The 288358-nt window shown below is 37.6% G+C and overlaps 1 protein-coding gene across 2 annotated transcripts; it reads right to left on the bottom strand.

The window, feature by feature from the left end:
- Positions 1-124917: 124917 nt before the first annotated feature.
- Positions 124918-246788, bottom strand: GABRB2 (gamma-aminobutyric acid type A receptor subunit beta2). 2 transcript variants are annotated; one of them, XM_070934274.1, is made up of 10 exons: positions 246712-246788; positions 246471-246562; positions 245489-245556; positions 210236-210456; positions 188436-188518; positions 157211-157348; positions 152587-152739; positions 144073-144317; positions 136902-137012; positions 124918-125265 (listed from the first exon to the last, which is right to left on the bottom strand). In XM_070934274.1, the coding sequence occupies exons 1-10, from the start codon at positions 246786-246788 to the stop codon at positions 124918-124920; spliced, it is 1536 nt and encodes a 511-aa protein (XP_070790375.1). The 2 variants fall into 2 exon arrangements, with proteins under 2 accessions (XP_070790375.1, XP_070790376.1); XM_070934275.1 differs by lacking the exon at positions 136902-137012.
- Positions 246789-288358: the final 41570 nt, after the last annotated feature.

The raw sequence follows: 288358 nt of genomic DNA, 5'->3' as shown, positions 1-288358 counted from the left end.
GAATGTATGACTTCCTCTGAAACTATGCTCCTGTTTATGCAGCCTAGGATTAAATTTGGTCTTTTTGCAGCTACATTAAATAGTTGGCTCGTGTCTAGTCTGTGATCTATTGAGACAATTAAAGAGTCTTTTCAAATGTATTTTTCAAGTTTACAGTAGTCCTTTTCCCCATTGCTCTGCTGCCCTATATTTATGCCTCTGGTTTTTCATATTTAAATGTAGGATTTGTTCCTCTACAAATTTCATTTGGCTAGGTTTTTTTCAGTTATTGTCCAGTTTTTTATAGATCCTCTTGAATCTTGACATTGTCTCTACTGCTAAGTCTTCAATCTTTGTGTTATCTGCAGTTCTGCTTATGTTATTTATCACATTTCTACACTATCTATCTCACCTAAGTGAGCTATAGTATTTCATAAACTCTCAATCAATTTTACATGTATGTTGAACAGCAGAAGGTTTCTCTCATCAGGTGTGAGACCAATGTTTCTCTCATACCGAATGCAGAGCTATATTTGCCCATCTCGTTTAGAATCCCATGGGAGATTTTATCAAATACTTTCCTAGATGTCCATTATGTCTATTGCATTAATGTGGTCAATTAAACTGGATGCTGTCTCAAGAAAAATGAATGCCTGTGGGGAATTTACTTCGATATTTTAGCATTTCATATTAACTGACAGTGGTAACTTATTACCAAAACAAGCAATTTTTTTTAGGCCTTTTCAATTTTCTACTACTAGAGATTCAGGCTAATCCACATATGTTTTCCAGAGCTGAAGTTATTGTGTGCATTGCAAACCTCTGTAAGGATTTGCAAAGAATATATCTACTGATTTAACAAATGACTGATGTGGTTGACATTTTGCTCTGTTCAGATTAAACATGGTAAAAGCTGGAAAGGAGTTTGGATTCTTTTTTTCCTCAAGAAAGCAAGAAACTAAAAATTGCTGTTCAAATTGAGATAAAAAAACCCTGCTGCTGTGAGTATACAGAACACCCTAACACCTCAAACAAAAGCACAGATTATCCAGTTCACCTTCTTATGCAATTCGTTAATGATACAAACACACACATACATACATCATTTAACACATTCACATTCACAGCCGCACATAGCACATTTTTAATATGACCTCTTTTGTACTTACATGACCATAATGTAAATATTTAACAATTACATTTCAGCTAAGAAAATAATGTGCATTGTATATATTTATCAAAGATCGTGCTTGAAAGTGAGTATTTGGGAAATAAGAATGCCAAAGAAATCCAATGTTTTGTGTGTTCTAAAGTATTTATTCCTATCATTTTACTTCTCAGTGGCTAAGCTGTCTAAAGCCTATTTGCCTTCTTCATTGACTCTCTTGGCTGATTTACATGGCTGTCTCTTTAACTAATTAGGACTCCTTGTTTGCTCTGCTATACACTACTGAGACCTTTGAGCAACCTTCTACTTTATTTTGCACATCTCTGAAAAGCTTCATCTTCACTCCCATTTGCTTGCTGCATTCTGCTGAAGTGATAACTCATTAAGATGAGTCAGACTCTTTGATCTAAGGGGGATGATTTAAATTATTAATATTTTTTTTTAAAAAAATAAGAGTTTGAACAACCAGTCTGAAATGGTATAGGGTCCTGCCTGAGCAGGGGGTTGGACTAGAAGACCTCCAAGGTCCCTTCCATATCTGTTATTCCATTCCATTCCATTCCATTCCATTCCATTCCATTCCATTCCATTCTACATAAATATGGTGTGATGAGAACATTATGATCTAAATATGGAAACTGGCTAAATTAAGGAACAATAACAATAATAATGCCCAGAGTCCATGAAAGATTGGGCACTATACAAATTTAAATCATCATCATCATCATCATCATCATCATCATCATCATCATCATCATCTGAAACTGTTTGATTCCAGAGCTAGGCTATAGCTTGAAAATATCCTTGCAATGATAATTGGGAGATGTAACTCACCAAAAATCCACAATTATCACTTATGCAAATTGTACATTTGTGGAACCCCTGAAGGCAACTCAACACTTTTTGTTTGTCAGTTTATTGAATAGTCAGCTGATCATATCAAGACACAACCCAACATCAATTAACAAAAGGATCAAGCAGGTGTAAATATGCAAAGCTAGAGAACAAAGTATATTACAATAAATACATCGTTTTTACACGTGACTTCAAACTGTGCTATGATATCAGTTTTCTGTTGAATAGCCCTGGTAGCGCAGCAGACTAAAGCACTGTTATTAACATCAGCTGCCTGCAATTACTGCAAGTTCAAATCTCACCAGGCTCAAGGTTGACTCAGCCTTCCATCCTTTCTAAGGTAGATAAAATGAGGACCCAGATTGTGGGGGCAATAACCTGACTTTGTATAAAATATACAAAAGTATGAAGGCTATTGCTTAACGCATTGTAAGCCGCCCTGAGTCTTCGGAGAAGGGCGGCATATAAATCAAATTAAAAAAAAAAAATTTTTAACCAAAACTCTTTACAGTCCTGCTGGCTACATATTTGTTAGCACCCTTAAGGTGGGTTTCTCTTCAGATCATATAAAATAGGCTTACTTAGGCGGTTCTAAATACTGGGTCCTTGGTAAAGAATGTAATTGGCATTTAAACAAGAGATTTGCTATGTCTTCTATATTTGGGTGTCCTCATATATATTTTCATTATATGGCATATGTTGGAATGACCCATACTTTATCAAAACTCAAATACTTATTGTGGTAAGTGTTGTTCTTCGATAGGGTACCAACACAATGTCTGATATTCCCCTTGTAGCAATGTATTGTTTCTGGCAAACCATTTTAAAGATTTGGTGCTTGCAAGCAACTCTAGATTTTGGGTGCTAATATCCAAGGTTCTGTGTTTGAAGATTGATGACCAGAAAAGAGTAGATCTTGGACTGATAGTCCATGCTATGACATGATTTTTGTCATCCAAAAACTAGATTATGAAATTAGACAAAGTGATGGAGAAATCAACACTTTCAGCAATAAATATTTGGAAATGTGCTGGTACAAATCTGGAGGTTGAATTCAGATGCATTGCAAATCTCTTGTTTAAATGCATTGGGTGTTGATATCTAATAGCTTGGGGTGTATTTCAAAAGCATTTGAAGTTCACATGAGCACAGCAGCATAGTGCGCCAGCTTTTCTTCCAGGCTTCTGTATGAATCTGAAAAAAGGATACTGCCATTTAAAAGAATCCACACTTTAAAGTTAACCTAGCTCTTCAAACAATGGCACCTTTATTTCCCCAGGCTATCACAGGAATCTAAAAATTGTTTTTAATCAATAACAGAAAGGTGATGTGCTCAAGTAAGCGCCAGAATATTTCTTCTGAATTACTTTCAAAGGCTACGCAACCCTAAAGTCTGGGTTATCCTGAGTCAGAAATGTTGTATGGCCTTGTAACTATTTGGAGCATTATTTGAATATCAGGGGTGTCTATAAAAAGAACAATTCCATTACAATTTAAGGCCCTTTAAAATCTTCAGTGAATCTACTAAGAATATAATAACAGAGAAGCACTGCATCATTCAACAGCGGAAGATATTTTAGAATCTGTTTGAAAGACCTAATTTTTAGCCTAAAGAAAATAACTTGTGGTGTCTATGAATCTTCTGGGTTTGAATGAATGGGCAGGAGAATGATACATCAGTGTTGTCATTTCACCACAAATGTGTAGATCTGAGATTCATGGGAATGCTAGATCTATAAGCCTGACAGACCCACAATTTATACATAGTGTATGAGAAGTAATTATGGATCAATAGGAATCAATTAACATGGTGACTTCTTTGATTTAAAAAAATCTGTTTAGGCCTTCACATTTTTTCATACTATATTTACTCTGTGTTTGCTTTAATGAATATTGTTGCTGCTCATAACTTGCTTCACTGGCTTTTTGTTTACAATGGTGTATCTATGTTTATATTTAAAGAATAAAAAGCAATCCATCAAGTGGTATATGAATGTGCTAGGAGAAAGGATAGTTTGCAATAGTAGAAAAACATGTAGAATTATGGAGAAAGCGTGGTAAAAATATGGAGAAAGCCAGATTGGTGTAGTGGTTAAGGCACTTGGCAGAAACCAGGAAACCATGAGTTCTAGTCTTGCCTTAGGCACAATGTCAGGGGGTTGATCTTGGGCCAGTCACTCTCTCTCAGCCCTAGGAAGGAGGCAATGCCGAATATTCCTGATGAAATTTTGCCAAAAGAACTTCAGGAACATATCCAAGTAATTGCCAGGAGTCAAAACTGACTTGAAGGTACAAACATAATTTTGGAGAATTATAGTGAATGATAGAAACTAGTTGCAGATCTTTTTTTCTTATTGCAAACCTTCCTTTGTCTTACATTTTTGCATTCTAATACTGCTTATGCCAAAAAGGAATATGAGAACTTTGCATTTATGTAGTACCCGTGCCATTGGTGATTCTTAAGAGCAGCACTTATTGGAGATGGAAAAGTCAAATTTAAATATTTAAATAATGAACAAAAGAAAAAACTTGTTAATATGGATATCTGTTAAGGATCAAGGGAAAGCTAATATATATAAAAATTAGCTTGTCATTCATCATTAATAACCTAAAAACCTCCTTTTTGCCTGAAAGAAAACCCAACTGTTTAAAATATAGTTTAAATTCCACCTAAATAATTATATTACTATGTAAATAGGACAGCCTTTTCAGCTTCTGATTAAAACAAAAATTTCTACTTTGTCTATATCTGAAACATACTACATATATCAATGGTTCCTATTATGAATCTTTTCTACCGAAAGTTTCAACTTCAATGTTTTACATTTCCATTTCAATCTCTGGTTGCCAATCACAGTTTTAACCCATCCTTGCCCTTCTTTTGATTAGGAAAGCAATGCCCTGGAAAAATTGATCAAAGAAAAATGCCTTACCTCACATCATCCGGTTATTCTGTGTACAGTACATATTTTTTAGTAGTTGTTTTTTTTTAAAAAACAACTCTTTTCAAGTTCTTAAAGCTGTGCACAGGGGTGAAATCTAAAATTTTTTGCCACTTGGGCGTGGCTTAATTAGTGGGTGGGGCTTGGTGGTAAGGTGACTGGGTGGGCGTGGCCAAGTCAATGTCACTTCTTTGCCCTTTTTTAACCTACAAAACACAACTGGCTCACCCACAATGTAAAAGCAGCTGTGCTAGATCAAAAATGGCCCCTGCAACAAGCAGGAACCTCACACAGCCACAAAAAGCCCAAAAAACCAACTTTCACACTTTACACACACAAAATTCCACATACAGCTTTGTGAGATTTTGTGTGTTTGTGTAGTTAGAGTGAAACACTACAGAAACACACAAAATCTCAGAAAGCTGCACAGATATTATTTTATTTTATTTTTATATAAAAGCAGCTAAATTTAAAACTTCCTAAACTTTAAACGTCTAGGTCTAAAAAATGAACAACTAAAAAAAACCCCAATTAACTATTTTTTTTTAAAGCTGCCAAAGGAAGAAAAAAACTTACCCAATAGAACAGGGGTCTCCAACCTTGGCAACTTTAAGACTTGTGGACTTCAACTCCCAGAATTCCTCAGCCAGCTTTGCTGGGAGTTGAAGTCCACAAGTCTTAAAGTTGCAGATAGAGCTGCTCACCAATGAGCTTGATTGCAGGCAAGGAGATTCAGTTGCTTGCTGATGCAATGGATTCCAGGTATTACAGCAAGTGCATTGTGACCAGCAGCTAAGGTAAGCAAGCTGAGGGGGGGGGGGGGGGAAGAAACTTTTTTCTTTTAAATGGGTCTGACAATCCAAGCTGAGTTACCTGATTAGCAGGCAACTCAACTGGGATCGTCAAAGCTGGGCTGGTCAGAGCTGGGCTGGTCAGAGCCATTTAAAAGGAAAAAAAGGCTCTGATGATTGCGTGGCTCAGTTGGGCATGGGGGGTGGGGGCAGGGATTTTTGCTACCGGTTCTCTGAACTGCCCGCTGCCATCACTACCTACTCGCCCAAGCCGGTCTGAATGGGGAGCATTTCACCCCTGGCTGTGCAAATCCCAAGTGTCTCACTGATTTCAGTCATCATGTTGGCTACTTCGAGAGTAAGGAAAGGAGGGAAGGGTGTCTAAATGTGTATGTAAAATAAGGCTGCTGTCACACGGCAGTCAAAACATAATATGTATGTCTTTCCTCCTGCTGTGCTTATAAGAAGCTGCCTTGACAGCAAATCCACTTGAATTATGTGCTGGAGAACACAAGAATTAGATCTGTTTGCTTCTTTCTTGCTTTTCTGGAGATCAGGTAACTGAAAAAAAATAATTCAGCACATTCATTAGAGTGAAACACTTTTTCTGGCATTCATTGCAGCCCTTTGCAGTTGCTGCCTGTTTTTTTTTTCTCTTCTGGGAGATAAAATTATTCTATAAAATGTCTTGTTTTCCTGAGACTGTTTGACTGAGACTGGACTGCTTCTCTGGATTGGAAAGAAGGGGTGAAGCTTTTTTTCTATTATGTCTGGAAAATGTTCCTGTTTAAATGGGAAGGCATAACCAAAGAATCTCACACAGCAAAGGTATTTTATCATGCATTGGCAGATTTTGTCAGCATGTGTGAAAGATGTAAAAAATGCTACATGGGGAAAATAGGTTTTTTTCCCTACTGCATCACTTTAATTTCTATGTGCTGTTTACCATTATGTGGAACTGCTGAGGAGAGAAGAGACTCAGCTTGGAAAGGACATGCCTAATAATAATAAAAGAAATATTAACAAAAAAACGGAATACATTTATGATTTCAGATATAATGTTTCTGGCACTCACTGGCCATCACAGTATGGGACACTGCTTAAAATCTGTTTGTGCAGTACCTAATAGGCAAACCATTAAATATTCATAGTACCAATTGCATTTCATTTGGGGCAGGAAAAAGGATGGATAGGGAAGTAAGTGATCAAGTTGTCTAGCTCATTTCCTACCCCATAGGAAAAAGCCCCCCACACATGGCTTTAACCACTAATGACCATCCTATGCAGAGAGGGACGCAGTGGCTCAGTGGCTAAGATGCTGAGCTTGTTGATCGAAAAGTCGGCAGTTCAGCGGTTCGAATCCGTAGTGCCACTAACGGGGTGAGCTCCCGTTACTTGTCCCATCTTCTGCCAACCTAGAAGTTCGAAAGCACATAAAAAATGCAAGTAGAAAAATAGGGACCACCTTTGGTGGGAAGGTAACAGTGTTCCATGTGCCTTTGGTGTTTAGTCATGCCAGCCACATGACCACAGAGACGTCTTCAGAAAGCACTGGCTCTTAGGCTTTGAAATGGAGATGAGCACCGTCCCCCTAGAGTTGGGTATGCCTAGCACATATGTGTGAGGGGACCTTTACCTTTAATGCAGAGAGGATCAGCACTGCTTCTTCCTACTACCTTATGGGAAACAATACAGGATCACTGAGCACCCTGATCATTTGTAGGAACAAAAATATTGGGGATCTGTTCAAGTAGAGAATCAATATTCATTCAGCAGCTGCCAGGACTTTACATCAATTGCTTATCAACTCCATTTTAAAAAACTTTTTTAAATATATATTTTTATTTTTTTATTCATAAACATTTTGAATACAGTGTATTGTCAGATTATATCATTTACAAAAGAAAAAGAAAAGGTATTAAAAAGTATTAACACATATATTGGTAACAGTAGCAATAATGTAACAGTAATTTAGCTAAACTTCTCTTTATATTGCCTTATTTATAATTCTGTTAAATATATTGACATAAAGTTATAAACCATCTTTATCTTTAATTCATACGTAACAATAATCTTCCTTCCTCTAATTTCTACCTCTTATCTCTAACCACTCCTAAAATCTATTCCATATCAAGTAATATTCCGTGTCATCCTTGTCTTTTATTTTTAAAGTCAGTCTGTCCATCTTAGCACAGTCTAACATTTTGCGAATTATATCCTCATCTGGTGGAGTATGCTCATTTTTCCAGTATTTTGCAGATATGATCCTTGCTGCTGTCAATACATGCAAAACTAAATATGTGGTTTTAAAAATCTTGATAAGTAGTTGAAATTGAACCAACCTGCAATTTTTGCAGTCTGTTTTTTTTTACAGTTCATTGATGAAATTCAGTGTGCGTCACTATAGCATGTTTTTCCTTTACCAGCTCTCAAATTATATTTGCTTGTTGAAGGCAGGTGAAGGCCTTGTGATTCTTTTTCCACAGGCCTGTGTTTCTAATCATTATGACTTGTCTTCGTGTCCTCAGAAGATTTCTGTAGCATAGCAAAGTCACATATAATTTATAAGCAATCATGGGAAATTGGAAAAGGGCTTTCCTTTATGCAATGATCTTTCTAAAAAGCTGTGCTTAATCATTAGTTGCTTTCAAGTTTTCATACTTGATTTCAACAAGGCTGTCTGTCAGGAACTGCTGCTTTGAGTTCTTGAAAGCTTAAATCTTCAGTGATAGTATCTTGCTGCCCTGTCTTCCATTGGATTTCCTTTAATTTTTTTTAAGCAACAAAGTTTTTTCCAGTACTTATGCCTTTGCATTTATGGATCTGAAATATTTAAGGTTCAGGTTCATTATTAGTGCTTCCAGAGAGTAGTCCATTTCCACGTTAGCTAATACTGAATGTGGACCAAGGTATGCTCCATTTTCTGTAATATATTTCACAGGCATTCATAAATTGGAACTGTGGGTACCATGGCTTTGATAAGAGAGAACCAAGAACTCCATAATCTTTGGTGTTTTTTTAAAAAAAACATTTTAATAGTGTGGTATATATCTGCTTATATACTCTCTTTAACCTCCAGCAAAATATTCTTTAACTTTTCCTCACTTCAGTAACCAAACTGATGCCATTATCACAGCTGAGATTGTTGATGTTTCTCCAACCAATTTTAATTCCTATCCCTATTTCTTTAGTTTAGCAGTTTGTATGATTTATTCTGTGGAAGGGAAATAGATAAGGTGATAATATAGTCCTTTCCATCCATACAGTGGTGGGGTTCATTAATAAGAACAATGAGTCTGCTTACAGAAAGGAAGTACAAGGGCTGACATTGTGGTGTAAAGAAAATAATCTTACACTTAACACCAAAAAAAACTAAAGAACTTATAATTGACTTCAGGAGAGATGTACATTTACCATTGTACATAAATGGTGAGGAGGTGGAGAGGGTTGGTAGTTTTAAATTTCTGGGCATTTATATCTCAAAGGACCTCTCATGGACTATGAATGTTAACATGTTTGTGAAGAAGGCACAGAAGAGGCTGTACTTCCTGAGAATGCTCAGGAAGATAAATCTATCTCAGCATCTACTTCTGTCCTACTATTGCAGCACCATTGAGAGTGTCCTGACATACGGCATTCTTGCGTGGTATGGGAGCAGCTCTACAGAGAATCATTAAAACTGCCCAGAATATCATCGGGCTCCAGAGACTAGCCCTGGATGACATCTTTGAATCTCACTGTTTGAGGAAGTTGCATAACATTCTCAGAGAGTCTTCCCACCCTGCTTACAATCTTTTTGGACTGTTGCCTTCCGGCAGAAGATACAGAACAATTAAAACTTGGATCACACGTTTTCTGAATAGTTTTTATCCCAGAACTATAATTGCACTCAACAATGAACTAAAGGGCCACCATCAGTGAGCTGTTGGACATTATTACTTGAGCTGTTGTGTGATTGTTTGGGTGGTTTAGGGGTGGGGAATTGTGGTGGGTGGGAGTATGTTTGGGGATTGTTATGTGTGTTGGACCTGGTCTTTGGATGTTAAGTGAATTTCATTGTATGGGTATACTATGTATACTTGTGTATACTTGGGTATACTGTATATACTTGTTCATGGTCTCTGTCTCACTTTTTATAAAGTGATGCTGATTTTCTGCATTTCACAATTAGCGCCCGAACAGGGACTACTTGTTGTTGTTGTTGTTGTTGTTGTTGTTGTTGTTGTTATTATTATTATTATTATTATTATTATTATTATTATTATTGAAGAATTTGTATGACGATGAGAAAGCAACAGTTAAAGCAGACTATTGAATGACTAAATGGATTGAAAATATTTGTGAACACTCCAGCTAGCTCTGCAGCACAGTCCCTGACAACTCGTCCCATGATTCCATTTTTAAGGGTTATCCACAATTTGTGGTCTATACAGTCAAAAATCTTTTTATAATATGCTATGGCAAATTAAAAGGTCACTTCTAGGTCATTTCCTCTTTACCACACCAACATGACTGAATCCAAGTTCAGTTGCCCCTCCTTTACATAATCCTATCATTGTAAGAAAATTGTCTTAAAACAAAGCCATCTTTACCTTGTCATACCAAAAGTAAAAGGTTATTATTTCTCAGGATGAAACCAACAAAAGAGAGAGAAATCTCTCAATGTCCCACCATCATTAATAAAGGAACAAAGGTCATTTCTGGTGTTGCCTTTTCATTTGAAAGACACGATATTTCATTTTTTCAAAGTAACTCCACTCACATGAAGTAAAAGCAATCCAATTTTCTTTTATGAAACCCACCAGTGAACCAGATTTCCCAAATCCCAGGTCAAAATTTCTCTAAAAGTTTACTTTTCTTTCTTCTTTTCTTGTTTCCTCTTTTTTCAGTGAAGCAGAACCCACTTCATTGAAAGAACTGGTCCTTTTTCAGCATTTGCACAATCTCCTATTTGCACTATTTTTTCTTCTTCTATTATCTATTTTCCCTTTCTATTTAGTTAATGTAAGCTAACATTAAACATTATAAAACTTTAGTGAAAGGAGAGAGTTTATGGAAAAAGAAAACCCACATGCTTTTCAGTTCTTCACTGTCCATGGTTCTTTGCCAGTTGCTGATTATTGGTGCCTCTTTAATTATCCATACAGAACACAGATTCTGAGTCATAATTTGGATCTGGTATATATGCATTATACACTCTCCATGTATTGTAGCAGATTAGGCTTTTATTTCTTTTCTTTTCTTTTATTTCCAAATCAGTTTGAAGAGTCAGTGGCATTTGTCTGGTCAAGGTTATGCATGGTACTGAGTGTGTTTATGAGTTTTCAAGAGGTTATTAGTATGGAAACATTGTGCCATCATGCAGAGATCAATGGTCCCTCCTCTCTCCCTTTCCCCCCCTTTTATGCTCTAATGCAGTAAGTGATTTGTGCAAAGACAGAAGCCTTTTTGACAGAGAAAAGAGGATGAATAATCAAATTATATGGAAATGAGATGGAAAGGGAGGGAGGAAAGGAAGATGGCTGGTATTTTTTAATCTATTGCTGGGAATGGCAGTTTGCTTATGAATCAGATAAGTGAAATTTAATGTTGATTGCCATCATGTTTAAGCAGGTGTATGGTATCAAGGGATATTTTGTCTTACCTCAGTCACATTATTTTCTTGCTTCATGCTTTAGCAAAGTACAGCAGTAGGACTTGATCCAATTTCTCAAAGCTGATGCATCTTTTTCCATAATTGATGATTGCTCTTTTAGCTACAGTCCAATCCTAGAAAATATATGCTTGATTTGAGGAGTGAGAAACAAGTACAACTTGGTTACATGCCCGTTAGCTCTGAAGTATCTTTTGCTTTTGAATAGCTATAATGATATAAGAGCTGGACAACAAAAAGCCGACAATTGTCAGACACATTTATTCTTGAGGTTTTGTGATGCTATCAATCACTATAACGATTTCTTAAATTTAAATGTGCAATATTGTTATTTGTTGATGCTTCGTAATTGTATTCTGAAAAAAGTGGCAGACTCACACTATAGAGAAATAAACTAGACTGGAAACCTAGTTATTTTATCTGTATTGGACACTGGTTGTCTTGGTTACAGTTGCTATGTAAGGGGACTTTCAAGATCATACTTTAAAATCATCCATAGATTATAAAACACAATTGGGATTGATCAAAATGACCAACAAATCTGGAGTGAGTGAGGGAGAAGCAACTGAGATCTTATTTAGGGAAGATTGCTTTAAGAATAGGAATGTTCACTAGGAAATATAAACCAGCTATTTCATTATTTGAAAAATAATTGACTATTTAAAAATATATATATATAACTTAATTATTTATTTAATTCTTTTGTTGGGAGATAAAAGCCCCTGTGATTCCCTTTTAGCCAGGATGTGTGGCAGCCCTAACCACCTCTGATCTGCCAGGCAAGTGTCAAAATGAAGATACAAAGCAGGCATTCAAACTTTATCTACCCACATTTGACACTTTTTTGAAAATGAATTAATGCACCCCTCTGCCACTGGCAAATATAAAATGGAATCCCTTCAAGATAATTTTTTAATCAGAGTTCTATACCCAACTGAAACCCCTCATAAAAACCCACATCTAGGAGACGATGTACATATCTTCACACCAGGGGTGCTATTCAGCAGGTTCTGACAGGTTCTGGAGAACCGGTAGCGGAAATTTTGAGTAGTTTGGATAACCGTCAAATACCACCTCTGGCTGGCCCCAGAGTGGGGTGGGAATGGAGATTTTGCAATATCCTTCCCACAGGAGTGGGGATGGAATGGGGATTTTGCAGTATCCTTCCCCTGCCACACCCACCAAGCCATGCCCGCAGAACTGGTAGTAAAAAAATTTGAATTCCACCACTGGTTCATACCCCACAAGAGAGCAAGAGAGGGGATTCTTCCTCTCCTGGTCTTCACATGTTCCTGGGACAGGACTGCTTTAATTTACACATCTAAAATGCCTCACATCAAAATCTATTACCTCACAATCAAAGCCCATCATTATTATAAGTACTTCTATTCTTAGCTTCCTAACTTTGTAGTCTCCCTTCCATTGCTATATTAAACTGTCAAATAACAACGACAACAACAACAATATTTATTATTATTAATAATAAATATTAATATTAAATATTACCTTTCACCCCTACTTTTTATACTCTCAATGCTACCACTGACAATCATTTTGAAGAAGATGAACTGTGGATACGAACTTGCAAAGAAAGGACTGAAAATCTCGCACTTGATGTACATGGATGATTTGAAGCTATTTGGTAAAACAAAAGCTGAACTGAATTTATTAATTGAAAACACAAAAGAATTCAGCCAAGACATTGGTATGCAGTTTGGAATTGACAAATGTGCAACAATAGCAACCAAAGCAGGCAAGATCATAGAAGAGGATGGAATAGAACTAGAGAATGAAGAAATGATAAAGGCAGTAAAATCAGAAGAAGGCTACAAATACTTGGGGATTTTAGAGGCCTCTGACTTAATGCATAATAAAGTTAAGGAATTAACTTCAGCCAAGTACATTCAGCGAATTCATAAGATATTAATGTTCAAACTGAGTGGAGGAAACATCATAAAAGCCATAAACACCTGGGCTATACCTGGGATTTGATATTCTGCAGGAATAATTGACTGGACCCAGATGGAGTTAGACAATTTGGACAGAAAAACAAGGAAGCTTATGACAATGAATCATGCCTTGCACCCTAAAAGTGATGTTGACCGATTATATTTACCAAGAGCAGAGGGTGGTCGAGGACTCCTACAAGTAAAGCAGACTGTGGAAGAAGAAAAATGCAGCTTGAATGATTACATCCAGAAAAGTGAAGAACAAATGATTAAGGAAGTAAATAAAGGAGACCTTTTAAAGACAACTAAAACAAAAGCAGAATATAAAAAAGAAGTAATTGAGCAGCGAGCTGAAAATTGGAAAAGCAAAGCTCTGCATGGCCAATACTTGAAAAGTATTGAAGGCAAAGCTGACTAGAAACTAACTTGGAACTGGTTAAGATCAGGAGTACTGAAAAAAGAAACAGAAAGCTTTATTTTGGCAGCTCAAGAACAAGCCCTAGCCACAAACTGCATGAAGGCAAAAATTCAACATGTTACCACCAACAGCAAATGCTGCCTCTGTAATGAGAAAGATGAGACAGTCGACCACCTGATCAGTGGGTGCAGCAAAATTTCATAAACTGACTATCTACAATGCCATGACCGTGTTGCTAAGATCATTCACTGGAAATTGTGCCAGAAGTTTGGATTTGAGTACAGCAAAAACCACTGGGAACATCAGGCTGAGAAAGTTTTAGAGAATGAGAAACTCAAGATCTTGTGGGACTTCAGGATTCAGACTGATAGGCACTTAGTCCACAACACACTGACATAACAATAGTTGGAAAGAAAAAAGTATGGTTCATTGACATTGCAATACCTGGTGATACACGGATTGAAGATAAGCAGCAAGAAAAAAATCACAAAGTACCGGGACTTGCAAACTGAAGTTGAGCGACTGTGGAAAAAGAAATCGTGTGTTGTCCCGATTGTAATTGGAGCCCTTGGAACAATACCCAAAAGGCTATCCCACTATTTAGAAATTTTAAATTTACCAGACTTGAACATTTTAACTCTACAAAAAACCACCTTACTTGGAACAGTTTACATCCTCCGATGATACCTTAACAGTTCCTAGGTCCTTGGTTAGGACTCAAGCTGCTGAGCTATTAACCAGCCTCAAAGGCTGTGAATCTCACCAAAGATTAACCAATAATAAATAAATAAATAAATAAATAAATAAATAAATAAATAAATAAATAAATAAATAAATAAATAAATAAATAAAAACAATGATCTCCCTCTTCAAATGGCTACCCAGTGTCTCTTTTTCACAACCTGGCTCAGATTCAGATTCAGGATTTTCTTCCAACACTGTTATACAAAATAGAATGTCATCAGTGATGTTTCCAATACCTGTCAGTGTTTACCACTGGTATTCTGAACTTCTGCAAGGATCAAATTGTAAAGTTGGATGGCAATGGTTGTACTATTTGAAGTTAAGCTCAATTTGGGAATAGAAAGGGTAGCAGGGACCATCTATTTATAATGACATAATACAAGCTTGCAGATCCACTCTTGGATCTCAACTGGACTGCTTTTTCCCTGGGGAAAAAGACGACATTTCATTTCTCATCTAGGAAACTCCATCAGTTATGGTGGTGGTGGTGGTAGTGGTGTGTGTGTGTGTGGGGGGGGGGGGGGGGGGGATGGAAGATAGGTACTGATAGTTGAGACTGGGTGGTGGGTAGATAAAAGGATAAGTTCTGACTGGATGGTGTGTGTGTGTGGGGGGGGGGAATGGAAGGATTGTATTTCTTTGAGCCATCAGATCCGTTAGCACTCTCTCTGAGAGCTCTTGAGATCTACTCTTGGGATTCTACCATTTTATCATCCTACTTTCTCTACCTATATTCCAGGTTGCCTGCTGTGGGTGTTTCCCCATCACTCCCAGGTAAAAGAGCATTACTAGTTAATCCCTTCCCACTAGAACTATTAGTTCTGGAGGCAAATATTCACAAGATCATAAGATGGCCACTGGGATTTTTTGCAGCCAGACTTGAAAGAACTAGCCACTACTTGGTTTTGATGTTCCCCTCCTTCTATTTTCCCTACTTGTGAAGTAGGTTGAGCTGAGAGGCAGTGACTAGCCAAGTTATCCAGGGAGCTTCTCTGACTACAAATGGAGTAGAAACTGGGTCTCCCAACTTTCAGTGCAACATCTTAATCACTGCCACATTGGCTCTTGCTTGACTTGTTCTTTACAAATAAGCAACTAGGCAGAGACAGCATTTGCTGTCTGCAGAATTTATTGCCACATGCTTCATTTGAATGGAAGGTTTTAATATGAAGCATTTCACTTTTAGATAGCCTCTGCATTGGCCAAAAAAAAAAAATATAAATCACATTTGTATTGCGTAACATTGATTGAGATAGCATAACATCAAAATTAAATGCTACAACCAAATGACACTGCACAAGAAATTTGGGTGACAAAAGAAAATAGTGGAAAATATGTATGAAATATAGCTACTAACTATAGCTACCCCCCCTCTCATCACCTATCCACAATATACAGATGGAAATAGCATGCATTTTGAGTAAAGCTATAAATCATAAAGCAGATGAAATGCAAATTGTATGCCCTCTTCCTTTTCTATGATTTTCCCTGTTAAAATTTATACTGTTTTTGAATCACAGCAATACTTTTTAATGTGGGGATCCTGGAATATATCTCTTTTGTGAAAAGAGTCAGTATGATGGTCATTTCTGAAAATTAGTTTTCTCATCTGATACTTCCTAGGATGATGCCTGTGAGTTAACTGTAATTCCTATAATTTCCAGGCAGCATGGTAGATTGAGATGAGAAGGTTTGTAGTGCAATATATAGAACATTTATAAGGCATCTACAAGGTATCAGCTTGAGCAAGGTCTACTTTAAATGATATTGAGAGACTCATCTGATTATCATCCTTTTCTATACGGAGTTTCCTATTTTTCAGTCTATCAACATGATTTTCCGCAGCTTGAAGCATAGAGAAAAATTAGCATCCCTTGAAAAGTTCTAATTTGTATTTTTATGCTAAAGGTATAATTAAAATAAACAGGTGTTCTCCTGACTAATTCATAAATTAAAGCATTTCCCCAAAGAACCTTTACACTCTTGAAGAAAAAGTTAATGTTATGCATATTCTTTATTGAATTGCAAAATAAATGGAATTTGATTTAGATCAACTAAAGAAGAAAGGATGGTGTATGAAACTAGTTAGGTCATTGCATGTTAATACATAGTCTTTGAAGCCCGACAATATCTAAGTAAAAAAAATCATTCAAATGGGATTACTTTTTTGGGGGGAAAAAACCCTATTCCTTGTGCTGCAAGAATGTTAAAGCACATGTACTTGAGCAGATCAAATACCTTGGTTTAGTCTATGTTGCTTCCCAAGCATATACAAAGAATTTGAGCATATTGTTTTCAGAGATAGAGATTATTTTTTCCTTTTTCCTTAGCATTATTATCAGTAGTTGGCTGCTAGAAAAGTAGGGAACACAGTCTCATTGCATTCCTCCAGGAAGTAGAAAATCTCTGCAAAATCATGCCACTAACATTTGGCAATTTGTTGGTGGATTTTGTCAAGGATAAAACTTATGTATAGTTCTGATAGATCTGTCTTGACTAGTTATGTTTCAAGATTTCCCTATACTCCTTGAAAAAAATGTCTAGGGAGACCATTTTAATATTTCATTTCCACATGACACTGTTCTTAGTAGCATTTGTGTTCCAACCTAGAATTGTTCCAAAACTGCAATCTGATATTTAAGTCTCCTCAATGTGGTCATTTTTCAAGTCTAAATGTGGTGAGTGTGTTTGTCTGTATGTATGTATAAAAGGGAAAAGAAAGGAGGGTATTGTTGCTTTTATTGTTATGGTTCCAGGACCCATTTATTTGTTCCACTGTGTTGGTCTAATCCTTACAGCAAAGCTATTAATGTCAGAAGAGGCTTTATTTATCACCCAGAAAAGCCTGACTCTGATTTGCGCCAAGGGGGAGTGACTGGCCCACTTTCACTGAATATCTTCATTGCCTAAGAGAGTATTTGAACCTGGGATCTTCCCTTTTTATCTAATGCCTTAACCACTCTATCATGCCAGGCTATTTTGACTAAATGAAGGCAAAGGATACATAAATATAAGAAAAAGGATCTGAAATGGCGTACTTATATTGGTTGTACTCTGCCTGTTTTGTATTATGACTATTGTCAACTGGGCCGTGGCCCTGTTAATGGCTAGCAAGTGGGCCCCCGAAATGCTTGTCCTTCAGTTGAAATAGGATCCTATTCCTGTAAGTTCAGATAGGCTACTATGCCCCTTTTAACATTTTTTAATTGGTATATAATTTTTCCTTTGAAGACATTTTAAAATTACATACTTTGAATTATTTGAGCATTGCACACCAGAACAACTAGACACAAGAACAGTTTTTTCCCGAACACCATCACTCTGCTAAACAAATAATTCCCTCAACACTGTCAAACTATTTACTAAGTCTGCATTACTATTAATCTTCCCATCGTTCCTATCACCCATCTCCTTCCATTAATGACTGTATGACTGTAACTTTGTTGCTTGTATCCTTACGATTTATATTTATTTATTTATTTATTTATTTATTAAATTTATATACCGCCCTATTCCTAAGGGACTCAGGGCGGTGAACAGCGAACGATAAAAATACATGTAATACAAACGTTAATAATAAAAACCAATTAAAATATACTAAACATTCTGGTCCTAGATAATTCAAGACATCCCAGTTTAAAATAAAATCAAAAAGCAATATAAAGGGAAAGTTAGGCCAGGCCGGCCTGCTGAAACAGGAATGTTTTGAGGGCACGGCGGAAAGTGCGCAGATCCGGAATCTTCTGTATCTCTGGGGGGAGCTCGTTCCAGATGGTGGGTGCCCTCACAGAAAAGGCTCTCCCCCTGGGGGCCGCCAGTCGACATTGTTTGGCTGACGGCACCCTGAGAAGCCCCTCTCTATGGGAGCGTACTGGGCGGTGAGAGGCTATTGGTGGCAGAAGGCGGTCTCGTAAGTACCCCGGTCCTAAGCCATGGAGCGCTCTAAAGGTGGTAACTAAGACCTTGAAGCGCACCCGGAAGACCACAGGGAGCCAGTGCAGCTCGCGCAGGAGGGGAGCCACATGGGAGCGCCATGCTGCTCCCATAACTACCCGCGCGGCCGCATTCTGGACCAGCTGGAGCCTCCGGGTGCTCCTCAAGGGGAGCCCCATGTAGAGAGCATTACAGTAGTCCAGGCGTGAAGTGACGAGGGCATGAGTGACCGTTTTTAACGAGTCCCGATCCAGAAAGGGACGCAACTGGCGAATCAGGCGAACCTGATAAAAAGACCTCCCGGCCACAGCCGTCAAGTGTTCTTCTAAAGACAGCCGTGAGTCCAAGAGGACGCCTAAGTTGCGAACCCTCTCCGTGGGGGGCAATGACTCATCCCCAATAGTCAGTGATGGCACCAATTGACTATATCGGGACGTCGGAAACCACAGCCACTCGGTCTTGGATGGGTTGAGCCTGAGTCTGTTCCTCCCCATCCAGATCCGTACAGCCTCCAGGCACTGGGACATCACTTTAAGGGCATCATTGGGGTGGTCCGGGGTGGAGATGTATAGCTGAGTATCATCAGCATACTGATGATACTTCACCCCAAAACCATGGATGATCTCACCCAGCGGCTTCACATAAATGTTGAACAGAAGGGGTGAGAGAACCGACCCCTGCGGCACCCCACATACAAGGGGCCTCGGGGTCGACCTCTGCCCCCCTGTCAACACAGACTGCGACCGATCAGAGAGAAAGGAGGAGAACCACCGCAACACGGTGCCCCCCACCCCTAACTCTTCCAACCGGTGCAGCATGATACCATGGTCAATGGTATCAAAAGCTGCTGAGAGGTCTAATAGGACCAGGATAGAGGAGCAACCCCTGTCCCGGGCCCTCCAGAGATCATCTACCAATGCGACCAATGCCGTTTCCGTGCTGTATCCAGGCCTGAAGCCCGACTGGAACGGATCTAGATAAGCCGATTCATCCAAGTACTGAGGAAGCTGTCGCGCTACCACACTCTCAACAACCTTCGCAACGAAGCGAAGGTTGGAGACTGGACGGTAATTAGCCAACACTGCTGGGTCCAGGGAAGGCTTCTTGAGGAGAGGCCTCACCACCGCCTCCTTCAAGGCGGCAGGGAAGACACCCTCTCTCAAGGAAGCATTTATAATCCCCTGGAGCCAACCTCGTGTAACCTCCCGAGAGGCCAGCACCAGCCAGGAGGGACACGGGTCCAATAAACATGTGGCCGCGCTTAGTCTGCCCAGTATCTTGTCCACGTTTTCCGGAGTCACAGAATCAAACTCTTCCCAGGTAATATTCTCAAGACTTGCCTCCATCCTGCCTCCCGAATCTACCCAGTCAGAGTCCAAATTTTCCCGAATCTGAGCGATTTTGTCATACAGATATTGTACAAAGTCCTCGGCTCTACCCTCCAAGGGGTCCTCCCGCGCTTCCTGGTGGAGCAGGGAGCGGGTCACCCTAAACAGGGCGGCCGGGCGATTATCTGATGACGCAATAAGAGCGGAAAAATAGTTACACTTTGCCGCTTTTATTGCCACCAGGTAGGTCTTAATATGAGACCTTACCAGTGTTCGGTCAGATTCAGAATGGCTGGCCCTCCAACTGCTCTCCAGGCGTCTTTTCCGGCGTTTCATCTCCCTCAGCTCCTCGGTGAACCAGGGAGCCAGGTGAGATCGACGCCGGGTCAGAGGCCGCAAAGGCACGACCCGGTCCAAAGCTCCAGCGGCCGCCCTATCCCAGACAGCCACTAGGTCTTCAGTCGAGCCGTGTGCCAGAGCCTCAGGAAATGGCCCAAGCTCCGTCTGGAACCTATCCGGGTCCATCAGGCGCCTGGGGCGGAACCACCTCATCGGTTCTGCCTCCCTGCGGCGGGGTGTGGCGGTTCGAAGGTCAAAGCGAAGGAGGGAGTGATCTGACCATGACAAGGGCTCGATCGCTATATCCCCTATCTCGAGACCACTCAGCCACTGACCAGAGACAAAAACCAGGTCCAGCGTGTTTCCCCCCGTGTGAGTAGGGCCATGAACTAATTGGGTCAGGTCCATGGCCGTCATGGAAGCCATGAACTCCTGAGCCACCTCAGACGCCTCACCGACGGATGGCAGGTTGAAGTCCCCCATGACCATAAGTCTAGGGGTATCAATCGCCACCGCGGCTATAACGTTGAGTAGTTCAGGCAGGGCCGCTGCCACGTGGCAGGGAGCCAGGTACGTAACCAGCAGGCCCATCTGCACCCCATGACCCCACTTCACAAGGAGGGACTCACATCCGGCCGTCTGAGGAACAGTGGCCTCCCTCGGACTAAGACCCTCTTTAATGATAACTGCCACCCCCCCGCCCCTTCCCTGTGACCTTGGCTGATGAAATGCCCGGAAACCGGGTGGGCACATCTCTATGAGAGGGACTCCCCCCTCCTGGCCCAACCAGGTCTCCGTAATACCCACCAGGTCCGCTCCCCCCTCCTGAACAAGATCACAAATGAGGGGGGCTTTATTTACCACGGACCTGGCATTGCATAGCATCAGCCGAAGGCCCAGGGCCTGAGGGTCTGTGCCACCTGGGGAACGAGAAGAGCATTGGGGGCCGGAGCGTGCCACCGCTTGAAGACAGCGAGCGCGCACTCCCGCAACTTGATGTGGCCCCCTACTCCCGCCATATCTGCCCCTCCCACCTACAGTACTGATGTAATGTGTATCAACAGCACAAGCTCTAACCCTCTCCTTGGCCCCAGATTCTGCATCTCCTCCGCCGTGCTCTTCAGATGGACTAGACCCCGTCCCTCGCAGGTTAATCCCTGAACCCATACAACCCACCCCCCTCCCGGGAGGCCCCCCAGCCTCATTATTTACATTGGAAACCACCCTCCTCCCAGATCCCCTTAAAATAGAATTTGAAAAACTATCTAAAAAACCCCAAAGCTTCCGGTTCTTAGCATACCACTAAGTATGATACTAAGCATACCACTAAGTATCATACCATATTGACTGTTCTATTATTATTATGTCCCTTCACTATCATTAAGTGTTGTACCTTATGATTCTTGACAAACGTATCTTCTCTTTTATGTATACTGAGAGCATATGCACCAAGACAAATTCCTTGTGTGTCCAATCACACTTGGCCAATAAAATTCTATTCTATTCTATTTCTACCCATTAAGGTTTTGCATGCCTTTAGGGAATTTTACCAGGGATGAAATGCTCCCAGTTCGGACAGGATTGGGCGATCCATTAGCGATCGTGATGGGCGATCCGCCCACCTTCCCGGGTGTCATTACTTCCTGGTTTTAACCAGGAAGTAATGTGTTTTTTACCTTCTGTGCATGCGCAGAAGGTTTTGCGCATGCACAGAAGGTTTTGCTCATGAGCAGGTCTGCACGTGCATGTGACACATGTGTGAGTGAGCGAAACAAGCGCACGCACACGGCGCATGTACTTCTGAACTGGTAAGGAAGGTAAGTAGATTTCACCCCTGAATTTTACATCAATTTAATGCCTGTCTCCCAAATACATGACAGTGGCGTATAAACCATATCAGAAAGGGAAAAACATATGCATCAGTAACATACATAATGTACAGAGCTTCCCAATATAAGGACAAAATTAAAAAAGAAGCTGAGCAAAAATCTGCAGAACGTGTACTGAAGAAGAAAGTTCTTTCAGTGGGGTGGCAGAAGGACAATTCAAATTAACTAATCTTTTCATGAAAAGGTTAGCAATCTCAGTATGATGTACCCATAAAGTGAGTCTCTCTCTGGATTTAAATATCTCAGAATGAATAAGTGGTTTGAAAAGGGTATTTGATGTCTGAGATGTATAAAAATATTAGTGACTGACCTCAGTAGACATGTTCCTTTAAAAGTAACCCATTTCCTTTTAAAAAATATGTATGCTAAGTTAATTCTTTAAAAAATAGAATTTTTGCCTAAGATACAATTAAAAAGTATCATTTGCATATGAGCATCAAGTATGCTCAATCATGACTACGATTTCAATTATCATTACAACTATTTAGTAAACAATTTGGAGCCTTATGTCAAAACTGCTCCATCATTTTGACACTTTGGTTATATACGTTTCATTTTCTGACAGAAAGAGTTCTGCAGTAAGCATTCAATTTCACAGTGGTAATTTTTACCTTAAATTATATGTTTTTCCTTGTAGTCCATTTTCAGAGCATTTAGGACTCGGAAAAGATATCACAGCAGTGGTATCCTGTTGTTGTGTATCTTTAAACTTAGTTTTTTACACATTTGTGTAGAGATAATATCCTTGTTGGGTGCTGCAAACACATTTTGGTGTGCAGAAGGGTAGGTATCCCATCTCTGTCCCTTTCATCATGTGTCCTGAGAAAGAAGATGACGGCTTGCAGTTCAGAACCTTTAAAATCATGTCCCTAAATTGGAGAGAGTTTTTCCATAGGTAGAGGATGTCTTCTGCTGCACATGTCTGCCCTTTGCACATGGGAACATAAGAGAAAGGGATAGAGCTAGTACACTTTTTCCTACTCTCCTTCCCTAATGTGTAAAACCTCCATAATTTCTCAATACTTGAAGCGACATAGAACCATTATTTAACCTAATAATAAGGTGGAATTAGACTGAATTCTATCTTGCTGGAGTTTGGATTCTATGTTCTATTCTTGTTCAAAATGTAAGGGCAAAACATCAGCAAACGGAGAGCTAAATTTAGTTATCAGCCCAATCCCTCACTCCAAATCAAGTTCCACTGAGTTAGTGAGGCTTTTAGACTAATCTTTTCCAAACTGGCTGATAAGGATGGAAATTTATTCCAACGTGTTTAGAGACTCCCACATTGGAGAAAACTTATGTAACTTTTAGACACTGAGCTATTTGGAATATTCCAAGTGATTAATTTGATGAAAACATCAAAGACAATTCATGATTGTCTTTGATGTAGAGCCAAATCTTCATGTGGTTTCACTGTCTTTCCTACCCCTACTCGTCTTTCCTCTGTTCAGCCTTCATTATGAATCTAACTCCATTTCATAGATTTTGGCAATGTAAAGAGTCAAAGCACACAGGATCAGTGTAGTTCCCTGGACTCTTCAGAGCCCTAAATCAGGGATAGGCAACCAGATGCCCTTCAGATTGGTTTGAATGCCATTTCTTTGTCAGCACAGTGGCCAATGGCAGCAGATTGCATGTGGTTGGGTCTATTGCTCTGAACATCAGCTGCCTGGGGATGGCTATGTGGGAAGTTTTATATGACAATATATTTTATTCTTTATAATGTTTTCACCTTCCCTTAAAATGTTAACGTAATCCACAAGGGACTGGGAATCAACATCTCCACTGGATAATTGACAGTCAAGCTGAAACTAAGTTAATTACGGTATGTAAAAACTGCAAATGAGGGGAAACCTTTTATTCAAACTTCCTGAAATCCTCGAATAAATTACTCAGACCTAATCCACATATCAAAGGTCTGTAAACATAAATAGAGTTAATTAAATTGGTCTCCCAGTGGAACTGTTCACAAGAATAAACATCGTACACCCACGACTGTCAAGTGTCACCCTAGAATCACACATATAGCCTTCCACACCCGGGACAAGCTCCCGTATAAAACAGTGTCTCTGTATTCCATTTCTCTGCAGCTGTCCCCAAGGCAAATCCCTTTGCTTGTGGGAATATATATTTCTCCTTTCTTCACAGCTGCCTGAGTTTTATTTTTATTTGTTCCTGCACAACCCCCAGCTCATGTTGGAACCCCAAATTATTCTTTTGACAGCTACTTGAGAGACAAGTAATAAGGACTCGGGTTCCAAGACCTCCGTGGAAGGATTACCAGCCTTTAACATGGAATGGTAAAATGTGTCATGCACACTTGTGTGACACTGGTACCTTTTTTACTAAATGTCTCATCACCATGGAGTGACTTAAAGGCTCTTTTTAAGACCAGGGTTTAAAATCCATAAATATTGTTCTGGAATAAAATTGAAGGCCTAAGAGATACATCCATAGGCAAACAACCGAACAGCTGTGAATGTGTGAAACAATATATTACAGTAAATAAATGATCCCTCTTCCTAGATGCTGCATATGTAAGAAAACAGAGTCTGTTTGCCTTGGTGCAGCCCAGAGCTTTAGCGCTGAAAGGGATTTATGCAGTCTTGTCCCATAGGAGAGCAACATATTTTTCTTTCTCAAATCTGTACTGAAGTCAGCCTCAGAGCTAAGCACCCTGGGCTCCTCAAAATGTACAGCTGAATTTCAGAGCTGGGAGAGCTGACAAATACTATGGTGGGGTTATGAATGTAAACAAAGCCCCGACAGCAGGCAAAGTTCAATGTAAATTTTAATTATAGTAAACTAAAGAAGAGAGGATTATTTAAAAAAAGAAAGAAAGAATAGGCTTCAATGGCTTTTAAGGCAAATTATTTTTGGAAACAACTAGAAGGCAATCACCCATGCTTTTGAAAAAGGATTGTCAGCAAAAGGCATCTGTTTTTTTGTACAGCACTCAAGAGGTAAAATTTTCAGATCTATAAAAAAAAAAATAAAAGAGCAACCAGATGGTGGTGTGGTATTATTCACATAATTGGTTATAGCTTAAATATTTGTCACATGTAATTATAAGGCTAGATGTGAATAAGTTGACATTTAATACTCATTATTTCTATTATTCCTGCCTTGCTAGTGCCCTGGCACATACTATGCCAACTTGGTTCCAAAAACCAAAGGATCTTTTGATCAAAACCCAAGGACAAATTTTGGATGCATAGCACCTTAACAGTCAGCAAAAATACACACACTCCAAGAATACAGTAAGCTATTGTTGTGTGTTATGCTCAGATTGCTGTCTGCTGGGAAGCCAACTGTATATCCAGTCAGCCCAGACTAATAGGACGGTCTAATGCAGGGGGTCAGCAATCTGCGGCTCTGGAGCCGCATGTGGCTCTTTCACTCCTCTGCTGCGGCTCCCTGTCATTCAAAATATACGTTACAACCGCCAATTTATCAACACCCGCTGGTACACGATTTATTGAGCTTTTCAACCCCTAGTAGGCCAATCATGGATAAATCCAAGAAAAGAAAGTTTCAGAAGAAAACAAAACATTTAATTCAACTACATGTATGCTAGTTGAGGCTGCTCAAGAAATATTCAGGCACGGGAAGGGTTTTGTGGCTCCCGGTGTTTTCTTTTCTGTGGGAAACCGGTCCAAATGGCTCTTTGAGTGTTTAAGGTTGCAGACCCCTGGTCTAGTGTGTAGAAAACATTTGAAAGCGCCAACCTGTGTGACCCGCAGAAACTCTACTGTGTTTTGAAAGTATATAAATAGAAAGCTACAAATCTGACTCTCCATAGATGGAAAACTACAAAATTGAGATTTCACTTAATAGAATATTTGTAGAGAAATCAGGAAGCCAGGTAATATTATAATTCCTTGTCTTTAAACACCCCCCACCCACCCACCCACATAACTTTTAGTTCATAATACTCTAATGAAAATCCCAGGCACTCACTGTTTTGTGTTCTGGTTTTTTGCAATTATTGTCTGGGTATGGAGATTCCATTTTTGTATAATATGCCATCATTCTTCCAGTCTTATCTCTGGAACTCCTGAGTTCTTAAGCATCATACTTCATTGATAGTATCATGATATCTACCACAGATGAAATAAATACGCGTGCACACACACCCCTCTCCCTCAAGGCTGGCAAACCTTTAGAAGTACAACTCTTACTGATTGTAAACAAGTTTAGCTTGAAGAAAATATATATCTTCAGATCAATGAGGCTGTCATAAGAGCTTGCCAAGTTTCACAATAGTTTTTTTCTGCCACTTCTTATTCCCAAAGCTCTTCATTTCTTTTAAATACACTCACCGGGTCACAGTTGTGATCAGATGATGCAGTTTTAGAGGGCTGTAGTATTGGACTAAGCAGGACTTAGCAATCTTTGCCAAAAATTGAGTAGCCCTTTTTATATTTGGGGCATGAGAGGCAGAAATGTCAGATCTGGTCTGCAAAAGTCTACCTGGCCACTGGGTGAAAGCAAAGGTATACAGAAAACTTTTTTCTATCATCTACTGTTCATTCAGATTTTTTCAGGCCAGATGTGGTAGCCCTAGAATAATTTGTTCCAAAAAATTGTTTATTCCAAGTTTATTACTTGTCAAGGATTAACTACCATTAATGGCTTTGTCATTTTAATGTACTTTCCTCCAATGCTTAGGTTGAGAAAAAAGCATATCAGCATAAATTGTGGGCTTCCTTTACAGTCTATTTTTAATGTGCCTTAGCAATGAATTGAGGCAGTATTGTTTCTTCAGGCAGTTTAATGGCACTAATCACTTTCCTAAATATGTGGCAAGGCAGGTTCAGGAATTCAGCTTGCTTTGTATTATTTAGTTATTCATTATTTACTTATTTTTAAATTACTTTGGGAAATTTCTCAAAACTGATAATCCTATGAGTCAGAAATCAGAATTCCATTCTGCAGTAATTGATACAACTCCTAGATAGCATCTTCTATGGAATCATTTTGTGGGACTATTCGTTTGTTGGGAGCTCAAGAGATCTTTTTAAGAAGTGGAAGATCAATACATACACAGAGTATGCATGAGTGATTTGAAATACTTTTAAAGTATGTGGGCATTTGTTTACCAATGGGAAAGTCTATTTCTTGCAAGATCCACTTAGGGTGTTCTATGAGATTGATAACCCCTTGCTGATATCTCTTACAAAGAAGAAATAGACGCAAATGAGATGTTTAGTCTCTACTGCAGACATAGTCAAGTGTTAATGGAAGTGTACTACACATTGACCTAAAATGTTTTGTGTAAGGATAGGAGGGAAAACACATATTTCACACTGGAACATCTAAAGCTAACTTCAGGTTGCCTCAGGACTGGATTAACTAGATGAAAATAATATGAAGATATGCTCTCTGTAAACAGTTAGTGGGGAATCTGTGTCACAGCAAGCTAGACATTGATGAGCCCAAATTTCTATTTGGAATAACATACCAACATTACAGTATATGCCCGCAATGCCTCTTAAAAGGACAGTATTAATATCAGAGGTGATATCCCTATATTAGAATAGAGATGAATGTGCTCTAGTATAACCTCTTATTTTCTTCACAGATTTTAGGATAGTATCATTTTGCAGATGTGAGACCTGAAAATAGAGTAATTCTGCATTCTATAATTATTCCTATGACCTTAGAACATCTCCTATAGCTCATCCACCTGACACTACCTGACTAAGCTCTGTTTATTGCCAGATAATAACAGATGGCTTCACTCAGCCCCTTTTTTCTTTCTGTTACCATATCCATGCATTTGATAGCAAAGATACAGTTTTATCATACAATTGCACTTCAGCTTTCAGAAACATTTTATCATTGGGTGAAGTAATATTAATTATTGTAGTTTGGGTGCTAAGAGCTAATTAAAACTCTTTTTAATTCTGCATGTGTAGATGTATAATATGGGGAATATTATTTTTTTTAAAAAAATGCTACATAGGCAATAAACACATTATTTGTGGTTAATATGTAGGTTTGAGATGATGTGGAACAAACAAACAATTTAATTTATTTATTTGTATCTCACCTTTATTATTTTTTCAAATAACTCAAGGCAGCGAACATATCCAACACACTTTCCTGCTCCTATTTTCCTCACAACAATAACTTTGTGAGGTGTGTTGGGCTGAGAGAGAGTGACTGGCTGTCTTTTGTGGCTAAGGCGGGACTTGAGCTCAAGGTTTCCCAGTTTCTAGCCAGGTGCCTTGATCGCTAGACCAAACTAGCCCATAATGCTCATTAATTGCAAAATTATTCTTCAAGATTTCTTTTCTAACAAAATTAATCTATGACACAGTTTCATCATGGCCAACTTATCTTAGATGAAGATGGGTCTCCATTTCAAGAGACAATTACTGTATTTTTCGGAGTATAAGATGCATCTTTCCCCCCCTAAAAGGGGATGAAAATTTAGGTGCGTCTTATACACCGAATGTAGCTGCGCCCATCCACTGGCCCCCACCCTTTGGCCTCTACCTCGCAGCAGTTACCTCCTTGCAAGCAAACAGCAAGAAAAAACAGCTCTGTTCAGCTTCAGCACAGCCTAATTAGCACAAGTTGATTGGATCGGCCTCCCGACTCTTAGCTGATATGCTCTCAGCTGTTTTGTGCAGGGCTCTGCTGCTTGCTGCAAAGAGGCAAATTCCTGGAGCAGATTTTTTTTCTTTGTACTAATCAAGCTATGCTGAAAACGAAAATGAAAGTAAAGCAGGCTATTTGCTGTTTGCTGCAACGAGGCAAAATTGCTCAGAGGCAGAGAGATATCTTTTTCTTCTTTTCCTCACCAAAAAAGGTAGGTGCGTCTTATACTCCGGTGTGTCTTATACTCCGAAAAATACGGTAATGTGCATAATACCTGTGTGGTTTGTTTTTATGTTCCTATAATGACATCACATTTTATTCAATACCAATAAAGTTATAGAGCAAACCTTCTATAATTCAAAAGACACAATGGAACAGGTGAATTATCATAAATGATACATGAAATAATATTGTAGCAAGAATTATCTCCTGACTGAATAGAGTCCACTATTGATGAAAAGATGTTGATGTAAAATAAACCATATATTGGGATGTCACAATTCAACCCCTGGTTCTTCATAGATATCAGATATAACTCTGTAAAATTTAGGATTTTCATTGTAAATGTATAATTTGTCCAAGTTCTCATTCAGTGGTGAAATCCAACTTTTTTTACTACTGTTTCTGTGGGCGTGGTGTGGCTTGATGGGTGTGGCTTGGTGGGCGTGGCATGAGAAGGATACTGCAAAATCCCCATTCCCTCCCCACCCCTGGAGGAAAGATATTGCAAAATCTCCATTCCCACCCTACTCTGGGGCCAGCCAGAGGTGGTATTTGCCGTTCTCTGAAACTACTCAAAATTTCCGCTACTGGTTCTCCAGAACCTGTCAGAATCTGCTGGATTTCACCCCTGTTCTGATTGCTTACAAGTTTTCTTCTGCTTTGAAAAGGCCCCCCTCTCTTCCATCTTGCCCATTCTACATGTTTTTTAGGAATGTATTGGAATTTGATTCCATAGATTTTTGTTGTTCACATAATTATTGTGAGCATGTTGACACTTTTTCCCCCTTCTACCTACGTGTGTAGTTTCCCTTTCCTGATCCTGAAAAAGAGTTGGTTGGGATTGAATTAAACTTTAGGAAACTAGAGAGGCTGGTTACCATTGGAGGGGTATTTATTCAGCAAATCGTTATTGGTCTTAGCTAGATTAAAGTGTAGTGTGCCCATAAACTTTGCACTGAGATTCTCTCTCTCTCCCTCCCTCCCTCTCTCTCTCTCTCTCTCTCTCTCTCTCTCTCTCTCTCTCTCTCTCTCTCTGTGTGTGTGTGTGTGTGTGTGTGGAGGAGGAACAAAGAAGATATTCCATCCTCCACAATTGCATGAAAATGATTGAAAAAATGTTTCACACATTTTCATCACATCTCACACGGAAAGAGGGTTTGAAAGAAGTGGAGTGGGTGGTTAAAAAAATATGGGACTAGTCCTTAAATAGAAAGAAACATAATAAAAAAATAAGCATGAGAATAAGAGAAGCTGATGGTAAATTCAGTGACTGTTCTTCCTGGAAAACTATGAAGTGAATAGAACAAAGAGGATTTTTTTACCTTTTTCACTTTCAAGGCAGCTAGCACAGAGTTTCTGAACTATCTCTCAAAGAGTTCAACTTACAGCCAGTCTTCATACTTATGAAATGTTACAGCACCCACATGGTCACATGATCAAAATTTGGGCACTTAGCAACTGGCAGGTATTTGCAAAAGTTGCAACATCCTGGGAGAACGTGATCACCATTTGCGACCGTCCTAGGTGGCTTTCAACAAGCAAAGTCAATGGGAGAAGCTGGATTTGTTTAACAACCATGGGATTTGCTTAACAACCACAGCAAAAGATGGTTGCAAAAGTGACTCACTAAACGACAGCATCAATGGCAATGGAAATTCTTGTTCCAACTGTGGTCCTACGTTGAGGTCTACCTGTAAAATTGAGGAAGCTTATCTTTTATACAAAGAAGGGATGTGAGTTGATTTCTAATAAACTTGAGACTCAGCCATCATACCCATTCCCCTTCCAGTCTCCTTTCCTTCAGAAGTCCCCCTCCCTCTTCCCCTTCTCCAGAAGAACTTGTTGATTTTCTCATTTCCCCCACACTTCTGTTTCTGATGAAGAATATCTCTTTTCCCTTTCATGCTACAGAGTTAGGAAAGAGAAAGTAGTTCTGTGCTCACAGAAGATTGATTTAAACTGGGAGAGGATGTAATGGGTAGTAGGCATTATCTTGAAAGTTTTGAAGATAGGCTCTGAGAGCAATCCCTTCCATCAAATTTGGTCAAACCCAGCATTGATGAACTTCTGCCTTAAATGAATTAAATTGGACATTACTTCTATTTTCATCACAAGCCCTTTTAAGATTATGAGCCTAAATGGACTTGGGTATTTCTATTTTTCTTACTAAGATCTAGAAAAAGCTCTCATTGGTCCCAATGTATTCTCTAGTAATTCCAGCCTGGAGCAATGAAAGCCCCTGACCAGCGACAGCAGTTTATATGAGAAAGACAGGATGATTCTTGGGGAACAAGCTAGCTGCCCAGAGGGGACACTGACCTTCAGATGGTTCTATAGTATCTCTGACGTAATATATTCAGTGGGCTCAACTTTTTAAAAATGAAGGGACTCACTGTTCTTGAAACTTTTACACAAAGGCCAGTCCCCCCCACCCCCCATAGGATTGACCTATGCCGATGTTATAATAATATTCTGTACTATTCTTTTAGGTTATGGTATATATACTATATACTATAGTATATAGTATATAGTATACTATATGGCCTTCCGCTTCCATTTTCTAAACAGTTGTTAATTGTTTTGTTCTACAGTGGTCTTTGACCAAAATAAACTTGAACAATTAATTTTCTTTTCTTTCTTTCTGTTTGCAGAATGGTGGTGAGGTAATTTTGGTTACTTGGGGGCCTGTGGCAGCTCAGCCAGGACAATGATTAAGAGCCATTCTTTGCTCCTTGTCCCCAGGGCTTCAAAACTGGCAGATACAAATGGTCTGCAAACTGTTTTTGAAAGCTTGGGGAATAGAAATGGAAAACTAAGCAGTGCCCTTACTTCTATTTTGTTGTTATATATTCGGGCAGTTTGGGAACATTATGCAGTCAGCAACTCATGACTATCCTGAATTTTATTTTTTACTTAACCCAGAGCAATATTTTGGCATTTTGTATTTTTTTCCTGTAATTATTTGTTCTCTTAACCTGGAAATATATAGGTCAGGCAAATTTAAGAAAAGATTCAAGGCTATTTTAGCATTCCTAAAGGGGTCTTTTAGGTTTCTATTTTTTCAGTCTTATCCCTACTGAACATATTTAATATTATGTAAGTTATATTAAGTACAAATATTATTTCCGGCTTTCTTTATTTGATAGCCTGTTTCAAGCCACCATCTGTTTTCAACTCTGTCAACCAAAACAAATAAACCTTTCCTTTTTGGTCTCCTTAAAACATTTCTAACCTTTTTCTTGGCATAAATACATCAAGCATGTGGGGGAAAAAAACCACTGCAAGCTTTTGCTTTGAACCAATGAACTCAAACAAAACGCTATGTTGCATTTTGGGCTTTGTTCACATTTCACTTCTTCCAGCAAAGTATATCCCTTTATTTATAAAAGGTTGCCCCCACTAAACGTAATATGTCAGAGATGATGCAGAATCAGCTTTTGTTGTTTAATATACTAGATTTCTGAATTTCACCAGGCCCAGGAGTAACAAGGGAAATAATGGGGAGAGGCAAAGCCAACAAACAGCAAAGAATTCATGCAAACAAAAGGACGTGTTCTAATTTCAGAACAATCCAACTACTGCCAAAGACTTGGTGGAGGCAATCAAGATAGGATGGAAGAACTGCTCCACTGATAGGTGGAAACTTTAATCTTTAGAAAGCTCAGTGGGCATCAGAATATTGGCAGGTAAGATCAATTCAAAGATAGTGACCTAAATAAAAATGTTCCAGGGGAAGCTGATTATAGATTGGATATGAACCGATGTCTCTGGGCTCAGGGATTTTTCTACTGGATCTCAGAATTAGGCCTCTTGATTTCTTCAGTCCAAAGCAAGCATCATTATTCTCCTTTTGAATGAATGCATTAGGAGGAAAAATAGAGGACAAGGTTGAGAAAAGGACATGAGAAAAAAGAAACGGAATTCTTATATAGACACTGCTATGACATTCCTCAGGTGAGCCATAAATGCTTTCCTAGTTATTACATGGTTGAGAAGATAAAATGGGAAGATGAGACTTGTAGACTGAAGGGTTGACGGAAGTCTGAAAATGAAATGGATGAGGACATTGAATACAGAACAGTATGGAAAGAAATAATAACAGTGAGTACTTAAAGTACTTTGGGCACTTTGGGAAGAAGTTTTAGGGGTTATCACAGACTTATATGGTGCTTCACAGTGCTTTACAGCCCTTTTTAAGCGGTTTACAGACTCAACATATTGCCCCCAACAATCCGGGTCCTCATTTTACTGATGATGGTTATTATGCTGGTTATTGAGAAATTCCAATTCCTCAGTGTCAGGAAGTTTCACACAGGAAGGCTGTTCCCATGGCAGGAAGTATAAGCAAGCCTCATCTTAATTCTGAAAATTAAGATTAAATATTCTGTGTGCAATAAATAACCAATATAGTACATTGAGAAACCTATGTTCAATATGAGATACTTTTTAATAGATTCAATTCAGCTGATTGTGCAAACACTTACAATCTTTAGAGTAACTGGAAAGATGAAATAATGGAATTGCAGGTTGGTTTAGTTCCCAAGAATGAATGGGCTGTTGGATTCCATCAGAGATGAATAAATGACTTGCATATCTGAACATATCTTTTTCCCATTTCATGATAAGATGTATTGATACAAATGGATTGTATGAAATTTGTTTAATTGGTCCAATAAGACGATACGACATAAACGGAGGAGACAGAATAAATATGTTTTACTTATAGAGGAAGGGAAGGACTAAGAAAGTTGTGGTTGGATGGGATTGATATCACCCTCAGAAAAACAGAGATGAAAAGTGCAAAGAATAACAGGCAATGTATGAAAGTGAATGGACAAGTGAAACCAAGTCAGTTTGCAGGACAGAAGGGTATGGACAAGTATAGTGAATGGTATTGATATAGTTTTAGTTTTAGCTATGTTTCTTTGTCCTCTTTTTATTTCATGCCTTTAATGTCTTTGTGTAACTATTGTGTGTGTGTTTTGCATAACATTTCTTTACTTTGAAAGGAAGTAGCTTGGTAGATACAAGTATGACATCTCTAATGTGAGAAGTGTTAAGGAGATTGGGAAGGAATGAAAGAGAACACAGACATAAGCAATAAAAGATAGTGGGTGAGTCTGATGACAGCTTATTTCATAAGCAGGACCTCTTTCCAGCTGGAATGAAATCTGAGAAGAAGCATATCAAATCACTCAATCTTCCTTGATTACCTGCGAGGTTGGGAATTCTTACTAGTTTCCAAGGTCCTGTATTTACCTTTCCGAACATTAAAGATAACTGATTGAAATTTGTGTAGCTCTTGCTTACTTGCTCTTGTCTGGCTGTGTGGGATTTAACATTTAATCAAATCCAGCTTCATACAACTGCCCTGGTCATGACTAAAGAAGGATACGATAGGCTATTAATTTCAATTTATTGTCATCCTGACAACCACAAGTTCTCTTTAGACTTACAGCTTATGAATTCTGTAGAGAGATTTGTGTGAATATATCTAGCAGTATTTCTAAAGTACTTAGTTTTGTGTTTTTCTTGGGTGTGCAATTTTCCAAATAATACTTATATAAATACTATATTTTTTCACACACACATATAAATATCTAATTTTTAAATTGTGCTTCAACATTCTAAAAAGTGCAACTTTTAGAATGCAAGTTAGGTGTCCTAAGCCCTACTATATATTCAGAAAATTTAAATTCAGATCTTAATCTCTACATTTCTGAGCTTCTTGATTCACTTTCAGTGCTGCTTAGACAATGAATGCTTTCATGATGGAAAAAGAACCAATTAAATAAAAGAAGCATTAAGATTATTGCTATCATAACTTTATAATTTGAAAATTAATCTTCACAATAGGTTTCTGGGTTGGTTGAATGAGAGGAAAATGAATAAAATTCTAGAGAAATAGATACATGACCTAGCATGCAGCATATAAATAATAAGTTTATTGTTTCTCTGACAGGAAGAAAATGAAAATAAGTCAATGAAAGGATCTTTTGCCACTGCAATCATTCTAAGGCACCAATCAACACTACTTATAATTGTAGAAATATATAATACTTCCCACAAAGACTTCTGTACTTTGGATGTGATTTGGAGATACTCCATCATAATCATTGAAATACTTACAGTTTTAAACATTTTTCATTCTGTTGAATATATCCTATATTTTTAACTTCAGTTAAAAATTTATCCTAGTAAAGTAGCTCTAATCAAATGTTTTCCAAATTCTGTGCTTTATTAAGCAAGATATGAAACAGAATCCTGTGAAAGTTTCCTTTGAAATAAATTCTCATGATTTAAAAGGGGCTTACTTGAGCTAATGACAGCAGCTTGAAATATTTTCAGGTTTTCCAAAAATCTATATGGACAAAATGGCAAAGGAAATCAAAGCATTCATTAAAAAAATGAAGCACCCTTGATATGATAAAAGCTGCAGTAAAGGATAGCAAATTAAATATATTAATTATATGTAATATATGTCATTAATCTTTCCCTGCTGTGATAAGCCTTCGTGGCAACAACAATAATAACAATACCATCATGAAGCACACCCTGCTACATACAGTATAAGGTTGTGCTAATGATAACAACCAATGCTAAAATAAATAGAACATCTCCTGGAATAATATAGGTCTACAATGAACCAGTGCTAATTGTAACTTTATAAAAAATGTACTCCATTTTAAAAAATTTCCCTTGCCAGAAACGCTCTTATACATAACAATATGGAGTACCTACAGTAGAAACTTGAAGGACTCTACTGTTGATACTGTGTTGTCTAGTATTGTAAGAGGTGGTAGTGTAGGAGGTTTTCTTCTGAAATCCAATACCATTTCTATGGTTTTGAATGTATTTAGTTCAAGATTGTTCTGGTTGCACCACAAGGCTAGTTGTTCAACCTCCTGTCTGTATGCAGATTCATCGTTGTCTTGAATGAGAATCAATCACTGTTGTATCATCTGCAAACTTCAGTATTCAGGGATCTTTTGAGATGCAGTCTAAAAGAATAATCATGATGGCCTGATTAGATATTAAGTCCTATCGAGAAATCTATGCCACTGTTTGCCCTTTTATTATTTTGCCCCTTTTATTTTTTGTTTTGGGAGGATGAGTATAACTTTCTTACCTGCTGTGAGAGGCCTAGGCCCTGGGCTCATGGCAAAATGCAGACCCAAGAAGGAATCAAGGGGAGGATATTCTCTGTTATTTAGAGCTTTAAGACTTAATTCTCATCTGTACATCAAGAGCTTCTTGTAGCGAAAAGCCAACTAGGAACTTTTGAGTTCTGTTTTCATTGTTTGGTTTCTTTTATAATGCAGCTCTTCTATGGAGAATAAATTATATGGAACATCGAAGAAAATATTGTATGCAAAAAAATTTCTCCTCTTTAACCATCAGCCCAAGACCAGATGTGACTATTGGTTTAGGATTTATTTGACACAATAAATTACTATTACTGCGAACAATTTATCCACTTTGCATGCTATAATGCCAAAGAGGTGCTGGTTTGGATTATAAAAATTAAATTGGGTTGAATTTTAATAAATGCACCTGGAAGAAAGTTTGGGGAAAGTGACACACCTGCCCATGTTCATGTGAGTTCTTTCACTGGATTTTGACTGCCTCCTTTAGTCTTTTAGTCCTTATTGCATTCCTGCCTTCTCTGTAGGACTCTGCACAGTGGTGAAATCCAATTTTTTTACTACCGGTTCTGTGGGCATGGTTTGGTGGGCATGGTGTGGCTTGGTGGGTGTGGCTTGGTGGGCATGGCAGGGGAAGGATACTGCAAAATCTCCATTCCCACCCCACTCCAGGGGAAGGATACTGCAAGATCCGCATTCCCTCCCCACTCCTGGGGGAAGGATATTGCCAAATCTCCATTCCCACCCCACTCTGAGGCCAGCCAGAGGTGGTATTTGCCGGTTCTCCGAACTAATCAAAATTTCTGCTACTGGTTCTCTGAACTGTTCAAAATTTCTGCTACCGGTTCTCCAGAACCTGTCAGAACCTGCTGGATTTCATCCCTGACTCTGCAGGACTTTTCTACTGCATCTTTTGGTGAGGGTCAGGACATAGCTGGACTGTAATGAAGTGAAGTGTGTTCCTCTTTCACAAGCTCCTTCCACCCAAGGTGCTCTGACTTCAAGTCAAGAAAAAGAGTTGCTGTCAAATATATAAATGTAATCTCAGTAAATGCTCTTCGTACAGAATGCTATGTCCAATTCAGAAGAATATATGGTATGTGATTTTTAATGATCAGTTAGGCATAACTTTCTGTGTGGGTGGGTGGATAATTAATTTCTAGTATCGCTATATCACTATAGTGACACATTGAATCATAAAAACAATGAAAGATATAAATATCAGGATGGCATATTAAAATTTAAAGAAGTGCACTAAGAAACTAGCTAGAAAAGCCATATTTTAATGGCTTTCAGAAAGATAACTCGAGTGGGGGCAGCTACATTTGGGATGGGGGAACATATTACAGAAGGTGAAGGCAGCAATAGATAAGCCTTCCTGCTGGGTCTCTTCCCCCACTGACTTCTCAAACTAGAGGATTCCATCTGTTTCAGATTCTGTCTCTAGTGTCACCTATTATTAATTTTATAATCCAGACATTAAGATGTAACTATAAACCTAGAAAGTCTCTTTCATAATTGAAAACTTAGTCTGTTGAAAGCATACTGCCTTGGAGCCTTCTGGACAGGGAACAGAACAGAACAGAACAGAACAGAACAGAATAGTTGGAAGGGATCTTGGAGGTCTTCTAGTCCAATGCCCTGCTTAGGCAGGAAACCTTATGCCATTTCAGACAAGTGGCTATCCAATCTCTTCTTAAAAACTTTCAGTATTGGAGCATTCACAACTTCTGGAGGCAAGTTGTTCCACTGATTAATTGTTCTAACAGTCAGGAAATTTCTCCTTAGTTCTAGGTTGCTTTTCTCCTTGATTAGTTTCCATCCATTGCTCCTTATCCTGCCCTCAGGCACTTTGGGGAATAGCCTGACTCCCTCTTCTTTGTGTGTATGGTGGAGGGGTCCATGCACAACAGAGTGGAATAGAAGATCCGCAACTTCACTGAAGGAAATTTAGTAAAACAGGCTATGATTGATACAACTCTCCATTTTTTGATCAAACCATAAATCTATAGGTACTTTAAATATACCCTGAACCAATTTCTTTGTATCCAGGATATAATCTATAATTTTGTACACATGCATAAACAGTACAGATGTTTCATTCCCATCCCTAAATTATGTTATGCTTAGAAAAGTGATGAAATTATCATTTTCCTTTTCTACACACCGTCATTGCATCAGCATTGGAACAAAAATCTATCTGAGAAAAGTGAGGATTGCTCCTTGACTTCCTAAAAATATCTGCAGGATAATGTTGAGTTGAATTCTGATGTTTAGTGCTGGAGATAAGCTATCAACTGCATTATGTTGACCGCAAATGTGAGAACTGCATAGCCACTAAACACTGGTGCAGTGCTTCCCTTCTATCCTCTACTTATAATGGCATGCTAGAACATGTCAAAAGTGTTTTGAATGTCGTAAGGGTTGCTATAATCCTATTATATGTTTATGGTGGGGAAAAAGAAGAAAAATGTACTGTATTCTATTCTCTAGAAACCAAGCTGGCTGGAGAGCTGAAAAGTCTGCCAATTCAGTAATGCCAGAGTAGAGACAATGAAAGTAACAAAAATGAAGACCTTTGCTCTGTGGCTAATGCATGAATGAATAAATGCAAGAATAAAATAAGACAATGGAGCAAAAATTTCTGCTTCTGGGCCTGTGCTTCCAAGACTATTTCTCATCAACTTCTGCACAAATCCAAATGTACCCTGATCTACAACACCCATCATTGCTATTTTCTCTTGCATACCTTGTACATTCTTTTGCATACCTTGTACACTCTCTCTTACATACCTTGTATACAGTCATCAAAGGGCCAATTCATGACAGTGCTCATAATGGCTCAATTGCTTTCAGAGTGGTGATCTGGAATGGGGGGGATTTTAATTGCTTCTCTGATATGGACAGCTCTCTTATCTGGTAGTCCTTGAATTCTCTAGTGCTGAATGGGACAACTTGTCATAGCCAACTTGCTGTGGCCAACTCATCCGGGCCAACTTGCTGCAGGACAACTTGCTGCAGGTCAATTTAACAATTCTATTTAATTATTTAAAATAAATAAAAAAATATTTTAATTTTTGCAATCCACATTTAATTCTGTCCCTCCTTTTTGCATCCTTTCTTTAATGATTCTATTCCATGATTTCTTTGATATTAGTGTAACTCTTGTCCTGCAGCGAGTTGTTCTGCAGTGAGTTGGCTGTGGAGAGTTGTTCCTCAGTCAATTGGCTGCGGCAAGTTGGCTGTGATGAGTTGGCTGTGGCAAATTGTTATAAACCCCCTGTAGTGTTGTCCTTTTTGATTGGTCCATTCCAGGAGATTAATGAATTAATGAGGCTTGTTGGCCTGTTGCACAGTCTGATCGAGGCTTGGCTTGCTGACAAGAACAAGAGAGTGGTGGACCTCCATGCAGCCTCTCTCCTCCTATGGGTCCTGGAATTCTCTTTGGTTTACAGAATAGTTGAGGGAGATAAATGAGTGAAGAGTCATCTAGGGCGTTGGTGAGTGTTGAGGAGTGAATTTGACCAGGCATGAGTAAGAGCTGCTATTAAGGCCTACTTCATGGTGATAATAGTGGCAAAACCTCAGAGTTTCTCTGTTTTATTGTATCTATGGATAGCTGTCCACTATCCTTATTTAAGATGAGGAATTTCCTGGGCCCCCTAGGGAAGGGCTGACTCAGAGTTTACCTGTAAGATTGTTGTGAGGAATATGCTGGGAATTGGTTGGATAAAGTCATTTAGATTTGCTACAAGTTGGATTCTACCCTTGGAGTATGTTCTATGAAGGTAGCTGGGGATTGCCCTGGCTTAGTTATCCAGAAGGAGTTTTATTTTGTTGGTCCTGATGAAATTGACAGGGTTCTCATAAGTGTTAACTTATCCACCTTTATGTTAGATCCATGTCTAGTATACCATGCAATAGCATGGATGGTTATGTGCATTCATTCTTCTGAGCATGTTACATCTCTGCTCTGAAAGCTGCATTTGTATCCTCTGAGTTCAATTCAGGTTGTTACTAGGGACCTATTAAGCACTTCAATGCATGTGTTATTTGAAGATTATCTCCTTGTTATGTCAACTCATGAAATTAGATCTGGCAGTAGAGGTACGCTTTGGTTTACATCTTTTAGGGAGTAACATTAAGAAAGACTTTTCTTTGTGGCACCTGACTTTTGAAATATCATTTCTCTGGACATTAAATTGTCCCCAACCTTGCTGGCTTTTCAGAAGATTTGTCATTGAGGTTGGGGATCCTCAGTTACCTCCAAAGAAACTTCTCTGTGTCAATACAATACCTTTCTGCCTGCCAGTTAAAACACTCTGCTGCCTGAATGTGTTGTTTCTATTGTCCCATGATGATGATCGTCTCTGGAATGTGGCTTGAATTGTTTTCCATTAATTTGAAAGCATCTTCTTTCCAACTGCCTAGGAAATGCAATTGATCAAATTCCCTGCTGATTTCTTGTCAGCAATTTTGGGTTGCATTAAATTATTTTAATCAGGTTATTGCAAATTGCAAGCTTGCATGTTCCATCTTTTCTATAGAATTCCATTTTGAAGTGTTCTAGGAAGCTGTTTAACATTCATCCAATTAAGGGACAGGCATTCCTTGAACTTCTAGGAGACATGGTATCTCTAGCATGCATAAATCAGGAAAGACCTTATTGCAGAGACTCATAGCAAGATGCACTTTAGAAAAGACAGACTATTTCCCCATGTATTGCATTTTTGAAGAGCAGGCTCTATTTCCTCCACAGCCCACTGTTGAGGTAATATACACAGCCCACTGTATCTAATTGTTTGATGTTTAAGTAGTGCTTTCTCTTCTGGCATTCCTCTTCTCAGTTGTCCTGACATATGAACTGTTTCAAGTCCTCAATGAAGAGGTGAGGGATAATACAGGACAGAAATCTGTCCAGCTCCTCCTAACTGTCCACTCTATTCCGGCTGCAAAAATACTTCCTTCTCCACCTAGTCACTGGACACTGTTTTCTATGGTTATTTGTGCCTTGGTTGTGTGAGATATTGGGCACCAGGCTTATATACCCCCTTTTCAGTGCAGGTGTTCCTTTTAAGGTGCATATTAACCTCCTAACCTCTTGGAATTGGATGTTGACATCAGTGAAAACACCTCCCTCCAATAGCAGATTGTTTTGAGTATAACAAGGATTTGGGTAAAGCAATTTACTTCATGCTTCATTCTAAAATATTATGGAAAGAAGCCCAACAGTTTTATTGTCTCTCCTTTTTTAAAATTGTTTTTCTACATTATTTAATGGAATGGTGACAGTTCTAGTGATATAGATTCATGAGGGGCTTTCTGTGAAAAAGAGACCAAAACAACTGTTCTCCATGCCTCACCATTCACCTAATATATGCATGTTAACTTTTTCAATTTTTATTTCAGCATATTACGGGGACCTAGGAAACATATTCCTATTTGCCCCAGGCTGCTGTAGGTGGAGAGTTTTACAGGAATAGCCACTAAAGTAGTAATGAGCCAATTTACCTGAATTTTTCCTAAAACTACTGTAACATTTATTTATTATTATTTTTTTTTTTAAAAAATGCCTTTTCATCCAAGAGGCAGAGCAACATGTTCATTTTATCATCACCATTGGTAAGAAAAATTCCACTCCCATTTTCACACAGGCTATTTTGCTTCTCCTGATTTGATATTGAATCGTTTAGATCAGGATAAATTAATGATCTTCAGATATGAATCGGCCCACCCCAATTTCTCAGGACTCATGTCATGTACATCATCTTAGACATAATGCTTGATAACAAAGGGGAATATGCAAAATCAAATCAAAATGAGCTATGATTGATATAGTGAAGGTACTGGGATAGTGGGTTGGGTTTTTTTTTTTTGGAAAAGAACCCCTTTAAATTTACCTGCATTTGAAAACCGTTATTTCTTCCATCCAGTTCTTTTAGTTCCATCTATGGCATACTTTATTCAAAACAGTGAATCTGAAAGTTGAAGACTCTAAAGAACAATTCTGAATGACAGTTCCAGGGTAAAGTAAAGAAAAAAGTAATAGGTAAAGCACATCTCTGCTTTTTGTCTCAACCTCTGTTCTTATTAACAACTGTGGCAGCAGCGATCAGATCATTAGTTTAGCTCTTGGGCACAATACAAGATTGACGGAGCTCCTTGTACCTCGGACACAATGGCAGCTTCAGGATAATGACTAAAAATGATACTGTTTTGCTGCTTCTGCTGCCTGGAAACATCCAGGTATCGAGGTGCGGCATTTTAACTTATAATCAATGAACTATTGGGAGCCTGTCTCTGCCAATAAGGACTGCCATATTCAGGGTAAATGCTGGTTTCTTTTCCTTTGTTCTATTGAAAATTAAAATATGATAGCAGGAGAGTTGGCCAATTGCTTTGCCTCCATTGCTTTTATTGATTGATTGATAAAACTTACTGTTTCCTGGTTTCTAGATTAGCACCTTAATCACTACACGTTTCCTTATGTGTATATTTATTTGGAGACTTTCAAAATGTAACTTCCGATTCCCATTATGGAAAGATCACCCTAAGGAGAAGACATGACATCTAATAAAAAAATATATGTTCATTGTCAGTTTTGTGCTGGTCAATGGAAGCTGTAAAATAAAGCAATGTAATATAAGCTTAAGCTTCTGGATTTGGATTATAAACCATAACTTAACCACAATATTCACTGGATGATTGAATACTGTCACTCTCTCTCATTCCAACTATTGGTTGTTTTTTTTTTGATGAGGGTAATATTAGAGAAATCTCCCATGGAAGTTGTTATGAACTCTATGAGAAAAGAGAAAATATAAATACAGTAATAATAGCAATAGCTGTAGTACAGTGGACTAAAGCACTGTAATTAACATCTGCTGCTTGCAATTACTGCAAGTTCAAATCTCACCAGGCTCAAGGTTGACTCAGCCTTCCATCCTTTCAAAGGTAGGTAAAATGAGGACCCAGATTGTGGGGGCAAGAGCTGACTTTGTATAAATATACAAAAGTATGAAGGCTATTGCTTAATGCATTGTAAGCCGCCCTGAGTCTCCGGAGAAGGACGACATATAAATTAAAGCAAAAATAAATAAATAAAAAAAAAATAGCAATAGCACTTATATACTGTTTCATAGTGCTTTACAGCGCTCTCTAAGTAGTTTACAGAGTCAGCATATTGCCTTCAACAATCTGGCTCCTCATTTTACAGACCTCAGAAGGATGGAAGGCTAAGTCAGCCTTGAGTTGGTGACAATCGAACTGCTGGAGTGAGTAGTGATTTAGCTTGCAGTACTGCATTCTAACCACTGCACCACCACGGCTCTTCAACTGCATAATAGCATCAACAACTGCAAGCTTCCTTTCAACAGGGTTTGCAGTTCAAATTACTCAACTTTCTTCTTTCTTGATATTAGAATAGCTTTGGATACAAGCAGAGCAACATTACAGTATTTTAAAGCATCTTCCCATGCCACACATAGATTTATTTTATGACTCTATACTTTAAAAGGGAATTCAGATGTTAGGAAGGTATCCAGGTCTGTTTATTCTCATCACATTTTTATACAATTTACAGCAGATTATATATGATTATTATTTATAACTGTCTGAAATTCTTCCCAGCAGTTTAGCAGACCTTATGGACTATTTAGTATTCTGATCATTAGATAGATGATAGATAAATAGCTAGATAGCTAGATAGCTAGATGTGCTCCCAAAGTCACTCTTGATTTCAGAGTTAGATATATTAATGTTTATTACTTGACTTTCCCTGTTCTCATTTAAAAAGTATACTGTAGACTAGGGGTGTCAAACTCGTGGCCCACAGGCCAGATGCGTTATGCGCTGGCCACGCCCACACCGGGTTTAGCAAAGGGGAAAAAAATTGTGATACATCATGTGACGAGCCATAACGATGCGAGTTTAATAACCCTGTTTCGGATAAACATGCAAATCTGCTTCATTTGTTTTCTAGATTTGCAATGAAATTACTTTTTCAAGTTTGGAGGCTGCATGCTGCCCCTTCTTTTTTTGCTGCCAGACACTCCTCTGTATAATCTAGGCAACAAAAAGAATCAACAACATCCTACTGAAGCTGAAATGACTGATAAGTTTGATTTAAGTCTTAGCAGTTGAGCAGCTAATATAACCTAAGAACAATATAGATAGGAGATTTTCTTTCGTGATTCCTTAGCATGCAAACTGTCCTGCAAATTAAGTTTTTGGCACTTTTTTCAGGAATATACTTGCTTTTTATTACTCATTATATACTATGGCAGATTACGGATTTATTTATTTATTTATTTATTTATTTATTTATTTATTTATTTATTTATTTATTTATTTATTTAATTTATATGCTGCCCTTTTCCTGAAGGACTCAGGGCGGCTTAGAAAAGGAACATAAAAAATTATATAAACATTAAAATCAGTTTAAAATAGATTAAAATAAATTCAAATTCAAATTTTTTAAAATCACCCCTACGGATTCAGCCCATTTGGTGAAAAAGCCACGTCTTCAATTCGCGGCGGAAGGAGAGGAGGTCAGGGGCTGTCCTGTGGCCGGTGGGCAGCCCATTCCGGAGGGTCGGCACTCCCACAGAGAATGCTCTCCCCCTGGGGGCCGCCAGCCAACTTTGTCTGGCTGACGGCACCCTGAGGAGGCCCGCTCTGTGTGAGCGCAGCGGACGATGGGAGGATGGGAGGAGACGATCCTGCAGGTACCCTGGGCCTAAGCCATGTAGGGCTTTATAGGTGAGCATCAGCACCTTGAAACAAACCAAAGAACCACCGGTAGCCAGTGCAGCTCGTGCAGGAGAGGTGTCACACGGGAGTACCGAGAAGCCCCCGTAACAACCTGTGCGGCTGCATTCTGGACTAACTGTAGTCTCTGGGTGCATCCCAAGGGCAGCCCCATGTAGAGGGCATTACAGTAGTCCAACCGAGACGTAACAAGGGCATGAGTGACTGTGGCAAGGGCATCCTGATCTAGGAAAGGGCGCAACTGGTGAACCAGGCATACCTGTGCGAAGGCCCTCCTGGTCACAGCCGTCAAATGATCTTCTAAAGATAGCCATGAGTCCAGGAGGACACCCAGATTGTGGACCCTTTCTGAGGGAGTAAGAACCTCCCCTCCCATCACTAGTGACGGGGCCACTAGATCGCGAGATGCCAGTATCCACAGCCACTCAGTCTTGGATGGGTTGAGTCTGAGTCTGTTTCTTCCCATCCAGGCCCGCACCGCTTCCAGGCAATGGGACCTCACAGAAAGGGCATCCCCGAGGTGATCCGGGGTGGAGATGTAAAGCTGAGTATCATCAGCATATTGATGGTACCTCACCCAGAAACCATGAATGATCTTACCCAGCAGCTTCATATAGATGTTAAAGAGCAGGGGGGAGAGAACCGACCCCAGAGGCACCCCACATGTGAGAGGCCTCGGGGTGGATCTCTCTCCCCCCATCCATACAAACTGCGAGCGGCCCGAGAGGTAGGAAGAGAACCACCATAAAATAGTGCCTCCTACCCCCAACCCCTGAGTCGCTGCAGTAGGATACCATAGTCGATAATATCGAAAGCCACTGAGAGGTCAAGAAGAACCAGGATGGAGGAGCAACCCCCAGCCCTGGCCCACCAGAGATCATTCACTAGGGCAACCAATTTATTTATTTATTTATTATTTTATTATTGCGATTTATATGCTGCCATTCTCCCAAGGGACTCAGGGCAGTTTACAAAAACAATATCCAATACAAATCACAATAAAATTAAAATCAACAACCCAATTAAAACAATTTAAAATTATAACAATGCCGTTTCTGTGCTGTAACCGTGCCTGAAACCCGATTGGTACAGGTCTAGGTAGTCAGTTTCCTCCAGGAACTGTGGGAGCTGCTGTGCCACCACGGACTCAACAACCTTCGCTATAAAGCGAAGGTTGGAGACTGGACGATAGTTGTTAAGGGAGTCTGGATCAAGGGTGGGCTTCTTGAGGAGGGGGCGAACCACCACCTCTTTAAGTGTGGTGGGGAAGACCCCTTCCCTCAGAGAAGCATTGACAACCACTTGAATCCAACCTCCAGTCACCTCTCTGGCTGCAGAAACAAGCCAGGAGGGACAAGGGTCCAATAAACACGTGGAGGCACCCAGTCGACCCTGTCCACTTCATCCATCAAAACAGGCTGAAACTCAACCCAGATGTTACCATCAAGACAGGCCCCTGTCGCCTCGCCAGACTCTGCCCAGTCAGAGTCCAACCCAGTCCGAATCTGAGCGATTTTATCTTGCAGAAACTGTACAAAATCCTCAGCTCTGCCCTGCAAGGGGTCCTCCCTCGCTCCATGATTGAGAAGAGAGCGGGTCACTCTAAACCGAGCGGCTGGGCAGTTTTCTGCAGGGCAGGGCATTAAAGGAAGAACTGACTAAATTTGTGCCTTCCCAAATGTATTGGATATTTTCATCATTAGAAGTCATACTGTTAGACTAATGAAAACTATGCTGGATTAAAGCTACAATTCTGTGAACATTTCCTGGCAGCATGTGAAGTTACTTTTTGAGCAGATAGGTAAAGGTTAATGACTTTTCATGACAGGTTGTAGTCATATGACTTGGATGCTGTAAGGGTCTGGATGGGGTGAAACATGTTTAGGCTAAAAAAAACCCTTCATGTCCCAGGATTTACCATATTTGGTTCTCAATATGGTTGCATGTACCAGGTAAAATTGGTACATAACTTGGAAATTCTTCTGGACTTTGGTTGCTGCTCAAGCAACAGGTGGTTGTTGTGCACAAATCTACCTGGTAGAATAATTACTTGCTTTCCTAGATCAGGACAAAAGTAAATCGTGACTTAATCACCTCTCACTTGGACTGCAACATGTTCTACAAGGGTCTACTTGAAAACCATCTAGAAGCTACAATCGATTTAGAATGTTGCTATGCAAGCAATTATGGATATTCCTCAGTTTACACATATAACATCACTGCTCTGTGAACTGCAGTGATTACCAGGGGAATTCTGTGTGCAATTCAATGTGTTGGTTGTTACCAACAAAGCCTACATTACTTAATTACCAGGTTACTTTTGGGATTGTCGTTCTTCTGCCATTGCTCTCTGATCAATAAGATCTAATCTGTTAGATTTGGTATATTTCAGTTTTCAGATGTAAAGCTTTGTCATCTTGTGCATTCTAGGTGACTGCTGGCATGAAATTAAGAATATATCATTAGAAACGTAATTGATGACTTGAAGCACAAACAAGTGGAACATCCAAAACCAATTTCTCTATGGAAGTAGAAGAAAGACATGAAATGCTATTACATGCTTTAAAATGGGGATGCCAAATTATTAGCTGGTTACAGTGAAATAAATCTTCCTATGGAGTTCTCATGGTAGCTCAAATCCTATATCCATTCTAGTAAAGGTTTCTTCCAATCTATTTCTCTTCATATTTGTATCTGCAGGGATGTTACATGCAATGCAATAACTACCCTAAAAGAGAGAGAGATGGAATCAAAAGTTAACAAATTCTGATCTTTGAAACTTTGGTAACATTTTATATCCTTCTTCAAAGAATTTTTTTTCCACCAAGTCTACTGTGTGTGAAGAATTTCCACGTCTCTGAGCCTGAGCAAAAGAAGAAATGGCATTTACAATCTTCATGCTATTCATCGTGGAAGCCTTTAACTAATCATCTACAGTGATAGCACAATGAAATATTACTTCCATGTCGGGAAATGGGGTTGGTAGAAAAATGGCGTTTCAACTCTAGGTGTTGCAATTTTTAAAATGAAAGTCAAGAGGGACTCTTGTTCATCGAAAACAATGGCACAAATTTTCCTGAGAAGAGTTAACCCTTGAGGATAACTCTAAATTTGATGAGCTAAGAACCTAAGTAGGCTTCCACTGTGAGAGACAGAATGTGTGACAAGAAAGACATTTTTCTCATCTACTTGAAAGAAAGCAAATAACCCTACATTGCTGAGATCTGAGGCAAGGACTGATAGGCATATCTGAATTGCAGATAGGAGTTCTCACTCACTTGGGATGTTCTGTAAGAACGCATTGGTCACAAATAAGATTCCACTTATCAGGTAAAAAGACATTAATAGAATACTTTGCAATTCAATTACATCACTTTTCAAATGTATTTGAATTTAATTTGAAAGATATAGAGAACACACCTCCCCGTAGGCTTTTTGTTCTAATGTTTTATTCCCATATCAAATATAATTAATATTATTTTATGGAATATATTGCTAGTAACTGTTCAGCTGATTCAAAATACAGAGGAAATGTTGAGTTGGTTCAGGAAATAGAGAACATGTCCTGCCAAAAATAGTGGTTAAAGAGCTGCAGTAGTTATCAATATGTATCTGAGCATATTATAGCACAGATACTGATTAAAAATATATAGAATTCTAAGACTGCAACTTGGGATGCAGTGACTCAGTGGCTAAGACACTGATCTTGTTGATCAGAAGGTTGGCAGTTCAGCGGTTCGAATCCCTAATGCCGCATAACGGAATGAGCTCCCGTTACTTGTCCCAGCTTCTGCCAACCTAGCAGTTCGAGAGCACATAAAAAATGCAAGTAGAAAAATAGGGACCACCTTTTGTGGGAAAGTAACAGCACACTCTGTGCACCTTCAGCATTTAGTTATGCTGGCCACATGACCATGGAGACGTCTTTGGACAGCGCTAGCTCTTCGGCTTTGAAACGGACATGAGCACCGCCCCTTAGAGCCGGAAATGACTAGCACGCATGTGCGGGGGAACCTTTACTTTAAGACTGCAACCTACATCACTTATCAATGGATAAATCTATTGAAGCCAACATCAGCTGCTTCGGAAATAGGCACTGCATTGCAAATGGACTGAACCTTTAATAGAGTTTTCTCCTTTCTTTATTCCTGAGCATAAAGATGATCCCGATATCCCCAGCTTTTAATACAAAGCAGGGTTCCATCTTTGGAACTCTTAACCCTTTCTTTTCCTTATGGGCCTTTAAGCTGTCTTTTAAATTGTTTTGATTGTAATTATTATTTGAAAATAGCATTAGAGTTTAATATTGTATTGTTTGCTGTCAGCCCTTTGAAGTTGTCCAGATCTGGAAACCAATTCCACAAGAAGTCTAGAGTGATACTTTATTGAGTTAAGCTATAGTAACAGAATCTTGCAAATCTGACTGCATTTTCCCTTCTTTCTTTCTTATATCCCAGCGAGTCAGGAAGGAGCCAGTTTGAGTCTCTCCCTAATAATTCTGTCTGTACCAATAATGGAGAATATTTGTAGCTCAGGGTTGAAATGAAGAGTCCTTGGTGCTCTCTGGGCTTGTTGTTTTCTTGCAAGAAAACAACCAAGCTCAGAGAGTGGTAAGGACTCCTCAATTCTATCAGCTTCATCGTCAATACCTATTTTCTCCCTGGTCATCTCAATGACTCCCTACAACACCCCAACACTCCCATATATACACCTTAAACTGTGGAATAGCCACTTTAATCATTCTTCTTTCACAGAGGAGACCTGCTGGAAATGTCTTCTGGGCATTACAGATTTTGCCCAGAATGTTCTCTAAACATCTATGCTTTCAGCTTTAAGCAGATCTAGAGAGGCTCTTTCGATAAGTGATTTGCATAGGGCCAGTACTTGTTTTAATGTTTAATATTTGCTTGAAAGCTTGATGGATTTTAATATATTTATCATATTAACATTAATTAGAGCTGCTATTTTTAGAAAGTGTCTGATCCTTTTTGATCAAGATTGCAGTTTTAAAATGGCATTGAGCTAGAATCATTACTCAAATGTTACTCATCAAGGTGATGGAATTGAAATAATGAGGAAGCAGTAACTAATCACAAAATATGCTAAATAGCACTTACATGTGTGTTTATTAATGCAATTTGAGAATTTTCCATTTCTATTTTGTTTGTTCCTTTCATTGATCAATTTATTCAGAGAAGTCCAGTTGATGGGTGTTGAATAATAAAAACCCTCAACTTTTTGACAACCTGTAGGACATAAATGCTTTCATCCCTCTCAATTTGATTCACACCCTAAGAATTAATTAAATACTCATCACCACACTTTTTGTTTTTGTTGAGTGACATCTGATGCATTATCCTCTTCCAATTGTCTTTACAGGCTTGAAGCTTAGAAACCAGAAGTAGAGAAAGTGAATAATTCATTGCAATCTGGAAAGTTTGTGAATTCTTCATCCATTGAATGTTATCATGTATACTTTTTAAAATAGGGAAAAGAAGAAAGTAAGAAGTAAGAAAAATGAAACAGAGGGGTTGGGGGGAAGAAAAGTAAAAGAAGACTAAAGATTAAGTTACATTGCTCACCATTGTTATGTAGACTTCACTCTTCATCTGCAATATTGTGCTCATTTCAGAGTTTGATAGATCCCATTACCATCATGCTATCTCATGGTATCTAGGCATTCCACAGAATCAAATTGCCAGAACCCCATTAAATTTTAAGAGAAACTGCAAAATACCATGGTCTGATATCAATTTCCTGGAATTTCATGAGAACTTATATGAGATGACTAAAAGTTTTATGAGATTTTATGTGTTCCCCAAATTTCAGCCATTATTGAAAGGAAAGCTAACTTGAGAGAGTCTTGGGAATGTTTTGACATGTCTGGGCACTAAATTGGTGAGCTCCATATTGCAGAAATAGATATACAAAACTAAAATCTGAAAATGACCTCTGTTTTCTTTGTTTGCGTCTTGTTAACATAAAACATACTAAACAAACAACTCCCTGAAGTCTATTTTGCTTCTGTTGAAAGAAGCACCACAATTAGAATGATTCCTACACTTTGGCATGATAATATATAATTTCCACAATTAGGAATGGTAAAATATAATCAAAATTTGGCTGACAGTTATACTTTCCTTATGAAAATCAATAATCAGTCTGGAAAACGAAATGCCACTGGCAATGCTCAATCTCGAGTACAGCCTCTTTTAAACCACTTCCCTCTCTTAGAATAGATAAGTTTAGCTATCAACCTTTGCACCTCTTTTATATTTAAAAATGGAGTTCAGCAGGGAAATAGAAACATGGTGATAATATTAATGCCAAGCTAAATCTGATGGCTACAGATGGCCATCACACTTCCTCACTCTGAGATTTCATTCACAAGCCCCTTAATGGCAGTTTGACAGTAGCTCAGTAACCATTCTTCAAGGTCATCTCCTTATCATGCCACCTTTGTCTTCTCTTATCCCCACTCTGTAGCTAATGCCACCCAATTTTATATGGGGCTTGCTCATTCTAAATGGATCTAAATTCTAAAATGGGTGTTTTCCCTTTCCCTCATTGTCAATGAGTCTTTGTCAGAGCTTCCCAAGGAAAGAAAGAAATCAACTCATCCATTTTGAGGTCTGTTATGACAGGTGGGGGTTACAAAGGCCATATTACAGTGGAACAGAAAAAGTATTGGTTACCATGGCAAATCAGACATGATTCTGAAATAAGAAAGCTTCATTTAGGCTTGCTAAATGCTAAGTGCTAATATCCTCCAAAAATGCTTTTCATTAGCTAGAGAAAAATACAAGATACGGTATACTTTTCACATTTTCCCCATTTTATTTTTAAGTTAAAACAAGGTGAGATAAAGATCAAAATGTTGAATTAGGAATGGGTAGACGCAGGGTCAAGTACCTCCTAAGCAATGGAAGATCACTGGGTGACCTGAGACCATTTATTATCTCACAGACCATCCTAACACACATAGTTTTGAAGGGAAAAATTGGAGCAGACAGAGCTATGTAGGCTTTCTGGAGCCTACATAGGCTCCTGGAGGGAAAGCAGGCTATTAAAAAAATGTAAAATAAATAAATGTTAAACACATCAACTTTTCCATTGATTTTAAATGAATTTACTTCTAGTTAATAGTCCTCAGAATGGAGTTTTAAGTAAAGATAACTTAGATAGTCCTATAATCTTAACAAACATATATTGCTTATTTACTGTCACAATCTTAGACATATGATTTATCTGCAACTTTGATCAATGAAGCTCATATCACCGATATGTATACTGAATATATCCAATAAATTAACAGTTGTATTAATAAAAACTTCATTTTATTTCTCACTAGCTAGTAATATGCTTATTTATTTATTTCACATATTTATATTCTCCTTGTTTATGGAATCTGGGCAGATTACAATAAACAAATTATATAAATCAAGCAATAAAACCATATGTTGCCCAAAGTGCATGAATCAACAATCCACTTTTCAGAATATTAGATGTGATCTATCTGTATTTTTAAACTCATCTATCAAATTTGGATAAAATCCACATTTGCTTACATGAATTGACTCTTATTTTGAGCTAATGAAATCCCAAACCCCAGCTACTGATTTAGCTTGTAAAGTGCTATACTTTTAGAAATTTGAAGGTTAGGAGGCCAGATTTAATTTGTCCTTCTATTACTTTAAGGATTTGTTTAAAAGAGTTTAATAGCAATAGCACTTAGACTTATATACCAGTTCATAGTGCTTTACTCTAAGTGGTTTACAGAGTCTGCTGGCAGCGAACTGGTTCACTCTGACGATCAGGTTGGCCTGCCCATCTGCTGCTACACTTTACTTACTTTTATCTTTTCAGCTGATTGGTGCGGCACAGTAGATTGCCGCATCTCAGCTGTGTTACTTCCAAGTGGTAACACAAAAGCTTAGTATTTGTAAAACTGTGCACACGCACGCAGCGTGCATTAGGTGCGCGCACGTGAGAAGTGCGTGATCACCGAACCAGTTGTTAAATTGGCAGCATCCCACCACTGCCCTTGGATATAATTTTTTTCTCTCATATTATCAAATAGTGTCCAATACAATAAACACCAAAAATTCATTTGAAATGATCAGGGTTCTTCTTGCCCACAAGGAACTATTCAGGCTTTTTCTGTAAGCAACCGAACAGTGACATCAGAGAAAAAAATAATGTTTTCCTTCAAACCATTCATCCTGAGCATTCATCTAGCTGCATGTGTTCCTGCTGTATAAATACAATAACTTTTATTTTAGCATTCCTTCTGACTGTAACTCACAATAAATGAAGCACGAGAAACAGAATAATATCAGATGTAATAATAAAAAAAAGCTCCATTCAAGTGAAAGTCAAAATACAATTATCATACCAATGCATCTGTTACTGTCATGTTGGTAACACAGCAATATAGACATTACATCTGGTGCACCTGAAAAGAAAGGCTTTTATTGTCAGACCTACACGATGATAAAATCCAGAAAATCTTCTTTAAAGGGCCAGGTTGGAAAACAGCTGGATTTGGATATACTGCTTAATCCCTAATTAGTTTGACAAATAGTTGCAGATAAATGGAGATGAATCATGGTTATAGGGATGTTTGATTTTCCCCAGCCTTGTGCAATTTATAAAAAAAATTAATTGCATTTGGTAGTCTGGCTCCTGGCAATGGCAGGTGATGATATGGAAGCTTTCATGAAGGAGTAATCCATATTGCAGTCCATTCTTTATACTCTGAACAAGCCATCTTCCAAATGCCAATGCTGGCATGCAGTTTAAAATAATCTCTCCCTCTCTATCCATACTTTTCTTTCTCTATTTATGAAAACAGTACCAAGCATACATCTAACATGACAGTTCATGTTACATCATTGATCATGTTCAGATCAATATTTGTGATTACCAAATAGCAAACAACAGCATTCATTAAAAGGAAAATATTCAAGCAATTAAACGTACCGTCATCATTTACCAAGCAAGTGTCTCAAACAATAAAAAAGATTCTAATTTTAATACCTCCCCAAATTTGCTTGCAAAGGAGGTATACCTTGGGGAGGTATATCTATGTGGGGAAGAATAAAAGGAAACAATGTTGCATGCTAGGTATATCCAACCCTGGATATAGCTTTTTTTTTTTGGTGCAATGTCAAAGATTTGAGTTTGCAGTTCGGAGAGATGCCGACTTTATACTTAATCCTCTCCAGATTTCAGAGAGCATATGGAGGCAACAAATTAAGAAGTGTTTTTGAATTAAGATGAGTAAAAGTCTGGAAAACGATTAAAGCACAGCACCAGTGGGTCATCTGAAATAGTGTTATAAACAACTGCAGTAAATCTCTTCAAAAGTAGATGCCAGAAGTCACAACCTGCTTCCAGCTGTGCCGTGATGAAAAGTACTTTTTCTGCCATGTCCTCTTCTCTCTTTGAATCTCTTTGAAGAATTTAATCTTTGATGGTGAGGGGATTGACCTTCTGCACGTGATAATTACATTCTTTTTTGTAATATTGCATCCTATGATAGGTCTTAGCTTCAGCCCCTACAGTATCAAATCATGTAATCCTGCAGTATCAGGTTATATCTAACCTATACCTTCTATTAAGTTGTCCCCAGGAGTAAAACCTCTCTTCAGTCTGGAAGTTTATTGGAGTGCCTTGGAGAACTCTTGATCATTCTGATCAACCCCATTTTGACAAAACAGAAGGAAGTTAGAGAAGGGAGTTGACAAGCATATTGTTAAATTCAGTGAAACATTGTTTCATGCTAATCCATGCTGAACAATTCTGTTTACAAGGGTATTGATTCAGAGAGGGTGAGAAAGAGGCAGATTATGTTCTGCTCACAGAGATAATTCTATTCAGAAAGATTTTTTAAAAGCAAAGCCACAACCAGAAATACAAGCATCCTAAAACTATCCATCTTATCAACTTCCAATCCAGATTTGCTCAGCTAAAGTATTATACATCTTTACAAAATCCTGTGGAATATAGAAGCCAAGATGTGATGCTCTATTGTATATATTTGACTCAAGGCCAGTGGAAGTAGTTACTTGGCTGGACAAAATTAATTGCTTCATTACTTCCAGTCAGGACATAGGAAAGCTTGATAAAATTGGGTAAAGGAAAGGATACAAAGCAAGTCTTGATGTCGGGTCTGATTAACAAGATGATAAGAAGAAGTCAATCATGGGTACAGCAATAGCAATAGCAATTAGACTTTACAGCCTTCTCTAAGCAGTTTACAGAGTCAGCATATTGCCCCCAACAACCTGCATCCTCATTTTACTGACCTGGCAAGGATGGAAGGTTGAGTCCACCTTGAGCTGGTGAGAATCAAACTACCGAACTGCCGGCAGTCAACAGAAGTAGCCTGCAATACTGCATTCTTACCACTGCTCCATTGGTTCTATTCCCCTTTCTTTGGCTCTTGGAACCATAGCTGGAACATGACATTTCAAGGTGGGAAACAGATGAAAACTGAATACAAGCTCTCTCTCTCTCTCTCTTTTTAAAAGGAATGCACCTCATAGTTAATAAACAAATAAAACAGAATGTCCCCATCATACCCTGTGCTGCCTGCATTTGTGATATAGAGAGCCCTGGTAGCACAGCAGACTAAAGCACTGTTATTAACATCTGCTGCTTGCAATTACTGCAAGTTCAAATCTCACCAGGCTCAAGGTTGACTCAGCCTTCCATCCTTTCTAAGGTAGGTAAAATGAGGACCCAGATTGTGGGGGAAATAAGCTGACTTTGTATAAAATATACAAAAGTATGAAGGCTATTGCGTAACACATTGTAAGCCGCCCTGAGTCTTCGGAGAAGGGTGGCATATAAATCAAATTAAAAAAAAAATCACTAGGTCCCTTTATAGTCCTCCGACTGTTATAAAATGCTCAGTGTGGTCCATCTCTGTTGTAAATCATGCCTTATCCAACCTATCCTGAAGCCTACTTTGGACACAAACATTCCTAATATCAGCCATTCAATAAATACAAACAGATTTTGGAGATCTTCTATTATATGAGTCTATAACTCATGCATAAAGCTCCCTGTGAGGGAATGGGTCCATCCCTGTACATGCACATTAGCACCATAGAGCAGCGCAATACAATGTCAAGCACTAATGATGAATAGACTGCTTAATATCACGGGAAGCAGGATGCATGCATCAATTTGACAATCCTCCAATTGCTGAGGCTAAGAAACTATTGTCAGGGCTGGAGAAAGAAAATGCCAGGGAGACGTAGCCGTTTGTCCAAAGCATTCTTCTCCTTGCTAGAAGACCAAGATACACTTATTCCATGGGGGAAGAAGGAATGACTGCTGTCAAGTTTGCTAGTGTCGTTCATAAAACTAAAGTTTGAGGAATGAGACAGTTCAAAGCCCTGAGACAGGCCTGAAGATCTTGAGGCACAATCATGGTCTTCTCCCTTAGGCATACTCTGTGAATATTCTCCCACAGGATTTATCAAACTTTGCCACCAAGACAGAATGGTGAATTGTGCCATGGCCCAATCATAGGTGGCAGAGGGTCAAATTCAGTTATTTGTCAAAGAAAGATCAGCCGAGAAACAAAAGTTCTTATGTATCATGGATGACTCACCAATAAACCTTTCCTTTAGAGATGGAATGCTTAGACAGTCTTTTATTGCTGGCAGATGAGCCCTGGGTGTGCTCTTGAGAAATCTTCTTTCAATTTCATTACAGTTGGAATAATGCCTGCTTGCTATATTTATCAGTCTTCTCTAATCAGCTACGTGTGGCCCTTGTTGGGGTTCTATGCCTAACCCTTAGATTTGTTTAGACATTGCATTTCTGTTGACTAAGTGCAGCTTTGGGCATTATATAGTAGATCAGAGTAGATTAGCTTTAGACCCCTTCATAAAGCATGAAGAAGGCAGACAACCTAGGAGAATGTGGGGAAAGATTATATGTATGTATGTATGTATGTATGTATGTATGTATGTATGTATGTATAGATATACCTGTACCCGTGAAAATCTACAAAAACAAATATATATCCCTCTTTCCCTCTCTCTCTGTTTCTCTCCCTCTCTCCCTCTCTCTCTCCCTCCCTCCCTTCCTCCCTCTCTCTCTTTCTCTCTCTCTCTCTCTCTCTGTATGTGTGTTGGGAGCAATGTCTACTCTTCTACCCTCCCTGTATTACTCTTACTATATCATAATTAAGTAGTAATTTGTAAATATATGGTGGTAGGACTACCACTTAAAAATGTAGGCAATTAGGAGATGACAGCCAAGAGTGAGATTTTTATAACTCTTTATTGTCATCTAATGTTCAGATGCTTTCCACACCCCCCAGCAGGATTCTCTGGCCATTTGAGAATGTCCTCTCCTGTCCTCAGCTTAGCCACTCTGTTCATTTCCCTCCTTTAATGTTCTCAGATCCTAAACTCCACTGAGATTTGCCCTGCAATGCTGGTGATGCCAATTACTCCCCTCCCATTCTTTTGTATTGTGAGCAGGACCTCGTGCTTTGTGCATCCAAATTTAAGAAGTATAGCTGTAGAGAGCCCACCTGGGCAGCTCCTTTAACTAGAATGCAGAGGATGCCTTGAGAGTCATTACATGCTTGGTGAGTATGGAACAATAATTGGGCTGCTAAAGGTCTGTTTTTGAATTCTAAAGTGCTATGAAAAAGTAAGGCAAACTACATCCTTATGCAGCAAGACAACAGTGAAATATTCCCAGAGTTCTTCTTGCGGCAGAAGGCCAAGCTAGGGATAGTTCAGTTGCAGAAAATTCAGCCATCATCCAGAGATGCTCGGTCTCCATTCGGCTTAGGTGGGATAGGATAAAGTGCAGGGGACTTGCAATGTAAAACAAAGTACATACAGTATAGTGATTGGTAGAGAATACAGTTGTGGTCAATAGTGCAGCAGTTATAATCTGTAATGAATGCTGAGGATGGTTTTGAAGGAGGAAGGGAAGTTGTGTTGCCAAGGCAACAATCTAATAAATGTAGTTTGAGCCCAGACCAAGAAAGTGGTTTATGAAAATACATCACACCTCCTACCACCAGTTTACATGAAGATAAAAGAGAGAGGAGGGGAAACACATTCAGATGTTCATGGTTCTGTTATTATAATTTCTCATTTCTAATAAAATGAGTTTCAGTAGCTTCTATATGGTGTCTGATCCTTTGCTTGGTCTACGTTACAGAACTGACACAATCTGATCTGTTCTGATATTTTTTTAAGAATTCAGATTAGTTTTAATATCCCAGCTAATTATGTATTACTTGTCACGTTAGCTATTCCTTTATATCTTAACTTTCCCATTCTTCATTCGTGGTGTAGATACACAAAATTATACAGAATGCAGCAGTGTGTCAGATTGTTGAGACAGATCAGAGACAAAAACCAAAGTTATGAATCTTATGATAGGGTTATAGCAAGAGACTCTTACAGATCTGAATGTGCCTCTTCCCATTCATTCTAAAGAGAACTAGGGAAGTTCAAGTCTGAGACATTTTTTCAAATTACATTCCTGGTTCGGATTCAGATTTTTCTTATCTAACCATTGTCTTGGCTGAAGCTCTTCCTCCTGTTCCTAAAAGGTTACTCTCAAAGCCCATTACATGGTGATGGCTTAATATATCATACACATTTTCCATGTGCAAAACATCTTGACGTCAAAATGTTCAAGCTTTCAGTCAGAAATATCTGGGAGGGCAGTAAGGAAGGGGCAGAATGATGAAAGCAACTTCACGCTGGAGTTGCACACATGCCCTAAAGTATGTGGTGTGATGGCATAATTTTACTTTTCTCATTCTGATGAAAGCAGGAAACTTTGCTTGCAGCTTCCCGTTTCAATCTCAGAATGGGTTGTTTGCAACGTCTAGATTTATCCAGTTTGAAAAATGAATTTTTGAACCTTGGGATGGAGGTTAGAATAACTAATTACAAGGCTGAACTGACTTAGACCAATTCTGGCGCATCGGACTTGATTGATTCTTCTGATGAGGGAAAGGAATGTTTTGCAATTGAAACATTTCAACCACAAAATGTTTTGCACATGTCAGTGCTTTGCACTGGGATATAGAGTCTATCTGTAGCAAACCACCCTGATATTCCAAAAAGCTTGGGTGCTTGAATTGAGTGGAGCCTCCAGAGATGCAGTCCAAAAGGGCAAAATGGTGGACATGGCATTGCTGCCTTTCCCATGTGCCTGTGAATGCCACTGCCTGTGACCTTGCTGTCATATTTAAAGGAGCATTCTATGGCTTTTGACTCTGTCACCCTGACCTAATGGAAAATTGCTTTTCTCAAGGGGACCAGTGTAGCTGGCAGTGTATTTGATGTGCTTTGTACCTATTCAAGGTGCACTTGATCCATTATTTCTTTCCAGAGATAGAGAAAGATGATAGAGAGTTATCAAATGAAAAGGTCAAGAGAAGGGCAGATTGCAAAGGATACTAGACTGAGAGCAGCAACTAAGCAATAGTTTTTTTGTATATAAATATTTATTAAATTTCAAAGACACACATTAAAATACAAGCTAACATGAAGGGAAAAATGGAAGGATATATATACCAGTATATACCAGTGAATTGTACACCATACTGTACCATACATATATCCAATGTTCTTTACTGATGTTTGATGTTATTGCAACATTATGATAGGGCCCATATTTAGAATTAACTTGACTGACAGGTGGCAGAAGCTGAGGAAAAATAGGGAGCTCATCTAGGAAAGTATTGTCCTGCTTTATCCCAAGAACATGCTCCATGGCTATGATCAATCAGCTGACCTTGTTTTGGACATGGAACTTTTATAAGAACACCAGATCCACATTCAGAAATATTCTGGCATATCAGAGTCAGGGAAGAAGAGTTCTGAGGACTATTAGAAGACCCCCTGTTCATCTGGTATTCCCCCTCTGTGTTTATAATCTATCATAGAGCATGGGGTAAAGTGAGAGGAATCAAGTGATAATAAGTGGACTCCATCCTTGACTGAAGTAGGCATGGTTGGCAGCATCCAGAAATAGATCAAGATGGAGACAAAATGGCATAGGAATAGGCAAATTTGTGTCCCTCCTAATTAAAATAGTAAAAGGTTTGGCCATAGAAGCACTAGCACTAGTATTTAGACTTATGTACTGCTTCACAGTGCTCTACAGCCCACTCTAAGCTGTTTACAGAGTCAGCATATTGCCCCCAACAATCTGGCTCCTCATTTTATCAACCTCAGAAGGATGGAAGGCTGAGTCAACCTTGAACCTGATGAGATTCAATCTGCCAAACTGCTGGCAGCTGGTGATCAGCCAAAGTAGCCTGCAGTACTGCATTCTAACCACTGCGCCTCTGCAGCTGAAGAAAATCTCCGCAGCTGAAGAAAAGCAACAGAAAATCTGTTAATGTATTCATTGGTGACAGACCTAGCAGCATACAGTTGGCAGAACCTGGCTTTTTTTCCAGATTAAATTGACCTTCTTTAAATTGATTAAAATGCTAAAAAAATAGCATTTTAAGGGAGTGTTAATTCTGTTTTCCAAACACAGGTCTAATGCTCTTTTAAGATAACATATCTGTGATTAAAAAGAAAAAATAGCATGCCTTAAATCAACATTTTCTTTTTCTTCCATTCAATCATGTCCAATTCTCAGAAACTCCTGGACAAATCCCTGCAGTTTTCTTATCAAGATTTTTCAGAAGTGATTTGTCATTGCCTCCTTCTGAGGACTGAGAAAGAGTAACTGGTCCATAGTCATCCATCTGGCTTTTTGCCTAAGGATGGACTAGAATTCATGATCTCCTGGTTTCTAGCCTGATGCCTTTAGCATTACACCAAACTGGCTCTCTAAATTAGCATTAGACCAGGGATGGTCAACTATGGCCCTTTTATGACTTGTGGACTTCAACTCCCAGAATTCCTGAGCCAGCCATGTTGGCTCAGGAATTCTGGGAATTGAAGTCCACAAGTCATAAAAGGGCCATAGTTGCCCACCTCTGCATTAGACCCATGTTTATAAGGTCCCCATCTAAGTCTTGACAAGTTCCAAAGAAGGGTCTAGTTTCTCCTGCAAGCCAAGCAAAAGTGGTCATGAAGAAACCAGAAAGGAGGAATGTGTTCTTCATTGGTTAAAAGTGGCCAGGTCCCAACCCGAGTATATCACCAACTGCGTTGTCACTGAAGCATCCTAGATTGGGTCCATGGAGATAAATAAAATGTGTTGGGAGAAGTAAACAACTGGATGATATCACAACTGTGGGATGGAAGTTAGATGGAAACAATATCACAAGGATATATCATTTGACTATTACCAAGTATGTTTGTGCCATGGTTGGGAGTATGGGGATGAGTCTTTAGATAGCTAATTACTTGTTCACTGATTGATCACTGCATGAATATTTTCCTCCCACTAAAAGTTTTAAGAACACAATAATGTAACATTTGGAATCAATGAATATTTAGGAGAAGGGGGAAATGTGTTAGTAGTGTGGTTTAATATAATATTCTCTTTAGTTCTCTTTTGAAATCACTTATTTGGATGGATGTACAAATGGCTGATTGATACATTGCTTTGATTGTGCAGAGTTGTATCCTTTTTAGACATGAAGGGAGAAGTTTTGAAAGTCAAAAGGACATCAATATAGTGGCTCAATTGCAGCATTTGTATTTACTATATTTCTACGTTCCATATAAAAGAAAATTATGGAATATTAAACACATTCATTTTCCAAAGTGATTGCCTTGTTGAATTGTTAAGATGCATCACTAGTATGGGGCTGGTGGGTACAAATTTATCTGCTGACAACTTCCTTGGCGTTTATAAGGTTCCATGCTGACTGTGGAATTCTGGGAGATGAAGTCCATACATCTTAAAGTTGTCAAGTCAGAAACAAACATTGAGTTAAATCAGACTCCAGATGCATGGACTTGAATTATCAGAATTGGGCATTTCTGAGAAGCTTGAAAGTCAAAGTCCACACTTCTGGAGGAAACCTATCAACTTCTATTTCCCAAACACCCGTGGATTTCAAATTATCAGCCTCCCTAGGTAGATCAAAAATGAAACAGACCAGATGAGCTCATTCCTCTTTATTGTAAGTCTACACTAACAGAGTCTTAAAGTTCAAATTTCTCACTGACTTTTTTTAGTGCCTGATAAAGGTCAGCAGTTCAGCGGTTCGAGTCCCTAGTGCCGCGTAACCAGTGGTGGGATTCAGCCAGTTTTCACCAACTTTCTGAGCAGTTTGGCAAACTGGTTGTTGGAAGAAATCATTACGGCAGAGAACCGGTTGTTAAATTACTTGAATCCCACCACTGCGCATAACGGGGTGAGCTCCCGTTACTTGTCCCAGCTTCTGCCAACCTAGCAGTTTGAAAGCACGTAAAAATGCAAGTAGAAAAATAGGGACCACCTTTGGTGGGAAAGTAACAGCGTTCTGTGTGCCTTTGGCATTTAGTCATGCTGGCCACATGACCATGGAGATGTCTTTGGACAGCGCTGGCTCTTCGGCTTTGAAACGGAGATGAGCACTGCCCCCTAGAGTCAGGAATGACTAGCACTTATGTGCGAGGGAAACCTTTATGTTAAAATTAGGGATATTCCTTTATGAATCCCTAGTGCCGCGTAACAAGTGGTTCTTTTTCTGCCTGTTATGCAGCTGTGAGCTATCACCCCTCTTATCTGTTTCATAGGCAGCATCTCTTCCTCCTTCTGTCTTTCAAGGTCATTCCCACATTTAGACCGCAGAAGCATTCTTAAATTATTTAAAATGAAGATCTGTAACCTAGCAGTGGTTTGGAGTAAAGTTAAGCTAGGGATGATAAAACATATTTTGATGGGCAAGAGGGAAAGGAAGGGATCAGTTTGCCTGCTGAGAAATAGATGATTTTGAAAAGACTATGCCTTCCATAGCTGCCTCAAAATTTTAAATATGGCCACTGACCAAATTTGAGGACCCCTCATATAAAATATTCTTTTTCTACCTGGAACTCTTCTTGAATGAAGTCACTTATTGGCCAAAGGACAAATATGCTAATTCTAGTCACTCCTTGGAATGTGTTAATTATTTACCATTTCCTTTTTCTGAGTAATCAACAATATTGATAATCCCCACAAAGAAAAATGAACCTGATCTACATGACGACTTGCTGTTTCACTCCAGATAAAACATCTTGATTCTTTACACTTCAGTGAATCCAAACTGTTAGAAAATGAGGCGTGTTAATACCTACTGCATAAAATGCTTCTAGAAGTTGCAAAGCTTCAGTTGCTGGGAAATGACAAGAAACATTTGGGAAAATGTTTAGATGATAAAAATAAGAATTCCTATTTGAGGGGCAGCCTCAGGGGAGTAACAAGAAATTAAGATAGTAATTTTGTCTGTTTAGTTGAAAATCTCACCCCTATTTACATCTGTCATATGTGTGTCAGATATTTTTTAAAAAACAAGTGTTTGATTGTATAGTCACAGCTACCATTCTGGTTTCTTTAAACATCTCCTACCCTGAGACAACACTGTCTGTTTATCCTGTTATGAATGGGCTGATTTTAGCAGTAGCAATAGCACTTAGACTTATATACTACTTCACAGTGCTTTACAGCCCTCGCTAAGCAGTTTACAGAGTCAGCCTATTGCCCCCAACAATCTGGGTCCCTCATTTTACCCACCTCGGAAGGATGGAAGGCTGAGTCAACCTTGAGCCTGGTGAGACTCAATCTGCCAAATTGCAGTCAGCTGGCAATCAGCAGAAGCAGCACCGTGGCTTAGTGATTTAGACGTCACAATGCCCTTTGTGCCTCTTAATTCCTGCTTTAAGATGAGACTACTTCCTTGCATGATACATCTGTTCAATCAGAAGATAGAAGGTAAAACAGCATCCCAATGCACAAATTTAAGGAGAAAAGATACCACCATTCTTAGATTGGTTAATTATTACTGTACAGACAGAGTGAGATGGTTGACATGAACATTTCATTTTCGCAAATAATATTTTCACAAATAATATTTCCAGGATTTGTTGCTCACTTTGTAGGTAAAATGGAAGGAACTTGCTTTTTAAAGACACAGACAAAAGAGGAGAAGAGACTGGCTTATCAGAGATCCTGGTAGGGGAGAAGATGATTTGCTGTCTGCCCTTCTAAAAATTAAGCTTCCTTTGTTCTCTCATCACCTTCAGCTAAAGAATCGGATGGAACTATGACAGCATTAATGAAGGTCTGAACTGTGAGGAAAATTTAAACAGAGCTAATAAGAGCCATCTCACCAATCTGCATAAAGCAAATTGACTTTTTTCCCGTTAGGATGAGAGGAAATTTACTGGGGAAGTCATGAGTTTAATTTTAGAAAGAATGGTTCTGGGTTTGAGAAATGATTTTTTTTTTTTGGAGAAAACTAACTGGAAGAGATTTGGGACATTGAGACTTAAAATTTTATTTCTGTCTCAAACAAGTTACACCTCAGCCTGATACGTCTGTCTTTTATAACATGGCAATTTTATTAAAGCAACAAATGAAGGAATCTAAAGCATCTCCAATTTAATCTTAATATCTTATATTGGACAAATCACTTCTTTCCTTCTAATCTGGCACTCTTGTTATCTGCAGTGACTACACAACTGTCTTTCAAAGTTGATCAGCTGAGCAATGCTGGTTCTTTCTCTGTTACACTAACAGGATAATTTATAATGGGAATTTCGTAGCAAGGTTGGAGATCATAAAATGGGCTCTCACTCAAGGGTTACATTTGGTCTCTGAGTAGCTCTTGTCATCTATGTCTCAGACTTTGCCTAAAAAGTGTAGACAAGTATAAAAGAGTCCAGTATTTTGTGGATGAAATCCATGTTTGCAATATGAAATGTCACAGTTGCTCTTAAATGGGCAATTCGTACTCTTTATTGCTCTTGTACCTGGCTGATGTCATTTAGGTAAAGGATTAGTGCTACAATAGTAACAGGATGCAATGATGCAATTGAAAGCAAAAGCCTCAAGCTTTATTTTTGGGGATTTATAACATGGTTTATCTATTTAATTCTGTAGATGATCAATGTAACAGCTTTTCTACATTAAAAAAAAAAAAAACTTAACCCAGCTAGCAGTACTGGGTGATTGACCAAGCAGAAAATACTTTCCAAGCTATCTGTAAAATCTGATCTGCAATATTAAACACACATAACAGACCAATCTGTTTGTTTCTTTCTAAATGATAAAAACTGCCTATACATAAAAAGCCTAGTTTGCTATAACAATGCAATGGTTTTTATCAATATCAGGGAGATAGAAACTTTTTATATCTATGCCTGATTTTTGTAGAATACATTTACAAAATATTAGAAAAAGAGATAATATATGATGTTCCAAGTTCCCCTGATTAAAGAGAAGGATACTTATAATCCAGGGATAGCAGAGATACCTTTCCTCAACATTTTCCAGGTTCAGTTTCTAATATGCTATTTTTTTATAATTTAGAGCCATGATGGCGAACCTATGGCACGTGTGCCACAGGTGGCATGTGGACCCATATCTGTGAGCATGCGAGCATTGCCCTAGCTCAGCTCCAGCATGCACGCACATGCCAGTTCCGGGCCCACCGGAAGTTGGGAAATGGGTCATTTCCGGCCTCCCGAGGGCCTCCAGGGTAGGTGGGGGAAAAGGGAAGACCGTTTTCGCCCTCCCCAGGCCCCAAGAAAGCCTCTGGAGCCTGGGGAGGGTGAAAAATGGGCCTACCGGGATCACCAGTAACCATTTTGCTGTTGCGTGTCAAAAGCGGGGGGAATGCGGAGGGGTCGCGTGTGCATGTGCGGGGGCACCGGGGGCCATTGAATTATGGGTGTGGGCACACTTGTGTGCAACTCCCCCATGCTCCCCCTGCATTTGGCACGTGATAGCAAAAAGGTTAGCCATAACTGGTTTAAAGAATTCAGCAACTGCTAGATAGAAGAGCTTTCATAGAGAGCTATAAAATCTGAACTGCAAAAATCCAGATGATCAAGAGAAGGCAACAAATGAAGAGTTTTCCATCTTTCATTGTTACCATCTAGTAATTACCTGGATTTTAGCAGCTTAGCTCTGATAGTGAGATTATATCAAAATCTATCTTGCATTCACACAAAACACTAAATCAGGCTTCTTAAACTCATGATTTCTGTGTCTTAATGGTCCTAATTCATAGATCCTGCTAAGATGGCAACCAAGACATTTTTGGTTTAACATTTGGGGTGAATCAGAACATAGTCTGGCCTACTGTATGAGTTTGTGCACTAAGGATTACACCATGTCTAGAAATGTAGACATTCAGATATCTACCAAAATATATATGAAGACCATAGAGTCACCTCTTGGAAACAACATAACGCTATTGCAGAATTAGATGAACTTCAGTTGATTCGAGTATTAGGTGGATACAGCCCAAAGTTCCAGTCTGGAAAGTTTTCCTGATTTCCACGAACTTTTAAGCAGGCCCTGGGTGGACAGAAGCAGCAAGTCCTGACAATCAGTTCTGAAAGTAAGAAAAAGCTTCTAGCATAGCGATCAATTCCTTTCCAGTTCTTCATTGGCAATTATGAAAGATGACATGAGTTGAGCAGACAAAAGGTTCTTAGCTTAGCTGAGAAGGGCTGTGACAATGAAGAGGTTATCAAAGTGAACCCACAATGTCTTGGTTCACTCGGCTGTGAAAGATTAACTATGTCTCCAAGGGAACATTGATATCATAAAGTATGCAGTGCTGGAGAGATGCAGGTGACGTTTAGTAGGATGCTGGGAAAATTGCGTGTCTCATTTGTTGACTGCTGCGGAAAAAAAGAAACAAAGAAGGGTTTTTTTTTAAACCAATTGACTTCAATAAAAAGAGCTGGCATTTCATGGAGAATGAAGGTCTATGTTGTTCATTTATATATGGCTTTTAGATGACATTTCACACAACTCTGTTTATTGTCATTAGCGTGCTACCATTATTCTCATTTTCAGGGCTCTTGTGTGCGTGTGTGTGTGTGTGTGTGTGTGTGTGTGTTTTTGTGTGTGAGTGTAGGTGTATTTGGCCAATTTCACAATACAGGGATCTGTCCTGCCAAAATTAAGCCCTCCTGTATCTTGCTAAAATATTCTCTTGCCTCCAAAGAACCTGATACATCAATCTTCCTATTTTAGATTGGCCACTTTCTGGACTAGCCAGTTTAGTCTAGCTAAAGGCATCATGCGGTTAAGGCATCATGCTAGAAACTAGGAGACTGTGAGTTCTAGTCCCATTTTTGCCATGAAAGCTGCCTGGGTGACCTTGCACTGGGATCCTGGGTGACCAGTCACTCTGTCTCAACCCAACCCACCTCATAGGGTTGTTGTGGAGAAAACAGGAGGAGGAAGAAGGAGTATTAGATATGTTCCTCACCTTGAGTTATTTATTAAAATATAAATGCGGGATATAAATAAATCAATAAAATTTATCCGATCAAGTTCATTACCAGGAACGCATTAAAAGCTGTACCCTTGTGCCATGTTTTGGGTTTATAATCCCAGTCTGTGCTCAGAGATTTCTATAACAAAGAGCTCTCTGCTTCACTGTGTTGCATATGATCAGTAATATCAGTAGCAATATGATTGTTGCTACTGCCAACGCTTTCTAAAAACATAGAAGTGTGATTATGTGCAAGAATATGGGGCTGAATCAGGCAAATTAATGACCCTTCACTGCTTCACTAGCATTCCTGAAGATGTATCTTTTTGTGTTTGCCAGGCTACTTGTCCTACCTGGATAATTTTTTTTAAGTCTTTATATTTCAAAAATTAATACATCAAGGGGTTGCCTGTTGCAAAGAAAAATGCTGGAACCTAGCCTCATTATTTTTTTCTTCCATTCAATTGTGTCCATTTCTTGAAAACCGCCTCCCCTTAAACCTGAAGTTTTCTTGATACCCCCCCCGAATTTTTTTTAATTTTTTTATTTTTTTAATTTGATTTATATGCCGCCCTTCTCCGGAGACTCAGGGCGGCTTACAATGCGTTAAGCAATAGCCTTCATACTTTTGTATATTTTATACAAAGTCAGCTTTGTATCAGAATTGACTGTCTGTCATTGCCTTCTTCTTAGGGCTGAGAGAAAGTGATTGGATCAAGATTGCCTAGCTGATTTGTGCCCAAGGTGGGGCTAGAACTCATGGCCTTCTGGTTTCCAGGCTGATGACTTAACAACGTCACCAAACTGACACTCATAGCCTTTTTATTATGCAACTTCAGATCTGCTAAAACAATGGACATTGTGAAAGAAGCAACAGAAATCTGGTAGATAAGTGCTTTCTCTTCTTACTAAAAGACTACAGCCTGTGGCCCACATTTGTTACAAATACTTGTTCCTCTTTTTCCAGAAGGAAGGGGGAAAGATACGTTTCTCATCTTAACAAAGATGATGCGTTGTACGCAGATATGACACAGATACTGTAATTCCTTGTTAACGTCATCAGAATGAGAAAGGGTGCAGGAATTTGTTGAGGAGCAAATATGACAGGAGGAGAACCCCAGGAGGTAGAAGTCCTTCTAATGGAAATCATAAATGCTTGGAGGTATAGAGCAAGAAAGAGTAGATGAATCAGGATGAAATGCATGCCATTGAAGCTGACCAATTATTTTAAGCTCTGCCTCCCCTCAATCAAAACGAAGTCTACCTCCCTGCTCCTAAATATTGGAACAAATCTCTCTCTGTTTGTATGTGCGGATATACAGTATAAGTTGAACACTTACACTTCACTTTATAAAACTGTCAGATGTCCATAGACAAAATAATGGTTTTGCCATGTTTTGTGTATACTGGGCATTTTGCTGAAAATGTAAGCTGTCAGAAAATATCGAAATCTGCTGTAATTTGCAACCAAGCTGTTCTGTCCGACAAAAACAAAGAGCAAGTGACATCATATTTCCTGCTACAAGAACTCATTAGAGCTCAAGTTCTAAGTGGTTGGTGACTCTGTACTGTCCAGAAATACAGCTCCAACCCAGTTAATGTGATGGTGGACAGAAAGAATCCAACCCCTGATTCAGTTAGTGGCTGGGGTTAAGTGGGTTTTGTAAACAGAAAATTCAAAGGTTGTGCTCTCATGATAAAGCTGACCTGATCTGCTGCACCCCTGGGGCAGAGGCTTCACTGGTGACTCAGAAAAGTTCATCAGGGTTGCCCCAGTCAAATTCTGAGGGGCAGCTTTGAAGAGAACCTAGCCACCATAAAAATGATTGGGATGCTGTCACTTTCTGCTATTTTTTTTTTTAAACCTAATCAACCAGATTGAAGGATTATTGCTCCCCTTCTCTTTCTGCTTCACCCCTTTTTGTCCATTTGAAAAATACAATGAGCAGTTAGGTAGACTTCTTAGGACTGCAGAGCTCTAGAAATTCATGCCAGAAGCAAAAAGACTTAAAGGAATAAAATGAACCTCTGCAAGAAAAGTGATTTGTAGGGATGTGCTTAATGGTGAATCACCAGATAAGCATGTTGTGTGAAAAAGCTCAAACAAGCCTAAGGTAAAAGTTATTTTACACTCTTCTTCTAAATTGTAACAAGGAGAAAAACTCCAATAAGAAGCTACTCCATAACTTGCATCCTACCACAGAATATCAGAATTAATGGTTAACATTAATCATAATCGTGTGGACTTTCAAAGATCTAAGAGAACTGGAGGGATGCTCAGGAGTAGGTGGTCTATGCAGGGTTTAAACTTACATTAAAGTCAGTGCTCCTTCACTGAGATATGATTCTTTTTATGACAACTGATTCCCCCTTCCCAATTTTCTTTTTCCTAAGTGATTTATCATAATGCACCTGCCTTATTAATTTGCATTGTTCATTGGCTTTCTAGCCTATTTATGGCTGAAAAACCAAATAAATGTGAAACCAGGCAAAATATTTTTGGGATTACCACAACCCATCCATCCATCCATCCATCCATCCATCCAGCCATCCATCCATTTTATATGGCCAACAATCTCAGAAGAAGCAACTCTGGGAATTTGTGGGAACATTGGAACATGGTCCTGATTCATTCCACCACCCACCCACCCACCCACCCACCATTCTTACTATTTCAGGAGCTATATTCCAGGGAAGGAGCTGGCAGATGTTCGCTCCACAGTTCCAAATATGTCCTGGCATCCAGAAGTCAGCAGTTCTTTTGTCATTTATCTGGAAGTTATTCAAACAGCTGCTGGATGCTCCAAGTGCTTTTCATTGGTTGAATAATCATAACAAAGTCACATGTGGATTTTCTCAGTTTGCTTTATATAATTAATCTCCATATGTAATGAAGATTTATTTTAAGGCAAAAGGAGCATATAGTGTAAAATTTGGGCAGAAATAGTGGTGCGGTAAGACAAATTGTCCTCAAGTTTCCATGTCCTTCCAAGCATGAATGATTTACACCCATATGCAATAGATATGGATAATACAAAATACTTTCAATTGCCTTAGGCCAAGGATGTGCCAACATTTTCTTGACTTAAAGCCAAATATGGGGCATGTTAGGGGCTTTACTCCAATCAATCAGTCATTGGTAAAGCCAGTAGAATATATGTTGTTTATTTTGTAAACAAAATAAAATACACTTATGTCTCTTCTATAATGCATTTAGTATTTTCTCATTTTAATTATACAAAAAGTTGCCATTTGGGAAGGTCAGGTCTTTTCAGCCTCCCATCTTTAGGCCTGATCATAGTGATCAGCAAAGCCAACTGCGGAGAATGATAGGAGAAGAGTGAGCAGTGGCAAGAGTCCTAATACTCCCAGGTCCTGTCTCCTTTCTGCCTACCTGGCATAGTCCCTGATTATGGCTTACATAGTACTTCTATTACCACCTCCCATCTATCTACCGAAAGGAACTATCTTGACTAAGCACCTCCTTTTAATCCTGTCTATGGTGTCCTTGCAGCATGAGACAAGTGACCTATAATCCAGGCATCATTGTCGAAGACAACTCTATGGTGCTGGTACCTGAGGTATGAGCCTGAGAAAAGCAATACTATCTCCTTTTGAGGAGATAAAAACAGAAGCATAATAAAAAAAACCCCATGTCAAACTCATGTCGTCATGGTGGCATCACATGATGTATCAGGACTTTCCCCCTCTTCGCTAAACTGGGTGTGGGCGTTGCCAGTGCGGGAACATCTGGCCCATAGGCCGGGTTTTGACAGCCCTGCCATAAAGGTATAGCTCTCCTTTAGTTACATAGTACTCTATGTACATAGTACATAGTACTCTACTGTATGTACTCTATATACTTATACATAGAGTTCAACCAAGTGAAATAAACCAATTAGTGCTAATAACAATCACACATATTGTTCAAACATCAGCTTCCCTTAGAATTCCATAGAGAGAATGGGCACAGACCCTGACAGAGGTTCAATAGGTTGGAAGGAATGGAGTTTGCCTAGGTATTGCGAGATCCCAATTATGTTACCAGGACAAGGAATACATTTAATTGATAATTTATTTGTAATGTATCAATTAAAATGTAAATTAAATGATCTTCATTGTCTCAGCAGCATAATCAGGGTCTAGCATACCAAGACACATTCCTAGAAGCCACATTAGGTCAACACATTGGCATGCCAGCCCAGGAGATCTTTACCTCAGGGAAATTCTTTCTTAGGTTACAGTTCACTATCAATGAACATTTATCATTTATCTGAGGTTCAGGAGATTGCTATCAACAATGCAGAAGAGTTCTGTAAAATAAGGAAGATCATTGCATATAGAGACAGAGAAAGGACAAGCTTACATCTAACAGAAGCTTATTGGAAGCAATTTGGTGAGTGTCGATTTCCTTTCTTTTCTTTCAAAATCCTAATGAATAGCTAGGCAGTTCTGTAGTTGACCTAGGAAGAAGTTAATCTTCTGGGTCATAAAACCATTAAGAGTCCATTAGAGAACTTATATAGGCGAGGTATTAAGCCATAAAAAAAAATAAGGAATTTATTGGCCAAATGTGACTGCCAAGAAAATGCCTTGGTATGCTAGATCCCAATTATGCTACTGACAAGGAAGATCATTTAATTTATGATTTATTTGAAACATTTCCATTAAAAAGGATTCTCTTTTAAATTTTTACAAAAGAGAAAGAATCTGGAAAAATGGCTTACATTTACTTTTATAGTTAGCACAAGAAAGAACCCTCAAAGTAAAAATCGATTGGCTTAGGAAAATCATCTGTCCACAGTTAAAGCATCCAATATGTGAGCATAGAGAAGAGCATCGTATTCTGAATAAAAATTAAAAAAAAAACATTTGCAAGGAAACAAGAATGGGTATGGGTGTTGGAAGAAATGTCCTTCTGGGTTCAGTTCCAAGTGGGGAAAAAGACACTGGAAATATGGAGACTTCTTGGAAAGATGGTTTTAATGGTGGACAGGACCAATGGCTTGAGGTCCTGGCAGAAAAGGGCGATCACATGCTTCAAGATGTTGGGTGAAGAGAAAAAGAGAAAAAGGGGCCGAGATACTGAGAGTCCCTTGGTTTTATACCCTCTCTTGGGCCCCACCTTAGTATTTCCTGTTCCTGTATAAGAAATGTTGGGGACAATATGCTGACATTGTACACTATTCATAAAACGCTGTAAAACACTATGGAGAGGTATATACGTCTAAGAGCTATTGCTATTACAAATCATGGTTTATAACTTAAAGTGTATGGTGTGAATTCAGCCTTTGTACCTCCAAGCAAATATTTGTTATGCATTGTAGAAAAGATGCCAGATCTCTTCCACACAGCTACCTCTCTTTCACACACACAGGTTCAGCAGGCCACCTATTGAACCATCAATCATTCAAGCCTGCCCGAGAACTTTCATCTATGCACAGCAAATCAAGCATTTTCCAGGGTCAATAATACTTTTTTTTTTATTAGCAGACTTATATAGCCTTGAATGTGGCCAATCTTGCATGCTTGAGTGATAGCTTTGTCTGCTCATTAACACTAAATTCATTACCTGCCCTGGCCTCTGTTACTCAATCACTTGTCTGACTTATCTCCAAAGAAGATTGCAATTGTAGTCATGTTACTTGGACTGAAGAGGCCTTGACCCCTATGCAAAACTTATAAGAAATTCAGAATTATCCTTGCCGGTCATCAACCATTCTTTTGACCATTCTTGCCTTTTCCCTCCCTGAGCACTAGAGAGATGATTTATACATGTAGACAACTTTTTAAAAATTGTTATTTGTCTGACTTCTTTAACTGAAAGCAAAATCAGAGTTATAGTTCAGCTTAGACATTTCTCATTCTTTTAATGTCCAAATACTGAGCTGTTAGCAAAAATAGTGAGCTCACTAAAAAAAAAAAAAAAAAAACCAACCTGGTAACTCATGTTAAAAAACATGCTTTGCATGCAAAAAGACACACATTCACTTCCTGATATCTTCTGCTATGAAACCATGAAAAACCATTGCCAATCCATGTAGGCAACACTGAGCAAGATAGATGAATGAATGGTCAAATTTTCTGTGATCTTTTTTTGGCATGAAAGTTTGGGTAGATTCAGTGACCATTCATTCTGTCAGGACTTTTTTGGTGGGCAAAACTTGTGACTGCTTTATATCTTTATTCTTTCTTGACTATATAGTTGAGGTAGCAGATGGCTTCCTGGGGTATCCCAACTTCTTTGTATCTGCCATAGGTAGACAACTTGTGATCCCAGCCCCCAGATGTTCCTCATTAATAAACATACTGCCAATGGTGGGTTGCTCCCAGTTCTGTCCAGTTCTTGCGAACCGGTAGTAAAAGTGGTGGGAGACTCTGCCCACCCATCCAGACGTCATAATGGACGATCTGCGCATGCGCAGAAGCGTGCTTGTGCGCTCCCGTTGCCAACCGGTAGTAAAGGTAAGTAGAATCCATCCCTGCATACTGCCTAATGTCGAGGGATATCCAGTGACTTCTAGAAGACCCAGGAGCACACAATAGAACAAGTTAAATGAATGGAGCGCAATGGAATAATGGTAAATCATTGAACTTTCCCGATTAAGGCAGTGCTCTTCTCAGTCCCCTTTTACATTCACTGAATCCCCCTACCCTCAAATATCTGTATCAATTAAATATTCTGTTAATGAATATAATCACTAACATTTTAAAGGCACCTTTCAAAATTCAACCTACATTTTTCAATATTATTTGTCTTAAAAGAGCAATTTTCTCTATCGTCAAGCTGCTGTTTTCTAATAGTATGCAACTCAATATAGCACAATTCTAAAATAGAGGTTCATGCTGATTTTAATATAAGGAATGTAATTCTCTACAAGCATTTTCATTTTGGAAAAAAAACACCATATGATATTTGCATATTTCTCGTCTTTGAGTGCTTTAACATTTGAAATGCTTAATCGGGTTTTGAGAGCATTGTGTTGATTTTTATAATGAAAACATTATTTTTTGTGTTTTTTGCCCCCTAAAGATACTTCTTTGAAATATTTTCTGAAATGAATCAGAAAAAAATAATCAAACTATCACTCTATGAAATGTGAAACATAACACCACTTTAAGCTTTATTTAGTTGGCATGCAAGCAGTTATCCCAGGGAGGAATCGGTTTATGTAATGTTAATTCTGGAAATTGCCCTTTTTAAACAGAGTGCAAATCATGTTTGAATCGTAAATCCTATTTGGGTATATCAGTAGCAATAGCACTTAGACTTATATACCACTTCATGTTGCTTTACAGCTCTCTCTAGGCAGTTTACAGAGTCAGCATATTGTCCCAAACAATCTGGGTCCTCATTTTGCCAACCTTGGAAGGATGGAAGGCTGAGTTAACCTTGAGCCACTTAGAATCAAACTCCTGGAGGGAGCCTGCAGTATTGTATTCTAACGACTGCACCACCACAGCTCAGTATGTTTATTTAAAAATTTAAAAGATCTATGGAATCCTCAGTATCATAACTGATTGACATCTAGCTTTGCCTCTCATGCCCCAATCCTCCATCACAGTGTTTCTCCATGTACAATGGCAGATGTGCAAACTAAGATTTCATTTTCCCCCCTGACCAAAGGATGATGATTGTTGAAGTCACAGGTAGGTTCACTATTTGCATGCTTGATAGCTTACACTCCACCACTAAAGTTAACATGGCAAGTGGAAGGATGATCCCTAGCTTAATCTTCCTCTCAGCCTTCTTTCATTATGAACTTTTGATCAAAAGACAAGGCTCAGCTAGTTTTCAGATTTCATCTGGTTCTATTCATTATGCAGCATATCTTCGGGGACTCAAGCAGTCATAAACAAGAGAAACATGTGGTGTGGGCTCCTCTGGCTGCTCTTTTTTGGATTGCCTGAGCGCATTGTGGTGTATTTTTCCCTAGATTCTAACAATGGCCCTATTAATCAAAAGGAATCAAGCAAACTGCATAATGAAGAAGGTCATGTGGGATTAACATATTATGCACTTGTTTGTCAAGAAGATTCTGCCAATTCAGGGGATAAACAGGGAGATCTGATTGCTGCGTAGAACTGCCATAGCCTTGATTGGAGGTGGTGGGGGGAGGCGGGAGAAATATTCATATACAATGCAAAGGAAGAGAGGAACATTTTTTGCTTCCTAGGCTTGATAAAGTTGTTAAACAACAATACCATGTACTATTACTGTAGCAACCATTGCATTGTTGAACATCCATAAAGCAAATTATAGCAAAATTTGAGAGACAAGGGCAATTGTTACATTAAATATATATATATATATGACTAAACATATTATTAATCTATCCACATTGTCCCATTATTCTGGAAAGGAGAGGCTGAACTAAATGGAACTTGAGTTTTGTTATATTGTTGGAAGTGGAAATATTTAGCTCAAATGCATTAAGTGTGAAATGGTACACATAAGAGTCACTGTGCCCTGGCAAAAAACATAAGGTGAATGTTTGTCATTAGTCTCCCTAAGTTTTTGCATTTAGTTTTTGAATGAAAAATTTCATAGCAACATTTTTAAGTTTGCGTTTTCGATGTGTGGCTTTTGAAAAACTGGGATATTTAATCAGCATTTTTGTATTTGCAAATATCTTTCATTTCTTTGGATTCTGGCAGACTTCAAACTTAAATGCTGGCATGCAGGCAAAGCTTACCAAAGAAAGACTGGCACAGAGAAATGTTTTTTTCCAGAGGTTGTTATGAAAGGTTTGTTTGGTTTCTACTGGTGTTTACTCTCCAATTCTTTATCTGTAATATTCAAGGGGCATCTGCGATGTTCACTGAGAATTTTATTTCTAGCAATATTCATCTATCATATTCCTAGATGTTCCTAGTCAATCCAAGGCATGGTAGCTAATTGAAATAATTCTGGACAAGGTTTGGGTGTAAAGGGTTGAGTTCTGAGAAGAGAAAACAAACAGTGTATTATATGGAGAAAGTAATGGCAAACAATTCTCCAGCAGTCTAATTCTCTATTCGTTTATCTGCAGAAAAGGCCAGTGAACCTAGCATTATGTAATAAACGTATCTAAAATTCCACAGTTAGGCAAAACTATACTCAACTAACGTGTGTAGAGTTCATTATTTATATAGAAAATCCATGCTATGTGATTTTAATTGATTGAAATAGTTTAGAACAAAACAGAATGCCTGATATCTAATTCTGTCACAATACTGCTGCGCCTTGATGAAAAATTAATCTACATTCAAACCTCCTTTATTCATATTTATTGGTTTGTCTGTGTTGAATAATTCTGTTCAGCATATATATAGAATTTTACTAAATACAGTGGATTCTATGAATGCCAATAAGAAAATAATAAACTGCCCCCCCCTTAATTAAGCTCCAAAGAGCAAGTTATTATTGCTAGTCCTCCTGTGGAGAAGGAGATTAGAGGCACAAAATTAACCTGAAAATTCTATTTTTTCCAGCAATGCAATGTTTGTATATCTGCATCAGGACTGTTTGTATATTTATTAAAATGACAAGTATATAATGACAGATAAATTAGTTAGATTTTTTTTTTAATTTGAGAAAAATCTTATTCTGAGGATGAAAGTGGAATTAATTGAATAATCTTAAAGTGACATGAAGATGTTCTTGAGAAGTTTTTACTACAATCTATTTGTCTGTCTGGAGATTTTGCTTAGCCGTTTCCTTTACATTTATTTCTAATAAAACAAATTGAACATTGGTGCAAATGCTTTGGACTTTTTGGGGGCAGGTCACAGACATTCTGTCAATGGGAACCTTCAACTTCCCGCCTTAACGTTGTTAGTTATTCTTCAGAACCCTCAGATTTCCACCTTTTTCTCACAGCTACATTGTTATGTTCCCATGAGGGAATGACTTGGATAGTAACAGCAACCTCTGGCCTCAGTCATTTCTCTCTTTTTGCCTTTGATAACAGATTTTCCACTAGGTCTGCATACCTAATGCCTTTAGACAAAGTTGCATGGTCTTTTTCCCATTGGGCAGGAACTTTCTCCTTGAGACGTATCATCCATCAGTTTTGACATTTTCATTGGACTCTTCCAGTGATGCTCAAGAGATAACGCAGTCCTTTTAAATAAGGCAGGGGAGACAAAGAATCCTCTTTACCCAGCTGACGCTTGTAAGACACATCCTTATGTCTCATCTGGGCAGCAAATCACATAACACCCCACACCCTCCCATCTACCTTTCTAAACACAACTAATGCAAACTGCTACCCCTGCTGGGACGTGACAGCAAATAGGAGACCTGAATTAGTGCTATCTGATGTGCGTGCATCTTCCAATGGATAGAAACTTAGCTTTTCCCACACATACACATTAGTGGAAGAGATGAAAAAGAAACAGGATCAAGATGGAAAAAGTCTCTTTCTGTAGGCAGGCCAAAAATCCAAGCCTTATTTCCAAGAATTTGATGGATCCTAGAGCTTCACACCACACACCAAACCAACAGGGTCCAAGTAGCAAATTCCTGAAAAGGACTCAAGTGGGGCCCCAGTCTGAGTCTTTTAATTTGGGTCTTAAACTCCCTATTGGCAGTGGTAATCGGTACCAGCCTGTAAGGTAGAAATTGCATCAGCCAATATAATGGCTGACACAATTTCCTTTTATTTTTAGAAGACACTGGATATGATGAGGAGTTGGGATGATACTTTGGTTCTGCCCATCTCAAATTGTGTCCTAACTGCTACCCATTAGCTGGATCTTATACTTCTGGACTGCCTTCATGTTTAGAAAGTGACCTGCTATGTTCTTCATCCATAACCTCAAGCAATAACTTCTACATTGCATATCCTCAACGTGTGATGGTTGGGGAGACCAGCTCAGCTAAAGACCAATAAAAAATCAGCTCATCCAGCTATAAAGATAGGATCCTAGTGTCAATGTCTGAGACAGGGTGCCATTCAAAGTGGCCACAATGCGCCATTTCGGAGTTGTCACACAATCATAGGGGGAGGGGGATGCACGGGGCCACAGATGGGTGTTGGGTGATGAGACTCATGCTGGGAGAGGAGCCAGGAAGGCAAGCCATCTGCAGTCAGTTCAGAAGCCAGCCAGGCCTGAAGAGTATTTGCTGGAGCCAGCCAGAGAGCAACTGGGCTCAAAGAGTGCTTGGTAGAGCCGGGGCAAAATAGCACTTGCTGGAGCCGGCCAGGGAGCAACCAGGAACAGGAGAGTGGAGCGTGCTGAGTCCTTATAGCCAGCTGGCTAGCAGAAGCTGCCTAAAAACCCTTTTACTCTATTGTTCACCATGTGCCAAGCTGAGACTCCAGTAAAGAGACCCGTTCTACTCACAGTGTGGCCTCTTCTTTTGCTGGCTTGGTTTGGAACCAAGAGTCCCGGCTCAGTTGCCCGGGGTCTGCAGAGCAGACTAATTTGCCTCTAAAAGTATCAGCCACAGTTGCTCGTGAAACGTTAGGAAATCTTTGACTTGACGGTGGTCACTAAACCTTGAAGCTCAACACTCACAACAGATAACTCGCCATGAAAACCTACAGCAGCACATTCTTTTATTTTACTGAATACTCGATATTGCATCCAACACACATACACACACAATTTATTTTGATTTCTATTTCTCGGTCTCACATTAAAAAAGAAGCTTTCATGGATAAAACAATGTAGGCATGTTTAGCAACAATATAAAAATAATTTGCTATTGCCTTGTTTCCAGAATACTTCTTGAGTTCTAGTCTACAACTGCAGCTCTGGGCTTTCTGGATTTCATCCTGCTTAGTTCTGAGATCAAATGAGCTGTTAGCAGGTTACTACATATATGAGTTATTTAGTGCACGTCCATCTGAAATGATCATAGCTCATTTCCATGTCAAAGTGTTTAGGGCCAAGGTATTCTAAAATCAAATGCTGGCATGGTTATACATTGACATCACAGCACAACCATCTGGCCTGTTTGGGGGCATTTCAGTCCCATGGAGTGTAACTGCACACGGACAAGTTTTCTCTAGCTGGCAGTTTGGAATTTATCCCAGCTCAGGAACAAATGCAGGATATTCACTATTCAAAGTCATCAGAATACAGTGTTAGCCAAGTAACTGCTTCATTGATCATTTGCCATGAAACACAAAGTTAAAAACAATCAGTTTTATTAACGAAGGTCTTCCTAGATCAGCATCCAACTTTTTCTTCACCTTCACCTTCACCTGTTCCCTCTTTTAAGAAAAGCTTGTTGTATTCTTTCTGATACACAGTTCAGACTATGATAGTCTACTTTATATAAGCTTTGCATTTTTTCTAGCCATTGCCTTTTAAAGAATGTTTTTTCCCCAGAAACTCTAAAAAGATTGCCCTTTCCTTGAATTCCTCCTATATTGTGCGAGCACTTAATTATCAATTTTAGCTGGGAAATTTTCAATTGTATAGCATACTGGGCTGTTTCCTCTTTTTATTATTGCTGAAGTGCTTCTTATATTATTTTAAGCTATACTGATTGTATCATTGTCCTGCTGATCTGCCATATTGCTTTACAATTGTGTTCTTAACCAATAACAATGAATGTAGCTATGTTCAATAGCTAGACTGAATTCTGAATCTTCTAATATAGGCTTAATAATTGGAAGGAGCACTGGGGTTGCTGCTTGTATTTTTTGGGAACAGCTGGTTGCACTCATTACCTCTAGCTGAAGAAATTGAGGAAAATCTGCAAATCCTTCACTTATCAAAAATATGACTAGGTAAATACTGGAGATCCAGGGTTTTTTAGTTTTTTATTTGTTTTATTTATATAACATTCAATTTTCATCAAACAGTGTGTGATCTGGGTACAGTTATTTTTGAACAATCGTGATATACACATATTTGTTGTGCTATTCATCACTGTAATTTTTTTAAAAAAACAAATTTCTATTTTTTTTAAAAACACACAAACATATAATCTTTTCAGAACGAGCCATTGATCCAGTCATAAGTAGGTACACTTACTAATTTCTCTTTAACAAAAGCTTTTTCCAACTCCCCACTAATTACCATCCTTTTTTTAAAAGAAAAAAAGAAAAAGAAAAAATCTAATTTATATTAATTTACACAAATCAATTACCTTTCTATTATTTCACCTCAAATCTTAATTTCCAAATAACACAACTTAATATTCTATACCATTAGTGCCATAAATTCTATATAATTCAAAATGTCTTAAAACCCATTACCTAAATCTTAAAATCCTTAACCAAATATCATTTCAATTTCTTTTTCTTTTAACATGGATGGATATATTTTAAAAACATAAATCATCAAAATATTTACATGATATTTTAACTGTTAACATTTATCATCTTCATTTTACTGTTTATCTGAACATAGTCATCTTTATTTTAACTCTTAATCACAACATAATCATTTAATTATTAATATTAATTCCAGTATAATCATCTCCCAGCATATAATCTTCATCTTAATCATATTCTTTTGGCTGTTAATCTCAGTATAAGCTTCTTAAAATTTTACTGTTATACCCAGTATAATCATCTTATTTTACTGTCAATCCCAGCATAATTATGTTTATTTTACTGTTATGCCCAGTATAATCTTCTTATTTTGCTGTCAAACCCAGCATAATTATCTTTATTTTTACTGTTATACCCAGCATAATCACTTTTTTATTTTACCATCCATCTATATGTTACTTATTCATGTTCAATCACATTATCATCTTTATAACATTTTAACATTGAGACTTAGTTCTTGTACCAAACACATCCTTATATAAATTAATAAATTTCTGTTAACATATTCTATTCCTCTTATATTCTAACTCCTCTCTTTATTTCCGTTTTATATATCTATAACAAATTCTTCTCATATTCATATTCATTCTTATTCCTCTATAAAAACCTCCTTTTTATTATTACTATCCATATTTACATTGCTTTTTCATTTTTAATCACATTGTTTTTATCTTCTTTTTTCCAGCTGTGTACATCTTATTCCTCATTTTCTTGTCTGTTACTGTATATTTCATTTCAATTTCAATGTTCTCAATTAAATTCTCCATATATCAATTTAGTTCTTTTTCTTACTTCTATTTCAAGCAAATCACATCAATTTTCTTCTTTTGTTCCTGCATCATTTGACTTCTTTTGTTCCTGCACCAATTAGTCTAATTATAATAGTTGCATTATATTTTCCCTTTCTTTTCACCAAAGTCCAGCCTCTTGCAGTCAAAGAAAAAGCAGCTCCACTGCCAAAAATCCCACGGATGTTATCTGTAATATTCACAATGTTCCCAAACAAAAAAGCAAGTTACAATGTTTCTTTTGGACCAGAAGGTGTCTCTCTACAATCCACAATTTCCATTAGTTATGCAAATTGCCATTTTGTTTCAATTATATAATGTTCCTGCTTGATTCTCTCCTTCTTCTTATTTTAAAAATAATAATTCTTCTTTTCTTTAATAGTCCAATTCAGATTTAAAGCTTGATCAATTTGGAACCAAGTCACAATGTTTATTTTTCTAATTCAGTCTATTCAAACATCAATTTTCAATCGGGCCTTTTTCTTTTTTTTAAAAAAAATTCATTCTAAAATCTTCTATGCCCCATAGTTCCTCAGCCACTGTTTTAAGTCTAGGGGTCTTACAAATAAAGAGCCATTACTCCAAATGTTGTTTCTAGCCTGGGTTGGTTGTCACTCACCTCGCTTCAAAGAGCATAGTTCCTTTCTGCTTTCCTCCTGCACATCACATAGCCCGGTTTGTCCCAGCTTCGTGGCAGTCGCCATGGCTGCCGCCCCCCACCGCCGACTTACAGAGAGTTCCCTCTGACCTCTGAGGAATTTGCCTGTTCCTCTTGGTCATCCGAGGTGCCTCTCTTTCTACCCCGTCCCTGCAGGACGGTTCTGGTCCAGAGACCCATCGGCGGCAGTTCGGCAGTCAGGGTTTTCGCTGGGCTCCTCAGAGCCCGCTATTTTCTCGGCTGTCTCGCCGTGAGGCCAAACCGGAAGTCTGTAATATTGATAATATAATAATATGATAATATAATAATAATATTTAACATCATCTTCTTTAACAACTCTCCACTTTAGCATTTCCTCCTTTTATATCTCCTCCTTTCTAATTTCTGTTTCTATTGTCTAGCCATTGATAAAATATGTCCCATATAAAAAAATATTCAGTTTCTTCTTTATCCTTAATAGTAAGTATTAATCTATCCATTTCTGCACATTCTAATATTTTCTTAATTACATCCCCCCCTCAGACGGAATCTCATCATTTCCCCATTGTTGCGCAAATAAAATTCTAGTTGCGGTTAATACAGTATATCCAGTTTTTGTTTTTCAAATAAACTTCAACTTTTTTTTTTTCACAGAACTAACCCATCTGGAGGTCACTAGACTGAGAAAGACTGCAGTGTAATCAATGTTTCACTCATCAATGGAGAGTCTGGGAATGAGTTGTTAGCACAAATTTAATGTAATCTCTTTATATTGCAGATTAATAAATTTGTTATTTTCCAAAGTAATTTCCACTTTCTGTTTTATATTTCAATAGTGAAATGTGTATATCATGATGATGTAATATGCATATATGCATATAATCACATATCTACCCACCATACTATTCCCATTTTGGATAAAACAGATTATGTGAAGTGTAGAAAGGGAATATAAGATAGTAAGATAGGGAAACTGAAAAATCCAGTCTAGGGAAGATATTTAAGACAACGCTATTACTTAGATAAATGAAAGCAAGGGGCTGCTACATTTTTCATTGGGTTTTTTTTACATGACAAGGGAAGGAGATCATTTGGCCCAACAATAGTCCAGAATAATAATAATATTCTTTTTTTTGGGGGGTGGGGGGAGGGAGTAACTTTTTTTGGGTGGACTTTGAACAAAAGAGAGCATGTTAGTAAATTAGAAGGAGGACGCAGCTCACCATTATGCACTGCAAGGTAGTTCAGATTCACAGATGGACTTATCTATTGCTCTTCACAACGGACCTCATTTGAAACGGTGAAATGATACATTTCTTAGAGTCACTGCCACAACAGTCAGGAGCAGATACAAATTAAATTGTTTTGTGACAAAGATAAGATCCTGTCGCTTCCCCTCCCCAATACACAGGCAGATATAAAACATATATCTCTATACGTTTCTGGCAGTTCCTATATAGATTTGTGATTGGATCAGATCCTAACCTAGTAACCAAAGAGACAATCTCTGCTTTTGCAGAATAAACAGTGAGGCTTTAGTGGCACTTACAGTCTAGGGTTAACTCTTAAAAGGATAAGATGCACACTATGCCAAATATTTTCCAAAGTTGGAACAAGATGAAGGGAATGTATGGGTTTAAGTAGAAAGATGCGTACAACATACTAAACAGATGCATCTGAAAGCAATTTTGGTTTACACATTTGTGAGTCAGCAGTATCAAAGAACCCCCCCACCCCTGCCATTTTGAACAGGTACCTTCCCAAAGGAAAGCCTCATTTACAGGAAAAGAATCATTAGTAAGAATGCTAATTTGACATCCTGTTAACAATCTTAATTAATATCTCAGTGCAGAATTGAAGTATATTCATTCTATGGTCCTGAAAGGTCTTTTTTGAGGGCAATGCAGTGGGTTTTGCAATCTTCATGTACTGGGGTGGAAGGATGAAGCCCCTCTGGGAATAGAAAACGAATGGCTCCATTAGTCAAAGTGGTCACTTTTTCATTTCAGTGTGTTTATTACTTTACTTCTGTACCTGGTCATAAAATGATTTATTACCAATCTCCATATTTTATTATCTTGCCTTACACATCTTTCATCAAAGGAACTGACCATTATTCTCAGCAGTCGTTCTAATAATAAAAGAAGTCTGTTAATATGATTTCCTCCATAGGCCATTTAATATTCATTATACCCAGATAAGGTAAATGATTTATGCAGTGGAAGTAGAAGGAAGAGAGACCTATGACTCTGTAGAGAACTGAAATCTTCAGGTATGGGCAATAGTACCAGCTTATATCTCAATCATATCAAGTGACCCATGTAGACTTCACATCTTACACTTGAAAATGAGCTCTGAGCATAGCCTGAACACAAAGCCTTTGCTCTTTTTGCATAGAAAGCTGAGTCTTCTCTCCTTCTGTACTATCCAAATTGACATTCATTTTGACCATGAGTGAGAAGCACATAAAAACCCTAAAACGTCTTGCTGCAAAGAATAACATATTTCTTGAGGAAGAAATGTCTGTCCCCAAGTGTTCATTATACCAGTTTGCCAGTGTATTTGCATTAGTGGTAGGTATATTGCAGTGGTGGATTGCTACCGGTTCACCCCAGATCGGCCAAACCAGTAGCGGCAGGGGCGGGAGGCTCTGCCCACCTGCCCGGATTCTTCTGCACATGCGCAGAAGCGTCAAACGTGAGTGCGAGCGTGCCCACAAGCGAACGGGTAGCGATGGGTTTTGAAACCCGCCTGGTATATTGGCAAAGAGGAGGGAAAGGAAAGTGAGGTCAAAGGGAAATTTGAAATACCAAGAGTACAACTAGTGATCAATCAATTATTAGCAGTGACTGTTCACAAAAGCAACAGCAGGAAGAAAGGATCCAGACCCTACAGCCGTCAGTAAAACAATGTATATATCAGCAATATGAAATCTTTAGTCCATTCAAGCCATAGGTATTCATCTTGGTGAATTATAATTTAGCAGAATAAGAACTCAATTTGTACAAAACAGATCTAGTTCATGGTCTGTGACATGCAGATGCTGAGATACTGATATGTCCTAGAGATTTTGAAACTATGTCGATCTCTGAGGCAGGCCTAGTCAGGAAATCGACATGGCAGAGTTTCCAGGAATGTTATTTGTTATGGAAAGGTAAAATCTTGAAAGCCAGTCCAACTTTCTCTCTGTTCCATCTTATAGACAACAACGTTTTAATTATTTGTGAAAATAATACAGTTGGATACAAATAAACAAAATGGAGGTGTGGTTGTTATGAGTTTCTCATTTTTTTAAGACTGTACCCCTCCCTTTTAATGGCTCTCTTATTCTTCCCTTCTTTCCAAGATCAGCTCTATGTTCTTCACCGTGGCAAGATTTATGCCTAATTATTCTCCTATGCAAATGAGCACAAACTGCATTGCTTCCATGAGCTGGAACACATTTGCAGAAGGCACCCTCTTTAAAAATCATGTACATTCCTCATGATATCCTTCCATCCTTCTGAGATCGGTAAAAATGAAGACCCAGATTGTTGGGGGCAATATGCTGACTCTGTAAACCACTTAGAGAGGGCTGTGAAAGCACTCTGAAGCAGTATATAAGTCTAAGTGCTAGTGCTATTGGTATGATATGGCCTGGCATATGGTTGGTTGCCCTTGCTATTAGAAGGAATACACACATAATCTTCAACAGACTTTTAACATAAATGAATCCATCTACATTTCTGTACATTAAAAGTCTGTTGAAGATTACATAGATTACTTCCCCTTTTAACAGCTTTTCAACATAGGACTATATTTAGTATCTGGATGATTAAAAGGTAGTTTTCCCTCCCTTTATTTATATCCGTGCTTGTAGATAGACTTGTATACTTACTGAGGTAATGAAACACAAATACGGCCATTCTAGGCCATAGGCCTAGAGGGTGCAAAAAGGCAAATGTAATCTCACTATTCTACATCCTTAAAGCTTTTCCCCACTACCAGATTCCAGAAGTCAGTGGTCCCCTTTCATGGATGACTGCACAAAGGAAAACATTTCATTTGTCATATTAGGCTTGACTGCAAACTATTTTTGTTGTTGTATTAAATGCAGTGGCAGCGTCAGCTGAATTGTGCTAACCTCTCTGAGAAATTGCATTAATCAGCAATATAGCAAAACCCATAAGCCAAATTGCAGGGAACTCTTCTCTTTTTGTGCCTTTTGGATGATTGCACAAAACTACTGCCAAACAATCTGTGCAAGCTGCCACCCCAGCTGGAAATACTTCTGCTTAGCAACCAATAAGCATGATTCTCAACAGCTTTTAAAAGTTATGACTAATTCTATTTAGCCTCATTGTAAAGTAATGCCATTGGCCAGCCAATAGTTCTGCTCATTAGATGAATAGAATGGCTCTCAAATTGTCATAAAAGTCTCTCTTAACCCGCTTTTAATGAGGCTATTTCAGTTCTATGGGTCTCCTGTCGGATGCAAGATAGGAATGTAATATGTTCCATGAATCCACTTGCTGGTTTCTTATGGAAGAAACAACATAGCTCAACTATCAACATTTCAGAAATAGAATGGACTCAAGCATTGGACTCTAGGCATGCAACGTTATGATTAGTTTTCAATCCAGAATGCATAATTCTTTTTCTGTGTTACCACATTGACTGAAAATAATGATAAACAAGTTGTTTTGGTATATCCAGATGAGGTTTGTATTGTGCAGTCACCCCATCTGGTTGATGTAATTTAACAGGAATAGGGAAAAAAACATCATATGTATTTTGCCAGCATTTTTCCTTTTTTAAGAACAAAACTTTGACCAAGAAGGAAAAAAAGAATGGGATGTGCCTAACATCTATTGACTTATTGTGTTAGAACCCACCCTGCCTAAACACCTTAGCTGGAATTTAATTTTCTTTTTTCCCCAGAAAGTTTCTAACTGTAAGCGATCCCCTTTTTTCTTGAAACAACCAACAAAACAACATCTGGATGGTCACAGTGATTCTCACCAATTATTCTGAAAAGGCTTCCAGGCTTCATTTGCCAACTGTTCACATTAGGAGGCTAAATTGGATTTAACAGATTCAACTAAGTCCTTCTTTCTACTTCTTAGGTGATACTTGACATAAGATTTCTGAAAGTCCCCCCTCCAACTTTCTATTCAGTGTCCTTAGTGCTAGAAAGGTTAAACAAACAAACAAACCTAAGAGGGAGGGGTGAAGGTGGTTATATTGGGACAGTTCCTATGGTAGTGGGAGTGCATGGGATTAGGGATGGAGAATGGAAAGCAAAAGATTCAATTCTCTGTTTTGGAGCTTGTTAAGTGTGTCAGAAACAGGCACATCCCACCTCAGTACTTTGGTTTCTTAGAGTTTAAAAAAAGAATCAGTTTCCTGAAGTGGGTGGCTTTGTTTTTTTTAAAAAAATCAATTCCATTTTGAAAAACCAGTTATCAGAATAATTAATGAGAAAAAGTGGGATATATAGGCTTTGATTAAATTGCTGGTTGTTTTAAACCCACACTGCCTTGAGTGATAATAGTAATAACGGGGTGCTAATAATGAGCAGCATCAGATAAAACAATGATTTTTGCATATTTAATTATTTGAGTCTGTATTCTCACACACAGACATGCAATTTTCTAGTATTAAGCAGATGAAAAAGATAACAGTATGAACTGTAATCAAATGAACAAGCCAACAAGTACTAAAACAGTCATCCTGAGCTTCACTGGCTATGTCAAACTCTGAAATGCTCTATCTTCTTGTGCAATCTATGCACAGAACATGAAGCCACACAGTCCAAGAACACACGATGAAAAAAACTGGCTCCAGATCAGCAAAGAAGTGACTGTATAATCCCTTTTTTGTTTGTTCAACCTAGATGCTGAATGAACTGAAGCTACAGTGGGAGAAGATAAGCATGGGTTTGCAATTGGATAACAACAGCACTATAGCAGTTCGACTTATATGCCACTTCATAATGCTTTATAGCCCTCTCTAAGAGGTTTACAGAGCCAGCATATTTCCCCCAACAATCTGGGTCCTCATTTTACTGACCTCGGAACAATGGAAGGCTGAGTCAACCTTGAGCTGCTCAGAATTGAACTCCTGGCAGTGAACAGTGAGTTAGCCTGCAATACTGTATTCTAACCACTGTGCCACCATGTCTCCTTGAAGGAGAAAATGTCAATAACTTGTACCATGCTGGTGATATTATTCTGACAGCTTGAAAAGCAAATGATCTGGAAACTCTAGTAATGAAAGTCAAAGAGCACAGTGAAAAAAAAATAATGAGACTATAATTAAATACAGAAAGAAATAAGGAAAACCAAATTAATGACAACAGGTATAGCAACCCTCCTTAGAATTGACAATGAAAGATATTGAAATGATAGACAGCTTCTGCCATTAGAGGACTGACTATATTAAAGAATCCAGCAGTTGGGGTATACCCCACAACCCTAACCATATTAGGATTAGCAAGGAAGACCTTGGAAAAGATAGTCAGCTGTCATACTTACAAAGACCAGAATCATATAGGCAATGGTTTTATTTGTGACAGTCGCTAGATATGTTTTACTTTACTTTGAAGAAGCATGATAGAAAGAATACCAATGCTTTTGAACTTGGGGAAGATTTCCGAGAATACAATGGATAGCAAAGAAAAAGGATGATAGCATAATTCAGAGTTCTCATTCAAGGGACAAACAACTAGATCCAAATTATCATATTTTGGAGACATTATATAAAGACACAGCTCCCTTGAGAATCCCATAATGCTGGGAATGGTGAAAGGAAAGAGAAATTGTGACCAGAAGCCAGATGGATGGACCTGATTATGATAAGAATGATTTTTTTTAAAAAAAATTGAGATATGCAGTATTTTCATTGAGAAAATAAAAGGTGTCGTTGAGGACAGATTATTTTGAGGCAATTGTATCTATGTGACTACTAAGAGTTGACAGCATCTTGACAGCATTTAATTGTTTGAACTGATATTCCAGTCTGATTCAGAGAACAAAACAATTTTATATGAGTTTGGAGATAGGCAGTATTCAAAGATGCTTTTGCCCTGGGTAATAAAGTGTTAGTAAACACCTAATAGTGTTGATATTTTTGGAAGAAATAGAACATTGTATTCTATTGTCTAATGGCAACTGGACCGTTGCTTTTTATCATCCTCATCCCCAACCACAAAAACTACTCTTGGATGAGCATGGCTAAATTTCTTTTTGGTAAATTTCTTTTGGTACGTTTGATAATTTTTCTTTCTTCTCATGCATAAACATAGTTAAAATGCATAAAATAAATGTGCAACATTTTCAAAACCCTGCAAAGGATCTGCTCTTAATCTAATGCTCATTTGAATGCAGGAGTGTCACTTTGGAAAGTCAAGGGAGAGTGGATACAAATATAATCATTCAATGGTGGTGGCGGCAATGCATGTGCATAATAAATCCTTACATTTATTGAGTCCTGCTGTGTTCAATGGGGCTTATTGCCTAGTAGGTGTGTTTAGGATTACAGCCAGAGCAACCCTATGAATTTGTCATACCAATGGTCCATTAACATTGCTGTAACTAAGTCAAGATTGTGTTTTATTTTTTTATTTATTATGAAGTGTATATTCCTCCTTCCTGTTTATGTTCTATGTATTCCCAACTGTAAAAGTGAGAAGACATGTAGCAATACAGAGAAATACCCTCACCGTCCACAGCATATTAGTGGCTTCTGGAATGTTCTAGCTGTAGAGTGACAAGCCAAATCTGCTCCCACATTGCCTTGGCATGGAAAAAACAACAACAATCCATATTATTATGAGGGATCCTAGTGCTCTCTGAGCTTGACTGTATTCTTGCAGACATTACCCAAACTAAGTAACTTCATCAGTGCTAGAAGGGAGTGAGGTTTGCTGTCATTTTAAATTGTAGTGGCTTTCCCTGTCACTGTTGGTGGGTGTGGTCTTGGTAGTTCTTTGATTGGGCTGTCATTAGCTTGTTTGGCAGTTCCTTCACTGTTATTGTTTACTTCTTGATTGTTGGTCCGATAGTAATCTTGGTGTTAATCTATGCTCAGCTCCCCAGCTGTTGATTGCTGGTGGGGAAGTATTTTAGTCTTTTTGTTCCCTTTTGGCTTGTTGATGATCTCTTTTGTACAATATGTCAATATTTTTTAGTTAGTTCAGAAGAGATGACTGAGGCAGGCCTTGAGAGTGTTATCTGGGAGGAGTTCGATCCCGTGGCTCCCGAGGACGTGGACAGGATCTTGGGACGGCTGAACGCAACCACATGTTTATTGGACCGGTGTCCCTCCTGGTTGGTGCTGGCTTCCCGGGAGGTTACACGAGGCTGGCTCCAGGGGATTATCAACACTTCTTTGAGTGAGGGTGTCCTGCCGGCCACCTTGAAAGAGGCAGTGGTGAGGCCTCTCCTCAAGAAGCCATCCCTGGATCCGGCTGTTTTGGCTAACTATCGTCCAGTCTCCAACCTTCGCTTTATTGCGAAGGTTGTTGAGAGTGTGGTGGCGCGACAGCTTCCCCAGTACCTGGATGAAGCTGTCTATCTGGATCCGCTCCAGTCCGGCTTCAGACCTGGGTACAGCATGGAAACGGATTGGTCGCGTTGGTGGATGATCTCTGGAGGGCCCGGGATAGGGGTTATTCCTCTATCCTGGTCCTATTAGACCTCTCAGCGGCTTTTGATACCATCGACCATGGTATCATGTTGCGCCGGCTGGAGGGACTGGGAATGGGGGGCACCGTTTTGCGGTGGTTCTCCTCCTATCTCTCCGACCGGTCGCAATCTGTGTTGACAGGGGGGCAGCGGTCGACCCCAAGGCGCCTTGTTTGTGGGGTGCCACAAGGGTCGGTCCTCTCGCCCCTCCTGTTCAACATTTATGTGAAGCCGCTGGGTGAGATCATCCGTGGTTTTGGGGTGGAGTTCCATCAGTACGCTGATGATACTCAGCTGTACATTTCCACCCAGACCATCCCAATGATGCCTTGGAAGTGATGTCCCAGTGCCTGGAGGCTGTGCGGGTCTGGATGGGGAGAAACAGGCTTTGACTCAATCCTTCCAAGACCGAGTGGCTGTAGCTGCCGGCGTCCCGGTATAGCCAGCTGACGCCATCGCTGGTTATTGGGGGCAAATCATTGGCCCCCACGGAGAGGGCCGCAACTTGGGTGTCCTCCTGGATGCACGGCTGTCTTTAGAAGGGCATATCACGGCTGTGGCCAGGGGGGCTTTTTGTCAGGTTCGCCTGATACGCCAGTTGCGCCCCTTTCTGGACCGGGACTCCCTACGGACTCCCTCAAGCACTCGTCACCTCTCGTCTGGACTATTGTAACGCTCTCTACATGGGGCTCCCCTTGGGGTACACCCGGAGGCTCCAACTGGTGCAGAATGAGGCCGCGTGGGGGATTATGGGAGTGACGGGGCGCTCCCATGTGACTCCTCTCCTGCGCGAGCTGCATTGGCTTCCGGTGGACTTCCGGGTGCGCTTCAAGGTGTTGGTGATCACCTTTAAAGCGCTCCATGGCTTAGGGCCAGGGTACTTACGGGACCGCCTTCTGCCACCAATAGCCTCCCACTGGCCGGTTCGCTCCCACAGAGAGGGCCTCCTCAGGGTGCCGTCGGCCAGACAATGCCGGCTGGCGACCCCCAGGAGGAGAGCCTTCTCTGTGGTGGCACCTACCCTATGGAACAATCTACCCCCAGAGATACGAGTGATCTCCGACCTCCAGACTTTTCATCGGGCCCTAAAAACTTATTTTTTTCAGTTAGCCGGTCTGTCTTGATTTTAGGGTTAGTTTTTAAAATTTTAATATTGATTTTAAATTGACAAGTTTTAAATTACAGGCCAAATTTATAAATTATTTTAACTCTATTTTTTAACTGTAATGTTATGTATAGATGTTTTTATTTTGGCTGTTCACCGCCCTGAGTCCGAAAGGAGAAGGGCGGTATAGAAATTTGAATAATAAATAAATAAATAATAAATAAATAAATAAATTTTTCATGTCTGAGTGTCTATGGCCAATTTGTCAGAGTGCCAGGCTTCCAGGAATTTTCTAGTACAAGTAGTCCTCAACTTACACCAGTTTGTTTAGTGACCGTTCAAAGTTACAATGGTGACTTATGACTGTTTTTCACACTTATGACCATTGTGGCATCCCCATGGTCACATGATCAAAATTCAAACACTTTGCAAGTGACTCATATTTATGATGGAAGTCAAATGGGGGAGCCAAGTTCATTTAATGACTGTGATTAACTTAACAATTGCAGTGATTCACTTAACAAATGTAGCAAGAAAGGTCGTAAAATGAGGCAAAATTAACTCAAATGCCTCACTTAGCAACAGACATTTTGGGCTCAATTGTGGTCGTAGGTCGAGGATTACTTATATATTTGGATTTGGTCACATTTCCCATTTGAAACTATGGTTAAGTCTGTCCATGTGTTGTGAAATTATGAAGTGTTCATCATGTTTGTGCTGACTGCTAGTTGGTATTCATGGATGCGTCTTCTGCCTGTTTGTTCTATATAGTGGCTGTTGCAACCTTTATACTATATGTTGTAGATCATTCCTGTTTTTTTTTTCTGGGGACTCTGGGTCATATTATTGTCCTTCACACACTTAGATTTACCTTCTGGACACACAGATTTCAGAGACTGTTCTTCAACTATCTTGTTGAGCCGCAGTGGCACAGTGGTAAGATCTGCTGATCATTGGCTGCCAGCAGTTTGGCAGATCGAACGATGACCAGCAGAGGGAAGGAGAAACAAAGTGTGTATCCTAAGTAGAAAAAATGTCAATATTGACATTCCACTGGCTTCCTGTGTCTGTGATGGCGCAGCAGATTAAAATGCTGTTAAGTAACACCAGCTGCCTGCAATTACTGCAAGTTCAAGGCTCAAGGTTGACTCAGCCTTCCATCCTTCCGAGGTTGGTAAAATGAGGGTCCAGATTGTTAGGGGCAATATGCTGACTCTGTAAACCACTTAGAGAGGGCTGTAAAAGAACTATGAAGCGGTATATTAGTCTAAGTGCTATTGTTATTGCTATTGCTATTTTCAGAATGAGTTTCATATTTTACCTAGCCTACGCAACTCTGCAGATATAGAAGCTGGAATCTGTGATATCTTCAAAGCCTGCAAATAGGATTTTGACAGGAAGCCACATAGAAAAAGAAGATTTTTAGTAGGATATCCTGGCTAGCTAGGGTAGCCAGTCAGAGCCTCGGTGGTGCAGTGGACTAAAGTGCTGTTAAGTGCTAGCACTTAGCTGCCAGCTGCCTGCAATTAGTGCAAGTTCGAATCTCACCAGGCTCAAGGTTGACTCAGCCTTCCATCCTTCCGAGGTAGGTAAATTGAGGACCCGGATTGTGGGGGCAATAAGCCAACTTTGTATAGAACAACACCGCTTGGGGGGGGGGGGGCGAAAGCCCTAATAAGCAGGTATATACAAAAAAGTATGCAGGCTATTGCTATAATGCATTGTAAGCCGCCCTGAGTCTACGGAGAAGGGCAGCATATAAATTGGACTAATAAATAAATAAATAAACAATTCCAGTAGAAGGTTGGAGAGGCTTTCCCCTCTTCACACAGTCCATATGAATGCTTTGGCACTTTCCACAATAGGCCTCCCTCCACTCTCCATTTTTGCTTCTTTGGGCTCAGCTTATTATCACAACAATAACCAAAGTGATTTGAAGCTGTGATAGTAGGCCTCCTTATCTATGATAGATATTAAGTGGCCAGTCAACAGAGAAGAGACAGACGCACAGACCAGTGGTGAAATCTGAACCGGTTTGCTACCAGTTCACTGGCCGCGCATGCATGCTATGTGCCAAGCACGTGCTGTGCATGCGCAGTTCACACCAAAAGGAGGCTTGGGAAGGTAAGTAGAACAGCGGGTTGGGGGGGGGGAAGAAATCAGCTGTGGCGTGCGATCTTGGGAACCTTTTAAAAAACTTTTTAAAAGCATTTTTTACTACCAGTTCGGATGAATAGGTAGTAAAAAATGCTTTACAAAAGTAAATAAATGGTTCCCAAGATCACAGCTGTGCTGTGCGATCGTTAGAACCTTTTTTTTTTTACTTTTTAAAAAAGTATAAAAATGCTTTAAAAAGTAAAAAAAAAAAAATCCCAAGATCGCACGGCACAGCTGTGATCTTGGGAATCTTTTTAAAATCTTTTTAAAGCATTTTTTTTTACTACCGGTTCAGGCAAATAGGTAATAAAAAAAATGCTTTAAAATAGTAAAAAAAAAAAAAAAAAAGGCTCGGAGAATCACAGCTGTGCCGCGCGATCATCCGAGCCTTTTTTTTTACTTTTTAAAAGCATTTTTTAACTACCTAGTCACCCAAACCGGTAGTAAAAAAATGCTTAAAAAGTAAAAAAAAAAAAAAAAAAGTTCCGACAATCACACATTGCTCAGCTGATTGTCGGAACTTTTAAATACTTTTTTACTACCAATTCAGCAAACCAATAGTATTTTTTCCTACCGGTTTGAGTGAACCGGCCCGAACCGGTAACATTTCACCCCTGTCACAGACGTACTCATGGTGAATGGCAGAGAACACCGGCCAGTCCTTGCCCCTGAATGCAGAGCCTCACTCTTATGATGGTTGCAACAAGCAGGGGGTTTGAAGAGGGTTTCTGTGGAAGTGAGAGGCAATGGTTGTTGCAGTCAGTCATTTTCTACTGAACTGTATGAGCAACTTATATGAAGTAGTCTCAGAAATAGGACTACCAGTCTTTGATACTGAACTGGGTTTCCATGCTTTTTAATGTTACAAGATAGACAGAAGAAAAACAGAGTAAGCTTTTTTTTCCTGCTCCTGCTGAGGATGAATTTGCTATTACATATCTGTCCAATACTTTGTAGAGATACAAATATCCAGTTAAAAAAAAGAAGTTTGATAGCTTCAATAGGAATAAATAGATAATTCCCAAATTGAATTGTCAGTATAGAAGGGATATTTCTGTGGGTCAACCAAACTTAAACACCAAGAAGAGAACTGGTATCTGTATGTATACCAGTATTTATTTATTTATTTATTTATTTATTTATGTATGTATTTATTGGTTCGATTTATATGCCGCCCTTCTCCGGAGACTCAGGGCGGCTTACAATAACGCTGCCCAGGGCGGCGTTAAGCAATAGCCTTCATACTTTTGTATATACCTGCTTAGTAGTGCTTTTAGCCCCCCCTAAGTGGTTTTCTTTTTTATACAAAGTCAGCTTATTGCCCCCACAATCCGGGTCCTCATTTTACCCTACCTCAAAAGGATGGAAGGCTGAGCCTGGTGAGATTTGAACTCGCAGTAATTGCAGGCAGCTGGTGTTACTCAACAGCATTTTAGTTTGCTGTGCCACCACAGACACAGGAAGCCAGTGGAATGTCAATATTGACATTTTTTCTACTTAGGATACACACTTTGTTTCTCCTTCCCTCTGCTGGTCATCGTTCTGAGCAATGAACTCAGGGAATCAAGAACTCTGACAACGTTTGCAGGTTCAAGAGATCCTTTATTGAGTACATCTTATCGGTACTTAAGAAAGGTGGAGCTAGCTCAGTGGTGGGTTGCCCCCGGTTCGCACCAGTTCTATAGAACTGGTAGTAAAACCGGTGGGAGGCTCCGCCCACTGACCCTGAGGTCATGAAAACACTTCTGCGCATGCACAGAAGCTTCTGAGCTAGCTCTAAATTAGACTCAGGGATAGGTAAAAGAATAAGATTTTCCCACTCTCCACCCCCTTTGTCCCTCAGGTTACATGGGCCAATCAGTCCAGGAGTAGGTTCCCACTCTACTTTGACAAATGTCCATTGAAATAACCTTGGTTCACATGCTGTCTGGGAGATATTGTGACTAGCCAGCCGAGGCACCACATTTCTGAGTCCCCCCCCAGTCTCCCCCCCTCCCCCTTGAATAGCAACCAAGAAATGAAGCAGAAGTAAGCAAGTCTTCAGCTGAAGTCGTTTTACAAGTTGACATTGCCCATACTAGACTGTTGGAAAAAGGACAGACCCCCTCTGAACTAATTGCTTGTGTTTAGCTAAATCCAAGAGTCCTCCGCTTCAATTTGCACCCAGCAGATCTCAGCCTCCTCCCCAATTTGGTTTCTTCTAGGCTCTTTAAGTTATTTATCTTTTGCTTCAATGCTCCTCCCAGAAGGAGCTGGACATTGCTTTCAGTTGAGCTCCAGACCATCCCTAGTTAGGAAGTTGTCATCCAGCCTGCCTTGCTTAATGTCAACTGAAGACGACATGAGATGACTTCAGATTTTTCTCTTGGTTGTATCACCTTACTGCTTATACAGAGACATGCAACCAGAAAATTAAATGTTAATAAGATGTGCCTTGAGCAGTATAATTAAAACTTCAGAGCATTTTAAAGTCTGAAAACTGTCAAGCAGTTCTGTTGTAAGCAGCTCTGCTGGTAACATTTGGGCTTTAAAGAATATATTCCAAGGGGATTCAAAGTCCCTTGTGCTCTATAAGCATAATTCATGACAGGAATAAAATAAAGCAAGCCATGCACTGAGCTAAAATAAATATGCCACTTGTAAGTACAGGAGAATTACACTAAGTAAAATTGGACAAGTAATTAATGCCCACTCTTTTTCTAAGCAAGACCTTTTTCAATATATAAATTGAGAAAGGCTTATATAAAAATGCATGGGTCACAGACAGTTGCTGGGCATATCCCTTGCTTGCTAATGAGGCTAAAGATACCAGCGTGATAAGTGTTGTCAAGGAAAATGTTGCTTGGTAAAAGATAGCAGTTCTGGATTGCTTCTGGAGAGGCAGCAGGAAAATGACTGTTTGGAATAGCAAGCTAGAATGCCAAGTGGCTAACTTGAAGCCAAAGTGATCACAGGGCTAATTTTAATAACATAACACAGTCTTCCAGGGCAGATCAAGAGAGAGAGGACATCACAGCGCTTCAGCTGACTTCTTGATGCCTGAATGCTGCTGCCATGCATTGACACAGATACCCTAACTCAATTGCACTGATTTTTAGTTCCTGCTAATAATTTAGAAAATCTGCCACAAATGTGGGGAAAATGGCTGCCTGCCCAGCACATAAAACGTATCAGTGACATGTTTTGCATTTAATTGATTTTATTTCTTCTCAGGAGAAAGCAATGTGATTTAAAACTAAAATTCACAGACTAAGAACCGAGTCCTATCATTTAGTGCAGGGGTGTCAAACTGGCGGCCTGCGGGCTGGATGCATCACATGTAGGCCATGCCCACCTGAGCTCCACAAAGGGAAAAATGTCATGAAAGGTCACATGATGGCAACGTGACAGGGCGACCTTGACACCCATGATTTAGTGACTGTTTTTTTCCTAGTAGATCTTTAACATTTGTCAGCAGCAAATTCACACACCACAACAGTACAGCTTGTGAACTAGTCTTCCTCCCTCCCTCCCTCCTTCCCTCCCTTCCTCCCCAAAGCAGGGGTTTAAACTGACAGATTGCTGGAGACATACCAGCCATTAAAATATGACCTCCCCTCCCGCAAAGGTGTCATATTCTACTGATGGAAAAAGTAGCATAATTTAAATCAGTGTTTTTCAAATTGAACTTTATGTGAACTTCAACTCCCAGAATTCCACAGCCAGCATGATGGTTGGTGAATTCTGGGACTTTAAGTTTCACAGGTCCTAAAGTTGCCCAATCTGGAAAACAGTGAGTTAAAGGTTTCAAATGACCTAAATACCAGGAAACCAGATGCCATCAAGCTGATCAAAGTGGCTCATTCCTGCTGTAGGGAGTGAGAACTGAAGCTTCAAGAGTGACAAGCACATTTATATAGATCAGGGGTCTGGAACCTTAAGCACTTAAAGAGCCATTTGGACCCGTTTCCCACAGAAAAGAGAACACGAGCCACAAAACCCTTCCCGTACCTGACTATTTCTTGAGCAGCCACAAAGCTAGCATATGTAGTTGAATTAAACATTTTGTTTTCTTCTGAAACTTTTCTTTTCTTCGATTTATCCATGGTTGTCCTACTGGGGGTTGAAAAGCTCAGTAAATCGCGTGCCAGTTGGTGTTGCACATTTATTTATTTATTTAATTTGTATACCGTCCTTCTCCAGCAGGACTCAGGGAGGATGAAAGGAGCCTTGGTGGTGCAGTGGACTAAAGTGCTGTTAAGTAGCACTTAGCTGCCAGCTGCCTGCAATTACTGCGAGTTCAAATCTCACCAGGCTCAAGGTTGACTAAGCCTTCTGTCCTTCCGAGGTAGGTAAAATGAGGACCCGGATTGTGGGGGCAATAAGATGACTTTGTATAAAAAAGAACACCGCTTACAGGGCCCCGAAAGCCCTACTAAGCATGTATATACAAAAGTATGAAGGCTATTGCTTAATGCATTGTAAGCTGCCCTGAGTCTCCGGAGAAGGGCAGCATATAAATCGAACCAATAAATAAATAAATAAATAAATGAAAGAGCCACATGCGGCTCCAGAGCCACAGGTTGCTGACCCCTGATATAGATTAATGCAACCTTAATTTAACAGCAGCTCTTAAACAGAATTTTCAGACACTGAAAATCTTGCGCATTTTCCATCTTTTAGAACTCCCTAGGTTTTCTTAGGAGAGTAAGGTAACCTTGATTACAGCAAAAGAAAAAGAAGAAGAAACACGTAAGCAGTAGAACAGAGATTATATTGATAAAATAATCATTCTGGAATACATAAATCCAAAAATAAGTCCATCAGTAAAACTACTGCATCTCTGCAAAAGTCCTTATAAGAGCTCCACACAAGGGAAATGATTGCTTTGTGTGCACAGAACAGTTCATGCATTTCATAATCTACAAAAAGTGCTTTGGTTAAAGAAGTTGATGTCCCCATTTATACAACTGATCAAAAACAAAAAGAGGGGAAAAAAACCAATCCTAATTAAATATTTTCCGTATTCAAATAACTTAGAGAATGAATTTCAAATCACATCGACATGTTTGAACTGCAAGCAAGTTAAATCATTGTTTTTATCATATTCCTACTGGTTGGGTTCCTATGGCAACAGCAACAACAACAAAGCAACCTGGGGAGAAAAGGCTGGGGGAAATATTATGGAAAAAAAAAGTTCCATGGGCTGCCAAAACAATGGGCTTTAAACACAAGTAGAGCCATGGCAGTTCTACACAGTCTGAAACATATGAAGCTGAATGCAGCCCATCAGCCATACAAGAGGTTTGGAGAGACTGATGCACTGATGTTATTGGAACAGAGAAATAATATGTTGGGGGTGGGGGGGGGCATTCTTCCAGACTGTTATAATTGCCTGGTTCCTACTGAATATCAAATATTTTTGCCAGATGGTTGGAGGCTGTCATATCTAGGACTTAATTTGAACCAGCTGGACAGGACAGCTGGGTGAGTTGAAACCACTTTCATTTATAAGCCCAGACTTCCTCATCAGTTAGAATCCCAAATGCACCCCATCTCTGAAGCATCTTTGTAAGAACTACACTTATTCATCTTGGAGACCCCCAAGTTGAATGCAGTGTAACAGATTGCATAGGGCCGTGATGGCGAACCTCTGGCACGCGTGCCATAGGTGGCACGCGGAGCGCTCTCTGCGGGCATGCGAGCTGTCGCCCAGCTCAGCTCCACTGCACATGCATGGGCGCTTCCCGCTGACCAGCTGATTTTCAGGTCTGCCCTGCAAGCGGGAGACGTGCTCGCATGCGTGGGGGGACCTACCTTTCTCCTCACTTTCTGCTGCCTGTGTCTTCCCAGATCTCTGGAGATTCCCCTCCAGTGCTGTTTTGGGAGATGAGGCTTTTCCCCCGGTCCCAGCCATTTTGGAAGGCAAAGGCTCCCCCCCGCAGCTGTTTTGGAGGTTCCCCCCCCCCAGCCATTTTGGGAGGCAAAGGCTTCCCCCCCAGTGCTGTTTTGGGATGTGAGGCCAAAAGGGGGGGGGTCTCGCGCGCATGTGCAGGGGGAGGGGGGGTCATGTGCACATGGGGGGGTTGGGTACATGTGCAGGGGAGCATGTGAGAGGGGCATTGCATTATGGGTCTGGGCATGTGTGTGCACGCGATACTGTGTGCGTGCCCACTTTTGGCACCCAAGGAAAAAAAGGTTAGCCATCACTGGCATAGGGGTTCCATAGGATTAAGCTTTTGAGACTGTGGTCTTATGTAGACCTCCCTGAGAATATGGCCCTGGAAGTCAATAGGATTGTTTGTAATAGAAAGGTATAGATTGTCTTGTGCATTGCCTTCCCTTCTAAGATTTACCCTCTGTGCAGGGGTGAAATCTACTTACCTTCCCTACCGGTTCGGAAGCGTGTGCACTGTGAGCGTGCTTGCTCTGCTTCCACATGCGCTATCGTCACATCCGACTTTGGACCCTCTGCACATGTGCAAAGCCTTCTGCGCATGCACAGAGAGTCAAAAACAGGTTACTTCCTGGTTCAGGAAGTAATGACGTCCGGGCGGGTGGGCGGAGCCTCGTGCTGCCGCTGCTACGGGTTCGCCAAACCACATGCCGCCGCCACTACTGATTCACCCGAACCGGTGCGAACTGGTAACATTTCACCCCTGCCTCTGTGTGTCCAGAAAATAGGGCTGTGCAGGTTTTAAATGAGATTAAGAAGAAGTGCTCTGGACCATGCGCAGAAGCGTGCGTGGCACTGTTGCAAACCAGTAGTAAAGGTAAGTAGAACCCACCCCTGGTTTAATCTATCAGGAAAGAGATGACTAGTTGAAATTTGATAATAAAGAATGAAAGAAATAGGAGAGTTTGTGATTAAAGAAATGGGACACTAGAATCCCAATTAGATTGAGATGTGCAGCTACAGAAATTGAATACATAAATAAAATAAAATGAAGTTCCAGGCAAGAAAAGAAAAAAAAGGAAACAAGCCCTTTATTCTTGAACTGAAAACATAACAGTGAAATTTATAAAATGACAGACCAAGGTATGACACTTGAGACACTTCAAAGGATTCTTGAAAAACTGAGAGAGAAACTTATATCTAAACTGACAGCATGCATTTTTTGAAGTAGACTCTAAAGAAGAAATGAAAGATGAGAAAGAGAACAATGTAGAAGAATTTATAGGCCGACAAGATGAAGAGGTGAAACAAACTCCAGCTGATGTAGAAATATTGGAAAATAAAGAAATTGCGGATTATAAGGCAGAGATGACAGGCAGAGTGGGAACACAAATGGTAAACTGGGAAAGAAAAGCTGACCTTGGTGAGGATTTATTCCTGGATTTATAGAAGAGGGTTTCTATGGCCTTGAAGAATTTTTTGAGATGGGAGAAAAAAAGTTTGAATGGATTTTCAATCTTTCAACAACAGGATGAAATAAAGATCAAAATTGTTAGAAGCAAAAAAAAAAAAAAAAGGAATATAAACTCTGATCAATGTTAAAATAAGAAATATTTCTATAAAATGGACTTTTTGCCAGCTCTTGGAAAAATGATGATTTTTGGAGATTGAATGGATGGGGGCTATAGGAAGAGGTGAGGTCTGTATGCAATCCTATAGGGGATGGGAAAATATTAAGTTTGCCTATACTTGTTGCAAGGAAGATTGAGAGTCACTTCTTTAAATATTCTTTATTCTATTCTATTTATTTTCTTCTCTTCTATCTTTTCTTTTTTTTGCAGTTATTTATTTATATCCTGCTTTTATTATTTTAATAAGTAACTCAATGCAACAAACATTTCTAATACTCCTTCCTCCTATTTTTCCTGCAACATGAACCCTTTGAGGTGGGATCGGCTAAGAAAGAGTGACTGACCGAAAGTAAGTCAGCTGGCTTTCAAGGCTAAGGTGGGACTAGAACTCACAGTGCCCTGCATCCGGACGGCCCCCGACCTCCACATCTTCCGCGCCGACCTAAAGACATGGCTCTTTCAGCAAATTCCCTGATCTGCCATGCATTTTAATTTGGGGGATTTGGGGTTTTTTAAATCGGATTTTAACATTTTAATTTTATTTATTGTTGGGTTGTTTTATTCTGTGAGCTGCCCTGAGTCCCTCGGGAGAAGGGCGGCATATAAATATGACAATAAATAAAAATAAATAAATTCTAGTTTGAAGCCTTAAACACTAGATCAATTTTCTGTCCTTTTCTGATTTTAGTTTGTATTATCTTTTAGCATTGTTAAACTCTTATTTTTTTTTTTAAAAAAAATATAGAACACATTAAAATAGTCCAACCACAAGGTGACTGGGGCATGAGTGACCATGAGGAGAGCCTCCTTATCTAGGAATATGCATGGCTGGTGCACCAGATATAACTAGGAAAAGGCATTCTTGTTATCTGCTCTTTGAGATTGCGCATCAGTCTTGAGTGGGGAAATACATCCAAGATTAATAATGGAAAATTCCCAGATCTGCCCTTCTCCAAAACCAACATCCACTTGGTTTTGGCAGGATTGTGTCTGTTCCTCCCCATCCAGACCCACATAGACACTAGAGTAGAATATTGAAGGCATTACTTGGTGAGCCCTGAGTTGAGACATACAACAGGGTTATTATTCAAGAAAGGATTGATGAAGATTTCATTATTGTATAAGTGAACATATAAGTGATGAAACTCAAATATTTTGGACACCTAATGAGAAGGAAGGACTCACTGGAGAAGAACCTAATGCTGGGAAAGATTGAGGGCAAAAGAAGAATAAGATGACAGAGAACGAGGTGGCTGGATGGAGTCACTGGAGCAGTAGGTGTAAGCTTAAATGGACTCCAGAAGATTGTAGAAGACAGGAAAGCCTAGAGGAACGTTGTTTATGGGGTTGCGATGGGTTGGACATGACTTCGCAACTAACAACAACATAAATGAACAGGAGTGTGCTTGAGTGATTTGGGGGATAAGCTCATCTATTCACAACAGAAGTTTACTGTTCATGGAGCAGCTTTAGTTCTGCAGCTCAGAGGACAACAATAATATGTTTCCCCACTGTTCCTGAAGAGTTAGTCCAGAAGCTTGGGAGATATCTAGAACAATATAATAGGGCAATGTTTCTCAATCTTGGCAACTTTAAGAAGTATGGGCTTCAATTCCCAGAATTCCTCAGCTAGCACTCTGGGAATTGAGGGTCTGTGTATCTTAAAGTTGCCAAGATTGAGAAAAACCGTAGTAGTAACTGAAGAAGTTGCAGAGGGAAGAGCAACTGGGATGTCTTCTTCTCTTCTAGGAAGTATTCCCTAGATTTAAAGCTGCAGCATATAAAGGAATTTTGTGAATGGCATTCGTTCATTATCATTTCCATTTCCCGCATATTCTATGTCGAGACCAACTGTTCTTGCAATTCCGGATGTTCTTTATGCTGTGTAGATTAATTTATGCTCCGTTGGATATTATTAGACCTGTTCTCATAAACATGCTATGATTTACAATTCTTCAGCTTCGTAGGGAATCAACATGGCAAATTCTGATTTCTACCACTTGTAAAACTTGAAATGGATGCTGCCAGTCTGACATAAGGGGAAGTCCCTACTTATTTAAACATACATGCCCCACCTAGTTCCATTCTATCCTATTATAGTTGCAAGTGTATAAGTAGTTTCCTGCCTGGGCAGGACATTGGACTAGAAGACCTCCAAGGTCCCTTCCAACTCTGTTATTCTATTTCTATTTCTAGTCTTAGGTCTTGAGCCTAATAGAAGGAAATGTTCCCAGTTTTACATTTTCTCATTTTCTGTAATTGCCTGGAAGGGAAGTACCAATTTGTGAAGTAATCTATCCATCAAATTTCCAAAATGATAAATACTGTCTGCCCAGAAAGTTACCCAAGACAATGCTCAATTTAGTAACACCCTTCCCAAACTATTGTAAATATGTAACAGTGGCATGTCAATAATATAAGGGTAACAGCTTACTCTATCATGTCAGAGAATACAAAGTTTTACAATGAGCAAAAGAAAAAAAATTGCCTACTGTCCCTCACCAAGAAGTTCAAAATTCTTTAGTTGCTTCTGGAGTACATCTCCCGAAATGGGGAAGTCCTTGTAGATATCCTCACTTGCATAATGTCCAAAAAGGTGAAAACATTGATGTGAAATCTAATTTGGAAAAATGCAAAGCATATTGGCTACTCTGTAGATCTCTGGGTAATACTGAATTACAACTTCCAGTTGCCCTATTGAGGCTGCCTAATGTAAAGGTTACTGGTGGGAATTGTAGTTCAAACCACATCTGGTGGATCAAAGTTTCCCATCAAGGGGACATTGCATTCTGCATTAGGTGGAACTTCTGGGATATCTTCAAGGATAACTTCACACAGAACCTTGTTCTCTTTTTAATTCAGTATTCACCTAAAAGAGAGTTTTTAGCTGTTGTCAGGCTGGTAGATATCTTCTAAAATGACAAACAACACCATGGTCACCATCATTTCCTTTATTGTTCTTTTGACATCATCATATTACTAGAAGCCTATTCTGCTCTGTGCTTAATTGTCTCAGTACTTAGCTTTTTGGATGAGGAAAAGTGAACTGGGAAATGTATTTTCTTCAGATTAACCTCGTGGAAGGAAAACCAGTTTCTTTCTCCCTTCATCCAGCAAGGTAAAACATAGCGCTGGGTTTTCAAAATATGAGCAAGCAAAATATTTGGTAAATGTTATGCAATAGCTGTTGCTTAGGCAACCACCACCTTGATAGACGCAATGCAGTCTCAGCATGTTTATTTTACATTTGTTTTATCTTGTGTGCTGAAAAAGGAAAATCCTACATTTTGATAGGAAAAAAGCAAAGAATAATTGAACATTTGTTAATGTAAGTCCCCCCCATTAAGTTCAATGTGGCTGTGGGCCCAACATTGCAATAAGAAACTGTATTCTTTATCATAATCATCTACAAAGCTCAGCCATAGATGCCAAATGAATGGAATTACAAATAAAGGTACAAGCGGATCATAATGGAGCCTGCCCATCAAGGTTATATCTTGTGACAGTTGTAAGGGTCAGTCACATGATTGACCTGCTTTTACATTTCCTTTTTATATTGCAGCTTTTAATCTGGAGAATATTTCCTTTTAGAGAAGAAGAAATGCCAGCCCCACTTCCCTCTGCAACCTCTTGAATCACCAGTACGTTAAATAAATCCTCTTTGTTTTATAAAAGTTGAAGAAACATATTAGTAAGTTGATTGTAGTGGGAACATGGTAGTTAAGAACTGTGAATGCTAAAACAATGAGGCAGGTAAATTTAAGAAAGAAAGAAAATTACTGCATGAGTCAAAAAGAGGGCTGTGAAAATATTTACAGACCTCTCGCATCCTAGACATAAACTGTTTTAACTCCTACCCTCAAAACGATGCTATAGAGCACTGCACACCAGAACAACTAGACACAAAAACAGTTTTTTTTCCGAACGCCATCACTCTGCTAAACAAATAATTGCCTCAACACTGTCAAACTAGTTACTAAGTCTTCACTACTATTAATCTTCTCATCGTTCCCACCACCCATCTCCTTCCGCTTATGACTGTATGACTGTAATTTTGTTGCTTGTATCCTTACGATTTATATTGATATTGTCTCCTGATTGCTTATTTGTACCCTATGACTATCATTAAGTGTTGTACCTTATGATTCTTGACAAATGTATCTTTTCTTTTTATGTACACTGAGAGCATATGCACCAAGACAAATTCCTTGTGTGTCCAATCATACTTGGCCAATAAAGAATTCTATTTTATTCTATTCTAAAGAAAGAAAGAAAGAGAAAGAAAGAAAGAAAGAAAGAAAAAGAAAGAAACAAAAAAGAAAGAAAGAAAGAAAGGCGGCTGAATGAATCCAAAGAGAGTGACTAGTGCAAGAAAAATAATAATTTAGATTAATCAAAGATAAAAAACGAATAAGGATAAACAATTGCAAAACTAACATATAAAGGAAGAGAGAATGGGTTTAGTGGAAGGGGAGGAAACCCTAAGGGGTTTCCATGGGAGGTGTGGTAGTTTAAAGATGGCTCTGCAAAAGTGGAGCCTTAAACTGCAGCAAAGAAGAAAGGTACTGGTTAGTTGACTGATTTCTTGGAGTCTTTCTGGATAAGGAGCCAATGGTAGATTACCCACATATGCTCTGGATGGCTGCTCTCTGTGAGGAGACTGCAGAACAGCAGATTTGTGGGTAGAGCACTAGGAGATGATGACATTAGCTATCTTGCTTACAACCACAGAACAGAATTTGTCTTGTCTTGGTTTTCCAAAACATCTAACATGATGGGTACATATGACACATACAATGACAATAACATTTACTTTTTGATTCACTCAGGTTGGAAATTAATTTTATACTTTGATTCAGGGAATACTTCATCTTTCCTTCCAGTAAGTAATAGATAGCACACTGGAGTTCATTTACCACCCACCCCTCCCCAAATTATAAGACTTGGTCATGCAAATATCACAGGGTTTTTTGCTAGAAGCTTCAAAACAAGAAAAGCAAAAAACTAGATCTCAGAAAGGATAAAAGCCTGCCAGATAGCTTGTTGCCAGGGAAACAAGGTAGTGTCATATTTGTGATAGATAAATATATATCCATCTAACTCTTTAAGATAATCTCTGTTCCACAATTTGAAGATTATAAATGGTTGTAACTTGCCAAAGTCCATTAGGATTGGGACAGGCTATAAATATTGTAAAAACAAACAAACAACTTTGTTTTTTACTCTTATTCCTTTTGATGTACATTTCATTTATGGATCAGATCTCATACTAGTATGAGAAGTGCTTTCATTTCTGCAATGAAACAGCTAGTTGCTCTGTTGAATGCAAGTAGTGGGTGAGTTGCCTACTGATAAGGAAGGAAGGCACAAAATTAAGAGGACTTTGAGAAGAGAAAAGAAACAGGAGGTGAGTGGGGGAAGAGGAGAAAAAAGAGGCAGCTGACATTTGGCCAAAGCAAAGAGAGGGAAAACAAAGGAATGGAAGATGATCAATATAAAAGAATATAAAGTGTCAGTAGCCCCTGTAACAAACTCAGCAAGCATGCTATAAAAAAGTTTGAAGGATGACATTTGTTTATGTATCTCTTTAAAAAGAAAGAGTGGCTTCCAATTCCTTCTGTTCACAGAATGTTAGTATGAAATAAAGTTTTATTGTCTATATCAACCAAACCTCTGAATAAATGTGAAAAGTAATATAATACTCTCTAAAATACTAAACTACCAAAAAAAGGATCTGACAAAAAAGTACAGGTAGTTATCAACTTACAACCATTCATTCAGAGACTCTTCAAATTTATGACCGTGCTGGAAAAAAAAGCAGGAAATGTTATGAAGAGTCATATCTCTTCATTAACATAGTTGATCTTCAGATCATATTCAGAAAATCTTCTACAAATGTTCTTTCTTCTGAGGAAAGATATAAAGCTATATCATCATTGGATGTGTGAAATTCCCTGTTAACTTCAAAAGAAGTGATATAACTCATCACAGGAGGAAGACCAGACTTTGACCTGTCCATCCCATGAAAGCATCACCACCATTACCTCTTAAGCCAAAATGCATGGAAAAGCATCTTGAAAGGAATGGAAATCGTGGAACTAGTAGGCTGTTCCTCTTGAGTATCCCAGTTTCTTGTAAATCAATAAACAGAGATACTGTATGGAAATGACATGCAAAACCAGAGAATTCCACCTCCTGACTAAAAAGATTTTCTGCTTCTTTGGAGGAGAATGGTTATAGCAATTGATAAAATCTTCTAATCTTTTCACGTCCAACCGTAATTTGTAGAATTCCAGATTTTCACCAAATGTCAGCCTGAACGAAAGCCTGTCATTATTTAGAACATTTACTTCATATCCCCTTTGTTTGGATGTCCACTGGACTTTTGAAGAGATTCTCAATTTTATCATGTTAAAATGTCTTTATTTTTTCTTAGCCTACTGGGAAGAAAGAAGGCTCAAAAATCATAAAAGGCAATCGACACATTTTCTACAAACTTCCTGAAATTTTCCTTAATGTAATTCACAGCCATGTAATTTGCATGGTATGTCTTGGAGCTACATTTGGTTATTCCTTCTGAGTCTGAGTTCTTAGACAGGAATATGCTATTGTGCATTCACTGAAACAGGTAGAAATATCTTTCCAATAATGCATTTAATAGCTTGGTTTTGTGCTTGATTCATTTAATTAAAATTGTGTCTAAAAACGCAGACAATCTAATGTTCTGGAATACAGTTAATTGTATGATATAAAAGCAACACAAGGAAAGAAACATAAGAAAAACTCCAAATTCCATATTAAAGCAGTTCTACTAGTTCTATGAGTTCTAAAAAAAAATCTTTATTCAGGAAATAGAGGAGAGGAGGAGGGAGGAAGAGGATGAAGTTCCATGTATAGTAGTGGTAAAATTCAATTTTTTTTACTACCGGTTCTGTGGGCGTGGCTTGGTGGGCATGGTGTGGCTTGGTGGGCATGGCAGGGGAAGGCTATTGCAAAATCTCCATTCCCACCCCACTCCAGGGGGAAGGATATTACTAAATCTCCATTCCCACCCCACTCTGGGACCAGCTAGAGATGGTATTTTCCAGTTCTCTGAACTACTCAAAATTTCCGCTACCGGTTCTCCAGAATCTGTCAGAACCTGCTGGATTTCACTTCTGATATATAGCTACAGTCCAAACAATGGAATAGATCTTGCAGATTAGTTGTTGGAAAAACAGTAACCATAAAGCCGGTTACATGGTTTTCGGCACCTAAAAATGATGGTTAGTTGGTCTTTCTTTTTTGTGCTATCCAATTGCCTTAATGATCACCAACTGAGTTTTTGGACTTTAGAATCAGCTATGGATACTTCATGTTGCCGGTCAACAAAAGATGGAACAAAAATAAAAATAAAAATTCAGCGATAAACCAAGAGCCACTAAACAAATTCCAGTTAAGAGTTGAATTCATTTATGCCAGTGAACTTATAAATGATTGATTTATGCTGTTGATTGTAGCATATGTGTATGGGTGGATGTTTGTAATAGCAGGCAGCACATTGTAAATTTGTGGGTGGTGTTACCTGGATACATGTACTGTATATGCTTATAGCTGTTTTAGTTAGTTGGGCAGAATATAAAATCTTGTCTTCAATGTATAATATTTTCTATAAGTTGTATTTTAATTATATACTAAAATTCAGTATAAAGTATTTGTATTTTGCTATAGAGGAATCTAAATTTAACGAAAACTCAGATCTAAGTAATCAGTATTAATAAAATACTGATAACCATAGCCATCAGAAAGTGTTCTTAATTAATAAGATAGACCAGTTTATAGATAATACAGATAATATAGAATAATAATAAAATCTATAAACAATTGTGGGCAGTCATAAAAACAGCATACCAAAAAAGTATCTGCGCACCACAAAAACAAAACAAAACAAAACAAAAACAACAACAACAAAAAAACCCCAGATGAAATCTATAATGACAATGGAATTATTCAGGAGCAAAAACCTTTGTCAGTCTAGTGACATTTTCCTGTAATAATATTAGTGCTGAATTTGTCTCTCATATTAATATTTCTGCCTTTCATGTTTCACTTGTTTTTGAGCATCTAATCACTTGAAAGCACTCATAGTTCCAAAGCAAATTTCAGTTTTTATAAGTATGAATATAAACAGCACCCGTTTGTCTTCTGCACTTCACCCTGGAAATGACAATGGAAACATGTTTGATAGAAATCATAATGAAATCAGAGGATAATCTAAACTCTCTCTCATTTCCTTTGGAATAATATCTTATTGCAAGAAATTATGCCACTGATATCTACTATTAATTTATAAACTCCCGAAGACAATCTGCTATCATCTAATTATATATTTCTAGAAACTTTATATAGCTGGCATAGAAAACTGCCTTTTGACTTGTTTGGCTCAAGAAGTGCAAAGTAGAGGAGACTTGGTTCCATTTTTATAATGCAGTGACAATCATCGCAATGGACTGAATAAAAAGTTTGAATTAGCATGACATAGAATAGCCTATTTAAAAAAAAGAATATTTTTTTAATATTTTGAAAGATCCATTTATATACTAAAATTCAATATAAAGTGTATGCAAATGTAGCATTTTGGTATCATGTCAGTTTCAGATCAGGTCTTTTGAGGTACTGCGGTTTTAACAATGGACCAATTGGAATTTTGATTGTCAGTGAGATATTTTACATAAGAGAGTATCTTTATCTCATTATAGTGTGGAGAAATGAAATTAATTGAATCTGAATTTGTTTCAGGACATTTTGGTGTATTCTCTCCATCTGCTTTCTTGTTTCAATCATTCCTTCTCTCCTCCTCCTCCTCCTCCTCCTCCTCTTCCTCCTTTTGATTATATTACTACCTCAGGGTTGAATGAATTCTTTTTGTATCTAGCTCATTCTTACATTTATTCTTGTGTTCCTTATTTTTGTTTCTTCTTAATAATCCTACTATCAGGTTTGATCTGATCTAGGCAGCCGCGTTTTATTTCTTAATTCAGTTTTGACGAACTTGGGAGAGGGATAAGAGCATAAAAGGAGAGCAGAAAACATAGAGAGGGAAATGTGAGACATGCCAGTTCAATTACATCCCTAAGTGAATACAGTATTTAAAATTAATTTTCATCCAATGTTAGCTAATTCAGACTTTGTAGTTTACAAACCATCGTTTGTAGCAAAGAAATAGACATGTATGTAAATGTTTGGGTGTGTAAATGTTGTTATACAAATAGTCCTTGTCTTAAGACCAGTCGCTTAGCAACCATTCAAAATTACAATAGACTTGAAAAAGGGGATTTACGACTTGGATTCGAAGTTCTGATGGTTCGGCACTTGGCACCCTGGCCACATTTATGACTGTTTGCAGCATCCCATATCATGTTTTTACAGTTTTGCAGCACTTTTGGCAAAACCTCAACCATAACAAACAATTGGTTCACTAAATGATCACATGTTCACTTAATGACTGCTGAAAAAAAAAGTCATAAGGTCAGGTGAGTCATATTACTGACCCATTTTTTGACTGCTATGATATATGATTGTATTGAGCAGGCTCCTATGTCAAGGACTACCTGCATATTATTCTCTATATTATTACTAATATGCATCAATGTTTGTTTCTTAGTTTATCACAAAGAAGATGGAGTCCACCTATTCTCCAAAGTGTCTGAAGGCAGGACAAGAAGCAATGGATGGAAACTAATCAAGGAGAGAAGCAACCTAGAACTAAGGAGAAAATTCCTCACAGTGAGAACAATTAATCAGTGGAACAATTTGCCCACAGAAGTTGTGAGTGCTGCATCACTGGAGGTTTTTAAGAAGAGATTGGTCAACCATTGTCTAAAATGGTATAGGGTTTCCTGCTTGAACAGGGTTTGGAGTAGAAAACCTCCAAGATCCTTTCCAACTCTGTTATTCTGTCTGTCTTAAATCCCTCTCTCAGGGATTTCTTCTTTTTCTGTTAATGGCTGACATGTAGAGCCCTTGCACATTTTTTTTTTTACATTATGCTCTGTTTTGCTGGGCCTTTTCCTCTCTTTTGGACTGTCTACTCCTTATGAAGGAAAAACGCCTCCTTTCCTTTGGCTGCTCTGCTTAGTTTGCTGGTAGCTGCAGCGCTCCATAACATGCCTCAGCTTCCTTCTGCTCCTACACCTGTATCAAGATCGCTGCTTCATTGGCAATTCTGCCTGCTGAGGGAAATGCTCAGATGGGAGAGAAAGAAGGCAGCACAGGTGCCTGCAATTGTGCCAAGCACCTGCTCTTCCACATTTCCCCCTTCTTTTCCATGCTACCTTCTCACTTTATTTTCTGTCTCCTCTGAATGTCTTCATTCATTTTCTTTTTCTGTTCTTTTTTCTATCTATAATGCTTTGCTTCTTCTTTAGAATTGGAAAACATTTGGACATGGGGAGAGTGAGCACCTTCTTGTGGGGCTGGGGAAAAAAATGCTTAGAATGAATTGTGTTGTTCAAAACTCCTTTCTATTCTGAGTGGTGTGGGTACCTTTTTGAAATACTTTGTAAATAGAGAGAGAGAGAGAGAGTGAGAGGGAATGAGCAGGAAAACAACTTTCCTGTACCATTCTTGAAGAATACTGGCTGATGATCTCTAAGAGACAGTCTGCCTCTTAGAGCTATCCCTTAAATCTACCACCAAGGTTGCAAAATAGGAAGACTCAGTAGATGGCAGCAAAGAAATATAAAGATTTCCAACTGTTTGCTGCCGTCTAGTGATCATGTGGAGTGTTGTAGCCTAGAGCTGGTACTTTTAATTTAACTTTGTTCTAACCTTATTTGTCTGGCTGTCTCATACACATATCAGCTGCCATTTTCAGTCTGAAGGTATTGAATGTACATACCCAAATATATCATATATTCTATTTTATAGAGCTGAGGCGGCCCAGTGGTTAGAATGCAGTACTGCAGGCTACTTCAGCTGACTGCTAGCTGCAGTTCGGCAGTTCAAATCTCACCGGCTCAAGGTTGACTCAGCCTTTCATCCTTCTGAGGTGGGTAAAATGAGGACCCAGATTGTTGGGGGCAATATGATGACTCTGTAAACCGCTTAGAGAGGGCTGTAAAAGCACTATGAAGTGGTATATAAGTCTAAATGCTATTGCTATTGCTATCTTTCTTATTAAGCAGGGATATATATATATATATGTAGGTCTTTGGTTATTCGGGTTTTCTCCCGCATAAAATTGGAGGTGTCTTGGCAACATTTCGACAAAGTCTCATTCGTCATCCTCAGGCTGGTGTCTTCGGCTTCGTGCTTCTAGGAACAGATATTCTAGGAACAGATATAACGTGCTTTGGAACAGATATTGTTGGACAAACTATTGGCCATGTAATCCAGGCAGATCTTAGCATGAATTCTCACATGTAAATCCAAAGTTAGATTGATATTTAATGTCCTTCCATTTTCCCTGGAGTAAAATAGAGATTTTTAAAATTATATGCTGTTGTTTGTAATTTAATAGAATGTGGGTTTAATTATAAAATGTGATGCTGGTTGGCTTTATAGCCCACCAGATGGTTTATGTCAGTTGTTTAAAGCATAAGCTTCCCACCCACTGCTTTAAATGTTCTCATAGGTCTCTTAACCTGGTCTAGTGTAATTTAAGACTTTTTTTTTTAAAATCCCCTAGATGTTCAGCAGTGTATGAAATATTTAAGACCAATTCTTGCTGTTGAGACAACAGGTGGCAGAGCTGGGAATATGCAACCTGTGGTTTTGAAACATGGCTGTACTACAATTCCCAGCATCTTTCCAATTGACTATAATAAATGGCATTGCTGCATAATGGTATATCAACAACTGCCTGGAGAGTCACACGTTTCTAATCCAAATCTTGCCCTACATTAGGAAGATTTTCCAGGATTGTAACACCCAGTTCCTTTAATAAATTTAAGATTTATTTCATATTGATGAAGAAAATAGACAGTATTAAAGGCTAGTCATGACAGATGAGTTTTACAACAAAAGATTGGTTTTATATTACAGGCTGAAATGTTAGATTTAAACTGGTGGCAGTATCGAAGTGCTTTGGCTGATCTCAGAAAAAGCTAGACACAGTCAGATTTGATTAATGCCATGATGGGAGACTTCAAGGAACTCACAGTGCCATGGACTAGACTGGGAAGTCAAAGCATTCCAAGAGAAGACAGGGACACATCACTTCCATACTATTGCCACAATCATTACATGACCATGTCCATATAGTCATGAGGAATCATGCTTGACTTAAAAGGAAACTTTTTAAAGGAAGCACTTCCCTGCTGTTGGCATTACATAGTAGGTCAGGCCAAGAAATAGACACCATTGCCTTCCTAAAATGATTGCCTATAGTAACAGAATCTTACAAAGTCCCCTCCCTTTTTATAGATCACATGAATTAGGGGGAATTCCTGCTTGTTTTCGTAACCCTCCCCTATTATCTGGGCTTCTGCCATGTTTGTTTACTCAATGCCTCTCCTCTTTCTGTCTCCATCAAGGTAATTTTCTTTATTCTCTATAGTAATCATCTCAAGAAAAACTCAGCAGAGTCATGCTGGATTAGTATTGGATTGATTAGAAATATAGGCTAGTCTGGGAAAGAGCCTGATAGTACAGTGGACTAAAGCACTGTTATTAACATCTGCTGCTTGCAATTACTGCAAGTTCAAATCTCACCAGGCTCAAGGTTGACTCAGCCTTCCATCCTTTCAAAGGTAGGTAAAATGAGGACCCAGATTGTGGGGGCAATAAGCTGACTTTGTATAAATATACAAAAGTATGAAGGCTATTGCTTAACGCATTGTAAGCCGGCCTGAGTCTCCAGAGAAGGGCGGCATATATATTAAAGAAAAAAAAAGTGCAAACATCCTAATCTACAGGAATCCACCTCAGCGTTGTTGCAAGAAAAGCCCATCTGCCTGTGAAGTCACCAGGAGTTGAGTCCAATTCAAGAGAGTTTTAACTTTTTTGGTTTCCTTTTAAATATTATCATGGAAATAAGATCCCCAAAACTTGTGGAACCTCCTGTCAAAGTCAAACATAGAAGCTATTATGTTATTTTTGTATAAGCATCATGGATTATTCTAATAATTGTTGCTTATTTTTCTGTGATGATAACATATTAATCTCCCATTTCGTTGACATTATTTCTTCTTTTCCACTAGATTCAATATTTGTCATTCTTTCTTTGATCTTCATTAGCATGAGAGTAAATTCAGCTGAGAAGCGTGATTGGCTGTAATTTAATATTATGCTTAATCTTTCTTAATGTGATTATCCTTTTTTCTAAAAAAAAAAAAAAAAGATAAGTAGATTCCTTTCGGTTTATCCTTAAGTCATGGTAGTTAGCAGACACACACACTTACAGAATTTTCACGTGGAGAGAAAAAAAAGAAAAGCAATACGGAATATGCACCAATTATTTATTTGTATTTTGTGATGGGACATTAGATTTAGTAATCCCGATTTTATGTGGACGTTATTTCTTTTCTACCCTAATTTATTTTTCCATATGATTAAATTTCAAATGGTAAATAATTCTGAGCTTCTGTTCAAGATCACATTGCTCTGTGTCACATGATAGGACTCTGGGAATCATACCAAAATCCAATTTTGATTTAATTGTCAATCAAACTTATTTCAAAATGATCCAGTTTAGATTTCAAATCAGGCAAAAAAGTGATAGGCCAGAATTTGATTTTTTTTCCTTATGAGAGAATCCATTCAGTTTCCTTTACATTAGAGTCAGTCACCTTACGTACCTACAGTTCTGTAAAAAAATATTCATTCTTTTTGAATTTTCTGGATTTCTGCATACCTGTGCCCAAACTATCAATACATCATGTAATTCTTACTGATGAATAAGGGAAATCCCACCAGAGTTTGATGCTTGTTTCGTTTATTTCATAAAGTTATCCAACATGTAATACGCCAATGTAAAAAAAGTTAATGGTTTTTCATAGAAGATTCTTTTTGTGGTTATTCTATTTTGACTCTAATTTATTTTACTTCTTTCTGCTCCATATCCATTCCCTTTCCCCAAAATTTACTATTAAAAAAGTATGAGACACATTCAAAAACTTTCATCATCCTTCTTTTCTACACTGATTGTGTTTTTATTGATATGGAACCAAATCAATCATACTTTTTAGATTTATATTCATTCCTTTAACATATGTACTTATGAATAGACATATTTGAGCTACATATTTGAAACAGATCTTTGTGTAAGCACATACCATCACCAGTCTCATTTACTCCTGGGTTTCCAAAAGGCCCAGTTCTTACATCTATATTCACTCATCTCATTCTTTCCCACCTATTTTTGCCATGGGTCACATTCATTCAAAATGTGCATTTTTTCCAAAAACAATTTCTATTTTCCACCCCTTATCATTCTGGCAGTAACCTCTGGAATTCTGCTTTCATACTCACCCACAATTTAGATGATACTGATTCATACTTTCTGACATATATTTTTGCCCTTTCATTCACTATTAAACCCATGTCTTCAGTTCTCTACAGACATTCATCCAATCAAAGCATCATTCTACAGATTTATTATACCTTTCTTTCGCATACCCCAACATATTTATTTTTCTTTTATGCCTCTCTTCCATTCCACATAGCAATCTTTCTTCCATATGTCATATTCATCATGATCTGATATTCACAGAGACAGTTATCTGCTGCTTCTCATGGCTTTGGTCAGTTAAAGTTTTCACCTAACACTTTTTATAATACAGAGAAGATACACAGCAGGCTACCAGTTTTAGTTGTGCCACATGCAGCAGTCCTTATTAATGATAAGGACTATCAATCAGTTTGGGCACATTTGCTCCACTTTGCCACAAGGGCAGCCAAAATCTTTTCAAGCACGCTTACGCAATGCTACACAAGCCAGACTCTCTCCTATCCCCTTACCAAACACCATACTATTATTCATAAAGGTATACGCATGGGTAAAATCCTCATGAAAGCTGCATTGCATGACATTGCATACACAGAAGAGAGTGAACAAATGTACTATTTGGCCTTTTAGTTGTGTGGGAAAACATTAAATTAAAAAAGCAAGCTCCTCAGACCCAACACACCACCCTCGATTTTGCAGCAATAGGGTGATTGTTTTTTTTCCCTAGCCATCATGGAAAGATTATATCTTATAAATATAAATAATAATAAAAATAAATAGATTCTTTTATATTTCCTTTATTTATATTTTTTTAGTTTAAGAATTACACACTAGCCAACATTATTATATATTTACATGCTGAAACTGGCTGTAATAAGTTTAGTTTCAAGAAAATATCTCTTATGTGCTATTCAATTTACAATAATCATTTTACTACCTCTATTATTCCAGAGGTTAGCAGTCCTTCTGAGAAAACATGAAAATCTGATGCAATGTTATCCACTAATATTTTGCATTTTCTAGCCATTGGAAAATGTGCATTATGTGCATATTAGAAAGGCTACAAGGTCATTAGTAAGTCTCATGATTACTACATTATGGAGTAAATAGTATTAGGTTAAAAAAAGAGGAAGAGGAAGGATGCAAAGACAGTACTAACAGAATCATTTAAACACCCATGCAAATTAAAATTGTGAAATCTCAAAACATGGTCAAATATGATAGAGTTCTTAGATGTCTTAAATGCTTGCATGAACTAAAACTATATGATGGATCTTAAATGTATTCCCTGGTGAATCTTTCAGTGGCACTAACAATGTAAACAGATAATGCTGCTAAATTTGAATTAGAGAACTTTGGTGATGAGCAAAACATTTAGAAGAAATTGAATTTAACTGTAGGTATTTGGAGTTAAGACTTAAAATAATAACATTAATATAGATTCATTATCAAAATACTTAAATTATTTGACACATAAAATGTGTTGCATATAACCTGCAAAGTTAATCTACTCCACTTTATCATGAATTAATTAACTTGGATTATAAATACCATTGGTATAAGCTACAACATGGTAATTACTTATTAACATTTTATTCACTCCTCAAAAATTCTCTTGAACATTTCCTAGTGCATCTTTGTTAAATTTTACCTTTGGTGTTAAGCAATATCTTGATAGAGTTCCCTTTAAATATATTTCTTAAGTAAGAAGTAAGTAAGATTAAGTAAGATTCTTTGGCATTGGGTGGATTGGGTTGGGCTGGAAAGGAACAGAATGCTAAACAATGACAGACAAATCTCTTTGTACCAGACAGTCTATAAAAGACAGTGGGACTCCTCATGCGCAATAGGAATGTGCATGATGTCTTTCGGAGAATAATATTACACTCATGAGAAAACTGTAGTTCTATATTACATCCATTTCATTTCCTGGAAGAGGAAATCATCAGTATTATTACTGTGTCTGGATAAAAGACTGCCATTGTGGCCCAAACGATAGGATTTTCTTTGTTTCTCAACCTGAGCAACTTTTTAAGATGTGCGGATTTCAGCTTCCAGAATTTCGCAGCCAGCATGGGTGCTGAGGAATTCTGAAAGTTAAAGCGCACATATCTTAAAAATTGCTAAGTCTAAAAAGTAATAAGATATTCTATTAAGGACTCATGGTACACTAGACAGACTACTCTCTAACTACTAGTATGGTCTCTATAAGTCACTTGATAGCCCCAACTTTCTGCAGTTCCTTTAGGTGAGACTCCCTAATTAATGGCAATTCTGAAGTTCTTTCAGAATTGCAGGCTTAGTATTAATGGAAATCAAAATAGGCTCATTAAAAACCAAGGCCGCAATTCTCAAACTGCATGTAGCTCCAATTTTCCCAAGAAGCTTGGCAGAATTAGCAGTTGCCTTATTCATTTAAATATCAGACACCTGCCCCCCCCAACAAAAACTCTAACTTGCAGCGCTTCAGAGATGCTATTATAAGCATCATAACAGCACAACTATTCTGAAGTATCCACATACCCCTGAATTTTCATGTGCACCAGAGTCAATGGATAATGGTACTCGTTTTTATTGGTTCTTTCTCCTCCCCATTTACAGATGAACTGGTTACATTGATATTCATTTAATGCCAATCTTATTATTTGCAATTTTGAAATTGTCCTCTGAAATCCAAGTCTTATGCAAAAGGGTGTTTAAATTGTTCTGCTAGAAAACTGCAATTACTGTACTTAGTTTAAAAAAAAATCACTGAACAAATACTCTTTCTATTGACATCTCATTTACAGCTTATTTAAATATTTACATGATTTTAGGACACTAACCTAAACCATAAATAGAATCAACTTTTTGCCTTACATTAAAGTACAAATTAGAAGTTAAAAATGTTAAGAAATCTGATAATATTTACATTTTTTTTTAATTACGATTGCTCACATTGTATGACCTATGTACAGATAGCAAAATGTTATGATCGCTATTTTTAAACTATTGTACCTGGACCATCTTGTTCTTTTCTCCCCAGAGAAATATGTCATAGTTTTGCTTTTCCTATCTAGGTATTAGGACTTTTAAAAAAGTTAGTAGAGATGCTTTTGTTGAAAAAAATAAACAAAACAATGTGAGAGTTAGCCTCTGTTGAGATGGTAGAAGATACAGTACTATCGCAATATCCACTGTGAAATGCTTCATAAGATTTCTATGCATTGATCTGCTGATATAGAAATGCCCAGTTACCCTGTATAGTAAGATTTTAAATACATTAATAATTTATGTTCTCAAAAAATATTCACATATTGGTTGACTATAGAAACACAACTGTTATTAGCTTATTCCTTTAGAAATACCAATGCAAGATTCTAGCTCAAACCCAGGCAATTATGAACAGTGCAGAGGCTGTAGGTATGCAATGCTAATTAAAAAGGAAGTTGACCTGGACTTGATGACAATGTCTCTAGCTCAGTCCTGATCTTTCTCTCAGGAGAATAAAATAGAGACCATTTCTCTTAACAACTCAATCCATATGTCTTTCCCTTTCTTGCATCTGCTGGTGGAATCTCAAATTACCGCTCATCATTCAAGAATGATGGCCATCCTATCAAGAACGGGCAGGGGGATCTGGATGGAATCTGGGATTGTTGCTTCCTTCAATCATATACTGCTTCTTTTAACAACCCTTTATAGCACCAAAAAGATGTAACAGAAGATGTAAATATGGTCCTGCAATTTTATTGTGGCTGCAAACGCTTGCAGGAATTTGGAATTTTCAACTGCCCCATCGACATAAAAGAGACACCAGTGTCAGAAGTTGTAAATATGGGGACAGCTTCTCCCCCACTTTACTCAGCAACCTTCCCACTTGCTTTATATATCAATGGGCACATATCCATTTCTATGCACAAAGTGGTTTCACGAGATTAGGAGACTGTGTAAAAATGCATATGTATGTATGTGCATGTCTATATATGTGTAGGTACACACACATAAGATATAAACACATATATGTGTACACATTCAAGAATATATATAAACATGTGGAAATATGTCTTTATTTGTAGATAATGGTCTGAGCTTGGCTTACTTAAATTAATTTCAATAAGTGGGAAATTGAAATCTAAGTTTATTTTTTTTAAAAAGAAAAGAAAATGTATATTTTACCTAGCAGGCTCATTTTCCTAGATATATTTAGCTGGCTAGCAATATGTACTTGCTCTCATGTTATCTATGCATTGTGCTTTTGTCTGGATGATTTTATATATTAGAATGTAAAAATTCTCAGGTGTGTCTTTCAATGCTATTATTCAAACTTTGCTGAAAGTGTTCAGAATGACATTGATTCTCTCTTCCCAGTCATTTAAACTACCATGTCTATAGAAACATAGCTTTCCTTAGACAAACATAAATATGGCACATGAGTTTTAGTTGGAAAATGCATATTAAACTTAGTAGCAGTCATATACAGAACATATTTACAGAGCAATAATCTGAAAGTTATGGTTAAAACTGTGCCATATTATATAGTTGTAATTTTGTGATGAATTTAATATATGAAGAAAAAACACCTTAATTGCTGGCTAGTATGCATCCAAAACCTGAAAAAAAGTAATAATTAAAGGAATAAATTATTAGGCAAAACATGGTTCTAAACAAAACCAAACCAAAGTATATTTCAGTTAAATTCAACGGTAATAGCTTATTTCAATGTCCTTTGTGACATTGTGTAATGTTTTTGTCTCTACCACATGCTGGTATTAGAGGAGATAAACCTTTTTTGTGTTATCCTCCATTTGCCCACCTTACTTTAAACCTCATTTTAATTTAAGTTCCTCGTATCTCTTTGAATTAATTTATTCAAAAATGTGATTTCTCATTTACTCCTGGAAGCATCTTCCACTTAATAACATAAATGACCTCATGGAGGTGAATATGTACTTTCTTTGTTAGCCCCCAGGGTAAAATTCACCCTCTCCTTGAAAAGGTTAGAAAATATTATGGCTTGTACTATAAACTTCCAGCTATGGTAAAGTGCAGTTTTAGGAGCTGATTCTGTAGTTTTTCTAAGGCTGGTTTATTGAGAAGAGAAAAAGGATAGAAAGGATATTCTTTTCTAATCTCTAAAAATCCCAAGGTTGATAGTTTTCACATATTTTTTTTTTATAAAATTAATGGGCAATTTCAGCAAAGGAAAAAATAACATACACACGAATGTAGCAAAATCTTATTTGTCCCAAAAGATGCTTCAGAAGGGGGTCTTCTAAAACACTGCCCATCTGGTGAAAGAAAACATGACAAAAGAAAGTGTGCTCAGTGCTGTTGTGCCTGAGTCACAAGACCAGCCTTTTCACAAAGTGTGAAGTTCATAATTCAACCAAGTATGCTTGCAGAGAGCCTAGAAAGCTCAATTTTAAAGTATATTACAGAGAAATAAAAGAGTCCTTTGTGCTACTGAAACCATCAGCTGGAGGAAATATATACATACATACATACAAAAAAAATAATAATAAAAAGAATATGGAACATTTCTGGTTCCAAAAGATACTCATCCCCAATCCATTTATTTCCTGAAACAGGTTGATCTTCTGTTCCAGGAAGACACAGCTATCTTATATGAATCCCACGTAAGTTCAATTGAATCGATTAAAGGATAAAGCTGAATAAATGACAGCTATATAATTGTAAAATAATTATATGAGGGAAAAAAAGGTGGAGAGGTATTTCTTGAACTGATGATGAAAATAATTCAGTCCCCTTTCAGCTGGAAAATACATGAATAGCTCTCTCCCGTTCATTGTCCTCTCTTAAAAAAAGTTCTAAAACTGAATGCAAAAGTATTGAGTGAAGAAGATAATCCAGTTCCTTACAATAAGCTTACTCTTTTGAAGTTTCTGTGTGCATATCTAAATAAATATCTGAACAATAAAAAGTTATGATCTACTCAATCTCTTTTAAACATGAAGGAAATGCAACCCAAACTATAATTTAGGAAATATTTTGATGATCAAGATTTGCAATTTGCATGGTACTTGTGGTTTACTTGATCCTTGTGTTTGACAACATTTGGCACAGCTTTCTCTGTTGCAGAAGAAAGTACAAAGCACTGAGGGAAAACTACCTATGAAGAAACTGCCGGCCCACTCTCATTTGGCACTTATACATAGAAGGCTCCTAGATATGTTTAATAGTATCCTGTTGGACATATTGGCCATCTCCAAAATAATGTAGTAGCTCTATGGTTCACATCATGGTAATCAATATGCTGACTTTACAATATCTCAATTAAACACTTCCCAATTATGTGTAAGTTGCTTTCATATTTTCCAAAAAGAACTCTTAATTCAATCAACAACTTGATACATGTCTTCATAGTATGATGGCAGGCATTATGACTTACTGTAGCTTCAAATTAACATCAAAAAAGGTAAGATATGAATATGATGTTGATTTTGATATAATATGACCATATTCTTTCCATTCAAATAATGCTGTTTAACCCAGATGAGCATAGAAGCAGAAATTGCTCTGAGAATTCAAACCTAACTTTTTAGCTTCCCTTTTCAATATCATCCAAAAATGAAATGACCGGATCAAGCGTTGCGGGGAGACGGTCGGGGAATTTGCGGGCTCCGCAAAAACCCGGACTGACGAACCGTTGCCAAGGGGGTCTTCGGACCGGAACCATCCTGTAGGGATGGGGGTGAAGGAGAGGCACCTCAGAAGACCAAGAGGAACAGGCAAATTCTTCGATGGTCAGAGGTAGTTCTCTACGACTTGGTGGCGGGGGCGGCAGCCATTGCGGCTGTCACGAAGCTGGGGCAACCGGACTAAGTATGGAGCAGGAGCGGTGATTTGATCGGAGCTTTTGGAACTAGGTAAGTGTTAACCAACTCATAATAAGGGAAAAATTCTTTTTTTAAACCTGGAACCCCCAGAGAGAAAACGGCGGCTAATAAGCATGGGGGGAAGAAAAGAAGACATTGGAATGTATTTTTAAAGAGATAAAAAAAAAAAAGAACCCGAATAGAAAATTTACTTTCAAACAAAATGATTTGGAAAATAACTTGGAAATTTTTTAAATGAAAGAAATTACCCCAAGATTGAGTAAAAGATCGGAAAGGAATAATTAGATCCTTTTTCTCTCCTCTTTCTTGTGAACTTTGAGGAAAATAAAAAGAGAATGAATAATGGATAATAAGCCTTGTAACAGAAGTACTTTATAACCAAAGGCAAGAAGAGAAAAAGAAAGGAAAAGAGTGGTTTAAATTTGGACTGAACTACAAAATTGACTTGGTATTCTCAAAGCCAAAAAGAAAAAGAGAAACTAGTTAAGATTGTTAACATACTGAAACATGTTTTGGAAAATTGTGAACTTTACAGATAATAGCCGTGAGAACTTTTGGGGAGGATCCCTTTGTTTGGAAGTGGCTTGACTTTGGGGAAAAAAAAAGAATACTACTGAAATTTTAAAATTGGAACAATATCAACTTAAAAGGGATAAAATGGCACAGGAAATTAAAGAAATGATTAAAGCGATGTACCTGTCATGGAAAATGGAAATAAGAGAAATAACTACAATGATACACAGGGAATCAAAATCTGAGGACATAAAAAATGGGAAAGAACATGGACAAGCTGACGAGGAAACAAAGATGGAGAAGCAACATACAGAGGCTGAAGAAAAAGAAGATAAAGAAAATGAGACCAAATGTGAAAATGTATTTGAATATGTGGATAATAATAATAAAAAAGAGGTTTTTAAAGATTACATTGGGATTAACAATGAAAGTAATAGGGAGGATAGAAAGAGACAAACATGGAAAGAAGAGTGGAATAGAAAGGACATAAAGAATTTAAATGATTACACTGGGATTTACAATGAAAAAACACAAAAGAGAGAAAGAGGAAATATAGGGCACAAAAGAAGAATGCAGAACTTTTATATACAGAATGACAATATTGGGTTAAACAGCGGGTTAAAAAAAAGAGAAAAGGGAGAGGGAACAAAGGGCAACATAGGGCAAAATAGGAGAGATCAGGATTTTAAAGTGCAGGAAAGAAGGGGAAAGAAAAAGGTAAAAATAAAATTGAAAAGGGAGAAAAGGAAAAGGAAATGAAAGAGGAATTAGAAGTATACATTTAGAATTGAAATGTGAATTGTAGCAAGTAATAATGGTAAAGTATATTATGGTGAAAACGAAATGTACAAATAATTGGAATATTGTTACTTATATTTTTGAAATCTAGATAATGATGAGTTTTGTTTTTTTTTCATTTTTTGAGAAATATGAATAAGCTTAAAATGTAATAATGGTAATACTGTTAATGGTTTAGCGTGGTGTGTATTAAAATGATTAAGTGAGGATTTGAAACAATACAAAGAAGAAATAGTCTTTAATGATATATTGTGATGAAAGTAGAAATGATTAAGATGTGGTTTGGAGGAATATATGGGGAAATTATGTGATGTATGAAAATGGAACTAATTGGAACAGCTGTTTATATTTGTTTTTTTTCTTTTTCATTAAATGTTTGAATATATAAATAGAAAAGATACTTACAGAAGCAACTGATTATATTAAAATATTGGACTGTGTTACTTAAGAAAATGTAAGTTATAAAATAAGTGGGCTCACTATTCTTGTAAAAATTGAACAATTGTAACACCATAAAATTAATTACTTTGATGATAGATTGGGATTTAATATAGAATAGAAAGGAAATAGGAATTTGGTTAAAATTAGAGATGAAAATGAAGGGTAAAATTGGTAAAAAATAGATGAAAATGAACACTATGGCAAAAAGGAAATATAGAAATGGTAATCTTAGTTGTAAAAATTAAAAATTGTTTAAATTTGTTAACCAAAAACTTTTTAAATTTTAAATTTTTTAAAGAAAAACTTTTTTACAAAAAAACAAAAACAAAAAAACAAAAAACAAAAAGAAAACAAAAATGAAATGACCAAGTTTCAGGTCTGTCTCCAAACATCAAATGCAATTATATATCTTTAAAAGCCAGGTTGTATATATTTGTACTGTAACTTGATAGGCTTCACAGTTGTGCAAAAGAAATCCAAACATTACTGAACAGGTTATAGAGTGGGCCAGCAAATAAGGTGTTTTAAAATAACTTGTCCTGAATAGATTTTGTTCTCCCTAAGTCCCACATTTGGCTGTACAATCAATTTTGAAGAGAAATCCAGTTCTTGATATTTGTGTGGCTTTCTTTGTTTTTAGTTCACATAGTAAAGCCAATAGACAATATTGAAGAAAGAAAAAACCACCGGGAAGAATATGCGTGACCATCGATCTATGGCATTTACATCAGTCAAGTCAGGGATAGTAATTTTCAACTGAGAAGCACGTCTCCTTAACCGGCTTTTCTTTTGGGCCACGTGCCGTTCCAGAGCATTACGGCCAAAGCTGTGTCTTGGTAAACCAGCCTTCCGATACTGGATACTTGAGGTATCATAGGCCAGCATCGTGCTTCTAGGGTCCCCAAGCCCTATAACAGCTTCAGAGGCAGCCATCTCGTTTTTAATTTCAAGCGTGCTCAACAAAATGTTCTCATGTGGATCCATCTGGAAAACAGAAGAAATTGTCTTAATGTGTGAAATCAGCTATCAAACTCCAGCAATTATTAAAAGACTGGATCTAAGCCATTAAACACTCAGTGCTGATCAAAAGAGAAGCATACACAGCAGGGCTATGCGGTGCTTCAGATTTGAAGTCCACTAATGCTTTGGTGCATTAAACATATCCGTTTCTATCTCCTTAAAATAGCTATATCCTTTCTTGAGACAGCAGAATTGCCATGCAATTCCAGAGAAATATGTGCTCCGTTTAAGCAGTTTTAGACAAGACAAAATGTGTGTCTCATAATTTCCAAAGTTCCCTTTTGCTTTCAAATCTGAAACACTGCATAGTCAGAATACGGACACAGGCTGGTAAATTATCTTTTTATAGCTCAGACAAATAGATTATATGACACATTTCAGTAGCTTTATCTGGTTACTGAATCTCAGAAGTTTGTAGTTTTGCCATTGTGAGCTAATATTTGTTGGCCTAATCATTTAGTTCTGAACATCTTAACAGTATTTTTAATGAGCTCAAGAATAATGTAGCATGAGATAGTGCAGGTATTCACCTACTTTCCTCAAGACATTTGTTATATTTGTTCTGTTGTTTGTATGCAGGGCTAACTCCATTGAAAATAATTTTAAACATGCAATTGGGTGGGTGGGGGCTTACAATGCTCACTTTGGTATAAAGATAATTAATTTTTCATTGTCAGAGAAACTCTTTTAAGTTTACACTGGTACTATCAAGGTTTATTACTGAGGATATCACTGAGAAGAAAATTAAAAAAAAAATCAATCCTGGATCATCTTATTAATGCAATGACTAGGCACAGCATTTAGTTGTAATTCAAAAGCCAAACTAACCAGGCATTCACTTTATAGTAAAATCATATTGAAAATTAATATTATTTTTCAAGTATTTTTAATTAAGAGAAAAACTAGTTTGATGTAATGGTTAAGGTATCAGGCTAGGAATTAGGAGATCATGAGTTCTGATCCTGCCTTAGGCACAAAGGCCAGCTGGGTGACCAGTCACTTTCCCTCAACCCTAGAAAGGGGGAAATGGCAAACCACTTCTAAAAAACCTTGCCAAGAAAACTGTAGAGACTTGTCCAGTCAGTCTCTGAGAATCAGATATGAATAACAGGGGGAAAAAAAGTGAGGCCAAGATTATCAATATTTCTAATCTCATGTTTTTGCAAATGCTATTCTCAGCTATTCAGAAGTAAATATGGGTTACTCTTTCATTGTCTGTGAGTTATTGATTAAAAATAGCAGCAATCTTTATCCATGCTAGGAAAAAGTGCATTCCTTAGTATGTAATCATTTGATTTTGAGTTATCGGAGCTTTAAATGTATTTTTCGAGTTAAGTTTATATTAAATCTAATATTGATACACTGCATATCAGTTTAGAAAACTATGTTGTATTTGAAAACAAAAGAACTTTAGAAAGATTTTATAATATTTGCAAGTCATTTTAAGAGATATCAAACTGACTCACATGGCATGCAACATTTTGGTGAGAATGGAGCAGTTCAATCCAATTTTCTCAAAACTATGGCATGCATTGCCTCTTAATTGGCTTGTTTTTTTAATACCTCAATATTAAGAAAGAAAATGAAAATAGTCAAAATTTTTGAAGGACTGCCTTTCTCCAATGGTCTTTACCAGTCAAATCAAGTCTGGCAGAAGGGATATGCTCCAAGTCCTGTCTTTCAGCTAACGTCATCTTGTGGGACCCGATGCATACCCTCTGGGATAGCCCATGACAACTCTTACTGCTGACCTTTCAGGAAGTCCTTAAGGTTGTTTTCCCAGGCATGGGGGTCTGGAGATTTGGCAAACACATGTGATGTGCTGATTGATTGGTTTCCTTGTTTGTCATTTTAAGTTTCTAATACTGATTCGTTATCTTGTTATTATTTAGTATTATTTTAACTTATAAAAACGTACAAGCCCAGAGTTATATTTGTGAGATGGGCAGTCATATAAATCAGTTAAAACAAATAATTTAATAATTGTGGACAAAATACTGCTACTCCAGTAATTGGCTCTAGGAACCCTGGTGATCCAACCATGCTGAGTGGCTCCACATATCTAAACAGTCACACACATCTCAATTAGATATGCATCACAATGACAATGCTATGTATCACCAGTGCTTTGTTTTTAAAAGGGAGTATGTTGGGAAGACACATGGATGAAGGGACGTATGCTTGAAAAAATATTCTGATCCATATTCCTGGCAACCTGAAAACTTGAGATCTGCAAGCAATTGGTTTGGTAATAGATGAGTATGTCAACCTGCCTACTGCCGTAGGAGACAGTGGCATAATTGCTTTATATCAGGGTCCACAAAACACATAAACGTTGCATCAGTCTCTCAGAAATATTCAAACAAACAGTACTATGTATTGTGAATTTTACAGACAATGTTTCATGCATTTGCAGAAATGTGTACATTATTATTATTGGGTTAAATATGATATTGTCAATTATTAAATTGAATTTGATAATTCTAGTCAGAATGTCTGGGACTGTTCTTTTATCATTTCATATGAAACAAACATATTGAGAACCAAGCATATCATGTCTGCATTCCCTTAAGAAAGTATATGCATAAGCATAGCCAAGTCATTTTTCAAGACATTACCACTTCATCCTTGAAACCAAAAGTCAGCTAGCCACTCCCCAAACAGGTAAATGGGTGGGGATGATAATATTTACACAGTACAGACAAATGTGCCCAGTATTTCCATGTGAATTTCATGGAACTAAACACTGAAGAATTCACCATTTGCCAAATGGTAAATTATTTAAAGTTTAAGTCACTATACTGAAACAGTTTAAAAAGAAAAAGTTAACTCTGGGGTACAGTGTGAAACAAATAACATTTTCATTGATATCAGAAATCATAAAAGAGGAGCATTGGTTAATTCGGGGAAGAGTGGTTAGGTTGTATGGAGTGAATCATACAAGCAGGGTGGGCAAGCTTTCTGAAAGTTTATTTTTTATTTTTTAATTTCCAGTCAATGTCCAAATCTTTAACCAATCTTCAGCCTTCTTTAAATCTCATAGTAAAACATATATATATATATATATTTCATATGGCCAGCTCTGAAGTTTTGTATGGCTGCTACAGAGATGCAATTTCAGCTAAAACAGTATGAAGCCGGCATATGGTTAAATAATTTAGAAGAAAAATATTTTTTCCGAATATGTCATTTTGTATGATTCATATTTTATTTTTGTAATCAATTTTCTGCAATCAAACACTTCTCAGTTGATACTAGTATTTGAGAAGGCTGGAGGCATCTACGTCTCTTCTAAAAACACACTGGAAATCATTTACTAGCAGAACATTAGTAATGGATGAACTTCCACAGGAAGATAGAGGTTTTGTATTTTTTTTATAAACATTAAGCAGATATCAGTTTCCCAAAATAGGAAGTAAATTCGATTGATGAAAAGCAAATTGAACCAATTTTTGAAGTTGATCTGTGTTTTTGATTAGGAAAGTAATGGTGAGTTTCAGAACAACAGAACAGGTTCACCCATTTCTAATGGAAATGTATGCTTGTAACAAAAGAAAAGCTTACAATACAACAGTGAAAAACATTTATTCTGCAGGCGCTTTTCATCCAGAAGGATCCCAAAGCGTTTTACAGACTTTAGAAAGCAACATCACTTCACCAAGTGCAGTCATCTGAGGCAAAAATGTGGGAGCTATCTAACATTGCAAACAGTACAGTGTAGTTCAATATAGGAATGAAGAATGCATTATCAGTTAGAACTAGGTGGTGATTGGGTAAATGATGTGGAGATGATTCAAAAGAATGAACACCCTTTGCAATTCAACCAAAGTTGGACAAGATCTTGGCATGAAGATGCCAGGTCACAAATAATGTGCCATTGGGTCTGCAATAAATTCAAGCCCTCAGTTTTACATCCCTAAGGATAAAACCATTAAGAAAACAATAAAATATACCTTTGTTGAATACATTTCTGGACAATGATATGTGCCAATTATTCTTCTGTCCTGTAAGTTAATAAAATCAAAACCAGTTTCCTTAGAAAAAATCAGCTGTTAGTTTTCATTAAAAAATAATGCACTATAGGCTATTATTGTAAACTACGCACACTAATTAAAAGCACAGGGCAGTGTGAGCCAACAAGCAGCAGAAGTACTGTAGGTCCTTGTTTTAGAAATGCTGTTGTTGTCTTAGCCCTGACACTGTGGACAACATGTATTTGTAATGGAAGTAAATATAAGTGAGTGTATATATGCATGTATACACATGCACACATATATATCCAAACTTGTAGGCATTGAAACTAGCCCAACCCTCTCCCCTCAACATATGAATTGAAATGACGTGAAAATAACATTAAGAAGACTCTTAAGAATTATACAGCAATAAGATACAGACTTTAGATGTAGCATAGGATAATTCCATAGGAAGAAAGCTGAAAAGATAAAAATGGATGAATGGGAAAAACAAAAATATGAAAATATAAAATGAATTCTATATTAATACTCAAATTAGTAGTCATGGAAGCATCTTATAATCACCTAAATAAATAGCACAAGTGGAATTTACAGATAGACCAAAAATCAATTATACAGTACCCTGAGATACTGCTGATTTTTTTTTCTTTCTATACTTACTTGGAAAGGCAATTCCAATCAGTTCCTAGAAACTCCAAAATGATGGCTATCTAAAGGAGTTGCATGTAACATTTTAATATATCAATGAGATGAGATCTAATATCTGAAACTATGTTCATTTATAACAAAGGGAAGTAATTATTTTTCTCTGGGAGGAATTTTACATAGACTATTATTTTCTGCCTGGCTGAAATTTCTGCACTGTTCACTTTCTTCTTTAATACCAAATATGCATTGCATAACTAGCATGCTAAGACATGTGAGTTGTAGCATTTTGTTGCTTACAAAACATAGCCTGAAAAATCAAACCATTCACAAAATTTCATCCTGATGAAGGGAACAATAACACATGTGGGAGATATATGCAATTATTTAAATTGTCTATCCCCTAATTCAAAGTAATAGAGGCCTTAACTCCAAGTTGTTATAGAGTATAATTGAAGGTAGTAGGTAGTTGTAAAGTACTATGTAGCTCAAGGTGTGGGTATCTAAAACATTATCTATTATAGGGAATGTAAGCCAAAGGTCTCTAGTCACTGAAAAATATAGCCAAAGGACCCCTACATTCTCTGTAGGAGTTCTCCTGTGTAATGTCTTGCCCTCTGAGACCTTCTGGCCTTGCAGAAGCTGGCAAAGATCTTTCTGCTCTAGAAGACCCAGGTACCTGAATTATTATAATTAAATGGAGTTTTAGAATAATATTATATAATACCATTTTAATTATTATATTTATATGTATTCTATCATTTGCATTATTTCTTGCCTTTTACACAGCAAAATGAAGCAGCTTTCTAAATAAAATAAATACACAAATAAATTCTCCTTTCCTACCTTTAAAAAAAAATCTTCCTGAATGCCATTTTTTAAAAAAGATTTTAAACTTATTTACTAAATACTATTTTGTTTGTCTTGCCTTTCTGAACTGAATGGCAACTAGAGACAATTAGAACCAAAATAATTTTTGTATTCCTTTTTTTTTTTAAATCAGCTCAACTCCCATAAAATAATTTATTGCAATATCCTTTTACGCATTACTTTACAGATTTCTGGCCTATCTTTTACATAATTAAAATACATTTTGAAATAAAACTTAAAAATTTAAAGTCCAATTGCATCCTGATTAATTATTCTGTCAGGAAATTTCTCCTTAGTTTTAGATTGCTTCTCTCATTGATTAGTTTCCATCCATTGCTTCTTGTTCTACCTTCAGGTGCTTTGGAGAATAGCTTGACTCCTTCTTCTTTATGGCCACCCCTGAGATATTGGAACACTGCTATCATGTCATCCTAGTTCTTCTTTTCATTAAAATTGATCTTCCCCTTCCCTTCTCTTTCCTCTCCCATTCCCTTATCATCAAATATATACCAAATTGATCAGAGGAGATAGGATTGTCATAAATACCATAATAGGCATCTATTACAAACCAAAATAAAGAAACAAAATGTGTCCCATCATCATAATGCAAGCCCTGGCTGTTTGTGCTCATGTCCTCACTTCAGAACCAAGTATATAGGTCACAGGGTATGTGTTGAAATTTTTGCCACCTTCCTGCCCCCCCCCCATGTCCTGTGCACTACTTATTAACATGATACATAACAATGCCTTTTTCACTGTGTTTTTTCTGCTTAAATAATACTTTCTTAGGGTAACTATTTTTTTATTTGATTTATTAAAACTGCTCAACTCAACAACAATTTGGCAGCTTACAATATGTCCGATATGTCCGGTATGTTAAAACTCTATTAAAAACACATGACTGTTGGACCTAAAATAGCACTTCCCAACATGCAAAAAAAAAAAAAAAAAAGACTTGACAGGGCTTTCACAGAATCCTGAGCCTAGTTCTGGGAACAGAGTCAAGTCTTAAGAGACTTCTGGAATCCCAGGAGAGTGGGAGCCACTTATATCTCCAGACAGATGCTATTCCAGAGGGTAGGACAATTTTTAGAATAATTCCCATTGGAAATATATTTATGTTCTTCTTAATAGACATAATCAAAACAGCTTGGAGTGCAGCCATGCAAGTTCAATGACTGTTCTAGTCTCCTAACATTTGAATTGCTGTTCATGTTTAATTGTATCTGACTTGGCTTAGCCCTAACAACTAAACTGACTACAGTTCCATAAGATGAGGAGCTACACACACACACACACACACACACACACACACACACACACGCACGCACACACACACATGCACGCACGCACACGCACATACAAACCCTGGAAGGTCTGTGCAAAAAATTTTCTTGAAGGTATTGGATAAATTGGGTCCCGTAAGCAATCTTTCAGAAAGGCAATTGTACCATCTGATTCATTTCAGAGATCCTTCTTTAGATCACTATGCTACAATTCTATGAGAACAAATGCTAGACTGGTTAAAAATGAGGCGATCAAGTGTAGAAAGAGTTAAACGGCTACTTAGATATGGATCCTGAAATTTGACCGTAGCTGAGAGATAGAAGACATTATCAACTTTACTTCCAAAGAGCCTGAAGCTCTAAATAGAACATTTCCTGAACCTTTGAATTGGGAAGACTTTTAAAATTATTTTGAATTTGAAACATCATGTTTTCAACATGAGCCCTACTCTTATTTTAAGCATTTGGGGAGTGTAAAATTCTCAGAATAGCAACATTTTACACTTGAAGCAGCTGTTTCCCACTCAAAACAGGCTGTTTTGAACTCAACGTTTTGATCCATAGCATTTGTGCACCAGTATTTTGTACGTAAATATAGACTAAAAAAAGAATCCTAAGAGATAAAATATGTTGCCTGAGGAGAGTACTGCTGTGGCAAGAAGTATTTTATCTCCAAATGTACCTGAAGATAAACTTTCTGATGATGTAAAAGGAATGTTATATCTTAGACGCTGTATGTGAATGTCCTAGGACAGTGTTTCTCAACCTTAGCAAACTTTAAGAGAAGTGGATTTTAACTCCCACAATTTCCTGGCCAGCCATATTGGCTGAGGAATTCTGGGAATTGAAGTCCACCCCTCTTAAAAGTTGCTGAGGATGAGAAACTCTGTCCTAGGGCAAAGTGAAGATGGAATTCTGGAATCATTCTGATACATAAAGTGTCTTACACAGACTTTTTTGGTGATGTCACCAGGATTTCTGTTGCAGAAATATGGCGAAGCTACCATCTATATTTTCTGGAATAGTCTACAGTTTGCTATTGTCTTTATCACCTCATATTACAGTCTTATCATATTCTTACATAAGGCTAAGGGAAAATAGCAAACAATTGTATTCAGGAAACTGACGGTTCAGAGCAAATTCTTATATAACAGTGAGATATAATGATCAATAATGTTTTTAGATTGGTTTTTTTGCAGTATTAAGACTGCAGATTTAGTGTGAGTATCATGGAACAAATAAAATTCATTTATTGAATAATATATTTAAATCTACAACTAATCTTAACTTCAAGTAGACCAATTTTTATATGATGAAAAATTCAACTTTTTCTTGGGAATTTATCTTTCTTTTTTGGGGGGGGAAGAATGTTTGAAATAGAAGGAATTCTGTTCTGGGTAAAAAACAAATGCCAATTAAGAATTGATGTGTGTTGTGCTGATGCTGTATGAGACAACCAATGAAATGCAGTTCAACACAATGCAAGTATTGAACTAGAACTGCATAATATCATGGTTCATTTCCACCCTAAGCTGGATAAAGTACTGAAATATTGGGGGGAAATTGATATTTTTTAGTCTAACCTTCCTCATATTTTTTATGAACAAACGTTTGAGAAAGGTGTGCTGTATACATTCTCTTCAGTTGCCACAGATAAGATGGACCAGAAACAATCTACTGGTTCTATCAATTGAAACAATAACTAAGGAACAGATTACCAAAGGGGGGGGGGATATTACTAAGCCTTTTGTGTATTTTCCTCTGTGAAGCAGCAGTCTGCTCCCTTTCCTGCATTAAAATTCCCAGTTATTGAGAGTTTTCTCTTCTTTAAAATCCTTAGAACAAGCAGTTGCCATTGGAATCCCAGGAGGAATTTTTTTTTCTTAATCCTTTCCCCCTTTCTATTATTTCTAATCAAAAGGAATTTCAGAAAAAAAAGGAGAAAAATGGTCTTGAGACTCTGTCAATTTGTCTAAAGCAGGATAAGTCTTCAAAACCAGAATAAGATGAGGCTAAATTTGATGCAGCAGAAGCAAGCAAAAGAAAAACTGGAGTTGGAAAGTGGGCTGAATCCAGCTGCAGAGGGGGAAAAATCCATATTTTTCATAATACAGTATAACATTATTTGAAAGACAAATTCACAGCAGCTCAGAATTCAGCTGAGTATTCCATTCTTAACCACTTTGTCCTCCCGTCCTGGAAGTATTAACCTCTATTAAGGTTTTTCCTTTCTTATTATCCTTTCCAAACTGATGAAATACTGAAAAGAAATTATGTAAAGCCATCTAAGATACTATCTGTCTGTATGTGTCCGCCCCCAAGCATAATAATCCTCTAAAAATGAAGAGAACTGGACCAAAATTGGCATATAGGAAAAGAAAGATCAACCTTTAAAATAGTGCTACTCTGGTTGGGGACTATCAACCTTGTGAAGTAGTCCAGACAAGAAACCCGCCCAGCAGAATTATTTTTATTGTAAAGTTACATTAAAATAATTTTGCAAGTACATTTCTCCCTCATTTTCTTTACAGCAGAGGGAGAAAGGGAAGTCCCTTCTGTAATGTTTGCCATGTCTACATTCTTGTTGTGGGCTAAACTGTTGCTTATCTAGCCATTCCCCTAGTGGAGATCTTCCCCTTGTCTCCCAAAGGTCATTTCTACAAACTGTTATATAAACTGGGTGTGGAATTTTTTTAAAAAAAGAAATATATTCCCCACTCCATCCCTAAGGTAGAGGCTGTTGCGCAGTGACTCAGAATATTTCTAATTCTTCCATTTGAAATCCCATGCTTTCTTTCTTGCTGGTTACATAATCCTGACCTGTTCTTAAGAAGTTGGACAGAATTTCATGATTCTTTCTATGAAAGATTCTCATTGTCTTTCCTTATTTTGTTTATTGATTTATACACATCTTTATGTCCTCCGGATTCTCACAATAAAACACAGTCAACAAGATAAAACATATCATTTGGCCTCCTATCTAAAAGTAATCCTTCCCTGGTGTTATAGTTTTTAATTATGTTGCACCCCTTGTCCCAAAGGTTTGGAAAAGTTAGTCTTATTGCTTTCTAAAATGATTGCAGGAATGTGGCTGTCCTAATCTTAGTTGAGAGAGAGCAGGTTATTGCAAGTAATTTTCATCTGTACCTCTATTCTGAGTGGTCATTTATCTTATTTTATAAAGGGGAATCCTCTAATTTGAAATCAAATTAAATGTAATATTTAAGCTCATGAGAAAATAAGGAAAGAACAAAATACTTGAATTTGCCCATCAACATAATATCTAAACAGCATACTCAACAGATCTAGAGTCTGTGGTCATACTTTCTATAATGAGTTACGCCACATATTTATTTCAGTCAGAGATTGTTTCTATGTCTGCACAAATGTTATGGGAATCTTTGCATCCTTCCCCCCACCTTTTTTTTTTATATATATATATTTCTTGATAGAGTTACCCAAAATGGTGTCTTCTTATTCTACCTTCTCTAAATCTTTTGGTGAATCTATTTGTTTCCCAAGTGCATCCAGAAAATAAAAAAGGGCAGTTATGTATCATATCTAAAATAATTGTAAAATGATTTAGATAAAATTCTTTTATCTCTAAACTATACAGCAGCTCATAGATAAGAGATGGGAGTTATAAGTGAGTCTGGCTTGCAAGTGAACAGCTTTAAAATAGTTTCAGGTAACAAATTAAACAATGATGAAATTTTGCAACACATATATGTATGTATGTATGCATGTATGTATGTATACATGTATAAAATCTAATGGAAGAAATGAACACTATCTGCCACAGATTTCTATAGTGTTTTCATCTATTATTGCTTAACAAATTCTTTCATTAGCATCTGTGTATTGTTTTTTCCTAGTCTAGTACATATTTGATCATTACAATTTTAAACATGCTAGTAGCAAGATTATGGCAGGTTTACTAAATTATTTAGAGAAATAATAAGGAAAACATATTGGTGCTCCCCAAACAGAAAATGGGGTGAAGTTGTGCATCTCATAGGCCCCAAAGAAGCTATCCATGAAAAAAAGCAAAGCTAAGACATTATTGTTATAAAATTATACACCTTATGTGGAGAATGAAGAGAAAAATGTTCACCAAACAAAGCAGAGTAATTTGCAATGTAATCTGAAGCAAAGCAAATTTAAGATGATAGAGTATAAGAATATGAATTAAGATTCCATGAACATGTTAAGTATAAATACATTAAAAATGTAAAAAAACTCACATAACAACAATAGGAATGGGTGAACAAAGCTAAAATTCAATATGATGCGAAATAGTTTATACTAAACAATTACTTTAAAACACACATACATAAACACAAACAATATGGCTTAAATAAATTTAAGACAAACATAAATACATCTCTAAAAGGGACTTTTCAATCATCTGATAGTTGATGACAAAAAAAGAGTTAAAATGAAGACATTTTTCCTACTGAAAGATTGAAATAAGATCATTCTGATTCTATTCTACAACCTTAGTTAACTCTTCTGTAATTATTAAACAAAAGAAGGATATAATTGAACAGAAAAAATAGCACAGAAGGCTAAATCAACATGGCTTTAAAATGAAGTCGGCTGAATCAATTAATAAACTTTGGCATAGCAATATATAATTTGTTAATTGTTCTTTGGCTGTAAAAGTTACAATATAATACATAATGAGAATGTAATGGATACTTTATCTGGGTTTTAGTAAAGCATGCCATATACAGTATTATACAATATCTTATGGTTAGAAGGCCAACATAAGATGTCTTGGACAGTTAATACAATCAAATGGATCAAAAACTGGCTATCTAACCGTTTTAAGAGGGTAATCGTAAGTGGCAGTCCATCTAGTTGGGGAGAGATTTCCAGTGGGATCCAGGGATCGCAATTCGGTCCCATTTTGTTTTATATCTTTATAAAAGATCTGGAAGACAAAGTAGAGAATACGCTAAATAAATTTTTTAGATTTGACTACTTAGGGAATGGTGAGCAAAACTAGAACTAACATAGTAGCTGTAAATTAATTACGGTAACTCTAAATGTCTCTGAAATTGGATGATAGATTTTACATTCCATTATTTCTAAACATAGAGACAGAAGAAGGTAACAGAACATAAGAAACTCAACAGAAGGAAAAAGAAGGCGACCTTGCTACATAGATCTGTGTCCTCCATCAAATATATTTATGCTAATAGTACAGATCACATGACAAAATAGAAGAGGCTACACAATCTCACATGAAGCCTGATTATAAGTACTAAATATATAAAGAGCTTGGGAAAAATGAAAACAAAGAACGTGAAAGTCAAGTACAGGAGATTCAAAACCAAATCTGGAGGAATAAGTTCCATTAAAGCCAATGGTAAAACATGCTGAAATATTGAAGTGGCAGTTCTTAACATAAAAAACCCCTCTGGCAAATACTTAATATAATAGTCTTCAAACTATTTTTCCAAGTTATTTCCGTGCAGGGGTTAGCACAGAAAAATGGCACACTTAGAACAAAACAAAATGGAAATTCATAAAAAAACATGAAAGGAGATTTTCCACATGAAGACACTGGAAATTCAAAGTGTACATTATAATTTAATTCAGTAGATCAATGTATACATTTTGGGGGGTAAATTTATTGTGTTTTCAGAACTGAATTAAGAGTTTTAATTGAAACAAACACAAAACTGCATATTATTACACAGAAATTGTACAACAAATAAGAGCAGAATGTGAAGTAAAATAAACTTTTCTGCACTTGCCAACTTTTACAATGCTATATTATGTTATACTATTGATTTTATAGTAATTTCTTTGATTATTGTGAGACATCCAGAATTATTTTAATTTTATTTGGCATTCTTGGATTGTTTTCCAGTATTTCCTTTTTTCTTAATATAGTTCTTTTAATATCAACAGATTTGATATCACTAATTTTAAAAGAGAATTTCTCATTAGAAATCCATCCTATGTGTAAGACTCCAATTTTACTTTCCTATTTTTACATTTTAGGACTGAAAACAAAGTTTGTTAAATTGTGTGATTCTAGTCCTTAAATGTCATGAACCAACAAATGTTCCCTTTGTGCAAGGCAATGCTTAATATAATGTTCTGCGTGCTAGCTCATTGTCCTATAAACTAAAAAAAAGAAACCCCTATTATAACTATGCAAAACTTTGGATTTTAAGAGAAGTCTAGGAGTACTTATATACTATCTGTTAGGAACTCTTAAAGCAGTTATATCTTTTCCTAGGAAATAAGCTGCTTTTGGTGTCCTTGGTGCTCCCTGAGATTGGTTATTTATTTGTTTGCAAACATCTTATTACCCAGCTAGGTAATAGTAGTGTGAGTGAATGGGGAGTTCGGTGGAGACAGAAAACAGTACTCTAATTAAGAAACTGGCAAGGAGAAAACTACACTCCTCCAAAATCAGCAGGGCAAGCTACTGCATAAAAATAGGTAACTTCACAATAATTTGCCTTGATGATGCTATAGTTAGATAATTAAATGTCTGCAAGCAAACAACCAAGCTGAGAGAGCACCAAGAATTTCACAATTCAACCCTGAGATATTGCCTTCTATTGAAAGATCTTCTAGTCTTAGGAGTTCCCAATAGGTCCTAGATGTATGCCCATGCATGCTGCAAAGCACTTTTTCTCTGTGGAACTGAAGTACTTCATTTCTTCAGTTGCTGCTTCAGTTTATTAGATTATCTCATATACCTTAGAAGACACTTCAGCTATTTTTAATGGTTTTCCTTTCATTCAAATGGTAGCATTCTCCCAACTGTCCAGTCCACAGAAAATAAAAAAAAGAAAACTGTATTCTACACAAACACCACCATTTTGATGTTAGGAAGATCTGCTCTCGAGATTAAGTTTGAAAATATCTTTCCTTTGGTAAAGTCTGCTGCAATCACCATATAGACCTGATCTCAGAATTTACACATTCATCTGCAAAATTCTGGTTTAGATGTTTAAATTTATAATCCTGCAGATTTGGCCAACATATGAATACCAAATCAATTAGGTTGTTTTAGAACACTTTTGTGGCTCCTTGAGATGAGATATCCCTCCAAGATAATTTGAAAGAAACTTAAATTATTGTAAGACTTTATGAGAACTTCGGGAACTACTGAACAGTTCGGAAAGGGATGGACCTTCTGAATGCTTTTCCTTTGTTGAAGTTTTGTTTCACTGCATACCTGGATGGGATGATGATGGTTGCGGGCAGTAATGGAATGACTAAAATTTAGGGCTGTGCATGATCTGGAAATGCATCAGATGCATCAAATGCAAGATCAGAACTCTTTTTCTAAACCCCCCAAAATGTTTAAGAGTCTCATTAATCTCTACAGAGGAAGATTTTTGAGGATATTTGCAAATAAAAATAGTTACTATCCCTAGAGGATATATTTACTTATCAAGTAATACTTCTGAATCTACCTTTGTGAAATTTGACATGATTTCTTGTCACAGTGCAAATCTATAACATTATTTTTATAAACATTGCCCCTCAAGAGAGAACATTAATTAACGCATTCTACAAAAAATATTTAGAATTCAGTTTAGAGATGTAAAGCTTATATCAACAGGTACTTTGTACTTTGGATTACAAAAGGAGGAACTCAGAAATTAAATATTCATCTATACTACTTTTAGATTTTTTTACTTTTTTCTAAACATTTATAAATAATAAATATAGAGTTTATCTCTATGTAAAAACTCTATAATAATATAGATATTTTTTAATTAAACTCAAACTTCTTTCTTCCTTTTTTTAATTTATATAGTCATCCATCTTACAAAAGCAATTCTGGGTAGCACATAACAATGAGATAAAACAACAATGTAAAAAACCACAGATATGTAAAAATCCATATTAATAAATATCATAAAAAATCAAATATATGAACTCTAGGTCATGTGAAGGATAACAATGGCCACCACAACAATAGAGGCATCTCAGCAAGTCTCCAGTGCCCTGGGAGTCCCAGGCCTGATAACATAATCAGTTTTGAGGGCCTTAATAATCTAATTTTGAGACAAAGGAGGTTTCTTAAGGCAGGTGCCATTTAGAGAAGGCATGTGTACTAGGACCCACCAAACTTAGGTCCCGAGATGATGGGACCCTCTCTGCTAGATCTAATGGGGACAAGCTGATAAGAGTGGGGAGAGGTAGTCCCTCAGATATAGATCTTTTTTTTTTATACTTCTTTTATTAGAGCAATTACTAATTGTGATATTGAATAATAATTGCACAACATCAGTAATTATCTTTTTATTCATCAATATCATTTTTTAAAACAAAAATATACATTTGTTCTAAGTAAACTAAAAAGATTATAAGAAAACTAAGTAATAATAATAGTTTCATGTTTAATGAATAAAAGATAATAATAATAATAATAATAATAATAATAATAATAATAATAATAAAATAAGCACATACTGTTGAAATATTTCTTAAAACAAGGAAATGAATATCTTTCTATATTTGTAGACATCTATATGCTGTATGATTGCTAAACAAAGCTATTTGTTTTTTTTTAAATCATATTTTAGCCAATTTAAAGCACTTTCAACCAATGTAAAATGTCACACTGCTCCTCTGTAGTCATGTCATTTCAAGGGCTTGACAATTGGCATGCATTTATGACCAGTTGCAACATCCTACGGTTGCATGACAGTGATTTGCGATCTTTGACGGAGGGAATGGATTCAGACTTAAGGCCACATGATCTGTTTAATGCCATGTGATTTGCATAATGACTGCCATAAAAATGGTTGAAAAATAAGGTCTAATCACATAATGCCTCTGTACTGATGGCTTCAACTTATGGCTGAAATTTCGGTGCCCATCATGATTGTAAATTGAGGACTGACTGTATTCCATGAAATCCTATCAACCTAATAGAAAGCATCAACCTAATAGAAAGAAGATCTGATCTACACAGAACACTGTAATTAATTTTTAAAAAGCTGCATTCATTTTTAAGTTTGTAAAAGAGCCAGGTTCCCAATATCTACTGTTATTCTTTTAAAATTAGGCAGTTTTCATTCCATTATTTTTATACTTCTTTCTTCCATTGTTTCATTTCAGAATTTACATACTATTTTTCTACCCTGAGATCCTCACATTACTGCTTTGTTTATTATATTATTTTGTATGAATGTGATATAGAAGGCGTCTATAGGTAATTTCTCAATTTAGGGGCTTCTAGCATTTTCAAACCTCATTCAGCCATTGTTGTGCCAAAATAAAAATAATGAAAATAAGCTACATTTTGGTATGGAGTGATACAGAAATAAGTTTTTATTTTCTTTCATTTAGCCTTTTACGCTATTTTGTTTGTATTTCATGTGGCTAAGTGACATTAATAAAACATTCTAAGCCATTACAATGCTCTTGTCTTCTGTTTCCTGCTTGGTTGTCAATTAAGAACAAGTGTTGTGTTCTAAAGATCCTATGATTCTCAAAATGACTGTCATTATTATAAGCAAGAATGAGCAAAAGTATTCCCAAAGGTGCTTTTTCAAGAGGCAACTGGACTTTCTTTGTTGTTCCTTAAAGACGTTTCACTTCTCATCCAGTTCCCACGGTCAGAACGGAAGAAGCGTTTTGGATGAAAAGTGAAATGTCTTCAAGGAACAACAAAGAAAGTTCAGTTGCCTCTTGAAAAAGCACCTTTGGGATAATCATGACCTAAATGACTGAGAATCTCCATAGACATTGAGCAAAAGTATTAATCTTTTTGACTTCTGGAAAGCAGTGCCTCCAGGGGGCACCCTTTGCCAATCGAGACATTTGCTGTTTTGCCTTCTGTTGCATATTGCAGAACCCTATTTTTGCTCCTCCTCCTGCATAACTCCTCGTTTCCAACTTCCACCTGACAAAAATAATGACCAAGCCAACCACAATTTCAGAATGTTAATTAGGGCAGAAGACTATTGTCTCTCCAGCAATTGCCCCCTTGCTGTAAAATACTAGACAAAAAAACCCCTACAACTCAAACTCATTTGCAAGAACATATGGCACTCTAAACTCACTGACATTTTCAACATCCATAGTAATAAAAAGGTAGATGTAAACTGTAATTATGATTTTAATTTTTATATGTATTTTTGGGAGTCTGACTCACTGGAGGTAATAGAACTTTCTTCAGAGTTAGTATTTGTAGCATATGCTGAATATTGTGGAAAATATTTTTCAATAGGTTCAGTATTTTTAGTGAATTACATGAAATGGGCTAGACATCCAAAGAGATACAGAGCTAGGCATGAGTTATTTAAAGTTCTTCTATTAATTTCAATTTAATTCAATTTAAGGGTACCTACTTAAATCAGATCAACTGAATATTAATCCCTCCAAACTCCATGAAACTTAACTTTTTAAGTAAACATAATTATGTTGTGTAGTATATTTTAATTAACGTAATTTATCAATGTTTTCTAGATTCTTTTCTTGTGAAAAGCCACTAATGAAAGCAGTATATCACTTATAGTGAAAATTGATGAATGCTAGCATATTCTTCTTTTCCCTGCCTCTCTATACTTTAATAAAACTAAATATAGAAGCTAGATAAGGCTAGCAAGAGAGATGTCAATGCTATTTAGTCAGTCATTGTGCAGTTAAATCAAATAAAATTATCACAGCACCACTATTATAATACTGGGGCTGGAAAAGAAGAAATTAAAAAAAAAATCTAATCTGGAATTATACAATCTTCAATATATCTCTGATCTCCTTTCCTTAATTTTCATGCAAATACTTATAAAGCGTTTGGATTGAAAACATTATTTATTAATTCAAGTTTTATATACATACAATTTTACAAAAAATATATATTATCTGGATTTATTCTGTACTTCAGTGGAACTAGATTTTCACTCATATCTTTGCTATAAAAATATATTGTTAACATGCTAACCTGTAAAATAAAAAAATGAATAAACACACACACACACACACACACACACACACACACACACACACACTTGTTTTTCTCATAAGACTTCATGCAGCTCTTTAGCACTTTTAGCCATCATTTTGGATTGTAAAAGTCTTCAAACATCACCCTGAAATATGATAAAAAATTGAATGTGCAATGTATAGATCTTGGAAATCAACCTTGAGGAAAGAAAGTTCCATTAAAATGACAATGTAGGCTCCTAATGCATTAAAAGATGATTTTTCAAGATGATTCTTTGTAGATCAAATAAGTATTATTTATTTTGTAATCGGAATAAAGTCACTTTCCTACAATACTACTTTTTTTGCCTGACATCATGTAACTCGTGACCTTTTCTGTTTCGGAGTACTAACTAGAATCATGTGAATTGGATGGTTCTATTAAGAAGCAAAACTGTCAGGAGCACTTCCAAGAAATAATTTAATTCTTATTATAATTTATATGTGTGTGTGTATCTTATTTACCTACTGCAAATGGTTTTTTTAAATGTTGCTTGTACTATTGGTTATTATCTGTATTGTCTCTCTCTCTTGTAAACCACCCAAATAACAATGTAATTAGATAGCATAAAAATGGTAAACAAATTTAAATAAAATATATATTCATATGTAGGAGTTGAGCACACCAGAAGTGTGAAAAAAGGGGAAAAAACAATTCTAACTAAACAAATGTTTGCCTCGCTTTTTTTTAAAAAAAATAAACTTCAGCATGTCTTATTCATTTGATTGCTTTGAAATGGGCTTATTTGACCTCTATGTAATGAAAAGTTGTAGATCAGTTTTCATTTATATTTTCATTAGACTGGATAATCCTCCAGCTGTAAATAAGGGTACATTTTCATTGCATTGGAGCTTCTGATCATCTGGAAAACCCTATCTTAAAAGCCAAGATGTTACTCTCTTATTCCTATGTGACTTGTTTGGCAGAGGCTATTGCTTCTGAAAGGCCTGTTAGGAAGAAATGAATTATCTAATACTGCAACTGGTAGAGGACACTCTATAAACTTCCCATTTCAATTTACCTTGTTGACATCCATTCGTAATTTCTCATTGTTAGCACTGGCAGCTCTTTCTGCTGCTTTCTTCTGGCGCTGTGGTCCCCTCCCAAAAAAGATGTAGTTCACCAAGGCATACTCCAGAAGAGCCATGAATACAAAGACAAAGCAGCCCATCAGATACATGTCAATGGCTTTCACGTAGGGGATTTTGGGTAGTGTTTCTCGCAGATGGGTATTAATGGTTGTCATTGTCAGCACCGTTGTAATCCCTGCAAAACATCACAAAATTCCAATTTAGTATGCATTTATGTTTTCTCTGTTTTTCTGTGTGTATTGCATGTATGTATGTTTTTCTTGTTAATGTGCAAAGGTCATTGTAGTAGAGGGTGCAACATGGGTATATCCAGAAAATGAAAGAGGAGTAAAAAGAAGCTTCATTCCTACATTTTACTCCTGCTTTCCTTGTTGTTTGATTTTGTTATGGCGGTGCTGAGAAAATTTTAAGTATTATTAAATATGCAAACCAACATCAAGGAAATGCAGTAAAATTTTGGTTTAATGGTTCAGTTACGATGAATGAATTTACTGCCGTTTAATAGACTAGTGATTGGTAAACTGAGGATGTGTCAATTAAATTGAAGTTTTACTGCAAATGACGGCATTTATATCAATTATGCACACAAATGATGCAAATTTGGGTTTAATTGAGCTCTGTTAAAGTGCAAAGAAAGTTTCTTCTTCTGATGATTTGTTAAACAGAGATGTTACCACAGGCAGGATGGAGGCTGCTGTTTTTCCACTTCATGTTCTTTATAGTTAAGATGTTTTTATGTGTTGTTTGGTTGTCAGAAATAAAATATCTTGTTTAGAGTTTAGGAGTTTGAAATGGAGCTCCTGGATTCTTGCATTGAAAGAACAGTATGCTTAACACATATTACATTATAGTAATATTTCTTCTTATAAGCTATTAAGGCATACATAATTGGAAGATTTGGGTCTTCGGATGTATTGGAAGATGCATAACAAAAACCAATTCTAATAAAATTCAAGCGTTAATTACAAAATAAACAGAGACATATATTACTTTTAAACTACAAAACTGCAACATATATTAAAGCTGTGTAAGAAATCAGAACTTTATTAAAAACAGTTTTGTTGGGAAGACCTCACTCTAATGTTTGATTTGTGTGCAGGACAAAGTAGAGTGTTGATTTCAGGATGTTTTCTATTTCTTAAATTATTTTGAACTGAAATTAAAGGACGAGTACTGTGTGCCCCATCTCATGGTCTTGAAATAGAAATGGAATCAATAAATAACAAACATTTTTGTTTATTTTTAAATTTATAAATGGTACCTTAATCCCAAAGAACCAGCAAGGTTAAACATTAAGTGTAATAAAATAATCTAAAATTGAAATGCAGACCAAGTGAAACAAAAAAACAAATAACATTAAATACAATTTGATTTAAAATATCTAGGCAAATAAGTAGCTGAAAAAAAGTCAAAAATCCCTACAAAACAAAAGCCTGTCTATTCTGATCTGAGATATAATCTAGCTACATTTTTATCTCTCCAGAAAATAGAAGAAAGCATTAAATCTATGAATAGAGGACAAAGTCCTAGGTCAGACAAATACTTATTTACTAGTATAAGATATAAAATTTCCTCCTCATCCCTATGGGTGGTATGTGTCTTCCCCAATCTCGGGTCCTCTACCAGAGACCAAACCAGGTATTATTTTCAGATAATATGATATGGACAATGCATCCTGTAGACTGTACTAAGTATAGTTCCCATCAGTCCTGACAGATTCAAAATTACAGGAAGCATCTGTGAGATTCATTGCCTGCGTAACAAGGAGTTGTTATTCATAGGTAACAAACCTGATATATCAGCAAGACAATAATATCTAAATGTATGTTGTTGTTAGTTGCGGAGTCATGTTCGACCCATTGCAACCCCATGGACAATGTTCCTCCAGGCCTTCCTGTCCTCTACCATCCTCTGGAGTCCATTTAAGTTCACGCCTACTACTTCAGTGACTCCATCCAGCCACCTCGTTCTCTATCGTCCCTTTCTTCTTTTGCCCTCAATCTTCCCAGCATTAGGCTCTTCTCCAGTGAGTCCTTACTTCTCATTAGGTGGCCAAAGTATTTGAGTTTCATTTTCAGGATCTGGCTTCTAAAGAGCAGTCAGGGTTGATCTCCTCTAGGACTGACTGGTTTGATCGCCTTGCAGTTCAAGGGAATCGCAGGAGTCTTCTCCAGCACCATAGTTCAAAGGACTCAATTCTTTGGCGCTCAGTCTTTCTTATGGTTCAACTTTCACAGCCATACATTGCAACTGGGAAAACCATAGCCTTGACTATACACACTTTTGTTGGCAGGGTGATGTCTCTGCTTTTTAGTATGCTGTCTAGATTTGCCATAGCTTTCCTCCCCAGGAGCAAGCGTCTTTTAATTTTTTGGCTGCAATCCCCATCTGCAGTGATCTTGGAGCCCAGGAAACTAAAATCTGTCACTACCCCAATTTCTTCCCCATATATTTGCCAGGAATTTAGAGGGTCGGATGCCATGATCTTAGTTTTCTTAATGTTGAGTTTCAAGCCAACTTTTGCACTCTCCTTCTTCACCCGTAGCAAGAGGCTCTTTAGTTCCATTTTTCTTTTTGCCATTAGAGTGGTATCATATGCATATCTGAGGTTGTTGATATTTCTCCCGGCAATCTTAACTCCAACTTTTGATTCATCTAGCCCCGCCTTTCTCATGATGTGCTCTGCATATAGGTTAAATAGGCAGGGTGACAGTATACAGCCTTGCTGGACTCCTTTCCCAATTTTGAACCAATCAGTGGTTCCGTGTCCAGTTCTCACTGTTGCTTCTTGACCTGCATGTAGGTTTCTTAAGAGACAAATAAGATGGTTTGGTACTCCCATCTCTTTATGAACTTGCCACAATTTGTTGTGGTCCACACAATCAAAGGCTTTAGCATAGTCAATGAAGCAGAAGTAGATGTTTTTCTGGAACTCCCTTTCTCCCTTTCTCCATGATCCAGCATATGTTGGCAATTTGATCTCTAGTTCCTCTGCCTCTTCGAAATCCTGCCTGTATTTCTGGTAGTTCTGGATCCACATACTGCTGGAGCCTAGCTTGTAGGATTTTAAGCATAACCTTACTAGCATATGAAATGAGTACAATGGTGCGATAGTTTTAACGTTCTTTGGCACTGCCTTTCTTTGGAATTGGAATGTAAACTGACCTTTTCCAATCCTGTGGCAAGTTTTCCAAATTTGCTGGCAAATTGAGTGTAGCACTTTTACTGCATCGTCTTTTAAGATTTTGAATAGCTCAGCTGGAATACTGTTTCCTCCACTAGCTTTGTTGTTGCTCAAATTTCCTAAGGCCCATTTGATTTCACATTCTAGGATATCTGGCTCAAGGTCAGTGACCACCCCATCATGGTTATCAGGGATGTTAAGCTCGTTCTTGTATAGTTCTGTGTAATTTTGCCACCTCTTTTTAATCTCTTCTGCCTCTGTTAGGTCCCTCCCATTTTGATCCTTTATCATGCCCATCTTTGCATGAAACGTTCCCTTCATATCTCCAATTTTCTCAAAGAGATCTCTGGTCTTCCCTATTCTATTGCTTTCTTCTATTTCTTTATACTGTTCATTTAAGAATGCATTCTTATCTCTTCTAGTTATTCTCTGGAATTCTGCATTCAACTGGGTGTATTTTTCTCTTTCTTCCTTGCCTTTCGCTTCCCTTCTTTCCTCAGCTATTTGCAAAGCTTCCTCAGACAACCATTTTGCTTTCTTGTCTTTCTTTATCTTTGGGATGGTTTTAGTTGCTACCTCTTGTACAATGTTGTGAAAGTCTGTCCATAGTTCTTCAGTCACTCTGTCTATCAGATCTAATTCCTTAAATCTATTTGTCACCTCTACTGTATATTCATCAGGGATATGATTTAGTTCATACCTGAGTGGCCTAGTGCTTTTCCCTACTTTCTTCAATTTAAGTCTAAATTTTGCAATGAGAAGCTCATGATCTGAGCCACAGTCAGCTCCTGGTCTTGTTTTTACTGACTGTATAGAACTTCTCCATCTTTGACTGCAGAGCACATAGTCAATCCGATTTCTGTGTTGACCGTCTGGTGATGTGTAGAGTCGTCTCTTGGGTTGTTGGAAAAGAGTTGTTGTTTTGCTATGACTATCATATTATCTTGACAGAATTCTATCAGAATTCTAGCCCCCCTCATTTACGATCTTGTTCTGGAGGGGGGTGCGGACCTGGCGGGTATTATGGAGACCTGGTTGGGCTGGGAGGGGGGATTTCCCCTTGTTGAGATGTGCCCACCAGGCTTCCATGCATTCCATCAGCCGAGGGCTCAGGGTAGGGGCGGAGAGGTGGCGGCTATTATAAAGGAAGATCTTTGTCCGAGGGAGCCACTGTACCTCAGATAGCTGGATATGAGTTCCTCCTTGTGAAGTGGGGTCGTGGGGTGCAGATGGACTTGTTGATTGCGTACCTGGCTCCCTGCTACGTAGCGGCAGCCCTGCCCGGGCTGCTCAACGTAATAGCCGGGGGTGGCGGTGGATACTCCCAGACTTATGGTCATGGGGGATTTCAACCTGCCATCTGTTGGTGAAATGTCAGAGGCAGTCTGGGAGTTCATGGCTTCCATGATGGCCATGGACCTGACGCAGTTAGTTCAAGGCCCTACTCAAATGGGGGGACACACTCTGGATCTGATTTTTGTCTCTGGTCAGTGGTTGAATGATCTAGAAGTAGGGGAGGTAGTCATCAAGCCCTTGTCATGGTCACTCCTCCTTAGACTTCCGAGCCGCTACCCTCCGCTGCAGGGAGACCGAACCGGTTAGGTGGTTCCGTCCCAGGCGCCTGATGGATCTGGATAGATTCCTAATGGAGCTTGGGCCATTCCCTGAGGCTCTGGCTCATGACTCGACTGAAGAACTGGTGGCCGCCTGAGATAGGGCGGCCGCTGGAGCTTTGGACCGCATCGTGCCTTTGTGGCCTCTGACCCGGTGCCGATCTCAATTGGCTCCTTGGTTCTCTGAGGAGCTGAGAGAGATGAAGCGCCAGAAAAGATGCCTGGAGAGCGATTTGAGGGCCAGCTGCTCCGAATCTGACTGAACACTGGTGAGATCTCATATTAAGATCTACCTAGTGGCGATAAGAGCGGCGAAATCTAATTATTTTTCCGCTCTTATTGCATCTGCAGAGAACCACCCAGCCACCCTGTTTAGGGTGACCCGCTCCCTACTTCATCTGGGAGCGCGGGAAGACCCCTTGCAGGGAAGAGCTGACGATTTTGTGCAATACCTGCATCACAAAATCGCTCAGATTCGGGAAAGCCTGGACTCTGACTGGGTAGGTTCAGATGGGGTGACCGAGGTGGACCTTGAGAATGTTATCTGGGAGGAGTTTGACCTTGTGACTCCCAAGGACATGGACAGGATTCTGGGTAGGATTAGCGCTGCCACATGTTTATTGGACCCGTGTCCCTCCTGGTTGATGCTGGCCTCCTGGGCGGTCACACGAGACTGGCTCCAGGTGATTATTAATGCTTCTCTGAGTGAGGGTTTCTTCCCTTCCGCCCTGAAAGAGGCGGTGGTGAGGCCCCTCCTCAAGAAGCCTTCCCTGGACCCGGCTGTATTAGTGAACTATCATCCAGTCTCCAACCTTTGCTTTCTGGCGAAGGTTGTGGAGAGTGTGGTGGCGCGACAACTTTCCCAGTACCTGGATGAAGCTGTCTATCTAGATCCATACCAGTCCGGCTTCAGGCCGGCATACAGCACAGAAACGGCATTGGTCGCATTGGTTGATGATCTCTGGAGGGCTCGGGACAGGGGTTGTTCCTCTGTCCTGGTCCTATTAGACCTCTCAGCGGCTTTTGATACTATTGACCATGGTATCATGCTGCGCCGGTTGGGGGTTAGGAATGGGGGGCACCATGCTGCGGTGGTTCTCCTCCTTCCTCTCCAACCTCACGCAGTCTGTGTTGGCAGGGGGACAGAGGTCAACCTCAAGGCACCTTGTTTGTGGGGTGCCACAAGGGTCGATCCTCTCACCCCTCATGTTCAACATTTATGTGAAGCCACTGGGTGAGATCATCCATGGTTTGGGGTGAAGTTCCATTAGTACGCTGATGATACTCAACTGTACATTTCCACCCCGGACCACCCCAATGATGCCCTTGACGTGATGTTCCAGTGCCTGGTGGCCGTGCGGATCTGGATGGGGAGAAACAAGCTCAGACTCAGCCCCTCCAAGACCGAGTGGCTGTGGTTTCCGGCGTCCTGGTATAGCCAGCTGGCTCCATCACTGACTATTGGGGATGAGATCTTGACCCCCTCAGAGAGGGCTCGCAACTTGGGTGTCCTCCTGGATGCACGGCTGTCTTTAGAAGACCATATGACGGCGGTGGCCAGGGGGGCTTTTTATCAGGTTCGCCTGATTTACCAGTTGCATCCCTTTTTGGACCGGGATGCCTTGCGCACGGTCACTCATGCACTCGTCACTTTCCGTCTGGACTACTGTAATGCTCTCTACATGGGGCTCCCCTTGAAGAGCACTTGGAGGCTCCAACTGGTCCAGAATGTGGCCAACGGGTGATTATGGGAGCGACACGGCGCACCCATGTAACACCTCTCCTGCGCGAGCTGCAGTGGCTCCCAGTGGTCTTCCAGGTGCAATTCAAGGTGATGGCTACCATCTTTAAAGCACTCCATAGCTTAGGACCTGGGTACTTACGAGATTGCCTTCTGCCACCGATAGCTTCCCACCGGCCAATACGCTCCCATTCTGTCATTTTGGGGATTGTATTCCAGTGTTGCTTTTACTACTCTTTTATTGATTATGAAAGCTACTCCACTTCTTCCGAGGGATTCTTGCCCGCAGTAGTATACCTGATGGTCATCAGAATTAAATTCATCCATTCCTGTCCATTTTATTTCGCTGATTCCTAAGATGTCGTTGTTCAGCCTTGTCACCTCTTGTTTGAACGTGTCCAGCTTGCATTGATTCATGGAGCCAACATTCCAGGTTCTTATGGAGAAAAAATCTTTACAGCATCGGACTTTCCTTTCACCACTAGATGCATCCACACCTGACCATCCTTTCAGCTTTGGCCCAGTTGCTTCACTCTTTCTGGCGCTACTAATACTAGCCCTCTGCTCTTTGCCCAGTAGCATATTGAACACCTTCCGACCTGAGGGGCTCATCTTCTGGCGTCATATCTTTTTTCCTTTTGGTTCCATGGGGTTTTCATGGCAAAGACACTGGAGTGGGTTGCCATTTTCTTCTCCAGTGGATCACGTTTTGTCAGAACTCTCTGCTATGACCTGTACATCTTGGGTGGCCCTGCACGGTATAGCTCATAGCTTCATTGAGCTATGCAAGCCCCTTTGCCATGACAAGACAGAATCCATGAAGGGGATCTAAATGTATATCTCCTGGCAATTATTCTTTATAAGATTATTTTTGGCAAATTTTGTAATTTGTAGAATTTGAAACAGAAATTAGCAGGAAACAACATAATCCTATTAGTTAAGAGTATTGCTTTATGTTCATCTGATAATGACTGTAAGAGAAGGGCAATTGAATCTTACTGTATTCTTGGGTAAGGAATTCTAGAAGCTACTTTCTATTGAATCAGCATATAGGTCTAATTCAGTATTATTTATCCTGATGAGCAGCAGCACCTCAGGTTTTGGATGGATGGAAAGGAATATTTATTATATCCGCAACTCCCTTTTCAAGTTATCTGTAACCCTCACAGCAGTCAGAGCTGTTTTAAATAGGGAGAGGTTGCTTTCAGATATAAAACAAATAGACAAAGCAGACAAGGGTTTAGGGCTGGAAAGAAAAGTAGCTCAGATAGGCCAGTTCTTTAAAGTGGCATCTTATGTCTAATTCAGATCTGCTGTTTTTGCTTGGCTAATTGGTGGTTTTCTCTAAAAATAATTCTTGTTCTTTTGTCTCATAGCTGGCAGTTGAATTTGAACAGGAGTCTTTTCCAGCCTTATTACTGACATTAGTCAGATCTAGGGCTTTTTATCTGAAGTTGATGTTTCCTCCATTTTGTTTGTAATTTAAATGGTAAAATCACATGAGGAATCCAATAAAAATTTTCACATTATCAATAACATAAGCATAATACTGTAAAAGCAATCAGGATTAGAACAAAATGCAGTTTGTGTATTTCTGTGTATTTAATTTACAAGAGAACATGTTTAATTTTTCAGCTGCAATATAATTAGTCAAACATGGAATTTTAAACTGGAGTTGCAATGATACTATGTAATAATGCTGCATCACCCCAGAGCATATTTTATGTAGTCCAGATGAGTTAACATTTCAATTAAGTTACCGTAACTATTTTAGATAACTTGGAACCAATTTGCTTAAGTGCAAATGCTGGTCAACAGGAAATTTTCCACTCATACAATCATGCGATCTAAGTATATATGTTTGTATAGTTAACATATTCAATGTGAATAAATTAAAAATACCTACCTAAAGCCACTCTTGCAGCTGACGCATCATAATTAATCCAGAATGATACCCAAGACAGAATAGTGATAAGAATAGAAGGCATATAAGTCTGCAGAATGAAATAGCCAATGTTTCTCTTAAGTTTAAAACTTAGGGACAACCTGGGATAAGAACCTAGAACAAAAACAAAAAGTTTTCAAATACTGTTTGAACAAATATCATGTAAACAGACAATTCCAGACTATTATGGCTATTGAGATGAAAATGCCATTAACTTAACAAAGGAACAAAGAACTTAGGCATCTTAACTTATACTGTACCTAAAGAAAGTTTTCAAAAGGCAACACACAGATACATCAGATTTGTATATTGAGTGTGTGTCAGAACATTGCCTGCTTATCCAAATGGGTGAGATATGACAACAGTACATAGTCATAGCTTTCACAGAACACTTTTTAATAATATAGAAAAAGTGAAGACTACAATCTGTAGTGTTACATATTTGTTGATTACATGTGTAATCAACGCCCAGCATGCTTATGTTAGTTTTACAGGCTAAAATCCTTAATCTAGAACTACTTTAGTAGCTGAAAGCCTTGACTGATCAAAGCCAAGAAGTGTATCAGAGGTCAATCTTTAGGGATTCATCTGTTGATGACTATAGAATATGGACAATAATGACTTGGAATGTAAAGAAGGTGAATGAGAAAAAGCATGGATTTACAAATTAAAGGAAAGGAAGAAAAAAAATGTAAGTTTCATATTTGTAAAACTAAAAGAATGGGAAAGGATTAATAGATTTGAAAGAAATGATGACATGATATGGACTAGTTTAAATGCATACATGTGGGAAAGTGAACGTGTAGGTTTAATTATGAATACAAGGGTAGAATATACATGTTAGAAAGTATTTTGACATCCAAAATGTGTATGAGGAATAGGAATCCATAGGTTGGTGATACTTTCATGCTATACTGTAGTGAATAGTTATAATGGAAGAACGAGGATGATCACTGAAATTTAATTAATTTTAGTAAAAGTTTGAGAGAACTGGTGAAGGTCTTAAAGGTAATAAGAGGTTCTCAGTGTGAGCTGGATTATTCTTTTTGGTAAATTTATTGAGGAAAAAAATGGACATTTAAAAAAGAGAAAAAATACTTTCATGAAAGTAGAATGACTGCAGGAAAACAAAATACAGGTCCTGTTGGAAATTAAATTAAATTTTCTAAAAGCATCTATGTGAAGTGGAAGTGATGAAAATGGATGTGGAAGCTGCTCAGAACAGACTGAAAAGAATTATGCTGCCTAATGCCATAGAAGTGTGTGGAGTTATGATAATGAGAAAAGTTATGCTAAAAAGGAAAATGACTGGTGGAATGATGAAATGTTGAAAATGGAAAAAATATAAAGTAAGATTTCGGCTAAAATGAAAATGACAGAAAGGAATTGTATAATATATGCATAGAGAAAAAAGAAATCTACAAGGAACATAGATAAAGAGAGCAAAGGGAGAGAAAATACAGGTAATGTAGATGATCAGTCTGAGCCTGAAGGAGAGGTCAAACACATCATTTCTTACAAGTAAATTTTGACTGGACAAAATTGTGTGTGGGGGGAGGGGCAAATGTTTTTTGTTTGTTTGCTGGGTTAGTAAAAAAAGGTAAATAAGGAGTCTTCACCAGAGTGAATGGAATGAAAAATTAAAGTAATTAAATCATTTGGGATAAAACTAAGATGATGGAAATTTATACAAAAAGGTAATTGCATGTTGAGAACAGAACTGAAAATTGAGAAGGCTTAAGATAAGGAAATTATTAAAATATAAATTTGGTTGGTTTACTGAGTGGTTATGACTTATTTAACATAAAGGTAAATATTATATTTATGGTGTGCCTGATAATTGTAAACAAACCTGTTGCTGCTCCTATATACTATGACACTGCTCTGGTGGTGCAGTGGTTAGAATGCAGTACTGCAGGCTAACTCTGCCCACAGTCTGGAATTCGATCCTGATGGGCTGAAAGTTGATCCAGCCTTCTATTCTTCTGAGGTTGGTAAAATAAGGACCCAGATTGCGCGGGGATGAGGGGCAATATGCTGCCATTGTAAACTGCCCAGAGAATGCTGTAAAACACTATGGGCAGTATGTAAGTCTAAGTGCTATTGATATTACTATTTCTATACTAATGGAAAAATAGAAAATGAACACAAAAATTATAGGGTGATTAGTTTGTCAAGCACATCCAGGGAGAGGTTTAATAGTTTTCTAATCAAAAGAGCACAATAACGAAAATAAAAATTTTGAAAGAATAATGTGGTTGTATGCTTGGCAATGAGTTTGCAGATCAGATATTTGTTTTTCAACAGCCCTCTCCTCTCTCTCACGAGGGGTATAAAAGATATACCCACGTATATCTTTTAACACCTTACCCTGGCTTTGCCAGTCCTTCTCCTACAAAAATGAAGTTTAATTTATACTAGACAACCTATGACTGGCTGGGTTATCCTTTCAGAGGTATTTCCTTACTTAAACAGAGAAACAGAGCAAAAACTAGTGGGAATTGGAATGACTTCTGACTTCCTGGTGGCTTCTCCATTGATTTTCCTTATAGGGAGGTTGGGAAGCATGTGAAATCTCCCTCCCTCCCTTGCAATGTATGTATACCTCTGTATACAGGTAATGCCATGTCATTAGTTGAAACCCCAATGATTTGCAGTAAATGTAATTTAGAGTGTATAAAGCAACAAGGAATACAGATTTGAAAATTAAGTCAAGAATCTAGGCCTGCTAAATGAATGTCGACAGAAAACAAAAGAGAATAGCCAATAAAGAAATACATTGAAATGGTTTGGTCACATAAGAGAGTGAATGACAATCTATTTGCAAAACAGATACAGTATATGAAGTATACTGTACTTCAGTATATGAAGGAAAAGTGAATGGTTAAGAGGAAAGGGAAGACAAAGGAGGTTATGGCTGTATGAAGTTGGGGGGGGAACCTTAAAAAATCTGGGAAATTTGAATATTCTGAATGAATCAGAATATGGAAGTGGTAGAAGTCAGGATATTTTGCCAGGGTGGAAAAATATGTAAAGGTATCGTGAAAATATGGAAAGTTATTGTGAAAACTGTTTGCATAAATCAGATTTATTTATTTACTTTTTTATTCTTAACTCATGGCTTTAATTTCTTTGGTTTATTATTTTTATTTCTATTTCTTCACTTCACTTAACAGTACTTACCTTGAAAGGGGGTAAGTAGAAAGATGCATTTATTTGTGTCACACACACCCACACATGTATGCAAACACACAAGCACACACTACTAACACATGAATAACATGTGCAACAGCCATGGTTCAACACAACTGCAGGAAAGATACGATAGAAATATGCCATATTCATATCCCTATGTGCTCTGAAGTATTTTTCAGTATCAAATCTAAAGCACTGCACAGTTATAATGAATAGACACTGCATAGTCATATGAAAAAGTAAAGAAATCTGTAGGAAAACATTAAAAGGCATGGCAAGTAAAAACACAGAAATTGTATCTCATAAATTGTCTGGATCTAAACTTTCCTCGAGTCCAACTCAGGTCTCAAATGGAGTTTCTAATCCTGCTACTTCCAAAGCTTTGCGCTCTTTTCTAAGAACAAAGCACAGGCTGTATTCTACAGATTTGCAATATATAAATAATAATTATGATTTGATTTGATTGGCAAACATTATGGATTACATAAAGTAATTTCTTGTTCTGCCAAGGACTGCTTGCCAAAATAAAAAAAATAACCCAACTCAACTAGATTTAGATGTCTGAATAATAGAATAGAGGGCAGCTAATGACTACTCTATAGGGAGCCATTAAAGATTGAAAGGGGATAGTATACTTTACAATAATGAAAATGCCTGGATAAAGTTGATAGGTTTTTCTATTTAGCTTTGAGAGGAGAGTACCTCTAGAAGACAGAAAATTGTTTATTAGCTTGGATTGTTAACTGTTCTTTAGAAACTGCTGAATAAAGCATATACAGTTATTTTCTGTGGCTGTGTAGCACTATGTATCTAGTGCTACACAGCCACAGAAACTCTTCAGAACTCTAAAATATGTGAACCAAGCATAATTCTCAACATTTTAAAGCATCTGCATCTTTTGCCTCAACTGCATGGTTGCTGTCTATAGCTGTTGCATTGTCCTAGAAAAAGATTTTAAAGATTTTAAAGAGTTTTAAAGAGTTGCCAATAAATACTAGGTCCTTTCCCTGGCACATCTTTATATAACTATTAAATAATTTCAGGTTTTACTATTTACACAAGCCAACCCTATGCATGTTTACCCAGAAATAAATCTGTTGTATTCAGTAAAATTAATTCCTGGGTAAACTTGCAGAGAATTCTTCAGTCTGTGTTCTACTACATAGCTATATTCAGAGAACAACTGCTATTGTCCTTATTGGATAGAAGCTATGGAAATTTCAATCCATAACAACTGGATGTAATGTAACAGTGCACTAATTAACATGTCCAAAGTTATTTGGAAGCCCAAATTATTTTGTAAACCATGCAGTTCACCTTTGTGTGATATTAAAACAGTTTAAACAGATTTACATTGGAGAAGCTTTCCATTCTCAATGTCCTCACAAACCTGTTGAGAAAACAACTTTCTTGGTGATAAGTTTGTAATCCACTATAGAGAACTGTGGCAGTTCAATCTTTGTCACTCCTGTAACTGCATTATCACCCCCGCGCCAGTAAAATTCAATATCATCAGTTGTGTAGCCATCTGTAAAAAAAAAAAATATAGAAGCAAAGATTTAGGATATAGTTCTCTCACACCACTATAACTATAATATATTTTATTTGGAACCTTGTAAACATTTACAAAACAAAAGTTCTCTAATGCACATAACCCACATATATTTCAGTCATGCTTAATTTAAGTATCAGGCAACTGTAAGGTAGAATCCACTTAGAGATATAAATCAGAAGAAAGCTGGTAGAAACAAGGAAGTGTGCATCCTCTGTTGTGACAGGAAAGATCCATAACTTCTTGCCTTGGGATATCTGTCTACTCCAGAGGTGAAATCCAGCAGGTTCTGACAGGTTCTAGAGAACCGAAAGTGGAAATTTTGAGTAGTTCAGAGAACTGGTAGCGGAAAATTTGAACAGTTTGAAGAACTGGCAAATACCACCTCTGGCTGGCCCCAGAGTGGGTTGGGAATGCAGATTTTGCAATACCTTTCCCCAGGAGTGGAGAGGGAATGGGGATTTTGCAGAATCCTTCCCCTGCCATGCCCACAAAGCCACGCCCACAAAGCCATACCATGTCCACAAAGCCACGCCCACAGAACAGGTAGTAAAAAAAAAATTGGATTTCACCATTGGTCTACTCTCATGACTGGTTGTATTTTTCTTGAGGTAGGAGAGCCAGGCATCCTATTTTGCAAAGCACAGTTCTACATTTGGAAGGCTGCCAAAGGAGCTCCCTGTATGAAAACCTCCTCTATCTCAAGGATTTCTTAGTTCAAGTCAGTATAAATTAAAGATAAAAACCATAAGGAGGAAAAATACCAGCTGAGGTCTTGAATGCTTGCCTATTAATAGGCAGAATTATTACTGAGCCCTGGTGTACAGTGGTTAGAATGCAATATTGCAGGTTACTCTGCCCACAGCCCGGAGTTTGATCCTGATGGGCTCAGAATTGACTCAGCCTTCCATTCTTCCGAGATGGATAAAATGAGGACCCAGATTTTGGGCAATATGTGACTATGTAAACCATGCAAAGAGCACTATGAGGCTGTATATATTGTAAGTCTAAGTGCTATTGCCATTGCTATGCCCAGTTACTGATAAATCAGCAGTCGGTAACAATTTAACATTACCAGAAAAGGAAGTTAGAATTATAACTTCCTTTTCTGGTAATGTTAAATTGTCCCCCACTCAACATTAAAGCACATTCATATTTTGCGTTATTCTTTTCACTGGGAATGCAGTTTTTCTGCATCATCTTTTTTTTTGCAGCTTTTATTGTCTTTTCAGTTGTTTGATCATTCATTCATTAGGAGCACAGATCTGGGAATGTGAATAGAAAATGGGTTAAAATTCTGAACTAAATAAATACATAGATTCAAATATCAATTTACCATCTGTAATGATTATGTAGAAAGTGGGTCAATCTGCCTGGGAAAGAAAAGCTAATGTGATGAGGAGCAGTCTGGGAATGCTAAATGGATGGGTTGAAAGTAACCACAACTATCTGCATTTTGTTAAATGAATATTTTGTACTAGGCCATATTCATCGTGGTAACTGTTTTATGAGGGTACCTGTATATGGCTTAATCTTTTTAGTTTTTGCTTTGGCAAATGATCACAGATGGAAAAACTGAGCAGGCCATCTTGCCCCTCATGTTGCCATGGCAACATGAGATAGTGCTTTAAGTCTGCTGGCCACGAATCTTGTCATCCTTTCCCAAACTGATACATTAGGTTGCATTTTACAATTCCTAGCCAGAATGGATGTTGGTAATGCTGTTTGGGGGTTGAGAGGAAGGTACCACATTGGCAGGAAGACCATACTTTTAAATTTAGAATTATGATTTCAAACAGAACAAAAGTTCCCCCTCAAAAGAGTTAGGAAGAACCTCACAAAACAACCACGGAAGTTGAGAAATGTTTATGGCAGGTGTGCAGGACTGGAAATGAGATATTTCCTATAGCTTCTCTGTAAATGAGAACTGACATTTACCTCTTGAAGTTTTTTTTTTCTTCCAAAAATGTGCCACGTATCTCATTACTGCTTTAGATATGATCACTACCAGGAATAATATGATACTTCACTCAATTAAACTGAGGTAGCTCTATGCTTTACTGCATTTGATCCTTCTGGTGAGTGAAAGGACTTCAGCTTCTGAAAAGGAGTTTCTCACACAGTTTGGTTGGTACACCGTCAAAAATACAGTGAATAAGGTGAGAACACAGCAAGTGACATTCAAGATTTTGTGAACATCTGATGCATTAGGGCAAGAGAATATCATTCTCTAGTTAGGAAACACACAGGAGAGATATGAGTCATGCATTCAGCAGCTGTCAGCCCCAAAGGAAAGTGTTTAAATTGAAGTATTTATATTGTTACACAAACATATTATTTAATCTCCCATACATTATAAAAAACAAGCTTAAAAAGTAATAATAAGCATACTGATTTTTTAGAAATACACGATTCTTCAGATCTGTGTTATGTAGGTAAACAAAGCAACAAAAACAGAGAGTTATGTTCGGCATAAATAGCTGTTTAGCAGCAATTTTCTGCTATTTAACTAGCTTTAATTTTCTTATTACTGTTACTGGCTTGATTCTATACTGATGATTTCTTAGTTCAGTCTTTTATATTTTATGTTTGTTTTCATTCTTGATCATGTGTTAGTCTTTGGACATTTTTTTTTTGAAACATAACCTCTGACCCACTACGGATTCCTGCTCTCATGCTTTAGTCACTGCCACCTTGCTGTGCCAAACCAGCCCAATTAGAGTCCATTTTGTCTCTAGTGCTGTCCATTAAATGAGTGAAAATAGAACCACTGTTCTCTGACCATTCTTTTTGCAAGCCATTGAAAGAGGGTCCTTAGTGCTTCTTTGAGCTTGTTTGTTTTCTTCCAGACATTTCATTACCGAAGCTAGATAATATCATTAGCACTGATGTTACCTTGCTTGGGTAATGAAAAGTCTGCAAGCTCAGAAAGGACCAAAATCCCCTTATTCAACCCTGAACTACAAATGTTTTCCTTTATTGGATGATGCTGAATTTTAGGTGCTGTTTGTCAGCTTAACCACAAGCAGCTGATGCTGGACCCTGATTGCTCTCTGCTTCCAGAAATAAAAAAACCTCAACCTGCCACTACTCTACCTGTTTGCCACCTGGATAAATTCAAACATGGCCCTGCTCTTTACCCCTGTTTCCTCTGTTTCTTCCACTGGCTCAAATTGTTTCCAAAATACCGCTGGCAGACTGTCACCCTGGCAGTGACCATATCTGAAACAACATCCACAAAATACTTGATCCTTCAAAAACAATGAATACAGCATATATATCCCAGCACCATGACAAAAATAGAAACCAGGAGAGTAGCAACAGCAATAGCACTTAGACTTATATACCACCCCATAGTACTTTACAGCACTCTCTGAGCAGTTTACAATGTCAGTATATTGCCCCCCAACAACCTGGGTCCTCATTTTACCAACCTCTGGAGGATGGAAAGCTGAGTCAACCATGAGCCAATCAGGATCAAACTCCTAGCAGTGGGCAGAGTTAGCCTGTAATACTACATTCTAACCATTGAGTCACCATGGCTCCTGCGAATTCTAGTACTGCTATAGGCATGAAAGCCAACTTTTTCTCAGCCCAAACCACTTTTACAGGATTGTCATTGTCGGAAAAATAGGAGGCGGAAGGAATATTAGCTACATTCACCACCTTACTTACTTATTTATATATATATATATCAAACTTCTAGAGGGGCTCTACTTATAAAGTAATAAGTGAAGTTTTTAGTCAGGAAATAAAGACAGATGACTCTGTAATTTAATGTGACATTTTAGTAGATTTTGCCATTTCATTTAGAAAGAAATCACTGGCAATTTTCTTTAATATTACAACTTGGCCCCTTTATGTACACTAATTCTCCCTTACTTCTATGCTTATTCTATAATCACATCTTTAAATAAGAATAACAGAAAATTATTTAAAATGATCCTTCCTTCCTCCCTCCCTCCCTCTTATTATCGATAGTAAAACTTCATGCTGATAATATTTCTTTATATTGATTATTTTTAGATCCTAATAATTTAGAAAATGTGGGGGAAATGGCTGGCTGCCCACTATATAAAACTTATAAGTAACATCTTTTGCATTTAATTGATTTCATTACTTCTCAGGGGAAACAAGGTGATTTAAGAAGGGAAAAACCAAGATTCACAGACTAAGAAGTGAATCACATCATTTAGTTACTATTTTCTTTTCTACTGGACCTTTAAGATTTATCAACAGCAAATTCGTAGACTACAACAGTGCAGTTCGTGAACCTTCCTTCCTTCCTTCCTTCCTTCCTTCCTTCCTTCCTTCCTTCCTTCCTTCCTTCCTTCCTTCCTTCCCCCCTCCCTCCATTGCCAGTCTCTCTCAGCCCAAGGAAAAACGTAATGGCAGATCACTTCTTCAAATCTTGAAAAAAAAAACAAATCTACAGGGAATACTTCATGTAGTCACAGAAATCAACAGCAACTTAAAGACACAAACATATAAATTCCTAGGAACAGCCATTATGTTTGAACTAGAAAAAATTGATATATATGAATTACTAATTTAGTTGACAAGCTTACCTTCCAAAGTTCAAATATATATAAAGTTGCACATATAAAGTTGGATTTCATATTTCAAAGGAAAACAAATATGCACAATATTTTTGTAAAGTTAAATAAAGTTAATTGCTCTTGTATCCAGTGGATGTTTATTGCATTCAGGCAGAGTTAAAAAACAAAAGGAAACCAGCCTTCTATTGTAGCTACTTACTAAACAATAAAAAGACTGCAATGTATTGCAGTCCCATGTTTTTCTGATTAGAGCATTCCATATGTTGTTTGCTGCCACTGTAATTGGGCATTATACTGGTAAATTGGGCTGACTAGATTTTTCTATCTTTTTTTGTCCATCTGCACATCTGGCTGTTATACAGCAATTCATTCTTCTGCAAAATATGACATTGTGCAAGGTAAAACGTGTGATACAATACCGCCAAAGGAAAATATAAATAATTTTCATGACCTAGTTTGGACTATAAGAACAGGAGAAATTCAGAGATGTTTGTAGTTGTTTCTTAAGGTACCCTTTGTAATTTTACCTTTACCATTCTCAGCACATTCTTTCTTAGTATTGTTTTTTGTGATTAAAATGTAAGGTTCCTAATCCAAATATGTTGCAGAAATATGATCTTCAGCAAGAAACTACAACATTTTTCATTATACATCAACTTCCCAATTTGGAATCTGAAAATTGTAATGTTTTTCCTTGTAAATCTTGTAAAAAGTTCCAACACTCTTTATGTAACCAGAAGGGTTCAATATAAAAATGTTAGGTATTATTATTCATTGTATTCTCCAAAAAGACTTCCTCATTTGACCTCACTATGGCAAATGTAAAGTAGTTTAGGACTGCAGCAATTTCTGAATATGTAATCAATGTGAGAACTTGAACATGTGACTGCATCAAAATCAATCCGGGCAAACAGTATCTCTTTCTTCCTTTAGTACATGTATATATAGCATACATAATAAATACAAAGAAACAGAATTATTTTACACCTATTTTACTCACTGGGCTATTTGCATAAACAACACTTTACTTTTGTGTGATAAAACACAATGGGCTTGGGATAACAAGAAACTGGTGCAGAAGGGTTCTAATATATATTTTTGCCAAACAAAGGGAAAAGGAGGAAAAAGAATTAATTTCCCCTTTCCCCTTACATGATAGTCTTATTCAAGAGAGCTTTGAATCAGTCTTGACTCCTGCCAAAAGTCTCTGAAGTTTTCTTGGCATGTTTTATGGAAGTGGATTGCCTTTGTCTTTTTCCTACGGGTATGAGAGAGAGACTGGCCGAAAGTCAACCTACTCGATTAATACCTAAGGCAGAACTAGAATTCATGGTCTCCTAGTTTCAGTCTGGTACCTTAAACTACTATACCCGTCTGGTTCTTATTCTGTACTTATGCCAGAATAAAGAAAACCTTAAAAATTCTGCAGTGGTGTTATTAATTAATTTGAATGTGAAAGAACAACTGTTAAACTCTCTAAAAAGAATATTAAAGTGATCAGGTAGCTATGCCTCCAAAATTATCTGATATTTTGGATCAGAAAATTATGGTAGGTAAAGAAATGACCAACATTAATTCCTATTCTTTTTTTAAAAACACGTTTTCATCAAATCAGGTAACAGTACATGCTGTAGCCTAATGCAGGCTCTCAACATTTGTAAGTGAGGAAGGCAAATTTTCCAGCCGTACCATCTGGAAGGCCTGAAGCAAAAATGTAATTATGTCCCACTGAGCATTCTTATAAAGCTCTGCGAACACAGGAGCATAGGCTTGCCAGGATGCATAATTGTGTGGAGCTCTGTTAGTATCCAGCCAAAGAGCTACATTTCTACTTCAAACATAGGCAATAAGGATGGGGTTCCAGATTGAGTTCTCGCTATGGTTCAGTTTTTAAAATCTGAAGATGGTTGTGTGTATACCAAAATTTCTGGCTGCTTAATTTTCCTTATGAACTTTTATCACACACTATTATATTCTGCCTTATATAGCTCATCCCATATGGAAAATTATTATAGTCTTGGCCACATGTTAAATACTATGACAACTGTGCTGAGAAAAACTGACATTAACTCCCCATCCCTCTGTTTACAAAATAAATTCCAAAGCAAAACTTTCTGGCTGAAAAAACAAAAATGAATTGGAATAAAATAGCTGTAATTCATTGTGCCAATGAATTGCACTAAAAAAAATACAATGGAATGCACACAATTCCAAACTATTTTTTTAAAATTTACGGCAGCATATAATAGTATATAATAATGTAACCAGTAATATTTTCTCGAACCAGTTTGGTGCAATGGTAAAGAGCCAATGGTAAAGCACCAGGCAAAAAACAGTGACATCATGAGTTTTGAACATCATGAGTTTAAGCATAAAACCAGTTGGTGGACTTTGGGCCAGACATATATTCTCAGTCCAGGAAGGAATCAGAATAGAGCTGGAAGGGACCATGGAGGTCTTCTAGTCCAACCGTCTGCTCAAATAGGAAACCCCATATCATTTCAGGCAATGAAATTGTCCACTCCAGTCTTTTCTTAAAAACATCCAGTGATAAAGCAATGGTAAACCACCTCTGAAAAACCTTACAGGATTTCATTCAGGCAGTTGCCAGGAGTCAAGACTGACTTGAAGACCCACACATAGAAAAAACAGAACAAAAACAAAACCCAAACAAACCCCGACAACCAACAATAGAATAGAATAGAATTTTTATTGGCCAAGTGTGATTGGACACACAAGGAATCTGTCTTGGTGCATATGCTCTCAGTGTACATAAAAGAAAAGATACCCTTACTAACTCAAGATTTTTGTACAAGTACCTTGATATCAACCCTCCCCATTTTTAGCTGCTCAAGCAGGCTAATGTTACAGTGAATTAAAACAATGAAAACAATTGAAAAGCTTCTGGCAACTCTAACAACATCGGCAGTGGAAATGCATTAGTACTGTACTTAGCTTAATTATCACAAATCCAAGATGCAAGAAAAAAAATGCAAAATGGCTAAAACCTGAAATCAGTACTTGCAGTAATGGGGTCCACAAGAATAAATATTATAATAAAACACCTGAAGTGAGAAGAAAGCAGTAATGGGGTCAAATCTTGTTGCTAAAACAAAAGATAATACAAAATGAATGTGGAGTTCACAAATGGCCTCTTTGTATCAGTATAAGTGAATGTAAAGACATACAGATGGAGGTTGGGTGGAAATCATCTTCTGGCAATGACAGATTAAAAAAAAGGATTCTAGAATTTGGTGGACCGCAGAATGTCATAAAGGACTTTCTTTACTGAATGAAAAGAAACTGTGGGATAAGTGAATATTTAAAGGTTTGGGTATGTAATTCAACTTCTTGATCTTTCAGAGGGCTGCAGGAGAGTATCTGGCAATGTCACCAGACTACTACCAAACTAGGTCCCCCCCCCCAATTTCTTCCTCTCTCTTTGATTTTATTCTTGGAATTTAAAGGTGGAACTGAGAGCAGGTCTCTGAACCCATTTCCACATTTCATTCCCCAAATGCTCTAAATCATGTTATTAAAACTTTGAACATAGCTGAATTTGCAGTGCAAATTTAGACAATATTTTGAAGCAGCTGAATGGGGGAGATTTTAGGATAGAAATGGGAGAAGTTTGTTTTGAAAATAAGTCTGGAATGCTGGGGTGACAGTTACCTACTCCAAAACTGTCAGTATGAAGCATACATAAGCAAACACACTAAAATAATTTTCTCATATAATCATTTCCTTGCCTCTGATGTTCTGCTCTGCCCAACTTTTCTCTGAATTATTAACATGAGAATATGTTGCTATGGTGTGCAGGTCCTTTCTTCTGTTGACCAAATATTTTGCCAGGCACCTCTATTTGCCTTTTATAGCTCATCAAAGTCTCAGTATGACAAAACAAGAGGCAAAGGAACCTCTTGTTCCTGTTTGATGAAGCTGTATTTTGTAAGTGGCTTTTAACTCCGTTAGATCAATATATTATCTAGATTTCTTTCAATTGTATATGCAAACAAGCATAACATAGTATCACCTCTTGGACTGGAAAAATAAATCTCTATCCAAGCATTCACTTAAAAAACCTATATAATACTTTTATATTCCTACATGCAGAAAAAGAGTCTCAAAAGAGCAACTCATTCTATATTAATGCAAAGAATGCTATAAAAATTTATATAGGGGTACCAGACCAAGGCTACAAAAATCTGACCCAGCATTCACAAAATTACTCAATCCTTCAAAAACAATGACCCTAGCCACTGAATATTCATCTCAGCATTCATGACAAAAATAAAAACCAGGAGCATGGCTTCTGTGAGTTTTAGTATTGGCATAGGCATGAAAGCCAGCTGGGTGACTTTAGCCAGGCACTTTCTCCCAAATCTAGATGACCAATAGATAGAAGCAAGATGTTATAGAAAACATTAAGTCTGCTTATATGTTTTATACATCCCAGATTTTTGCAGCCTTATTTTCTAAGATTTATTCAAAGCAGAACAAAGGAAAAACAACAACATGAAAATTAGGGGTTATTATATTTATTATGTTCTGATCTAAAAACCCTTGAGAGGAAACATGTGGCGTGTGTACTGTTTTGGTTCACACTAAGAACATCTAGATGGGTGTCTATGTTCTGTAGTTATCAATAGATAATTATTTTTTTCACCTTCATATCAAACTGTCTTATGAAGCAGATTAATGATTCAAATGCAGATTTTCTTGATCAGAGAGAAAACACTTTACCTGAATTATCTTGTATGGGCAAAAGGGTACAATGATGTAGATCACGGGTGTCAAACTCATGGCATCATATTGCCGTCAGGTGACATTTTGCGATGTTTTTCTCACTCGTGGAGCTGGGGTGGGCGTGGCCTATGCATGAAGCATCTGGCCCACGGGCCTCCAGTTTGATACCCCTGGTATAGATTTTCAACTAATGGCTATTTAAATCCTACATAGCCTTTTATTGTTAGATATAGCATTGGTGCTGGGGCTTCTTATAAAAAAAGACGGCACATTATAGAGACGCAGTTCTATACATTTACTTAAGACTTAGAAGTGTTTTCCAAATAATGGAAATGTGTAAGGACATATGGTATCTTCCTCCTCTTTGACAGTCTGATTGGCCATCTATTTTTTTCTTGCTTCATTTTCTTTATTACATACTATATTTTATTGCACCATGTGATGTTTCCATGTCTTTATCCCCTCTTACCTCTTTCCTTCTGTTTGTCTTCGTTTTTGAACTTGGATTTAATTCAAATTGTTAGAGGACACCAGTTTTGCCTACTACATTCTTAACACATATTTTCCAATATATTTTGTGTTTTTAATTCCCAAGATTATTGGAGAATTTGGTCTTTTAGCAGCAGACCTGGTTTTATGCCCCAGCTTATAAGAGTTAATCATTGTGAAGGAAGCATACTGATAGATGCATATATGCAGACCTGAAGGCACGTGAAAAAAGATGAGGATAGAAAAGTAAAATCAATAAATAATATTGGCACTGCTCTGACTTGCAAATGGCTTTCATCATCAGTCATTGTTTTAAGCTTATCAATGCTCTTTCTTTAAGCTGTATTCTCAAAAAATGTATCAGAACAGCAGTTTCAACTCATAAGACAGCCTTTGGGGCATAATTTGTGCTTTAAAAATACCACATGTCTATGTGTTGAAGACAATTTCCTTCCAGCTGTTTGCACACCTAGAGCAATTGGACATTTTAGATGAACTCTCACTCAGCAAATTAAACTAATTATCTACTCCCCTCAAATCCCTGAACTCTTGAATAATAGAACAATAAAATTCTTTTCCTTGTCACTCGCCATCAATAACTTACCTGTTTCTGTAAAAGCACTCATCTCATTTTTTAGAACATTAGTTGTTTTCATGTTGTTAAATTGCTAAACAGATTTAGTTAATTTTACTTTCCAGCACAGAGGCTGAAATTCTGTTTTGGAGAAATATTATTTGGAATATGTAAGACTATTGGTTGTGCATTCAGTAGAAATATGGCTAAATCCTGAATCCAAAATAGACTTGGCTAATTTTGAAAACCTACAGATTCCTGTTTCTTTTCAGTATTCAACAGCCCAGTGATGCTTTGGATAGTGAGATGGGTGGCATACAGTAAATAATTTCCCTTGAATATGTGGAAAGAGAATAGCAGCACACATGTAGCCCAATCCTCACCTGTCCCCAGCTTCCAAATATTCAGGAAGCCCAAAGAGCTAGTTTAATACAAGGACAGCTCTCCGTGTGTATTCATTTAATAATTTAATAAATGATTTATATGGTTATTCATCTTACAACATTGATTCTGGGCAAGACACAAGGATTAAAAAACTGCTAGAAGCAGTGAACCATAACTCCTGAGGTAAATAATACATCCCAATAATAAAAACTATATCAGTACTACAGCTTTCTTATCCTCTTGGCCAAATGCTGGGGAAACAGCTAGGTCTTCAAAACCTTCCAAAAAGAGAACTATATCACAGCTATCAGATCTCTAAGGTGATTCTATTCCACATGGCAGGTCCAGAACCTGGCTTTATTTAGATTCCAGATCAGAAAAGAGCTGTACTTATATTCAACTCAGCCCGGTACAGAGATGTAGAGCTGTATCCATGGCCTCATTCTCTATCCTTTACAGATTCACAAATGACTGGGCAGGCATTGAGTTAAACCAGCCTTGAGTTCAACCCTGTGATATTATTGAAACTAAATCTTCCAAAGCTTTGTAAATAATTTAGCTTTTTGGAAGGCTGCAAAGAGGCAGATAAGGTATCTGAAGAAATTAACAGGTTTGCTTCTGACTTTCCTTATATGGAAGATTGGAGAGAGAAGTGTAAGTGGATGAGAGAATGATTCACCAAGAGGTCTGAAGGATGCCGAGTCTTATATAACAGCTTGTTCATATGCATTTGAAACCCTTTGATAGCTCAATTGCATCTGAGAAGTATATCTGAAGAATTTTGGAATCCGAGAGATCAGAGGTCTGCTTATGTGTCATTATATATACACCTAATTTCTTATATCTCCAATGCTAGTGTCTATGGAGATTCTCAGTCATCCAGGTCATGATTGTCCCAAAGGTGCTTTTTTTAAGAGGTAACTCTTAGAAAAAAACACCTTTAAGATTCAAATGCTAGTCTTTTCCCTTCTTCTTTTCTATATGTTTGTCTATATCAGGACCGTGCAATGGTTTTCAGCCTGCTACACTTAGTTTCTGTGCTTTCCTTGGGCTGCCCTTGTACATCTATCTTTGGAAGAGACAGTTCAAAACTGGTTTATGAACCTGGCAGTTTTCAGAAGTCAAGTGGCTGCTGTCAGCCTGTGCTAGTCTTAGGACATCTCTTTTGTCCCCTAAAGTTTTCTAGGTTTACAAAAAGAGCCAACATTGGCCCTGTCAACTCCATGAGTACTCCAGACACTGCAAAAAGTTACTGGAAGTAGTGTAGGTGCCACAGAACTACAGAAGTTAAGTTTCATTTATTGCATCTACTGTTTAATATCCTCTTGTTATGGATGAATAGTTCTTTTTATAGAATAGAATAGAATAGAATTTTTTTATTGACCAAGTGTGATTGGACACACAAGGAATTTGTCTTGGTGCATATGCTCTCAGTGTACATAAAATAAAAGATATGTTCATCAAGAATCATAAGGTAGAACACTTAATGATAGTCATAGGTTACAAATAAGCAATTCTACTAATAAATGCTACAATTACTTTTTAAGGGTCAGTGGTAATTTATTTATTATGTACAGGCAGTCCCAATTTATAACACTGCTCTATTTTTAGATCTTTTGTACAACTTGACTATTACACACTATGCATACATGTGGTCACCATTTGGCCTATGTACACAAAAGCTGGGTACCATGCTTCATATAGTTCATTGTTCTGATTTGCTGTCTTCAGTTTCTGATGCATAAGTTTTTCAGTGCTCACTTAATTTACAGTCAGTTTATCTCCAAACTGAGTTGTTTCTCAGCTATCCTGAATAACTGAATGAATTCTAGGCCCAGAATTTGTTTTATTAAAAAAATGTACTTTGCATATTATTTTTACAGTCAGTATGAAATCAATTAATGTGGAAAGCAACATTTGCAATGGCCTAGGGATTGGGAAGGACAGAGAGGTGTCAATACCCTTGATCAGATAAGTTTCACTCTAAAGAGAGATCTCCTCTGTTTCTAAGTAGGAGTTTTCCACATTAATTGCTTTTATACTGACTATAAAAATAATGTATAAAGTATCCTTTTTAAACAAAACAAATGTTTGGTATGAATTCATTTATTCATTCTAGATAGTTGAGTAACAACTCGATTGGAGATAAACTGGCTGTAAATTAAATGAACACTAAACATGTTACGCATCAGAAACTGAAGACAGCAAATCAGAACAATTTTCACCTAGTTCTGAAGTGGCTGCCTGCAGAAGCCCATCCATCGCTTTTTCAAAGATGGCTTCTTGTAGAAGAGGCTGCAGCTCCCCTCATGGGAATTGTAACTGGTTGTAAATTCCAGTGTCTGAGAAGCAGGGCAGGAGGGCATTTTGCCAGGCACTGAAAATTCTGAGTAACTCAGAATAGGAAAAGAAAGGAATTCACTAAAGTAACTCTGCTGGAGAAAATGGAAGCAATCTTCCATGCAGAGCATTGGCAAGAAAACAGAGATACACTTTTGCTCAGAGATGTTCCTTCTGATGCCCCTATTCCTTTGGTAATAGAATTGTTACTTTATACTTTAGACAGTGGCTCTGAGCGTCTTTTTCATTTGAATGTTAAGTAGGCTTACTTTATTGGAACTACCCTGTGTCCTGTTTTGACGCTGTCTTCTTAGCCCTTTACAATTTCTGACCCCCACATCCTCCAAGGCCCAAAGCAACAACCCTAAACTGGCTTAAGAGCTATGCTGAATTCTATTCAGAGGATTGCCAGTCCTTGATCCAGAATACCAAAGATATTTTTGTTTCCATTTTTATGTCTATGCAGAGAAAGGGAGGAACAGGAAAGATACCTAGATGTACACTTTTTCAGTTTGTACTAAAAAATAGGAACATCTATTATTTTAATAAATGAACAAGAATAGTAGTTTTGGGGAAAACGTGTTACATAAACTTCTCCATGAAGATATAATAGAATCAGCTTATACTTTAAGTTTCCATATGCCACCAGAGTACATGCTAAACTTGAATAAACCTTACATCACCATCCTCACAGAAGATTTCTATGGATTAAGCTGATTCATTCCTTTGCCCACCCCCTCCAAGCATTTTTTTCTGACATTTTATTAAAACTTAACATTTTAAGGAATGACAGTTGACATCTTTTCCAAAGCTACTTCTAGCAAACCTCAGCATATGCTACTAAACAAGAGATGCCTTCTAATTTTAGGTTTTTAGTTAGAAACAAGTGGAAATGCTGTGAAAATGCTGTGAGACAGTAACCGATGGATTTACCAATTGAATAATTGTAGCCTAAATTAAGAATGCATTGTTAAATCTCCTGATTTCTTTTGGAAGTCTCTAATCTCATTTTTTTTTAATTTGATTTATATGCCGCCCTTCTCCGGAGACTCAGGGCGGCTTACAATGCGTTTGGATCTCTTTGTATCATGTTGTTCTTAACCACCCACTGTATAAACTTCATATCATAGCTATTATTACTTACTAACCACCAGGCAGAATGAAGGCAAAAGCAACCTACTTCTGTAGTGGTTTCAAGAAAATTACATGATGCCTTTGTAGACTGAGTGGCTGTGGTTTCCGGCGTCCCGATATAGCTGGTTCCATCGCTGGCTATTGGGGGTGAAATTTTGCCCTCTTCAGAGAGGGCTCAAAACTTGGGTGTCTTTCTGGATGCGCAACTGTCGCTCGACGATCATGTGGCGGTTGTGGCCAGGTGGGCTTTTTATCAGGTTGGCCTGATACGCCAGTTGCGCCCCTTTCTGGATCGGGACTCCTTACACACGGTCACTCATGCCCTAATCACTTCCCGCCTGGACTACTGTAATGCTCTCTACATGGGGCTCCCCTTGACGACCACCCAAAGGCTTCAACTGGTCCAGAATGCGGCCGGGTGGCTGATTATGGGAGCGACGCGGCGCTCCCATTTAACACCTTGCCTGCGCAAGCTGCACTGGCTCCCGGTGGCCTTTCAGGTGCAATTCAAGGTGTTGGTTACCACCTTTAGAGCGCTCCATGGCTTAGGACCTGGGTACCTACGAGATCGCCTTCTGCCACCAATAGCCTCCCATTGACCAGTACACTTCCACAGAGAGGGACTCCTCAGGGTGCTGTCGGTCAAACAGTGTCGACTGGCGACCCCCAGGGGGAGAGCCTTCTCTGTGGGGGCACCTGACCTTTGGAACAATTTGCCCCGGAGATATGGAAGATCCCTGACCTTCGTACCTTTCGCTGGGCCCTCAAGACGCTTTTATTCCAGCAAGCTGGGCTGGCCTAAAAAATTTGAATTTTAATTGGGAAATTTTAGTTTTTAATTATGTTCTAGACCAGATTATTTAATTTGTTTTAATTAATTTTAACTTTTATTTACTGTTGGTTTTATCATGGTTGTGCACTGCCCTGAGTCCTTCGGGAGAAGGGCGGTATAAAAATTCAATTAATAATAATAATAATAATAATAATAATAATAATAATAATAATAATATAATAATAATAATAATAATAATAATAATAATAATAATAATAATAATAATAATTCATAACAAGATGAGTTTTTCCTGATGGCTTCTTTTTTTTTTTTTAAAGCAAGCACTTAACAGATTTTACACCCCAGCTTTTAGTAATATTCATAAAATATGGCTTTTAATGTACCATAGTAAAAATTATGATGAAAATAGCAGGTCCCAATGATTTTCTCATCTTACTCTGGTTTGTGTACGTGTGTGGGTATACGTATACAGATATGTGTTATGTGTATATGTATGGTTGTATATTCTTTGTAGAGCTTTGAAAATATAGTACACATTCTAAGCAGTATTGATCAGTGCTTTGCTCCTGAAAATGTTCTCTGTGATCTGGCATTTTTCCTACCTAAATCCTCAGGAGAGCTAATACATTTAAAACACATTTTAAATGCTTGGTACACTAAGTGTAAACTTAGCAAACAACATCAATGGGGCAAGAAAAATATATGATCGGGTAGCATAGCTATAAACACAGACAGAACAGTGATTTCTTACAAGAAATTCCCAGTACCAATGGAAAATTCTTTGCCAAGACAAATGGCAGTTTCAAAGAAACAAATTTTTGGCATGACCCTAGTAGATTGCTTTTCCTAAAAACAATGTTTTCATACTTTCCCCTAATATACCTGTATTCAGTTCTATTGTACAGATGAAGAATGTGAAAAGTAGGAGTGGGGAGGAATTCAAAGTAACCCAGCATATCAAAATCTTGTTGTTGTTTAATTGTGTTTGATTTGGAAGTAAAGGAAATTGAATAATTATAGTCCCAGCTAGAATCTCTCTAATGAATTTGTTGTAACTTTTAGCTACAAAGCTTCCTTCAAATGAACTGTATCCCTGGAAGAAAATATAAGGATTTAAATGTATACTATTGACTGTGTTCAGCCAAATAGGTCTTTAAGAATCTGTTTACTGAAATATAGTAACATTAGGGTTAACATTAGTTTTCAAGGAAGATACATGCTGGAATCTAACAATAAATTCATTTAACACAACACTGTGACCACTTTACTGCTCAACCCAAACCTAGTTTCCAGTTACTTAAAATCTCAACCAATATACAGAACCCCTGAAAATCAGTGATTTGGGACTTTGACAAAAATCTATTTGTGTATCAGATAATGGTTTATCAGATCTACTAATCTGAATCCTTCTCAAGGAAGAACAGGGCAAAACTTTATTATTATCAATAACAGTAATAGTAATAAATGCATAGTCTTGAATTAATAAATGTATAAAGACATAACTGAGGATTAGGCTAGCTTTGGGTAGAAAAATTACATTTTATTATATTGGTCTCCTTGTGAGATGCAAAAACAGTGGGAAATTGCATATTTTCTTGATCTATCTGTAGCTTTTAATGTCTTCAGCAGTAATATCATTGACAGAGGCTGTCTTAGTTGGATGAGAAAAAGAATAACTTTGTTTGGATGGCTGTCTACAGAAACTTCTCCTTGCCAAATGGTATTTGGTAGGTTGCTACTGATTGATTGATTGATACATTCATTCATTCATTCATTCATTCATTCATTCATTCATTCATTCATTCATTCAATTTATATGGCAACCTAATTCAAAGCAATTCTGGATGATATACAACAAATTCAAAAATCAAGATTCATGATGCTGTTTAGCAGCTTTCTGAAAACAGTAACATACCATATTTTTCAGAGTATAAGACGCACCTTAGTTTTTGGGGAAGATAATAAGAAAAAAAAAGCTGATTGGCAGGTGGATTGGCCTCCTGGAATACCCCCCATCAGCTGTTCCCAGAGGTGAATTTTAGCAACAGGTTCCTTGATTGTGAGCTCTGTGCCTTGCTTTTTTTTTTTTTTTGCTTTTTATCCTGCCTCTGAAACTTCTGAAACTCTGTTTCAGAAAAAACTTTTTTTTCTGCCTCTGAAACAGTTTTAGAAAAAACCCTCTGAAGCTCTGTTTGGGGGCTTCTTTTCTGAAGCTCTGTTTGGGGGCTTTTTTTCTGAAGCTTCGTTTCTGATGCTTTTTTCAGCCTCTGAAACCTCCATTTGAGAAGCTGGGCGGGGCTACATTCAGAGTATAAGACACACCCAGATTTTCACCCTCTTTTTTGGGGGAAAAAGGTGCGTCTTATACTCCGAAAAATATGGTAATTCAAAGATTAAGGGTGAAGTACTGCTAATAATACAAAGCTCTGCTTCTTTGCATTAGATCTGGGTAAGGCAGTAAAAATACTTAATGTACATATAACTGTTCATACACCAGATGAAGGTTAATAAATTGAAACTCAAGCCAGATGAGATAAATGTTCTATTATTTGTTCTTTCCAGAACAAATAATACTCCTATAGAGTCACATTTACAGTTTATGGGTACATCTAAAATTCACTTTTGTTGTAAAAGAGGCCTCCTCCTCCTTCTTTCCACTTCATTGCATAGTTCTTAGTTATAACATTATTACTATTATTATTTTTTTAGTCTGCCAAGCTGGTGCTGCAGCTAACGTACTACAGAGACTGGCTCTTTCATTTAGTACCATACCTTTACGATCTCCTTTTTATTTTAATGTTTTATATCAGTCTGCATTTTAAGATGATCCAGAATCTATAGTTAATGCAAAATATTACTTTTAGGATACATATCTGGGGATTAAGAATATATTACAGCATTTCTGTTTTTTAAATAGTTTTTTTTCTGATCCAGTTTATTTCTGATGAGGTACTGATTTTAATTAGCAAACTTCTTTATCAGAGTTATCTATAGGAATAGATTTTGCCATCTGTTTATAATAGAATTTTTAGATCATATCAATAGTCTAAAATGACCATATCATTTATCCTCTGACATCACAGTCCAGATGCCCTCCTATGTGGATGTGGATTCCTGGCTCTGGAAAGCTTTGCCCCATGAGATATACCAGCATCTACTTTTTAAAAAAAATTCAGGTGAAAAAAAATCTTACAGAGCCTAAAACAATAAATTTTAAAATCTATGTTGCAGCAGAGCTTTTAAATTACTTGTTTTTATATTTTTTATTTATATGTTATATAGTTTGATAACTTTTAGCTTAATGTTAACTTAAATGTTAACTTAAATTTTTGGAGTGCCGTAAACCAGTACGGGATAGCCCTGTTTTCAAGAGGGCCTTGACAAAGACCATAGTTTGAAAGCATAACTATTTTTATATAATACTCTAGATTAAAATTAAAAATACTATAGATGCTAGATGGGAGAGGGGCAACTCAGAATCTATGACCTGGATATGACACCTAGTATTTCATGCTTTAGGTATCCAGAGAGCACTTAAGCAGGATTTGACAGGAAAACCTATTGTTAAGATGGTCTGTTAAATGAATATGTGTATTTAAGGTGACTTGGGTTTGAGAAGCTGGTAGAAATATGGTCTCTGTGGTGAGGGAATGTTACACTTTAATTTGCCTGTTGCAGGTACAGTAAACATTTGATCATCCAGCTAAAGAAAAATGTTATGTTTGTACACTTAAAGGACAAAATATTGTGTTTTTAAAAAATTGAATGGATTATCCTGATCTCTGCTCCTTCTGTCGGGACCTGAAGACATGGCTGTTCAAGCAAATAGACTGACTCTGATTCTGGGTTTTATTATTTATTAGTTAATTTGGTTTAAAATGAGATTTTGTTTTTAACTTGTGTTCGCCGCCCTGAGTCCTTCTGGAGAAGGGCGGCATATAAATACATGAAATAAATAAATAAATAAATAAATAAATAAATAAATAAATAAATAAATAAACCATTTCAAAATAATAAGCTGAATTTGATATGGTCAAATGACTTAATAAATAAAGATTCTATTCTATTCTATTCTATTCTATTCTATTCTATTCTATTCTATTCTATTCTATTCTATTCTATTCTATTCTATTCTATTCTCAACCCGTGCAAACTGGTAGTAAAGATAATTAGAACCTACCCCTGGTTAGTACCTCTTAAATCCAGAATAACCATGCTCCATGTTTAAGGCAAAATGATGAATAAATGAATAAATATTTAATATAATTATTATTAATTCAGATATTAAAATTCTCTTCCTTGCTATGACTACTTGAAATTGTAACTAGCTTGTGGTCAAAAAGGACATATCATTTAGATTTGGTCATTCCAAACAACAGGCTTGCCTATTTACAACATAGAGAAATTGTAATTAAAGCATTGACGACAATCTTACATTTTCTCTTCACGTGACTGCCCTTTAGAAAGCTGAGCCAGAGTGAAGCCATATTCAGTTGCTTTATGACCATTCAAAGTTATAATGGCCATGAAATGGGTGCTTATAGCCTGTAAAGCACTCTTGCCACAGTAAATGGTTGCAACATAGGTCATGTGACCATGTTCGACAGGTCATGTTTATGACCAATTGTAGCGTTCCACAGTCATATCACTGCTATTTGTGATGTTTTCAAATGAATAGGTTCACTTAATGACTGTAGTGCTTGCTTAACAGCTGCTGCAAAATAGGCTAGAAAATTACTTCTGGTCATGTGGGTGTCATGATTTATGGCCATAATAATTTGATAGGATTTCTGGTCCCAATTTTTGTCATAAATCAAAGATTACTTGTATTCTCCTCCTGCATGTAAATCCTATTTGAATTTTTAAATAAACCACAACTATCTAAATCCATTTTGCAAATACTCCGTGGAGGCCAGATAATCTTAAGAGAAGAACTTTGAATTGAAAAGCTTGTCCTCTCAACAAAAATCTCCAGGAAAAGGGGATGAGCTCTTTAGGTCTATTATAGTGAACCAAACCTTACTTTTCAGGAAGAGGGAAGTTATTTTAGCACGGTAGCATTTTGAAATTCCAGGGACAAACACACTTCTGAGTACCTGGCGGTGGGGCAGAATCATTTGTTATATTTTGGAAATAATAGGAACTGAAGCTCTGCTCTGACTGTGTATGTGTATGTGTACTGTGTATGTGTATGTGTACTGTTCAATGGTTCCTTTTTATAATAATGAGTTTATCTCATCTTAGAGAGGTAATGGTTTGAAGCAGCACCAATTACACATTGTTAGTCTCGTTTTGAATTCTGCAGCATAACCTGATATTATAATGTTTAGGATCCAAAAGCATATAGAGGTGTTTCCATGGTAACATAAAACATTACCAAACATACCTTGCAATACTAGGCAGTAAAGGTAAAGATAAAGATTCCCCTTGCACATATGTGCAAGTCGTTCCCGACTCTAAGTGGTGGTGCTCATCTCTGTTTCAAAGCCGAAGAGCCAGAGCTGTCTGAAGACGTCTCTGTGGTCATGAGGTTGGCATGACTCAACGCCAAAGGTGCACAGAACACTGTTACCTTCCCACCAAAGGTGGTCCCTATTTTTCTACTTGCATTTTTTTTACATGCTTTCGAACTGCTAGGTTGGCAGAAGCTGGGACAAGTAATGGGAGCTCACCCCATTACGCGGCACTAGAGATTCGAACAAGCTCAGCGTCTTAGCAACTGAGCCACCATGTCCCTACTGGGCAAGAAAGGTATAATTCTAGGCATCTCAAAATTTCTTCTTTAAGCTGATCAATGCCAAATTTACGATGCTGCCTTTAACAATATTGACACAGGAGATAGAGCTACTCTATCTGCGCATGCTCCAAGATGGCGGCGACCAAATGAGCTCCGTTTCGGGGATGGGAGAGTTGCCGGTCAGGAGCCTTCCTGTCCATCTCCGGCTCCAGTCCCAGTGAGGGGAGCATCCGCCCTGCCTGTTGAGGGCTTTTTCGCCCTCCGGAACGTCAGGGCAGGGCTGGACGGCACCGCGGGAGATGGGGTGATGGGCCTGGCTGCGGCAGCTGTTTCCAGTGTCGGAGGGAAGCGGAGGCCAAGGCATCCGGCGGTGGGCGGCGTTTGTGCGGCGGCGGCTTGGAAGTGGCCCCCCCCTCGCTCCCTATAGCCCTCTGGATCCCTGGGGCGCTCTTTTCTGGTGTTTTTGGGGGCTCCGGTGCGCCTTGGGAGCTTGGGGTGCCTGGTTGCGAGCTGGCGGTGGCGGCGGCGGCGGAGGCAATGGTTGACATGGACCGGCCGGCCAGAGAAACAGCCTGGCAGCAGGTTGATGGGGGAGAAGCTGACAGCCTCACCCCTAGGACTACCATCTGGCTCACAGTAGATTTTTACTGTGATGGGGTGTTTTTAGAACAAAGCTGTGACTGGGGGGTTGTGGAAATTGGGCTGGAGAGACAGGAGGCTGACCATGGTTTGGTTGGTTGGTCGCCTCGGGTGGTCTCTCCTCCCCCCCTTTCCCCCCAGGTAAGGGTGGGTGTTGACCTTAATGGCCAACCACCCCTGGATTGGGCTTTCCTATCTCGCTACTCCTACTCTCACCTCAAGGAAGATCTTGTGCCCGTGGGTCTATTATCATCTTTATTAACATCTTTATTATTACCATCGTTATTAACATCTACACTTTGGACACTTTGGACCCTTATTATGCTCCACTCATACCCTCGCTGGTAGGAGAGACTGTGCACCATTTGAGAGAGCTGAGGGATTTTCCACATCCCAACGGAGAGGATAGAACATTGCTCCCGTCAACTTTGTAACGGGACCGGCCGTCGTGAGAGGATGGTTGGCCATTAACCTCTGTTGGAGAAAAAGAACATTGGACCCTCTCCCTGTCGTGAGAGGACAGTGGAGTCCAGCCCTATAAATGGATATTTTGTGACCTTTATGCTCAGTTATCCCTTGGACTATGACAGATTCCCGGACTGGCTTTTCTTTTCCCATCTTTGGTTCGGTTGATGCTCCAAAAAACCGACCTTCTTGAGCTGCGAGACTCCCCCCTCTCGCAGGCCTGGCCCTCCACGTTATCGAGGGCCTATCTTGATGACGGGCTTTGGGACCCCGAGAGATGGCATGCAGCAAAGAGGGGGCTGAGGGGTTTTTTAGCTAAATTTTTAAGGAAAATTTTAAGGGGACCCGGGAGGACGGGTGGGGGTTGTAAAAGTGGACCTGGGGGGGTCCAGATAGCGACTGTGTGGGATGATGGGTTGGTCAGCTGCAGCAGAGGGGTCGTGAAAGGAAATTTAACTGGGGGGCAGGGGGACGATAGAAAGGGCTGTGTAATTGAAATCATGAGTGGGAGGGGCAGGTATGACGGGCGCAGGGGGTCATATCAAGTGTCGGGGGTGCGCACACGCTGTCTCCAAGTGATTGTGCACTCCGGCCCCCAATGCATGACTCGTGTCCTGGGTTGTGTAGAGCCTCAGGCCCAGGGTCCGCGGCTGATGTTATGTAATGCCAGGTCGGTGGTTAATAAGGCCCCCCTCATCTGTGATCTTATTTTGGAGGGGGGTGCAGACCTGGCAGGTATTACGGAGACCTGGTTGGGCCAAGAGGGGGGGTCCCCCTCGTAGAGATGTGCCCGCCAGGTTTCCGTGCATTTCATCAGCCAAGGGCCCAGGGGAGGGGTGGGGGAGTGGCGGTGATCATTAGGGAGAGTCTTTGTCCGAGGGAGACCACTGTTCCTCAGATAGCCGGATGTGAGTCCCTTTGTGTGAAGTGGGGCCGTGCGGTGCAGATGGGTTTGCTGACTACGTACCTGGCTCCCTGCCACGTGGCAGCGACCCTGCCCGAGCTACTCGACGTCATTGCCGGGGTGGCGGTTGATACCCCCAGACTTATTGTCATGGGGGATTTCAACCTCCCATCCGCAGGTGAGGCGTCAGAGGTGGCTCGGGAGTTCATGGCTTCCATGACGGCCTTGGACCTGACCCAGTTAGTTCAAGGCCCCACTCACATAGGGGGACACACTCTGGACCTGATTTTTATCTCTGGTCAGTGGTTGAATGATCTTGGTAGAGGGGACCTAGATATTAAACCCTTGTCATGGACAGATCATTCACTCCTTCAACTAGACTTTCCTACCGCCTGCTCCCCCCGCAGGGAGACGGAACCGACCAGATGGTTCCGTCCCAGGCGCCTGATGGATCCCGAAAGGTTCCTGACGGAGCTTGGGCCGTTTCCTGAGACTCTAACACATGACTCGACTGAAGAGCTGGTGGCCGCCTGGGAAAGGGCGGCCGCTGGAGCTTTGGACCGCGTCGTGCCTTTGCGGCCTCTGACCCGATGCCGATCTCAATTAGCTCCTTGGTTCTCTGAGGAGCTGAGAGAGATGAAGCGTCGGAAAAGACGCCTAGAGAGCATTTGGAGGACTAGTCAATCCGATTCCGACCGGACACAGGTGAGGTCTTATATCAAGACCTACCTAGTGGCGATAAAAGCGGCAAAATCTAACCATTTTTCCGCTCTTATCGCATCTGCAGAGAACTGCCCAGCCGCCCTGTTTAGGGTGACCCACTCCCTTCTTCGGGGGGGGGGAGTGTGGGAAGATCCCTTGCAGGGTCGTGCTGAGGATTTTGTGCAATTCCTGCACGATAAAGTCGCTCGGATTCGGGATGGCTTGGACTCCGATTGGATGAGTCCACGGGAGGAGACCGGGGCAGGTCTTGAGAATGTTATCTGGGAGGAGTTTGATCCTGTGACTCCCGAGGATGTGGACAGGGTTCTGGGTAAGATTAGTGCCGCCATGTGTTTATTGGACCCGTGTCCCTCCTGGTTGGTACTGGCCTCCCGGGAGGTTACACGAGGCTGGCTCCAGGGGATTATAGGTGCTTCTCTGGGTGAGGGTGCCTTTCCTGCTGCCTTGAAAGAGGCGGTAGTGAGGCCCCTCCTCAAGAAGCCTTCCCTGGACCCGGCTGAATTAGCCAACTATCGTCCAGTCTCCAACCTTCGTTTTGTGGCGAAGGTTGTTGAGAGTGTGGTGGCACGACAACTTCCCCGGCACCTGGATGAAGCTATCTATCTAGACCCGTACCAGTCGAGCTTCAGGCAGGGGTACAGCACAGAAACGGCATTGGTCGCGTTGGTGGATGATCTCTGGAGGGCTCGGGACAGGGGTTGTTCCTCTGTCCTAGTCCTATTAGATCTCTCAGCGGCTTTTGATACCATCGACCATGGTATCATGCTGCAGCGGTTGAGGGGGTTAGGAATGGGGGGCACCGTATTGCGGTGGTTCTCCTCCTTCCTCTCCGACCGCTCACAGTTCGTGTTGGCAGGGGGGCAGAGGTCGACCTCGAGGCGTCTCGCATGGGGAGTGCCGCAAGGGTCGGTCCTCTCGCCCCTCCTGTTCAACATTTATGTGAAGCCGCTGGGTGAGATCATCCGTGGTTTTGGGGTGAAGTGCCATCTGTACGCTGATGATACTCAGCTGTACATCTCCACCCCAGACCACCCCAACGATGCCCTTGATGTGATGTCTCGCTGCCTGGAGGCCGTGCGGGTCTGGATGGGGAGGAACAGGCTCAGACTCAACCCCTCCAAGACCGAGTGGCTGTGGCTTCCGGCGCCCCGATATAGTCAGCAGGTGCCATCGCTGACTATTGGGGGTGAATCTTTGCCCCCCACGGAGAGGGCTCGCAATCTGGGTGTCCTCCTGGACGCGCGGCTGTCTTTAGAAGAGCATATGACGGCCGTGGCCAGGGGGGCCTTTTATCAGGTTCGCCTGATTCGCCAGTTGCAGCCCTTTCTGGATCGGGATGCCCTGCGCACGGTCACTCATGCCCTTGTTACTTCCCGGTTGGACTATTGTAATGCTCTCTACATGGGGCTCCCCTTGAAGAGCACTCGGAGGCTCCAACTGGTCCAGAATGCGGCCGCGCGGGTGGTTATGGGCGCAACTCGTTATGCCCATGTGACCCCCTCCTGCGCGAGCTGCACTGGCTCCCGGTGGTCTTCCGGGTGCGATTCAAGGTGTTGGTTACCACCTTTAAAGCGCTCCATGGCATAGGACCCGGGTACCTCCGAGACCGTCTTCTGCCACCAATAGCCTCCCACCGACCAGTTCGTTCCCACAGAGAGGGTCTCCTCAGGGTGCCATCAGCCAAGTTATGTCGGCTGGCGACGCCCAGGGGGAGGCCTTCTCTGTGGGAGCCCCAGCCCTATGGAATGAACTGCCCCCGGAAATTCGTAAGATATCTGACCTCTGGGTGTTTCGCTGCGCATTGAAGACCCTGTTGTTCCGCCAGGCCGGACTATCAATACAATAGTTTTAAATTGGGGTATTTAAATTTATTGGGGTTTTAAATTTGAGCCACTTATTTAATTATTTTAAATTTTATATCATTGTTTTGTCTGTGTTTTTAAATAGGCTGTACACTGCCCTGAGTCCTTCGGGAGAAGGGCGGTATAGAAATAAAATAATAATAATAATAATAATAATAATAATAATAATAATAATAATAATAATAATAATAATAATAATAATAATAATTATTATTATTATTATTATTATCATTATCATTATTATTATTATATGAATTGGAAAGGATGGCCTGAAAGCTGTATGTCCTTGATTGATTCAATTATTTGTTGAATTTGTAAGACTTCTGAACAAGCAATAATGAATAATTACTTGGAATAGCAGTTGCTATTTTCTAAGTTCCAGGTTGATTACTCATCTTTTTTTCTGAGAGTAAGTTTGTAGTGTGTTCAGATTCAGGTGTCCATTTACTTTCTCAGTACCAGAGAATTAAATTATGGATTATTCTCCGCTTCCTTGGTGTTGAAAGATTTGAAGGGCAGAGATTTGTGTACAAGAACTGAGCTGGGCTAGGAATTTTGTTTTGCTATAATGGGAACCAGACAAGAGTAAATGGGCTTGCTTTAGCATATATAACAGTTATACAAATAGTAATAAATTGTCACTCTCTCAGGTTAGAGAAAAGGAGGAAGGAAGACTGCCACCGCAGTGGAAAAGGAACTAAGCAGAATCAAGAGCTGTATGTCATGACATGCATAGATATATTGCCAAAAGTCTTAGCTATGATAGATTCCAGTAGGCCTGAACAGGTGCAAACTCCTAAGTATGACACATAAAGACTATGATGAAAAATAGATATGTTTACCAGAAGTTCAATTAGCTCTGTTCATGCAGAAAGAAAATCCATGGTACACACGGGTTGGGAAAAGCTTTTTGAGATATAAGAACTACAACTACTAAAAGATGATGGAAAGAAAGAAATTTCACTTAAAAAAAAAAGCTTACATGATTTTCTGGTGTAATTTATAGCTCTTGTACTATGTTTTTATAGGTAAATTATGTTATTTAAAAGCCAGAATATTGTAGTCGTGCATTAAAGTTTTCTGCTTGCTCCAGTTTCTATTTTTAATAAGAAGATTCAGTTCTGTGAACTGCAAAGGGAAAGAAGCTTGATTTCCCAACATATATCTAATAGGTTAAATTGGAAACTGAAAATAGGGATAATGAGAAAATAATTGTTTCTTAATGAGCAAAATATGGGGTAATGCCATTGTTTGCACCAAAGTTATTCAGGCAATAATTTTAAAGGATTTGAACTACATGCATTAAAATAAAAGATGGGGAAAACAACTGAGCCATTGCGCCTCCTAAGGAATCTAGAGTACATAGCAATAAACCTGGATTTCATCTAGTGTTTTATGTATAATTAATTTGTTGGGAAACATTTATAGATCTTACATGTAAACAAAACTGCAACAAGTGGTTCATCAGAAGTGGATCTGATTTTGCTAATGATCCCCACTTCTGAACTTCATGTGAGCCACGTGATTTTGGATTGCAAGCTCACCTACATAAAGTGAAAGTCTGAGAAGACATGCACCCAATTGCACTAAACCATTAATATTAAGGACTTCAAAGCAAAACTACATAAATCAATATTCATATAACCTTGTATTGTTCTTTTTAAAAATGCTTTCTAATGGTGCAAAATGTTTTTCTTTAAATGTACAATTTCTATTTTACTTTTTTGTTTCACTAGGTTTATAATGTTACCCTCATTTTATTGGCCACTCAACTCACCCCTCCCCCCCATTTTTCTGTAATTTTGACCATACATGAATATCCAGATGTCATGCTAGGCATAAACAATAGTACTATTCTCTAAATATATATTTTCCCCAAATTCCCTGTTTCATTTTCATATATTTATTTTATTGAAACACTAAGAACAATTTTCATATTTTTGCTTTCCCCTTTAAGTAGAGTTCTATTATTTAAATGTTCCTGAATGTGCTTTACAGAAGGCATTTTCAGAGCTTCTTTATGACCTAATTTGTCTGTTTGGGAAGGTATTGCATTTCCTTTGCTCAGAGATACTTAGCACTGAGCTAAATGAAATCTAAGACATTCCATCCCGCTGATACTTTATAAAAAAGCACACAGCTGGCAATATACTTTGTAGGTTGTGCTAATGCTTTCTCAGGAAAGTGTAAGTAAATTGAAAATGCTTTAAAGATCATGTTAGTCTTCTTAATTCTAGGTCATTATTGCTTGTTTGATGCACCTATAGAATTTAAAACAATCAAGAGCCCCCCTCTCTGAGGGAGATGGGCCCTTAAGAAATATGAAATATAATAAATAAATTAATCTACACTAATATTACTCCATAGATTATTTTATTACTGTTACATCTTTTTTAATAGCTATGTCCCCCCCAAATTAATTATACATAAAACACTAGATGAAATCCAGGTTTATTGCTATGTATTCTAGATTCCTTAGGAGGCGTAATGGCTCAGTTGTTAAGGATGCTGTACTTGTCAGCTGAAAAGCTGACAGCCAGAGTTTGAGACCCATATGCCGTGCAAAGGGGTAAGCTCCTATTCCTTTCCCCAACTCTTGCTCATCTAGCAGTTCAAAAGCATACAAATGCAAATAGATTAATAGGTATAATTTCAGTGGGAAGGTAACAGCATTCCATGCGCCTTTGGCATGTAGCCATGCTGGTTACATGACCACATAAAATGTCTGGACAACACTTGTTCCCTTGGCCAAGAAATGGAGATGAACACCATACCCTAGAGTCAGACATGACTGGACAGGGAATAACTTTACCTTACTCTTGATTCAATGAATTCACTACCAACTGATAAGGAGAATATTGATGTACATGGGGTAGACTTCTGCTAAAAGTAGTTTCCCAATTTTATAGAAATGAAATGATCTTGTTTCCTATGCACTTGTAACATGGAAGAACAATGGGGAAAGGAAGTGGGTTACAGTGTGCACCTAATAACACTACTGATGATGCAGCACAATTTGTTTTGGCTGTTTTGGAATTCATCTTTTTTTTTTAAAAAAAATATTTATTATAGTGCCGCCAAATCTGGATATCCTATCCAAAAGAACGCTAGGCACTATTGAGAATTATTGCATGCTGCAGCACTTTTAGTTGATAGGTTCAATTTAAACAAGCATTTGTGTAGGAAGAGAGGGTGGCATTGGGGCCTTAGGTTTGATGGTCTTATTAAGCCTGTAGAAAAATCAAAAGTTAATTTTTATCCCTGCTCTTGCATTTATTTTACCCCATTCCTTCTGGACTAAGATTATAAAGATGACATAATTTACCAATTCCAGGGACATGACAGGGCATTACAGGTACTGAGAAGACCTAAAGAAGACAGGAATTCCTTTCCACCATCTTCTGGAACCTAGCAGACTCCCTAATATGTTAGAAGTATATATACTAGGCAGTGATGGGATTCAAATTTTTTTTACTACTGGTTCTGTGGGCATGGCTTGGTGGGCATGGCCTGGCTTGGTGGGTGTGGTGTGGCAGGGGAAGGATACTGTAAAATCTCCATTCCCTCCCCACTCCAGGGGAAGGATACTGCAAAATCCCCACTTCCTCCCGATCAGCTGGGACTCGGGAGGGAGAGAATAGATGGGGGCGGGACCATTCAGAGGTGGTATTTACCAGTTCTCTGAACTACTCAAAATTTCTGCTACCGGTTCTCCAGAACTGGTTAGAACAGTGGTTCTCAACCTGTGGGTCGGGACCCCTTTGGGGGTCGAACGACCCTTTCACAGGGGTCACCTAAGACCATCCGAAAACACATATTTTCAATGGTTTTAGGAATAATTTTATGTTTGGGGGTCACCACAACATGAGGAACTGTATTAAAGGGTCACGGCATTAGGAAGGTTGAGACCCACTGGGTTAGAACCTGCTGAATACTACCTCTGATACTAGGATTCCTAAGTACCATATCAATAATTCTGAGGATTCAGAAGCACCATTTTATAAGGAACTTGATGTTTATTTTAAGACTAATTTAAAGATAAAAAATAGCTAATGACTAAAATACAGACCTGTCTCAGATAACACAATAGGATAGATAACTAGAAAATATGTAATTTCTTATGTGTCTCAAGCTATAAGTTATATTTTTTTATTTTTTTCACACTATTGTTTTAATTTTGAGAATATTTTCATATCACTGAATTCAAAAGTAAATATAAAGTGTTTATTAAAAATAAAGCAAATATCAATTCAAGATCAGTAGGTAAAAATGAATTGATATTAACCCTCATTCTCCTCTCAATAATGCCAAAAAACATTTGAATGAGACTTTTAAAACTGAAAATTGTTCATCAAGTAAACCAAACAAAAGCTCTTAATCCTTAGGCCAGAAACATTAGTCCATCCAAAATAATCTCTAAATGTAGACATGGAAGCAACTAAATTAATAGCATGTGTGAGAAAAAAGTGTTAACCAGTTGAATTCAGCAAACAATTGTAATGCAAATCAAGGTGCTGGTTATCTCCCATAAAGTCCTTCATGGCATAAGATCTAATTATTTGAGGAATCACCTACTTATATCTCATGTAGTATCTACTTGTTCCATACAGCCTCATAGTATTGCCATGCTTTGGGTGCCATCTGTGATGACCCTGGGCTGGGCATGAAAGCAACACAGCTGGATGAAGGCATAATTCCCTTTAATTGCTCCAACTCCCCCCCCCCGCCCCCGAATAAAGTTCCCACAGTTCACTGTAAGTCCAGGAGCAATGCTCCAAACACACACATGCACCTCCACTAGTTCCTGGCTGCTGTGAGTCCAGAGAAGCAGCCAGTTCTAAGAGCAAACACAGTTCAGGAAAATTGGTTCCAGGGAGTCCTTGTTGAATGGACTCCCAGAGCTGTGTTGCTGAGTACTTGCCCACAACCAGGCCAGGCCAGGCAAGCAAAGCAAGTTGAACCCAGGCAAAGCAAGGCTAAGCACAGTAAGACAAGGTGGCAACAGGTCAACAACTGCTTGTTGTTCCAACAAGTGCCTCTCCCCATGTTGTCTCTTTAAATCTTATTCCCCAAGTGAGCCTTAATAAGTGAGCTCTCCCCCCAAGCCATCGGTTTGCACTGTGCTGATCCCACCTCTCCACCCTCTGTGCTTGAGGATCAGGTGGGTGAGGCAATCGCTCCACACCAGAGCTCCATCACTCTTCTGCTCCACTACCTACTCTTTCCTTCTCCTCCTCCCTCGCCCGGTCATCCTGCGTTCTCTCTCCATCACCGGCCACCTCTCCAAGGCCCGAGGGACCCAGGACTGCCTCGTCCTACTCCCCCAGTCTCTCCTTGGGGTCAGAGAGGCTGTGCTATCCTCCTCTGTCAGCCCTTGCTCAATCTCATCCTTCTCCTTAGACCCAGGCTCCATCGGTTAAATAATATGATCTGGTTGGAACCTGTTATGGACTTGCCCTCTGGAACACCATTCCACTTGAGATTCATATGTCTCTTTTCCTGTCCCAGACCCTGGGTCAGAATGAGTGGTAGATCCCTTGTGATGTTTTGGTTGTTTAATTGACTATTGTTTTTCTCCAGACTTTATTTTGGATTACAGTATTTATTCCGTATTTCTATTATTTTTAATGGTTGTATCCTGCAGGTCAACTGAGTGATATGGATTGCCGTAGATAATGAAACAAACAAAAAATAGCATTTACAAAAATACTTACAGCTTTCTATCTCTAATGTGCAGTTTTGTTCATCTAAGGGATATCTTCGTAGATCCATCATGCATGCAGCTGTTGTTGTAATTCTAGAAAAGACAGAGATGAAAACATTTTTTAAATTTGTTCAACCTGGTTAAAGACTGGAAAATTGATGTATCTATTCCATATCACTCAAGGTTAGAGAAAGATATGTATAATTTCAAGAAAGCCCTGTACTAGTTTTGGTTGACTTTAGTTGAACATTAGTTTTGTACTTTATATTTCATATTAACTTCATATTTTCTGTACAGACAAATAACAAAGGGAAAACATGTAACAGTCCAAACCACAGAATTCAGTCTATCAGAATCTATAGAAAACATAGTGATAAGATCGAATTGGTTTGACTGATTCCAGTGAACACATTCCTGAAGGTAATTTGGTACCAAGCCATAAACTACTATTACTACAGGGTATTCAGCTGTCTTCAGTTGCATTTCTGGTTTATTTCCATCATTGTGTCTATTCATTCATTTCATTTTCTGTACCTCCTCAGTAAACTAAGGAGCCTATTGGGGTTGTGAGAGAAAGGAAAGTTGCTTTGGGGCAATCTCTGTTTCCTTCACCATCTCATAGTTCTAGAGATTGACAAAAACGTATGGTGACTAGCTCACAATCCTCTCTCACACAAAGACATTTTAATTTATCAGGTTCCTGTAAATTTAGGTCGGCATATGGAGTTAAAAGAGAGAAATAATTGTTTAAGTAAATGTTTGCCAAGTTTGTAGTATCATTTTTCAATTCTAAGAATGTCAGTGATTAATTTGTTCTGTTTGTACAACATCTCTCAGGAGCATAATAACTCTACCCCCAATACAAATTAAATTACAATTACAATTAAATACAAATTAAATTAATAAATAAATTAATTAATTGGAAAATACAGTATTGTCACTTATTTATAATTATTGTTTTAGTATTCTCTCTCAGAGTATAGAAAATCAGCGAAGGCAAGTAATTATTCTATGAAAACCAATCTGTGGTTTTGGAATTCTTAGAGCAATATTTTTCAAACTTGGAAATGTTAAAATGTGTGGACTTCAACTCCCAGAATTCTCCAGCCAGCATACAGTATGGAAACATCTTAATCAAATAACATAATACAGGCATTAGCAAGGTTTCTTTGCTTAAATTGTGCAGCTGGCCAGCTGTTTAATTTAAAAAGAACATTGCTATGATTGTTTTTTTCCTCAAAAAGATTGCAATTCATTTACCAAATCTCAGAACATTGGAAACATAGTAAAACTAATGTCCCCTTAAGGTGAGGTTCAGTTCTCTATGGTTTCATAGACATGTCTATGTAGTTATTTTAGCAACAATAGGGAGAGGTTTTCACATTGCCTTCTTTCGGTTGGGTAAAATCCCATAATGCCCTGGAGATTTATAATAATGCCCTGCAAGTGTTCCCTTCTTTTTGCCAGGCTCAAGTTTTCTTTAACAAGATTTATTAACAGGAAAAGGGATTAGGTTACAGATATTAAATGAATTACTTTCATTTTTGAATCTAACTTATTTTTCAGCTCATTAGGACAGACATTCCTTCAATTTCTTTCTAACAATCCTGGTCTGAACTGGTTGACTGGCTGGCTGCTTGTTACCTAGACAACTGAGGGATATGCAGGGGTTTGTTAATATTTTCTTAACTGTCTCTGAAATTCTTATTGGGCAGTGAAAACATACAGTATCATTAGATCCCTTAAGTATTTTCCAGAATCAAAAGTTTAAAATACTTTTTTTCTTTTTTAATATAACTACATATTCTAAAACTCCCATTCATTATTTTAAAATAGTATAGACATACATAAATTCAAGCTGCTAATCAGCAGTCTTCCTACTGATGTATCAGTATATATACTGTATATACTGATACATATATCTATATTTGCACTTGACTGCATTTGATCAGAAGACTTTTATTAGAATCATTATTAGGAATTATCAATGCATAAAGACTGAGTACAGTGATTTTTCTATGTAAAAACAATAAAGAAAACTGCACTTGTAGCTCTGCCCAGCATTCTGCTTCTTGGAAACAACTGTCTTTTTAACAGTTGGATGGGTTGGCAGCAGTCACAATTATAATATATGGAAATTTGAAGACAAAATTTTCTTGTGATTATTTTCTCTCGTGCATGGAGAGATCAGTATTGAAGAAAAATGTTTTGGCTTTTTTCCTATTGTCTTTAATTTGCTGAATGTTGGAAAAAAAATAGAACAATTCTATCTCAAAGCCCCTTGTGAAAAATCTGAGATTTTTGCAACAATCACATAAGTAGCAGTTTACAAAACCCCAAAATTTTATTATTTCAATTTATATTATTCTGGGGTCGTCTCACAGCAACTGCCTTTCATCTCATTCTCTGCCTTAGACAAAAAACATCTTTTATGTGAGGCTTTTTACTTTTAATTAATTTTACAATTTATTTGCAATTTTTACTTTTTCATTTTGTGTTCTGCATTTTTAAAGGTTGTTAGTCCCCTGCAAACTCTTTGAGGATATAACAGCCTCATCTGAAGTGAACAAAGAAATCAAAATATTTAAAGCAACAAAGTCAATTAACATTATTTGTTGGAGTCACTTGACCGATTGGACAGGCAGGCCTCTGAAATTATGCAAACATTTTAAGGGAACATTTCTTGCTAAATAGTGACAGCCTAGGGTTTTGGGTTTTTTAGGTTTTGCCAAAATAAAATAGGTGTTTTTAAATCAAATGCCACACAATAGGCTTCATGTTAAAACTATAATTTCATCCTCATCTCTCCATTTCCGTTGTCCTTTACTTAGTACTTGATAGCTATTCTTCAATTCTGGGACAGCACAGAATCTAAAATCGAACATTTCTTCAATTATTAATGTGGTATGAATGAAGTTTGATTTTAGCAGAATAAATTTATGCCTGGCAAAACACATATAAGTACATAGATCTATTGCTGGATAATCAGTAAGAGTTGGCCTCACAGCTCTGGGACCATCTGGTTTAAGTGACAAAATAGCTTTTTGGCTCAGCTATACCACATTGGAGGTGATAAGCCAAGAGGTGAAGGCAGAAGGAGGTTGCTAGATAATACCCCTGGGCACATGTTCAGGTTATAGATCACATAGAATAAAACTAAACAAATGAACAAATAAAAGACCTTGTTTGAACTGATTATGTCAAGCTGTAGAATGCACTTAGAAAAGTGGGAATCCTAGACCATCTTGATTTCCTCATGAGGAAACTATATATAGATCAGGAAGCCACAAATATGATTTGTTTTTACCTACAAAAATCAGAATCATACAAGCATGGTATACCCTGTGACACACTATGAAAGCTCAACTTATTCTACTTCAGTCACATTATGTGAAGATCTAGCTCTCTAGTGAAGGCTTACAATATCTGAGAGCTAGAGCCAATAAAACCTGCTCCCCTCTGGTCTTCAGCCAACTTAATAATTTTGGACTGAGGATGGCCTCATATTTCTATACTCTAACCATCCCTAAGTATAGAAGAGTCTTCTCCCTTGCTCGTTTTAACGTCTTGCCTTCAGCATTGCTGGACGGTCGATTCAAGAGGCTTCCGAGGGGCGAGCGGCTATGTCCCTGTGGTAGAGCGGAGGTTGAGACTGTGGAGCATGTCCTTTTACACTGCCCCATGTACAACGTAGCCAGGACTAATTTGATGTCTCTCTTAGAGACAGATTTCTGTGGGCCCAATGATAGTGATTTGGCCTTGTATTGTTTAGAGGATGGCTCCTCATACACTACCTCTCAGGTCTCAAAATTTTTTCTAAGAGCTGTAACCATTAGAGGAGAGCGCTGTGGTCCCTCTCGGCCGGGGCTTCCGGTGGCCGGCTGTTCGTGATGTTCTTTTTCCTATGTTTTTCTGTAGCTATGCTTGCATTTTGGTCTGTGACCGTAAATAAATTTATTATTATTATTATAGTGAAGGCTGTAATCTTAGGAAAGGTAGAGGGAAATAGTAGAAGAGGATGTCCAGCAGCAAAGTGAATGGACCCAATTACAGTGAGATGACTACATCATTCAAAGATGAAATAACAGGTTTGGGACAGATTGTCATGGAGAAAAAAATACCTATTTGGAAAGAGAGAAAGAGAGAAAGAAAGAGAGAGAGAGAAAGAGAAAAGAGAATTGTATAAAATGCAGTTCTAATTTCTGAATTTGCTAAATGAATCCTATTTAAATTTCAGATTAGTTGAATGAAACAAGAGTAAAATATGGTATTCAAACTAGAAACCTTAAATTTAATTATATAAATTAGTATTTTTGGAATTATCCTACTTCATTTATTCTTGATCCAACTCTTCTTTAAACAGTTTCCATTACAAACTTCTTTAATATTCCTCTAGTATCAGAAATATGCTTTGCAAAATGTTTAGGACATGTTTTTCTTGCTAACATTCCATCTTTATTAGTCTAATAATCTTCTAATTTTACTTTACATTCCTTTTCTTCACTGCTCAATTTAATTCATCAGTATTGCCATGCCAATGAAAGCCAAGGAAAACTATGGCTAATAGCTTGCCACTACTGTCAATACAGAATATTTCAGGTTTTTAAACAACTGTGAAGTCCTTCCAAATATTATACATGTTATGGTTCTCTCCTCTTTTTAATAGCCACTGCAGCACAGCTTGTACTTTTTCATTTCATTTCCAGCTGAGTTTACTGAAACTTCCTCTCCAATTAGAAACATGCATCTAAAGCTTAGGATCTTAATTCATACATTTAATAAAGATTGCAGTTCAGAAAAAAATGAATGCTGAAAGGAATGTGTTAATTTTAAAGTGCTACAAATGTGATTGAGGAAACAAAAAAATAACTGTTGGGCTATACCACATATGTCAGTGAAACAAATTCTTGATGAAAGGGGTTATATAAATCAGGGTTATCAATCTGAAACACCTCAAAATTAATCAAGAATTACAGCTAAGAAAGATAAAAGTTTGTGATTTCATTCATTATTTCTAGATGTGGATAGTTCTAAAAATCAGTGAGGAGATATAAAATTTGTGGCACATAGAAGATTGGAAAATATTTTCACCTAAAAAAATTCTACAAGAAAGATGGGAAAAAAATTTAAAGCAAAAAAAAAAAAAATTTTTTTTAGCCAGCTACAAGAAATGTTTGGAAGCTATGATGTTTCCACCAAATGAAGTTTTATAAATTAACTAACTACTGACAAGGTGTCCAAGCTTCTATAATTGTCTATTTTGTTATGTGAGTTTGTAAACAACTGCACCTAAATAGTAAATATATGCTCAAATTTGAAGAAAGATGTGCCATGTAAATATTTTATTGGTCTATGAGTTCACGGAAGCATATTGCACAAATCACTTAGGGATTTATCCAAACATATTGTATAATTGGAGCTGGGGTTTCTTCAACATTTGCCTGTAACTTGATATGCAAACATGATAGGTACGTAGATAATAGAATATGTAAGAGGTATAAATAATTAGGGCACCATCCCTGAGCAGCTTCCCCCCCCCCAATTATTTTCCTATACCTTTGTATTGCCTCATGTTTTGTCCTAACTGATTAGTATGCTGGAAAAAATAGCATGGGGTTTAACATAAAAGGACGCTACATACAGAATTCCACTTGACACACTGAATTGCCAAATATTTTCCAAGGTCTATTACATTTAATTTAATAGCATCTTTGCAGACAGGTAGATTCATATTCTCAAGAAGTAATTGGATTTTTCAGCAGCAGCATCAACTCATATAGCTGCAATCTATGGACAAAGGAATACTAGGAAATTTTCAAATATTTACATCCTCACAATAATCTCTAGAGAATATTTTGTCTGAATTATATAATGATTAGCCTCCTGATATTGCATTCATAAATAAACATTAATGACCTAAACTATCATCCATTTATGAACAAATGTTTTCATAGCTCATCCTTGGGCAACTGTCAGTTCCATGGAAAGAAGAAGAGACAAAGGTTTTAGAAAAGAATTCATTTCTGAGTTGGAATACTTCAAAGCAACTTCAGTTTTAGCCACTGCAATTTCTTTTGCCTTCCTTTGAGCAACTTTAAAACAAGGTTATTTAAATATCCAAAAATATGGCCATTAGAAGTAAGACTGAGCAATCTTTGAATGATTATCTTACTTTGCATTTTAGAACTTTAAACATAAAAATCTAAGACAGTAAATATTACTAGATACAAGGCCTGAAATTACAACTCTTATCTCCTGCGTGGAATTTCCTACATTTGCATCTATAAAACCACTTTGAAATCCATACACATAATAATATAGATGGATTATTTGAGACTCTAGAGAGATAATGATGAGATGCTGAATGAGATGAAAAGCTTATCAAAAAGAGTTCTGTAATCCTACAGACTATAGTATTAAATCTTTTTTTTTTCTGAACCAGCTTTGTCAGGCTGTTTAGTGGAATTGCTTACATGGCTTCTTAAGATTTAACAAAACCAATCCTAATGCTCAGTGCATGCTTTTAGTCTAATTCATATTTTATTTACAAAGAGGAAAAACAATTTACAATAAAAACATATACCAATAGAACATTTTCTTGTAATAAAAGTATTATAGCATCTTAAAGACTATAAATCATTTTTCATATAAGCATTCACATTTTTGTGAAAGTAGACATAAACCAATGTAAATTTAATTTCCAGGTACCACTTGCTTTTTTGTTGATTGATTTTATATTTTATGTTAGACTTTTATCTTTTAATAGTTAGAAGTTGTAGAGCAATATTCACTACCACAGTGAAAAGAAACATTTGAGAGTACTTCCAGATACATGGTTTATAGAACTACTAAACAAAATATATTTGCAGTTGGCTTGCAGTTCCTTTCTGGCAGATTTTCTGAATAAGAAAAAATATAGTAGTAGTAGGAAACTATGTATCAATTACAAATACATTTCCAGTGAGAATTCATGGAGAAATAGTCATTCCTGAAGGAGCAGGGACAGCATAATGGCAGAGATAAATTCTAAATCAGGGGTGTCAAACTCACGGCCCGTGGGCTGGATGTGTCATGTGCTGGCCACCTCCACCCTTGTTTTAGCGAAGGGGGATAAAGTTGTGATACATCACGTGATGAAAACATGTCGTGAGTTTGACACCCCTGTCCTAGATTCTGGTAGTGCAGTCTCTGCAGAAAAAGAAGAGATCATGAGATTGCCCACAGGTAATCTAAACAGCTGCTCCTCATGAATAGACTGCAGGAACTGAAGTTTTTGTGCTTAGCTAGGGAGTTGAGCGGCTGAGAGTTGAGGGATTTCAATCAAGCTTGCAGCCATAATGCAGCCTATATAGATGTAAGGCTCACTTGAGCCCATTTCTTAAACAGTTTTAACTAACTAATTTATAACTGAAGAGAGAGTAGCAGGATAAGAAAATTTCACTTGGTGAATCAATGTTCTTTCAGGATTACAAAGAGAAAAAGGGTTTTAAAGATTTAAAAAACTTTTGGCCAAAAAGAACTTAACTAGAAGAAGGTACAAAAAAGTTTAAAATGGATACAGGATACATTTATTTTTAAAGATTACTTTTTGGTGAAAGTTCTTTTGAACAGATTGGAATTAAAATAGAGAAATAAACTGGACTTTGTGGAATTTTCTTTTGTTTACCATTAAGAAATGCAGACAACTGACGGATGTTACAAAACAAAAATATAAAGATAGAGATGCTGACTGTGAGCCTGACTAACTGTAACTCCTGCTATTTGATATAAAAAAAATTAAGGGCACAGGAAGACAAAATAGAGAAAAAAGGAAGCTTATTTGAGAAACATTCATTTTGAGGTAATAATATTATAATGGCAACCACCAGAAAAGCTGTAAAATTAGTAGGGGGTATGGATATATAGAGCAACCTGCAGTGAAGGAATTACACCACATTCGATTCAGAAAATATTTGAGCAACTGAACAGTAAGTTAGCTGAATCACTTGATACTAAACTGACAGCTTTTGAAAGAGAATGGATGAAGGATGAAAGAGGAGATGAAATAAGAACTTAAGAAGATGAAAAGGTCTGTGAAACAACTTTCTGGAGATGTAAAACAAATTGGTGGAAATTTTGGAGAGTAAAGACAGAAGTTATGGACATAGTTGGAAAGAAAACTAAATAATTTGGCTCTATTGGAATTGAGAGAGAAGGAATTTTATTTGAGATTTAGAGCAATTCCAGAGAATTCTGATAAAGATATTGGGAAAAAGTTTATTAAAGCTTTTGCAAATTTTTTGGATTTGAATGAGAAGGCTATAGAAAAAAGTTGATAAACTCTATACAATAAATACAAGGTTTGTGAGGATAGGAAAGGTTCCAAAGGATTTTTGGTATACTTTGTGAGGAAGAACAAGAGATCAAATTTTGCAGCTGACTGCAAAATTATCAAGACTGAAGATTGATAATACAAATGTAATTGTTCTTAAAGAAATTTATTAGAATCTTGCATGAGAGAAAAAAGTATTCTTTTTCTTTCCTGAGAATTAACGCAGAAGATTCAATTTTAATGGGACAAATTGGAAGATGTGATTTTTATTTTTAAAGAGGAGAGATTTTGACTGATTTTGATTCTGTCCAAAAGGCAAGGAAAATTCTTGAAAAATTTAAAGAGGAATTCAAATAGAGGTGTCAGATGAGACTACAAAAAAATTCCAATAAGTGCAACAGAAAACTGAAAGGATAGTACTGATCTAGGCAATACAGGAATAGATTTTTCTAATTTTTTTGGCTTGATTATGGATTACAAATGCTTAATGTAGATTATAAACATAGCAAATGCTCCTCAAAAGAGAAAAAGATAATTATTTTAAAAAGTTAAAACAAGATATAATTTCCTGCAAATATATTAGGGAAAATAATATAAAATATTTGACTTATAACGATTTGGGGATATAATTTATTTAAGCAGGAACAAAAAAAAAGGAAATAAAAAGAGTTATTGTATATATATATATATATATATATATATATATATATATATATATATATATATATATGTAAATTCCCAACTAAAATCAGAATTTGTATTGACTGATGAGCACAGTACAACTGTTGGGGAGGAAGTTAATTTGCATGAGAGTAGGTTTACTGGGAATTTATGCCCTAAATTAGGATAAAGTAATGTTCTGTAAAGGGCTTTTGGAGATATTAATATGTTTCTCTTATGAAAATTAGTATCTGATAGGAATTGGAATAGCAATAGCAAAAGAAATATCAATAGCGCTTTACAGTGTCCTCTAAGCGGTTTTTCAGAATCAGCATATTGCTCCCAACAATTTGGGTCCTCATTTTACCGACCTTGGAAGGATGGAAGGCTGAGTCAAACTTGAATCACTCAGAATCAAACTTTTGGAGTGAGCAGTGAGTTAGCCTGCAGTATTGCATTCTAACCTCTGCACCACCACAGCTCTTTTGAGGGATCTCTAAGTAGAATAGAGTGATCTCCTCACAGTGGGCTAGAGCTTCAGATATTAAAATCACTCAAGGCAAATTACTAAAAGTTTTCTTAGATTCGAAGAACAATTTAGGGCTGGTTGATATATGGAGACAGAAAAATGGCAATTTGAGAAAGCACACCTATTTTTTTGAAAGTCATGGATCCTTTTCAAGTACAGACATAAGTTTGATTTCAAAGAACATGGCTACTAAGGTTTCTAAAGTAGAGATATTTCAAAAGACTTCTTTGAATCATAATTCTGTTATTTTGTTTAATCAGATTGTTGGGGGCAATATGCTGACTCTGTAAACTGCTTAGAGAGGGCTGTAAAAGCACTATGAAGCAGTATCTAAGTCTAAATGCTATTGCTATTTTAATTTATAAAATAAAATTTAGTACTTTTAGATGGAGACAAAGCAAAATGTTGCTACAAAAATAATCAATAGCGTAGGAGCTCTTTTGGATGATATAAAGAGAAAAAAAGAAGAAATTTCCAGAAAAGAAAAATATTTTTCAACAAATTAAGCTCTTACAATAACATTTATCTATGTTAAGAGATATTCTCATTGGAGAAGAGCCTAATGTTGGGAACGATTGAGGGCAAAAGAAGGAGGGGAATGCAGAGAATGAGATGGCTGGATGGAGTCACTGAAGCAGTAGGAGTGACCTTAAATGAACTCCAGAGGATGGTAGAAGACAGGAAGGCCTGAAGGAACCTTGTCCATGGGTCAAGGGTCCCAACCATTGCGATGGGTCGGACTTCGCAAATAACAACAAAAAATTATAAGAGTATGAGAAATGGAAATAAAAAATGAACGGTGCAAAGCAAAGAAATAGTAACAAAGTTTGCAAATAAATCAGGGGAGTGCCTGGTATATAAATTATGAAAAGAAAAAGAAAAGAAAATGTTATTGAAATTGCAAGAGGGAGATATTGTATTAGTGGATAACATACAAAAGTGAATGCCATACAAAAAACATTCTATCAATATTATTTAAACCTGTCTAAAGGAAGTGGTATTCCTGTAGAGATAATTGATCAATGTCTAAAGAAACAAAATTTAGCAAGGATTACAGAGGAACAGAGACTAATTATGAATGGATTTATAACAAAAAGGAAAGTTTTTGAAGCTGTAAAAAAGATTAAATGAGAAAGGTATCTGGACCAGATGAAGTAATAGGTTATTACTATCAATGTTTTGATGATGAACTTTTGCAAACTTTACAAAATACTATGAAATCAATCTTGCAAGGAATAAAGATGCCAAAAAATTGGAAACAGACCAATATAGCACTAAAACCAAAGAGGCACAAAATTAGACTTTAACAATGATTTTAAAAATGTTGGAGGTTTCATGTTGAGAATATAGAATAGATATAAACTCAGACTGTGCCCAAAAATACCTTTCTGGCTCTCAACACAAAAAGCATTTTATATATGAGAAATAATAAACAAAAACAAATGGCTAACTTATGGTAAGTACAGGAATTTTGTCAACGGAAATATAAACTTAAATCAAAAGAACTAGTAGTAGAGGACATGGTTGCCAACAGTTTCTTATTTATAGTTATCAGAAAGATTTAAAATAGACAAAAGAGCATATGGTTTTGAACATTGTGAGACTGAGTCTGAAACAGAATTGTGTACAAATGATAATATGTAATTACTAAAATGTAAAAATATATTGAAATTTGAAACAGAAGAACAAGTGAAAGAATGTATAAAAAACATTTTATTTATAATACACAGATTGAACAATGGATAAATATGTGGTTGAAAGAATTGAAATTTATACTGTTTTGATGTGCTGTTGGTATATGTCGCCCAAGAAATTGTCTAGAATGTATAAAGGCACTTCAATTTTATACTGCAAATATGAACTACAAGAAAGAATATTTTATCATAGTTGATAGACTTGAAAAAAAGCTAGAAAATTTTGTATTCATATACACACGTGATTCAGAGGATTTTAAAGTTTATTAATGGAGGAATGGTTGGTGAAGATGAACTTGCTGAGATGGCTAAATTGACTTCTTTGTTGTTAGTTGCAAAGTTGTGTTTGACCCATTATGACCCCATGGACAATGTTCCTCCAGGCCTTCCTGGACTCCATTTAAGCTCACACCTACTGCTTCAGTGACTGCATCCAGCCACTTCATTTTCTGTCATCCCCTTCTTCTTTTGCCCTCAATCTTTCCCAGCATTAGGCTTTTCTCCAGTGAGTCCTTTCTTTTCATTAGGTGGCCAAAGTATTTGAGTTTCATCTTCAGGATCTGGCCTTTTAAAGAGCAGTCAGGGTTGATCTCCTCTAGGACTGACCGGTTTGATCGCCTTGCAGTCCAAGGGACTTGCAGGAGTCTTCTCCAGCACCAGAGTTCAAAGGCCTCAATTCTTTGGCACTCAGCCTTTCTTATGGTCCAACTTTCACAGCCATACATTGCAACTGGGAACCATACATTGACTTCTTTAGATCATAGAAAAGATAATGTCTACATTTATTGCTGACTGGAACTCTTCTTCTGAACTGGCCATAAAACTGTTGATAAGCCAAAGCAACTAGCCATGAATATTAAAATGTTAATAATAAAGACAAGTAAAAATTTCAAAGTCCAGGGCTTCCGGTCTGGCTTCCATCGCCGCCAGACGGTCCTCTGAGACCGCCAGCCCCGTCGCCCGTAAAGAGCCGCCTTTACATCTGAAAGGCGGCTCGAAAAACTCCATTTCCTAAAGGAAATGTGAGATAGAGCTGGCGAGGGCAGGTAGAGCCCTCTGCGAAGTCCCCAGAGTTCTTTTTTTACTCTTGGGGACGAAGCAGGTTGTGGCTCCCTATTTCCGCTTGCCGCTGCTCCGGGCTTCGTGAGAACTCTGCCTTTTTGCAGAGCTAGGTGCTGGGACCGGACCAATCAACGAAATTAACAGATCATCTGAATAAGCAGGATGAAATCCGGATCGGGGATCCTAAACTGCAAGTATTCTAACCCCAGGACTGATTTTAAAATTAAAGAAGAGTGAAAGGAGGAAAAGGGAGAGTTTAAAATGGCGATTGGCCAAGGCTTGAGAAAAGCTGAAAGCGAAAGTCCTTCCATTTGAATAGTTTATAACATTACAAAGTTACAAAGTATCTAGCAAAAGTTCTGGTTAGAAGTGAAGAGAAAAAACTCTTATTTCATGTTTCTTCCTTCTTAGAGACTTGTTATTGATACTGTTTGGAGAGAAGTCTTTCTCTTTAAAAGGAAAAAGAAAAAAAAATCTGTTGTGTGGCAGGATGGCGCTAAAACTGACAAAGCCAGATAACCAAGCCATGGGGGGGGGCTCTCCCATTTATAAATCACATGAACAAGTTGAGAGTTTGCAGATACAGAAGAATGGCTTCATAGACCTAAAGAAATTTTTACTGGTGGGGGTGGCAAGACATGATAAATGAATCTGTGAATCTGAATCTTGAAAATTTTAGACAGGAAATTAAAGAGTTGGTTCAACAAAAGTATGATATTCTGAAGCAACATATGAAAAGTTTCAAGGAACTAATTCTGAAGGTGGATGAAATTATACATTTAAAAACAGACTCTAAGGAAGTTGATGATAAGATTTATAATTTGGATAATAAAATACAAAGAATTGAAAATGATTTAATAAGGATTCAAGAAAAAAGCTCAGAAGTAGAGTTTAAAAAAATAAAGGAAGCTGATTATAAGACTTACAATGTAGATAATATAAAACAAAGGATTGAAAATGAAGCCACAATAATGCAATTCAGACTCATGGAATTTGCGGTTAGAATTAGGGGAATACAGGAAGATAAAAGACAAGATTTGAGAAAGATGTCTGCTGAAGTTTTGGCTGGGATTTTAAAGGTTAGCCCTGAAGATGTATCCTGCAAGATTGATAAGGCCTACAGAGTTAATTCTTGGGTGGCAAAGCAAAGGCAGCTGCCTAGAGATGTGGTGATTTACTTTACTGATAAAGAAATAAGAAATGATATTGTGCAAAAGTCTTTCAACTCCACTCTTGAAATGCATGGAAGGAAGATCTGGATATTTAAAGAACTACCGCCCAAGATGTGAAAAGATAGAAAGGATTTTGGATTTTTGGTGACTGAACTAAAGAAACAAAGCATGCCATTCAGGTGGGATGTCCCAGTTGGTATAATATTGAGATATCAAGGAGAACGATATCAACTAAATACTGTTGAAAAAGCGGAAGAATTTTACTATAAGGTTTTTAAAATGGGTTTAACATCTCCACGTATAATACACGAGGGGAATAAAGAAAAGCAAAATCAACAAGAGATTGAAATTCAGGCTAAGCAGATGGAGGCGGAGGTAACGGAAAAACAACAAGTTACAGAGGCTTTTGTGGATGAGCCGCTTCTGGATTCTCCTTCAGAGGCTACAGTTGGATTACCTATAAATATAAGAGAGGCGGCTTTGGATTTTAATGTGATGACTTATCAAGTTACAGACAAGCATGGAAACCAAACAGTTGATATACAACTCATAGAAAGGAAACCAGGATGGAGATTTAAGCCACAAAAAGTTAAGAAAAGAAGAAGCAGGTTCTACAAAAATAATTTTTTTTAGACCAAACAACAGTGTAATGCCAGTTACTTAAGAGCTGATTGAATATTTAGAAATTTAGTTGAGGCAAAGTATTGGTGTATATTATCCTGAGGAGAGTGACAAATCTCTGCAGTGCTGTACTCTTGGGATGTGAAGATGGCCATAAATTGAGCGGATTGGAATTTTCTATTTTGGATTATTTGACAAATGGATTACGTTTATGCTGAGCTATAAGGCAAGAGAACTATGGGATTGGGGCATGCAGAAGATCTGGCTGTTACCCTAACACGATGGTTGGAATTAATAATCTAGATGGAAGACATTATAGACGGCACTATATGGAATATAGATATAAAGTCACTCGGGTGGTTTTTTATATATGAAAACATTTACTATTGATGGGGGCAGATGGTAATTGAAGATACCGAACATACTGTTGGAATTAGGATGTGATGTTACCCTAACATGGGTAATGGAATTAACAATCCAGTTGAGAGACATTACAGAAGATATCATATGGATTACAAATTTAAAGTTAATTGAGGATTTTATATATATATGTAAATAAATTCTTTTTTAGTGGAATGGGCAGAAGAATAAAGATATTGAAAATATTATGTATATTATGTATGTAGACCTGTAGGAAAGTGAGTGGAGACAGGTTAGTTTACTGATTGTTTAGTTTAGGAGAAGGGATGTTATGTTATATCAATATACGTAAAAGATTCGAATTAAGAGATATATGTATGGGGGAGGAGGAAATGGATAGATTATGAGTTGAAATTGCTAAATTAGGATTTATTATATAGTTTTACAGCTGAAAGTTGCTTTGAATATTGTTTTGAAATGTATAGTATAAGGGGGATATAATGATATTGTTAGAAGGATAGATTATGAGTTGAATAGATGAAATTGCTAAATTAGAATTTATTATATAATTTTACAGTTGAATGTTGTTTTTGAAATGTGTAGTATAAGGGGGATATAATAATATTGTTAGAAAGAAAGGGTTAGTATATGGGGGGTGGAACAAAAGGATGGTAAAGTATTATATAATCTGTTATTAACTTGGGTTTTATTTTGGAGAAGCCACGGGGGGGAGGGGGAGGGGGGTTAGGGAGGAGGGGAAAAAAAGGGGGGGAAATCTGTATTTGAAAAACTTTTTCAATAAAAAAAAAATTCAAAGTCCACTTCTGAAATGTTTCATTACCTCTTATCTAAAAAAGTAACCCCTCACCGAAATCATCAACTAAACACAAGCCTTTGCTTGCCTTTTATCAGCATAACTTTCCCATTTTATTTTTTCCTTTTTTTCAATTATCCTGAAAGATACAATGCTTCAGTGGAGTAAGAAGTGTCATCCAGTCAAAACTTCCAGAGTTGACACATATAACTGCAGCCTGAAGCTTTTATGGGGTGGTGGTGGTAGTATCAGTACTTCATATTTATGCTTTTAACGGTCTATAAGTGTCAGGAAAGAGGAACCATGATATTCCATGTCCAAAAATAGTTTTGTGAAAATGCATAATATACACATAGTTAAAATGCTATTTTCTCATTGCTCATGGGGCCAGCAGTCAGGAATGGGTTAACTCTCATCTGATGTCCATGGACCGAGTCTGCAAGCTGATAAGCTCCTCCTCTTCCTACTGCTTTCCAGCTTTCAGACTCGGTCTCACAGATCGCTGAGCAAAGGAATTCTAAATTCCTTTGCTCCCTTTATTTGGTTGAGCCTCCTTTGAAATTGCTCCCTTTATTTTAAGTCGAGCTTGCCAGCGTGAAGGGTTTTGCACCCAAGCCTGCTGAAGACCGTTTGTCAGCGTCCCAGGGCTGGGGGCTCCCAGTCTTGATAGAGCCCCATAACAGAGTGAAGGGCTCACGCCCAATACTGCTGTGAACCACTCGTGGTTCCAGAAGCCTCCCAGCGTCACTGGTAGCAGACTCCAGTTGTTCCAGCGGGTTGGTTTTTAACCGACTTCCGCTGACATCCCTGACCGATCCACAAGACGTGCGGTTGCAGGAGCCTCCCAGCATTGCTGGTAGCAGGGTCCAATTACGTCCCATTACGTCCTGGGTCGGAGTTCCTCCTGATTATCGCTGAAGGCTGTGGGGGTCCGTGGCGCTCTGTTGGCTGACACGCTACTGGAGCAGTGTCTCCTGGGCTTGGCCCATACGTCTGCCAGCTCTGCTTTTGGATCAGAGACCTTCAGACCTCCCTTATCGCACGAAACCACCAGGAGCAGCGACTCCAAGCCCGATGCAGCCGCATGAGTGATTCAAAGAGTGGAGTTGCAGCTGGCTCTCCTCTCGAGCCGCCTTTGGGTTCCAGCCCACTCAGCCTTCCCTTCATTTGCCCCGGCCGCCATTTTGGGATTGCCACGTGTATCGTTAGAGGCCTAGTTCACCTCAGCCTCATTCAAAATGGCCACCACTCAGCCGGTTAAGGCTTCAAGGCATGGCTTGCAGGACACGGAGGTGGCAGGGATTTCACATCCAGTCCCTACCAAACGAAGCAAGAAATCTGCCACCTCCACTAAGGCGGCCAGTTCCGCTTCTGCTCTGGCTAGGGAGGAGCTCAAGTGCCATAAGGCCATTGAGCGCATGATACAAAAGGCCCTCAAGGACGCTTCTTTAAAGCAGCTGGTTCATCCAGTCCAACCTTCTGAGCCTGCTACTCCCCCATCGGGGGCAGTACCGGTCCCACAGGCCTCCACCCCAGACTTGTCCCCGAATGGGGACCCCTCCACCATTTTTGGCCAGGAGGGAGTCAATGAAGCTTTGTTTGGGCCCCAGTCGGAACCATTTCCTCCCAGGGCCTTATCATCACTGGGGCAATAGGCAATCCCAGCTGTGGCTAGTACTTCCCAGGCTCCAGAACAAGAAAGGGATGGGGTTATTATTTCACCAGAGCTGGCTTCCTATATTCAACAAACCATTCAACAGGGCATTACCTTAGAGCTCCAGCGCAGGACCTCATCCTGGGTGTCAGATTCTGCTAACTCCCAAGTTGATGTGGAGGGATCCCATTTGTCAGCGGATCAGGTCCAGGTTCAGGCCCGTGCACCCTCCAATGTCTCTTCTGACCAAGATTCCTTGGTAATTATATGCTCTTTTTGAGATACATCAAATATATCCCCAAAAGAGCATATTAATTGGCTCTATTTCAGCATCATTTGTCAATAGCACACTATTTTATTTTCTAGCCAAATAATTCCCATTATAAAATATTATAACACTTGTGATTATTAAAAGTAACCACCTTTCTTTATAATGGAAAATATTATTGAATTAGTTCCATCTTAAAATGAAGAGATTCATAGAATATAGTAGCTACAAATAAACAACACTTGAGTTTCATGACTGTACTCTAAATTTTGTTTTCTTCATATGTAGATGAATCTCACTTGATACACTTTTAAAATATGGCACTGTAGAAAATTATGGTATGGAAGTTCTTTTCAGTATTGTTCTATGACACATTGTAGTATACAGTAATTTCTTTTAGCATTGGCATATATTGGTATTAGAACTATAGAGCTGATTGTTGATGACATTTGGAGATCTCCCTAGTCATACCATTTGCTCTAAAATATACATTTAAAAATGATAGGATAGGTGAAAGAAGAAAACACGGTTAACTTTTAATTGTTCAAGTTGTTTTCAATATATCAAAGCTGTGTTGGTAAAAATACTTTTCCTTTTTTGGAAACTGTTCAATGTAAGTTCCTCAGGATTTTCTCAGGGGTATCTCAGTGAGTCTACAGTACAAGATTCTGACTGTAGTTCTCAGTTCAGTGGAAGCAGAAATGATGACTTACTGGTTTAACATGACATTCTTGTCTGAAAATCTTGCTCCACTGCTGCCACTAGATAATGTTTATTCAACTTGGAAGAACATGATGGAGAAATTATTATACATACCAGCCTACCTTATAACATACCTGTATTCTTTGTGACTTCGCAAAGCTAAAACTTTGCTAGATAGGAAGTAATAGATTTTCATTAACAGAGAGATAATGTTAGGAATTTTCTCCTTTTTTGGTAAGGGAACTTAAGTAAACCTTTGGTCCTGGCTAAATATCCATAGAATCTTATTACTAGAAAAATATTATAGGGTTTTTACCCTAGAAGATTTTAACATACTGTCTTTAGCTGTACTGGAACAAAGGTACCAATATGTTCATTTTTCAGACAGTCCTGTCCCTGATACTCAGGAGCAGATAACTCTCTTGACCCCATGCTGCTGTAATGATTTTATGGTGAAATTTTATCATGAAATTATATTAAACCCTACTTTTGGGTAGACTATAATAACTATGAACAGTTGCCAGATTATGTTTCAAGAGCTTGTACTACTAGGAAACAGATAGTGAAGCATTACAATTCTTGTTCCAAATAATGTAATTTGACAATTCTATTTGAAGTTTTATGTTATTTTATAATTACTCTTCTAAAACTGAGCATTTTCTTTTATGTATACTGCAAAGTAGTTTTATAATTTAGTTATTTAGTTTTGAGTATTTAATCTTTCAGCACTATTTTATTGTATTTTATTGCTAATTTAATTTTCCCCTAACTTAATCAGTAATTTTATGTATTTCCATCTGAGGTCTGTAAATCTTACTACAAATTGAATAACTATGTTTAGCGATCATCATCATAAAGATGAATACTAACTTTAGAGTAACTGACAAAGAATTAAATGCAAATGATGTCTAAGTATGTTATATTTTTAAATAAAAAAATAAATATTCTAAAAGAAAAAGTGATTAGTAAATATATCAGTTGGGTATTTTTAACTAAAATTAATTTACTCATAAATGAGGTCATGCAGCTATTTACAAATGTTAAGAAAAAATATAATATATGCATTCTTACAGTTTATAGTATTGAGGTTGTTGATTCGAATCTTAACTCATGATTTGAGAAGTATCAGGCAGGCCACTTTATCTCAGTTTAAGTTATTGAGAGAAGTAAAAAAAAATGAGGTATCTTAAATTGTTTTGAATCAATTAAGAAAACTGCCAGAAATATAAAGTTATTTATTTATTTATTTGATTATTTATTTATTTATTTGATTATTTATTTATTTGTTTGCATATCAATTTAAATTGCTGCCCATCTCAAGATAAAGTGACTCTGAATGGCATACAATAAGATTAAAAAACAATTAATATACAATAACAATTATTAAATAAAAATAAAAACTGAGCAGAGAGAGAACTGAACATATTAATAACAGAACCATCTCAATATCTCACTGGTTCCTTTGATTTATTCCTCTCAAATATGAATCAGATTTCAGATTATTTCTATATAAAAAAAAAACCAGATATTTTTCTGGGGAAAAAATTGTATTCAAATATTTATTCCCACAAAGCAAAGAAAAGCTGAAAGAACATGCTATTTTCATTGCACATCCCAAGACATTTTGTTTTAAAAACAAATAGTAATCTGGTGATTAGTGCTATCTTTCAATATCTACAGTATATTTTTTATATAATGGTAAAAGAAAAATAAAAGTCTGCATGTTGTTCCTTTCCCTGTGGTTTGAATTTTGACATCTCCCTCTGGTCTTGTAACATACTTTCCATCTGTTCATACAGCTGGCAGATTAAAAGGAAGTGGTGTCCTGACATTCTTATACATTATATGAGATTTGCATAGATATGTGGCAGAATACAGGGCAACTGCAAGTCACTCATACATTTAGATGGAAAGTAAAGAAGAAACATATATGCCTAAATTTAATTACAGTATCTTGCCATATAATTGTATTCCCACTCTTTTCCTCCTAATTGTATACTGACCAACACCAAACAAGATTGCAAAAATATTTTATTGCAATTTTTAAAATTGCTTATTCTTAAAGCCGAGTCAAAATGCCTTGATTAGCATTCATATTCCATATCAAAGCTCTAGCTGAATTCTGAAAAGGATTGTTTTAGGGAAGAAAAAGATATCTAAATACTAAATGCAGAAATCCTGATTCCAAACTTATTTTGATATAAAATCATGCTGTTTTCAACAGTACTTACCTTTGCAATAATATTGGGATTTTGAATGTTATTGTTTTTAAATATAAAACTGAAATTACAAGGAAGTGCTTTGACATTTGTTTGTATTGTGTGTGCCTTCAAGTGTGTGCCTTCAAGTCAGTATTGAGTCCTATGACTAGTCCCTGCAATTTTATTGGCTTTTCCTACCTAATGCTTTTCCTACCTAAGGCTGACAGAAAGTGATTGGCCCAAGATCACCGTTGGTTTCATCTAATTCTAAAGCAGGACTAAAATTTACAGTATCCTGGTTTCTAGCCTGATGCCTGAACCACTACAACAAAACTGGCTCTCTAATTTAGCTTAAGGAGATCATATTAGTCACATAAATTAGCAGCTACTTCTTTGATAGCACTGCTTCTAGAGAGTTAAATCAACCTTCTGCAATTTGTTGTCCTTCAGATGTGTCAGACTTCCAGAATTCCTAGAGGAAATGCATTTGTGCTGCTGAAATGTAACACATCTGGACAGCAATCTGATGGGAGAAGGCTTAGAGAAGACTAAATTTTTAATCTGCCTTGTTAATACAATATTTTTTTCTGATTAGATTAGATGGATTAAAAAATAGGGTTTTTTCTTTTGCCCAGCTTTCGTAAACCCATTAAAGTTCATGTATATGTCAAATGCTAAGTCACTGCATGAAGAAATTACAACACAAAAAACAATAATAAGTTTTCTGTTTTCTGACGGTTCTTTCTATATATAAAAGTTTACTTTCCTGTTTTTACAAGTCAACGTATATAGGTGAATTCATGTAAGGATTTTACGTTGAGTTATTTTGTGACTCACTTAAGTGTTATGTGACAACATAGGTCTGATAATCCACACAATTCTTGGCTGTAAAATGTGTGTGTGTGTGTGTGTGTGTGTTTTAAATTTTAGAGACAAGATGGTTCAAGAAATGCTAAATATTTTCTTGGCTTTTGTATAATCTTCAATTTCAAATTATCCACAGGTGCATTTTTCATACCATATCGGGAAGTACATATGTAGGGGACATTTGGGGACAAATGAAGAGGCAGAGGAATGAGTTAAGAAAATCTTTTCTTGACACTTTATAAAAAAAAATCTTCCCATCCCAAGGATGAATATACATATTACTGTTTTGTAACAAGAAAGCATCTTTGCTGCAGAACTCTTTATCTTGAAATTCACAGACATCAAACCATTCTCAATATTCTGCCACAGTATAATTCTAATACCTATTTTCAGCTGTTACATATCAATATTGGTTTGCTGCTGCTGTTTTGCAATTTTTTATTGTGTGACAAGAACCATTTAAAATAAAAAAGAGGTATCACCATCCAATCCATACTGTTCTTCCCCCCCCCAATAGTTAAGCAAAGGTCTTTATATAGAGTTATACATGTCTGTAAGATGTTTCTTCACTGAAGTCACTTGCATTGTTTGTGATTAAGGCATTTAGTTTTGTTACAAGACCTACTGTATATTAGCGTTCCTCAATCTAGTGCCCTCCTGAAGATTTGGACTGAAAATGCCATAATGACATTCAGATTATGGGACTTTAGTGCCAACTGTTTTGAAGAGCACAAAGTTGAGGAAAGCTGGCAAAATTCTACACAACGTACATTAAAAAAGAGAAAAACTAGAGAAAGAAAAGGAAAAAGAAAAACTAGAGAAAGAAAAAGAAAAAAGAGAATTAGCCTGTTGGTTTATATATAGAATGCAGCCATACAAAATGTTTAATGCTGACCTGAGACCATAGAGAACTGTCCCATCTGGATGTAAACGAATCATTCTGTTCTTCACGGTGACACCATGTACAAATGACTTCTTATCATTCAGGAAGTAGGTATCAGGAACCCAAAGCTGATCTGCTACTCTATTGTCCAGTGTAAGATTTAAAGGTATTACATTATACGAAAGCCTCTTATCCCTCCATGCTTGTTGAAAATACATGGTCAAAGTATAGTCCTGAAATGATAGAAGAGAGAGGGAAAAAATAGGTTGAAAATTTTACTATTTTTTATTTTGCTACTTGAAATAACCAAACCAAAGAGTACTTCTTCAACTGACCACCACTGTCTACAAAATTAATGTTTTAAAAAATAAATAGTGTTGCCCTCCAAAATAGAAAATATAAAAATATTTGGCGCCAGACTCTGTATGATATTATCTCATTTTTTTTAAAAAAAAAGTTCCTTTAATTAAAAGAGAAAGCATAGGAATAATGGCTATTAAGTACCATGTAAGCAATTATCCATAAGTATTGCTTTCTCTTTAAGAATCAACAATATTTGATTAAAGTTTGGGGATGTAATTGTCTAGATATTAATAACAGTATTTTATTTTATCTATCTATTCACATGTATTGAATACAAAATTGCACTTAGCTCAATCAAGTAAACAAATTATGATTGTAAAGGTTGTCTCTATAAAGAATGCTTTCAGGCTTCTGACAAAAACAAAGATTTCTTGTCAAAGTATTCAAAGAGATACATTGCATAACTAGAGATTATGTGAATTACAGTTCAACACATCTAAAAAGCACCGCATTAGGAAAGGCTTAATTAGACAAAAAGTGCAGCTCTTTCTGACATTCCTTGAAGTCTGAAGATGCAGTTATCTTTATAAAATAAATCTCTTCTTCTGGAAACATCCATTCAGCCCACTAAGGATGCTGGGAAGAGTAAGATACAGTATCTTATGATTAGTTCTCTAGACATCAGTACCTCCAGATGAGGCCTGTACCACAATAGCACGATACTGATATATACTGCTTTATCTCTCGGTATTTCATGATTCTCAGTTGAATAAACTCACTTGAACCAGTTAAAATGTTATACCTTAATACAGATGAAAGGCTTAATCAACCAACTGATTTAAATAATTTGCCTAGGTAGTTTGTAATCCACAGGATTGGGATCCCCAAATAATCTGAGGGATATTTCAGGCAACACAGATGGCAATTTTGTTAAGGCCTTGTTTTAGTGTGGAATTGAAAAGGGCCACTGGCACTATTGCTCCTGACTGCCCTCCATAGCTATGAGAAGCCTAAAAAATTGTATGGCTTTATGAGCAGCACCAGACAATAAAGAGAAGTGGCAACTTTTTAGAGTGAACCCAAATAAACTTGCAGAAAAATACCCAAGCACAAAAGACTACATAATTATGTCTGTCTAATAGTAAGGATGGGGTCAAAGAGGGTTTATTTCTCTATCACTATTGCATTTTACCCTAATAGACCTTTCACAGATGTTGGGCAGACCGCTCAAAGCTATCCCAGAAAAGAACTCAGCCACTCAGCTACTCAGCTACTCAGCAAACTGCTATAATAAATTTGCAAAGAACACTGATAGTGTGCTGCTTGCATCCACTTCAAATTAGACATCGCAGTTATGCTTAGTTTATGGGAGCACCTTGATCATATGTAATGGAAACAATTTGGGGAGGCTGAGGAACAGGCAACATTTTCAAAATTTGTTATCTGGTACAGATCTTCAGTAAGGGTAATCAAGGTTGTTTCATATAAGAGGCATGGCAGATTTATACTCACTGGCCTCTCTCGAACTTAATGAACAGTGTGATTTAAGATAATTACTACTATTTGCAAATTTGTCTTTATTAGGAACAGTAATAGAGAGGATACTACCAATCTACCTCCAAGTAGATTATCTAGATGAATCTGGGTCTGCTTCAGGTTTGCATATGGTACTAAAATGATTTTAGTTACTCTGACTGAGAGAGCCAATTTGACATGGTGGCTTAAGACATCAGGGTACAACCTGGGAAATCACAAATTCTAGTCCTCCCTTCGGCATGAAGCTATTTTGAATTCAGTCACTCTTTCTTAGATCTAGGAAGAAGGTAAGGCCTCTGCTGAAAATGCTGCCACAAAAATTTCATGGACTTGTCCAGGTAGTCACTAGGAATCTTAAATAAATTTGAATGGGTGGTGGTGGTGGTGAATACAAATCTTTAGCCCTCTTAGTTTTGGCAGACAGATACCAGTCTCCTTGCAAGAAACAAATAACGAATGACTGGCTTACTGGTGACTTGCCCCCGAGTCTGTAGACTTGGATGAAACTTGAAGAGAGCTTAAGCAGAAAATTTTAGATCTTGATTAACAAAGATATAGAACCAAAGTTTCAAATCTCTGCCACAATATTTTCATATGTCCTCTTTTTAACATTCCCCAATATTTGTATCATTTACTGGTCCCAGTTCATAGGATAGCTTTCATACTGGCACATCTGGATACTGTGCTCAGTAGTATCTTCCCCTCAATGGTAAGCACAAGTGTGTTTAACTATTTATTCAGAATCTGAAATTGAGATACTAGTTTGTGTACTTGTCCAATCTATTATCCTTGGAGGTAGATTTAATCTTCCATTTTATTACAAACAATTCAAAGTCCTGTCATATGGCAACTCACTACTATCCACTAAACAATCAGGATCAGGAAATCTCTAGTACTATGGCCAAATTTTGTACCATAGCAATAACAAGTAGAAGTTCTTGGACTTCATAGTTTCTTTTGATGTGTTTTGTTTGCACACTAATAGGCTTTTATTGAACATCCAAGCTATGTTTTTTTCCTCTCTGTGTCTTTGATGTATGACTGTTTATTTTAATAAACTTTAATTTTCTTTGCTACTTGCTTGCACTTTTTGAGTGCGTGACAGGAAGGTTTCTATTTTTAATAACTATTGAATTGTGTGACTATTGGTATTACAAGCAGAATATTTTTTAAAAAATATCTCTTATATATTTGATTTATATATCCCCCCCCCTTTTCATATTATCTTTACAGCAACAACCCAGGAAAATGAGTTGGGCTGAGAAAAAATGATTGGTCCAAGCCACTGAATGTCTTTTATTTTTAAAAAAGCATTTAATTGCTCCTATTGTTTTTACTGATTTGATTTCATTTTCTTCTGCTTTTTTATTAAAAGAAATTCCAAAGCAGGATTTTACATTAGCCCTCTCCATCCAACAAACCTTTTGTCAGATATTTTGGATAATTCAAGTACGTTGGATGACTGCCTTGAAAAATGGTTTATGGAAACTGAGACCAATTTAGCTGGAGGATCCGAAAAGAGTACTTTTTTTTTTCATTAGGAAATTTTAATTAAATGTTAACTTGAACCTCTGCTTCTGAATATGCCTTAAGCAGGTTTCATTCCAAATGGATCTATACAAATGACAATTTTGAGCATATACATTTAGGCCATTTCATATATGTATTGTATGATTCATGCACAGATATCACTTTTGTAGATGAAAACTGCACTCACAGTGCAATACATTCATACTTCTACTATTCTGAACCAATATGTAGGTTTCCTAGGCAAGATTCTTAACAGTAAACAGAATAAAATAGGATTGAACGGGTTGTATGACTATTAAAGTTAATATAGTGGATGTTACCTGATGCTTGGTATACAAGTAAGTTTACAACTTTACCTTTGATGGGGTGATTGAAGTCCCCTTTGTTTTATTTTTTTGTTTTATTTTATTGTTCACATCTAGTTTTGTCATTTTGCTCATCTTTATTTTTATTTATTTTTATTGGTGTTGTTGTTTCCTTGCTTTTCAATGACTTTAACAATTTACCAACTACCCAGATTTGCATAGAGATATAATTTATGTTCTTATAAACTGGGAATTGCTACTTAATATATAGTAGCTTGTAGGCCATTCCTACCTTTTTTCCCTAGACAAATACAAATGACTCACGTAGTTTTGCAATATTTTACAATACCAAATTTTAAATGTATAAAGTGTAAATCATTACAATTACAAAGAAAACATGAATTTCTGAGCAAATATGTGTGCACATGACATACTGCAATCTAACATTGTTCTCTGAGAGAGAGAAATACCGCATAAAGGAAAAAAGAAAAAGGAAAGTGTATAGCCTCAATTAACACCTAATAAACTGCATGGCTAAATCAACTTCAATCTCCTTAATATTTCCCTTAGGAAATTATCATTCTACATTACAACTCACTAGATTATTTTGCAAGGTTTTTATGTAGCTATTTTCTCTCTTTGGACATCCTGTATGTTGTGGTCTGCTGGCAGCCTGCAGAGCTGGCAGCAGAATCCGACAGTGAGGAGGTTGGGGAGGAACATGGGCCAGTCCTGGAATCTGGGGAAGGCTCGGACGAGGGCTCTGCATCAGAGGCAGAGAAAGGGCCATCTGGGAGGTATGTGCTGCCTCCAGAGCCTCCAGAGTTGGACCTCAGTGAGGCAGAGGAACAGGGGGAGCCTGTTCCCAGTGCGCGCATGCGCAGAGCTGCCAGAAGGTAAGAACAGTTAAAACAAAAGGAACGACTTGGTAGTAGGACTTGGAGATGATTGGCTTCTCCCATAAGACTTAAAAGAGGAGCAAAGGTGCCTAAGACTAAGAAGAAAGGGCAAGAATCTGGAGTTTCAATTGATGTTCTCATCCACCTTTTCATAGGATGCAAAATGAAAGAATTCTGAAAGTAAATGACTACTATGCAAATGATGTCAACATGAGAGTTTTAATTTCTGGAGCTATTGTCTGAATTATCTGGAAGACTGATTGCTAGAACAGAATGGATCACATCTTACAAAAACTGGTAAAAGTCTATGTAGCCAAAATTATGGTGAACATGATGATGAAAATTTTAAATTGACTCACTGAAGGAGACTAATAAAAACTTAAGCCTTGTAGATGGAAGTTGAAATATACAGTATTTCTAATGTGGTCTTTTCAACCATTTGGTGAAAAAACAGAAAGTGCACTGGATCATAACATTATTTAGTAAACCCCTCCCCCCCCGGGCTTCTGCTTAGTTGCATCCAAATCCCTGATGTTGCTTGGACAAGTTCTTGAAGTTTTCTTGAAAAGGTTTTTAATAAGTGGCTTGTCACTGTCTCCTTCCTGGGGCCGAGAGAAAGTAACTGGTCCAACATCACCCAGTTGACTTTGTGCCTAAGACAGGACTAGAATTCATGGTCTCCGAGTTTCTAAGCTGATGCGTTAACCACTACATCAACTGGCTCTCTATTAATGCTTATAGTAAGGGAAATAAGCAATATGAACTTAAATTCCAAACAAGGGCAATTAGGTAATGTGGTGAGAAGTCTCTGATGATTTATAGTAACTGATTGATACTACTTATTCAAAAGGAACACAGATAATAAAAAGGAGGTAATTATATTATATATAATAGGATAACATATAAAGCACATGAAAGGAAGCAGACCATCAAGGAAGAATACAAAGAGCCAGCCTGGAATTGCAGAGAAGGTGCCAAAATCCCTAAAGAGAGCTTCTTCAGATACCTTTGAAATAAAAAGAAAATAATTGGTATACCAGGTGTTCAGTGAAATGGTGTAATGCTAAACAAGAAAAGACAGAGCGACGCAAATCTTGTTTTGATAAGTCTTCTAAGATAAATATGTCTAGCTTAATGAAAAGAAGGACAAGGGGTGATATGATAGCAGTTTTCCAATATCTAAGGAAATAGATATTTCTTTAGTTGCCACAAAGAAGACGGAATCAACCTATTAGCCAAAGCATCTGAAAGTAGGACAAGAAGCAATGGAATGGAAACTAATCAAGGAGAGAGCCAACCTAGAACAAAGGAGAAATTTTCTGACACTGAGAACAATTAATCTGTGGAACAACTTGCTTCCAAGAGTTATGGGTGCTCCAACATTGGAAGTTTTTAAGAAGAGACAAACATTTGTCTGAAATGGTGTAGAATCTCCTACTTGAACAGGGAGTTGGACTAGAAGACCTTCAAGATCCCTTCCAACTGTTCTGTTATTCTCCAACAGGAACATATGCATCTAACCAAATAATTGTGAACATTATGATTGAAGTTTGGGATTGATAGCAGTATAGTCAAAGAATATTTTTCTTTTTCTTTCTTTCTTTCTTTCTTTCTTTCTTTCTTTCTTTCTTTCTTTCTTTCTTCTCTCTCTCTCTCTCTCTCTCTCTCTCTTTCTCTCAGTCTAAATCTTTAGGATAAGGTCAATTCCATCTGACATCAATGGAATTTCTATCTGTTGCCTGGAGAAAGGGTCAAGTGCCAGACATCTGTAGGCGGACAACTATTATATCCTATTGTCAAAAAAGTGAAAATTGGAGAAAAGCACAGGCCATTTAACCTGATATCAATATTTGGTAGTTTCTAGAGTAGACACAAGCATTTGGAAACTATGCAGAAATGGACAGAAATTTGTAAAGATTAGTTAACAAGTTCTCTCAGGCCAACCCTTTATTTTTTTAAAAAAATTAGATAAATAATTTCATAATTTGTACATATGATAAATTTTGATTTTAACAAAGCATTTGACAAAGTATCCCATGACATTCTGATTAGCAAACTATTTAAGTGTGAGCTGGCTGGCATGACAATTAGGTGGATATGTTACCAGCTGAAAACTCATATTTGAACAATCTTCATTTCTTGAAGGATTTGAGTAGAATACCTGAGGCCTTAGGTCTTGGGCTCTATACTATTTAGCATTATTTTATCAACTGATAATATGCAGGAAACACTTTATCAGATCTGCAGATGACACAAAACTGGGCTAGGAGAGTTGATGCCCTGGCACATGAACATACATACACTTTTGCTCTGTTAGAGATCGCAAATGTAATAATTGAAAAGACAAGGAAAAAAAGACTATTTTTCTATTTCTTCAATCAAACAATTCAAAGTTATTAATCAAACACACTTATGCCTCAGTGTAAGTCACTAGTTATTGCAAAACAAGCATTATATTATCCTATTTAACTGAAGCTAATTTAAGAATTACCTGTTCTCCTCAGAAAAGAAAAATACAATACACTTGCAAAGAAAAGTGGCATAAGAGGGAATATTTTGAAACATAAATGCAAATTTTAGACATAAAAACTAATTGTTATTATATTCTAATTCATCCAAAAGTGCAATAAATCCTGAAACCTATCATACAGTACTCAAAATGCAATGCATTACCATTTTCTTTTATCTTTATTCTGAATTTTAACTGCAGGAAAGATGAAAGGATATAGGGCCGTGATGGCGAACCTATGGCACGTGTGCCACAGGTGGCACATGGAGCCATATCAGTGGGCACGCGAGCTCAGCTCTGACACACATGCGTGCACTGGCCAGCTGATTATTGGGCTTTCCGGTCCCACCGGAAGTCAGCAAATGGGCCATTCCTGGCTTCCGGAAGGCCTCCGGGAGGGTGGAAAATGCCATTTTTGCCCTCCCCAGGCTCCTAGAAAGCCTCTGGAGTCTGGGGAGGGCAAAAAACGGGCCTACCGGGCCAACTGTGTCATCGAGTGCCAAAAGTGTGGTGAGTGCGGGAGGGTCACATGTGCATGTGTGGGGGGGCAGGGCGCAGAGAATTATGGGTGTGGGCACACACACACGCGACCCTCCCACGCTCCCCACACTTTTGGCATGCGATGGCAAAAAGATTAGCCATCACTGATATAGGGGGTGGGGGCAAATAAGGAAAATACTTCAATTTATTACGGAAGAGAACTGCAAAGCCAGAGAACAATGTGCTCCTCAAAGATTTAGAACAAAGAAGTATAAACATTCAGCTGCATTTTGAAATTATTACATGGAAAAAATAGATAAACATGATGTGTTTTAAAAAAGTAATAGTTCATGGTAGCTCTTAAATAAATAAGGTTCTATTTTTAAATTGAATTTTTTTAAACCTATTTTGTAAATGTACATTATTAGGTTAGTGAATATTTTTTCCTTTTAGAAAAAATAAATCCAGTTGAATGGAGTCTTTGAGTTGACATTGGTAGAAGTGAAATTATCTCAATACCAAGGTTGATATAAACTGAATATGAGTCAGTATGAAAATAACAATCTAAAAAGGACAAATGTATTCAATCTATTATGCAGTGGTAAGACCTTACCTTAAATTCATTATCCAGTTTGGGGCATGATACTCCTTATTTCAATTAATTGAAGTGCCCCTTTCAGAGAAAACAGGCAAAAAATATTATAAAGAAACTGATATCTATGGCGGAAAACTATGTGGAAATATTTCAGTTTAAGAAGATCCATTAGGGTTCCTTCCTGTAGACGGTAGAATTGAATGTATGATACTTGCAAAAAGCCAATGTCATCTAAATGATCTTATAAAAGACACAACTTGATCACATGGTGAACATTCTGAATAAGATTTAAATGTACACAGTAAGACTTGAATGTGCATAAACTGCAGTTTTCAGGCATCCCCACGGTTATCCCACCAAAGATAAAACATCATCTTCACTATGTTCCACAATGCAAGACATACTGGTATTAAGTTAGAGAAAGACATTCTGATTGAATGTCTAAAAAAAGAGAATATCTGAAAGAATGAGTAGTTCAAAAACAAAATCCAGATAGAAAATACATTCCCCATCTCTCAAGCTGTTCAAGAAAATGTTGAATGACTATCTGTGGCAAAATGCCTTAATTCAGATTACTGGCATAAGCAGGGGACTGGATTCTGTAGCCTTAATAATCCTTCCAATTTTATGATTGTCTGGCAGAATGAATTTCCTTTACCAATTTTAGATTTTTGATTTAGATTTTATTTGATTTATATACCGCCCTACTCCCTACTAGCCCTATGCCCTACTAATTCATGGACATCAGTCTTTTCTCCACAAAATAACATTCCAATTTATTAGTCTCCTATGAAATAAAAGGGATATTAAGTAGTTAATTCAATCTGATTTACATGGATCAACCATTCTTTTTTAACCTGATAGTGTTGGATCACGACCAGAAGACACCTGAGGTATTTTTTTAGGGTTTTTACACCCCCTTCATTGTCTTTATGTATAACTCAAAGCAGTGAACATAACTTATTCTCTCTCCTCCTCCTATTTTCCCCACAATAACAACCCTGTGATGTGGGTTGGGCTGAGAGAGTGACTGGTCCAAGATCACCTAGCTGACTTTTAACAAGGATTAAAACTGTTTCTGGTTTCTAGACTGGAACCTTAGACACTAGGCAAAATTGGCTCTTTGATCAAATGATAGTGATGCAACAGACTGCATGATTTACAGCCACTTCAGCCTCAAATACCCCAAGCCCTCATCCCTAAAGAGGAGTGACAGAATCATAGTGGTCCCATTTCTACCACCTCTAGTTCTGGTCTTGGGAAGCCATTCATTGCATGGAAGATCCTAGTTTAGTTGAGTGAAGGCAAGGATTCAGTTATAAGAAATATAGATTTTCACATGGATTCTGTTGCTACGCAGATAAGATGACTGTTTCGATGAGGAAAAAGAGGGTAAATTTATGCTAACCAACATATTGAAATTCCTTCCAGGGATTTTTACTCAGCCACCAGCCAGGAGGAGAAATTTAGCATGCCATGAGAACCGAGTTACTGCCTGCACTTGTACAACACATTAAACTTAGCTTTAGCTGGATTGACCTAATTTCTCAGTATACACAATACACTAATAATCAAACCCACACTGTCTGGCTTCTTGCAATACATTAAGCAACATAAAAACTAATCCAAGTAAAAACTAATTTGATTACTAATGGAGTCAGTTTGGCAAATTAAAGCCCAAATGCTTCCTATCCACCCTTTCTGGACACAGTGATGCATATCAAATCTCAAGCTGATTTTCCCTCACAATAAAAAAATAAGAACAGAAAAGCTCCACTTTTGTCATAAAGAAGCAGGTTTTTTTAAAAAATAAAAATAAATAACAACCCACTTCAAACTATGCTTGAATTGCATCAGAATTCTTGAACAGCAGCAACACTACAGAGACAGGAGAGGTTTTTTTTATACTTTTTAAAGAGCACAGACATGTCCATGTTTACGCTATTTGTATTTCTTGGGTAGACAGTGATGCATTGACTACCTTAGCGTAAAGAGTAGGAATGTATGCATGAGAGAAAACAGGAACTTACTTTCAACAGCTTACATAAGTTCTTCCCTTGAACTTGCAGATTTATATTTATTTTTATTATTACAACTCAAAAGCATTTTAGTACACATAAAACTACTCTAGAAGAATATAGCTTTTTTTTAAAGGTCACGATAAACGTCTAGTAGCTATGATTTTTTCCCCTGCATTAAGACTAAGTGTGGTCAAAAAGCAGAGAATTTAAGTGCTTTACCACTTCAGAGTGTTTCTATCTAAAGATCGGTTCAGAAGACATAATCATAATGATTTGAGAATCCTCTAGCTGCATTGTAACCTACATGATACATAAATCCAAGGGTCAAACAGTGCATTTTACTTTAAATATCAACATTGCACTGTATCTAATGCCACACTTAATGATATACTTCCCTTCAAGCCTTTAGGAAGGAATTAAGTCTTCATTTTAATATAGTTGATTTAACTTGCAATGGTGCTGATTAGGAGTATGTGTGTCCTAGAATTAAACCCTCCACTCTTAGTAATCATAAAAACCCTCCAAATTAAGTCTCTGTTTGTAGATAAGCCTTTTCAGCCATTTCCAATAGACTATGTGGGAGAAAACCAGAGGAGGAGTAGGACAGACTTTCAAGGGGCCTGGGGAGTGGGATGGTGGTTAGGAACTATCATGAGGGAGAGACAGAAAATATCAAGATTCTTTCTGCAGTCAATTTTTCTCTTCTTCTTTTTGAAAACTAGGTTGGGGAGAGATAGAATTATAGAGTATTGACAGGAAAGCATTCAGAGTGGTCATACTTTTTCAAACTTGCTGAAAACCTTAAGCTGTATTGAACTGAGTTGAGGGTGTTCATTTCTAATTTAATGGTGTCTATTGCACTCCAAAGAGGAGAAAAAAATTGGGTTGAATAATTCTTCACATTCATGTTTCAGAATGAAGCACTTGTTTTTTCATGGGATTGTATTGGCCATACGATAACAAATGTCCCTGAAATTTATGGGAAAAACAAAGGCCAAACAAAACAAAGACCAAACAAAATCATCAAACCATTTCATAATAAGGTGGGTTTAATTTAAATAATTAGCCAAAGACCTTCAGTGTAATAATTAAATCTCAATTTAAATGTGTGGAACATCTCATAATAGGTGTTTTTTTTTAATTTTTGTTGTTTAACATAATAGTATTCTTCAGTCCTTAAAGAGAAATACAGAATTCAGAATTAGGAAGCATATATCATATACAGCAATTAATTAATCAGATCTTGTTCAGATTAATTTTCTTCAAAATGAAATGGTCTTCATTACAAGCAATCAGAGACATACTGATGACATCATTAAAAACAGAGAGCATTCCAGTTAAATGAATTATTGAGAGATTGGAAGATGTTTTTGCCATGATACCCTAGGAGAATCATTATCTTTTTAAAAAAATCTGGCTTGCTTTTTCCAACAAAGAATAGAGTTTAACAAAGTAAAAAAAACCACAAGCAGCATTATTTTGAGTGAATAATTCATACATCTTTTTTAAAAAATAATTTCAGCGAAATCATAAAAACTTCAAATATTGGCAGAATAGTTCAGTTTTATTTTCTTTATTCAAAATCTGGGGAGGGGGGAATCAAGCTTTTTTTAGGCCCCAATTATTTTAAAATAATTATTCTAAAGGATGAACATTCTTTTTAAAAAAATCATCAGAAAATATTGCTATTAATACTTCAGCAATGTTTAAGAAACTTCCAACATTACTTCCAAATTACTATACTGTAATTTTCTTGAAAATATCATCAACCTCATTGAATCTCATTGAGTGGAGCTGTTCTACTCGCCATTGCATGCAGATCTGAGGCTTGGGGGTTGTGGTTCCTCATCCAGTTGCTACAGCTGATCACAAGATGCCTATGATTGATTGGCCTCCTCAGATCATCATGGTTTGACAATTCCCAAGTCTGACAATCCATAGACTCGACTGGAGCAATGTTATAGAATTAGAATAGGAGTTAAGAGTCTGAATTGTAGCCCATGACAAAAGCACTGGATTGGCAGAAGCTAGGAAACCATGCTGTGCTTCATTTCAGTTTCCTAGGACATGCAGACTATTTATGTTTTCTTCTTAATATTTCCAATGTTGGCATTCCAATATCCAATCTCGGTAGCACATCTTGGTTTCATGTTCTGCCACTTTCAGATAAAACTTGATTGTAATATCATAATACTCATCAATTTCATCCATGATTGGAGCATTAACTTGGATAATTTTAATATTAAAGGATTGTCCATGAAAGTTTTAACTAATTCTATTTTTTTCATTGGTTGCATCTACCAAAATACAATCCTTGCTATGAAAGTAACACTATTTCTTTTCTGTTTGTTTATTTTATGTATCCTGAGTAGCATACAGCATGAATTTCTGTCTGAAATGTCCAATTCCACTTCATTTCAATTTGCTGATGATCTCAGAGGTCAACATGTAATTGATTCATTTAATCTTTTACTGTGTTAAGCTTTCCCATATTCATGCTTCTTTGCAGCTTCAAAAATTTTTTTCAAGCAGGTCAACATCAGTAACTAAATATCTCCAACGCTTTAATCTAGCCATATCATAAGCACTATTAGTTAAAGACCCACAACTCTCAGTCCTTCTTCAGTAGCATATTGAATACTATCCAACCTGAGTGGTCATCATCCAGCATTATATCATTAATTTTTATTGTCTATCCATATGCTTGTTAAATATTGATTTCTCATTGTCTTCTCCCAGGCAGTATGGAATCATTGTAAGCAAATGTGTTCATTCAGGTCCAGCATCTTTTTATATTATTGTTACCCCCCAGATGCCTATTTGCTTTAATTGGGCAGTAGGATGCTCTTCACATATTGGGTGATTCTGGTGGGAATATATATTCTTGGCATACACTCTCAAGATCCTTTACTTACTTGCTGTCGCAAGTCAAAATTAAATATGAAATTCATTTTTATAACATGAAAGAAATCTTTGAAGCAAATTTGAATCTTGTTCAAAAATATACAACAGGCCATCACTTTTGATGAAAGAAAAGCATTTAAAGATTTTAAATTATCCTAAAGGTCCTCATATGATCCACATGAGCACATGTGAATAATAATTTCAACTGAGAAAATCCTATTTACAGAAAGATACAGACAAGCAAATTGAGCATATGTATAGGTATATTCTATCAGGATCTTAGCGAATTATTTACTATTTCTAAACTATATATAATATAGTTTATATATTACAGTGATGACATACTACCATCAGCATAACATATCATCATCAAAAGTTGGCTTTTTCTGACCCATTGAGACAAAACACATTTTGCAATCCTCCCACATTTGTTTTAAGTGTAACAAGTTTAATTGATATTTTCTACATGAATATTATAGATTAAACCCAACTAAACAATTGGCTGAATTTAGTTTGTCCTAGGAATGACTACAGATATTTAAAAACAAACAAAAAGTAAATACATTAAAAAGTTCATTTTTTCCCATTAATTTTCTTGCTGTAACATCTTTTAAAAAAATATTTTATAAGTACATTTTGTGATGCTAAAGGGACCCATGTAATTTCCCCCATTTAGTTGCATGAAAACGTACCTTTAAGAACAAAGCTAAAAGCCAAGATAGAATCCACTTTTTCCTATTTATCTGTTATTACCATAATACTTTCAGTGAAAATTTAATAAAATAGGGCTGATGAAAATGGAAATTACAGTCCAAATTGTCCACTCTAGGTGATACAGATGTTACAAAAGATATCATTCTAGTCTCCTTTGAAAAAATTACAGCTTTACGCAACATCTAGTCATTGCTGATTTTATATATTTTATATATAGTTGGACATATATATTTCCATGTACTCTAGTTCCAAAAAATTGATATACTTCCAGAAATATGTAGAAGTCAGGCTGTATTTTTTCCAGTTTTAAGTAGATCTGAAAAGATACTTTGATTGTCACATAAAATCACCTGCTGGTCCTAAACATGTTGGAAAATGTAAGGTGAGCACTGCAAAAAAAAAAAAAAAAAAAGCAGTCTTCTTCACATCAAAGATCTTTGGTATTAGTTGAATCATTTTTTAAAATCTCAACCCTCCATTCCAATTGCAAAGCCATGTTACCCTTAGTGCTGTACAGAGATCAGATCTGAAGGGTAACATGTAAAATGGAGAACTTGTGGGTGGCCATATAAACCTTGTTGGGAATATCTTAAATTAAATGTGCCTGGTTCATAGGATCATATATCAAGTACAGAGAGTAACAATACAAGCCCATAAAAAGAAGCAGCTGCTTTAAACATTCCCAGCAGGGTCTACAAATTTTAGTTTTTATTCAAAAAAGCTACTCCCTGCTTTTTCTGGGATATTTAAAAGAAAGAAAGAAAAAAAGAAAGCTAAAAGATAATTATACTAGTCATTGTATACCACTGGATAGATGCCTCCTTGTTAAAATGTCAAGTGTGGATACATTGTTCTGTTCTCAAAAAGTCAAATCTTATTAACAGGTTCATCAACATGAAATGCTGCACTTCAGGCCATTTTTTTGTGTTGCATGGAAAAACCTTTATTGAAATTTTTATTTTTAATTTGCTTATTGCATACTTCAACATACTAAGAGATTTAAATGACAGATTAAGTGCTGAATCTCATAACCAAGCCTTCATCCATATGTCTTGAAGAACACATTTCAGAATAACGACATTGAAATATGACTAGTATCTCATGGCAAAACAAATCTGTGAAGCCATCTACAAATAGGGGGCGGGGGAAAGAGCCATCTCGAGGTAACTGAATACAATGTTTATTCCCTCATTTCGAAATGTTTTTACATTCAAAAGTTTGCCTTAAAAACAATATAGAATTGTGTTTTGAATACGCAAATGTACTATAGAGATATAAGCAATTTGCTTATCTCTCTAGTATTGTGACTATGGGTTGTCACTTTGGCTGGCTCAGATTTGGCAGAATTTACCCAACTGCTCAAACCGAGACAGCTAGTAACCATATCATGCATGAGAATGAGGTCACAAGTCATTTGGTTTTCCTTCGCAGTAATTAGGATGAAGTCCCATCTTTCTACCAAGTTTAAATCCGGTGCTTCTTTTTCCCATCTTTTCCACATTTAAGGGGAAACTTGCTCTGTGTATCTCATGTCTACTGCTATGTAACAGTTAGTTAATTGCATAGCTTTGGAAAGTTTAGCTCTCAATACATTTCTCACACAGTGGGGAAGATGCCCTTGCCTACCCCACATACAAAGACATCCTATACACTCCATTTTTCTTTATTTTGGTTTTAACATCCTACCAAATTCCTTCTCACTTCTCAGATCGATGAACAGGAAGAGGAAGTCTGACACTTTAAGTCAGATACTTAAACCTCTCCACAGGTGAAAGCTGCACCAATCTAAGCACTGTTTCACCTTTTGTGTTCTCACAATACCATCGGGGAAACCAAGCAGCTTGGGAAAGCAAACTCCTTAAAGTCATTGTGCGATGCTGTGTGGTGCAGCATTTCTCCTAGGGCAACAGGCAAGAACCCTGATGCTGTCCCCAAAATAACCAGATTCCATCCTTCTGCAAGAGGAAAGGCACAATTTGGCATATAATTGTCCCATAGTTCCATTAAAAACAAAAACCCAGCTTTGCTGGCAAGCTTGTGCCAATTGTTGTTTAAAAAATGTTTTGTTCCTTGACATAAAAGGAAGCTGCAAGAAGAAAAAGTAAGCTAAAGCTAAAGTATGGGGCAGGGTGTTGACTAATTGCTGTTTTACCTTCTTTGCCATTGGTGACTTCAAAGAAAGGCAAGGTGAAGATAACAGCATGGAGATGCTGCTTACAATTGCCAGCAGATGTGAGGTCATGCAGTTACATACAGTACGTGTGGCATTGAGTCCAGGCTCTGCAGTTTGTGAAATACAGGTAGTCCTCGACTTACGACCACAATTGAGCCCAAAATTTATGTTGCTAAGTGAGAAATTTGTTAAGTGAGCTTTGCTCCATTTTATGACTTTTTTGTCACATTTGTTAAGTGAATCACTGCAATTGTTACATTAATAATACCTTTGTTAAGTGAATCTGGCTTTCCCATTGACTTTGCTTTCAGAAGGTCATAAAAGGTGATAATATGACCCTAGGACATTGCAACTGTCATAAATATGAACCAGTTGACAAGCATCTGAGTGCACATCACATGACCACGGGGATGCTGTAATGGTCATAAGTGTGAAAATAGTTGTAAGTCACTTTTTTCAGTGCCGTTGTAACTTTGAAGGGGCACTAAATGAACTGTTGTAAGTCAAGGACTACCTATACTGGATTTATGTATCTTAACGGCATTAGTGATTTGTCTCCAATAATATCTTCCCCATTTGGTTCATCCACCAATCCATATTCCTAATGATTAGCAATTGAAAAAATCCTATACTCTTTCCTCACTAACCTTTTCTTCCATTAATTGGTTTCCAGGTTTTTGCTTATACTACGTATTCATTAGGGACCTGTCCTTCCTCTTCTCTGTTAACTAGTATGTACACTAATAAAACCAATAAGCAAAAAAGCTTCTAATGTAACAAAGCTTTTAACTGAATTCCTGCATTGGTAAAAAAATGGCACTGCTTCCGGTAGATATTTCTTCCTCCAGTCACATGCTAAACTTCTAATCTATATTAAAGTAGTTTAATGCGTAGCAACAATGAAATACACAAACCGGAAAAACTCGCATTAGAAGCCTATTTAATATACTATGTTCTCTTTACTGCCTGTCATAGATCAGATGTCAAAAGAAAAGTGAAAAGTTATCTAGATTTCTTTCATGCTCCTTTTAAAATGTGAAATGATTGACAAGTTGTAAAAAACCTTGTTATTCCAGTTGAAATAACTTTCAAATGTTTCATACTGAAGTAATAGTATGTATATATGTATGTACGTACGTATATCAGTTAAAAACAATCCTAGAGGAAGGGAAAAAAAGGAAGCATTGGAAAAATAATACATTGGCCAGCTGGAAGCATTTGGAGAGGTTTTCATATTTGATGATTCATTGCAAAAATAGGAAGATATATTTCTCACTTTTTTTTTTTCAAGTGATAAAATAGAAGTCGTGGGGAAATTTAAACTCTTATGAATTTTCAAGGATGGATGTAGGCTCAGTCCATAGAAGACAGAAAGATTATTATGATTAACCATTGGGAGAAAGATTTCATCTGCAGAAACTCATTAATGTTTTAAAGATGATTGCTGTCATAGAAGTACTTTTCCTAACTTTGACAGCTGGACTAAGTATACTACTAGTTAGAAAAGGCATCCCTAGCCTCAATGATTCATGTTTTAGTCATTTCCTCTTTAGTAACTGAAATCTGCTTTACCTCATGCTTCCCTTGAAAGAGATTTTTCAAGCCATACCTGTACAAATACTGCATCAAAATTGCTTTCAAGGATGAGTTTTCCAGAAACTGTTTTATATCAAACCTATATGAACTCTATTAACTTTCATTTTCTATTCTAATGCAGCAGAAAACTCTACCAATTTGGAAGGCAGGGTATCTAAAAATGATCTTTAACCATGCAAATTGTCCTGTAATTTATAGTTTAATTGTTCAGTTTTATTATTTTTTTAAAAAAAGAATCAAAGCAGTTTAGATTTAGTGCGTATAGCAGAGAAGACCCTCCTTTGTAGTGAGACCCCAACTATGAAATTATCTCGATTGCAAAACGAGATGTTTTTTTCCTTTCAGCTTTCTATGGTAATTAATTTCTGCTTTTTTGTGGTGGGGGAGGGGTGTTAATTATAATTCTGCTGTCAAATTTGACTTATTGTATTTGTTTTATTTTTTTCTTCATCACCACATGGCCTAGCTTCGGCTGAATGGTAAGTTAAATAGTCTACTTAAAAAAAAAATTAGCAATGTGGTTTCAATAACCAGCAAAAAATTAATTATCTAAAAATCTAATTATATATTACTAATTGGGAAAGGATGTTAATATATCACTCTGAAAACCTACTTGGCTAAACCAGAATATCAAGAAGAAGATGACACTTCCTCTGGAAACTTCTCATTCTTTCCCTAAAATTATCCCATTGTCCACTTACTCTGCAGGGAGAGTAGACTCTATTAATGCTCAAAAGTTCACAATATCCATTCTGTTTTCAATGTTTATACAAGACACAAGGTTATTTAATGCAGGCCTCCTGGGAAATGGACTATAGGAACAAGTGTTGAACACAGGTGTGAGAATTCTCACCCCATATGAAGAATCTGAACTGTATGCCTCACAACAAAATCTACCCATTTCTGCCTCTCCCACTGCTTTTTAGAAGATGTTCCAAGAACATCTAATTATAAACAAGGCAGCATGAACCTGCTCATAATCCAAAACCAATGGTTTTCTCACACCGTAGTCTATATGGTGTGAGAATAGTTTATCACACCATAATCCTTAGTTATAAAGTTGTCTTATCAGATTCAAGGATATTTTATAAGTGGTCTTGATAGCTAATTTAAACCACCAACAGAAGCCAAAAATCTAAAAAAGCCTGTAGAATGTTATTTTCAGTGGGGTTTGATCCCCAGAACTGACCTACCATAACATTAACTTATGTTTAAACCTAATATGTTGAAAAGAAGTGTAAGTAGAAGCTTTCCCAACTTGTACTTGTCAAAAATATTAAATCAACTCCTAAAATTCCCAATGGACATAGACATTAGAATTTCAAAAGTTAAAATTTCAAAAGCCAGATTGGCAAGAATGTTCCCCGGCATGCCATCAACATGTTGGAAATGCAACCACCACAAAGGCACCTATTACCATATGTGGTGGACCTGCCCAATGGCGAAACAATATTGGCAAAGGATCAAAATACAAATAGAGGAAATAACACATCAAAAGATAGAACTAAGACCAGAAAGCTTCTTATTAGGCATAGTGAATGGATACTATGAAAAAGAAACAACCTATTTAATTATACATATGATAACAGCAGCACGAATACTATACGTGCAACACTGGAAGAGTAGTGATATACAAACACCAGATAAAGTAATCAATAAAATTATGGAATGTGCGGAATTAGATAGACTCACAAAGGAATTACAAAATAGGGAAGAACATGACTTTTACTTAGTATGGAAAAAGTGGTATAGTTGGTTGAAAGATAGGAAAGAGATGAAGCAATAGGAAGTAAATAAAATGACCAAATATAATATGATGGAAACAAAGAACAAACATAGGTTAACAAAGATCAATATTAGATAGATAAAAGGGAATGACCAAATAAGGAAGAGTCAAAAAACAAAGAGAAATGTATATTATAGTTGTGACAAACTGGACATGTAGTGAAATGGATGTTTATATGTTTTTATGTTTTGTACGTTTCATTGTTCTGTTTAGTTTATACTTATAAATAAAAATTGGAGAAAAAAAAAAGAATTTCAAAAGTTGAAATCCAATAGGAAAACACGTTATGGAAGACTTTAATACAAGAACCTGAAATCAAGTATCTCATCTAAAAGATTAGCCAGAACAATCTGATGGCCATATTAAGTGCTGTAAATATCATCTGCTCTTGATTGTCATAGTGCATATTTGGATTATGCCAATGGGATTATGTTGTATCTGGCAGAGTGTAGCTTTTATATTCAACACAGATCCCAAAAATGATTTATATGCTGCTCGCCCTCCATGAACTGAAATGGAGGAGTTCTGAATTAAGGGGTAGTGAATATTACTTATTGGGGAAAAAACAGGAATGTCTGTTCCCTTTATATCATGGTAACGATAGTGTAAAACCCATGGAACCAACATAGTAATTGGTTAGAAATGATGAGGGCAAAGGAAATTATTGCTGGCAAAGCTTGAATTGCAAAATAGATTTTTACTACTTTTCTCTCTCTTTTTTAAAATAACCAAACAGACATTTATTCTAGTATTATAAGAGCCCTGGCAACTATTTCGGATTGCCATTAGAAACACTGTAAAAGAGGTAAAAAGTTCCATTACAGGCTCACAGGAAAAATGAGTATTCATCCTATAGAAAATGATGCTACTATTATGAAACTATCAAGCCTCTGAAATTCCATAAGCATAAGCATATACAATACAGAGCTAAAATATACAGCAGGTTATAAAAAAACAACATGCCTAAAACAGCTAAAATAAAGCACATTTATAAGTTTGAAATGTAATCCTTTGGAAGTGAATGGCTAAACCAATAAGTAGCTAGTATATGCAATGCAAAAATAGATCTTTAAACATGAAAGCAAATGTTTCATGATGAGCACACGGTCCTGTGCTGCTAGTTTTCTTAAGAGCTATATGGAAGTCATGTGCCATTGCCTTCCTTGGATGATGTTTTTCTAAACTCCCCAACTGGAACTTCCAAGTCTCCTATCTAAGCAGTCATCAAACCTAATCTCACTTAGCTTTTTCAATGACAGCCAAGATTAGTTAAATGATTCTGATAGAAGAAATTAGAAAATTAAACTTTAAAAAGTTTGCATTTCTTTCCTTTATTATGATGCCAAAATCAACCTTAAAATTTAATTCAAACTACTTGTTGTGACCTTCAAAGCACAGATATGCATTGGTTGAAGAAAATGTGGGCATTGTTTATTACTATAGTTTCCTATTTTGTCTCACCACAATCTTAGAAATATGTTTAAATGCTGCAGAATGTCGTGGAAAATGTATTTTCAATCCATTACTATACATGCTGAGACCTTTTATTTCTCAGAAAGATACAGTACAAGCTGATGTATACAATACTGATGCCTGCATCACAGGTTTCATTTCATTTTCCTGCCTCAATAGATTATCACAACTAAAGTGTGAGAACGAGAGAACAGAAAAGCAGAATTTACAATAAAGTTTGTATATAAATTCCTAAATTAAGGTATACAATAAAAAATACTTATTTGTAGATTTTGCCTCTATATACTGTAATCTATGGTAGCTCTTTATACTTCATGCTAAAACATCTTAGACATGGATACATGTATCCCCACCCTTGATCATAATTAAATATAAATGATACCCTTATTCTTTTATTTACTATGCTTCCTTCTATGTTCTCAGAATTAGGATAATTCATCAGCAATATCTGGTTTTGAAACTGAATTAAAGTTAATTGTGGAACCTCCAGCCTGACCTTTAAGATTCTGAATCATTTATCCCAATGGTTCTCAACCTGTGTTCCGTGGACGCCTCGGGGGCCATGATGTCATTGTGGGGCACCCCCCCCCCCAACTAGAAGAATGAAATATTTTGGGAAATATTTAAAAAAGGCAGGATAGGCTATTTCCCCTAAAAGAGAAATGGGAAAAAATATTAAGGGAGGCAGAAACCAGCACCAATCTCCCTGCCCCCAAGCAGAAATGGAGGAAACCAGCTTTTAGAAATGCAGATTTAGTAATCCATTCAACACAGGATATTTTGAAACTCCTTGCAGCAAAGTTTGACAGCTAACAAAGGCAGAATGGTAGGATTAGAAAGCATCCCCTCACCCAAGATACAACACAGGATGAAAGCCATTGGCCACAATAGGAATTGCCCAACACTCTTTCAGAACACAAGTTCCTTCATTGCACCACAGTTCAAACTTCAAAGTCACAAAAACCTATAAAGATCCATCCATCCAACTTCCGGTTTCCTTGTCTTCGGCGACGGCGGTGCCTTTTGAAGCTCCGCCAGCCCCGCCGCCTGTAGAGCCGCTTCGCGACCCAGAAGCGGCTCGAAAACTTCAAAATCCTCAGGATTGTTGAAGCAGAGATCGCAGGGCACAGGTCGAGCCCCTGTAACCCCCCAGGGAATTGTTTCTGGGGAGAGAACAGGCGCGGCTCCCTCCCAACCTGCTGAGACTCCGGGCGACGTGGGACGATTCTGCTTTTGCAGAACAAGCCGGCTGCAGGAAACTCAAAGCGAAAAGAACCAGCCTTAATAAACAGCGAAATTACCTGAACCCTGAAACTTGGAAACGCAAGTATCAGCGCTTTGTTGACTTTTTAATCTGAGAAAAATGCGAATGAGTGAAAGTGCTTTGAAAAAACATGGCGCTCAGCCTTAGAGTTAACGAGCCAGCGAGTGTGGATTGGTGAAGTTATCTTGCTTTGTTACAAAGTTTCCAAGTTGCTACAAAGTTGCCTTGTTTGTAATAAGAGAAACAAGCGAAAAATTTCTCCTTTTTCAATACTTGACTTTGCTTTACTTCAGCTTTTATCTGATCAAATCTGGGGGACTTTTTTAGAAGTCTTTGTGCAGGAGGGAAAGGAAAAGGAACTTCCCTCTTTAGAAAAACTAGATTACGTGGCAGGATGGCTTCAAAGAAGCAGGAAGGGAAGGCAACAGGGGGGGGATCCCCCACACACAAACATGAAACGCAGCTTCCCCCTGCTCAACAGCTACAGACTCAGAAAAAAGAATTTGATGTGGGAGATTTAAAAGAATTTATTTCTAAAACTTTGGATGATAAATTTCAAAAATCTCAACAGGAGATAGATGATAAACTTCAAAAATCACATCAGGAATTTATGCAGGAAATTAATGAAGTTAAAGATATGGTGAAACAGAACCAAAACAAGGTGACCAAAAAAATATCAGAAGTGGCATCTGGCCTGGCAGAATTTATTGGGAAAGTTGATTTTAAAGTTGAAGAACTTAAATCAGAAGTTAATGTTAAGATGAAAGACAATGATTATAAAATTGCTGATGTTGACAATAAAATGCAAAGAGTTGAAAACGAGATTGTCATGATACAATTCAGGGCAATGGAGTTTGCTATACGGTAACAGCAGCAAGATTGTTGATAGGTAAATACTGGAAGAATGAAGTTTTGCCCACTATTGAGGAATGGACTTTGAAGATGGCTAGTTTTGCAGAGATGGCGAAGATTTCAGCATATTTAAAAGATTGTTCACAAGAGACTTATGAATGGGAATGGAAAAGGTGGATAGAATATGTTCAGAACAAATATCAAACTAGAAAGTATCAAATAGCTTTTATTTGAAAATAATGTATTAGAAATATTTTAATGTAATGAGGTAAAGAGAAAAATTATACAGGGGAGGGAGGGGTTCAAGTCTACATATAAGTGTTATATTAAGGGTTCTTTATGAGTATGAGTATATTATAGGGAAGTCTGGGGGGAGGGGAGGGTTAGGGAGAGTTAGGGAGGTTGGGAAGTTTGGGGGGGGAGGTGGGGGGGAAAAAGGGGTGAAAATGTAATTGTAAAACTTTTGCAATAAAAAAGATCCATCCATCTATTCATTCAATCAATCATTTAGTCAGCTGCTCCAGAACCCTGGTGGTTCTGCTTCATCAATAAAGCTTTCTTTCCAATCAGCCTCCATGTTGTTCTCAGTGTCTTTCTCCAGCTTGGAACTGAACCAGATGGATTTTCCTTTCAACATGGTCACAGAGGGTTTGTGAAGGCTTACAGAAATGTTACGATTTAAACCTTGAGCTAAGTCTTGGTGGTCCGTGGCCATGCTTTGTGGCCACAAAAGATATTTAAAGGGGATCCATGGTAAACAAAAGGTTGAGAACCACTGATCTAGCTGCTCTTTTACCTTTTTTTTTTTGAAGACTCAACTATAACTATGAAAACATGGAGCCCTATCCTCTCTTTAAAAAGAGGAAGTAAAACGTACAGAAGGTTTATATCAGCGAGAAGGTTCATACTGCTAATAATACAAGGCTGGCCATTAAAAAAATAAGACCCATTAATAGCAGGAAACAGGCTAGAAAAACCACTGGATTACTAGACGGCAAAAGAGAGGCGATATGACTAATGCAAAACTAAATGGATTCGCCTATTTTTACTGCAAAAGATGTAGCACAAATTCCTGTGCTTGAAGTGACATTTCCAGAAAATCTGAGCAATGAAGACAAACGATGGCAAAAGAAGGCAAATTCTTCTTATTGTAATGACAGGAAAGTTTCACTGAAGATTAAAGAGCATAAATTATAAACAGTTATCCCAGTACAGAAATCTAATCATTGGAATCCCTCAATGATCTGTGTGATACATGGCATTTTTTAATTCGTTGCTAATTTAATGCAGCACGATGCAATAGCCAGATTTACTGATAACATCAAGTTGTCAAGTGCTTACAAGTAATTACAAGGAACTGCAAAATAATTCAAACAGTTCAAATGAACATTAAAATATGACCCAATGGGGAAAAAAAGAAGAGTGTGAGACAATGCATATTAGATTTCATGTTTTTTGCACTGATAGGTCTAAACTGGAAATGACAGTTCAAAAAAAGAGAAACAGAGGTTATATTGAACAGTTTAGTGAAATCAATGACTCAGTATGGAACTGCTCTGGAAAAAAAATATGATCAAGATTCCAGGTGCTACTATATTTTGAAAAGAATAATGGAAAGGGGAATCCAAGCAATAAAAATTTTGAGCAATGTCTCCAGCTGGAAGGTTTTGGATTCTTTAAAGTAACCATGTAGGAAATATGATGGAAGCATATAAAACTATATTATGGACAGGAAAAGAGACCCCAAAGTGAAAGTTGCAAAATTCAGAATGCAAGGAGGGAAACATTTTACCCAGTTTGATGGCACGTTGACTGTCATAATATGAGCTGGTGTCCAGTCAACTAGATGGTTTTGAAAGGAAACCAAATAAAGGTATGAATGATCAGAGTACCAATAGCTAATAGCCATGATGGATATTCTGTCTAGTACAAGAGATAACTTATCTCTGTGTATCAGTTCCATTTATCATGACCTATCAGGGCTTTTCCTATCATAAGTATGTTTTCCTTTTGCATCTTCTTTCTTCCACTCTTGAGTACAGTATTGGATAGATAGTCCTTGACTTACAACCTTTCATTTAATGACCATTCAAAGTTACAACAGCACTGAAAAAATGTGTCTTATAACCAGTCCTTGGATCATGACCATTGTAGTTTCCTCCACAAATTCAAGGCCTTGGCAACTGGCATGTATTTATCATGATTGCGGCATTCCTGATCCTGGGACCTGTGATGGTCACAACCTTTCCAGGGAGCTTCCACAAGCAAAGTCAATGGGAAAAGCTGGATTCATTTAATGACCATTGACCATGGTGATTTGCTTAATGACTGCAACAAACAGGTTGTAAAATTGGATGCAACTGACTTAATGACCACATTGCTTGGTAACAGAAGATCTAGGCCCAGTTGTGGTTGTAAGCTGTGGACTACCTATAATGGTATGCAGGTATCCAGTACAAAGACAGGAAGATTTTAAGCCTTAGGCAGAATTTGTTCCTTTACCTAAAGGAAGAGAAGAAGGGAATGCTGTTGTTGTTGATGTTGTTTTTAAGAACGTTCCTCTTCTTTCCTTTGCCTCTGCTGAGAGAAAGAAAGTGTGCAGAGAACTAATAAAGAGGATGTTGGGGAAGTTAAGGCACAATTAAGCAGGAGGAAATCACCTCCAACTTAGATTTATCCTAAATTAAATTCTCAGAGCCAGTTCTGATCTGACAGGGACAAAAATAAAAAGTTTCTGGAGTGAGGAGGCACAATTAAAACATAGATTCATATTTAATGCTATCACAAACAATAAAATTTAACCAGCACCTATAGTCCCCATGATTTTATTGTAAACATTCCTGGTAAGATCCTGAAAACAAAGGTCATTAAGAAATCAAGACTTCCTCCCAGAGATGTTTACATATGAGTATGCATGTTTGGTCAGATCTTCAATAACTTGTGGGAGCAAGTTAAAACTGGTTTTTCAGAGAGGTCCTTGACATATAGAATGTTTATATTCAATTTTTGTTTCCTGATTATATTCAATTTTTGTTTCCTGATCTTTCTCAAGATGTTTTTGAAGACAATTTTGAGAAAAGTTTGCATTTTCAATTATTGTCATATTGTACTGTGCATCCAGATGAAGCCTATAGGATGGGGATTACATTTTTAAAATAGCAGAAATAAAATGAAATAACACATAGTTTTTCAAAGCAAGTTAGAATAGATTCACCAAATGCCACAGTTTTCTGACTTTATTGGACTCAGTGGAAAATTAGTCTATTTCTTTAAAATTAAGTATATACATTTTCTAAAGCATATCGTATTCTAATTCCTAAAGTGGAAAAGGTCTGGTAAACAAAGAGAAGTTCGAACATAAGCAATGTCCTATCGAACTAGATCTCTAGTTCATCTAATCCAGCAGTCTCTTCTGTCAGTGGTAAAAAAATTAGACAAGAAAGCCCACTAATCTCCCAGCAAGTGGTCTTCAAAGGCAGTTATGCTGTCATCAAGGCTATATAGCAGTGGTTCTCAACCTGTGGGTCGGGAACCCTTTGAGGGTCGAATGACCCTTTCACAGGGGTCGCCTAAGACCATCGGAAAACAAATATTTTCAATGGTTTTAGGAATAATTTTATTGTTGGGGGTCACCACAACATGAGGAACTGTATTAAAGGGTCGCAGCATTAGGAAGGTTGAGAGCCACTGCTATATAGCATTAACCCTCATGATTTTCATAAATTGGCCTAACACTTTTTAAAAGCCAGCCTACTACAATTCCTGCTAAAGAAAAAAAAACATCATTTTCATTCATCATCAAGTGTTATCCAGGCCTTCTTACACATATTCTGAGTCTTGAAAGGTTTCTTAAGTTACTTACTTTTTAAGTTACCTACTTCACAAAAAAGTATTTTAAGAATGTGGAATCTCTAATTCTTCCTCCTAGTTCCCCATTTGCTTTCTATATTTTTTTCCTTTAACTTGCTTCCTTAGTTCCATTAGTTTCAATGTTAAACTATAGATTTAAGTAATTGTATTTTAGTTTAATAAATTAAAATATGATTTACTGTTTTGTCCACATAAGCAACTACTGTCACTTCTGTTTCTTTCTGTGTAAGCCCTTTAAAAGAAACAAAAACAGAAATCATGACTACTACCAACACTACTTGTATTGCAAGGTTAGAGAGCCAGTTTGATGTAGCAGTGATGCATCAGGTTAGAAATTCAGAATGTGAGTTCTAGTCCCACCTAAGGCAGAAAGCCAGTTGGGTGACCTTGCCCAGTCACTTTCTCTCAGCCCTAGCAAAGAGACAATAGCAAACTTCTAAAAAATCATGTCAAAGAAACTGCAGGAATTTGTCCAGACAATCTCGGAAAATCAGACATGATTGAATAGGATAAAAATAACTTGTAAGGTTAACAGAATCTTGCAAGTCTGAAAGCAGTTCTCCCCTTCCTTGCTTTTACTTTCTAGAGAATTACAGAGGTCCCTTCTGAGACACTTTCTCAATCCTTTGTTGGACTGGGGTATCTCTTGTCTAACCATTTCCCTGACTGTGGCTCCTCTTTCGCTCTCCCAAGGTTATTCTCACAGTCCATTATAGCTACAGTAAGAATTTTCAAATTCAACACAGCTCTTCATTTCACCTAGACTGGAAAAATTTGCAACCAGAAAAAAAATGTTATCTAGTTATCTACCTAAAATCATGGATGCATTAACTGAAATGGTTTATATGGCCACCTGCTTCACACACGTGACTAGGCAGCAGTCAACATCTGAGAAAGACGAATGAAACTACATGTGTTGGAAAAGTCATTTATATTTGAGCATATGAAATCAAGATCCAGCTGTGAGAACAAAAAGAAGAGAATTGAAATGCTATATGAAAATGAATGATATTGTGATGTTCTATGTATTTCAGACCATTTTTTTCCCAGTGGTTCTTATTTCTTTAAATTGGTCCACCACTACCTATGTAAAAAAACAAAAAAAACAAAACAAAAACAAAATACAGTCCTTTAAAACTGCTTAAATCCTACTGAATATTAGCATGAAAGCCTCTTTGTGTATTGTGTATCAACTGATTGACCAAAGCCTAATTGTCATTTTTTTTTTCTGGCTGACATTTCCCTACTCATCAATTATAGTGAGCATTCCAATCTCCCCTGGCATCACAGAATTTGAAGAGGAACTGGGACAGAAGAATTTGCAGGGTATAGCCAATGGGTTTCACAGAACCAGGATTAAGCCACCTGCAAGAATATTTTATAATCTATTCTGGCATTATTCAATGTTGGGGGTTCCTTCACTGAATAGTTCTAATTTATGTTTCATAACAAACCTGCCCACAAATAATGGTGGATAATCATGTTATCAAAGTAACAATGGAAAAACATAGCTTCCACTTTCCAAGTAATAATACACTTCCAGAAAGACAACCAAGTTAAGTTAATAGGAAATAAGTTGCTGCCTACGGATTCGTTTTAAAATAAGCCCATTAGTCTCCATATTGACACAGGAGAATTCGTAATCCTATTAACTACTCAGCTATTTTATAATATATGATAGTGTATAAAATGATACAGTTCTAACCAAATACCACGCCATCTTAGCATAAAACATTCTGAGTCAATTACTTTTCGGAAACAACATTGAAACAAATACGCAGTGAGTCCCATTCTATCGATAGTAATATTTTTCTTTCCACATTTAGACTTTCCCTCTCTCTTTTCCTAAAAAACAGGTTGCCTGATGAATCTATGGTGTAAATCTGTCTTACATAACACCTTTGAGATCAACAGATTTATCACAATATCAGCTTTGGTAGACCACATTCACTGAACCTGATTTTTGAAGTGTTATCCTAAATGATATTCAAAAATAGCTTTGTCAATATTTATAGCTTATAAAATCATGACGATTGTTTTCAATCAGGTTTTTTTTGACTCCTGGTGACTGTCTGGACTAGTCTCTGGTTTCTTGTTACGATTTCAAAAGCAGTGTGCCATTGCTTTGTTCTGAGGACTGACAAAAGAGATTGGTCCAAGGTCACTCAGCTGGCTTTGTACCTAAGGCACGACTAGAACTCACAGTGCCTTAACCAGTACATGAAATTGACTCTGGGAGTTAATTATTAGTCTGTATATTTCAATTCTAACGTCATTGTTTATGTTCTATTCACACAGAGATTTCTGTTGCAAGATTGCCTTGCCTTCATGCACTATGTATCATAAAATATATGCAATTTTTCTATGGAGCTATTAGGATCCTTTGTTGATTTCTTTGAAGATAAATATCTCCAAATATAGATATTAGTAACTTTGTTACAGATAACATTTAGCCCTGTTAATGATGATGGGATTTGTGACTGTTATTAATGACAATTGATAACTGTGAATCCTCATAGTAATTCTCCTTCCATGATGAGCCTTGGCCTGTGCCCACAATAGATATGTTTTACTTTGTTTCTTTCAAAATATACTCTATAAGGATGGAGAAATCTGAAATCATCTGAAAGCTATATTATGCTAAGTGGGATACAAGTAAAATTGACCTTGAATACCACTATTGCTATTTAATGATTAGAGAAAACTTAAATTTCAAGGTTTTTTCCTCTTCCAGTTGTTTGAAAACAAGAAGGCAGGTTTTTCTTTGATGGAAAAAAGCTGGCGGGAGGGGGGTTAAAAATAGAAGAAAAAGTATGAGACATGAAAGGGGCTTTTTATTGTCTGTCTGCTGATGCTATGAACTAGTAGAACAATAGTGATTATTTTTTCCAGAAGCTATTATTTTATTCTTTTCATTTGATGTATTTCATGTTTTATTTTACAGCTCATAGCTGATGAAAGCAACACCTAGAAGGCTTTGTATGACCAAATCTCAAGGACTCATACAAAAGAGACCAGGTGAGAAAGTCAACTCATTCTCAATATAGTTAGCTCTAAATCTGTATCTCACAAAAAAAAAGGAGCTAGGTAAGATGAGCTAATTTGCACCACATATTTAATTATTATAAAAAAGATGAATTTCTATGAACTGAATTGGAATAAAAATACATTTATTAAGGTACCAGATGGATGTATTTGTATATATCTGGCAAAATACTATCTCAATGGCTTTTTATGAATAAATTGGTAACAGTAGAAACTGGATTTAAAGTTAAAACTTCATTTTAAAAACCAGGTCAAAGGTAATAAAATGTAACAATTGAATTTAATAATTAACAGAATATATTCTTTATAGTTTGGTCATCATGTGGTGCCTAGATACCATAAAATGGTACACTGGTATAATTTTAAATCGTTTTTTAATTGGGTTACTGATTTTAATTTGGTATTGTATTGTGATTTGTATTGAAGTTGTCATTTTGTAAGCCGCCTTGAGTCCCTAGGGAGAAAGGCGGCATATAAATCGCAATAAATAAATAAATAAATAAATAAATAAATAAATAAATAAATAAATTAAATAAATAAAATAAAGAAATATTCAGTGGAATTAAACCTTAAAATTGTATAATAATTAGAAAAAAAGACCAACTAGTCTTTCACGAAACCAAGGCTATTTTGGCATATTATTGTCATTTGATTTGGAAGCTGAAAATAGTTGCAACAATCTGTTGGATCACCAATTCCTCATTTTAAGTATATGAGAGCTATTCTAGACAAAACAAACCATATTTTTGTGTGCCACCTCCACATAATTAATAGAGAAGGAATCGTTTTGCACATAATGCAACTTAACCCAATGCTTTCCTTAAACCTGAAGATTCCTTGAGTTTTCTTGAAACTCGAAAATGGATTTGCATACATAATAGAAAAGGACATGTAGTCTCTAAAAAAAAAATCTGCATTTAGAAAGAAGAGAGAAAAGAATGAATTCTTGAATGGCGAAAGGCAATATTTGTAATCTGTTGTTTCTTCTTTTTCTAAATCCCAACATTTTAATGATACAGTAATAATATTTTAAAATAGCATACCAATAAATGAAAATATAGCACAGCAAAGGGTCAGGAATGGCTCCAAGTAGGGAGAATAGCTACTTCTATATTCTGTATCTGATATATATCTATATTTGATCACTTCAGCCTCACTTGTATTCAGATAAGTTCATTTGGCCACAGTTCTACGTAATTCTCTCCCCCCCACCTCCTTTTCCTAAACTAGTCAAGAAAACCTTCTTTCCTAGTTTAACTTCTCTGATTATATGAACTTGCTAAGAAATTTCTGAGATAAGAAATATTTTCAGGAAGGCCCTATCAGACATTGTAAACGATGAGCTTTGTTCTGGTTTCATGGTCACACTATTTTATTCAAAAGGAGGCCTGTAAAAAATGTCTCCAATATCTCTTGCAAAATGTACAACCTCCATCTAAAATACACATATTAAATTAGGTCCCCTATAGGGAGAAGGGAAGAACAGATTTGATTATTGTCCCAGGTTTTTTTTTAAAGAACATACATTTTTTTTATATAGAAAAAGTTTATTCCAGGGAAAAATTACTCTTGAAAAGAAAAAATTTGGATTGTTAGCACCAACAGCATAAAAAAATAAAATAAAAAACCTTAAATTAATGTAGTTAATTTACACTTGTTGATATTGAACATTACCGATGTTAAAATATTGCAACTGCTAATGCTATTACAATTGCTTTTGACAATTGTATGTAGGAGAAATGACCATTTGTTATACTAAATTACTTATGTGCTACTTCAAATGTATCTTCAACAAATTCTGTATATAATCACTGAATGCCCTTAACAGTATAACTTGAGATAGAAAGTATATTTATGTTTCTGCATGAACACACATGCTCAAATATATATGAGAAGCATCTTCCTAACTTTTCTGACCAAGACTATGTAAACAGTAAATTAATGCCAACATTAAATCATAATAAACAATCTTTATAGCTGTGGTTGGCAATTGACTGTGGACAGAAAGGTACCTCTAGGATACTACCTTGATGCTTGTCAAGGTTTTCTGTCTTTTACATCATCACTAGTACCTTCATCACATCACCTAGACATTTTTTTTTACTTTGTACAAGTATCAAGAAGCAAAATCCCAATTACTCTGCTCCTTTCCTTTCCCACTATTCCTCCAGGGTCCACATGTTTTTGAGCTTTTTTCAGAAATGGGAAAAAGTGTGGAGAGATGAAGGCCAGAGGTCTGCTGTTTTACAACTTCAAAAGAAAGGAAGAGTAGAAAGGAAAAACTGTCTTAAATAAATGGAAATGACAGTAGAAAGTTCTGGTGGAAGAGGGGGCAGCCCAGAGGGAGATGAAAGAGAGAAAGGAGGCCTGACAGAAAAGCAAATGACCATTACTCATGATGGAAATTTACAGGTGTGTGTAAATAGAAGACAAAAAGGATTTAGAAGTTACCCAGAAGGAATCAGGCATTAAGAATGTGTGAGTTTGGATCAAGAGGTTTGGATTATAATGTATTTATTATTTTATATACTAACAGGGTAGGCATGTAGTGATTTTTTAAATACATTTCAAGGGAAAATGATTTGGGAATAGTCTTCATATTAGAAGAAAATTTCATTGGAGAACTTGAATTTAGTACTTGGAGAGCTGATGAAATTAACTTTTTACCCACACTTATCCTTTATCTAGGGTAGAATACTGTGGGATCAAATGATACCTAGTTTGTGCTAGTTTGTCTTTCTTAGAAATTTTACTGCATCCTTTTTTAAGGAAAAAAGATTTAATAGAAATATGTGGTTGCTCATTTGTGACTATTTTTTTTTTAAAAAAATCCTGAAATGTGCCCATAACCCCCAAGGTTGAAGGCTACTGTGTTATGTAACAGGTTTGGTGGAAGAGATTAATCATGATTGTAAACTTATAAACAATGCTTTTTCCCTAAGAAACTGGGATCAGGTAAAGATGTCGATCACTTGATATTGGTGTTGTCAGAAACAACCATAGATTTATAGTAACTCCTCAACTTTTTATTCAAAACAAAATAAGAATGAACTCATTTACTGGTGAGTAAGTATATTGGACTTCTAAGTAAATATGCCTAGAGGTAAATTCCAAAATTTAATTTATTTTATCATATAGGTTAAGGATCACTGATATCAGCAAACAAGCAGGCAATCTATATTTCCTTATAAACATTCTATTATAGTACTGCCAAGGTTTAGGAATAATCTATCATCACTTCCATGGAAATATACTGCAAGTGAAATTTGAATCAAATAAATCACCAACTTTTATTCTTGCTCCTGAAAAAAAAAGTTTGATGCAAGGACACCACCATTCTTATGCAAAGTAAGCCTCTATATGACCTCTTAGATTCGCATAAATTAACTGTAGCCTACACCCAGTAGATTCTCACTGAATTTTGCCCTTAATCATGGTGAGAGATTAAGGGTAATTAATGTAAAACTATGATTTTCTCCTCAATCCTTTCCTCACACAAGCACAAGTTTTTTAGATTGAATTTATATCACACTTTAGAATTCATTAGCATTCGTGTTTAAGCTTACCTAGAAGCTGAAAGTAGCTTTGAAACTGAATTAACGCCAACTTCAATTTAACTATGATACATGTAACCATGATCTTTAACTATGATTAACTCAGTGGGGAAAAGTTCAGCATGACAAAAGAGTTGTTTGTGAAGAAAGGATTTAATAATCTATAGATTGTCCAAATCTGAAATTAATGTAAGGAATCTTTTTTTTTTTTTTTTTTTTTTTTTGCACATAGACATATTTAAATTCCGAATGACTTTAGGAAAGAATTGAATTTAGTAAAGGTGAAATAATTTGGAACATCAAAGAACTTGTATGAATAAATTTTAACATTAGCACAAGTATTTAGCAATCCATTTGATAATGTATCTTTTATACAATCTGTATTACAAATATGTATTAATAAGTGGCTGTATATTTTTTTGTAAAAAATTGTTCTTCCACTCTTGAGAATACAACACAGCAGGTACTGAAAGTGTTCATTAATGTCAATATACTCAATAAATATTACAAACATAAACACATTGAAAAATACAAATTGAGCATTTTGTGTTAATTCTAATTTAGCTTTCACAAAAGTTCGTGTTATTTTAATTTGCTTTAGATTAGATTTTGCCTTCTTGACAGTATGTAGGCTTGCATGTTTCACAATGTCTTAGTCATTGCCAAATTTAAGAACTTATTTTTTGAAAAATCTGACTATCGAAAAGCTTTTTAAAAGGATGAATGCTGTCTTCCTTATATCAGCAAGAATATTAACTTCTCAATAATTTTGGTTTCAGAAAACTGACATCCTGCTGGTAACCAAAATTATGTTCAAATGACTTGTGTAAAAACAAAGCCCTCTGTCCCTGATGTAATATGTTACAAAAATCACTCTTATATTTTTACAGTCTTTACAAATTATTTTTCCCACCATAAAAACTGGAATTTTCAATAAAAGTCAAAGTATGTCTCCGCAAGAAAACTGAATTTTATTCCAAAATGCACAAACACCCATTCTTCCACTTCTAATAGAAGTCCCGTATACTTCAAAACTAGCAGGGCACATATAAAATATTGAAACAGTCAAGACTAATCTCATTTTCCAGTCATCAACATTCTAAAATAATCACATACGTGATCCCAAACAGTGAACAAAAATGTTACAGAAATACAAGATGCAGTGCAAAGTCATGTCAGCAGGGGGCAATCCAGCATGAGCAAAAAGAGGCCAGAATTGTTCCCTTAGGACTCTCTTAACTGTATGTCTGAAACTGTATCTGCTAAATAGCACAACTGTCAATAAATCTGACCAGCTTTTTACACTCTATAAATCATAACAGTTAAACAATACCAATGTATTCAAATGGCAATCATTCATTTGGGAAAAAAAGAGAATTTATTTCAGATGCCCTTGTGAAGTCTCACAAATCCATTTCCTCTGTGTTTGTGTGTGCATACGTGTGTATATGTGTGTATAGCAATTCAATATCATTTCAAATGAAAAACGCAGCCAAAGATATTGTTATTCCTTAAAATCCACTGGTCACAATTTTCATATTCAGGTAGTCCTAAATCAATGTACGGGGGGGAGAGAGAGGGAGGGAGAGAGAGAGAGAGAGAGAGAGAGAGGAAGAGAAAGAAAGAGAGAGGGGAAAAAAAAACACACAAACACAAAAAAAACCCAGGCACCAGATATATTGGGGAGGTTGTAGAAAAGGGATGGCCTAAAACATTGCTGCCAATGTAAATAAAAGGAGGGGGGAAAAGCCCAGAACTTTCATTGGTTCCCCTTCCCTGTAACAGGATGTAATATATTCCAGACCTTAATACAATGTAGGAGGTGGAGATGGGTGGGAGTGATCTGAAGTACTCACCATATTGACTTCTGACACCATGTCTATGCTGGCTATGTCTATGTTCATGCCAACCGCCACAGGAGGACCTGGAACATAAGACAGTCTGCACTGTGATCTTTAACCATTTAACTCATTTCAGGGAAGATTAGCTCAGACTCCAGAAGGGGTGGGGCACAAGGACTTCTCAGTCTTAGTTACCCCCTTCCAGGGTCTCGCTCTCTCTCCCAGTAGCAGGAAGCCTTTATGTAACTAACACACATGCTTATACTTTCCTCCCTGTAGGGTTGCTACATTACTAACAGGGTGCAGGGTCTTTTTAGTTGGTCAGACAGAGGGAAACCTCCGACCAACTAGAGGAAATTAGGAGGACTTTAAAGCAAGTAGGGCTTTGATTCCCACTTTCCGCGTGGACTCATCCTAGTGAACGGAGTCTAGCAAAGTACAAAGTCAACCCATCCCAAATTCCAAACTATACTGTTCACTGAATGTTCTCTTGTTGTGTATTCCAAAGGACTCTAATTTAAATTTAGGTTTAAAACATCGCAGACACATGCACATGGAAATATTTCACTAAAAGCAAAGCCCCTGGGTGGTTTGAATGACATGGACATTCCATTTGCAGGATATTTGCACTTTAAAATACTCATAAAATACCACAGGGATAGATACGGTAGCTTGATGAATGAGCACTGGATAAACTTAGGACATTAGCATCTCAATAAACCTAATTAAAGTTTAAATTACAGACAGCAATGTACACCGCCTGCCAACACATATTCCTACAATGAGGCCAATCCCACACATACACATACAAAATAGTCATTGTATGTTAGAGAAAATTGGAGAACAGTGACTTAACTTGGAGAAATCTTCAGAAATGACAATTCCAGTGCATTAGAGAGAGGCAGCTCCCTGACAATGTTTGAAACAGGCATTCACAACCCAGAGCATGGCAGCTTAGGCATGCAGCAAGATTCTTCCACAAAAGCAATCAAATTACCTCCAAAATCTGGCCTCAGTCGAATGTCGTAGCCTTTCAGCAATCTATCCACAGTCTCTTTTACTAGGGACATATTGCTAGGATCATTAGCACTAAAGAGAGACAAAGAAAAAAACATCAGTACAGAGACATTTTCTGTCTTCTCTCTCTCTCTCTCTCCCCCTCAAAATGCATTTTGCACCTTCAGTTTATCGGACTGAGGGGGGGGGGTTAAATTAGAAGAGAACCTTTAATCACTTACCTCTGTGCACAAACCACTGTTATTATAAAGGGCAACGACCAAATCCCAAAGCAACCTTTTTTCCGGACTCTCAGCATCCCTTTAGCTTTTGATAGGATTTTAGGGTTTCAGTAGAAGAGAAGAAGCGATCCAACTTATTCTAGCCAGTGCAGTAATTCTAATGTGGAACGCATGCGCACGGTGTACCACAACATCAAAAGGAGCAGTGGTTGATGCTGGAGATGGAGCAAATTTCCTTGGCAAAAGAGAAAGAGGGAAGGAAGGAAGGAAGAAAGGAAGAAAGGAAGGACGGGGAAACAAAGGAATTTAAAAAAATGAAAGGGGAAGAAAAAAATGCATCATTTAAAAGAGAGTAAGGCACAAGAGGCTTAGCAGCATTTTGTTCTCCTTCTGAGTTTTACAATATATGGGCTGCACTGTAGCAACCCGAGAAGTTTCAAGAGTTGCAGTACTTTTGCAAGCTAATTTAAAAGCGAGAAACGTGCAACATCAGATTAGGAATGAAGACAGAAAGAGGTTAAAAGGGAATCCAAGGCGTACACGTGTGGTGGTGGTGGTGGTGGTGATGGGGGGGGGGAGCTAGACTTTTTGTTCCTTGAGAATAGCAAATGGTGTGTGAAACCAGGGAGGGAGGGGGTCCGAGTTTGCAGTCGGTGGCTAGAAAGGACTCAGCCTATAGCATTTGGGGGAGGGGGCAATGCCAGATGATGACGAGTTGCTTGGAAGGGGCTAGATGGCTGTCTGCTCTTCCGGGAGGGGGGGTTAAGAAAAAAAGAAAGGCGGTTTGGGGGGCACAGAAATGAAAGACTGGGGATCGTGAGTGGCGTTAGGCATACTACGATCTTAAAGGTTCTTTACATCAGAGTAAAAAAAAAAAAAGTACAAAAGTCAGATTTTGCCCAGCTTTTACATCAAGCAAAGGGTCTGGTTTCAAAGGCCATCTCCCGCTCTCGCTTTCCTCACTACGGATCAAGCAGCCCAGAAAGGATGGGCAAGCGGGGAGGGAGATCGTGCCTAAATACCACCGTACCTGGGGGAAAAAAAAGGCGGGGGGGGAAATGGGAAGAGAAGATGGGGTGGTGTGGGGCAGGGCAAGGAGGGGAAGTTATCCTCCCGGTGACCATGCCGCCGCCGCCGCCGCGCATTTTGCGCTTACAGTCTCCTTACCTTCTCGGATAGCAAGCCGCAGAAATGCAATATTCGGGACTCAAATCAGCGCTTCGGAAGAAAACGGAGAGGAGCCGTAAGCCGATCTGGGGATGCTTTGAATGACATTTATATCCCCAGTAGCAGAGCGAGACCCGAAATGCTTCCTTGTAAATATGCCTGCTGCCGTTGCTGATGCTGCCAACTCCTTCCCTCCACCGCCACTTCCTCCTCCTCCTCCTCCTCCTCCTCTTCCTCCTCCTCCACCTCCTCCTTCTTCTCCTCGTCCTGCAAAATCCCACTTGGAACGGCCGGGAATCTGTGCTGCTTCATTGAACGGGTACGGGGCCGGAGTGCTCGCCTTGCCTGGGATGGGCACGGGAAAAGGGGGAGGGGAAAAAAAAGAGAATTAAGCGGAAAACACTCGGATTCTTCAATTACGTCTCGAAACACTTAATTTGCTGCAGGAGAGAGTAAGAAGCGGGCGGGGGAGCGTGGCACGCCGCGCGAGGCGGAGGGGCATCAGCGCGCGCAAGGAAGATGTGAACTGTGCGCGGAGAGGAGACGCCAAAAGCCTCCACGGCTCCTCAATCAACGTTTAGTCATTCCTCGCACATAGACCGTGACAGCTACCCAGCCATCCCCCCCCACCATCCGCTTGCCGGTCGCCTCGGCTTGCCTTCGGGAGGGCTGAAAGCAGGTCCCTGCAATCGGCCAATCCCACCCTTCTCCCACTCGCGTCGCTCTCGCCCTCGCCGTAACCCACAGGCGCGCCATCAAAAGCTGGCGCGAAAGAAAGAGGCCCTTCCTTCCCAGAGAAACCGCCTTTCGGCACCCCGCGCAACACCGAGGACTGGGTGCCTAGATTCCACCACCACCACCACCTTCTCAGCTCGGCATGAGCGGTGGGGGAAGAGCCGGGCTCTTTGACAGTATATATGTTCCGCAGAGGCCACCGGAACAGAAGCTCCGAGAACTAGCCTGAGGGAAAACGGGCGCGGGCGGCGGCGGCAGCGGCGGCCTTTACAGCTCGGCGCTTCACGGAGCCGCCAACCGATATCGGCAGCCACAAGCCAAGAAGCGTCCTCAGGGCGCGCCACTCCTTTCTCCTCACCCTTAGCGAGTCTTTAGCGAAGAACGAGCCTCGGGCCCCGAAGTGCGGGTGTGAGGGAGAGAGAGAGAGAAAAGGGGGGGGGATCTAAAATGTCGGGGAGAATAACTCTTTGCGGGTCGTGAGAGACGAAAGGTGGTCTGTTACCGGCCAGGCTTCCCACACCTGTACATAACATGGCACAATTACGTTTCGGACACCTTTTGTTGTTCTGTGCCATCTTTATCTGTCCCAGTTTTCAAGGAGTGTTTTCCTTTCTGATTAAAGAAGTGTTACCATGGATACAAACTGACATGCTTTGCCAACTCTTCTATTGTGGATGCGGTTAGGTGACTCTTAGGAATTGGGCTCAGCTCAGCTCTTATAGGACATTTTGAGGGGCTGGAGGCATGCCCTGTTTTCTCGAGCCTGCATTGTCCTGCAGGAACATCATGGGTTGGGCAGTAAGAGAAGCTGCTTCTTTCACACTCGGATCTCCCTCCTACCTGTCAGATCTGAGCCAATTCCTATTTTCGAGACCTAGGTCGCTTGCACAAGACACTAGCTCACCGGCAATTGCTATATAAGGCTACATAAGGAAATGGGAGAGCAGCCTTGTAGTTTCATAGCTCAACCCCCTTACATCTATTCTTAGGTAATCTTTGAACACAGGTTTAATAGTGTTCTATGTGAGCACTAAAACCATCTCTAAAAGGAGACTCATGGTAGCTGATCTCAGCTATTAGTTGGGCTCCCCTTGAATACATTTGTACGAACACTTGCACAAATGAAAGTGAATTTTAATAGATGGTGAAACCCACTGCTTTAGCCATCTGTCAAAACACACCTCACCATTATCTCACATTAAGAGTAACTGGTGGATATTTTACCACTACGTAGTGTGGTTTCATGGGAGGAGACGGAGGCAAAACAGTCCCTATCTCTTAAAATGTCTTGTTCATAATACATCAGGACAATACTAGGGTGGGAATCACCTACGGAAGCAGCACATTTTATGCTGCTATAGTTTTCAGGCTAATAGCTCATTCTCTCAGCTTTGAGGAAGAGCCAAACTGACATAGTTTAAATTGGGTTGGCAATAGCAGCTCACACCAGAAAAGAGATAATGTACAGTGGGGGCGAGGAAAAGGCCACAGAGCAAGAAATACAGTATCCACAATGCAATGTCAGTATAGAAAGAATCCCCTATCAGGAGGCAGCAAGTGACTGAGGAAGTATATGTCAAGAGGGGTGAATAACATTTGAAATTGCTGTTCTTAATTTGATCCTCAGCCCTTTCTCTGATGGTGCAAGCATCTGGCTCTTGGAGTCAGTTTATCTGGGGAGTTGATCCAGTTACACAAGTAATGACAACTTATCTGGCATCTAAGTTCTGGAGTCCATGGCATCTGTAATGAGCAGTAAAGCAGTACAAAGTCTCCATTGAACTGAACTTGATTCCTGGTGATTTCATGGATTCATACATCAGGCTTTTAGTCAACTATAAAAACTATTTTTTAAACTTCCTAGATTGGTAATTTCTCATCCAAATGCTAAAGTGGTAGGACCCTGTTTAATTTTCAAGGACATAAAGAAGAAATTTGCAGGATATGTTTCTGCTCTAATTAGGTATAAGTAGTAAAAAGTCTTGAATTACTGCCAATGGTAGCATCCTACCATTGTATATAGACCTGGTAAACTGATACTGGTGGGGTGAAGGAATGAATGAATGAAACATGTCCTTAACTTCTTCCCTGAATTAAGCCATTTCTCAACCTTGTTTGAAGCTTGAAAATCAGTTAGAATCAAAAACAGAACTGAGGAAATGATAGTTATTAATACATAGGACACATGCTAGGACAGGGGTGTCAAACTTGTGGCCAGATGTGTCACACACTGGCCATGGCCACACACTCCCTCACCCCGTTTAGTGAAGGAAAAAAGTAACTTACGATGGGTGATGACATGACACCGCGAGTTTGACACCCCTGTGCTAGGAGGAAATGGCTAGAAAGCAGAGGTTTAATTATCCAAACACTCTCCAAACATAGTTCTGATCATGCTCACTTCAATACTGACTATCTGAACTCATCCCCAATATAATGTATGAAAAAACAAAACAAAATAATAAATGCTATCCTGTCTGTTATTGAAAGGTAGAATAAGAATAAGAATTTACAATAATGACTTAATCTCACACATGGATGGAACCAAATGAGGCCAATATAATGGGACCAAAGGAAAATATGAGTGTTGTCAGGTGTAATTGTTTTGTAATAAAGCACAATTTTAGTCCAGTTAAGTTTATTGTTTCCCCATGGAACTAGCTTCCATTCAAGGTCTTTCCTCCCTTGGACCCAACCATGTCACAAATGCCAGTAAACCTTTTAAGTACCATGTCCTCATGAGGCTATCTCCATTTTATCTTCAGTCCATTACTAGCTATTCCAGTGTCAAAATGAGGTTTCCCTTATTACAAAACAGCATTGAAATATATCCATGGACTCTGGCCCATTTTGTGTGTGGGAGCAGTGGTAGAGTCAAGTTCTTTCAGTCGAGGCTCTCTGTCTCTACCTGAAAGTCTTTTAAACTCATGAACCCCTTCTATGGTCAGTCAGCTATTATTTGAATTCCTTTTGAACAGTGGTTTAGCATTTTTCTACAAGACAGATAAGCCAATGTTTAGAAACTAAACAAAAGCTGGAAGGTGCAGGAGGAACAATGCACTGGTAGAGAGGTATGTTCTTCCATACAACATTCCATCTGTGTTTGTTGTTAATCACATTTTTAATAGTTGAGCCCTGAGCAAAGGAGAGCAGTCCTATGGAGCTTTCAAAACTGCAAGGTCTCCAATCTCAATGAACATATCTGGCAACTTGTGGGTTAGTGAATCTGGTAGGATAAAGAGTTAAATTTGCTGCTGCCTAGAAGCATCAGAATTCAGGGAATGAGGGGCCAATGTTGGGCTTCCAGTTTTGTGGCATGATTACTTTTATTAGGGGAGGGTACAAAGTAATTTGTGCGACCTAGAACTATTTTTATTCTTGTAATTGTGAGCAATGCATTTGATAACCAATTGTGCAAAGCCTATCCCATTTGAATATCTCCTCAAAAACTTCTTCATGTTGTAGAATGAGAGTTACAACAGAGACAGAACCTTGGCCACAAAAATAATCTCTCACAAAATCGCTTTAAACTTGACACAGAGCTGACTTAATACTTTGGGAGTAATGTGAGAAGTTACTTGCTTTTTGTCATCTGTCCAAAGCCAACATAATAAGTGCCAAGAGTTAAGATGTAGTTTGGGGAGCAAAGTTATTGTTTTTTTTCCCACTGGTTTCCATGCCGTGTCCTCCAGGCGACTGTGGAATGAGAGAACTTGTCAGAAGTGAATCAGCTTTTGCTTCAGCTTTTTAGAAGATTGATAGGATGGTTGGAAGGAATACAAACTTTATTGCTGGTTACCATTCAGAAAAGGGAGTCCCTCTGGTTTTTTTGAACCTGCTCCAAGCCTGAATATTATACATTTTCCACCTGAATTGCCACCTTAAGGACAGCAAGGATAGAACAAGTTGGATCTATGCCCATCTCAGCATAATGCTCGGCTGACAGAGAGATTAGTTATTCAGGTTACTTCCCGTTTGCCAAATTTGCTTGTGGCAGTATTAGGAAGTTTTATGTGAATGTATAAGCATACTTTATACTTTTATTTTAATGTTACCTAGATACCTTATATTAAAAGCCATTTATTTTTGGTCGGAGGGAAACTAAAACAGGAAGAGAGACACAAATCAAAGAGGGAAAGGTAGTCTGTGTCGATTGTATTTGTTTAACTATCCATGACTAATTACAAAATGCAATATTTTATCCTATACTGTTTTAATCACCCCTGTTCTCTAGATTTCCTATCGTGATCAAAATTAAGATCCTCATTAGTGATTTACGGCAGGGGTGAAATTCAAAATTTTCCCCTACTGGTTCTGTGGGCATGGCTTGGTGGCCGTGGCAGGGGAAGGATATTGCAAAATCTCCGTTCCCTCCCCACTCTGGGCCCAGGCAGAGGTGGCATTTGCCAGTTCTCCAAACTACTCAAAATTTCTGCTACCAGTTCTCCAGAACCTGTTAGAACCTGCTGGATTTCACTCTTGATTTACAGTGTTTCCTAGCATCACCCACTCACTATTGCAGGGGTATCAAACTTGCGTTGTCACGTCATCATGTGATGTATCCCAACTTTTTTCCCCTTTGCTAAACCAGGGGTTGGCGTGGCCAGCACATGATGCATTCAGCCCGCGGGCTGTGAGTTTGACACCCCCGCACTATTGGGTTGAGATAATAGTAAGGAGGACAGTTTTGTATTGTCTCAATGATGTCTAGGTGACCCTAGAAGATGCTATTAATCAGTATTGGTTAAATGACCTGAGGCTGTGTTCCTATGACATGCAGATTCGCAAACCGGCCAACTACATTTTAGCCTAATATGTTGAATGAATCCAGTCAGTTTAGATAATTTATCATTCAATATGTCATAGAAATCCAAAAAATTGGGATAATAGAAATTAATTTAAACAAGTACATATGCTGTAGAAACAGAACCTAAACTTATTAGTTTAGAACACATGATCTATCATATCACTAACACTTGAACTTTCCTGTCCTACCAAATTTTGAATTGTTTTTGTTTGTTATATGTGTGTTCTGTCCCCGACTCGCACACGCACACAAACAGTCAGCCAGGAGTTAATAAAACCAGCAGTCAGGAATTTCTTTGAGATAACAGCATTGGCAGCAACCCAGAAGCTGCTTGCCAAAAACTTTACTCACAAAGGGAGGTTTTCCTCCTCTGTCGGATAAACCAAAATAAGTTCACAAAGCCAAAGAATTGTCAAGTCCGGTCCATAATAAATTCAAGGAAGGCATATAACGAAGTTCCAGAAATGCAGTATGACTTGCTAGCTTTTCAGTTTTGTCCATCACAAAGCCTGAATGGCCACCACACCCCCTTTTATCCCCTGTGGGGTGTGGTCCAGTGACTCAACTTAATCTCTGGCATGCCTCCTTCTCTGCTGCGTGCGCTTGTCTTTCCGACGCTGTTAGGGATCCAGCCAAGACTTATCTCCATCGCTGTCTAACTGCGGCTGCTTGGAAGTGCCTGGCTCCTGGCCTATCTCTTCTCCTTCGGAAGACACCTGAGGCATTGCCAGAGAGGAGGGTCCTGGAGAGGGAGGCCTTGCCAACTCCTCTCCTTCACTTTCAGAGTCTTCTCCCTCTGATAAGACGGGCTCGGGGGTCGGAGTCACAACAATGTATTTAACATCAGGGGTGAAATCCAGCAGGTTCTGACAGGTTCTGGAAAACCGGTAACGGAAATTTTGAGCAGTTCTGAGAACTGGTAGCAGAAATTTTGAGTAGTTCTGAGAAATGGCAAATATCACCTCTGGCTGGCCCCAGAGTGGAGTGGGAATGGAGATTTTGCAATATCCTTCCCCTGGAGTGGGGTAGAAATGGAGATTTTGCAATATCCTTCCCCTGGAGTGGGGTGGGAATGTAGATTTTGCAGTATTCTTCCCCTGCCATGCCCACCTAGCCACGCCCACCAAGCCACACCATGCTCACCTAGCCATGCCCACAGTAGTAAAAAAAAAAATGGATTTCACCACTTTTTAATATGCGTATACTTTTGTGCATATGTGTTCATTTAAAATAGTGACTTTAACTGGGCTTGAATGTGTTAGTTATTCCTGACCTGACAAATAGTGATTCTGCATTTCATAGACAATCAATATATGTATCCATCATATGCACCTATAGTCCTTGTAAATACCTCTTGTTTAGATGACCATTTGTATTTGTGAACAGCATAATTTTGACTGCATTTCATGGAATCTTTTCCTAAATGAATGGACTGTATGTTTGAATATTCATTATTGAAGGAAATACAGTAAAAATGTAAACACTTGTGTATTCAGTTTTGGCTACATCTAGAATGTATACAAACAACAACAGATATTCATAATTTTTATGCACTATAGTTGATCCAAATGATCAAGCTGTCAAATCTATCTCTCTCTATATATTTGTTATCCTGACTGATATCTAATACCTATTTATGGTTCTGTTCATTTGGATAGAAAGTCCATGAAATACAATCAAAATGGATGAAAATTATCCTGCAGAAATTGCTTGATAGATTGGTTCAGAGTTTGTTTTCTACCCTCTTTAGCTATTGTATTGGAAACATTTTTAAGTGTGCAACAAAATTCATTAATCATTTTTTTGGGTTTGCTATTATATTTTTTTCAATGCAACCTTTGATTTTCTGGGCAAGCAAACCTGTCACCTTTCTTGTGCTGAGTGGGAACCACTTAATTTCAAAGCTGATGGCTCTCTTCCCATTTAGAATACAACCTTTGGCATTGTTCTTGTCAATTTCTCCTCCGGTGAAATTTTCTCAACAATATTATAGCCAATTAACCTGTTCAAGAACTGTGTTGGCTAAATGAAAGCTGACCTGTTATAATGCAATTCAGCTCCTTCTTGAGTTAATTGCTATTAAACTTGTCCACTTTCTCTGATAAACTGAGCCAATATTACTCATGATTAAATGGTCAGGTTTGGCCATTTTTAACCACTTTTACAGGCCAAACTCCATTTTAATGGACTGTTTACAAAGAAACATGGATTGCCATTTTATTGTCACCTAAGCAATAACTGAGTTGAATAGACACAGAAGAAATTCTGTGGCTGTGTTTACTCAATACATTGAGCTATGCTGTAGTGCTAACCAAGGTTAGAGCACTAACTTGCCCAAATTAATCAAGTTAATTATCCCATTGATAGCCTTTGGCTCCTCTGTTGCTGTGAGTAGCAATATTTGCATTTATAAATATTATTGTTCACATTGTTATAAAAAAAGATTGACAGTAGAAGGTTAATTCCCCGGGCCATAAAAACAAGGTTTTCCAAATGGTAGACTTATTCCCTCTAGGAACATCCATGGATTATCAATTGTCTAACAGATTTTCTCCTTCCCAAAGAATTCAGAACTGAATTAATAATAATCTTGTTTGCTGTTTCTAGTGAAAATAAATATGATGTAATTATGTACAGTATTAGTATCCCAGCTTACCTATTACTATTTATTTATTCGATATGTATATCCACCCAGCCAGTGATTGTTCGCAGCTCACAGCAGTTAAAACAAGATCCCAATAAAAACAAGTTAAAAAACCAGTCGGCAGTATATTAACATATGATGCTGTTCAGTAAAAGGGCTCACAGCATTTGTGCCTGATATGGTGTTGAAATCTTTGGAAGCCCCTCGGGATACATCCACCTCAAAGACAAGTCTAGCATATGCAAGGATGCCTGAATATAAGAAATTGCTCAAAAGAAATGTCTATTTCCTTTGGTTAGTTAATCCTCAATGAATTCCAATAGAGGACAGTTTAGAGGTAGAAGCATAAAAACCAGTGGGAGCAGTATCAAACCAACCTATTTCACTGGCTTTCCCTAACTGCCCCACTTTCACCCATTTGAAGTCTTCCAGGCCTGAAGCTCTATATATTATATAATTAATTCAAAAGCAATAATATTTACATAGTTTCTTTCCTTATTTAGTTGCTGACTGTTCTCGCCTAATTGTTTAACTGCTGTTAGATCTACCTCTATATTCATCAGCTGGAGCTATAAAACATAGCACTAAATACCATATTAAACTAGGATCATTTATGTGCAGTTTGAGAAAAAAGCAATAATTCTGTGGATATTTGAAGTATTGATTTTTTTTTTTTTAGATTTCATAGTTACACTATTCCACACAAATATTAATTCAGGTGAACAACTAATTGAAAGGAAGGACATGATTGCCATATATCTATTGAGCAGTGTCACTATTAAATGAAAGCTGGTTCAATGGAATAACAAGGACCTAGACTTAGCAGGGCTGGCTATGAAATCAAAATTTCATGCCTCCTTGAAATACCAGGTTAGTTCTGTGTAGCTTCTATAGCACATTTGACTTCCATGGATTTCCATGACCTTTAATTAGACATATAATTATATTATTGAAATAAAGAAGACTCAAATATTGTAGTTGTGGCTGAATTATATTGTGGAGTTTGAGTAACAGTTTGGCTATATCTTCTGCTTTACAGTTGGCTCATTTTGTGTGTGACAATAAAACAAGAATCTTGTAGTAATATTAAAGCCTTACACATTTATTATAGGAAAAAAACTTGCCATGATACATTTTAGACTTTATGCTTTTGGTTGTTTTTGCTCTAACGCGTTACAGTTGTCTGGAGGTAATAAGGCAATTTATTAATTCCATTATTAGAAAAAGATGGTGTAATGCAGTCATTATTCTTTTGAGACTATATTCTTTGCTTTAGGGCCATTGAAAATATATAGAGGAGCAATGGCAATGGCAGTTCTGAAATTAATTTCTATTCTGTACCAGAACAGAATATAAAGATTCCTATGGGACAATCACTATGCTTAGCTAGATAGGATGATTACTGTTAGATATGCAGTATTCTTAAAGATAAAGTCTGCTACTCATTTTGGGTCAGCATTACTTCTGTGGAAACCAGAACAAGACTTACACTTAGGAAAAGTGCATTTACTCAGCTTGAGGCAATGTAAAATAAGGAACACCTGCAATGATGTTGTCTTTGAAGTTCTCACGTATGATAGGAATATGAGTTATATCTTAAATAAGTTTTCAAGGTACTTCATAACAGCTTTTAAACTCCATGATTTGACTGGATAATTGTACCCCAGCAAATAATTATTTCATCATTACATTGGGAACTGGTATTAAGCTGTACACTGTCTTCTACTCTTATGATACATTCCCAAACATAGAGTACTGTCACATTACTACTCATTGGATTTACAAGTTGTTTCAAATAGAAAGTAAATCTAACCTACTTTTCCTCCAGCAATATTTTGCAATCCATTTTCAGAAATGCACTCCTTCTTAGAAACAGAAATCCCTGGGAGGTAGGGTGGAGTCAAGAATCAACATCTACTCCAGAAGAGCAGGAAACAGGCACTCAAATACCTAGTCTTCCTAATGGAAACATGTAAGAAAAAGACATTTTCCAGTGTTTGCAGACCACTTAAACATGCTCAGCTTCTGGTATGTAGGACAGTTATTTGAATACAAATTCCATTGAGATCAAGGCTGTTCAAAAATTTATTCACAATTATATGTTCCTGTATGCTCAGAAAGTGATAGCACATGGGCAACTAGGTTCAGAATCTAAGCTTGATAAGTACTTGATAGGAGATGTCCAGGAATTCTAGCATTGAGAAGCTTTTGAATAACAACAATACAAACCATCAGTAGAGGACAATGTCAACAACTTCTATATTAACATTGAAGGAAATTGCATGGCTGTATCTTCGTAATCTCCAGAAGTTGAGCTCAATTCAAGAATATCAATTCTTTTGGAAAACAAAGTCAAGAATAGTAAACCTAAGGAAATTGGCCTTGTGTTTACTAGGTTTATTTATGGTATGAAGCAACACTGATTCTCGAATTATTATCTGAATAGTAGAATTCTTGCTCAGGAAACAGAATAAACAGCTCAACTTCTGAAGATTACAAAGATAAATCCATGCAATTTCCTTCAACAGTAATATAGAAGTTATTTGAATAAAATATCAGAATAGAGCAATTATGTTTACAAGTAAAGATTGAGAACATATGGGTGCATAACTTTTCCCCGGCTGTGAGCCTCATATAAACCTTGAGTTGTATAACAAAGGGAGGAGCTGGAATTTATCATCTTCATCATTATCATCTAGTCCAGGGTTGTCAAATTCGCAGCCTACGGGCCATGCCCTCCCTGCTTTTAGCAAAGAGGGAAAAAAAGTTGTGATACATCACCTGATGACATGACAGTTTGACACCCCTGATCTAGTCAAGCAAAATCAAAAATGGTTGTGTTGATGAATGTTGAATATTAAATTTAAATATGGCTACCATGATTACTTTTCTGTCATATACAGTATTTAATGTTTCCCAGTTTTCTTATTTTAAAAATTATAAAATTGTAACAATTAGGAGGTTTTGGGAGGGGGGTGGGGTATGTCCTTCAAGGCTTGGGAAGGCTGAGTAGAATCTCAGTCTATGTATTGCTGAAACCAAGTAAACTCAATGTAAATTCCTTGGGACAGTCTGCTTGTATAATAAATGAATTAAGTTTGTGTGACAGAACAAATCACAACTTCCAAACCCCATTTTAGCTTAGCATTTTATAGAAACCCAATCCATGTTGTTAGTTTATGGTTCATTGTCATGCACACCTAGAATATTGGAATAATGGAACACTTTATGATTAAATTAAGCACAGATAGCATGTTAGGAGCAACTTCACTCAAGTTGTCAGCAAGGCAAGAAAAGGACAACTAGTCCTGAAATAACTATAGACAACTGGTCTATATATAGATTACATATAGTCCGTAACTAAGAATTTCAAGATGTTGCCAGGATACTGATAGTCTTAATTTAGTGATTGCCTTGTTTAGCAACTGTTTGCAGTTATGATGATTATGGAAAAGTAACTTTATGGCCAGCCCTTTCATTTATGACCTTTGCAGATCTGCTAAACAAAGGAAAGCTGAAGTAATATCATAAGCATAATTGCAGTCTTACTTAACGACTTCTTCACTTAACAACTGAGTTGCCAATTTCAGTTGTGGTCACTACATAAGGACTACCTGTAATCTAGAAGAACAATAAAAAATGGTGCATCCTGATACCAAAAAGAAAGCTCAAGCAGGTTAGGAATTACTGATATTTTAAAGTAAAAGACTCAGTGCTAGTGATAAGAATATTGAATCCTGGTATATGACATTGTTAGTAATGCATCTGGGCTAGGTTTTTTCCCCCACTTGCTTCCAGACTGAGAACTCTAAAAGTGTTCCTCATACATTTACTGGCAGGACAGTAGTTTCAAGTAGATAAGCACAGCTTTACTGGGAAATCATTGTGGGAAATTCTGTTCAATCTAATTAGAAGAAGGCACAAGTCTCTTAATTCGATCAATGATGAAAGTATATGACAACAGTTCCACAAATATCCTAGTTGATTTTTCTAGGAAAAAGGGAAAAAAAAGAAACTTTGAACCAAGGCCTCTAATCACTAAGAGAAAAACAAGGTACCTAGCTGTCTGAAAATGGTCAGCCAGTACATGGAATTTTGAATGTTTGCAAAGTCTCATGGATATAACATTATTGAACTGTGGAAATGGATAATCTGATAAATTCTTTCCCTGGATTTGTACATCCTGATATTTTTCCTTTGCACAAAAGGTTCAAGTTATGATATCAATTTTCTCAGGTGAAATACTACTCAGATAATCTACAATCCTAAATGGATTTACAACAAAGAACATTAGTTGAACTCTGGCTTCATATTGCATACTCTGGCTTGGAAAAGTTGTGCAGCACTACTAACCATCCAAGTAATTTTTTTTTCAGGGTTTATGTGGCAAATCATGCATGAGTCTAAAATGTGTTATTTGGCTGACAGTAAGTTAATGAACTTGCTGCTTACTTATGTAACATATGTCTTACTGCATAGACACAGTGTCAGCTTCTCTAGTGATCTGTCAAAACTAAGTAGCACATACTTCAATATACGTGACAGCATATACACAAAAATCTATTCAAAGTGTGTCTTGTAAATTCAATAAGCTTAAAGACTGCAACAGCTCTGACTATGTATTGCTAACATACTCATTTGACAACAAAGAAACATTATACCTGTGATAATGGTGGCTTAATGGGCGGCATTTCTGCTGGTGTCTTGTAATCCGTTATCAATATTATTATTGACCAAAGATCTAAGAAGTTATTGTGATTATTTCTAAAATGACTACTTATTTTTAAAAGGAAATTCTTATATATATTACCCTGTTTCCTCCAAAATAAGACATCCCCTGATAATAAGCCCAATTGGACTTTTGAGCGCATAGCAATAAGGCCAAGCGCTTATTTCAGGGTTCAAAAAAATATAAAACAGGGTCTTATTTTCAGGGAAACACGGTATCTAGAGATTTTCTAGAATTATCCATTAATACCTTAACATTCCGTGAAAGTCAATTCTCTGCTCTCTGAGAATTAGTAGGAGAAATTTGTACCTACAACAATATAATATAGGTATTATTTAACAATCTTATCTTTGTTTGGCTTTATCTTAGTGTGAGCCACATTCTTCCTTCAGCACCATATCTAATTTGTTAGGTACTTATGACCATTTTTCATTTGTTTCCTGAGAGCAATTATATCTTTGTACCTCCACAAAATACTTGCACAAAACTAAAACAGATTTTAACTAATGGCTAAACCCGCTGGTCTAGCAAACTGTCATGATTCATCTTCTTCCCCTGCCACAGCCCCACCTCGTGTTAACCACAATGATAAATAGATATTTTCTCATCAACTTGGTGAAAGTGGAGACAAAGCAAGTGCCACACCAGCTGAGGCTGTACAGAAGCCCCCCCCCTCCTGCCAGCCTCAGCTTCCACCTGCTATTTGAGCCGAAGATGTGAGTTTAGAAGAACCTCAAAGTTCCAATCCGAGTTGTTTGGGATTAATTACTGGGACTGATGTTACTATTTTGCCTAGATGTTTATTGATGACTAATAACTCCATTTTTAATAAGTTTAATAAGTTGTACCTCTGACAACCTCCAACCCAGGTTAAGGTTTTCCATGGCATTTCCAATTTGGGCTAGGGTACTGATATAACAGAATGTCATCAGCTTATTGATCACATCTCAACCTCATAATTCTTCCAGAGATTCCACATACTGTATATATTAAATAGCTGTAGAGGGCAGAAAATGATCTTAATGGATAGGAGGAAAAGCCACAAACAAGACAATGGTCAGATAAAGGAAGACTGAGTCCGGGGCAGGAATGTTACCTGAGTAAATGTTTTAGACATGACCCTCCCTAGTTCTCACAAAGATAAAAGGAGGGGAGAGAATAGCACATTCAGATTCTACTACTATAGCTTTACAATAAAATTGGTACTGACCTACGTGACATTGTATTACTAGTCTCATTACTTTGAAGGGCTGATAATAAAATGGGGAAGACCAGTGATTCTTGTGGGGCCTACATTGCAGTAACTGTAAACTTAAGCAGTCTCCCCTATTATGACCAACTGAAACCACAAGTTCAAGTACTAGTGGGAACATAGGGTCCTCTGTAGCTGATTCTCCATCATTAATTTCACAACAGCCTTTCTGGAAAGAGGGTTGGATGAAATTAGTAAAAACGACTGTCCCTGTCTCCTACAGAGCCATTGATTAGCTCCTGGATCTAGCCATTCATGCCTCATGGCTATCTAAAGAGAGAAGAAGAAGATACAGATCTAGTTAATAAGTTACAAAACTACAGAGAACCCTATCTAATTCTTTACATTCTACAAGCTCAATAGAAAGAAGGAGGAGGGGAAAACGGAGAAAGAGAAGAACGAGAAAGAGAAGAGGGAAATGTTTATTATACCTGGCAGTTGTGAGCAATGTTATATTTGAGTTCTTGCCATGGCAGTTTATACTCACACAAGTTAATAGCTTTTTGTTTCACTTCTTCAGAGTTATAAATTGGTGAAGAGAGTCAAAGTGTCCTAAGATAGCAATGCTGTACATTGTGCATGCCTACAGACTTAGATGTTTACACTAGATAATATGTACTTTAAAATTCACAGTTCAGTACTGTTTCATTGTATATAGATTATTTTATCTACCATCTTCTGACCTAACCCATGATCTTCCTCAAGCAGAACAGCCTGCCTTAATAAAGTGCTTGGACACAGGGACTCTAGTCAATAAACATAAAAGCCTTAATCAATTGATGGGTTTGATTAGTTCCATAATTGAGTAACCATTGATTTAAAATGCAGGCATTTAATTAGACTTTCATTAAAACAATTGTTCCAGACAGAATTTCAGCATTGTGAAAACAAGAAGGGAATATTGTACTGTAGAGATGAAGAGCTCTGAAAAAAAGGTGCAGTAACTTTAAAGAATGCTCTGTTTGTATGGGTGTATTATGCACAAGTATTTAATAAAGGAGCAGATTGTATCAAGTATAATGTCACTTTATTTCAATAACACACTTAAATCATTGTATTATGGTCAAGAGAATGCAGCAGAGCTCCTTTCCATTGCTATCCCAATCCAGATATATATTGTATATACATAGCTATCATGCTATTCCCTTTCTGTGTGAAAAGGACAGTAAATTAATAAGAAACAGTAAGCCAAATAAATCAATAATGGAATGGGGGAAAAAAAGAAACAGAACAAAATTTAGTTTACATCAATATCATTGACTATATTGCTCCGTATGTTTTCCCCTGCAAATTATACCCATTTCCACCATATCTGTAGGACAATCATAGGTTGTCTTTTGTTTTTTAACCTACTCAAGCATCCATTATGAGGGACAAGGGAGAGGCAAGTCAGAAAATATGTCTCACGATACTGCAACAAAACGTCCATCCGTTGTCTTTCCATGCGGTATTGCAATGTAACTGTGAAAAGGTATATCTTTCATAGTGGCACCACAACACACATTTTATCACTTTCACTTAGTTTAGGTTAGAAACAGACACTAATTTTTTTCAGAAACTTTTTATTTTCAATAACAGATTAATTCCAAAGGGGGGGGGCTTTGCACCCCCTCCTTGGAATTGGTGCCTTTGCATCAGTGTTTACTCTTGTCCCAAAGTGCTTTTTCACGAGGCAACCGGACTTTTCCGGTTTTTCTTTAAAGACATTTTGCTTCTCATCCAAGAAGCTTCTTCAGCTCTGACTGGATGGTGGGGAATGGAACGATTTATACTCCTTGCAGACAGCTGGTCATTTGTATTATTTTAGCAAGGCATTAAAGTGACCTGGAGGTTTATCTGTGTCATTAGGATCATCTGATGGCAGATTTGGGACACTCATGATCTGGATGACTGAGAATCTCCATAGACATTGGATGTGGGACTGGGTTAGATGTGGGACTGGGCACAGGCCAGGCTCCCAAAGATTCTGATGGAGCCCCTGGGGAGTTCCATAGAGCATCTGAGGAAGGAATTTAATCCGAGCACCAATGGGGGTGGGGGCAGAGAGACTGAATGCCATAGTAGAACAGTACCTGAGGTGCTATCCTGCCTTTCGCTGGGGTCACGTACAATAATGCTAACCCTATAATAACCCTAACCCTAACTCAGTAGTAAGGGACTAACCCTGTTCAATGTAGTGAGCAGCATGGACTTTGTTCCAATTCCTGAGTATCCATGACTTTTGGTGACTGCCTAGGCTAGTCCCTGTTGTATACTTAGTAAGACTATAGAAGTAGTTTGCCATTTCCTGCTTCTGAGTTCTGAGAGAGAGTTACTGGCCCAAGAACATCCAGCTAACTTTGTGCCTAAGGTGGGATTAGAACTCAGTCTCCTGGTTTCTAGCCTGGTGCCTAAACCATTATATTAAACTAATTCTCAATTTCAATTGCCTATCATTTTTTTGGTTTCCTCCTTTCTTTTTTGCCTTTCATTCACTCTTCATTTTTATATTTGTTTTGTGATTTGCTCCTTGTTCATTCTCTCGATATGACCAAACCAACTCAGTGTATTTGTTTCCTTCGGGTCAGTATTTTTGTATACAATCCATATGCACTCATTCTTTCCACCTTAATTTCCTGTGTACTATCCATACTTCATAGATATCCTTATTTTTTATTTCTATTGCATCCAGATTACTTTTATGGAAAACAAAAGATCAATCAATCAATCAGAATAGAGCTGGAAGAGACATTGGAGGTCTTCTAGTCCAACCCTCTGCTCAAGCAGGAAGTCCTATACTATTTCAGATAGGTTTCTGCCCAGTCTTTTCTTAAAAAACTCCAGTGATGAAGCACCCACAACTTCTGAAGGTAAGCTGTTCCACTGGTTAATTGTTCTCACTGTTAGGAAATTTCTCCTTAATTCCAGGTTGCTTCTCTCCTTGATTAGTTTCCATCCATTGTTTCTTATCTCACCTTTTGGTGCTTTGGAAAATAAGTTGAACCCCTCTTCTTTGGGGCAGCCCCTCAAATACTGGAATACTGCTATTATGTCACCCTTAGTCTTTCTTTTCTCTAGACTGGCCATACCCAATTCCTATATACCCAATTCCTATATACCCGAGATCAAATAATCTGTTTCCTTTGGAGTTGCAGGATCATAAAACCTTTTACACCATTTTTCCTAAAAAGAGAACATTAAAGGCAAGTCTAATCTGATGAGTCATAATGGAGCAAAGGCTTCTTAAACAAGGATTGCACCACTGCCTCCTTCAGAGTTGGCAGAAAGAGACCCTCATTCAAAGAAATGTTGACAACTGCTAAGATCCAACTTCACATAAAGCCTTATTCAATCACAAGGAACAAGGCTGCAATTAGAAAGTACCAATTAGGAAGTAGAACTAACATTACAGAGAGTCCTTTTGGTTTCCCAGGGGTTCACAGTCTCTTCATTGTCATTACCATTGGCACTGTCCAGTTGGGTTCCAATTCTTCACCAATCTGAGTGGTCTTTCAATCTGATATTACCAGAATTCTTCTTAGCATTGCTTCCTCAAGCAGAAACAAAGCTCAGGTTTACCCTGAGCATGCTCACATTATTTTAAGCAAATTGAGATCTCTAATCTAGAAACTACCTTGCAAGCCAGTATACTGTTGCCCACATCCCAACAACTAGGAGGTACTTGCAGTGTACACACAATCAGGATGCAGCATAAAGAATGCCAGTGCTCTTACAAAGTATACACCTGAGTAGAAATTCAAACGAAGCAATGGAACAACACCGAAAGTAAAGCTTAGAAAAAGGCAAGACTGGGCCAAATCAAGTAATTTAACATAAATATTATATAGAAAAAAGAAGGAGCTTGATATTGATTGACAATATGTGATCAGAAATACCACCAAGGTACTATTCTAGAAAGGATCAGGCAAAAGTAAAACACTGGAAGGAATGATAACATTTATTTCCTTGAATGTTTTTTCTTACCTAGTCTCTTCAAGAAATCTGGAATTGCAAACCTTAATTTGCTCAGGAGTGCCGAAGTCATGACTCATGGCTCCTTTGGAATCATAATCAATTTGGGAAGTGGGGTGTTACTTTTTCTTAAACACGATCTAATTTGTGCAGCCTAAGCAGGAGCATCAACAAAACTTACTCCTGCTTTGTCTTAGCAAGCCAGCAGCAAGTTCATAAGTAAAGCAGGGACCAAATTTCACAGAGGATTTTAAGAATGACTAAACCAGTGAGTCTAGCCATCTGCAAAACCATGCATTGATCACAACAACATGGTCAATAACAAATCATGCCGTATGCTGACTTCCAGCATGCATACAGTACTATATCCCCAATCTTTGGAGTGTCTGTATATGTTTGGGAAGTTGAGTGTTTTGCTCCTTTATTTTGAATTTTACATTTCTATCTTAACATTTCAAAATCAAGACTTCTTGTTGGGCTATAAGAGAAAAGCTAAAGACGATCAAATTTCAGGTTATAAAAATAAAACCATCACTTGCCTCAGTGAAATCTTCAGCTTTATTCATGGGTGGAAAGGGGCTGCTCAGATTTATTTATCACAGCATTGCAAAACTTGAAGAATTATCCCACTTAAGACACAGTAATTGGAAGAATGGTAGACAATGATGCAACCAATAGCACAGTGAACTTAATGACTAAGCATGCGAATAAACCCATCTCACATTGATCCAGGATCAATACTCCATTGAATCCAGCACATCACATTTTTCCTAATATGCTTGATTCAGAAACTAACTGAAGACTCCTTTTTGAAGGGCACCAGGAATAACTGAGCATTGGTGAATAAAGCAAGAAGGGATGGAGACAAGGACCAAGCCATGTGCAGAGTGTAATTATTTAGTTTAGTCACTAGGTGGCACTGGACTTAATTGTATTTGGATGGCATTTCCTGTTAGTACTCTGTTTTAGTTAACAGAGAAAACACATTTCTTGTTTAACTTAGTTACTTTAGATTGGGCTGTCTTCTAAACCTTCCATTATATGGCCAAACATTACTAAGACATAATCCTTCTGGTTCTGAAATAACAGAAGGAAGTGGGTAGGAAATGGATGACATCCTTTTTTTTCTTTTGTGGAGACACTTGAGATAACCATACATGGCAGCAAACTTGGTATGACTGGTATTGTGAATATCATTTACAAGCAGACTTAACAAAAGACTCAGTTCCACTACTCAAGTTGTTTTAACAGGAAAGCAACTCCACTCAAAGAATTGAAAAGCACCATGATATTTGATCTGTCTATGGAGATTCTCAGTCATCCAGGTCATGGTTGTTCCAAAGGTGCTTTTTCAAAAGGCAGCTGGACTTTCTGGATTGAAGGACTGGGTTGAAGGAACTGGATTGAAGGAAAAACAAAGAAAGTCCAGTAGCCTTTGGAAAAGGACATGATATTAGGACATGATATTTGATCCTTCTGTATGTTAAGATGTTCCCCTCCTCACATTATAATTTTGACAAGCAGTGTTTGTATGTGTTTTCTGAGTAATCACGATGATAGTACAATAAATTCATGATTAGTTCCAAACTTTTTCAGCATGAATATAATTGAGACATGTCATCGAAGCCATTATCTCAAAAAAAAAAAAAAAAGAATCTAGTTGTCTTTTGATGGTCACATAGATAATTGGGATAATTGGGATGGACCTTCAGTAAAAAAAATATATTTCCTATCGAAACATGGCAACTTCTGCCTTTTAGTTACAGCTTGTAGTAATTTGTTTTTGAGAAAAAGTGAGATGCAAGATAATTGATTTTTAAAAATATTGATCAATACTTTTGCCATGCATCCGACACTATTACAATTTATTTATTTATCATTAAATTTATATCTCAATATTGAGCAGCTCTGGGTGACTATTATAATTTATTATATATCTATAATAATTTATTTGAAAAGAGCAAATTTAACAGGCTTAAACATTGGGCAGTAGTTACATCTTGTTTTTATTTCTCCTAATTATTACATAAAATGATGTCTCCTCGACTTTTGTTCTCTTGAACAGCAACATTCCTTAAATTCTTTCAAACCCATCATTTTTTCCACTGCTGATGCCAACTTCTCTCTGGTCTTCCAATAAGGAAGAAAAGGAAGTAATAAAAAAATAATGCCTCAGCAGCACACTCAGTAACCAGAACATCACTTGGAGGTGACTCTGAATATATGCCATGGTGGCATGATAGGAATTGACTATAACAAAATTTATGCCAATATTGTTTTGTGCTGACTCAAGAATGATCGTATAGCACTTTAATTCAGCTATGGGGAAGGATCCATTGTCACATGTGAGCATTAGTGAGCAATCACATTTTCTGATATGGTAAAATACTAAATATAGATTAAATATCTACATGTCATACACAGATGTAAGTTTGAGTTCAGAAAACAAAAGTTTTTTGGAGTGGTTACTGTAAGATCTAGGAGATGAAAATCACCTTTGATGTTGACAGGAATACTAGACAGGAACTGGTTGAGAAAGGAAGTCTACTTCAGTTATATGAGTTCAGAGCTGGGGAAGATTTTGGCTCTTTGTAAAGGCAACATTTATAAGGGTTCCCCCCCCCAAAAAAAGAGTATGGAGTAAAAAATCTATAGAACACAATGTGAAAGCAGTTACCCAATACATTTATACACCTACATTTATATTAGACTCATGTAAAACCACCTTGGCCCTATCTAAATGTCAGGTCCAGGTTTTTATGATATTTTCCCATCTAAATTTCCAACAATGTAAGTTATATTCTTATTTAGGAATTAGAAAAAGATGAAGGGAAGGAAAATACTATATATTTTGTAGATGGTCAAAAACTGTATCTTTCCTAGCATAAGGTCCATTTAAAAGAAGACCAATGCTCCATCCAAGTTGTAGTCTACTCTACCACTCTCCAAGATTCCCAAGTATTTTGCAGATCTGTTGTTTGAGATTACAGGGGCTGAAACAGGGAACTTATATGGTACATTCACAGTTTGTACCTTGCCAACAAACTATACTTTTAACCATATTGCTCAGTGCTAATACCTAATTAGAGAAAATACATAAAATGCTGACCAGTAAAAGCAAATCAAAACAGCAAGGAAATGAACCATGACCATACCATTAGGTGTATTATCCAAAATGTTCCTTGCACAGATGGAAAACCAGCCCAAGTAGGTTAAATGATGAACAAATGGTGTCTTGGAACATATATTTAGAATAACTCTGCAAATGAAATTGTTCAACATAGCTCAGAACTGGGAGAAGCTGAATATACTTTTCAATGAGACAACCAAAAAGCATGGACTGGAAATAATAATCGGGGGGGGGGGGGAGGGGGATCATTTTTGTGTTAAAATTCAGGTTCTTTACTTACAGTATAATTCAAAAACTGTGACAAATATTTCTATTTGTAAAAAATAAGTAATTTTTTGGCACATATAAAAAAAGTTATCTAAGAAAAGGGGTTTAAGGCACCCTGTTATTAAGCTGGTTATTAAGACCAGCTGCCTGCAATTAGTGCAGGGTTCGAATCTCGCCAAGGCTCAAGGTTGACTCAGCCTTCCATCCTTTCTAAGGTAGGTAAATTGAGGACCCAGTTGTGGGGGCAATAAGCTGACTTTGTATAAATATACAAAAGGATGAAGGCTATTGCTGAGCACATTGTAAGCCACCCTGAGTCTTTGGAGAAGGGCGGCATATAAATCAAATAAAAAAAAAGAAAAGAAAAGTGAAAGATAAAGCTGTCCCTGTGGAACTGCATCCCCCTAGATATTTGGATGCCCCCAAACTCTCTTAGTCTTTTACAAGGCATTGAAGACTTGGTTGTTCTCCCAGATATTTGAGTCAGTGGGGAAATAAATATGCTAATAATGATAGTTAATAATGTATTTTTGGGTGCTGTGGATTATATTTTTTGGGGGGGCAGGGAGGGATTGTTTTTAATCTTGTAAACTGCCCAGAATCATTGGTGTGAGATCGGTGACTATATAAATTACATAAATAAAGAAATGAAATTATATAGTTTGTTTTCTTTTAAATAACATCTAATTCAAAATATCTCAAGCTCAGATTTTTATTGTTACAATCTTACATGTGCCTCTTCAGAAGTATGTCTACCTGAATTAAATTAAATTAATTTTATTCCCAGGTAGGTGGTTATAGGACCATATCCAAGGCGGGGTGGGGTGGGGAGGAGGAGGATGAATTATATTTTTTCCATTAATCCCCACCCTTTAAAAAATTAGCTAATTAGAAGTTTTTGTTGTGGTGGTGTATTGCAAGAAAAAATATGTTATTCACTTTGTAGTGACCCCTATTTTCTATACACGATTAAATTTAGATGGGAAAAAAGGCTAATGGGGATGTTGGTGTATGTATAAGGTAATTATATACATATAGAAAATAAAATAATGTTTTATACTAATGCACTGTAATTAGTTGTATATTTGTACTAGTTTACTATGTGAGCTATTCTACAAAATGTTTAATTATGGAAGAGGTCTATAATAAAATCTCTCAAAAGCATTAATTTATGATTGCCTAAGCCAATTTATTTATTTATTTTTGTCAGTTTTTTCACTGTTTCAGATAAAACAAAGTTCAGTCTTTCTAATGGGCAAATTTTGCAAGTGAAATAGCTGGGTGAAATAAGGTACATGTAAAGGGTGGGGGGAAACCCCAACCCAGAACAAAAACAGACAGCTGATCAAAGGAAAAGCTTGGGGATGGAATAAAATTCTTATTACAGTGGACTTATTTTGACAAGGGCATCTTGCAAAAGGAAATGAACAACAAAGAGAACCTACAGAAGAATCCACAGAAGAATTGCAGCTAATTCCAGTCTTAAGGCAAAGTTGAGAAGACCTCCTTATACAGCAAGTAAGCAATGCTCTCTTTAATCATGGCAGGAAAAAAAAAACCTTCTCCCTTGTTGGTACATGGCCTCTTTAGGCTCATAACTTTTAAGAAAATGAGGAACTGGATGTGTGTGCTCTGAGAGTAAAGATTTTGAAAAGGAAAGTCATTACATAAGCTGGGAAAGAAAGAGAGTGCCTGCAATAAAATGCTGTTAGATATTTAACGCTTTGGCAGTGTTTTCTACGAATACTTATTTCGATCATGCATGTAATTTTATAATTGAATGACATAGTGTGATGAGCTTCTTTTTTTGAACTGGAGATGTATTTATTGGCAAAGCAGGCAATGGAGAGAGAGAGAGAGAGAGGGAGAGGGAGAGAGAGAATGTGAAAAGGAAGGAATGGAGTCCCAGTGTGGCTTGAAGTTTCTCTTGCTCAGCCAAAACATCTACTGCTTCTCCATTAAGGACATTAATATGTCAACAATCAGAAAAGGTTCTATTTCTTTGTCTCAGGAAAATGTTTGGCATTTCAAAACTTTTATTAAAAATTCCAATAGCTTGGCTAAGTTCTCCCTGCTCTAGTAATAGTTAAGTTCATTCACACTGAGACATATCTTCCGTGCAGTTACTTTTGGAAGTCTGTGCTGAAATTTCTGTCACTGCATAACAAAGCCAGCAAAGTGACAACTGGAATTAGTCAGTGGCAATGTATCTCTCCAGTCTTGGTAGAAGGTCACTATTTCGTTCTTATCTAAGAAGAGGTCAAAGCTCTGCTCCTTTCCTGAAAATGGTATACAGTTTGACACACTTGCCAGAAGGGCTCACTTGTTTTTCCAACCAAATGGTCTGGAAATCAAAATCCTGTTGCGAGGCTTCGCTCTGACTGTTTCTGCTTTCTGAGATAAATACCACTGACTTTGCTTGCTTTATTGCATCATGGTTTTTTTTTCCATATGAGAGAATTTCTATGGTTGGCTGATATACAGATGGGAACAAGAAACTGGGGACCAGGAGAATATTCCAAGATAAATGAAGAAGCAAGGATCAAGGGCAAGTGAAAAGTGAATATAAGGCAAGATCAATGAACCACCAAAGAGAGAAGCTACAAGAGCAAAGGCTATAAGAAAATCTCAGCTGGAAGAATTATTCTCCATTCTGTCTAGAAGAACCCAATAACCAGGCTGACTGGAAGCCCATCATGGCCTGAAGATGCTTTTCTTAAAGACTGACTTCTAGAAGACTTTCTGTGTACAACTACAACTGAATTATGGAAAAAGAGAACCAATACATGAATCCCATCATACCCTCTCCAGTTTATGGGCTGTAAGATATTACTATCATTTCATCAGGCAGATGTCAGTGGTTTCTTTTAGCAGCCATAAATATCACCACAAACTAAATAGGAAAGTTAGGAACTGTGTGACTTAAGAAACGTTTGATAATGAGCTCAATGTAAATTAGAAGTTAAGGCATTACATAGTTTGCTAAAAAGACTGCAGAAAAATGCCTATTTTTATTATAGCAATTTCATATACAAATTGGAACTTTTACAGGACAGCACTTGTGTTTTTAATATTGACAGCACTGGACACAATAAATATCCTAGGCAGTCCATCAAAATCCGACTCCCGTAGTATATTACTCATTTCAGAACATGTGGTAGCCAAATATTTTAATGTAAATGGTATAAGATACAGTATCAAATAGTTATAGTGGAAACTTCCAAGGGATGCGGAGGATGAGATAGCTATAGACTACGTGAACTTTTGAGTTTTAAATTCTTATATCTACCCTCTTTTGGACCATAATCTCTAAAGCAAATTATTTATGAAACTTTATCTTGGTGCCTTGCTCAGAGCAAGAACAGAATAAAAGAAATAGAAAGCCTTGAAAATTATCTGAAACTCCTGGAAATAAACTAAGTTAGGGTACCATATCCGAATACCTGAAAGTTATACCAAAATATACACTCTGCTTTAAGATTACAACTGAACATAAAAAAATTGGAAAGTTGTGGAATTTTCTTTTTAAACTAGACAGTGCTCCAGGAATATTATAAAGAACTTGCAATTTTAAACTAAGCTCTTAGAGTAATAGCCCCCTCTTTGTAGAGCTTGTGTTGCATAGAGCTGATGAAGGAAAGGCTCAGGCACTAAAACAATAGCCCTCACTAAAGATGGCTATAAGCAGAAGGAGTTAAGCCCAGTAACTGAAGATATTGATGTGTATATTAAACCTTAGAAACATTCAAGAGCTATTTTTTCTCCAGGAGCATAACCCCAGTGAACTATGGGTAACTACGGCAGTGACATGAAAGAAAATGAGAAGGAAAATAACACACCGTGTGAATGGTTTTTGACCCTAATCAGTCTGGGACAGATATCACCAACAACATCATAGATTAAAAAACCTCCAAATATTCCAAATAGTGCAGAGGGAATAGCTATTGCTGAGTTCAACTCCGAGACTACAAACACACACACACACACACACACACACACACACACACACACACACACACACACAAAGGCAATAGCATATTCCCGGTACAATCATGCTCAATAAGAATTCAATCTGTAATAACAAAGTCCCTTACCAAGGCAATTTCAACCCCTTCCATTCCCACATGGCTTGGGAATACCTCTCGGCAAATGAGGCACATTATTTGATAGGATTCACAGGATTTCTGTTTGCTAAAGATTATAGCATTTTAGGGAGAACAACATGTGGCTTTTAAGAAATTTACCAGGAAGTGGTCATCTGACTTCTTACTACTGAAAGAATTGTTATCTACTTCAAATGATCTTCTTAGGACCCTTATCGAATTAATTTCAAATGACATTGGACCACTGAAATACACACTATTTTGTGATAATTCACAAGTACACAATCCTCCCCAAACCCAGACTCGTTTTATAAATAAGCGAAAAAACAAAGCCAAACCCCAGGTGAAAACTAAGAAAAAAGAAAAAGAAGGCACAAGCAGAAAATAAGTAAGGAAAAGTACTGAAGAAGAAGAACTGAAAGAGTATTGCTATTCCCAAACAGGCTTCAATTTAAATATAATGATCTATTTATACTTTTGGGAGAGGTTGAAGAAAGAAACTGCCACAAGTAAATGCCTTATTCTCCATTATGTAAATAGTATATGAACGGGATGTCAGGGGTTAATTTATTCTTCACTTCTTAATGTATTCATACTTCACCACTCCCATATCTAGCTCCACCCATTGTATATATAAGGAGCTGCACGCACCCATTCCTGGCTTCTATCTGTGAATATTCAGTGAATATAGAATGCCTTATGTAAATAAAGAGAGATATATTTGAACTCTTAATTCTCAAATGATTTATTGAGTCTGATCCTGAAAATATTGCAACAGAAACAATAGACTAACCAAAAAGCCATCCAGGCAGAAGATGGAAACAAATAAAAGTTATTACCAAATAAAAGTAAGACTTCTATTCTTTTTTTTAAAGTTTTTTTTTATTTTTTTACACAAACAAACAAATACACACACAATGTATTTTTTCTGAACAGAGTATTTGCCGGTTCACAAATTTAAACAGTTTTTAGTCATTTCAACTAAATTTACAATTTATATATTCCCTTTTTCCCATAATATTTATTCTCTATATTTTTTTAAACCAATTTTACCCTTCATCCTAATCTCTAATTTTAAACAAAATTCAATTTTTCTTTTCATCTCTATATTAAACCCTTTAAATTTAAAACGTCACAAATATAATTCCTAGTATTCCCTTATATCCCTTTAATATAATCACCAATGTTTTCCATTGTCAGCTGTTTCAATATCTAACATCTTAATACTTCTATTAATGTTGAAATGGCCAAAACGGGGCTAGTAATCCAATAATTCCCAATACCTGCTGAGGATTCTGTTATTGAACAGAATTCTGATAAAAAAAATTGTTCCAAGTCTACATTTTTACAGGGCAAAATGCTTTTCCAACTTGTCACTATAACTATGAGAAAGCAAAATCCATTAAACCATTTTTTTGTATCTTGAGGTAAGAGCAGCCATTAGATCTGGGCAAGGTGTTATTTCATCTGAGATATCTAGTCTGATCACATTTGTTAGCTCATTGTTAGGCACAAAAGATCAGGACTATACGTGAAGTTGCAATTAAACAGATTTATTGCCTATGCATAAGAATATTCTCAATTAATGAGTTACGCCTGCTAGATAAAGGTCAGTGGAATTCATGGTGGGTTGGACTTAGTATATTTGTGGCTACGTAGTGATTCTAGACTGATGCCTCTTTTAACTCCACCCCAAAGCTCTGCAACTCCTTCTCCTACACTTTATATATATTACAGGTTATCCTCAATTTACGACCATTCATTTAAGCAGCTGTTCAAAGTTACAATGGTGCCAAGAAAAGACATTTATAACCAGTCCTCACATTTATGACCATTGCAATCTTCATTCCATCTGTGGAAGGAAGCCATGTGGGAATTTGATAAATGCCGGCTTATCATTCATTAGTTGTAAGTACTACCTTCTGTGTGGACCTTTTTTTTCCTTTTAGTCCTCAGAAGAACAGAGTTTATTGAGCTGTTTGCAGGAGAATGTTCTGTCTGCAGTGAGAAGCAGTGGGAAAAGGAGGGGAGGGGAGGGGAGATCACACACACACACACACACACACACACACACACACACACACACACACACGCAGGAATTAAAGGCTATGTAGCCTTCAATTCACTTGTATACTGCTGATTTATCTATAGTCTACTCTTTGCACTTTAAATTGCTCTGTTATATTTTATGTAGGGTGGCATATAAATCCAAGTAAAAACAAACATGCCAAAGATCCCTAATTCATTTCTGTTACTTCCAGGTAGGACTAGAAAAGTCCCTGTCTGAATCAATGGCATAATTTGTTTTTGTTTTCAACAGTAATTCAAAAGCATTGCATCCATGAGTTACTTAGGTGGGCCTAGAGTTGGTTCTGCTTCCCTTCAGTAAGAAGGCCTAGCATGAGGCCTAGCATGGGGCAATTCCAGGGCTACCACAGACTGACCTGACCATGATAGGAGAGCAATAGAAGTCTTCCCAATTCCAGATTGCATTGCCATTGCTACAACAACAACAACAACAACAACAACAACAACAACAACAAATCCTAATAAAAAATATGACCATTGTTATGAGTTGGTCCCTCAACTGAATCAGGTCCATGGCTTTCATGGTGACCATTAACTCCCAAGTTGCCTTAGACTTGGCCCCTAGAGAAGGCAAAGGGAAGTCTCCCAGAAGAATAACCTGTGGAACTTCACTACCAATCCAGCCATGGAATCAAGGCACTCAGTCAGGGAGGTTGCTACACAATTTAAGCCCACACTCAGCCATGGACATTCACAGTTTGAACTACACATTCTTTCTCACCCCCGCTTACCTCACATAACGGTGATGGTTCTGAGGGGAGAATGGGGAAAGGAGTGTTTAATGTCCTGAGCTCCTAGAGAATAGGACGATTTAATCGAATAAATGAATAAATACTGACATTGATACATGATCCCGTGAATTAAAGCTAAAGTGAGCTCAGCATTTCATTTTACAGTTTATCAACTTGGCCTCCCTAATTGCATTTCTTTAAACCCTTGGAAAGCCCATGAGTTCTATTTCTATCCCTTTCCCCCTTTCCCCACAAATTGCAATGTCTGAAATATTTGAAAATCATAAATGACACAACAAGCACTACGTTCAAGTGAAAAAAAAAACATGCATTTCTTTCTTTGTTATTTTAAAAAGAAGTTGAGTTGATCAGATACAGCTTTTGACAGACTATTTTGCAAGTCCAAATATGCCCTCCTGTACCTCAAGTAACCAGCAAGGTGTGAAAAACACTTTAACTAGATCAAGAAGGTGGCTTTATTACTCTTTTAAAGATCTCCACTTGTATTCCCAAGTGATGACATCAACTACCACAAATCCATACAGGAATCTTTTTTTTTCTTCCCTCTTACTTTGCAGTCAGCCGTCTCTTCCTGTGGAACAAAATACTGTTCCACTTCACAGGGTAAAGTGACAGAGAGAAAAAGCTCACAACTGAATATTTAGGGGCTTTCCAAGCTATTCCCAAGCTATCAAGCTATTCCCAAGATATCATTTGAATGTTGTACTGATGCCAGCAGTCTTAACTAATAAGAGTAATTAAAATACTCTTGAATTACTGCCCCTGAATTACTCTTAGAACTAGAGGGAATGAATAAAAAAAAGGAAAACTGCTCACATGTGACAGGTAGCCAGTTAAGAGGAAAAGATAAGCCCACCTTCCAAATTAGCTACTGAAATTAACAAGGGACTAAATCTCAGAAAAAAACCCATACGGAAGTCTCTCTCCTCTTTTTACCTAACATAGAGCAATAGCCACATGGGAATGGGGAAATTTGAAATGTTTCCCCTGGGGAAGGATGTGGGAAAGCTGTATTAACTATTAAGAACATGTGGGGGCATTTGAAAGAGGAATGCAACTTTGAAATGTTTAGTTTATTAAATGTATGATATCACTGGAATGAAAGTAGACAAGGGACTATAAGAAGCAATCTTTCTCTCTCTCTCTCTCTTATCTACAATCTCTTTTATTTTATTCCCTTATTGTTCTAGAAACAAATTTACCTGTTCTGGTTTAGCTAGGAAAAGTTCTTCAAAACCCTGAAATATAACTAAATGCAGTTCGTTATAGCATCTTATTCTTCTATTTACAAACGATTACTTTTAATCACATTGGTGGAGAGTTTTATTTATCTGCTAGTGTATCAGTGTCCCCCCCCCAAATATTATTGATGAACTTTTCTACAAAAAGACATATGATGGTGCTTTAGCAGGTAATCAGTAGCTAATCCTAATCAGTAAATTAGGATTTACTCAATAAATCCATTCAGGAAAATAATCTTAATAATGACATTGGCAAGATGGGAAAGGCAAAGAAATGTAAAGTGTAGAAGCTGAACACTCAGTGAATTTCAGTTACTCACCTTGTAGACAGTTTAGGAATAAAAATTGAAGTATGGAGGATTGTTAAGGTGTATCACTTCCAGGACAGCAAATACATTGGAATTTCAGAAACTATGAAAAGTACAGGTAATCGTCTACTTAAGACCACAATTGAGCCCAAAATTTGTTTTGTTAAGTGAGACATTTGTTAAATGAGTTTTGCCCCATGACTTTTATGACTTTTCTTGCCACAGTTGTTAAGCGAATCACTACAAATGATAAATTAGTAACACGGTTGTTAAGTGAATCACTTTTCCCCATTGACTTTACTTGCCAAAAGGTCGCAAAAGGGGATCACATGACGCTGGGACACTGCAACCGTCATAAACATGAACCAGTTGCCAAGCATCTGAATTTTGATCACATGAACATGCGGATGTTGCAAAAGTTGTAAGTGTGAAAAATGATCGTAAGTCAGATTTTTAAGTGTCATTGTAACTTTGAACGGTCACTAAATGAATTGTTGTAAGTTGAGGGTTACCTGTATCTCTAGTTCCAACTCTTGCTTCTAGTTTCACAATTTCCTTTGATTAGGATTTATCAACTCTTTTCTTGTTATGAACTGTACAGGATACAAGGGTCACTTGTCCAGATTGAGAAACTAAAAATGCACAGAGAATATCCTGAAAACAAGATAGGCAAATAATCTTTCTATTATCATTTATTTTAAAAACTTATTAAAGGATGGATAGATCCCTTGTTCCACATAATTTATTTCAAAATAACACACTTTCAAAATGTTAAGCAATTTGCATATAAAATGCCTGCTATCCATAACTGCCTGCCTCTTTAATAATCAATCTGAGAATAAATACAACCAACCAAATTTTACCCACTGATCGTTTCCTAGGTAACTAGTAGGAGTAACTGACAAAGATTAGGCACAGAGGAAAGAAGTAAATATAACATTGTCTCTATCTAATTATAATATATCCATGCACCCATCCATTCATAATGCTGCAATACTTGACTTTTCCCCACTCCAGCTTGCTTTGGTGGAATATTCAAAAAGGTTACGATAGCATTGACAAATAGAGGGTGATACCAAACTGAGACAAGTAATCAACAAAACAAAGTCAAAAAAAAGAAACATGTAGCAAGCCATTAAATTGTTGCTAAAAACTCACATTTTCCATAAAGTTGATGGCTTCAAGCAGCCTCTCATGTTATCCAAGGGGATTGGATTGTAATTTCCCTAATCATCAGCAATAACAAACTAATCTAATTCTAGAAATGACACTACTACATTTTACACTTCCTTTGCACAGAGCCTCAGTATTTCCTTCCATCCTCTATATTCTCTTTTTCTTTTCCCTACTGCAAGCCTTTTGTGGAACAGACTGGTCTTTGCCTTACTGTATTTGTAAAGTTGCTCTATCAATATGTGTTCTAGTCTGTATTCACTTAGCAGCCACTGGTGATTTCAGAAAAAAAAAAAAAAGGCATTTTTCCTCCATAGGTTATGTCAGTGAAATAAAAAGTAGCCTGTTTTCTGTTCATGAAACCACTCTGATATTAGCAATTGTTCTCATGCTGGAGTGGATCATTGCAGTACAATCTGATAGATTTGCCCTGTAGATAAATTAGCACTCAAGTCTTAAATGTCACTGTGAGCCTGAAGGAAGGTTCCCCCAAGCCACTCCTGAGAAGGAAAGGGAAAAACAATTTAATTTGGGGTTTTTCTTCTTCTTCAGAGGCTGTGCAAAGCCTCAGAGAATGCTTCTCTTTGACAGCCTCTGAGGAAAGCTCCCCCTTTGAAATTGTTCATGAACAGTACACCTGTCCCACCAGTAGAACAAAAGGTGTAGTGTTGCTTCTGCAACTGCCTATCCCTCTGGCGTGTCCAGTATACAGAGGAAGCTTCTACTAAAGCCTCCTTTGCCTACAGGACATAGAAGAGGAGGCCTCATAAATGATGTTAATGGCCTCAAAAGGTGAATCTTGTTGCCTGCATTGTGCAATACATCTCATAGAGGTACCTTCCATTGGATTTTTTTTTTTTCTATTCCTAAGCAAGGTTGCTGCACAGGCCAATGAAGTCAGTTCTGATGTTACTACTTTGAATAAACCACAAGAAGACTGTGCTTTTCACTTATAGAATATTTCAGTAATTTTTTCATGGGACAACCTAATGTGCATCTATTCAGAAGTGAGTCCCTTTGAGAGCCCAGTGGCCTTCCTAAATAAAATGAAATAATACAAGCAGAATCAGACAGCACTCATTGCATTTGTAGATTTGTGGATGTTTCTGAAAAACAACAACAAAAGCTTCAACCATTATGTCTTATAATCTATCAATAAAATAACATAAAAAAGATTTGGGCTTCATATTGTCCGCACTGGACTTCACCAAGACTAAGTAGGTTGACCTACAAATCTCCTCTACTTCCAGCTACTGCTCAAGCAAATAATAAGCACTTGAGATCTAGGATGTGAAGGAAAGAGTCAGCTCTAAACTGCAGGCAGGTAGCATATGACTGTCAATTTACCATTATCAGGCTGCTGTTGTCCTTCAACTCCTGTAAAAAAAAAAGCCCATGGATTAACAGGAGGAATAAAAATTCGCTGTTAATAAAATGGGCTTTGAAACAGTATACTTCACCCTCCTCCCCAAAAAAAATCTCCTTATCAACACTTGAGATGAGGGAAGAAAATATTTTTAAAAATCTATGTTGATTAACATCAAACCAAGTGTATCTATTTCTGTTGTTGTTATTGTTGTTCCATAGTAAAATTTTACTGTCCTGAGAAGTTTGTGATAGATGATAACCAATATCCCAAAGCATACCAATAGAAGTACAATTCTCCCCGTGAACTGTAACCCAACCAGAGTGGGAACACGGTGGGGACACATATATATGGCCTCATGCCTCACATGAAGAGAGTCTGAATCTGTGTGATTAATTCAAGGAGAATATTTCATAGACCGAAGGGGAGTTGTCCAAAGGTGCAGCGTCTAGACAGGCAGCATGCTTTCTGTGCATCTCCTAATCTGCTAGAGTTGCTGCTCTGGAAGCTTCGACTCTATTTTTTTTATTCTAAAAAAAAATAAGGGGCATTTGAAGTAAAGACAGCAAGCAGGAAATTCTTTTTTTTTGTCTTTGTTTTCACCTGAGTGGAATTTGGATTTTATTTATCCAGATGTCCTCCTGGATTCTCGGCTGTCCTTAGAGGACCATCTGATGGCCGTAACCAGGGGGGCCTTTGCACAGGTGCATCTTGTGCGCCAGTTGCACCCTTTTCTAGACTGGGATGCCCTCGCCACGGTCACTCATGCGCTCGTTACCTCTAGGTTGGACTACTGTAACACCCTCTACATGGGGCTGCCCTTGGGATGCGTCCGGAGGCTCCAGCTAGTCCAGAACACAGCTGCGTGGGTAGTTATGGGGGTGTCTAGATACTCCCGTGTAACACCTCTCCTGCATGAGCTGCATTGGCTGCCGGTGGCGCTCCGGATACATTTCAAGGTGCTGGTGCTCACCTATAAAGCCCTTCATGGCTTAGGCCCGGGGTACTTGCAGGACCATCTCCAGCCGCTCTCCCACTGTCCTGTGCGTTCTCACAGAGTCAGCCTCCTCAGGCTGCCGTCGGCCAAACAATGTCAGCTGATGGCCCCCAGGATGAGGGCGTTCTCTGTTGGAGCCCCGACCCTCTGGAATGGATTGCCCACCAAGCTTAGGACAGCCCCCGACCTTCTTTCCTTCCGTCGCGAGCTGAAGACGTGGCTCTTTCGTCAACTCAACTGATCCGTTTGGGGGTACACTGTCATAATTTTAAACTGTTTTTAATAGGGTTGCTGATTTTAATTTTATTTCATTGTGATTTGTACTGGAATTTGTCATTTTGTAAGCCGCCTTGAGTCCCCCGGGAGAAAGGCGGCATATAAATCGCAATAATAAATAAATAAATAAATAAAATTTGGCTTGCCCTTTCTGTAGGATTTCCACAAGAAGAAGAAAGTCCCTTCTTCTTTGCCCTCTCCAAAATGCGAGTTTCTCTCAGGATATGCAACATTTTGGCTTAGCATTTAGATCGTACAAAGCTCTTTCTCTTCTCCAAAACATATGCTCTGCTAAATGGGACCCACTGAAAGATTTGATAAATTTCAATCAGAGTATCTCAAAATTTCCTCTATAAGGTTTTCTGATTCTGTAAATCATGTCTGCACATCTCTGGCCCAAAGAGAGAATGGCAGGGCCAGAGATCAGTGAATCTGTTTTGCTTCTAGAAAGATGATTTAGTTTCTTTTGTTTTCATTGTTGACTACAAGCCAACAATAGAACATCCAATCCTTATGCCTTTGTGCACAGCATTCAGCATTTTGCTACACAATGTTTTCTGATAGCAGATCAAATAGGGCCAAAATCCCAAATTTTACTTTGGGCTTTGTGTCATTTAACAACCGCTTGCTGGCCTAAAACAAGAAGATTTCCTCAGCCATAACAGAACTGAAGGCAAATGGGATAGGTAAGGGCAAACCCAGAGAACAGTCAAATCCTGATGACAAAGTTCATACCTGTATTTCCTAGTTGGGATTTTCTATGTTATGTAACAAGTACCAGTAGTTATCTAAGTAAAATGAGGCCTAAGTCACTGAGGGAACTGCTAAATTTATTTTTTGAATGCCATTAACCTCCTTAGATGAAAAACCAGTGGTTGCATCTAGAAATGAAGATTTTAGCCTCACATGGAGAGCGAAAAATTGACAAGGCTAAAATGGTACTGAGAAATATATAGATGAATTTAAGAGTAATTTGGTTAAATCTAAAACGTTTGATTTTGATTTGTCAATTAGTGTTGTAAAACTCACCTAGCTTTTTAAAGCCAGGTTTTATTTTATTTCATTTTATTTTTATTTTTTTTACTATGATAATGATGATCTTTAACATGTAAATGGCTTGAAAGGATGGTTTATCTATTGTATGTCTGTCTCTTGTAACGTTCAGCTTAGGTGTTCAGAATGTGGAGGTATGCAGGGAAACAGTGATAGGAAAGGGGCATATTTATAAAGAATTTGTATGAGAACAGTTTGACCCAAATGCAAGTTACTAAAATAGACCATATTAGCCGGAATGAGCCACAATGCATGCATGCAATCAGTGTGAACTTTGTGAAGATGTCACATCCTGCATATTTATTCTGAAAACTATGCTTAGCTTAATTCAAGACAAACATTTTACTTACCTAAGGAAATAAATACAAATCACTTACAAATTCTGTTGACCCTTATCTGGTGCCAATTTAGTATTGAACTTTAATTGACTAGATTCTTGTATTCTTGTAGGCTTTAGCAAATAATCTTTGAACTGCAATTTATCATCCTGATCTTTTGCACCTGACATTAATCTAGTCAACTAAAGTTTAATACTAATTTGGCTCCAGATAAGGATCATCAGAATTCAAGAGAGGTTGGACTTGGACTGTTTGTGGGAATATAATGACTAAAAAGTGATGATGCACTTAACATGATCAGCTTCTGCTTCTTGGATGATATGCTATTGCTGGACAGGGTGATTGCCAGTTAGATTACAAACTTTGAACACCAAGGAAGACACTACGATGCTTACAATTAGTAAAGTTTTATTTCCCCCCCCTATACTTACAATGTTGGAGAACACTGGAGAACATTATTAGAGTAATGATACATTAGAGATGAAAAGATGCTGGGGATTTCAACACTTTATATTTACTTTTGTTTTGTATTGAATATTACATGAAAAATAGGATGACAATGAGATCCACAGTATACTAAGATACTAAGAAACTAAGAGAAACTAATGATCAGATTCTGCCAAATGAGGATCTTGCTGTATCTCTCCGGAGGCTTTTAGTGATTGAAGAGATAGAAGTTCCTGCAAATAAGAATGCAGAAAGTCTGTATCTGACCAACCCTTGCACTTGGAGCATGAACTCTCTTCATTAAATACAGTAAAAGGGCAGTAGACTATGAGATGCTCTGCTGACTCAGTAATAGCATTTAGAGCAACTCCTAAAGCCCTTCACAAGGGAAACGTTATTAAATCTTCCCTCCATCACCCTTGAAGGCAAAGCATTAAATCTTGTGAGTGTGAGCATTCTTTTGTGATCTGTAGTGTTGTAAATATACCTGGGGGTCTCAAAAGGGTTATAGAAGAGGCCCTTGAGGCAACAGAGAAGACAGAGAAGAATTTTAGATTGTGTATATCCACATTAAAGTCTTTCTGTTTAACCTCATGAACAGGTTCATCTGAGAATGAGCAATATTAAGAATGGAACAGAAGGGCCACAAAAGGGAATGTCTTTGGCAATAGGTTCCCATCACCAGTACCAACAGAATTAAACTTACAATCAAATTAGCTGAGCCAGCCAGGTACCTATCCATCAGGGCTTGTCTCGGTTAATATTTTAGGTGACAAAGTCAGATTTAGGCTGCTAAACAAGAGCATGGACTTGCAGTAGTATAAATTTTGATTTCGAAGTGTGACAGCTCAGACTAAGTGCGAAGTTGAGCAGTGAACAGTAAAAGTCTCAGAACTTTTGCATTAAGAAATTTGATTGCATCAGAAACCAAAATATTCCCATTGCAGACTTTTGAGCCTACACTATGAGTTCACAGATTTGATGCTTGTAGAAGGTAGAGGACTAGAAGTGAATGCCTAAGTATTTAAACTTTTTTACCTGCTCAATATGGAAATCATTAATTTCTCTCTTCTGCTGGCAGCATCAGTGAAGAAGCATGCATTCATTTGCAATGATTTATTTCCAACCCTTTGGCTTGGTAGTAAAGCTTGGAGGGAACCACAAAGGCCAACGTTGTCAAAGAAAGGATCAGTATATTGTCAGTGTAAAGAAGCATGGAAATTAATCTGAAGTTTGACAAAGAAGCATGAAATACACATTTTGAAAGAACCAGTATAATTCCCATTAACATAGAAGGGAAATAGGAAGGCAATAAGAATACAACCTTGTTTAACTACTTTTTGCATTGGGGAGTGTGATGTGCGATGACACCAGTAGAATTACATTTGATTTGAACAAATATATCCTCATAGAGATCATCAACAGCACAGTAAACAATGGTCAGTATAAGGAGGAGGCTGGTTTCTACCATAACTGTTTACAAGATTTTGAATTGAAAACCACCTTCAAAACAATGAAAGTGGTATAACAGATCCCTCGAGGCATCTACCATATTCTCCTGCCAATACTGACAGCTGATGCCTTCATTAAAAATTACAAGCCAACTTGTTCCATAGATCTTTCCCTGAGTTGTCCAATCCATTAACTTCACATAAAAACACCTGGCATATGATTTGCTTACTATACCTAATAGTCTGATTAATCAATAGTTAGCTGCATTAGACATATCACCCTTTTGTAAAAAAAAAAATTGGGATAGTTATAGAGAGTTTTCACTCCTTAGGCATCTGGATAGATTGATCTATGCGAGTGAATATCAAGGCCAATACAGGCACCATCATTCTGAATACAGTTTAGGGCCTCCTGCCAGAATCAGATCAACAGCAGCAGCTTTGTCATTGTTTAATTGGGGATTGGACTATGATAGAATGCCTAACAGAACTTGGGAAAGAAGCAGAGGAGAAAAGAAACAGTGCCATTACAAAATAGATTGAGTCTAAGATAGTAGAAAAGCATGGAAAAGAGACACATAATAACTCTGCCTTAAGACTTCCTTTCCTTTCCTTTCCTTTCCTTTCCTTTCCTTTCCTTTCCTTTCCTTTCCTTTCCTTTCCTTTCCTTTCCTTTCCTTTCCTTTCCTTTCCTTTCCTTTCCTTTCCTTTCTTTCCCTCCCCTCCCCTCCCCTCCCCTCCCCTCTCCTCCCCTCCCCTCTCCTCCTCTCTCCTCCCCTCCCCTCCCCTCTCGTCTCCTCTCCTCTCCTCTCTCCTCTCCTCTCCTCTATTCTCCTCTCCTCTCCTCTCCTCTCCTCTCCTCTCCTCTCCTCTCCTCTCCTCCTCTCTCCTCTCCTCTTTCTTTCTTTGTGCACTCCTGACTTTGCTTTTTCTTTAATTTTTCCCCTTAGTCTTCTTTTTTTTTGATTTTTTGTATTTTATCCCTTGCTGAAACTCGAACAATTTTTTAAAAAAAATTATACAAGGTGTGAGTGTGTGGGATAACTACTTTTGTAGGCTTTCAAGCTTTTGTTACATCACATTACCCTACCAGCAATAACGACCTTTCAAGAAATACAAATGGATTTCATTTCCTGAGCTTACACACCTTGCAGGGTTTGACAAAATCTTAGAAACAGGGGGCAATCAGAGAGAAGATAATTTGATAGCTGATAGGGAACTGGTATCTTAGTAATAACAATAATAAGCAATCAATTCAGACCACAGGGGTGGGGCAAACATTTGTCTAGGAGCAGAATTGTAAACCAGCTGCCAAAAAGCAGCATCATTGTTCTCTCAGGCTGCTCACAGCAATATTTCACAGTTTGTCCTCTGTCATATCAATTTCTTTTTTAAGAGAAAGCTTTGTATTCTGCTTTCAGGGTATAAGAGAGCTTATAGAAGCTATGTTCATTTTTATATTTGCCTATTCTGAATGTACTTACTAAGTTAGAGTTAGGGTCTTCATCAAACCAGGTTTCCAAAAATTTGTTGGGTGGGGCTTTTTGTACCAAGGTGCAACTTCGTTTAAAATGTTTGTGCACATATTTCAGCAAAAACAGAGCAACATTTAAAGTTCCACAAATATTGCTCACTATTGCTGCAACCTGCTGTGAAAATTGTGTGCCATACAAAGGTGTGATGTGGGGAGGGGCTGCAAGTTGCAAGTAAAAGAAAGAAGATATCCAATATCAACCATATAGGCTTTCCAATTTGGTGCATCCATACTTGGCTGCTCGGACCAGGGATGGAACTATAACCACAGCCCAGAAAGCCCTTGTATAATTATATTCAATAATTTTTGAATAATCATTTAGAGGGGTGCTAAGTGAAATTCTGCACAATGGTGCTTTATGTGCCAGCAGTACTCCTGCTCATTAATTCAGGTGAAAACAGAAGCTGGGATCTTGCCGCAATGGTTACTTCTGATTCACTAAAACAGATTCAGTGTGACATATTACAGGAATATTTTTCTACCTTCAAATTATCTCCAAGGCACCATTCCTCCATTTGTTTTCACTGAATGGATCCCAAGCACACCTGGAGCAAAACCCTTGACTTGGCAATAGGTACAGTATATGGTGGAGCAGAACCCTCTCCAACTGAAATGCAATGGAACGTGCTTTTCCTTTCTCTAGGGCAAGGGAAGAAAACAACCTTGTTACTCCATGACTTGCCAGGGGCTTGTCTAAAATGTAGATTACCATAAGACCAACAATCAAGAAGTAAACATTATCCCAATCAAGGAACTGTCAACAGTAGACAGCCCAGTCAAGGAACCACCAAGACCATCCCCATCAGAAAGGGTAAACTACTAGAAAATAAAATGAGAACAAAGCCCACTCCCTACCAGCACTGATGATGTTACCTAATTTGGGTATTGAAACATCTGCAAGCAAACAACCAAGCACAGAATGCACCAAGGATCCCTCATTGTCCAAAATATGTCCTTCACAGGATGAAGCCATAAAGGTGCAAAGATAACAGAGGTGCCATATTGCTTTTAGTAGCTACCATATATACAGTACCTGTAAGCCAAAATGATTCTCTTATTATATTGCTCTGCCCCAGTCCAGCAGGGTTGGTTCACATGTTCTTTTGTATGCAATAGCAATGACCACATTAGTATTATTTAAGGGTTTATTCCAAGGCTGTATAAAAGAAATAGTATATGACACAACAATGAATATTCAAGACTACAATAAAACAAAGAAAAACCTTATGTCCTTTCTGCCAGTTATGCAACCCCCCACCCCAAAGATGGGAGTAAGTGGATCCCTTGAAAGCCAACAAATATACCATAACCTCTCAGATATGTCTGCATTGAAGTTCTGTCCCATGGGACTTTTTAACTCGCTTACATAGGTCCTGAACCATCATTACTCATACAGTAGCTGTTTTTGATGCTCTCATCTCTCTGGGATCTGCCAAGGACAAATCTTTTTCAGCCTATACTGGGAATGCTTTGCCTACTTTAAACAATAAGATATTATCCATAGATAATATCTTATTATCTTAAAAAGACTATTTTTATACTGGGTGACAATGAGACCTTCTCAAATGTTTAGATTAGACACGAGAAAGATCATCTTACTCTACCTAGATGTCCCTCCAAAGACAGCATAAAACAAAGTATGACCCAACTATAATCCTTTAGGGACCAAAATAAATGCTTACTTAATTCTGTATCACACACTCAACCATCCTATGGGGATATAAACTTCTATGCACATTGGAGAGATACCTATCACTATATAATTCCTTCTCAATCTTCTGTAAAACCACTAGCAGTACACTCACTTTTGTGCCAACTCCTGTACACAAATAATCAAA

This window comes from Pituophis catenifer, unplaced genomic scaffold (assembly GCF_029215685.1).
Source record: "Pituophis catenifer annectens isolate HBS135680 unplaced genomic scaffold, rPitCat1.0.hap2 SCAF_2, whole genome shotgun sequence".
In the NCBI taxonomy this organism is placed as follows: domain Eukaryota; kingdom Metazoa; phylum Chordata; class Lepidosauria; order Squamata; family Colubridae; genus Pituophis; species Pituophis catenifer.
This window is presented reverse-complemented; position numbering and strand designations above follow the sequence as displayed.

Excerpts from the sequence above, each read along its gene's own strand:
- GABRB2 (XM_070934274.1), bottom strand. The coding sequence starts at position 246,788 with ATGCTGAGAGTCCGGAAAAAAGGTTGCTTTGGGATTTGGTCGTTGCCC. Across the intron at positions 188,519-210,235 it reads ACAGTTCTCTATGGTCTCAG|AATTACAACAACAGCTGCAT; the intron begins GTCAGCATTAAA and ends TGTCTTTTCTAG. Across the intron at positions 152,740-157,210 it reads GAAAGTTGTTTTCTCAACAG|GTTCTTATCCCAGGTTGTCC; the intron begins GTTTGTGAGGAC and ends TTTTTGTTCTAG.